The following is a 288,358-nucleotide window of genomic DNA, read 5'->3' as shown; positions in this document are numbered from 1 at the left end:
TATAACGAAAAAAAGTACATATGTAAGTTCTTACATGGTAAAAAAAGAGAAACGTATGTAAGTTTCTACATTTCATGTATTATTATTATAATATATAATTGTTCAATAATTTAAAAAATATATGTACTACATTTTATATAATATTATAATTTATAAGTTATCAATCTGATGATACCACCATCCATTTTAATATAACAATTCATAATTATAAAAAAAGATTACTGTGGTTTATTTCGGAATTTAAATGTTTAACATAATTCTATCGGTGAATTTTGCTTATTGAATATTAGAACTTACGTACCTAAACTGCAGTTGACGTGATATTTTTTCAGACTTGTACACTATACAGACGTGTATACATCATATATTATAATTCTATCATAAATGTAAAAAAAAAAATAAATAAATAATTATAATAATATAATGATAGTGATATCTTATCGCCGCCGCTACTGCACTCTCGTTTTATATACAAAACGTTTAATTTTCATTGCTCGTAAAAACGTATCGGCTATATAATCGAATATATATAATATATTATGCACATTAGGACAACCGTTGAAAAGTTTTACAACACCATATTACCTAATATATTATATTATACGAGCCGGCACTCATAATATTATCCCCTCAAAGTACATTTTTCCTATTTATTTAATATTTCTATTTTATATCCCAGAGTAATTTCATTTTCACTATTTACGTTTATTTATTTATTTTTATTTAAAGAGAAGTAAATGTTTTATTAGTTCAAATAGCCATAGTTTTGTCGTCTTATTGATTAGTTTATACCTACGCCATGCATGATTGGTGCAGACGTCCTATTTAACACAGATTGCAATATTGCCAATATTATTATATTGACATTGAACAACGTAAAATAAAAGGCACAAAAAAAACATATAAACATTAAAAAAATAAGAAAAATATTTTTTGATGAATATAAAATAAATAATAGCTATATTTTATACTAAGTTTCATATAGATATTATGAATAATTGGAAAATGTACGAGAAAAAAATTCCGAGAAAAACTGAAATATCACTTACACACTTTTATTTAAAAATAAATAACTTTGCGTCTAGTGAACATATAGGGAGAAAAATAATGGCACGCACAATAAAAACGTTAATACGAACGTAATAATAATTTTAATGTGGACTGTGAAGTGCAGTATACATTATAATATAACCATTAAAAAATATAATCATAAAACAACGTTAGAATAAAATTCCATATATTATAACATTGTACCTATACGGCTATACATTACATGTATATATATATATAAATATATATTTATGTGTATATTTACCTACGACTGCCTATAATATATCAAAGACGTTCTGCACAATTAACAAGCTTTTCTCTCGGCTCTTCAGCAGTGTAATTGTTTAATATGAACAAAAACTTTAATATTATTTTTTTTTTTAAATAAAAAATAAAATATGATGCATAATAATAATAATATGACGAGAATAGTACATGTTACTGCAATATGCACATGCATACACACACACATGCACGCGTCATATAGTACTCATATATGTATAGTCGTATTCGTATAGATATACGTAACCTAACCTAACAGTATTCAGGTAACGTGAATATGTATATAAATATATAGAGAGGGGTATATTATATGCACGTACGTTTAGTTCAACTTGTATGCATAAAAGATCATAAAAACAACAATATTTTTTAACGTGATAAAATATAAATATTATGTCATAAAAATTGACGAGAAAAACGAAATATTATATAGGTACATTATAGATACATAGGTATACAATAATAATAATATATACGGATAGCGGATACCTATATATTTTTGCAGCAAACGATAATACGCCATAATACGGCGAATTATTATTATTATTATACGATCAAAGAGACCCTCTTCCGAGGGCAAGCCACCGACACACGTCCGTTTATGTTTATTGAAATATACTACAGCAGGTATCTCCTTACGTACGTACTAACGTACTTACATATTATTATTATTATTATACAAATAGTGACTATAATAATAATAATAATAATAATAATAATAAACTCGAGAAAGTGCGCGATGGACGAGTGCACAACGCGAGATTATTATCGGATTGTGTATATATATAATACCTATATACATAAAACACAGTATGTATACTTATATAAAGTACATAATAATATTATTTCGAATGGTGGTTTGATGTTTACCCACATACGATGTACGCGTTATTATTATTATTATTATTATTACTGCTGCTTATTATACAGCCACGATTTCTCGGGCGTCTAGCGACAGTATACAGTTTATTTGTGTTTTTTGACTTTAATATATTATATATAATATAAGAACGTACAGCAGGATGTAGATATTATTGTAAACACGCGGTGTTTATAGTAACTTACATCAAGTAGTACGACGTCTTGTGTATTGTATAATATTATAAATGCGCAAAATGTATCGACGCGCAATGACACTCGAGCAAATATCATGACGGACTGCTGCAAGACCCCAACGGGACTCGAGGGAAGAAAACTTTATTTCTCTCTTCAGACTTACGCAAAGCGTTATTGCCACGAGATTTCATTTACTCCGCGGACTGTGTATAATATATGAATTATATGAGGTAGAAAGAGAAAAATTATCCCTCTTATTAAGATGCACACGATGCTATAAACGATCGTACACTTTATGACGTCACAGTTTTAAATTTTATATTTAAATGTAATTATTTTCGATGTTCCGCGTGTATCCGTGAGTACGGATTTTTAAACGATTAATTATATATACTGCTCATGGTAGCCGTCTGCTGCGGGTCGAATAAATTATTATTTAAAAGATGAAATGAGTGCACGCGTATATATACATATATACCAGCAGCGTACCAAAAAGCCCGCGAGGAAAACTGTACTGAAATCCTATCGCGACAAATTGCTTAATCAAAGTTTCGTCATGTACCCGCTCGCCCGCTTACCACTTCAAAAAAGATGTATTTTCTATTTATTTTTTATTTTTCGTAAACCTTCAAAAGAAACAGAATTCAAAAGTTGTATGCACCGCGTTCTTTGGACAAACTTTCGGAATTGTTTTAAGTAATATTTTGTTTTTAATTGTGTTTACGTATACCTACTCGTCGTCGACGTCGTTCTATATAAATTTCGATTATTTACCCGGTCCGTACGTCTTCCCTTTCGCTTGTGCAGTGTTACAAGTTGGTATATCGGCGGAGATGGGTTGAATCATATTATAATTATTGCTGTTCTCGCACAATACATTTTAGCAGGAATGAGATTAACCATGACGATTTTGTGAAAATAAAATTTTCTGAAAAAAACAAACAACATCTGTAGTTCTGTGACACAGACAATAAGTGGTATGCATATACTGCTGTAGATGAGAAACTTTTTCTTTTTATCAAGAGTTAAGCGTCGTTCAATGATATATTAGGCATTTTCCAAGAGTTACAAGTTATACCCAATTTGAGTACTAAACTATTCCCCATAAGAATTGTAATTACGGATCGTTGTCAGTATAATTGCAAGAAAAAAATAATAATTTTCCCTCAAAATTTGCAAAATTTAAAAAAATACTCGTATAATATTTTGGTCTGTGTCATACTATCACATGCAGATTTTCAGGTATGATTATAGTTAAAATATTTGTATATAATATCGGACTATTCTTCATACGAAGAAAGATGAAACCCATTTTGGTAGCGACCGCAAAATATGTACCGCAAACAATATGAATTGTATGGATGCGTAAACATCGTCGTTCAAATCATGGCGGAAAGAAGAACATACTTATATCTCGCCGTTACCCGCGTATATCCTTCGAAATTCCTCATCGCCGCAGACTGTTTGTGCAAGAGATTTTAAACACTCCGCACAGTGCACACAATGTTTATATTTTTAGGTGGTATTATATAAACGTGTGACGTGCGTGTAAAACATCGATCGCGGTTTTAATGTCTTGATTTGAAAATAAATAAATAAATAAAGATATACCCGTATAGAATTTGTTCCCGTTCTACCGTATTCGGTCGTTCGTATTATAATATAAACCAGTTTTGACTTTGAGAGTTTGAGTAGTAGTCGCCCGGTGCGGGTACACGCCAGTAGTGAGCATAATAATATGCGTTTTAGTCGTACGGCGGTAAGTGAAAAGTATAGAAAAAAAAACCAAAATCTCCGAGAACCGCGGGCGCGCGCAAACTGCGTTTCCCACGGATTTCCGATATGATACTGACGTGCTAGTTTGACGTACGAAACTTAAGCCGAGCAGCCAACAGATTCAGTGTCGATGAGGTCGACTTCTTTTTCGCGCGGACGAACGTGCAATCATAATAAATAATACACAAGAGTACAATAATATTAAATTATTGTTACAAAATACTTTTGTAACGAAAAACGTATAGATTACGTGCTGTGCGTGCGCGCGCACAAGTGTTTTTTAATGGAAATATTGAATCCAATGTTTTTTTTACGACCTTCGCATAGGTATCTATATATATATACATACCTATAGGTACATAGTTATATATGTATATAGCACGCCGCGTATATAGTCAATGATCGCAGTTTTTATTCGTTTTAAACGTTGCCGCGTTCGTTTGATACCGTATAATTTTTATTATTTTGACGGCGGCGGCGGCAGCTACGAAGAATATAATATTATATTATATACAGCGTGTATATTATATTATATTCTCCGCCACGCGGAAACCGGTCCCATTACTATACATATATATATAATAATAATTGTAAACTGTTATTTTTTTTCCCGCAGCTCCTGCACCTCGATGTTTCTTTCTTATTTTTTCCATTTCCTTCTCTCTGCGCATATATCCATCTCTGTTTCACTCGTCTTACACGTGTCTCCTCCGGCAGCGTATATCGCAACTCTCGTCGGGACGCGCGACTATTATATTGCGCCTTGTATACGCTATACCGCGGCTGCATCCGTCACACCGTAGCACCACCGGCACGCCACCCGTGTGACGGCCGGTGAACACATGTATTACGCCGAGTGTATGTATACAACTCTTCATCGTCCGAAATTGCGAGATTCGACTCGGATCTCAGGCGAACACACACACACGATACTCCCATCGTCGGTCGTGAAATTTAAAACCCTCCCGCTGGGCCTGTCTCTTGATCCGAGAGCGCGAATTTGTCACGACCGTCGAGATAAATCCCCGAGATTGTTTTTTAATCCTCGTCGCGTTATCCGTGTAACCCTTCCATCACCGCCAACCATCGTGTCGACATTGTTCGTTGAGAGATTTAAAAATCCGCGATACCCGTGGGCGGTCGTTCATCCGTTTTCCAAATACGCCGAAATAGACGTTATATTATGACGTATATATTATTGTATAGAATATAAAAAGGTTAAATATTATACTTATGGATTATTACAAAACACACAGCAATAATTTTCGTGTTGTAGAAACCTGCTCACGCGTTATTGGACTTTAGTGAAGACACTTTCAAAAGCTTGATATAGTTAGATGTCTGCTGAAGTAGTGTGGTGGTTCCTGGACAACTATTGCAAAAGAATTTAGTCAACAGAACAAAAATATACATTAAACAGGGACCGATAGTAGTATATAACTATTAGTTATTTACTTAGATTATATGATACAATAGGTACAATAGGTACTATTAAAACAATTTGATCTTTATATCTAAAGCAAAAATAGGATTTCCAGTTGAAATTGGATTGACATTATCAAATATAGACCTTATCGATAAAATTCAATAATATGTTTAATTACAAAAATAAAAAATGTACCTTTTCCCCGACCGTGGTTTTTATTGAACAATCAATTGCCTATTAATGCGTTAGTTTAATCAAAATGTTAGTACTACTTTTTTAATTTGGCTGCATATATATATGCATATAGATTATTGCCAAACTGTTCGTCTATTTTCATAATTTATAAATCGTGACGTACAAATTACGCTGACATTGAATAGTTTTAAATTTAGTGTTCATCTGCAGGTTATGCACTTTACTGTACCTATAGTACCTATTTGTCTCGGTACATTACGGCGTTGATTTCGTTAATGCAGATGGTGCAGCAGACATAGTCGACACGGGCGGTGGGTCACACAGACATGATGGGTGTATTCCCGGTGGTGTAATAAGAGTGATGTCTTCTCTCGCGTCATCGATGGTATGCACCGTTCGTTTAATGTGTCGTGATCAAATTTCCAGTTCGGGGAAGCCACGACGATCAGCCCCTTACTGTTTAGAACAGTCGACGACATTTCGAAAATGTCGCGTACAACTCTTATACATAACTGCAGTTACGTGAAGATGTAAAATATGTTTATAATGCTGTGTAATGTGTCGTGTGTATCTATTGTAATACGTATTACGGTATATCATGAAAGTACTAAAAGAAGTTCTCATGTATTTTGAGGTCTATATAACGTTGACGGTTCAAAGACGGCTATTTGGTTTTCAAGAAGTTCCACCGAAGACAATATTATATTATTATTTACGTGATAACTACTAAGTATCGTACACGGTCGTTCAGATTTTCGTCTGCAGGACATATTTGGTATTATTACATGTAAGTAATATAATAATAATAATAATAATAGTATATATTACACGAAGTGGTTTTTTTTTTCATTAACGCCAAGTTCGACCCGCGCCTCCCCGCGTCGATATCGATTACTCGCAATAATAGATAAATAATACCAGTATATATAGTTATTAAATGTTATTATAGTCATAACTCATAATAATGGTAATAATAAGTGTACGCGGATTGTTTGTACGGGTCCGTCGGATGGTCCGCGCAATCAATAACAATATTCTCAAAACGTGTCTATTAATAGCGATTCGAGACCGTTGTACAGGTACAGCCTCCCAAATGATACATTCTTGGGTGGGGTACACTAGTTGTAGCACGTAGATGCGATATTAGAAACATAATTATTAAAATTGATATACTTTAGCTCACTAAACCCAACGTACCTATTTTAATATATATACATGGCTGACTATATATAGACTGTATATTACCTTCGTCATACCAAGAAATTGTATCCGAAAACTTTAGACCATTGGTAATTATAGCAATAAATACATTGAGTTGAATGGCGAGGGAGGGGTGAAAAAGTGATCTAAAATGCGTATGGTGTGTTGACTTAAAATACAATGAGCGGGAAAAACCAAAATTTCCTCTTAACTAATTATCCGTTTGAATCGAATCGTTTTTTATCCACACAATTAAATATAATAAATTATTATTATTAATAATATAATTTATGCGTATACATGGATTTTTTGCTGCGATTATATGAAAACCGTCATCCTATAAAAACGATTGGTAGTCGTCAAGTTATAATAATAATAATAGTAAATCATTTTACTAAAATTTTTAAAACACAATATTGTATCTATTATTTAAAACAGAAATATTATTTAATATTAAAATTGAATGAGGTGAATTTAAACGTATTTCTATTATTGATAGGCACTTATTTGTGTTTGCAAAAATCGTTCGATTAAGGTATTTACAGAAAATGTATGTGCTCACAACGTGTGTACGAATGTACAGCAACAAAAAACCGCACGTACCTACGTTTATTGAGACATTCTCGTTTGTAACGAAGTTGTAAGTCTGAAAGCAGTCAAATAAAATTAGCAAATGCAATTACTTCGTATATATTTATACGTAAAATAATGTTATGCACATCAGACAACATTTTAGTTACCATGCATCATCAAAACGTTACAAATTAATAATATCGCAGAACAGATTGACGGGCGTATATAAGTGATGTAGTACTATCATCATAATATTATGATATATGTAACCGGTCGGGTAGTCATTAACGTGTAAAAATAAGTTTTTTTTTATGTATACCTAATCGGTTTATAATCCATATAATATATTATACAATAATTTGTAAAAAGTAAAAATCGATATTATATACGATAATTAATCTATTTTCACCTCGAAATTACTGTATGACCACCTCGATATTACTGTCCGATTCACTTTCGCGTCACGGTAAACAGTATATAGTTTATTCATTTATTGTACAGTTATTTACTAATGTAATGACTACACTATATATATAACAGACGTATTTTTAGTTGAGATTAACATAATTTATCATAATACAGTTATTGTGTTATATTGTGTTACATAAAAAATGTTAATACAACTACAATTTAGTAGGGTCAACTTAAGACTTGTAATATTTGATTGAAATCATTATACATACCTATTAATGTTGAAAAATAACAAAACACTAACAACTTTATAGACAAATGTAAGAATATTTAAGTATCTATTTCGATATTTATAGTGGGCATTTAGTATTATTCTTTAATTTCCTTTATACGTAATGTGTATATACCTAAATAAAATAAGAAACAGCAGTTTAGTGATTTTTAACTATAAGTAAAGTGTATTTTTAATATTTTTATATATAACAATATTATATTACATTTTAGTGTTAAATTATTTATATTAAAAATTAATATTATTTTAAACTGTGTGCATATTTTATTTTATTGTATAAAAGTTTGACCAGTTGTCCAGTTATTTATAATAATATGGTGCTACCGAACATACACACACACAAACATCATTGAATAACATTACACAATATTGGTTATTGACGCGGAAATAGAGGGTGTTAAAAATTAGAATGTAAAACATCATATTATCATAAGCACCTTTGATCGCGTACAGTTTTAATCTATAGAAGTACAATATGAAACTCTTATGGCGCGCATCTTTCAGTGTTTCGCGTCAACAACAAAAATTAGAAAACAAAACGTAGCATATGCGTTCCAACAACTGCAACGTTTTGAGCGAAATTCAATGGATCAATAGCCGTTTATATAATATACGTAATCGTTTCTATTACAAGAGTAAACGTCCGCGGTGCTATCAAAATTAATTCGACTAGGTAGATAGGTATATCCTGTTATTCCGGAACTAGTCACTGCCCATAGATTAATAACGATAATAATAACAACAGTCGATATACATATATTATAGATTTACATAATATTGTAAATAATAAAGCGTATGAATCGTATGATATTTGATATGAAATAAAAAAAACACGAATCCGTTTATTATCCCGAGATATTTATAATATGCACCACGGTCCACAACTCGTGTATGTTATGTTTCCGTTCCGCGAGCAATCATAATATCATAATATTCGACCGCATGCTCGTTTCCAACACATTTATGTGCTTATTTAACAAAAATCTTAGTAACTTTATATATATATATCACACACAACAGACTATAATAATAATACGAATGTCGAAAAATCTCAAATAACAATAAAAAAAAAGTATAATTTTATTTCACTTGCAGATATTATATTGTTATAATAATAAATCGAAATAATGAAATATTAATATATTATACGATAATACGCCGACGTACATCGGTCGCCTGGCACTTTAAGACACTTTTTGACGGTTTTCATCACTATTCGGATAAATATTCTACTGTTTTTTTTTATATTGCATTATCTGTCGTCGAGCCAAGCACATGCGTTTGAAAATATGAAAGCGTCGTCGGCTTGCGAGAGATGCGATAGGTTTTCGGTGTCTAGGTAGTAGCTGTACTATACTAATATGTATAGGGATTTAACGCAGGTTTGGATTATCGATGTACAGTAACGATGCATGGATGTCATGACTCACTAGCTAGACTGCAGCAGCAGCAGACGGCGGAGAGGTTTTCGCTGACCGGGTTTGCAAAAATAAAAACCAGCCGATAAAATAATAAGATTTACTCGCGTTGGGTCGTCATTGTCGCCGACGAAACGATCATTTTTTTTTTTACTGGACACACGCGAACACGGTATAGCCAATATATATATATGGGTAGTAGGTACCTATATATATTATTATTATGTATACATATTATGTACACAGCGTGAATATTCGCCGCTTCGTTCATACGAATCTATATACGTATAGACGCTTATAAGTATTATAGATAAATAATAATATAATATATAGCCGTATGATGTACACAAGACGCGTGTTATACGGCGTCTTAGGGTCATAATAATAATAATATATAGGTATATAGGTACGCATGTAAATATATGCGGACCGTATTAAAAACCGATATCGTCCGGATAGGTTCCCGCGCAGTCGTAATCGTTAAAATTACGATCGCGAGACGACGACGACTACAATGTGTAGGTACAATATAAATGTTCATGTATGTGTGTTCGTGCGTTGTGTAATATAATCATATTATAATGCACGCGCCGCCCGTTGTATATTACAGGTGGACGGTGAAATTTGTTTTATTGCTATCCTCGATCGCGGCGAGTCGGTTGAGCAATAATTATTGCAGCGATGGCGCAGGCGGGATGAGTACACTGTATTCTATACATATTCCTCCCCCCCGCGGAGACTTCTACATATTATCTTCGCTTCTACTTCGTCTTTTTTTATTTTTCCGGCGTGTAATTCACGACCGTAATATCTTACGACGACTGATCGATAAATCGATTAGCTTAAAGAGAGAAAGAAAAATTCTAGGCCCAATATTATAATATATCATAATAATAGTATACGTTATGATGTGTGTGTGTGTATATATATATATATATATACGTGAAATTAGATCCTTAGCACATTGAAACTGAATGATTTGTTGCCTAAAAATTATATTTTATATACATATTATAATGTCTATGCGTATTATAAATTATAATAAAATATGTACCCACATTAAATAGATAATGTCCTTAGCTATAATAACTTATGAATTGAAAAAAATAATTTGTCATGGTTGAAATATTTCTTCGAAACATCGATACACAAAAATATAAAGGAAAGAAATTATGTGACACCAACAATTAACGGACTGTGTATTGGAAATATACAAATGAGTTATATCGATTTCGTATATTTCACGCAGTTATTTAACAGGTTTATTTTAAAAAAAATAGCGGCTAACCAAAGGATTCGAAAATCATAATTATTCTTTAGACGACGTGGACGTGACACAACTAATATTAATATTATTATAGTACCTATATTTTTAGATGGGTACCAATTGTGTGTATTATAAGTGTGAATCTAGGATACCTATGGGTGGGAATGAAGGGGTATTGTTAATTTTTATAACTCAACAAATTATAAAATTCTCCGAAAAATTTTGATTTTATTGATTTAATATATTATTATTATACAATATATACAATATCAGTAATCCATTAAAAATAAACATGTTGTATTTACAATATATGTATTATAAGAATTTAGTTAACAATATTAAGTATCAAGAATTTTTTTTCACTTAAAAAAAATTAAAAAGTGGTATATTTACGATAACATTGATATATTGTGCTAGGGAAGTAGAACGTCATATATAAATTAATTGTACTAAACATACAGTAAATAGTTTACGGGAAGACAAGATTCAGATGAAGAGTCCTACCACCTGCACGATACCATATAATACGTATAGGTGTATTTAGAATGTGTGCAATGATAACATCGTGTATAATTTAAATATTATTGAAATAGAATCAGTTTCTTTTTACCCGCGAAACGTGTGAGCGGTAGATAATCATCATTACCATTATCGTCGCAATCACACGCGTCTTACACGTGTTGCTTTATAGGTAGGTATACACGTCTGGTCGAATTGCACACCCAAAACTGTTTCTGGTGTGGTAAATATATATACCTGTTCTTACAGATCACACGTGTCCGGCTTTTTATGAATGATTTATTGAAAACCCGAATACGTTCGCTTTCGTGTGTGCATAATATATATATACACCTAGTTAAAATAGTAAATATAAATTATGCTACCCGTAGGCGTGCGCAGGATACCCGGCTATAATGTATAGTATATTTCCGACACTATATATATATATATATAACGCAATCGGAATGCGTGATGTGTGCTCGAGTTATTCTAAACGACGTCTGCGAAGAACTGATAGCTCGAAAGGGGGTGGACAGACAGCTGCCGCCATCCGGACGATTTCGTAATTTTTTTTAATGGTTTTTTTTTTTTTATATTATAGTCACTACTCGAAATCATGTCGTGACCATCATCATATGTAAACTGCAACGTCCTCCGGAATAAAATCATTTACTGCATATTATTATTATTACAGTCAATAATGTAATATTATGGTATTATTATACTGCACAGTCGATCGGAGCAGGAGACTGGTTTGTTGAAATCTCTGAAGCCAGTGTTGTCAATAATATATATTGTTAGTTATGAGTTTATGAGTTTATGACTATTATGATAAGTTTTAGAGTGCTACTATACAGCTCGTACTTATTGCGGAAAATGCACATACCTACACCAAATGATATATTCATGTATATTTTTTTTTTTAATAACTCTAGAGTATCTATGCTGAACACGGACAAAACCTATGAACGATAATATTATGTTTTATGATCAAGTCCATGATTATAACGTACTAAAATACTGTTAACTACATTTTCATTTATTGCGCACTAAAAATAGAAAAAATATGCTTTAGAATTAAATGCGATGTGAAAACATACATAATTTTCAAAAAACTCAAAATTATACAAAATATAATTTCTTTAATGTTAATGGTTTATTTTTTCTTTGAGATGTTTTTGAGAAGAAAAAACAAAACAAAACTGCAGATCTTATTACAAATCTTATACGCGTGAGCTTGGGTAGGTACAAACTATATAGGGTGATGACAAGAAGACGTAGAACCGGGTACATGATAAAAGTAGATGGCGTTTTATTGGGTATAAAATTGGTATTGTGACAATGCAATTTTTAGATTTCGTTTTTTCTTACTGTATATTATCTATATATACGTATCGCGTTATCAATATTATCGTAACCGGTAATTCAATGCGATATCGTTTTTCTACATTTCGAGTGGTTTTGATATTGAATTTCATTAAGTTTGGTGAACCACGGAATAAACATAATATAATATACCCATAATATACACGCACGCACAATGACGGCGATGATGATAATAAGTATAATATTTATAATTTTGAGTGATAGAATTATTATCTATACTACATAACGTATTATTACATTTTATTAATAATTAACTTCTGTTTTATGAGTAATCAAAGTAACTATTTTTGTTCTTCGTTAATTGTTTTGCATAATTTGTTTTTCACGAACATGAAACCAATTCGTGGATCACTCGAAATTGTCATTTGCTTACTAAGAGTTTAAGACGACAATTAGCTCTCGACGTACAACGACTAGCGGTACATTATATCATACATATAAATAGGCAAGTAAAAATACTACCACAGATAATAATAATTGCTTTTTTTTCTTCGTACATATTTACCTATACATACATAAGTACGGTCAGCGCGTGTATCTCTACGGCCGCACATAAACGACACATATACGAACGGTTCGAACGAACACGATAATATAATATATATTATAAAATAGGCTTTATTATTATCATATAACTGCGCGTACAAATCCATTGACCGTCTACGCGGCTTCCGCGTGCTGTAGTTACCTCTATGCAGACCGCACACGAGTACCGGTAAAAACGTAAGAAAAACCTATCGATGATCGAATTCCTCCACCGTCGTCGTCATCGTCTTCTTCGTTTCGTCTACGCTCGTTTTTTATGTATAAACGTATATGTCGTGTAAGCGCACTGGCGCATATAAAATAATAGGAGGTACGCCTATGTTTAATAATGGTTCTTTGCTCGGTCTCAATAACGCCACCGCCGACTTCCGATAGTATATAATGGTAGCGCCCGTCAATCGGAGTGTACGTACAGACCGAGTACACGTGTAGGTACAAAATATATAATGTGTATCGTGTATAGACGATAGCGTTGTTCCGTTAGTCGATGTGTATGTGTGTAAGCACAACGCGTTTAGTAATCATTTAATTTGTCGGTCACGACTAACTGTTTTGGTAATATCGCGGACGTCCATCTGCGTGTATAGCTAAGTAACCGACGCCCGCTATCGCAGCAGCAGGAGACGAGCGTTCGTGTGAGTGGATGGCGGCTTCCTTTATATTTATGCGCGTAATCGCTCTGCGCGCCACTGGTATACATACTGACGATCGAATACACAAAATACCTACTCGGCGTACCTTTGAACCGCGACATGTATGATCGACACCGCACTCACCATCCCTCACGACAATAACAATGTTCCACGGTTAGAGAAAAACTCGACTCAAAATAATGATTTTATTTATAGTACTAACATTCCAATAAACGATTTGGCTAATATTCTATAATATCATTGTCTAATATAAACACAATTACGGTAAAACACCAGAAAAAAAAACGAGGACGGATCTATTTGACGAAGTAAGTTGAAATATATTACCAGCATCCACAGACTTATAAAGCTCTCGCACTCCACTATACGGTCACGATATATTTTTTAATACAAACTAGGGAATATCATTTAAACAAATCGTCTCTGATTTTAATGCCAGTATTAAAAAAAAAAACTATAGTCCGTACGATCAGCTAAATGTTAATAGGTTATATAATATAAACTATAAGTAAATATTTTAAAAGCTTGATTCGATGAACGTACTGTTATCGAAATTTCAGCTGTATTTAATATTGAACAACTTTCAAAAAGTGATGAGATCACAAAAAATAAAAACTCGTGAACGACATCGAAAATTGCTTAATTACCAGGAGCAGTTCTCAACCAGTGTCGAAAATATTTTGCATGCGCATATATGCACATAATATACACACATTTTTTAATAATAAATGAGAAGTAATTATTTGTATATTTTTTTTATAGTTAATGTTTAATGTTTTGATGATTATTAAAGTCATTATAAATATACACACTTACAGAATCCAAGAGGGCCAACAAATCCTTATTTCCCCGTAACAGCAGCACTGCGATGTACATATTATTATAATATACTCTCGCGTACGTATTATAATTATTCTCGTTGTAACATTAAAGCTGTGTTACGATAAGCTACCGTTATAAGATACTGCATTAGTATTATACATATACAGCCTTAGGATACCAGTCGCACACGATAATATCTTGTTGTCGGATCAATGTTGAATGTTTGCGTGTAAACTATGTATAGGAACGTCGACGACGCGTGTGACGATTAAACACCACGTCCGCGAAATAACCAGTCAGCAATCAATGATAATTTCGTTTCAAAAATGAAAAATAATAATATATATATTTTATTGGAAATTAATCTTTCCCAATCATTACACGTATCGTATTCGGTTATTTATATGACAATAATATTAAAATAACGGAAAACCATGTCGTTTGACTCGAAGTTTGCAAGACCATTTGATCACGTTAAGTCGGACGTTTGAATAATAATTACTAACACTTTTATAATGATTACATTATATTTTATGGAGAGGGCACAACTGGATAGATTAGTTAAGGTTTATTTTACTGCTATTTGTTTTGATTCATCGGCAGATTTTTACTGTTTCCGAGATTTCGCCGAAGACTTCGTCATAGTGTAGTGTCATCTTGACGTATTGTCAGTAATTAAATTATTTCAAAAACTCTATTAGAATATCTCGTGGGATTTATACTACATCAAACGTTGTAGTACTTTAATACGTGTACAACAATAACTGTACTATTCTGCATACGTGCGACTTTTTGTCTTTGATACACAAATTTTGTCTTGTGAGTGCTATCCGTTTGTTTTCAATATAATACTCACCACTGCGTAATTATTCGCGCCGTTGATTTTTGTGAAAGTCAAAATCTATCGGTAAAACTATTGCCTGGAATTCAGTTGCGTGCATATATTATATTATTATATATACCAGATACCTTCTTTGAATCGATACGCGCATGACGTCATATTTCGTATGTCCTTTCCCTTTACAGAATGATTGCGATTTTAATGAAAATAATAAATACGCACACACACACACACATATATACTATAATGTATATCGTATAATAAATTCCCATAGTACATTTTAATACACATATATGTATTATAAATATATATACCAATATTAATATAATATAATAAGAGGTTAACGTCTCTTCTTCAACCGCGTCCTTCGGCTTTTGCACTCGTTTCATTACATAATAATATTATATTATGCTGTTTACATTGCATTTATATTGTATATAGTGTGTGTGTGTGTGTGCAGTGTTCTCAATGTGCTCTCTGTTTGGATCGAACTCGTTTATTACGATTTCCGCGTAAAACGCTCGATAAAAAATTAATCCACTATTTCAATTTTTTTTTTTTAGTATTTCTTAAATAAACACTCCAAGTGAATAGATGGTATTTTACAACGATCGTACGCCGGTCAACTGATCTTTCTACTTATTCTAAAGTGTCATATTATTTTTAAATGTCAAGCCTGATTTAAACCGTCACATAATTAACACGAAGCAAAAATAAAATTAGTTTTCGTGTCTTTTTAAAGCTAAGTAAATATTTTATGGGGACAATTGATGAAAGATACATTTTAAAATTAGTAATATAATTATTAATGTCTATTCAGTTTTGACTGCAAAATATTGTACAAAAAAAAATTAAGCGAGTTGGAATACTAAAATCAATGAGATTTAAAAATCTAATTTGTTAATTTATGTTCTCGGCGAAACATTTTGTTAGCGATAATTCATTCTACTGGGAAATGCACTGGAAAAAAAATGAGACGGTTTACTCAGACTATGTCATTCTGAAGATTCCCATTTGACATGGCTTTACTATGTTATAAATTAAAAATGTTTACTTAAAAAAAAAAAATTACATAAGTACACAATATTATATAGCAGTGCATTTGTATATAGTGATATAAAATCCAATTGTATACGATAAAGTATATTATATAATTTTGTTTTGGAGAGTATTTCTATTTATTAATTTATCGAAGTAATATTTTTTACTTTTTTTATTAATGAACATGATCTATCTAAGCCGAAACTTATAAAATATAATATTATACAATATTAAACGATTCAATTCACGTCTCGCGAATGTCTCGATGTACAATTCAACGCACATATGTGTAACAGTGTAAGAGTAAAAAAAACAAGGCGTCTCTCTATAATAATACAATACCTATATACAAAACGCAATCGCAGAAAACCGTCCGATTTTCGTAAACCCCGTCGTCGCGTCGTCTTTCATAATATTATATTAATATATACGCGTGTATAGTATAGGTATCGTCACCGCGGTCCACGCCACAATAATAATATTATGTTACGATCGAGCCATACCATTACTCGTACAACCAATGTCGCGTCATCAGCGGTCGAGTCGAATCGAATACGAAAGGGGAGATGGTGGGGCGAACGAGTGCGAAAAAAATTTCAACACAATATAATATAATATAATATATATTTATCAAACCGAACATGAAATATTATGCTTTATTGTTTCTGCGATACAACGAACGCTAAAACCGTCGGAATTTCGAAAGTAAATCGACCGGGGCGAGGAACTACAACAACCATCTCAGCTATATATCATTATTTGTTACGTGTATACAATATACACATACGCATATATGTAATTATTATATCGCGGTCGGTCGCGTAGGTATAATATTATTATAAGCTATATACGTAGCTGCTGTGTTATTGTCGCGGCCGCGTGCCGATGACCACGCGCTCGCTCTCTCCGTCGCCATCGCGGATACTGCGCTGCTGGAGTAGCGACGAAATAATATAATATAAGTTGGTATATTATAATATATTCACGATATATTTATACGATCATCGTTCGTTTTGACGTAATACCGATTGACTTCGCGCTCGTCTATATATAAATAATTATAATATAGGTACCTCCTGCAGTTGGCATAATGCGTTTCCCGTGCAAAAATGTCAACGATATTATTAATATTTTTATTTATATTTTGAAGATTATAATCGGCGCGTCTGTGCAGATACATACAAATTAATTGTTCCGAATAAAATATTTAATATACATCGTAAGTATTTGAATTTTAGAATACAAAATTACCCCATTAAGAAAACATTTTTATTTTTAATATTTAAAAAAAGTATAAAAAAATTATAGGTAATGTAAGTTTACATATCTTATTAAGAATATTAACATTTTAGATTTGTAACGTAGCAATAAATGTATTGATCTTGCAATGATGTGTGTTATTTTATCTGTTTGTCATTACCTTTTGGGACGATAAAAATGTTTGGATTTTCAAACTTAAGTGTGATTTCTAATAAAAAATTGGATCAAATTGTTACTTAAAATGAAGGAGGAGGGTTAACAATAAAAATGTCCAAGTACTTACTATTTTTAATATCCAAAAAAAACACAAAAATTAAATTAAGAAAAAACGGAAATTTTTTACTAAACCAATTTTTGAAAAAAATTAATTTTTTTATTTTTATTATAATTCAAAAATCGATAACCGTACAAATTTAAAACTTTCACTAAATGTTTTTTTGATCATTTCCTATACATATATATATATATATATATAATTTTAAAATTATATTGACTCTTTTTAAACTATTTATAGACAAAAGACATTTTTGATTTATTTTTATTTTTTCTATAATTAATATCAATAAATAATTGTTTACTAAATTCTTGATGAGAATTTAATATAAGATCCTATGTAAGTTATTCTTATATTTGTTTATCTTATAATTTTTTAATGTAATATATTTTGTAGCTTGTAAATTTTTGTGATTTTGATAACTTTATGAAAGTTTGCACTTAAAATATACCTAAAAAATATTATACTTATTTATGAAAAATGTATGTAGGTTCTTGTATTCAATTTTCAATAAATTTTATTCAGCAAATAATTTTTTATCGATATTTATAGAAAAAAAACTAAAAAATTTTGAAAATGTATCATGCCTTTTATGTTAAAAATACAGTCACAGTATATTTTTTAGATTTATTTGAAATTTTAATTTTTATAATATTTATTAAAATTACAAACATTTAAAAGTTATAAGTATTTTGTAGTAAAAATTTCGTAAAATCTTCAATTCTTTTAACTAAGGTTTAAAAATATATTACTATTTTTCTCATGAGTAATGCATATAGAGAATAAAAACTATGCAAACACATTTTTATACATAATTGTTATATGAAATAATATTTTCAAAATATGTAGATTAATAATATAACTATGATATTAAATAAATACACTAAGAACCTATTCATATTCTTTATATTATTTACAGTAAAGCGTTATTAACTTGAAAATTAAAAATAATATTAATAATATAAATAATATAATAAATGCAATATTTTTGTAAAAAATTAAATTTGCCTACGGTAATACTAAAAGTAAAACAAAAAACTTTAATAAGTATCTATATCAAAAAACGCATTATGATGAAATATACTTACAGTGGTTTAGGCTGACAGTCTCCGCTCAGATTCGTTTTTCGTATGCAATGATATAGGTATCATTGAATTTTAATTTGATATACCCATTACAATGAAAACACTTAATGACAACAGAGTGGTAGTTACATGATTTTTTTTTCGTATATTAATTTACTTTGATGGATTTATGGATTTGAGAAATGTACTTCAGTACTTGTGCACTTTCACGTATTTATTTGACTTTATATCATCACTCTGATAAATCTAAAATATTTAATTTACTGTTACCTAGAACATAAAATAAAAACAATATATCAACATGTGAAACACTCTGTATATGAAATAATTACATAATAATAAAAGTGCATACTTATATAAACATATATATATATTATATGGATCAGCCCTAATTGTCGTCATTAGAAATAAAATAGTCGAACGCGGCTATAGATAAATCAATACGGTCGTACGCGCCGCCGTATAACATCGACAATACTCTCTGAATTCCGTTGGTATCGATATTAAATATTATTGCGGGCTGTAGCAATAGTAGGTCTCGAGTGGAAAAAAAATGTTGGGAGGGACGCGATTGATTTATAACAAAGGATCGGCCGGACTGCAGTTATTATATTACTATTATTATACTGGTAATACTGGTCAACACTTTGTCGTTTAAGGATAAATATTAATGTATATATATATATATATATAAATATGGACGAAAGAAAAAAATGTAAGTAAAAGATAATTAAAAAGGAAAATCGCGTCTCGCGGACGGAAACACGCCGCGAGAGATGTGCTGCAATTGTCGCCGGTCACAATTTATATTTTTTTTTCCGATTTTTTTAATTAATGGAAACTCATGGCGTGTGACCGCGGCAACGGCGTTCACTCGCGTGTAAATATACGATCGACCGATCGATTATAATTATTATTACCATTTACTAGGTACATACATATAAATAAAAATCGTCAATGGTTATAATTGATGTCATCGTCCGGAATACTGTGCATTGTACCTAATAAATGATAATCAAATATATCTTGCAAAAACTACCTACAACTCTTTTGTATAATATATGACATTGTTTATAATTTATGTTACGCAGAATAATTATTTTAACATTAGAAAAATGTTCATCATCTCGAAAAGTATTCTTTTTTTTAATAAACGTTTTATATAGGTTAAAAAAAAATTAAAAACCCTAAAATGTATAACAATATATAATTTACCTAGAATAAACTTTTTTTTTTAATTTTTAAAAAATTATTATTTATTTTTTAAAAGATTAAAAAAATCCTTCTAGTGTATTATGTTATAATATAGTACCTAATAATGTTATGTGTGCGGGTCGTAAAGCATATAATATGAGCATTGAGCTTATAACACTGACAAGGACTTGTTTGTTACTCGATGTGTTATCGTTCTCCGAAATTGATGTGTGAATTAGGTACATATTATAATTTATAATTTACATTATAATATAGTTATGGGTACCTATGCAAAGAAAATCCTATAACACACATGTGTAGCGGTCGCTGATGGATTCGATTAGTATTTAAATTATATTTAATATTATTACATACATGTATAATATGAACAGCGATAGATTATTATTAACGTGTATAATGTATAATATATAGTAAATATTATTGTAGCGTTGAGTCGTGACGAGAGGATATAATATAGACCTCAGTTATTTTCTTAACTGTGGTGCAGACTATAATCGGCTGTTGTCGCAACATAAGATTATTAAAATAATAAATTATTCGTATCTATCAATTTGTATATATTTTTTTTTTTTTTTTTTTGATATTATACTAAGGTTATAGGACAAGTTCCAGTATTAAACACTACTGAAAATTGCGTGCTACAAAGTCAATTTAAAATATAGAATCAATGAATTATTTTAAAAGAAAATAGTTTTTTTGTATACCTAATATAACTTCAATACTTATTACCTTATAAGATATACAATTAAATTTTAAATTCGTGTTTATTGCTATCGATGTATTGTTTCTATTGCAAAGGAACGAGTGTGTTAAAAATATTAAGTAATTAATTAATGGATTCATTCATTGTAATTATTGTGTTTAGGACTTAAAATGTTTTGACTTTAAAGTAAACAAATGTATGCAAATATGTACGAAAAATGTTCAAAGTATCATCTAAAACCAATTAATATAATACGACATATATGATATGTTAAAAATTGCATTATTCATTATTCATTTAAAATATTTTACACATTTTTAATAGGTTATTAATAGTAACTAGTAACTACACTTTTCATATTTGTATGTTCTGGTGTAATTATCTACGTGAAATATCGTAATTCAAATATGTAAGAGTATACATAACAGTTAACACGCTCGTATAAGCGTAAAAAGCACCTGTATGCGGTAAATCTAATAATAAAAACGTGTATTTTCAAAAATGTTCTTTGTAATATTTAATTCAAAAAAAGTACTTACAATCTATATAATTTAAAATAAATATACACATATTTATTTAATTACATAGTTATAATAAAAAAAAATTAAAACATCTAAAAATAACTAAAAATACAAAGTAAAATGTAATGAAACTGATGCTTATTAAAATACGATATAACAACCATATTTTAAATTTGATTGGCAATCGGAAAGACTATTCGTATCTATCGGAAAGTTCCAAAATATAATATCTCTATCTGTCAAGCATATTTTATTCTCCATATTATACTCTAATTTGTATAAACTGTATTTTTTTTAAATAAAAACCCAAAATCGGAGTTTAAAATACTAAAAAAACAGTTATTATTTACTTTTTAGTCTCGAAAGTTATTTTTTTAATTTAAACCCACATAGTACCTAAAGTTTTGGAAAATTTGGTTTTATTACATAAAAAAGGAAAACAATAGCTTGTTGTCCAGGTTCTAATTATAGAAAAGAAGAGGAATTAATGACTTATAAATACAATAATAATATAGACAAGTAACTGAATATGAATAATCAAAGGGAAAGTTGATATTCCTACTCTTACTAATCCCACATTGTATAAGTTATAATTTTAATTTTAATTAAAGAAAACATAAGTCACTCTCTATAACTATAATTTCATGTATCTGTCTGCATCGTCTTCTAGACATATTTAATATATTAATATGTGTGCAATGTGCATGCCACATTTTTATGATTGGTTAGCTGTTTAGTGAAAGCAACCAATCGTAGTAGTGTTCATTTGTACATTTGGGTAGTACATAAAATTGCGTAAACAGTATAAAAAATAAAAATAGAGCTATTATAGCATTATCAAATTAATTAATTAAAAATAATAATTATTAATTTTTCCATGGTAAATATACCTAAGATAGTAGTTATATATTATCACCTTACAGCTGGGTACCTATTTATTGTATCTTACATTAATTACATTCTTGCACCATGATAATAATATTATTTTACCTGATTTGTATGTTGTTGCAAGTTGTAGTTCCTGTACAGAGCACACGATAGTAATATGGCACAAGTGCTTGTTGGTACAATTGGAATTTTAACTGTCCATAATTTATTACTTTATTAGTATGCGATCCAAGGTTTTGAAAGAAAAAAGGGTATTTAAAAAAAATATCACTAGATACAATGGTTACGGAGACGAATAATAGATACGATGTTCAATAGATTTAGTTTTACGAAATATCCGACAAACATAAAATAAATTAAAACTTATCGTTGTGACATAACGATACCACGTAAAACATAGAAACATTAGAAACTATGTTGTAGGTATTTTGACTATAGTTGTACGATATTATTATAATATTAATTGTCGTATCGTGAATGAAATTCCTTTAATATGTAGGTATATAATATATGTTTATAAGAATATATATATAATAAGTTTAAAATTAAATCAGATGAGATATTTAATATGAGATGTCTCCTGTATCATTATCACGATGTCCATTGCTCAGTTTAAATACGATAATTATTTAACGATAAATTGTTCGAATAATAATAATAAAATATTAAAATATATATTATACCGCACGTGATTCGTTCGCTTGTGACTTGTTAAGTTTGTAAATGTGGTCATCCGCTGTCACGTCGCTGCCGTAAATCACGATGCATATATTATTATTGTTTGGTTACAGTGTATACAAACACCATGCCATAATAATTATGCAATATTCTTCACAATAGACGCTTTTCGCCTTCCAAAATAAAAATTAAAAACCATAGTTTTTGTCTGCAGCAGGTCATATATAAAACTATTTATTATTATGTATAATATAATATAAGTATACAACACATACCTATATATTTTTATAGTTTATATACATAATATATTATAGACTTACATAAGAGTAATATGATTAATTTATTTCTATTTCCAGTATATTATACAATATATACCTACCTACAATAAAGCACCAGACTGTCCATTGAAATACTGTACGACGTACTAAACGATATAGTTGTTTGTGTTGTGTAACCAAGTATAAACATAAAAATATTATAATAATTATATTTGATAATTTATTAAAGGGAAAACACTAAATGAATCACCTCATTTATTTATAGACACTTTTATCGCATATTTTTTTATCAACAATTTGTCGAGAATTCGTGATGATCTTCGTGAAACTAACCTTTATCTACTGAATTAATTAAACCAACTATATACTCAGTTATATTCTATTATTATTAATGGGTACATCAAATAGTTAAAATAATTGTTTCCCACGCAATGCGCTCGGAATATTTATATTCAATCAATCGATCAAATTGTGTGTATTACATCCCGGAGACGTTCCGACACAGCCGAAGAATGTCCATAAATCCAATGGATATGTACACACATACACGCGCGTATTTATCCATCTTAACTATGATCGTTGTCGAGACAAAAAAAAAAAATGATACATTTACTGGCCGTCGTCGCCAATATCGTATTGTTATTAATTATTGTTATTATTATTATACATAATTGTATACAGAGTGGTGCAGAGATTTTGAATTTTTTTTTTCGATGCTCTGGTATTATAAAATATATATATTAGTAATATATGTTTATAAAGATAAATGTAAATATTAAATTTAACTTAAAAAGTGTTCGATAAATCATAAACGGAAAACATATATGTAATATGATCAATAAGTTATCACAGATACATATGTATAGCCTTTATATATGTTTGAAGAGAAAGTTTTAAACATCTGCAGATATGATTGTATTGTAATTTTGCTAGACGAGTTGTTATAATACATTTAATACTTAGACCTCACTATAATATATTTTTGTGTTTTACATTGTTGTAACTTGTAATAAATGTGTATTAAATTGTATTCAGTTTGTCACTGTTGATTAGGAATTTATAAAACATTTTAATGTTTTAAATAGAAAAATGTGTGTTTTTTTTTAATTATTTATATTTTACGCAGTCGTAATATTTTGTTCACTTATAAGTAGGTACTTTTCAGTCAATAAGTATCAATATAGGTTAATAATTTATTATTTTCTTGTAAGTCTTATATAGTTAAAAAAAAACACTTAACATCCATCACGATTTTCAGGATTTCCACCCGTATAACTTCTCATAAAAATCTTCAAAATTAATTATAACTATACATATTACATACCAATATAGTATATATATGGTTATGTTTTCTTTGGAGATGCGTCTTTTAGACGATGTACATTTTATCACGAACTGTCGAGAGGGTTTGATACTTATTAAATATTGAGATTTAAAATATTATTGATAATGCTAACACATTAATATTAATGATATTTTGCTATAATTTTCATATAAGCGCTGTAATATGAATTTTTCTGGTCGGAATAAATATATATTTTTTTAAGTAGAGACATTTAAACAATTATTTGACTATAAACCTTTAATATGACTTAGAAATGTATGGTTTGTTGATTCGTATTTTAGCTGGAGAAATTATGATTATAATTACTGTTTTGCGTGTTCTAGTAACCGCCGACGACGATGTCTTGTACCTGAATGCATTCGGCTGCAAGAGAATGATTATAATGTAACTCTATAATATATTATATCGGGTGGACTCAGTTCAAAAGACCTGTAATTGAACGAGCGCGCGATGCCTTTGCAAATTTATGCGCCACCTCGACCACGTAGTGGATATGTGATGGCTGGCGGAGAAGGTTGCCGGACCTTTGACGTGCAAATCATCGTCATTGTGTATACGCGTCTGCCACCGGACATGCCGCGTTAGACTCGCTAGCGCCGTGCCGTTTCCCCATTCACCCCTCTAGGGATTTGTCCGCCGCATCTAACGATAATATACATTATTTTATAATAACTTTCGAGTGAGGCATAAATTATGTATGCAGTGTCTTTCAGATTTAGTGCGGCGTAATGTACAGACATCACATGCGATCACAGTTTTCGGCATTGGCAGTGTGTGCTTTTTATCTATAAATCAATTATTTAATTATTTAAAATAAGTACCCACGCACCAATTGTTCCCATGTTAATACAGAGTGCTAACTTACATACAAATCAAATGTATAAAGTATATTATGAATTATTTGTAAATAAGTCTGCGTCTCTGTGATCATTAAAATATCCACATCCATTTTTACATAAAGCGATCGCTTCAAAAATAGTGCTTATGCCACTACTGGTTTTTGACACACACTTACATGGAAATTATTAAGTATACAATATTTATATACATATATATAAAACACAAAGATGTATATTATATGTGTAGGCAAGTATTGTATTTCCTAGAGTGCCATTGTGCATACATACATATTGTACTTCATGAGAAAACCACAAGTTATAATAACGCAATGGCCTACTGTTTCTTGGGATTTTGGAATAAATATCACTATAATACGTATTTTAACATCGTTGATATTTATATACACGCATTGTGGTAATAAAATATGTTAACAATCTAAAAAATATTATCATATAATATACGTACAAAAATAAAAGTTCAAAATGGAAAATTTTAATAGAGTATAGTGGGTAATGGTGATAATTATATACAAGTTTAACTTACCATAAATTTACCGTCAATTTTTTTCTTGTTTGGGGTTAAATATTTACCATCTTGTTTTGGTTTACGTGCAATCTTATTCCCTCGAACTTCTTTAAAATGTCATAAAAACCAGTACACAATATCCATTCATAAATTTTACTGTTCGTATATTTGCGTTCAGTTGATATTCTTTGAAAATATATATTATTTATATATAATTGATGCAATAATGTGAATCATTAAAACCATCGAATATTCAAGCGTAGTTTTTATTTAGTTTAATATGATAATTAAGTTATGAAATAAATATATATTAAGTTTTTAATAAATGAAAAAGAATAAATAGGGTAATTCAACATTAGTGTTACAATCATTTAATCATATAAATATGAAATATTCATAATAGAGAAAAATGTTTAATACGAAAGTTATTTTATTTATAAATATCTAAAATGATTGGTAATTTTTATACTTTGTTACATTATTTTAGAGGGAGTTTTTGGGGCCAGCTTAAAAAAATTTAAATGAAAACCTATATATTTTTAATATGAAGAATTTTTCCCGAAGTATCTTAATAAGTCCATAAATATCGAAATTCGGACAATGAGTTTATGAGATATAACTTATAACTTATTATTATTTTAAATTTAAGTGAGCGGAGTGGAAAAGTACGGGAATACTCCACAAATTGTTCTTCTACTATACTCACTCGTCTACTCACCTTAACTTTAAATACTATAAATCATAAATTATTCGTTCGATTTTCGATTTTTAGTATCAAAATACTCCGAAAAAATTCTTCACATTATGATTGTAAAAAAAAATATAGGTTTCCATTTTAATTTTTTTAAGTTGAACTCTAGAACTCCTAAAATATTATACATTATATTATACCATATAAATTATATTATATTCTAATAAATAGTAAATAGTATACATATTTTGCACAATAAATTTATAACAAACGAAAAAAGCGTTTAAAAACTCGATTAAAAAAGTTATGTTTCCAGACGCCTCTTACTATATAAATACTTAAAACCAACATCAAACAATTAAAAATGTAATAATAAATAAAAATAAGTAATCAAAAGACAAAAATTAGATTATTAACTATTTCAGTAAATTTAACTTTCCCACAATGTTTTTGTACCAGGAAAAGATATGTACACGTTATATACATAATAGGTAGGTATATACTATTTTACATTTAAATAATTTCACCCTATCCTTATATAGTACCACCGTGATTTAAAAAAAAATGTCTTTCCTGAAACGATCATACAGTACAATTATCATAATATACAAGTATGCGGATTTTAATAACTCTAGTTTCCAGAAGAGTATTAATTTAACCGTCGTAAACATAATATTACAGTAATAATGCGCCTTGAGTAATAAAAAAAAATAATAATAGTAATAATAATAAGAATACAATAACAACGTGGTAAGTACATATTTTTATATTCATTTGTATTTTATGGGTATTGTAATTAACGGCTCTTCGCAACGAAAATTTCGAATTTTCCGTTTTTTTTCTTTTCACTCATTACCAATTTTGACGCGACAAACTTGGCGCCGGCGTTTTTGAATTTTAGCTGCAGTGTACCTAATTCAGGCCGCACACGTATAACATACAGCCCGACGATATGATTCTAACGCTCCGGTTAGCGCAGTTAAATTATTGTTATGTTCAAAAACAATGTGCCCGTGGCAACATGCCAAATGCGTTGTTTTTTGCTTAGTCATTCGTATATTATATTGTATATAATACCCAATACAGCAATACCCATCATTGCGATTCGTTCCACATAGTTTAAATTATGATTTTTATTGAATTGTTTATATACGGTGTTTTTATTTCATCAAAACTAGTAAAATGTTGTATTTACTTGATTCGATTAATTATAGTTACAACTATAGTATTGCATATTATACAAATATAATACAAGTATATATAATATGACGATGCTTATATCTCAGAATCCCAGGTATAGCTGATAGATATGTACTTAAAAATCATTAATATTAAATATTAGTGATTAAGTCTATTGAATCAATACAAAATATAAATGTACAGTGATTAATTAAGCTGCTCGTGCCAATTTTTCCCTTTAGTTAAGATTTTATTTGAAATCTAATTTTTTAAATTTTATAGTATTTACGTTTTTAGTATTTTACGTACTATTCAAGGACTATTCAGGCTACCAGAAAAGTTAAACAAACTCTTTTGTATGAGTGAAAATCGACTAGTTTTACTCTAAAATATTAATCCGATTACTTTTTTTAAAATGCTGACGTATTTAAATTAAAATTCAAACATGTAGTTTCGAAACGGTTTTAAATATATATATATATTAAATAAATATTAGTATATGTATAACATTAGATTTAGGATTTATGTTTTATTTTACTCAGATCATTTTTCAGGTCATAAAATGTTGTTAAATTATTATTAATTAATATAATTTTCAAAATATCTTCATTGCCCCTATAACTTTCAAGCTAACTGTCTTTAGTATGCAAAGTTAAATATAGTTCAAGAATTAATCGTTTTGAATTTTTATTGAGATAATGAGATTTATAAAAACTTTTAATTTAGTTATCTGCTTCACAATCTACAAAAAAAGGTGGTTCTCACTTGGGAAAAATAAGTAGGTATCACGCCATGAGATACTCTATAAATGGTTGAACTAATCTAAATATATGAAAATCTCATCCTTGAGTATACCTGTTTAAAAATTATATTAAATCATGATTTATTGAAATAAGTAAATTTATTATTTAATGAACAAATGGAAGTGGATATGCTTATTAATCGTCCTGTATATTATTATCTACTAAGAAAAATAACTGGGTGGATGTTGATTTATTTTTAATTTGATATAGTTATACAACTGTTTAGTTATAAAAACATATAAAATTTACTTAAATACTTTCCTGAAATTAAATTTTATACTTTATTAAAAAAATTAATAACACCTAGGATCAGACATCCATAAACAGGAATGTACATTAGTTACATGCAGACTTCATGAATTACGATTAATTTGTTTGGTCGGCTTGTAGTTACCTAATTAATAATATTTATAAAATATATATTACATAATAATACTATAGTCAACATGTATGTTGACTTGTTAATTTAATTTTACTTAAAAAATTACAATATTAATCACGGATAGTTATAGATATTGTCGTATACGTCACGCGATGGTTTAACGTATAGAATAGGTATATCGGTATCCGATTTCCAAATCGTCAAACAAGTAGTATCGATACCTGCGGTAAGCGCTTACTGAACAATCCATTGGTGACCACGATAACGAGTACTACGCAAAGAACAATTTAATAAGACCTCGCAGGGTTTATACGTTATAACTCTAAGGTTGCTTTACTCTCAAATAACTGACCACGATAACGAGAACTGGATGTTTAAGAGTGAGATCTCTTTAACCTGGACAAAATCGTACTTTTTATCAACTGACCACGATAACGAGTACTGGAAGAGTAATAAAATATTATAGTGTCTTGCTATTTTCTACTAAAGTGTTTCCTCGCCACAAAAGTTTTGGTGCGTACATCGATATGAGAATAAAAACAAAAGTTATATTAATCGAAATAAAATAAATATATAATAGCACAACGAAATAATTAAAGATATTAAAATAAGACAGATGTCGGCCGTAACACACCACGACTGCCCGATCGCTCCGTAATTATCGTCGCCGTCGACAATTTAATTATCAATTTTTGATGAATCGGCATTTGTTGACTCCCGCTCCGTATATGAAATTATATTTTGTTGCGCTGTGAAAAATTTTAAATCGAGAAACAAGTTAGGTAAATTATAATTAGGTATATTATGCTTTAAAATGTTTTGTTAAATTGTTTTCACTCCAAACCACATGTCTTTTTCGGTGTTCACCCGTTTATTTCGAAACAATCAATCACGATTTCCCATCGCGATATCATTGACGTATCTCGAAACGCAAGGCCTACCGATAAAAAATACCACTAAAAAACAACATTTATGATGGTATTTTCTCTTAATAATAATATCATGCACGTATAGTCGTACCCATTAAAGAAGTGATTGGACATTATTATTTAAAACAAGAAAAAAGCCTGACGATAACATCTATGCACGTATGTGTGTATTTGCTGAGAAAAACAGGTGACTTGATCTAGAAAAAAAATCCATGTCACATATCGTACATATATAATATAAAAAATATTTTATTTTTATTTTTTATCGGACGTGGGGTACCAATAATATGTATAATATTATACATAGGCATCGGTTGAAGCCGTGTGTGTAATACACTAGTGTGTGTGTGTGTGTTTAATATGTATACTACCGCGTAATAAATTACTATTGTAAATGCGTACCGCGGGTGGGTAAACCGCTGCAGCGGGCATCAAGCTACTGTAGTTCGATACTGCGTCCCACGGCTCCAGAGAGGCATCTGTAACGAGAATATTATTATATTATACTATATTGCTATAGGCATAATAATATCAGTTTCGATTTATAGGCACGCCGTTGGTAGCAGGGTGATGCAAAAACCATGTAGGCATAAGTACACACCTGGAAACTGGTGTCATATACGCAGTGCTCGTGCACGTAAAATAAACTTACCTTTCTTGAGTACGATTTTTGAAAATAATGATCCTTAGAACCAAGATAGTTTTTAATTGAAGTTTACCTGTATTCATCTCGTCATAACTGCACACTATTAACCTGCATTTATTCTAAAGAAAAAACGCAATCGTCGAAGGACGAAGGTACGGAAGCGATCCGAACGATATACTTATATAAAATATAAAAAAATATAATGTGTATAACGTCTGCAAAAAGGTTTTTCGCAGAAGTAGACGTGATGACGAAACAGATAAATTTTTTAGATGAATTCTTCGTGTTTTCTTGCACAATTGTTTACCTGACGATTTTTGTTAAGAACCTTCAAAACATTTTGGTATAATCCGCATAATTTAAATGATTACCTACCTCAAACGCGAGAAACATAATAATAATATTATGGTTATATTTTAGAAGTTTTGCGAGCAAGTTTATATTCGGACGAATACCATACACACTCGAATTTCCACGATATGGACTTTTACCGAAATCAATACGATATGGTAATTTGAAATCGTTTTGCAATTTATTCCAGGGGATGGAATCGACGCGTGGACCATTTTTCGCATAACAGTTATCTTTGCGCACGCTCGGTATACATTATTATACGTACGTATTTTACGAGAATTGGTAAACTCGCACAACGGTCGAATTTCAAATAAAATAAAACCATACTCGTATATATCTAGTATATAATAATATATTATTTATGATGGCATATAATATATTATATAAATATATAAAACCATGTACAGTACTCTAACCGCGACCGCGTGAAAGGTCCGTTTTCCTAGTAGCAAAATATAAAGATATTCTGCACGGCATGCAATATAGAATGGCGTTTCCCTTATTTTATTTATTTCGTCCCGCGGCGTATATTATTATAGTCAATGGGGGGTGAGAGGGCGTGTTAGGATAAAGGATTTTATAGCGCAATAAAACTTCACACGTATATAGGTACTTGTGTTCTTCCGTATTTGTACTGGCATTTTTATACCGGCATCCGGACCCTACACACACACGTTATCATCGGATTTTCATCCGAAGAACTTTGACATGTGCACGTGTTTATCGTCGTAAGTGCAGCGAGTTTTTTTTTTTAATATATCAGAAAGCCGATTTCCGTGCTGTGGTATGGCGAACGCTGTTCGGACGTTTGCAGACGGTGCAGCAGCGGACGTTATCGTTATCCCAGCATGTCGTTTCGTGTTGACCACGACCAATGCGATAATAATTAATTTTTCAATTTTTTAAACTGAGTCACAGCGTCACGCATACCCATACAATCTACAAAAATCGTGCATCGTTTAGCGTAAAAAAATTTGCTAATTGTAGCGTTATTACACCTATATAATATTATGGTATACTATATTAGGTATAGTGGTGATTTTGGTTATTTTGTCTTTACCGTGAGAATTCCTACTTAGTCACCGATTAGACAGAATATAATAAAATAAAAATAATAGTATACAGGTATAATACACACAGATATTAATATACCTCTCTCCACGGCTTGAAACCCATTAAGTTATTATTATTTATCTCGTTTAAAATGAAAAACGGTCGACTCCGCCTGCAGTACCTATACATAATATATCTGTACCCACACTGCTCATTGCCACCATAATAATAATATTATACACATATACATATACTGGTTTTGGTGAGTGTGTGTGTATGTGTGAGAGAGAGTGTCCGGTATATTTAAACGCACGCGGCAGTGTATTGACCTGCTCGCTACACACGAGGCGATTGACAGTTTTTTTTAATTAAATTACCTTTTTTTTTCCATAACGATTGAATTTATAAACAAAAAACACGGTATAGCATTGAAAATTTAGAAGCGCACTTACGCGAACGCGCATTATGAAGCGCTTCATAAGCAGTTGTGGGCGCATAGTTGACGTCAGATATTGAGATATGTGTTTTTTGGTATTTTTGCTGTGCAATTTTAATTGAATATGTATGTTGTTAAAACGCGATTTGTGAGAGCAAATACTATCCTATAGTAAGCAACAAAGTATGATCGTCATTTTTTGATGGTCAGATTTTTTAGTAGCGTACATAGTAATAATATAGTTCAATGACAGTACGATAATATTTTATATTAATAATATTGATAAACAAGTAACGTATTGCGCAGTCTTGAACCAAATCTAGACCTTTACAATAATATACCATATTTTTTATATCATGAAATAAACTAACCGCAGGGCAGTTGTATTGCTGAGGGGGTAACTATGGGTGTATGCCCTTCTTGGCATTTTTTATTGGTGATGTTTTAATCACGGTTATAGCCTACATTGATATAATAAAATAATTATTGAAAAAAGTCGAATTCTTCACAATAATATATGGTGTATTACAATTTTTAAATAGCCCCTCCCTCTGGATTGAGCTCCAGCTACGCTGATGATCTACATGATATATTATAGGTGAGCTCAATGTTTGCGAAAACCAATAATATTGTGTATTTACATATCTTACGTGATATTATATATTATTGTTGGTTATTATCTGCTACTTGGCAAGATTTGAGTGTTTAGTGGTTTATAGTTACATATACACAAATAGTGAAATTGTATCATCACTCGAAGTACAATAAGCTATACCTACTATATTTACTACTATACAGGAAAATCATAAAAACTTAACACCTACTGAAAACATAATTAAATATAAATTTATTCGGGTGTGATACTCACCGTTGTAGTTCCAGATCTTGTATATTATCCATCATATAGGTTATCACATTGTACATACAATTGCGAAGACATGTTTTTCATTGTATCTAATGGGCAATGGCTGGAATGAAAAGACAGGCACGATTTTTCTACTTGAATGATCTTATACATATTATTATTGGCTGTGAACAGGTTATTCATCGTATTAATTGCGTTGCATTATGTAACGTGCAAACAATTGTTGTGTGCAAACAACTAGGTATAAACATTTTTAATCTCTTTTAACTCCATGATTTTTGTATTATTTATCTACACGCATAATATTTTTCACAAGCTTTAATGTATTTAAAACTTTTGGTTAATATTTATTTATAATATATATTATATGGATATTTAATAATATTTAATTTACGAATAAAGTGTTTTTCGCATATCTTTTTGAACAACGCGAGATTTTAAGCAAGAAAACACGAGTTTCTAAATAATTTAAGATATTCTCGCTTGAAAAAAAATAGATAGGTATCATTGAAAATGTCAGTTAATTATACATAATATAATATAATATATTTTGTTGTCATCAACCGCTTGCATCAGGATAATGGCTGAAGTAGTGAAGTATACACATCGAAAACATATTATATTCCATAACGTCGATGATACTCATCTACTTCATATATTGTGCCAGCTAATGATGCGTAATCTATTTTTTACGGTTTTTTGAACGACGATCCGGAGTGACGTCGAGATCGGTATCTAAACGGTAAAATCCGTCGAATACACGTTATAATCATCGTCATATATTTATTATGTATATATATATATATGTGTGTGTACCTAGGTGGTTTATAAAATATGATATATCTACCGTGGTGCAAATGTGCCGTGCACGTACAAGTAGCGTATAAGTATATATAAAATTATCTATAGCGAATAAATGGGTGTTCACCGTGTGTGTCCGCGTTGATGAAAAACGATCAATTTTATTACACTGCATTTTTCGTGTAGACACGACGGTAAACTCGGAAAAAATTCACATACGGCGACGACGTACCTAACCTACCGGACGGTGTACATATTATATACGTAGCGATAATAATAAGGTTACTTCGGTTGGTATATTATATTATTATGCACTTGCTCAAAGTGCAGTTGTCATACTGTAGACTTTACGAACTGGGTAAGTTATACACTCGTTCCTTTAATGCTACTACTATTACTATTATTATTATTATTATAATTATTTCACGCGTATACTCACTCTATAAGTCACGGTGACTTCTGCGAATGGATTTCATGCATCGCTATCACTGTTTTCGGTTTACTACTAATCGCGTGCAATATTAGCTGTGTATATAATAATATATAGTATACAATTGGAATCACAAATTCACAAAATAATAATGTTAATAGTAAACGAGAACGTGCCGGTCGCTACTATACACGCAGACTGTATAGTAATTATGACGTGTTCCCTGATCGTGTCATATACTCCGGTGATAACCCCGAACCTGAGTACCGTACCATGGTAACCCGCGGTTACCTGTGGTGCCGACGACACTGGTGGGATGTCGGTTGACGTTTCCCGCCTTGCTAAGGCTAACGCGTAAATCATTCGGCCGTGCGCGGAAGATTCATTTTAACATGTTTTTTATTTATTTTTCTTTCCGACCCTCGAGCGCTGTGTTATAATATTATTACGTTAGTACCTAGGTCATAATAATTAATCACCGTTTAGTTGGACAATTTTTTTATGTATATTCCTGCAAACGATTACGGTATAATACTCGTGCGTAGGGCAAATTCCGTCATAATATTTTATATTGGCCGCGCATGTAATAGGATACGCGTTGTGAATTTCTCGCGGTTTTTCCTTCTTATTATTAAACGTACAAATGCACACGGCTGTGATTGGTGAACGGAAATACTTTCGCGATGGTTTTACCGGAACCGTGACGAAACTACAATATTTAATATAAACAATAATACAATATAACTAGTTAGAGAGAGGTCACCGCGCGTTACCTACGGCTTTTCCAATAGGAATTCAATATTGTTTGACCGTTGAAGGTTTCTCGTAATACACTATTTTTCAAATTTTAGTTTGCAATTCCAAACCCCCTCATAGTGATTATATTAAGGACTTTTACTTTTTTACGAACAGACCCGTATAACTGATTGATCTCGCATATTCCGTAAAGTAGTTAGATATCTGTTAAATGTCAATGCGGATAAATGTAAATTCATATAGTTGGTATATACGTATTTACGACCTGTGTATTTATTTTAATAAGTTTGAATTTAAAGCCTCTCTAAATTTGTTTTGAATTTATTTGTATTATATCTTATTTGATAGGTCAAATGTCTTGAGGCTGAAACCGACCATCCGATTATAATATTATAATTTCTATCATTGTGCATTTTCAGTGATGGTTATAGGTAATGTTGATATTTTATGAATCCGTGCCTAATCTGGAAAAGGTGTATACATATCATGATGGATTTGTCGATAGTATTATTGTGAGGTTGTTGTCCTCGATAAAGCCGTTGACAATTCCACCTTTGAAAAAGCAGCTATCTGATGCACAACTCCAACTTTTACAGTGCCCTTTTACGTCGATTGTACGGAGTTATACCTAACCACGTATAATATTGTAATCATATTATATTATGTGTGTGTGTGTGTGTGTGTGTGTGTGTGTGTGTGTGTGTGTGTGTGTGTGTTTATATAAATGGTTATTTGTATGCCTGTATGTGATTATGTGTTATTGATTGCGAATATATCGTTGTTGGATTCCGATGATACGATGAAGACTTTGACTGAGTATTGATACAATGTAATTAACCAAACGAAATTAGTAACTATTAGTAAAACGGTAACTATTTATTAATGTTTTAAATGTAATATTATAGTTTAATGCATCATAGTTTATAAACTGTATGCCCATGATATACATAAATCATTGCATATTAATTAATAATTATAATTTAAAAAGTTTTATTTTTTTTTATTGATATTTTCATCATTAAATTTAAATTTTGAACATTTACATATAATCCTAAACACTGTAAATAGATTTGTTTGTTTTTGTATGCTCATAGATTTTTTTCATCTAGTATGAGGTTTAACAATAACGTAAAAAAAAAAATTGTATATCTTCGCGTAGCTAAGCTATCACATTACATAATAATTTAAATATTAACGTAAATCCGTATATTAGTACAAACAACTTATTTTAATATCTCATAAATATATAAAATGTATAATTATGAACATCAGTTCATCTAGTATAAAATGGTTAAAGTCTTATATTATACTAATTGGTAAATGCACCCATAATATATAGTATGTATATTGTATATACCTCTCCACCTAAAATCTGTATACTTATTACTTAATGGTGACCATATTATACACGTATTTATAATTCAGAGAGGGTACTATTATGAACATAGGAACAATCAAGTTTTTTTTCAATATAATAAAAAATCACAGTTCACTGTGCATTATTATCTCCGTACCTACTATATTTGTATTTATTTTTTTTAAATTACATTTCATAATTTATATAATATAAAACAAGTAAAACAAAATACGCTCAGTGCGCATATAATGTATCCATATATAAATTATACATATATAGCCGAGCAGTGTATATAGTACGTTATAATATTATAGTGGTCATTATTTTCGATGTAATTTATGTGCGTTCAGTAGAATGGAAATGGTTTACAACTCGTAAATAATAATATTTTATCGTTTCGAATAGTCTTCGAGCTATTTGAATAAACACTGTTTTATTAACACCATATCCACTGCACAAATACACACACACATATATATATATGGCTTAGTGTGTGTGTACATACATACTAATTTATTCATCACATTATGGAACATAATATTATTATTATTATTATCATATGTGTACGTAATCAACCATACTCGCGCTATCATTGCCCAATAAAAATACATTTAATTGCAGCGAAGTTCGTTCACCGATATTATGTACAATAGTATATCATATTTGAGCTCGGACCGTTTTTATAATGTACTGGCTATATACGTATATACGGAAAAATATATTTAGTGTTATTACGGTTTACGCGAAGGATAATACTAAAAATAGACACTGAGTTTGTAATTCGAAGATTGGTGAACAATTGAAATAAATTAAAAAATCTTTATAACACACGAGTAAATTAGATATTTAATATATGCCACTGTTAAAAACACGATAACTCATCGCGATTGTAGCGATTATCAAGCATATATCATGTTTGCATATTGTGAAACCGATTAAATATTAAACGAAAATCATGTGACTGCTTATTTCAGCGATATTGAGTGATTTACACGATCAACGCACTACTCATATGCCACTATGCACATGCATTTCAAACTAAAATATAGTACATCGTTGCAATTTCAATAAATGCGCTGCCAAAGCAAGTACATACAATAATATTACGACGAAAACTGTTTGCATCTACCCGCGACGGAGGTTACTATGACGATTCGATCTTCCAAGACTGTAGATAATGGCTTTTCACGATGGCAAGTTAAACCGAAACACGCTCACTACGGAAGCGCACACAAATTTAATATGCATAATACAATAGGTACATGGGTATTCCGTGTACATTATATCTACATTATACAACTGCGGGCGAGGGGACGACTCTCAGAAGACCTTGCCACGCGATATATCCACCGACGTTCATTTATTATACGGTGAGGAGGTTTTGGGTTTTTTGTTTAGAAAAGGTCTCTTTCACGGCACCGTGTTCGCTCGCACAAAAGATAAATTCTGCTGGGGCGAAACGCGCGCACTGGTAAACACGAGCACACATAATGTAATACGCATATCTATATACGTATATATTATATGCGTTAGGTAAGGTAGAACCATAGAATAATATAGTTTTATAGTGTATAGTAGAAGGTATATTATGATGGTGATAGCGGTGCCACGTTGAAAGAGCCACAGGAACGGTTCAAAGGTTTCAAAAGCTTCGAACAAAACATTATCTCCCGTCCTACACCCGCTCCAACCAAGTAGTCGTCCCGTCTCGCATGCCATCCCTCATGCTATACACAGCCATTCGTCGGAAGAATGTAACGTATATAATATATGCGCGAACAAAGATGGACACAAAGTTCGTTATTATCTTTATTATTATTATTATTCCATATTGTATATTTATATACTGTAGTATTGCAGAGTATACATCACAACGAAACTATGACAACTATATCGAAACTTTGACGGCAGCACCGCGATCCCTGTCAGACGTAACTGCAGCGTAAAACTGAGAAATTGAGCGTAAAACACGACGATCCGAAATTTTTTTGGCCGATAATAATATACACACAGTATAGGTGATGTCTCTGTGTATGAAAATAACATGGTTATAAAGCTAATAATACACAGACCGTCGCGTAGAATAGAAAAAAAAACGCTATTATGTGTAACTCGTACATAAAAATAATTTAAATTGTTCATTATTGTTTTGGCTATACTCGGTGATAATAAATATTAAAAAATAGTTTGAAAATTACTACGAGTAGTAGCTTAAACCTAGGACACTATAAGTATCGTTCTGTAATATTAAATATATTTAGGCGATGATTTAAAAAATAACTCCTTATGTACGTTTGACGATTTAATTACGAAAAATTTAGAAAAAAAATCGGATTTTCGATCGGTCTTCGAGTAAATAATAGTAAATAATATTTTTACGAAAAACTTCATTATTTTCAATTACGATATTATGGTTATATTATATAGGTATTGAATTGAATGTCCAAAATATGGTTATCATTAAAGGACATAATGTAAATGCAACTTAGAAATTGACTTTCGCTTAACATGAAACGTTTAATTCGTCAACATTTGGATATTGTTTACATTTAAAACACAACAAAATAAGAATGTATAAGCATTCTCTTACAACAATTAATAAATAAATAAATTTAGGGTTATTACTATGTTTATATATTTTTTTTTATAAAATCGTCACAGATGTTTATTTCCACAATTACAACATCAGAATGACAACAAAATGAGGACATCTATATGCAAAAGACAAAATTCAAACGAAAATGTATTGTTGGTATACAAACATATATTATTCACATAATGATAATGAATTCAACTTTGAGTCATATAAAAAAATACATTTTTAATCATTACGTCATTTATTTAATTAATATTATTAAATATAATATATATTCTGATACATATTTTATTGCCTATTACATCTTATGAAATTTAAAAATCATCCATACAAATCACCTTTAAATAGATGTTCGATATTTAATGGAGACAAAATGTACCTATATACAGGACTACGTTTATTGGCTTATTGACATACAAACTAACCATCATAGAATCCACAAACTATACAGTCTCATAACATATTATATGCAATATATAGCGCACATTACCATGTAGTTACATTGTATCATTCGTATCAACTATCAATTTAGGGATTAGGTCGCAAGTTATACTTATATAAGGCTGTACGTCAAAAATACATCGATTAGATTTCTCTATATAGTGTGATTGCGCCGATAAGTAAGGTGACTGCAAACTGATAAAAATAATATCCTTTTCACCTTGCTGTTGTTGGACGCAGCACGCAGTTTCCAGTTAGCATTCATCACGAACACAATATATGAATAAATTAATGACGAAATACCAATGCGACTGCGGTGCAACTAGGCGACCTCTCCGAGATTTCTTCTGATTATTATTATTATTGTTATTATAATATCACATACGTACTTATTTACATTATTTTACATTCTATATTATAATACAAGTTATTATCATTGCACGCACATCAAATACATTGCATTATAGTGGAAATCTCAGTGTAAAAATCCAAAGTAGCCGTTTCGCGGGAAACCGGTTGTCGCGCGCTACGGCGTCGCCGTGGGATTTAAATGCATGTGAGCGCGATCTTTTGGCTCGGAACAATAATATTATTCATACATCGTCGAATCGAGAAAACAATACGATAAACATACTTCATATTGAACATTACATTACGATACAGTAATGTAGACCATATTCGTACCAATCGACAATCGTGAATATAAGATATCTCTCTCTAATCTTTAAGATACTATAATACTATAACTTTATATAGATCAAGGGCTAGAATTTTTAAGTATTTGCATATATTTTTTACTGATCATTCACACTGTATGCTCAGTAAGCATAAAATATGTTTTATGAGGTTGATTGAAAATGTTAATTATTTTAGGGTATATTATTTATGCATATTTCAACATCTGATAATTTTTAAAGTCTTAAAATCATATTTTATCTTAACATAGTATTTTAACGTGGCCAAGAGGTAACCAAGTATAAGATATTTAGGGGCTATGAAGAATCGTGGGATCCTGTAGGTTACGAGTAGATAGATATGAAGATTTTATATGTATATTGACATATTGTATTCACCCATTAAAATAACTAAAACTCAATCACAATTATTATTGGTCTTATGCCATACTTAATACTTACAAAATGTGTAACTGATCTTTTACAGTAGTAGGTGTTTGTAATGTAGTCATATGGAGTTCGGTAGTCTGTAATTTGTTGAGGTTTAATGTTGTAGCGAACTATCATTCTTAGTATTTTTACATGATGTGTATTGGTAAAAGTCCTTACATTTAATTGTGTATTAATATGTTATTGTATTGGTCAGTATAGTTACATGTATCACGCGTGTCTGTAATGTAAAACTTATAATAAGATATACATAGGTATCACGTAACATAATTGTTATAGTATACATGTTATTGCACTATTTTTTTTTTTTTAATTAATTAAACATTATACGTACAATTTTGAGAAAAAAAAATAATAAATAATTAAATAATGTCGATTCAGTAAGTATTAAAATCACGTAAAGATTAATTAAAAGTATGTCTATAACCTATCCGTTAATTATTTTATACAATATTGTTTTTTTCTATATCTTATAGTCATTTTTGGAAATTATAATTAGGTAAAAATAATAAATGAATAAATATACATTTCTGTTACTTCTTGTTATGTATTAATTTAAAACTATAATTAAAAAAAAAAAAAAAATAGTGTTCATGTCCATGTTTTATCGCAAATTTATAGCCATTTTTAGCACATAAACGTTTATTTTTAATAATATATTTTTGTAATTTTTTAGTAAATCCGAGCCCTTTTTTTCTTGTTTAAGTAAGAGTCAGGGAGAATCGCTTTGTCAGTAATTAGTAAAGAGTCCTCTTAGTCCATTTCTCAGACCATTCTATAAATCATCATTTTAGTTTGTGTAATGTAGTTACCTCATCGTCTGTCTTTGTCATCCCTTTTTTCCTATGCCTTCATCATTATCGATATCACGTTTTCCCATGAATTATCCGCCTTATCTTCTTACCGATCACCTTTGGCAGTACCTTTTCCTTAATTTATTATAACTATGTTTTATCATAATCGTATTATATAATATAATGACTATATTTTTGTAATAATAATTATTACATTTATTGTACATTTAAACCGTAACTTTTATACATTTTTATCGAAGGTAACGTTCAAGTTATAACTAATTTTGTTATTGTATATAATATAAAAATACGAAAAATAAATTTTATAATTCTAGCCATTTTTAGAGAACAGATTTAAGTATTACATTATCATGATATTCAATTTAATGATTAAAAATTCAATACAATTAGTGTTGTTTAAATTTTTATTTTAATCAACTTAATATGTTTGTCATACTTACACGCTGCAACAAATAGTTCTTCGATATCATTTTCACGGAGTTGTATCCAACGGGTTATTGAATATCGATTGTTCTTATGAAATATCATATGACACATAGACTATATTATATAGTAACTACATAATATATAAATATGTAAAGTGTCACAAGACATACGAGTATGTAACAAATAATCTAGATTTTTCAGCTTGTATCAGTTCTTTAAGACGATTTAATATGTATTCTACTACTAAATACTTTATAATACAATTACATAAAAAAAGATAAATAAAAAAAAATCGATTGAAATATTTGGTAAGTATATAGGACAGTTTAGTTTCCCATCAGAGGTGAACGAACGTTGAATTGTGATACCCATTATATTCTATATAAATGAACGTTATTTTATTTTATTACAAAAACGAGTAAAAAGATTCTTATGTACACCTACTATAACCCCGCCCAAACCCCTCACGCAAGCGTTTACAGTAGGAAAGGTAAGTAAACTTCACAGTCGCGATTAATTAACGCTCCACTCTTTCAATATCAAGTAATATATAAGATTATCTTAGATGAACGTGTATTTTATGAGTATCATATAACGACGGCGATCTATAGAGATCTATATTATATATTGGACGAGGGGAGAAAACCCATATACACGCCACGCACAACCTACGTTGCTGCAACTGAGTCCAAAAAACGATAAAAATTGATTGGGCACAAACAACGAACAACGAAAAAACTCGTTCGAGCAACATAATAATGTAATACCTACCTACCTATTGGTATTATATTGATAAACGTCGGCCCGAAGGAGAGCGTTGACATTTCGTCGCCTAATTATAATCTAACCGTTTCATCCGTGCGTGAGTGATGTTAAGACACTAACTACATATACGTAGTTATAACGTAATATTATTATTATATCAACTGTATTATGTTAAACTACATAATAATATATTATTTGTTTTTTATTTTTTTGCTATTATTTACGCGTGTGCAGTGTGCCAGTCGTGGTGTATACGGCTAGACTGCTAGAGAATATCGATGACTTACAAATATAATATATTATTTGTTTTTTCTGCTTATCTGCAGTAGCGTGTATATTATTGGGTTTTTTTTTATTCTTATTATTTGTAATACAATACCTGTTATATTTTATATTCGAATTAACGGTGGTTGTCTTTAATGATATAATTATCGTGCCTAATACGAATCACGTTTGTTTTCCTACATACGAATAATAGTAAGTATAGAGTATAGACGTGCAAATCGTTTCGTTAATTTATTTGAAACCCGGAATAGTAGAGTGTGAGTGAGTATAATAATAATAATAATAATACCTAATATATTTATAATATTGTTTATTTATGATGTATTACATTAGGTATTATACGCTATAAGTGTGTTTGGTTAGCGCGGGTTTTATTTAGAGAAAACAAACTGTAATTGTAATATAATAAAGTACGTAAGCCGAGCATATCATACGTATACCTAGGCATAATATATAGTAACCTTGTATACACGCAAAACGTTAAAATAGAAAAGTGCTTAAGGCTTAACACTATAATGATATAAAGGTCGGGTTTTAAATGTGCACACAACGACAAGGAAATAAGTCCGTTTATAATAAGTAGGTATATGCGATATGCTTGTAATAAGCGAACTGCCTGCAAGCTTCGTAGTTCCTAATAGTTAATAATTGATTGTAATAATTAATAAATAATGGATAATACATAATATTAAGATGTCGAATTCGCAATTTGAAAACATTTATAATGCTAACTTGCGTGCTTATAATACATTTAGTGAACAGAATTATTATAACATTTTAAAACTTTATTTTCATTATAGATGATGATAATGAAAAAAACTGAAGTCAACGAATCAATTTTTAAAATTATTCAGTTACTTCAGCACTCACTCACTAACACTAGCTACACTATGCAGGACCCATTATATGACTAAATATTATATAACTTATACCTTATACAAACATACGGCGACGTTCCCAAACCATGTATTTCAAGATTATATTAAATATTTTAATAGTTAATATATCATGAAACCTATCCTAAATTATTGTCACGCAGGGTAAAATATATAAATACGCGGAATTATAAAATTATCAATAATTATAAATTACGCCGACTATATATCTGAAAAATAGGTTAATCAACTCAATATAAAAGTTATAAAATTAATTATGGGGCTGCCTTTACTTAGGAGTATTCAATAGGCAATTATTTTAATGTAAATGGAAGTGCAATAAATAGATAAATATGGTTCTTTTGAGGTTATAGTATAAAGTCCAAAATAGAAACATTTCAGGACATAACAATAATTTTTCATTTTCGCTATCGTTTACGCGTTAATAACACTGTTGTTTTAAAATATCATTATAATTTAATAATGGTTAACCGTGTACATTTTACGACCATAAAATTAAATTGTCTACAATTTTGATGCGTATAATACTAAAATGACCAAAAAGTGCAGGACAGTTTTGATTCTTCTCACAATTACCTACCCGTTTATATGTATGTAATGAGTATTACAAGTTACATCATCATTAAAAAGTGCTTAAAAATAGTATTGCATTCAATAAAATAAAATAATTTGCTCCTACTTTCCAATTTAGACTTAAAAGCCTGATAATTGTACCAAAGTCGAGTGACTGGATTATAACTTTGTAGTAGTGTAATTAGTAAAAATATTTAAATTCATTCGTTTTTTTTCTAGTAGTTTTTTCTAAGTATTGTGGAAGTAAGTTATTAAACAAGCGTATTTTAGTTCGTTAGTAACATTTTCATAAAAAATAAAAACACCTAAATTGCTCAACATTTAATAAATCAAAATAGAATTTTAATATTATTCTTTTAATTAAAATAATATGAATATTTAATTCATTTCACATCCTATAGAAATGAGGCAGATGAACTCAAATAGTTTATGAAATTAAAATCATATTATTCTGTCCAGAAAAATTGAGGTCTAACTCACGAAATAATTTTGACATTTCCAACCACCATTATTTATCTGGTTCACGTTCACGAAGGAATACACCTATTTCCTTTGTTGAATAATGTAGATTTTGTATCACATCTAATTGTAACGAGTAAATAAAATGTTTTCTTTACAACAATTTGAATGATCCAAACTTATAAATGAATATATTATTTTTGAATACATTATTCCCTTGTCTAGCTTGAAACAATTTACACGTGTACACATATTATTGATATCTATAAGCCTTTTTTAAAATATAAAGTGTGTACAGTATATTTTACGAAACATTAGAAGTTCACATCGATGGGCGCTTTTCACGTTTTGTCCATCACAATTCACAGTGTAATATAGGTATTTTCAAAAATTCACCATTCACCAAGTTTTTTTAAGTTGATACCTATTTTTTTTATAGAAATAATACCTATGGATATATGACTATATGTCTGCATCATATTATAAAATATCTTGATGTATAATACAATCAAATGTGAAACCCCATGCGTGTTAGCGAAATAGCGATTCGGTTAATACTGTTATACACACACGAATAGCTATTGTATAGTAAGTTACTTCAAGTTATAATTTATAATTGTCGTAATGGTAGAGGTAGGTATAGTATTCAATTTAACATTATTATAAGTATATATATTTATCACCATTAATAATGAAAATAAGTAAAATATTATACAGGTGGTATGTGTATGTATTTTTAGTGTATATATAAATATATATATATATATATATATATATAATAGACAAAAAACAAGACAAGGTCATTACCTTAGCCCTTAAAGGCTAATTATCCTCGAGTTGTCCTGCCACGTGTATAATATGCTTTATGTGTATAGTTATGTACATATATATCTACATATATGCGTGTATATAAAAACTGTAGATACTGTTAAATGTATCATGATATATGTATAAATAGTAGTTAGTTTCGTACTTATTGTTTAATGAAAAAAAAAAACTAAGCTAAAATGGCGTACAACTTAATGTTGTATACTCCGCTGCTAAATGTATCGTTTATCTCTGTTATATCGTTATCATAATATAATATCGTACAGAATTCAATAAATTTAATTGTACTCTTTTAATATATTGATTTCTATCGTTTTTTCAGGTATATTTTCTTTGAACTGAACGAATTCTTACACTGGTATGTGTATTTTTTTATAGTTTGTTTTACACACGATCACTTAATACATTTGATACTAAATAAAATTGACAATAAGTACTTATTATATATTTATATGTCTAATAACACCTGAAAATGTTACTTTATCAAATACCTTCCTAATTATTCTTGCATGTTATTCTAAATATATGGTTTTACACAATTTGAAAATCTTTACTCGTTAATTGTTTCTATAAGCAACTTAAAATTGAAATATATATATATGTATATATGTATAATATATTATAAATCTACTACCAAGTACCGACATAGCTATATATATTATAATAGTAAAACGAGCTCCATTTCACTGTTTCAGAATCGTTACCGACCAAGTCTCGACTGGTATCATTAGAAGTAATAATATGTAAGAATAATTAGGTATACCTACCTACTCGTTTTGTAACTACTAGGTACATAATATATGTTGACAGGTTAACCCATTTGTGTGTGAATGATATATCTTTGCAAAACGATACACCATGATGTTGTACAATAATTAATAATATAGTAATAAGCTCTTACCTTAAGGTCGGATCTTTGTTGAAATTAATTGAAAACCACGGTTAGTTTATAAGTATGTGTATAATAATTCAATAAGACTGACATATAGTTGCTGAACAATTCTTGTGAGTTTCTTAAAAACTAAAACGCCAAACTGAACAACATATTATGTAAATATTAAAAAAAACATTTTTAATTTACGAACAATTTAATCGATTATAACAGTGATGTAATTTATGCAATAGCTAAGTATTTTAGGTATTTACACATAAAAAATTCTAAGTAGACACTTACAATTAGAATTTTAAGGTCTGAAACTAACATAATATATTATATATTATAAATTATAATAAATAAATTAACAAGTATACGATACAACTAAAATAATAACGATCGTCGATCATAATATACTTTTTTAATAACACAATATATTTAAAAGGTAATTCTATTTCATATTGATCCTATTTTTCTAAAGAGGACTTTGCGAAATGTCAGTATAATTGTCTTGATAGATTTAGCCGTACAAATACGAATATTTTATCTTGTAGAATTTATTTACTAATAATAATATATAATAACAATTACTCTACACACGGTTTCATCTTTTTGATGTGAAACATCTAATGGCGCGGTACGGTAGTGAGACCGACTGTGACGTGGCGACGCACCACTCGTGGCTCGTGGCTCAATTCGCCGAAGCTCAGCAAAAAATTAATAATAAATTATAAAAATAATTTTCAACACTATCACAAAAAGAAAATTGTTGGTGTTTCACATCTGCCAGGCGTCCCGCGGCGGCTCAGTTTTGATTTTATTATATAACTTTTATGTATGTACCTATAATTTATGTAAATATATTATTATTATTATACACTCATTGTTGTGTACAAGGCATAGTTTAAATGATTTCAGTTGTTTCGACAAAATAGAAACATTTTCAAATAACATAATACCATAAGTATTTTAGTATTTTAAAGAAAATGTTCAACAAGTTTTTGCAATAACTTCATTAGTTTTTAATAATCTTATACCTATCTTTACCTATCAGTAATATTATTTTTATATGGTTGAAATTGGCCGAAGTATTAATACCAACTAATATATGATTACAATTCACAGTAAAAACTAACTGTTAACTGAAACTATTAATGTTTAGTACTGTTGAAGTATTCATTATTTTTATGTTTTCAATATTATTTCAAACTAATTTTCATGTATTAGTCAGAAAGTGTGTTGATTTTTTGGTTAAGTATTCGATTTGGTCACTAATTTTATTATCGATGTAGATACGTAAGTTAACAGTCGTTCTCATAAATGATATAAAATTAGAACTATTTACGTATGGCGTGAGAAAAAAATGTACAAATAACTGTATATATATATATATATTTACATCGTTGTTATATGTTTTTAAAATTGACTCATAAAAACAAGATCAGGACCACAATATATAACGCGTCTTTTATTTGCAGATTTTTATCGTTAAATTAAAGAATTATGTAATTACTATGATTTATTTAGATTTAATACAAACATATAAAAATGAACATAACTTGACCAAAACTAATTAACCATAGAAACAAAGATGAACTCTTTTTACATACTATCTCTCCAGCCACATTTTTATTATTATTTTATTTTTTTTTATAAGATCTATCATTTTTAATGTTGATTTGTTTATCTATCTACATGTTGACACATTGAAACTAAAGCCCTTGGAAGCTGCACATGAATAAAAAATAAAATATTATTGTGTATAAGTATACATAGTATATCAATGGTATAGATTATAGACTATGTGTCGACCGTGCTATAAATGTAGTGATAAATACATTATTAGTAAAAAGATTTCATAAGATCAAATTTTAGACGTGTACGTTGATATTTCACGGGTATTAACTATAGAAACAAACTGATTATGAACTGTATAGTATATAAAAATGCATACATAATAATATTATTCATAGTATATTATTATATGATGTATAATATCATTATTACTTGCGTGTTAAATGTATCTTAGCTCCACGCATAGCCTGGCTACACAATAATCGGAGAAATTATTCGAAACGAATAATATTATAATAATATATGATCTGCATTATTTTAATCATATTATAACATTATATAGGTACGGCCGACAAAACTCCACGTTAGTAGTATACTCGTCACAATATTTATAAGTTATATAGTTATCGTCGTACGCACGTGAGTTCACTTCACGTATAGACGATAGATATATTTTTAGATGGAACAAGAATTATGAAGAATTATAAGAACATATTATTTAATGACTTATCCCTCACCCAAGTTAGAGAAAATATGCACAATTATTTTTAATTTTACGGCATTAAAATTTTTTCTATCATTTCTAATTTAAGTTTACACTATTTTTTGTCATAGTAAATTAGTGGTCTGCAGTTTCCACGATTAGTCTATACTAGCTGCAGACCAATAATGATTAGGTTATCCTAATTTTTAGTCAAAACAATAAGTCATTAATCGTGTTTTTTACAAAAACTAATTGATTTTGTTGCATGTTAACAATTCTGTATAAATTTATATAATAATTGATTAAGTACTGACTTTTGAGGATGAATATTTAGATAAAAATTAAAAAGAAAAAGGTTTTTGTATAATCTTCCAATGCGTCGATTTTTATGGAATTATACCTAAGCTTATTTATTTATTAATCGTTATATAATCATTAGTTCACCAACTCAATACTTGAATCTTGTATTAGTGCAGCTAAACAAAATTCGCATCGGAAATTTTCTTAAGCTTATTCCCAATTAATTTGTAGCAGAATCCTTGCAATTTCTCGCTATACAATTGGCGGGTTACAAGCTATACAAATTTTTTTCCCAACTGTTATTCAAAATTATTAACATTACCGAATATTGTTGGTAAATAGGTAATTATATAATATTGTCGTCAGGAGTACAGCTGGCTGTTGATTGTCGTGATCTTTTTTCCTATCGTTTACCTTGTGGCACAATTTTTGATTGTATTATTTCAACGATAAGGTTTACCGTTCTTCATGTATATGTTCAATATTTCCGAGTTCCATTGTTTGGTATTTTCGAACATTAATTTACTTAAAAATTTATATTTGCTATAAAATATAATATTTATTTTTTCTCATTAACAACATATAGATTAGTAACAATAAACTGCGTTCCAGCCACATCTTCCTTAATATTAGATAATATTCATCGTGTTAAATGTATTGGGATACATTAAACATACCGTACAAAGGCAAAATAACCCTATTAATATCATTCCTCTTGTGTCTGAATATTTAAATATTTAATAAAAAAAAATGATGTCTGTGTAATCAACTATAATTATACAGCACTAATGTTATAACTTATAATATTATTGTTGTTCCTAGTTCTTGCCAAGCTTCTATTAGATCTTAAACGATGATTATTGTATCGTATTTGCGGATATTATAATAAATATCGTCTAACACAAATTTGAAACTTTATTTTAAGAGATATATTTTGTACTTCTGAAAATAATAATTAATATTTTATTGCAAACAAACTGTTTACTTTGTTTGTAAATTTGTAAACAAAAGAAAACAAAATATGTAAGTTAAAAAATAAATCTTTAAAATTAATTTATATATTTATATGTAAATATATATATATATTATAACAATATTATTATAGATCTTTAAATATTAAATTTAACTACATACTCTCCGTCAGTTGTTGTATAATATATTATACGTGTAAATCATATTATTTATAATTGTATGTATAATATATATTTAAATATTTTATTATATACATATATATACACATGAAGTATGAAATAAAAATTTAAGGCGTTCCGGTTAAGAAAATTTTTCATTTCTAGTAATGGTCATGACAACACGAGGACAGCAACATTAAGCAGATAAGTACCTATGTTATATATATATATATACTATACATAGTATACACGTTTCCCTTTGTCGGCACAATACACTATCAATTACTAGTAAAATCCAACTTCATTAACGCGTCGAATCGTGGGTGATGATAAGAACTAAGAAGTAAATATTAATCGGAGATGATTTTTTTCAATTGTATACAATGCGTTTGGACGAATAGGGTTTAGAAGTCACACCTATCTCAGGTCTGTTTTTTTTTATACATTATACACGACTAAACTGTGCATTCATACGTGTGTTCCGTCCGGCAATTTGTCTACGGTCATTCACGGACTACGACGCCGGAGCAAAGATTTTGTGTTTCGACGGAAAAGGTAAAAAAAAAATGTAAATAAAAAACTTATTGTAGGTATACAAAGAACGAGAAAACGTTATAAGGTAGAGTGGAAGAGAAATAACGACGAGGACGACGACGACAACAGCATAGATTGTTCTGCGATATCATTGCCTCGATAATTTATCTTTAATTTCTCCTCTCACTCTTTCTCTCTCAATCTCTCTTAAAAACTACATACGTTTCTTTCTCCCAGACTAGTATGTATATATCCATCGCCGGTCTCTCGGTGCGATATTAATGGGCTTTCTGGAATCAAATTGATTAAAAACAATGGACAAGCGCTTAAAACATATTAGAATCTTGTATTTTTTTTTTTTTTGTTCTCCGCCGTCCACCATTCTAGGACCGGTGTGCACGTATACACATTGCAATACTTGTGTACCACACTGCACATGTGTTATGGTTGCCCCCAATATTAGACGTGGACATACAATTGTAGGTAAACACATTATACACCTATATAGTATACATTAAATGTATTATTTTACATGGTATATTATAATGCATGTATTTTACCCATGTGTATGTCGAGTGTGTATGTGTTACTTTTTCAAAATAGTTTTATAAATAAATATGGCCCAGAATAAGTTTTAATTTATTCAGATTAAGTATACCTCCTAGAATGTAAATTATTTTAGTGGTATACTAAACATTTTAGAGAGACCGCCAACAAGAAACATTAGGGGTACTTCTTTCCTAATCAAAATGTGTTAAAGATTTAATTTCATAAAAGTTGTTTAATTCGCCCAAAATATCATGAATTATGAATTTAGGTATCAATATTGTCGATAACATAGGTACGTAGGTACTTTATTGGTATTATACTGTTGTTTCATACTTGTTACTATTACTATTAATAATTTAAAGTTAAAATGCCATACACCCAATTGTTTTTGATTGTCGATAATACGCTTAATACCTTTATTATAATTTATGATTAATATATATACCTATAATTATATATATTATATTATTATTATATGATATATACGTTATATTATCTGCATATTTGTTGATTTTGAATAGAGAGGTGCACATGCATCAGTGACAGTAATTGCGGGCCCGTCATATTTTACACATCACAACAATCGATGATTCGTCAACTCGTTTACTCGTTTTTACCTTTTACTAGGCAACGCATAATAATATTATTATCGTCTTGAAAATAATGAAACACAACCATAAATAGATTTTATGCAAGTACACTATCTAGTGTCTACTAATAACTTTCGTAGTTTCGTGTGATAAACAATTAATTCATTGGTCGTCGAAGTATTGACAGAATACCTACGAAATACAATTATTGACACACTCACAGGATTTTAGAGCTAATTCGGAAAATAATATTTTTATTCCGAAAAAATTATGACACAACACACCTGTATATAAAACAAAAATTATGTTACAAAATTAAACGGTAAGCTGGTATCGTCGATTCGATGTGTACTAATATATATATATATAGTAAACAAACCTCAAGTATTTGCACTTTACTGGTATTCAATGAAAAGACAACGCAAATTACCCCACCTTTTGTGTCCTCAAAATATGTCAGTTTCCGGTTTTTTTTTGTCTAATTTTAAATTTCATTTAATCACCTACCCATAAGTAACACACGGAGGAAGTAATCGATCCGGTTTACGCGAGCACATATATATAAATATAATGTGTTTAGGTATAATGCATGTGCAGTGTACCTGTACATTGTTACTTGTTACATACATACAATTATTATTGTGTTGCTCCTCCCATCGGATTTTTGTTTTATGCGCCCTTTTCAAATATATTATGTGTTATGTATAATACCTGATGTATTTATGCGTATTTTTTTTTCTTACACGTATTGCACGCGTGCGCCCACACGTCTTAACCGAATTGGGTCGAAGGCCCTGACTGGCCACTGGGATAACTTATATCATACAGTTTTACAACGCCGATTTACAACCCCCTCTCTCACCCGATAGTCGTGCTCGGTTATCTTATCGGTTGCATGTCACTGCATAAGACGCAAACTCGCGTGCGCGCGCACACACGTTCAAATATACACATGTATAGGATAAATATACCATAATAAATAATATATTAGTATATTATCTATAACTAACTATAATACGCATCACTTTAACATAAATATACTATCGTTGTTATTTTATAGTAATATTATAGTAGTTATTTACAAGTTACAACTATGATTGGTGATCTGTTTACTCACCAGCCGCACTATAACTTCATTAGTCAATAGTTTTGTAATTTATAATAAAATAGAAGAAAATGTTTTTACATACAGTTTAAAATACTTGTTAGCGGTAACAAAACACTATTTCACTGTATAATGATATTTTTTATTTTAAATGTATCTACAGCCCATAGTTTTAATTTCTAAAAAAAAAAAATATATACTATATCTAATATTATTATTAAATTTAAGTTATTTTTATTATTATGACTTCGTATGGGTCTATTGCGTATCAGCACAGAATATAACATCAGGTATCAGTGTTATTAATGTACTATATATATATATACACTATGTATAATGTATATATGTACTATATATGTATATAATGCGTTATATGAATATATGATATTAGACCTTTTGTTCTATTATATATGATTTTATGCACCTATGCATATCACTTGTATTGTATTCACATTTCGCTGTCAGATATCAAGGGAGTATTAAAGAGCCTCCTTCCCAAAACCCAAAAATGGAATTTATAAATAAATCAATGAACTATGTAGTATTTACATAGTAACCGGGGTGTTGAGGGCACTAGACTAAATTTAACTTAAAATAATACTAGGCCCAATGAAAAAAATGCAACTACCTATTCCACTTATATGTATATTATTTTGTCATCAATATTACTTAACCTAAAATCTAGATATATGAAAATGTGTATATTTTTATTTTATGACAACAATACACATATTTATGTATTGTATTATTATCGTTTAAACTGCTAAATAGCTATATTCTGTTTGAGCAACAAAATTCATTGAATGGCATTTAGGAAATTGCACTGGGCCGCGTCTATTGTGTACAATAAGCTAAAAGTTAGTTTTATTTCATATGAAAACAAGCCAATGCGTACAACGCACGCTTGTCACAATGTGCAAGCACGCGTTCGTGCGTGCGTACGTGCATGCGTATCTGAGGAAAAATGTAAATTTTATGCAAGAAAATAAAATCTCTGTTTAGAAATTATTTTAATTGGAATTCGATTTAATGAACGGCGGGATGACTGTTCGTTATATACTTACGCGACAAACGCAGAAATCCGAAACAATGTGTGTATAATAGGTAAATAAATGTAAATTGGATAAAGAGACGGCGACGACGACGTGTTTGTGGCGGAAATGGAGATTACATTCTTATGAACGGAATATTGTTATAATTGCAAAATGTTTTCCACAAAGCATTCAACGTGTAGAGTGTACGGTGCATGGACCGATAGTCTCTCGTAGAAAACCGATTGATGGCACAATAATAGTAGTGGTACTTCGAGTGCACCTCTATAATATGAAATCACAGTACCTATACGCGATATTACGATGAGTCAGATTATATAGACAATAATATTATTGTCGTGTCATGAATTCATGATCTCTTGCGTGAACTACTTATAAATTATAATACACACGCCACATCCGTCGTTTTACATCATAACGCCATTGCAGCCGACACCGCACTCCATTATAGATGAAATGCTGTATCAAGTTTATATATTATATCAATGATTATGTATATAAACATTATACCAATACTATTAAAATACCTGCAATAGCGTTCATTCGTTGCCAAATAAACTATAAATTTACTGCAACACATGGGCCGTTCCTTTCCCTAATTGTAGATTAATATTATTCTTCCGAGTATCACAAACATTCTGAATAGTCATAAACGTGAGCGTACGTGATATGAATTTCCCCGTATGTGCGAGCTGCACTGATTATATAAAATGGAATTCCACTTTATGTCTATTTATAATTATAAATATTAACACTTTCAACCTAATAACATATTTCTATTTTTATATCTTCATCTTAAAATTGCTGAATTGAACCCATAAAAACATAACAAAAAAAACACTGAAATTACTTCACTTTCATGTATAAGTATAAAAATTATGTTTTAATGTTTTAAAAGCGGTAAATTCAAATTTGTGCACATTGGATACTAACATAAAATTTTTTACTAAGATCTTTCTTTCTATCCAGGGCTTATAGATATTATTTTTCTAATTAGAAGAAAAAATAGCGTGTTATATTATATTGTTTATTTTTAAAAAAATAACGATAATTTGACAAACATTTTACTATACCAACTCCCATCATTTGGTTGAAATGTTAAAAGCATTAAAATGGTATTCATTAAAGTTTGGTAATTAGGTTCGTTTTTCCAACACGCACAACTACCAACCATCGGTTAACTGATTATTCTTCAAGCTCCATATAAAGTTATATTCTTCATTTTAAATTATCTTTTAAATACCTACATAGTATGCACTTGGAAGTTAAACGCGCATAAAATATTAGATTAGTGTCTATCCGTTTTAATACAAAATGTTAACGCCACGCCAAGTGGCAAATTCAATCGATTTCGACGGAAATATACGACTATAACATACGAGATTTGTAATGAGAAAAATTCTCGCTGTCTCCCACCAACTCCTAGCGCGCGCGCTCGCGGCGACCTCTCCGAAACCGCACATATACAATCATATAGTATAATATTATACATACATACGTTTTAACGTATGACGATGCGGTCGCATCGCGGTCATCCGATCGCCGCCGATGCACGGACGGACATGGCTGCAGCACCAGCACCAGCAGCAGCAGCAGCAGCAGCATCGTCGGCCGTGGAAGCGGCGGCCAATTAATCAAAAAACGCTCGAAGAGCCCGTTCTCAACAGGAGTCCCGACGCTGGAGCTGCCGAGTCCTGGCGGGGCCCCCATGCCGAGTCCCACCACGCGCTGCCGCAGTATAAATAATGGTGTCTGCGCCATGAGAAACGAAATGGAAAGAAAAAAAACGAATCATATATACACGCGCACACGCACACGCGTCATACACGTACCTACGCGTGTGTATGATAATATTATAATACACTAGCACACACGAAATTAGCATAATTAAAAATCGTATTGGTCGACGCCGTATATATATATATACATATGTACCTATACGTTGCGCGGGGCGTTGATCGATTCTACATAACCGCACTCTATGATACAGCACCATACATATATATATATACCGTACACTGTGTATTATCCGTATAGGTATAATATGTATGTAGATGCATGTCCACTACCGGCCGTATATACCTGTAGCGTATCTGTATATATATACTGCACGCCGCCAGATCGTCCGCGATCATATATATATACAATATACATAGTATTGCGTATATATTTTTTACGACAATAATAATGGAATCATGTAAGCGCAACGATGGTAACGACTGCGACGATGCCCACGACATGAATACGAGTCAACGCAAAAATCGCTTTTTATTGGCGAAAAAAAAATTAAACATACGTCTGTCGTTGAGTGCGTCGAAATCGTTATTATTGTCGACTGTCCATTCTTCCACGTCCTGACCAAACCGATCGACGATCACGTGTACAACATTATAATATTGTACCTATATATATGTTATTATAACTACGTTACATCATTGATCGTGACCTCTCTCTTTTCACTGTCACCCGAAGTATGCTGTAGATATATTGTCTTCTTCTGCATGTACGCCAACATATATATTAACACATAGTATGTATATTTATATTCGTTTCGTATCACGTAGTCCCTTCACTACTCGTGAAAGACAATACATAATAATATTATTATACCGATTTTGTGCGTATATATAATACGATATAGTTAGGTATACTGATATGGCGTAAACATTTTATATTATTATCACTGCCGGACCAAACCCTTTTAAACTACATGGCTGACACGATATTGATTGTCAAAATTCCCCTACACTTTTTTATTGGATTATTACCGGACAAATTGCGAAAATACCAGTGTATTTGTAATTGGTTTGATGTATCTGTATATACTAGGTACCTACTATAATAGGTTAGGTTAGTGCTCTTAAAGTCTTAACCCGTCGTATTTTAAATCTAAATGTTACTCCCTATATCTCAGTATCTTTAGTACTTTGATAGATTTTAAAAATATCTACGCAATATCGACAAAATAGCAGTAGTTGCATTTTATGTGATAAAACACAAACTACCTGCAAGGTCTACTGCAAAAAGTGTTCAACATCATTTTTATATGTGACTACGTTTTTTTTATTCAATTTTTTTTTTTTTGTATAGACTGATTGAAATAACTATTACTCATCATGGTGCCACTCAGTATTTCTATATTACCGCTTTATTATACTATTCGTAACTTTTCGTTATTTTTATGCGAGTTCTGGTGTAACGTTCATTATAAATTTGTAATCATTTAAGATAAATAGCTTTCCCCAGGAAGAGATTTTTATAACGATATTTTAAATTTGAAAATTTAAAGTTACGAATCAATGAATAAACAATGGAATCGATTTGAAGAAAAATATTTACTTAGTAGCTCTTGGTATCGAAATATGTGCATTCTAAACAAAGTTCTAAAATGACACCATCGGGCATCGACCTATACAGTATTAAAAGCACATATATTATTTTCTATACAACTATACGTAATATGTTATACTATATATACTCGTATATTGGCACTGCTACTGCGAAGTATTAGTATTATTATAGATATGTTATTAATGTATATACTATATAGGTATAGTAATTTACTAATAATATATAATCAACGATATAATTTAACGGTGGATTATTGAATGGCTTTAATGGATTATAACACACAATGGATTCTATATATATATATATACGAGACGTTTTGATTTATATATTAATAAGCAAGTCCGGAACATATTAAGAATAAAAAAATTGGATAAGATTTATAGTTTTACAAGGTATTTAAAATAGGCCGACGGACAGTGTAGTGTATAAATTATGTTCGAAAGCGATATAGGTACGCGTAAATATTTCTAATATAGCGTCGCAACGTTATGAAGTATTATACACTATACAGGTATTAGGAAGTATACGTATAATATGCGCCGACGGTTTCGGTGTTGGCAGTGGCAGCGAAAAATTGTATACATTTGGTTATCTAGGCATCTAGGCATCTAGGCATGTAAATATTAATATATTATATATTTATATATAAATAACACTATAAATATAATATAAATATGTTATAAATCTTCTACATTCTACCTAGCCACCTAGTTATTATATTAATTATTAATACACACCGAAAAAATCCTGATGATAATAATAATAATTTCCGTCATCTATTTCCTATTGTATGGACTATACATATTTACTATATACACACATGTTAAATCCTCGAGCGTGTATGAGAGATCAATCGGCCATTGTGAAATAATACATTTTTTTTTCTATAATATAATAGATATTAGATATACTATTATTTTTTATAGAATACGATATTATATTATTTAATTTATCAAGATTTCAAAAAATTTACAATTTAAAAGATTTTACTTGAAAAAGTTACGTAAACATGATAAACTGATATCATAAATTTATATTACAATAAAGGATTTTTTTTAACAAATGCATTTTTTAACCAATCAATGATATAATAATATGAATATTTCAGAAATACTGTCTCCTTTAGACACTACGATGTTTTTACATTTTACATGTATTAACGATTTGTTTCATCTGATATGTTTCAATGAGCGACTACGTGCAATCCTTAGGTACCTCCTGGTGTTTCTACTGAACCATTTTTTTCTTAATTTACATGATGTTTTAATAACACTTATATTTATAAAATTGAATAAGCCACTGATAATATAATTTATGTCACTTTAATTCTATTTAAATATAATATATCATTGACGCTTTTAATGTGTTGACCAATGGAAAATCATATTTTCTTGTGTTATAATAAGTTTGATTATTAGTTTTTAATTAAATCACTATATTATAAGTAAAACTTATAGCTTATTTTTTTATCATTTATCAATATAGGTTATACTTGGAAGTCTAGATAGTACAAATATTCCTCAATAATTAAATTAATTAAACATGTTTTAAATATGTACATTATAATTTCAAAAAGCGCTAAGACGCTAAATATACGTACATGTATTGCTAATTTTGATCGTTTCTTGATAATGTATAATAACATGACATTCTCGATTTCGAAATAAAGTTTGGAAACTTGTATTGAAGATAATTTCACGAATTCTTCTGACATCATTGGCATTTCGACGATTTAAGTAACTATAAACTATAATTACAATCTTAACTTGAAAAATGTTACAATTTTAATATTTTATTCATTAAGAATTGTTTAGTGAAATTATTTTAGAAGCACTTGAGTATACGTATGATAAGTTATATTTTAGTGGGTAAAGTTACGAACGAGATAATAATAAACGTGCAAACGTACAATATAGGTTAGGTTAGATTAGTTTCACTAACCCAAAATAAACTGTTTTTGTCCGGGTGAAACGATATCATACAAATTCTAACTAAGGGTAAATAATTTCAAACTAATTATTTACAAAAATATTTACATAAATATTTTTTGAAAACTTGATTGTTGGGTTTGAGCCGCTAAAGAAACGTATACATATAGAATTTCAACTAAAATATTTTTCAAGTTTCCAATACAGAAATTTACAATACGCTATAGCTTTAAATTACAGACTACTGCTACAGATAACATCAAGTCGACCGCTGTAAAACATAAACCATAATCACTATCGACGAGGATTTTGGACGGCTGATGTACAAAATCACAACACTTTTTATCGTCAGCTGCACTGGTTATCATATGTATCTATTGGAGACTTGGCACGTGTGCATACCAATGTACCATTAATGTGGCCGTTAAAGGTACTGCTTGTCGTTATCGACCCATAGGTACCCATATGGTATATTTACAAATGGTACGGCGGTCGAGTATGCACGAAATCCTTTGGCACGCCGAACGCTAAATTTTGTAATTTCCGTGTATATTTAAAAATATATTCTTAAAAACATACATAGATATTTAAATACTCAATAACAACTTGAATTTTAAATATAATCAAAAATTTATTAATAAGTATTAAGTTATCCCTTAAAATTGATTATCTTAGATTTTTAAACAATGGATTAAAATAAACACAACATTCTTTAAATTTATATAAACTAAAAATTACTCAAAACTATGAATTACGTCTTCTTAATTATTACTTACTTATTGACTAAAATTTATCAATTAGAAAAAATAAGATTGAGGCGAACAATGTTTAATAATACGAATAATATGTCTTGTACATGCATATAAAAATGAATGTTTTAAATTTTAAGTATTCTAATACATAACGGAGTGTTGCCTTAATTTTCGTGAAATAGACTTGTAGAAGTAAAACAAAAAATCGTTTAGAAAAATTACACTGTTGACTGCTATAATAATATACTCCGTGTGCGATAATAATATTATAATACTCGATAAAAAGTAATTGGTTTATTAATCTTAAATTTGCAACGTACATTCAAACTAGTTATTTGACGTTTAAATACAAATATACAAATTGAAATTCATATTCATATCCAATTTGAATTTCGAATAACTCGTGTTTGTATTTTTATTTTTAATATTTTTTACTGGCTCGTGAATTAAAGCGATAGCCGTACAAAGCAATGATCTGAGTTGTTTGTCCGAGATGCGTGTACAGAGACTTTTTAAAATATCACTTCAGCTGGTACACCAAAACTAGTTTAAAACATAAAAATATACGACTATTAATATTATTATAATATTATTCAACCCGTAATGTTATCGACCTCGACACAATATCATCATTACACGAATAAATAGACGAGAAATAAAAACGTGTACTTTGTACATCTATAACATTGATTGTGTTGCAGTGTTAAAATGTTGTAACATTAATGTTATGAAGTATCAGAATATCGGAATTTGCACAAATTTAAATTAATAATATTGGCGAGTAATATGTTACGACCGGTCGATGACCAATACACAAGTTTTCAACATCAAACTGGTAACTGCTGTATTATTTCGTTTATATTTTAATCCACCAGTATTACAAGTAGTCACGTTGCATATATAGCATTGCACTTTTTTTACAATCGACATGGTTAACTTGAGGCAAAATTGTGTACGAAAACAATTAACCGTTTTTCTTAAATTGAACCTTTGCACCACCCAACCAATATGCTGTTTAACGTTTTTGATATTAAATGTAGGTAAAGTGATTTATCTTGTCCACTATGATATACCCGTATTTTATTAGTTATTGATAATCATTCAATTTATTCATAATAGTATCTGTTTATTGTACATCACTGGTCTTTTTCCCATTTAATAGCCGTGTAAATCATATAGAGTCTATTACATATACTAGCAGTGACGGAACCTCTGAAATAGTGCCTAAATTATGAATAATATTAAATATATATAGTAGTTTCAGAGGATATATTGTGGTTTCATTAGGAATACAATATTATAAAACCAAAATTTTTTTTAAATTTCTGTACTTGTTTTAATTATCCTTTTCGGCGCAATATACAAGTATACCTTAAGTAGAATTTATTGAATTACCATAACATATTTTAAGAGATAGAAAATTGTATTAAATTTAATAAAATGTTATGATTTTTTTTAAAAAAAATGTATGATGTTATATCATTGTTTAAATTTTAAAGCATTTTTATATTTAATTAAAGACACAATTATTGAGATAATTTTTATATGCATGTTTAATAGGTACTATAACGAAAAACGGAGAAGTCTTTGTCCTATAAATCTATATATATATATATATATATATACATTATATTTTATTATCATAGAAAAACAGTTTTTTTATGTATTATTAAATCTTGCATGCAAACACTATTTCATCACAAGCCCATGCTTAAAAAAGTAAATATATATATTATTATGTAATATTATTGTATATTATCTAACTTGCATAGTGTATAGACTATAGAGTACTTATGTGTATTGTTTTTATATATATCCAATGAGAAATGTTCCTTATCAAGAAGAGATAATGTTTAAGTTAGTTAAAATAAGGTTAGGTTAGGTTAGGTTAAGGTAAGGCTTGAAATGTTTTAAAGGAGGTAATGACCAACAGGAGTAAAAGCTTATAGGTTAAAAATCATCTTTAATAGATAAATTATTAAAGGAATATTGTAATAACAAAAATCATGCGTAGTTAGGTTACTTTGGAACTTTGGATACAATAACTTAGGTAATAATATGTTATATTATAATTTATAGTTATAAAATAAATTTCAAGCTATCTTTGTTTTGCATATTCTATAGGACTATAATAGATAGAATGACTTTTGTATTTATTGCCCGTTCACGTAGACTAATAACAATTAATAAATATTGGAAATTAAAATTACTTATACATATATATGTATAGTGTTCTTGCAAAATCCAGAAATTAAAAAGTAAAAACTTAAATACAATTTGTATGGAAATAGTTTCTGAGCGTTGAACTTTCAACTAATTGTACTGTGCGAAATAATTAATTTTTAGCATGTTATGTAATTTTAATTTTAATTTTCTTGTCCATCTCAGACAGTTAAACATTTTTTTACGACATTGTTATGACGTTAGATTTTGTTACATGTTTATTATTAGGAGTACAGACTTGAATACGTGCCAAAGTTAGATCAATAGCGAGTACAATATTTATTATTATCATAATATAATGTTTTAATCAAATCATTTATATTCAACTGTTAATGTATTAGCAATATTTTTACAAAATACTCATATTTATATAGTAAATTTATAAAGTAGCAAGCTAAATGTTTAGAATTAACTAAAAATAGATAGATAATACATCGTTAAATTTAAAGATAAAAATATTTTGATAGCGATTTTTGTTGTACATCGTACAAATACCAAGAAGGCGGCACGTCATCGTGTAGTGTACTCGCTGCAATCCACAGGTAGTTGACTAAGTCATTTTACTATAAATGATTCCGCTATTGAATCTATGCAAGGAATTATTTTTGCAAACAATTTTTTCCTTCCCAAAACTAAACCCATAAAGTATATAAAGCAATTTTATTTATCCATCTGTACTGGTAACAGTGTATTATAATACATACCTACCTAAATTAATTTTTCATCAAGAAACTATTATTATTTATTAGAAAAAATCAAGTTATGATAATCCAAAAAGGATGTGACAGATATAAACAAATGTGATTGTATTATTTTTTAAGCAATACTTTTTTCAATCTTGATTAATAATAATACTATTTATATAACCAGATTTCACCTTGGAAAAATTAAACAAATATAAAATACAGCACTATATCGACGTATCTCGGTTAGTGTAGGTTTACGGGCAAATTGTCATTGGTTAACCTCACTAGTAAACTAATTTGTGTTGGATTGGATAAGGCACTTGGTATTTTTGTATTGGGTCAAATTATTATATTATGACATACACATTTTTAAAAATAAATCTAAATAACTAATGTAACAAAAGTATATATTACTTAGATTAGATTGAAAAATGATTTAATTTAAAATATGTGCCATTCGGTCACATCACATTGTATTTAAAAAATCTGTCGATTTAATGTCCTTTACTTAAGTTAGTTAGTATAATAAGCTCAGAAAATTTACAAATAGCTAAAAATTGTTAAAACAAATAACCTCTCCGAGTCATTAGTTTAAAACATCGTAGCTTAAGACATCATTACAACATGACGTTAACGACTAAGCATTGGAAATAAAAAGTTTTAATTGTATATATTATGTGTATCGTACTTTTATGTATTTTTGGCAGTTATTTTAAACATTTCTCATTCAGTTTTTAAGTTTTTGAAGAAAAACGATCTAATTTAAGATTAAATTACATAATATTTCATCGTTGAAGAAAACTACACATCTTTATTGATTCTGTTTTGTACGACTCTACGGATCATTCGATTGTCAATTGAAAATTTAATTAAGTTTTATTTCAAAGTTTAAAGTAAAATATTATTTTTTTTTTTTTTTTTGAAAACTTTGATGAGAACATTACAATACATTCCATTGTTGAAACCATAAAACATTAAATAAACCACATCGATACATTTATTTTAATTACACTGGTTGGATCGGTGTAAAGCATCTCAAACAGTCTCCCGTTTTCATATTGTGTAAACATTTACCAGGTGTTTAGAGAAAACGTATTTTGGCAGTCTACGTTGGTTGATTAACTGATTTGATAATTTCATTCGTAGCAAATAACTTGATTATTAAGCAGTATTATATTATATTTTGTTGCGGGTTTATGTTTAATTAGTTTTATGAAAAAAATAAAAGTACGTGCGTAAAATCATAGGTCAAACTAGAAACCGAACTTAATTAGATTGGATCCCAGAGAATAAAGTAAAAAAAAAAAAATGGGTATAGAAAAAAAAACAAAATATTTGATTTTAATCTGTTATTTGTAATTTGATATTTAAATAAAATAATTAACCATCTTTTTAAATTTGATTAGAACTTAACTATTTTTTTTTAAAGTATTACGTGAAATTATTTTAGTGACTATGTGTAGAGGACGCCCCCCCGAAATTCACAACTTATCAACTTATTAATATACTACTATAGTATAAAGTATACAACCACGCTACAATGATAATTTTTATTCCATGACCCATACTATTAGGAAATTTTCCGCCAACTCTCTATAGTTTTACGCAAGTTCAAATGAACATAATTATTAATTTTTGTATTTACTAATGCTCTAAACATATACTACGACGACTATGCGTTTCTGCGATATTATGCGATTAGAATTGTTTGCCTTTGAATCACACATAATATTCTAGACGAGAGTATGCACTGTGCAAACAACGTTTTATTTTGATACTAATAATGAAAGTATGTACTGCAATACATGCACATTCAGCAATCAATCGCCGTCGGTGTGAAAAAACATTAAAATGGAAGCGTGCCGATTTGTCGAAAGGTTAGGTTGGATTAGGCGTAATGGCATATATTGTGCATAATGACTGTAGCGGACCGAAAGTTCAAAACGCACGCGGCGGCGGTCGCGCATTGCAAGTATCGCTGCAGCCTCTAAATCCCCCTCACCCAAATCGCTTACCCACGCACCATCACCGGAGGCGCCGATACCGACGATACTCGATCGAGCGTGCCTATAAAATACAATAATAAAAGAACTACCGTTGTTTACGTGAAACGTCGTCGAAGAAGTACTGTTGTCGTCCGCCGCGGCCGAACGATCGCACACGCACGCACGCGCACACCAACACACACGCACACACACACACACACACACACACACACACACACATACACGCACTAGCACCCCGTCTGTATATACGCGCACACACGGACACGAAAACTTGTTTGACTAGGCACGGCCGGTCACCCGCCGCCGTGGAGACTACACACACGCGCGCGCGCGCGCAACCGGCAAGAATGGGACGGAGGAAAATAAAGTTGATCTCGTCTCACACCTGCTCAAGATTCCCTCCGTGTCCGATGAGCATTCAGTGTCTTCGGAGCTCCGGTTCCGTGCGTTTCGTTTGATATCATATCACAGTCTGTACACCGTGTGCGCGGTTCCGCGGCGCCGCCGTCGCGCGTCAAATCCATCATCGCCGGTGCGGTTGCAGTAATAATAATAATAATAATAATAATAATTATAATTATAATTATATAGGTTGGTACCTTATAATATTGTGTTTTTCGCCCGCCGCCGATTTTGGTTCCGTTTGTTTTCTATTTCGTCGTCCGCCTTTGTACGCCGCATTCGTCCGCTGTTGCTTTTGAAAATAATATTAATATTTCAATAAAATAGTTCGTCTTTCGTGTTTTTCGACCGAGTGCGTCCGGTCAAAACATTGTGCGTTCGGTTTGCCGGCTTGACCGACGTCGTCGTGAGAACTGCGCTATAGTCACCGCAAAAGCCGAAAATCTGACGTCGACTTACGAAGGATATTGTACGCGCAGCAGGATTTGAACGCAAGGTCGGTGCACTTTTGTTTAATTAATTATAATCCGTTATAGCGATCGCACTATAGTTTATTACTTGGTCACTACATTTCGCCCGTCCGCGACTTAAACGCCGTTTCCCGCCCGTTTGTCAACGGCGAAACCCGTGCGTACGCGATTTTCGTACCAAACAATGGTATAAAGTGTGGGATTTCCCCAGACTGCCAAAAAATCTAAAACAGCCACCGCAACGTTGGTAACGATTCGTTTCGGTCAACGTGGTACCTGAACGGTTAGCGGTATCAACCGTTGTGGTAACCGCGGGAGTCCCGCCAATGGAATATGCGCGCATTCCACGGTCATTTTCTCGTTCTGAGATCAGAGAACTATTATTATTATCCTAAACTAAGTATATCATAATTTGCACACGGTATCATGTATTCGACTGCTCGATATTTTATCGGATAAATGTGCAATTTGTCGCGACGTGGGCGAAACCCACCGCGACGTTATACGTATTATCGTATATTAAAAGTCTCTGACGCACCTATTAAATTATATATAAATATACGTATAAATGTATATTATATGCATTTGTATGTATTTACACGGCAGCTGTAACCGTGATACAGTCGCCGTGTGTGTCGCATATCATGACAACTGGGTTATAATAATAATCGTCGTTCGCAGAAAAAAATAATAATAATAATTATTATTATTATAAATTATTATGATAGAAAAAAAGCACCGTTGCCGGCTCCCGGAGCACGAAAAAAAACCTGCCGCAGTTGTTGTAAACGCCGTCCGTTTATGTTATTGTAGGTATATCTGGTATATATTATATGGTACACCGAGTCTGTGGCGATGTGTGTCGTTGCAATACTTAATATTGTCCTTCGTAGGTTATACGTTATATAAAAGTGCGGTTTATTATTATTTTATTTATTTTTTTATCGTCTGAAAAATAAAACGCATATTATATACGATACGAGTAAATAATTTTCTTGGTCAGCACTAAGTACTACACGTCATGACAATAATAATAATAATAATAAAAATAACAACAATAATACGCGCAGCGGTACTGCCATCGAGTTCGCCCACATTCCCTGACGCGCTCGCCGCTTGATGTCCACCACATTGGGCTCATGTGTTGCCGAGTAGGAATATAATTCCAGTACAGTGTACTTGATATTATTATACTTTGCACATGGGCATGAATTACTACACTTTTCATAGTTCACTTTTGCTTGTATAGGAACCTATTAAAATTACACGTTTTTCGCATATTTTTTTTCGTTTCGCTATTTTCAAGTATGACATGGTAACATTTTTTCACACCATTTCGGTGTTTACGGTATCCGACCGATCCCACATCAAAATTATTTCCGGAGGAATTCCATCATTGAATTCATAGCAGTTATTTTTGATGTATCTACCATTAATTTTACCCATGTTGGAACGGTCGTACCTATAAGTAAATACAACAACCGTATCTCGATTTGTTCGATGTAAAAATATACACATGGCTTTAGTATATTGTCCATCTATGTATAATAAGTTTTGTTTATAATAATTTTTCACCATTTCGACTTCAACCCGTATTATTTGTGTTCCGATGTTGTTATCGACTCGTCGTGTATAATAAGTGTATGTCCTATATATACATATAATATAATATTATATTATTATACACACGCGTACTTATGTGGTATTATAGACGTATAGTCAGTGGCTATTGTTGTTGACCAGCAGCTGAGTGCTCCGTCGCATAGTGTTTACTCCGCGACCTTGGCATTAGGTAGAAATATATAAATCACTATACTTTGCTTTATTATCCAACTAATATATTGTAATATACTATTATTGTATATATAAAACACTTATTCGCTCACGTCACCCTATCACCTCTATCCGACAATTAACTGCGTAGTCTACATATAAACGACGACGTAGGTATACTATTATATATTTATACTTGAATCTTCGCTATGAATAAACACTGGTATAGGTATTACTGGAATATTTTATACAACTTACCCGAGTCAAGAATAATCTACGATTAAAAATTAAAACTACTTTTTTTTGTTGATAATATTGCATTATAAATTATTAATTACTATATCAATTAAAATAATTTTTCATCATACATTTATAATATACTTTCATTTCCCAGCATTATCATAATATCTACTTTTAATTGTTTTCGCTTTTGTTTTATTTCCTTGTATGAATCTGCTACAACAACAGACAACTTATGAGTTGTACATTTTATAGTATTTATTGTTTTAAATTAACTATTTTTATATTAAAACATTATAATAAAAATAATTTATCTAACTATTTTTTTTGATACATATTACATATAAAATCTTAACAAGAATATTAAGATAACACAGTACTATAAGATATGCGTTGACATTAATGTCTCAAAATTTATTTGTATTTTTTATTACCCTTGACATAAATAGTGGTTATACTATGTAGACCACCAATCACGGAATATCACAAAATAACCACTAATAATAGTAACTTATTAGTTATTAATTTATTATTTCATAATGTATGTACAATATTTATAAAACTTTAAAAGTTTAAAAAGATGTATACATTTGTATTCAAAATATGTATTATTACCTCTATAACACATTTATTAAATTTTTTTTCTAACTGTAAATAGTATTAATTTTATTGTTCAGATAATTAAAACATTAATAATTTATAAAATACATAGCATTCAATACTTACATGCATGTGTACACGCCAATATAGCAGGGCCGCAGGGACTGAATCAGCGGCGGCGGTGTTCTATAACCCGTCGTAATAATAATTGACTATGGCCATTGTTTCGCAGTCTTGCGTTGAGTAAAAAACGGTCGACGACAATCACATGACAATAATAATTGTCGTTTGACAAGGTCTTGTTGGAATAAAAATAAATAAATACACACACACAAATGCGTGCGTAATATGCATACGCGTACCTATATCTATATAATATTAAACGTATACATTACAATAATATATAAACCTTCGCGTGCACAATAGCTGATCATTTTTAGCTTTCGTGGGAAAATTACGGGCGCCGTCACCGTTAATTAATGAAAAATGAAAATGAGCGACGCTGCTGGCCGAGTTGTGAGTACGCGATTTATTAAAACACGACAATACAATATCATAAAATAATAAGTACCTAATTGTAGTAAATAAATATAATATTATATCTACGTGTATCATGATAGGAATTATCGATTATTATTATTTATAGTAATAATAATAATTCGTATGTCCCTACCTATGTATAATATTATGCACGTGTGTGCATATTATTATTATAATGTCGAAGCAATTCTCTCACAATGGCGTTTTGGTTTTCCGACGTATATACAAGTTGCTCAAGCATTCTGAATAACTATTTATTTATATAGGTATATATATTATTTTTTAAGCGACAGCCCGCGATAGGTGCCTATACTTAATGAGCGTCGATCGGAGCCGTTCATGCGTGTAATAATAACAATCACGCGACGATGGAAATGAGAGCTATTCTCTCATTGTGCGATATAATAATTACAATATAATAGCCGGTGGCGGGGCTACTGCTATGGAAACGGGGTGGTGGTGGTTGGTTAACCTATTATTAATTGTAAATTACCAGGTAACTTTTGTATTATGATCGAATATAATGCGTATTTGTTATTTAATATTTCCGAAGAGAAATCGTTTTCCGTATGTATAATAATGCTATTATAATAGTATAATACTATATTTATGGGTTTGTTGTTAAAACTACGGTTGATGTCGTTTAAAACCCCGTTCGTTTTCCGACGTTGATACATAATATTTACGTTTATAAAGTATAACAACGGCGACCAACCACGATTTACGTGATTGAAAGAGACAAGAGACTTAAACGACGTTATTTGATAAGCATACTACGACGTAGTATCGTTGGGGAAACTCCACGCGTATAATATATGCCGCGGAAAAGAAAAATATAGAATTATAACACAATGAACGTACACTAATAAATTATAAAGCCACTCACACTGTTTTGTTTCAACGTGACGCGATGGGGACATGAGGCTAATAAAACTAATTATTTTAATATTTTATAGTTTTTTTTTTCATATAAAATTGACATAATGAATTAACATAAAACAATTATATTATACTTTTTAGTATAAATTTCAACCATGTGAAACGAAACTTCGCATGTATACAAGAATACTGCGTTAAAGTCAATTTATCACTTATGAAGACATATACATACGCGGCATGTGCCTATATAGGGGACTTTCGCAATACAACCTAAAACATCTTAAATGCTATAAATAATAATTTTTATCGCATGACGAACTCCATAATGATTTACACTGTGTAAGAAAATTAAAAAAAAAAATCTTCGCGCATTACGTGTATACATACGTTTCTCCGGCAGAGCGCCCACGACGGTTGTGGCCCCGGGGCAGTGGCAGAAACCGGAGAACCCAACGACTTGTTTATTTAATTTAGTCGCTGCTACATTTCGAATTTGACTACTGCGCCTTCGTATGTTGAAGTATTGTGTGATGTGTTTTTGCGGTTTTCATTCTTAGGTCGCAGATTTCTCGTTGTGAAAACAACAATACGAGTATAGTATATCCGACTATAATACCGCATCTAATATTAATAAACCAATGTTTTATATATGTAGTTACATTGGTTTTTGAAAGGAATTATATTGATCGAATTATATAGAGTATATTTTTTATAGTATAACATCGGGAGGTAATGTATTGAATAGACACATCGATTCGTGGACTACGGTAATAGGTATACCTATCAAATATGTTATATATTTGCGTAACTTAAGTGGGCTGTAATGTTCGTATAACAGTCACTGATATTTGTAATAGTTTTGCACATAATATAAAAATGAATAATTGATGTATAGATAGACAGAGAGAGAAACGAAAAACTTATCGTCAACGACTGCGAAACAGTGTTTCGAATGTTTCGATGATCACGCTATACATAGTAATATGAAATAACAATATGTTATAAAATCTCATCAATTTGTGATTGTGGCTACGAAACAATTGCTATATTAATAATATATATATTTTTTTGTCGACAACACTTAACAGCGGTGAAAGTACACAATGCATTGTAAACTATAGATACCTACTCTATAATATGCAAATTTTTCAATCGTTTGCAGCGGGAAATCGTGCGTATATTTTTTTGGAACTCGACTTTTTTAGCCCATGTATCTATTTGTGTGATTTCTGTAATACTGAGCATTTTCTTAGATACAGCTATTGTATTATTATAAATAAGTGATATTGCATTTAGAACTTGGAAAAAAGAAAAACGATATTTTACGTATATGCAGACATTCTTCATGTACCTACCATAATATAATATTATATTTACTTTTTTTTTCTTGTGTTATTATTACTTATTATTAGTTTAACGTTTATTTTCCATAATCATATCAGATAATATCGCAATGAATATAAAAATAAATAATGAGTAAGACGAAGACCTCTTACAAAATGTAATCAGACTCGACGTGCGATCATCATACGTAAACTCGTTTTCAATGCACTCATTTTTCACAGTTGATGCAAAATGTAATTTATCACTACTTAGTACAATACATCATTTCGTTTGAATAATATAGCGTGACAATTTTAAGTAGAAAATATAATTTAAATATAAATTATTTTTTCTCAGCAGTGTTTGTGAGCATAATTTTTATACATACAGTCCATAATATTTATTATTTGACCGTCCTGTGCATGAGTGTTTTTTGTCATAATAATATAGTACAAACTTAGCGAAATCGTTAATTAGTTGTGTAAAATCAGTAGAATTTGTATGTTCACGGCATACTTCAATCGTATAAGTATTATAATAATATTAAGGTAGGTATATGCACACAATTTACTCATTTATATACATTTACTTCGAAATTAAAGTTTCTAAATCGCATATTATGTAGATACTTATACGTTATAATAATTTATAATATTGTGGATTTAATGATAAATTACTTGCCCGTTATATTTATATATAAATATATATATATACTATGTTAAACCAGAAAAATATCATGATTATACATTACACTAATTATAATTTATCATAATATGATTTTACTGTAATACTCTTCTTGTTTGCACGTTTTGTATTCGACTGTTGTATTTGCACAATATCATTAAATTAATATAAAGTTATCGTTTATTTAAAATTAAGCTTGTCCTAGGAGTAGAAGAACTATTTTGGATGTTTGAGGATCTGAACATTTTAGCAACAAATAACAATTATAATAATAATAATATTATGTATACGTGATAATATAATAATATAATAAATATAAGATCTAGTATAAGGTTAAACGTTCTCGTCGATTTGTATGGATTTAGACAACAAACGCAATCAGTACACAGTACACAGTACTACACATACACACACAATAATAGTAAAAAATAGATATAATATATATATATATATATATATATATATATACATGTAAAAAAACGCCATCAGTAGCACTATTAAAGATAGATGATAGACGGTGATTGAGAGAGAGACCGAGGGAGAGAGCTGCAGTTGTTACATTTATACCGCGTGTTCCGGTCGGTTCAATTAAATTTAATTGGATTTTAACGACGACGACAACGACGACTTGACCACCGCCGCCACTGCCCGTTCGCGAGCTCTACTCCATTTATGCGCGCAGGCTTGCAAGTGTATGTGTGTGTGTGCCGGACGGAGCTTTTATTGTTGTTGTCGTCGTCGTATACCGCCCGTACGGTTTTTACACGCAATTATCTCAGTAAACCGTCTCTGCATCGCCGAGACATATATACCTACAACAGGCATACAATCTTCGCGGCGGCGGTGACGTGACGGAATGCCATCGCCACCGCGCCTCCGCTAATGGTGCGGTAACAGACGGGGCACGATGCAGCACGCGACTTACGCTGCGCTTTCGGTCCGTTTCCGTCGTGTTTTAATAAAACGTTACAGTGGCAATATATTATATTATTATACTGCAGCCGAGGCAGAGTCCTCTCGAAATTTATTGATACTTAACTAGATCATACGATATAGCTACAGTGCTACACGTGTTTACTGTATACAGAGTACAATATAATATAAACAATTTCGATCTGAAAATACTAATATATTTTGAAATGCATATTTTATTTCAACTGTAAGAAGCAGTACCTTATATAACTTAAATATGCCAGTTCATAGAAAAACTATATATAATTTCAAAGCAGTATTATCTTATGGGTTGCAGGGGTTAAAATAATCAGGCCTACGGTACGTTATATAATTAATCATATAAAATATCAAAATAATTAAAATATATTTGTCATTTATTGAACTTAAAAAATGATTCTACTATTACCTTTCTCGCATATCAGAGAATTAGACATTTGTAGCAATACTATTCTAGTATTCTATACTCAGAGAATATGTCCAATTGCGTCCTTTATATAGATTGTTTAACGTAGTTTTATGATTTTTTGCTGAATGATGCAATATTTAATAAACCTTTTAACAATGTGCAGTTGTAAATTAAGTAAAAAATTCTAAAAAAAAAGATACTTTAGGTAGTACAAAAATAGTTATGATAGCAGTACACATATAGGCGTCAAATAACATTTATAATATTCTGTGATAAAATAGGTGTTGTAAATTATTGTTTTTTTTTTTCTTTAAAATTGCCCGTAGGCCAACTGGACAAAAATGGAATATTATGTTACGTACATTACTCCGCGATGCAAATGGAAACGATCTGAGTGACGGGAATAAGTGGCGGCTAATATTTAATTTTAGACCGGCGCTACATACTACTGCGAGTAGAATTATGCGTGGAACTATGATCGTGATGTGCCCTAATTTGGCAATGACGGCCATTTCAAAGTCGATAAAACAATAAATTATGGTATTACGTAAAGACTGCACGCCGAGCGCAGATTAAATACCTACCATCATGTACGTACGTTAAAGTCTCCGTTAATATCTTATATATTATTACAATTATAAAAAGCGTCGAATTCTCATCGTCTAAATCATCTCGATAAAATAAATATAACTTTTTGAAACTTTTCGCATACCACCAAATAGATTTGATTTCGTGTCAATGTGTACCTATATCATAAAAAGCTCGAAGAATTTTTTTAAATGATTATTTCACATCAAAACAAGTATATAGTTATATTTATATATCACGGGAGCTGTTGACGATGTGTAAGAGTGTTGGAATATTTAATAAATTATATTTTATACAACTATATATTATTCATCATTTGTACCTACATAATAATGATAATAACTGCAATCGTCACCCATACGGCGTTGTCGACACGACTCGCGATTGGTCGGCCGCGGGTAACGCCTCCCCCCCTCACCGTGGCAATATAAAAATATAAATTATTATTTTTATTATACGCGCGCAGGTATAATGTAACGATGAGGCACGCTTAGCGGTTACCTACCGCCGCCGCATACCCGGTCATGGTATTTTAAGCCACTGTGCGCGGCTATAAGAGAGGAGGAATAATAGACTAAATTATAGGCAGGTGCGCCGAGTGTTGCCATTTTTTTTGTCCCCACACCGTCGTCCACAACCGTTGGAAACAGTAGTGCACGAAGATCCATAAAACATCATACGAATGTAAAGTCGTTTTGCTTTATAGGTTTTGCTCTATCTATACGATTTGTTAATTATAGGTATATAATCAAATTTTAATAAGCCATAGTTAATTTAAATACTTCATACTACTATTTCAAATATTTAACATGCACTGTATAAAGTTAATATATTATTTTTTTTATAATAATACCTATTAGGTACATTTTCAAAAATATTCCGACATTATTCAAACCATTTTTATCTCATTTTATTTTGCCATTAAACTAGCACTTATTTCAATTAAAAATATCTGTTCATTTTTATTATATAAATGTGTTTGGGTCATAAAAATGATACTGATATGTTCTTGTATATTCATAATGAACGTCTAATTTCGATTTAGTAGAAAAAAAAATATACGATGTTAAATTTTCATTAGTGTACTTGGTGATAAATTTCTAAATCGTTATAGTGCTTCGTTGGTCTTTTGTTGTTGATTTAAAAATGTATTACTATAATAAAATACGCAAAGAACATGCGTGTCAAAGATTTAATCTCTGAAAGTATTTTACGAATTTTAATGAAACTCGTAGGTATATGCCCTTAGTTTAAGTCTTTATCGTAAAAAAATATTGCGATCATTTTTATCACTGTTTTTGCATATTTTCGAAACTCTTGGGATGCTTATATTTACGCGTGTGTGTTTACTTCAGTGGGTTTCGAACGGATTACAAAAAAATAATTCGCGCATGCCAAATGATTGTCGAAAACGGACTACATTTTGGGTCATTTGTGTGCAAACGAGATTCACCTTGATCCCACTCATGAAATACTCCAAAAACCTGTTTAATGCTAACAGTTCCCATTGTATGTTTACTTACACACCTTTATATCCGTGTGATGTGTTACCACTGTCGTTGTTGTCGTCTTGATCTCGCAGTGATTAATAGATCCTGTACAGTCTAAATCTGTTTTAAGTTTATTATATTAAAATATTAAATAGCTGTAGCACATGCGATTTTAACTGAAAACATGTAATAATATATATTTATTTGATTACCTTATAAATTATTATGTTTTTACGACTTCCCTAACCATATTTGTTATTGGTACACCATTTAAACGGCAACTAATTATTTTTAGATAGTACAGTTTCTCATTTTATATTTAGTTACATAGATAATTCAATAAATTATAATATTTATAACAATCATTAATATTATACTATATTAAATTAAAATTGTTATTTAGTTTTCATACGTGTATATTGATTATTAAGTTGCTTAATTTTTAGGGTCTAAAAATCATACAATGTATAATATATTTTCACGCGCAGTGTAGGTAAGGTACAATTTTATTTAATAGTAATCAATTGTAATTTAGTATAGTTAAACTTCAGTGTTTTTTTACTATCTAAATGTATGCCTTGAGCTATTGAATATTATTTCTACATTTATATTAAATTTAATAACTTGTTTATTACAATTAATAGAAAACTATAGATAATTTATGAAATTTTGTCAAAACTCGAAACGGGTTTTATATTGTTATATACATTATTGAAACCACGTTCTTTGCGTGAAATGGGATACATTTTTTTAACACTCTTATTAAGTTATGCAACGATCTAGTTATATCTCTGGATCGATTTCGGTAGCTGTTTTCTTACAGCGCCTATGCAATTTTTAATTGAACACAGTTAGTTTGGATGTGTTAAATACTAAAATATGTTTATACGTTACAAACTATTACACGACTGCTGGAAAATATGTTTGCAGGGGAGACGCGTCTATAATAGACTCAAATATTAGTACATAAATATTATAATGATTAAGTATATATACCTATAATTTTCTTTCATAACTACGTATATTTCGAAAGGTTTTTGTTTCTTTATTGTATAATTGTGCCATTATATTTTAAATGTAAAGTAAGAAGGAGAAGAGAGAGTAAAAACTAGTTTAGTACTTTTAAATAAATGCAAGATCTGTAGCAGTCTATTTAATATTATTATTACTATCTATCTCTAGTTAGTTGTGGTCCTCTCTAGGTCTAGACCATTGTAATTTGCGCGTATACTATATTCATTTATTTCGTGTGTTTTGTATTATTCGACCAATTCTCATTCACAGATAATACAGAATAATAGTAAATGTAATCTAAATCTGCGTAAGTTGTGTGTCTAACCAGCCGCAAAAGTCAAACCCGACAATAATCGTATGCGATGCATAATAATATATGGCGCAGTTGGTATATTATGAATGTATCTATTATTTTTTTTAAGTAAATTTTTTGCTTATTATTGTTTATATAGACAATTTCAATCCAGTTTATCAACTTTTACCGGAACTAAAAATGCACATGATACGCAGTGACAGTATTATATATATATATTTATACGGTGGCAGTGCTAAGACGTTTTATATACTTATGCAGTTCGTTTGCGCGTTTCACTCATGATATTTGTCGTATTTGGACAAAATTTAATCGATTCCAATTAATCAAATTCATCTTTAGTAGAAAATAATAAATACCCTGTAAATCTTCTCACCATTTAATAGGCTTTGTTATAACAATAATAAATTGACATTGCGTTTCTTGCTTCAACTTTTAAGTAGGTATGTACTTATAGGTATAGTAGTATAGTAAATTGATTTATTATTTTTATCGATCTAATGAATTATGAGTTTATGACATTTAATATTACACATCATAAATATAATTGAATTACATAGAAACAACAAATTATTGCCTTTTAAGTTGTAATATTTATAAATAACATTTTTTACAATATCATACTTTATAATATAAAACAAATTCTATCAATTTATGATTGGTTATAATAAAATAAAGAACGGTTAATTTTATAAGCACTGTTACAATATTAAATTAAATTCCTTATTTATTGTATATTATTTATTTAAATATTTGATTAATTTCAAAATTTGTGTGTAGATATTATATGGGTTATGATATTGAATAAGGTATTTTATTAATAGTTAGTATTTTGTATTGTGGTTGATATTATTCTGATTTGCATAAATCATTATTTTTCTATAACATGTATATCGACTTCGATTTTTCTTGTGCAGTTATTTCTTTATCTTTGTTCATCTCCTTTTCGACATTCAAATCATTAATGTCAATGCGTGATCATTCTTCTTCGTGGTATATTTTTGGTAGTTTTCATTAGATAACCTCAGTTGATTTGATAGACATTCAAATTCTTTATAATATATTTCTATATAATATAGTTATTTATTAAATTTGCTTGTGTTTATTATTATTTGTTTATTTAAATTTTGTTGTATTATATATATATATTTTTAGATAGTTATTAGTTTATTAATAATACATTTGAACATTGATTCGAATTTTTCATAAATAGTTTCATCGTCCCAAAAGTACTTGAATTGCCTATATACTTCGCCGTCCGTCCCTTAGAAAATATTCTTTTAAGCATCTATAATAAATAATAATATTATTTTGATATATTATCATACAATTAATAACCGATGTAAAACCATATCATATGATTTTAATGATACCATGGTACATGGATTTTGGCTGACAATGAAAGTTTAGTTAATCCCCAGTTACATACACAACAGTATATAAATATCGGGATTTTAGTATTTTGACACATAGATCACTGGTAGGTAATACATAATTTACTCAAGACGACTTAATATTATAGAGAATTATTGACTGAAATTATTCAATAAAAAGCTATAACCTATAAATGACATTTGTTTTCTTATTAATTGGTATACCACGTTGTTTTATTATAATTAGTCCATAGTACCTACATATGCGTAATCTGACACATTTCTAAGAAAAAGATCATCTGTTGCAAGTGTATAGATAATATTATAGTAAAATAAGTAACCGGTTTTTTTGGTTTGGAATTAAAATTATATATACAATATACATAGATAAATTCAAAAAATAATAGTAATATTAAAAATAATAATAGTAAAATAATTCTCCATGATAGTCATTATGCGATAGAGACACTTATGAAATTCGTACAAGATCGTATGCAGCGATGATGCTGTTATTTAACACTGAAGAATTGATATTATCTTTGTTGGTAGGTACGTGATAATATATTATTAAGATGAGTTGAGATCTTTGCCTATAGACTTATTTCTATTAATATAATGCCAACCCTATATAAATAGTTATAGTACATACTTCTTCATACACAAATATTTTATTTTGTATAATGTGTTGCACGAGAACGTGGATAGCAAATAAAAATAAAAATATGTAATACAAAAATAAGAAGAAAAACGAAATAATTGATATTTTTTCCTCTTTGAAAACCGGATTGACGACGTAGTTGGAGTTTATAACGGATCGACGTGCGAGTTTCTGCAGCACCACGTCGTAACTACCGGGTGCGAGTTTTTCTATCATCCGTCTCTTTCTCTCTCACACTGTCTTTCTCTTACCGCTTATATTATTATTATTCTATTTTAAAATAGTCGGACAATCAACAGCGGACTACTAAATTACATAGACACCGCCAATTTGGCAGCTTTCCAAACTTAAAGCGTAATATATATACACGCATTATACGCATATACACGTACGGGCTATAATATTATGTTTCTATGTATATTTTATATGCATTTTTATTGTTATATTGTATTTTAATTTTTTCCCTATTTGCAAAGCTGACGACGATTTCGATGATAACAATATATGAATAATAATAATAATGTCGATGAATATTTCAGCGCTATATTAAAGACGCGTAAGAAATTCGACAAATCGGTTCTATAATAATTAATAGCAGCCACCCATTATTATGCTATGCGTTTATGTATATTAAGTGTCATGTAAATTAAAGTAATTATTATTAAAATTTCAAATTTAATGATCTTTAACAAGCGCCTTTAATTTTACCCATAAATCGGGTGTTTGATAAATTAGATATCTCTTAATTACTAAATAAATTATTTAATACCTCCATGGAATAATAACAGATAATTCTACTTTACCCGTACATGTATAATGTAATAATTTAATAATCCCATTAATTAGTTCGTATTATCATTTATTAGTTTAATGACCGAGACTTATTGAATACCTTTATAGTTTATTGATATATTTTAAAATAACAATTTTACAAAATATAGGATGCAGATTTTATTTGTTATAATATTAATATACGATAAATATGAAATCCATCGAAATATAAATTCAAACATATGGATTAAGTTAAATTTTGATATGTCTTCAAATCGTTTATAATTGAAATTACACTTACCTATGATAATAGAGTTAGACCGTAACTCTATGTATATTTGTTTTTCATTACATTTATGAATAAAAAAAACTATATTTACCTAACTACATTTTTGTATTTAGAATAATATTATATGATATGTATATAAAAAGTTCTATATAAACTTATTTTAATATTATATATATATACGTATATATGTTGTGTTATTTTGTAGATTGATAATGAACATTTTTATAAATTTAAATTACGCAAATATTATTCACATTCAACAAGTATATTTTTTTATTGAGACTAAAAACAAGGAAATTATCATAATAACGTAATAAAGTTGGTTACTATTTTTAAAAACCAGTAAATGATTATTATGGTTTAGATTTAATCAATAAGATCTAATGATGTTGGAATGAAAACAAATAAATAATTATGCAAATAACAATTAATGAATATAATTTTAACAAACCTGTTTAGTTGATCGCAAATTTATTTATGAATATATTAAATTACTAATAGATAAAATAGATTGCATATTTTTTAAATTTTCCACCAATAATTATTTACAAAAACAAATGACATAAAGTTTCGTTGATTAATTTTTTTTTTATACACATTAAACTCAAAATGTGTAGCTTGTTTTGATACATATAATATTATAATTATATATAACTGACTACTTGTTTAGGCAATCGATTTTAAAATAGTTATAAAACATTTTTGCATAATTATACTGAACAATATTTAAAATTTAAGATTTTCTTTTATTTAAATAATAAAAAAAATTAAAAACCGAATAAATGTTTCCTTATAATTTAATGCTTTATTTCATCTGATTTTACTAATTTCATAGTTTATTTAAATAAAAATAATTTAAGTAATTAGTATTAGTTTTACAATAACTTAGTCAATTTTATCAAACGTATCACAAAACTACCTGAATATTTTTAAATACAAAACAATGTTGAATAAACCGGTTGTTAAGTATTATCAAATTGTTAACATAGCTAACGGCTCGTATGGTACTATAGTTTACGATAAAAATGGTATATTTTTTTAATAAATTATGAAACAAGATTTATATATCTCAAAAATAAGTATTTTAATGGGTTAGGGAATTATATGTAAGTGTTTAATTAAAAATATTCTCAGTTTTAATTTAAAATGAATACCTATGAGTACTAATAATCTGTATAATTAGGAACAGATATATAAAAATTAAATTCTTCAATATAATATATAGTTTGATTTTTTACTATTTACAAATTTAAATATATATCTTGTAATATGTTTGACGATAAATACCCATTTATTGAATATTATTGTTTATTATTAAAAATTGTATGTATAATTTTGATAGATTATCAGCCTGATAGATTTGTAAGTTTTCTCTATTATATTCACATAACTATAATACAAACATAATAATGAAAAATAATATCAGCGGTAACTGTTAAAATATGCACTCTATATAGTAGGTTACATTTAGGTCGATAAGGCAATAACCGATTGTATTATATTATTGTTTACTCTATTACGGTGTCTTGTCGTGGTCTTGTCCTCAATCTATCATTTTAAAATTATAGTAATAAAATATATTATTATATTATATCTCAGAATGGGCAACCGACTTACCGAGCAAGGGCCATTATCATATTATGTGAGTGTGAAGTGTATTATATGGATTTCAGTGGAGCACAAAAACCTAAGCATGTATAATATGCATTTAAATTCTACACTGACAACGATGGAACGGATGATGTTCTTCATAAATAGCCACATAGATATATTATGATAGTTTTGTATCGTTTTTCGATTTATGTCTAAATCATCATTTTATTTTCCTCTTTATATTATTCTAATATAATTTTTCCGTAATCAATCAAATAATTTTTTTTTATATTAATTTTTTTAAACACTATTGTCTTTTATTGTTCAAAAATTATTATTGTATATTTACATTGTGTACCTAACTATATTCATTAGTTCAAAAATAATATATAATTCTACATTTTTTACTGCTGAAAAATATATTTATAGGTTCTAATGTTTATTATTAGAATTACATGCATATTATTATAAAATATTTTATTTTTATAATAGTTGGATAAACTTAAAAACTATTATTGGTTTTTCCCAATGTTTAATATTGGTTTTTGTATTTGATACTAATTACTAATTACTAATGAACATAAAAAGTATTTTAAATGAAATACGTATAATTGAAAAATGTTTCTATAAATATAATAATTTATATTTTTAATTACTATTTAGTAGTATAGTAATAATTAAAAGTTTTTATTATAATTACTTAGCTTTTTATAATAAAAACAGTTTCGGATCAATTAGAAAAAAATCAATTAGGAATTATTAGCCTATATGTTTAAAAAATATGAATTTTAATTAACACTTCAACTTCATAATATGTAAAGTAAAAAAACTTTTTTAAGATAAAGAAACTATGATTATATAATGCATATCATTAGTTTATAGATATTGTATAAAACATTTTGCACACAATCCATTTTTAAATAAATATAACATATAATACTCCAAAGAGGTTAACCGTAATACTATATTGCACAAAATATACCTACGACCTACTAACCAATAACAATGTATATATTAATCAAGATAGTACTGCGAAATCCAGTGTAAACTGTAAATTAATACTATGTTAATTTTTAATCTATAATTAGCTATTTGAATAATAAATATATATAGAGTAGGTAATCAAAATACAATGAATCATTATTAAATAACTCCGTAAATTAAGTTATCAACCTCAATAAAACACAAATAATGACACACACACATATATGATATATATATAACCAATAAATAATAAGGAATATTTGACGAATTAACATTATATTATGATGTTATGTGTTTTTGTTTTTTTTTTAACATTATTTTTTGGACACTAGCTATATTATATATTTTATTGTTCTAATGATTGCCTATATTTATCATCTACAATACAGTTTTTTGAATCGTGCATGAATTTGGTTTAAGTTCTTATCTATATTATTTTTTCATACGTTATATTATTTTCTATAGAATCTATAGTACTAACATTGTGTATTATCGATAGCTATCCTATAGAAACACTCGAAACGTATTATTTCGGTTAAGGATTGATTTTTAGTTTTTTTTATATATTTTAGTATAAAGAGTCATAATAAACGGTCGAAACAAGTAAACAAATCGCACGTATTGTAAGTCATATACTTATTCAGCTATAGGTTTGTTATACAGATATTCCACTATATTACATATATAATTAAGACATATTTTATTCATATGTGGACGGCAATTCATTATTATTGTGTATATATAGGGCGTGGAGACGTTTTCTACGAGCGACCTTGGGTTCTTCGATCCTGCGTTGATGTGTCGTGTCGTATCACCTAAAATCACATGTATATGCATATATAACATATAAGACATATTATATTCGCTCGTATGCACCATATACATAATATGTATTAATATTATATAGGTATAAGAATGTAATGGGTAAGCGATGTAAATTTAGCTTATATACATGAATGATTGGCACTGAGCTGTTCTATGTTGTACGATAATATACTACAGACACCGCGAGGTCGATGATCCGATTGAGTTATTATTGAACCTTAGATGATGGCGTTACAATATAATGTGTACTATATAGGTTTTATAAATGTACATATACGTTTTCCCCCTTTGATCGATTCTGACGAGTTGTCTGCCGAACGCGCGCGGTGTCATAGACTATATTATACATATAGGTTACCTTCGTGGTACCTTCGTAAAATATGTATATGATGTGTATGTGTACGAGACGTGCGGATGAGAAGAAAGTCTATCGAAGAAAAATAATAAACAACGTTCTCGAATAGTTCGACTGGTCGTTGCAGGGTTGCACGTAGTAATCCGACTATATATACTAGTAACTATAGGTATGATATGTATTTAATTGTCAGGCATTTTTTAATTTAACCGCGGTGTGCAAAACAATATTATAACGAAACTCGATTGTTACAGCCTATTAAATTGTTCATAGTGGTGTTATTATATCCATATCTTATATTATCTATGTACCAATAATATATATATTATAAATCGTAAATTCCGCTTACACGCCACGGCAAATGTTTACTTATTAGTTATTAATGTTATTATAGACAAAACATTAAAAATTTGAAAACATCAATCACATTATTATTGTTATTCCGTCGTCGATCACACCGCGTTAATCCTGTATAAATCATAAGATAATTATTATTTCGAATTTATAATGGGGCGATAAATTAATATAATAGTTTGAAAACGTGTAACATTATCGTCGTAACATATTGTAAAATCTCGAGATCATTCTACATAATATTATATACGTACATATACTTACTATACATAATATTATGTAGGTACGTGTTTCTTATTTTGTATGCCATAATTCTTTTTATCCACTGCAACAGCGCGCGTGGTGTTTCGTGACACAACCGAGACGACGTCTTTGAATGTTATTATATTATTATTGTTTATTTTACGCCAGCGGGCGATCTTTACCCAAGTGAATAACTCACCATTATTCTCAGACGCTGTTGTATACCGATAATAATAATTTTTACACAATATGCGTGCGTGCATATACCTATATACGTCCTATATGTCGTATCTACTGCTGCAGCGGTGTATAATATTATAATATAAATTATATAAGTATAATATAATATGTGATTTCTACGTAAAAAGCCGCGTTTCGGAACAGATTGAAACGCACACTTTACTCGCGTGCGCGCGAGTATTATATCGTAATGTTTTGGAAACGATTTTGAAAAACGATATGAGTTTCGTGACGACCAGTTTTGTATTCTACTCTCGTATACGGCGCAGCGCGACGGCCTGCCAGATTAAGGTGCCGCCGCCAAACCTTCTTTTGTACGCTAAGCCATAATATAATATACCGCCGAGTAGGTAATAGTTTAGAATTAGAGTGTCGTATATGCTATATAATATATGCTCTTTTTCTTGTATTATATCATGTGTGTTATGCGCGCGTTTTATTTTTTCATGAAAAATCGCCGGTCGCGTCAATAAATTACGGCCGTAATAAGCTACACCGCATGAAAAATATTATTACTATTGTACACGGGAAAGGCTTAACCGTCACGTTTAGCAGGCATGTGTATACTTAATATATATATATATATATATATATATATATATATATGTGTGTGTGTGTGTGTGTGTGTCTGTATGTATGCAACTGATGTATTACTGGGTCATTAGCGCCCCCCCCCTAACGGAATACTTTATTCCGCGTTTGCCGTTTTTTTTCGACTTGGAGTGAGAACCCATTATTCAGTTTTTATTTCTTCTTATGATACTTATTAGTTATTATGGTTATTATTATAATATATTATTATATACCTACCTACATCGCTGGTTTAGGTATTATAATTGGTGGCCAAACGAGCCTGTCAGTGTCTTGGTTGGCTGTCGATGGGTACGTATCGTTACGTTCTGCAGCGTTTCAAAAACGTTTGCCCGATTTATGTTATTGTTGTTCATACGTCTACCTTGTACATACTACAGATAATAGATACTTTACGCGTTTGTGTTGGAAAATTCGTTTAATGAGTTTTTAATAAAGAATTAAATTATAAAAATAATTATTTTTATTTTTTCTGTGTTAAAAGAAAAATTCTTCACTCAACCTACAGCTGTAGAAGTACATGGAGTAAAATGTACCCTGCACACGTATAAATACGTTCACATTGCTAGGTTTAATTTGCTAATCGGATTATTTAATTTCTAGAACTTTTAACAATTTTCTGTTTTTATAGTAACACGCCTGTCTTACAACAATACTGAGCGTTAACATGACATTATGATGTGCTATAACAACATCAGATTATAAACTTGTCGTGTACCAATAAACGTGTTCTTTCTATCATAGATTTTTTTTCATCTCTCTTATTTGCTCTTAATGCTGAGGAAAACATTGTACAGTGACGGCAGTGACGCACATTTTCCCCATGTAATTATTATCGGCTGAACTATGTACGAACACACAGACTCATGTCTTCGCGTGTATCTATTTCCGCGTATATATTGTTAAAATCTCTACAATTTGTGTTGTTATTTAATATATATCCACAATTTAGTGTACTTTGTTATCTGTTGCACTTATTCAATGGTTTTGCAAAACCTTAACTTTTCTCGAGTTGGTGAAAACAATCCGACTTATATATGTATAATGTATATGACGATTAGTTATTATTATTACTGTTTTTATTGTGTTTCCCTTGTTGGTCCGAACACGTAGCATTAGTCTGTCCTGTTATTTCTATCTATACGCGCATATATATGTGTGTTTCTGCTGACCTGCCCAATATGTGTATAATGCGCATACAGCTTGCCGAGAAGTCTAAACGCGTCGTTGCGGTCAGCTCATCGTCGGTAGTATTACAATAACGTACGAGTATAATATATAATAATATAATATACAATTGCAGCTGCCATCTTTGGTGCGAACGGTACATTTAATCAGATAATAAATCGTGTTTTGTAAGCCAATAAAAATTAATGTCATATTCTTGTGTGGACACAATTGCGCGCACGGTGTGACGTGAAGATATTGTCGGTCCGTCGCATGCCGTGGACGGGTTTTCTTCCTTGCGCTGCGCATATCATATTATTATTTACCAGTAAGTGATCTCTCTCTCTTTCTCTCTCTCTCTCTCTCTATCTAGTTTATACAAGTGCCACGCGCGTTTATTATTATTATTATTGATCATTAAAAAAAAAAACCTCTTCGTCGCTGAAAGTTACTGTCGTACACTGGTCGCGATGCAGTGTGACATCAGTGTTCGGGAAAAACAATAGCACACAACTACTAAGGTATAAGTAGTATACGCGTACGTCGCCGTCGTCGCGGCTTATACGATGTGATTGCCATCGCGTATATATAAACAGACTAGTGTTGTTTATTGTGTTTGACAGCAATACTACCTTAGAGTCTGAACTCGTGATCCGCGTGTTAACTTCAGCGTACTTCCAATTAATACGAAAACAAAGACATGACTATATTGTGGCAGTTTTCTCCGTTAAAAAATAATACATCCAATCCGGCGGCAACGACGTGACGTGACGAGATGCAAAGAAATATTTATATACATGACAATGTCAAAATCTTTAAGTATGGCCTATACTAATATTGTATATACATAACCATAAAAACACGATCGCAACATATTATTATAATTATATTTTTTTTCAACTAAATAAAATTACAAGATATTGTAAAATACAAATAATAATAAATATAAATATTATTATTTATCGAGATTTGTCTGTGTTTAAAAATGTAATATCAATTAAAAATTACAATACCTACCTACATAACTATTAACTACTTAATATTTTTATCACAAATTTATTGATCGATAAGTATTTTATATAATAGATAGTACAAACCTAAAAATATTTTTTCTTCTAAAATAAAAGTAAACTTGTATTGTTAGTTATTAAATCAAAGTTAACAAAAAAAGAAAAGAAAATTATTGTTATTGACCAATTGACAAGGAACATTATGAGTTATAAATAAAATAAAAATTGAATACCTATATATTTTCAAAACCTTGTAACTAATTTATATAATTCATAGTCTATTCATTGTAAAAATAGTACTGCGCGGCAGATGAAAACTCAATGTTTCTTCCCACTACAGCATGAAACGACTAGGCCCACTACTTACCAGTTACTACCAGTTGCTCTCGAGTGGGGATAAGGTTTATAGTGTTACATTTTATTGTAGTGATTACGATCCATAATCTTGTGTTCGACTACATTTCGCGTCGCACTACCATTCACTATATAATATATCAAATATTTTAGTGTTTAGTCGTAGATAAGTAGTACTATTCATTTGGTAAATAGCAGAGTCATATAGAGTTATCAAGTGCCCCTGAATCATTTTTTATATTTAAGTAAAAATTAGGTAAAATATAGGATCTGATTGCTGTTGTGGGACCTCAAAAAGGCCCGAGTCCCAGGGCTACAGCCCCGGCTGCCTCCTCTTGTCGGATATAGGTTCCCCCTAGTAATCTTTTAATAATTAAATTCTTTCTTGTGGAGTGGTTATTATTATTGTTTGTTACAATGGCTCCTCGTAAACACGTAACTTTATCTTTAGATCAAAAAGTTGAAATGATTAAGTTAATAGAAAATGGCCAGAATTATGGTAATTTATTATGTTTAAGTTTTTTTATTATTTTTGTAAATTAAAGTGTAATAAATATAAAGGTGGTGGTAATAAAAATAAAAATCTTAGTTATTTGAGTAGGTAATCTTGAAAAACCACCGGTAATCCGGACGAATTCAGACCGAGTATCGTCCGGATTATCGAGGCTCTACTGTATAAGTCAACGGACAATAAGTACACAATGTATACAAACCTACAGGCAACTGGTGTCTAGCATATATTAAGATAACTATATTAATTTATTATTCTATATAATAATTAAATTATTTTATTTACGTGCGCTAACTGGAATATGTGAACGATTACGATTGATTAATATAATAATTATTATTGTCTAGGATCTTAACTCTAAATCACGTTAACCCGACGGCAGTGGTTTATGCTGTGGCAACCACGTTTGGATCTTTGATCGCTTTATTATGTTTAATGCTACGGTGGCTGCAGCCGATCGTAACAAGATTAATAGACTTGACCGCCGTAATCGTGGTATTCCGGACCAAGAAAAAACGAGTCGTATATAGACAAACGATTAAAAAATCATAATTATTATAAAATAATTAAATTAAAAAAAAATTAATAGATTTAAGTATGTTACAAATAGCTCCTGTAAGTCACGACCTGCAAAACGCAACCAAATCCCCAATGTCAGATCTAGGGGAGAGGGGCAAATGGGTATCCTTGCTCCGGGCGCTGTTGGTATAAGGGCGCTCTTAAGTATATGAAAAATACTGACCCCTGTAGCTAATACTATATAAGGGCGCTACAATTTTATTAGCCCGGGGCGTTAAATATCCTAGATCCGGCACTGAAAATCACCTACATCTTCGTGGTAGTCTATAATAGCTGCACTGATTCTATAATTATAAATATGACATATTACGCTTAATGTCCGTAAAAGTGTCTTTCGAAAGTATAAAGAATTTTGAATCATCATTGAGAATGGGGAAGATAACTTACTGCAACAAATCTTCTCGGAGGAAAATTATTTGCATATGTCGTTTTCGATTATGCATGTAGCATGTGTATCATATAACTATGTTACCACGTATGTAAGATCATCTGACGTTATTGTGCAGAATCTACGTATGTATAGGTACTTACTAGTATTTATTATACTATTAACTATGTCTTGTCGATAGGTATCACTTGAAGATACGTTTGCTACATGATAAATTATAATAGAACCCCCCCAACCCGTGTAGTAATAAGTTTGATTGTAATATATGATGGACGAGGAAGTGTGTATCTGTAGCCAGTATGAGCTTACTACTACAATGACTTGAAATTTATTCACCGGGTCATCATTAATACGGCTGTTATAGAGAAACTATATTATATTAATATAATAATATAGTATATTATAATATAAATGCGTGTTTTCGTTTCATTCTTATGGACTGGACCTGGGATACAATATACGTAGTTCGGTAAAAAACCGGTTTAATAACAATATTCTATTTAATAGTCAAAAGTGTATTATTATTATATTTAGATATACGATCTATTGTATTGTACACATTATATGTATTATATAAATATAATAATATAGTTGTGTTGTAAATAAATCCGAAACAACATTCGTTGTGGAGTATACATTTTTTCCCCTAAGTAACGCGATCTAATAATATTATTATGATCTTAACAAAATGAAATATTATATCTTACGTATCAGTTAAGGATGATAATGACGTATAAATGTATAATATTACATTTAGTCGGTTACTTACAATAGTTATTACATACATAATATCATATGAGTATAAAGTCATAAATAGTTGTTGCATTTTCTCTGATAGTTTTTCCAAGTATTTGCATGTGTGAACTCGCTACAGTGTTAATATATAGCTGTCGTGTGTCACCTAGTTATAGGTGGTCGTTTTCTGGCGAGAAAAATAATACATTTAAAATCCTTCTCTATTGCGACTGCCGTCGCCAGGCGAGCCAAGACGCTTTTCAATTATATTTTATTGTTATTGTTATTGTTATTGAGAGACAGTAGCATAATCCTATTTTATTGTTATTAGTTTATTTTTTCTCCGCAGAAAACCAACGGATAAGCTGAGTTTCCGAAAATTCTTAATGGTTTTATATTTATAATTTTATAAAACGAATTCTTCAAAAATTTACTTTAACAAAAATTGTTCGCATATATAGCAGGCACCAGTCATACTACAGTGTAATATCAGGCCACTAATGCGGGGCGTCGTCGTCACACATTACATCTGAAAGTGATTGTTATTAAATACAAAATATAAATAATTATTAATTTATTATATTATACAATAATGTACCAGTACCACTAGAGCGTATTTCATGTATGTTATTTTCTACACTAAGCTCGAAAACGCGTTAAAGTTTTTTTGAAATAATAAATATATTTAATCGTGTGTGAAAAACATCATCATCTATATCATTTTATGTAATCGACGACAACGCTTCCGCAGTCAAGATCTCTAACAAAAAACCCACGTTAGTTTCTAACCGGCGGCAGCGGCAGTGGAGGCCTATGCTAGCCACTGACGACGTATATTAGCGCCCTTGTATAACATCGATGCGCGCCTATCAATCACGCTCGAAAACCGGTAAATCATTATTTCAATAAACGAACACCGCCACTGCTCACGCTACAAAATATATACCACATGTTAGGTACATCCAATGTATTATATTATTATTATGTATACCGGCGGCGGCGCTTGTTCGGAGGACGACTTTTCATCAATCGTGGTGCGGTGGGTGGCAGGCGGTATATACGGGTTTCCGGATAATCGAAAAATCGTGTCCTGCTATATAATTCCCTGTTCAACAGACCCACTCCATTACTCTATCTCTCTCGCTCCGTAAGCATAATACCTATTAAAAAAATACTGTAGCGTGTCTTCGGGGTTACGTTTATTTTGCTATTTCGTTCTGCAACAGTTGATTTTTAGACTTTACCACTAACACTTTTCCATACAATAGATTGAGAAGAGATGGACGTGTATTTAATGAACATTTATTTGATCATTTAGCACAGAACATCTTTTCCGCCGCCGCTGTAAAACGAAAGTTCATTAAAAATAATTAATTTAAAATCATAATTTTTCGATTGAACTATATGAATGTGATACATTTTTAATACAATCTATAAATTATTTAATTAATAACAATAATATTTCTTTTAGTATTGAGTATAATGTTATGAAGTGTTTAAATTTCGGTGTCAGAAAATAAAATAAATAAGTGCTTAACTTAAGCCATTTGAAAGAGAGTAAGATGATACGTCGTTAAAAGGCAAAACGATAATATCATAGAATACTAATAATATCAATTATACGTACAATGTTACATTCTTTGTATTATAATATTAATATAATAATATAGGTATAGTAGATGATTTACAAAGCTACATCATAAGACGCCACTAGAAAACACGGATCAAAATTTCATCGGTTGTTGCTGGATTAAAATTATTGTGCTGTAGAATGAAACAATTTTCGTTTTCATTTTGTTAGATAATTTGCTTAGTGATTTACGCAGATCAAACTTTATTCAAAGTCGGGTTTAAAAATAATTATTCTATAATAAACTGTTATATTATGCAAAATAATTGATATTTAAATATTGCAAAAGTATTACAAATTTTGAATTTAACATAAATTGTTTTTATGCCAAAACAACGCACTTTTCATACTTACTTAAAATACCAACCATTTGACCTGCTGTGCTATTAAACTGTAGCAGATAAAATAGTATGGTAAACAGTAATCTCCAATATGTCGTATAGAACATATTCCTCCGTAACGAATAATATATATATATATATATATTTGCTCATTTTGACTATGTGAAATAAATAAAAAGTTTGTAACGTGCACTCAGAAATTCCTGTGGAATAACAATTAATCTTACTAAGTAGACATTATTAATTCTAAAATAACATACATATACGCGAGACCATCACTGCGGCAGTGGTACTCCGTTAACAAATGTAATTGGGTTATTATTATTATTTTTTTAAAGAGTGAGAGAGAATGAGAGATTTAATTTCAACTCAGAAAATGTTTAACTGATTTTATATTTTTTAATTAATAAACACCAGAACGTGTTTTTATTTCGTGCATCGAAATTATATGTATGAAAGATTTATCGTCGTTTTGTAAATAAATCCTACTCGTGTTGAAAGTTTTATGAAATCTGAGACATTGTTAACTTAGTATTCCCTAACTGTAGGTAAGGTGTCAATCCCAATGATATATTATTTTCATTATGTGTTTCACCATACAGAGTGATCTGATTTACTGTATAAAGTACCATTTCTAACATGCTTTCACGTATTAAATTTACATTATTCATTCTTAATCTTAATTTAAAATTACATAATATTATTATCTATAATTATTTTTATTTTATATTAAAACTAAATTACATTTTTGGTTTTAACGTTATTGAGTATTTTTTAATCTTTTTTATACTAATTACGCAATTAGCCTGGTTAGTAAATATTAATACTAAAAACTATTCAGTTTTTATTAATTTTTACTAAAACACATAGAATATAAAAATTGATTTAGTTATTTTAATACATTATTTATTATATAATAATACATTAAATCAACAATATTGTTTAATACCGAATGGCGAATGTATATCATAGTATTAATATATAACATTTTGGAAATCAATGAACAATCGTGTTAAATTCTGTATACTGTATAGGGTATCATAATATCGTGTCCAGTGACACTGAATCCTTTTCATCATGTATTTGTCGTTGACGTGTGATCTTTGATGAATAATACATGTGGATCGTCGAGTTCTCGATTTGGAATACAAACGTGTAAGTTCCGTTTCGGATAATAAATTCCACCCCTAAAATCTAAATCCGTACGCGTGTTATATGTGACTTCGCGGTGATACACAAAGTCGGGTAGTGTATATAGCAGGTATACGTACTCGTCGTGTATAATGTATAGGTATATAGCATACAAAAGGCTAAGTTCAGAAAAATCAAGACTGACACGCGTTAGATCAAAAAAGAAAAGACCGTTCCTATAAGGTTACTTTATTTGAAACGTTTTAAAACGTGTCTTGCCAATAGACTGCTTGGATATTATTTTTTCTTCCAAATGTAATTCAACGCGTTCGCAGTGTCTACCTCGGACGATTGTATAGTAACACGTGTTTAAAACTTATTCTCGTGTATGTATTTGTGAATATATAATATATAATGTGTTACAAGGCACGATCATTTTTACTAAAAAATTTTAATGGATCCAGTGTACGGCTTCATTTCTTACACGTCCTGACCTAATCGATTGACAATTCTTTAAAATGCAATATCTGTACCTAAATTATGATAATATATGTAATATGCAGCAAAGTTAAATTGCGTAAAATAACATATTATGATTTACTCATTATTGTTTATTTGTTAAAAAATAATGTTTTTTTTTATTTCTAAAAATAATTTTTAAATACATTTATTTTGTTTTGTTGCAGGTAAGCACTATATACGCGTATCATTATAGTTGAAAAATTAAGGAAATTAATGGGTTTCTGTCATTTTAACTTATGGTTGGATGATTAAGTGTGAACATAGTACGGCGGTAAGTTCTTTTAAATGTACCAATCTAATTGATTATCATTGCTCATAAAATCGTTTTGTCGTTTGTTGGTGGAATATGTTAAGGCATTTATTTACTTAAAAATCTATAAATTAAGTGAGTACAAATATAATAGGGCAATAAAATATTATAATTTGTCAATAAAAAAAAAAAAAACACAATTCTTAAATCGTTCTTATGACAATATCAAATTATTATTCGATTTAAAAACCAACTCGCGTAGTCGTGTGCGCACTTAATTTGTTACATGCAATGAACGGGCGGAACCTATACAGGATAATAACAATAATTACAGTTGCATTGTTTGGACAGACGTAAGCCTTGGGGACGATTATTATCACGTATTATTTAAGGGATACTGCTACAGCCACCACCAAGGGACGTATACATATATATGTATAGTGACCGGACCAAGACGCTCCGGGGCAATACGTGCGATACGCGACAAGAATATACTTATACGGCCGTTATTAATAATACCCTTCATGGCGATGAGTCATTAATAGTAATAATAGTTACGGGAAATAGCACATTTAAAAAATAATTAGATCTGTGAAAGAACATATATTATTACCTTGTAAATATCCAACGCATGATCCCCGAGAGTTTTGTAATATACGACTACGGTGCTATATCCAAAGAATAATTCTCCTATATCATACCTATAAGTAGTTGGATGTAAATGTCTGACTATTTTTCGTGAGCTATAAATGGAAGAGGGTTATAAATGGTGATTTTTAAGATTTACAAATATTAGAACGTTGAATTTGGAAAGAATAAAACTTATAATTTTGTATTTAAAATTTCCATTGTGTAAATGATTCAATATTATATTTTATGTATTTGTATTACTTTTTGTTAATTCAATTGCATGTGCGAGATTGCAGTCTCACGGATACGACTGCAAAGTGCATCGCCTATTATTTCAATTAACATAACACTTTGTACGGAACGGTAAATTATCAGTGGATTAATACGTTTAGCAAACAAATAGTGTCTTCGACTTATCTGGAAACTCGTATAAGTATACCATAGCTCAGGATGACGGACGTATATTTTCTCGCGTGAATCTATGTCTGCTGTTGCTATATAGCTAGGTGTATACATATACGCGCTTTATAATTTATGTATAATATATCTTTTCTATACATGAACGTGTACATTCAATATAACCACGTCTTGTACACATATATGTTATTCGATGGTTGTAATGTTCTCTATAGTCTATACCATATTATATTTATACAATATAATATATAATTGTGCCGTATACTCTTGTACGTTGGTTGTATATCAAACGGGAGAAGGTATAAGAAATAAGTAATAACCGTCGTGGGTTAATTTAATAAATATTTTTAACAGGCGTTCAAGTCTATGTGTATATACATGATGAATACATAGTCTGATCGTACTGCCGCGTGACGTCCTTTGAACTCTTTTCGTGTCGTTGTTGTTGATGTACTGTATTATACAATATACGAAAGTATACTATACGAAGGATTCTCGGAGTAGCTCTTTACACACAGGTTATAAGTACCTATATATGTGTTTTATACATTATATCTATAATATTGAGTTCCATAGCAGTGTATACAACTACAAGGTGTTTTGACTTCCGCGATGGAAGTCACTGGCGTTTGACATGTACCGGTCGCTGCGCTAAGTACTAAAAATAAAAGAGATTCCGCCGCGTGTCTTTGGCGATTGCGATCTCAGCGACGGCGCGCGAAGGATTTCGAGAGGTTAATTTGTCTCCGCCAGTAAAAATAAATACAACATTAGTTTTTGCACTCCCAGACGTCGTACTTGTATGAGTTATTGTATAGTACATACCTACAAAATCGACCACCATTGTGGGGGAGGGGACAATAAACTCACAACAAAAGAAGAACGAAAAAAAAGTAATAATAATAAAATATAAAAACGCATTTTGTGACAGTTAGCTCGAACTGAGTTGTGAGTTTTCGGCACGCGTCGACGCATTCTTCGGGTACACGTAGTACGCGCGTGCAGCATATTATACGATTTATCGGATCAAATAGTAAACTTATATAATATTATGGTGGTGTCCATCACACAATCTTCTATCGCTCTCGCTTTGCTTGACACTTCAACAGCGTTGCTAAAAATAAGATGTGATACGAAAAATAACGAAATATATAATATCCTTGCGACACGTTTTTGTTTGACCATTTCATCGTTATCTGATAGACGTACGCCGCACACGCGCCGAATCACATCCGAAATCAGACTGTCGGCACCCGTCACCATACGTCATAATAATAATTATATAGTATACGACTTCTTTTAATTTTCGTCAACACCGCCGTAGAAACGGGTTCGTAAAATAATATAGAGATTTTCTGTACAAAATTTCATATTATATTTTAGGATGCTGCACAGGTATAATAATTATACAGTCGGCACTTTCGGAGGAGAGATATGAAACCATATGCGATGTGGATCTGTATCTTGTACTAAATCGTACCTACGCGCACGAACACGTGCCTCCGAGACCGCGAAATATATGCGATGAGTAAAATGTAAAAAAAAAAAAAGAAAATATTTATATAATGTATAGGTACATATATATACCGGAACACATCGAAATAGCCTTTTAAAGTAAAACCAGCGACCGCCAGCGCCTCCCTCTCTCTCTTTTTCTCTTTCTCTCTTTTACACACACACACATTATACTCGTTCTCGTCAGCTATATTTATATACCAATAATATTTATAGCGCAATAACAAATTTGTACTTGTACACGTCTTGCGTCGCTACCTGCACATAATAAATATCGCAAAGACTATAGGTATATAGGATACACTGCGTATATTATTATCATCTGTATTGAGCCGTACACTTTGTTGAAGAAAATTCTATATGCGCAATACTATAAGTGAATATATTTTCTCACTCGCCACCAATCAGTGGTATGGCAGTAATCTTTTTATACCTACAGTAGGCGTATTCGTCAAACCAACCTTTGGTATTAGTATACAAATGTATGAATTCTTTTTCGACCAGTTATCAGAATTCTTACTTGCACTTATCGTAAAAGAGGTTATAATTTTTTTGTTATAAAAGTAATATGTTGTATGAAATATTTTGGGGAAGTGCGACGCAACCTCATATAAATTGCATATAAATAGCACAAAATACCTCCTTAAAAATTATATACCACAAACCTAGACTTTTTCCAACAAAAAATTTGTATTCTGAAGCCAAAATATTAATAGTAAAACAATTATATTATAAAAAAATTCTACATTATACATCAAGAAAAATTTTAATACAACCAACCGTTCATACATATAATAGGTAATATGTAAATATAATATACTATAAATATAGTATACCCTAAAATAAACACATCTAAATTCTATGAAAGCTATCTGATAACTGGTCTGAAGTTTATGAAAAGATTCCTATTACTATAAAAGATTGTCAATCATTTGATATTTTCAAACTATTAATAAGAGATGGTTATTGACAAATGAAGCAAATCCTTAATTTTATCATTTTATTATCTTTTTTTTTTCTTTTATCCATCATTTATATTATATCATATAATTATTATTATACTTAATTATTACCACGTTATTATTTTTGTTATCATAACACTTTATATTAAGATATATATTTATGTATTATTGTTATTATTATTGTATTTATTAATTTTTTTTTTTTTTGAGCCTCATGTTTATCAAAACAGAGAAACATCCTTAGTGGTAGACGTTGCAGTGTAACTTTAAAATATCAATATTATGTAAATAATTCCAAACTGATAAATAAATATTCATTATTATTATTATTAAATCAGCATATAAGTAACAAGACACGAGGCCCTTAAATGCCAGTATTTTCATAAATACTAGGCAATTATAATTGCAGTTCAATAAATAATTCATAATACTCATTAAAGTGTATAAAACGAATATGACATTTAATAATAATAATACAATATAGTATTTCTTTAACAGAAAACAATAAAAATGTGTACCTTTTTAAAATTTGTATTGAATAAAATAAATACTGCTAAAAATAAAAACTATTGACTCCAATTATAGATTAAAGTATATAGAATTAAATTTTTAAGCAATAGTAACTCGTAACATATTATATGCATGCTATAAAATGTCATCAAATGTTTTTCGAGACCTTTGGGAATTATGTGAGAGGACTAAACCACCGTAAGGTCTTCCCAATCTCTCACTAATTGTACCTATTTATAGGGACTTGCTTTCCCTATTATATTACACCTATTGAAATATTTCATTGAACATGCTATTTACATTTTTTTATTAGTTAATATTTTAAAATTAGAACTCAAAGTCTTAAATTAAGTTTTTGGGACCTAACTTTTTTAATAATTTAGAATTAATTTATATATCTATAATATATACATATTATATATATATATTGTAGTATTTTAATTTACTCATAGTACTCATAGTTATATGAAAGCGTAAATAGTGTTATAAATTATAATCTACATGGAATGCGAATGGGATCGAAAAAATACATCGCGATAATCCTTCGTGCCGTGTTTTCTAATTAAATTCATATCTATTCTGACACATCTCAAAGTATAATCGGAATTATTATAATTTTTATGTTCTTCGTGTTTTATAACAAACGTTTTTTTTTTCGTCAATTAAATATTCATATTATTTTCGACTAGCACTCAACATTTGTTTTATTTATTGAACCTATTGTATATAATACGCTCCGTTTGTAATTTTTCGATAAATGTCAACGATCCTTTGATAACAACATTATTAAATACTTAACGATGGGTTTGAACTTTTATGGTACTAGTTTTACTAAATATAAAAACTGGTTTCTCTTTGTAAATTTTGTTTCGCACATAAATGGAGAATGTCCATTTCAATAAATAAAAAAAAAAAAAAATTGTGATTTGTATTCACTTGATTTTTAAGGTAAAAATCATTAAAATAAACTCAATTTATAACTTTTTTTTTTCTATTATACTTAATGATTCTTAAGAATTTGTCACGATCTCATAACAATTGCATATATTATAACAATAAAAAATTATTGAATAGTAGATATTTAGTTTACCAAAGTAAATTAACTATAGATTTCTCAATAATATACAACGCACAGACCAGAGTTATAGTGTATCCTTATTCCTCAATGACCTGCCAAAAACATATAAACAATAAACGTACGATACAATTACTAGAAATTGGACTAAAGACCGTGATTCAATAGCTTATACCATGATATTACTAAGGAATAGTCGTTGAACGTTAAATACGATTTCAATAGGGTCAGTCCGATGTGTATAATAAATTATTATAATAATATATATAATATGTAATATATAATAATAATATATAACTTTGTCTCTCGTAATATTATATATTTATACTGTTCCCCAAATTCATGTCATTCAATAAACTCCTAGTGATATTTTTTTAGAAAAATGTATTTTAAATAGCGTGTTAGAACATAGAAATAGTATTCTTTTATAATATTAAGACTAAGTGTACACAATTTTGGATATTTAATAATAAAAAAAAACTATCCTAAAGTTACTATACCGTGTCTATATAGATTGATTTTACAGTCTGTTTAGTCTTCACTTTCATTTATTCTCGTGAAACTATAAAATAATAGCTGTTATCAATAAAATATTTAATTTCGTTTATGCCGTCGACACGATGATGACCTTTATACATTCTAATGTTAAATCGTTGATTATAATATATTCGTTGGTTTCAGCGTTATAATGCATAACCGATGTTTCAGCGTACCTATATAATTTTGTTTGATCCATCGAACTATTATACGGATCGTACGTTAGATCACTAGGTATAGATGTATATAATATGATGGTTTTATCATGTAAGACGAAATCCATTATTATAGCCAGCTATAATCGATTAATTATTGTCGATAACCGAAAAGTCGGGTTATTTTTTTTTTTTTTTTCTAGATAAATTATATTGCGGTTGTATAATAGGTATCATATATACGTATGTATATAATATATGGTGTGGGGGTAGCACATTAAGAATAGCTGCTGTGTCGCGCGCGATGTCATCCCTTTGGAGAAGCGTGCGGTTGGGGTCAACGGTATTACGGATTACACGTTTTTTCACTTAAAACGTTCTGGTATACGTTTATTTTTGTGTGCACATTATTATACACGTGTAAGCGTATAATATAATATATAATGAAAACAATAAAGACGCGAACACATACGATAGAGCATATAATAATAATAATAATAACATAGCGTTGACCGGAGGAGAGACAAACCAGTTTTTTTAACGGTTGTTCGTGATTATATTTTATCTCGTCTCTTCAGCTCTTCTCATTCTTCTTCTCGTCCAACCGGCATGTATACTATAATATTTCTATGTACACGGCGTTTATTTTTATTTTGAGAAAACGAATTGCAGCACTGTAGCAGGACGCCTAACGTGCCCGCGCGAAGCGAAAACATAATAATTAACGACAACGCAATGTTGCTAGTTGATTGGCAAAACGCGAAATATTAAACCGTATGCACGCGCATGATATTGTATTTTTATAAAACGTCCGTCTCATATAGGTGTGCATAATATAATAATATATAATACTCATAAACGTTTATATAAAGGTACATGTTATTATGTTGTATGTGTAGTCAGGGACTAGACGTGTACAGAGAGATGATGTTGTAGCGCGTGTACTGCGATTATGACGATGACGACGAAGACGATGGAGTATATATATATGATGATGATGATGATGATGATGATAATAATAATATAATATTTATAATACACTCGACCTGTTGTCCTGCCGGTGGTTTTATTATTATTTATATATCTCGTATATACATACGAGTGATAGTGTTTACGGACGCGCGCTTTTATCCATTACTAACGTTGAAAAGAAGAAGAACCAGTTTCGTAATAAATAATTAGACTGCAGCAGCAGCGTCGGCGGCGTCGCGCGAGAGATATCCGACTGAGACGTTCCGCACAATTGACGTTTATTGTAATTGAAAAAGCTCTTTCTCCGCGTGTTTAGGAGCAAAAAAATTGTGTTGGATACTCATATTATATTTTAATAGATTTTCGTTTCGACCTACCCGGATGAAAGAGTTTGTAAAGCGAGCCATGCTATCGCCTCCGCCGCTGGCGATATGCGTTCGGATGTTTGTCGAGGAATACTCGTCATCACCGAACTTTGCACTATTGGAATTATATTCCCGTGTTATTGAATTTTTAGTAGAAAGTCATAGTTCACGTTGTGTTAAGTACGCATACAATAAGTGTCTATAATAGGTATTATATATTTTTTTAGTTTCTAAATTAAATTCGTTTATAATTAACGTATCATACACTATTATATAAATCCATGAATCAATACATAAACATGCTCAGTATCACAACAACCATTATTTTAATGTAATATATTATTATATTATAGTTTTACATATTTGCAAAACGGGTGTATCCGATCAAGATAAGTTCTATACGCCGTAGTTTATAATTCACTCTTCATTAATCACAGTTTAAAATTATTGAGAAAGACGAAACAAATCATCTCATTTTGCATTATTTTGTCATCTAAAAACGAACAAATAGATTTAAAAACTTGGAGCAATATATGTATTTAACAATATTTTTTATTAATTAATATTTTTATATTGTATTAACATATCATATAACTAGAGCTGATGTTTTAACTTAAATACATCATTTTATTGAATGCAGTTTTCTTTATTCTAATTTGAAATTCGCGAGTATATTAAAATATAATGCCCTAAATAAAATACAAATATGATCATTTTTATTTAAGATTTTGTATAAATTAATTTTTTTTTAAATATTTTTATAAATAATAAATAATTACATATTATAATAACTCGTACTTTTAAAATTATCTATATGCTATACCGCCTATACCTACACTGACATTTTATAATAATCATTATTCTGTAGGAATTATGTTCATTAATCATCATAATAAAGAATATTGTAATAAGTAAAATTTAGGTAATGAATTTTGATATTATCATTTCGGTTATACAGTCTAGTATTTTCTAATAATGAGTTATGACTAATAATTGTTCTCGTTCATTGATTCGCTCGTACTTCGTTTGATTTAGTACTTTTCATTTTTAAATTGTTGATAAAATACACATTTTAATAATAAATAATACATTTTTCACATATTAAACATATGCATATGAATATATATGTACTTTAATTTTTTTATAAAAACCTATCCTTTAATTATAAAGTTTTTTGACTTATTTCATTAAATAAAAATCCATGATTAAATCATTTAAATCCAAAATATATTAAATAAACGTATTCATTAAATAATAATTTATTGTGTATATATTGATTCAATTTCTAGCAATAATAAAGAGATGCTGTATCCTATTGTATTCACTTTTTAAAATTGATTTGGTTCTGCAGATAGAAATGGTAAAAATTGAATTAAATACATAAAAATGTGTATGCAATTAGACAGAGCTTCGCAAAAAAATATTGTTTATGTTGCAATGGTTTTTTTATTTAGATTGCAGGTAAAGATTATTGAAAAAAAAATGAAATACCTGTCTTATCCTAATACAAAAAAAAATTAAATATATGTATTATTATATGGTCTTCATAAATAATTTAATTTATCAGTTATCTGCACTATGTTATAATAATATAAGAAATTATATCGAGTCGAATAAAAAAACTGCATATTCATGTCCGTCTGATTATTTACTCATGTATGTAAATGTAGCAGTCGACGAGAGGAACTATTTTATTAAAATATGCGTTTTTGTATATCCTTTATATTATATATTGTTGTGACGACGTTACGGTTTTAGGGCTGTAGTGTGGTTGATTTTTGCTGATGTGTAAAAAATAAATTCTAACCTACATAATAATAATTCGTTCGGAAGTGGATAGAATATAATGTATAATATGTGTCTGTATGTGTGTATACCAATAGTTGTTTTGCCGCAAACCATGTTATTATTATTTCGTATTCCGCTGCAACACGTATAGAGAGCGGAAACAACGGCGGCGTGGAGGTTGTAATACAAGCATAATAATAATAATAACATATTATTTTTATTGGACAATTTTTTTTTTATTTCTTCTTGAAGTCAAGTCCGTTTTTAGTATATATTTAGAACGGCGATGTTTTATTATATTTTACGATTACGTGGTAAAAAATCAACGTGCACTCACGTATAAAATGCAGTCTACGTAGAATAGCTGCTTGGAACGGAGGCAGTATTTAATAATGTTTCAAGATATTTAGCGGAATCGTTTTATAATAGGTCATCTGGCGGCAGTCGTATTATACATTTATCGAACACAATTAAAAATGGCAAATCGATCAATTTTCGATATAATAAGTACTCTTGTATTATATATTAATTATTACGCTCGTGTGTTATACCGATGTTATGTACAGGATAATCGTTGAATCGCTATTCGGTGCGAACAAGATTGTCGATTAATGATACTGGGACATTATGAAGTACAAGTGTAGATCTACTTACTATTCAGATAGAAGTCTTGAAAATGAACAAACTTGAAAAAAAAAATCTGTTCAAACATTTTATAAATATTATTATTCAAGGAGTTATATACTCAAACAAAAAACACAATATATATTATACATAATATAGGTATACAAAAGTTAACGCTCAATACGTATAATACTTTTGTTAAAAATATTAAATAAAATAATATTATTACGAATATATGATATATATATATATATACAATCGTGATGTTAATATATATAATGAATTATATTTGTTGAATTAATAATTCAATAGATTTTCGAAATTCATTTATTTTTTTCACTCTATAATTTATTATATGCATATATAGGACCAATTTTCAAAAACCGTTTATTGATTATTATTATTTGATTTCCACAACCAATTAAGATTAACTATTTCAAATAATATATTATATTGAAGCATCGCAAGAACAATAAACACGCTAACTGGCTATATTTATATATTTTTTTTAAATGATCTAATAGATATAATTGGTGACATTCTATTACTAACAATTATGTCTTATTTTTATCATATTATAAGGGAAGCAATGACAAATAAAAAACTTCTAATTAAATTTTTGAACGGGTTGATTAAAATTTATAAAAACAAGGAATAATGTCAGAATTCATTAATTTTTTATTTTCCAATTCCCGGGTGAAATCCTAAATTATTTTAATATGCTTAATAAGTCATGTCTTACTTACAATAGTAATCTATTTAAGTTAATATCTATTATAGAAAATGAGAAGACTTTTGTAAGCCTGCAGTATGAATCTCATAAACTATAATCATAAACATTCAATTATCATTATTAGTTTTATTACGTCTATAAGAGACTATTTTTTTTTTGTAATAGAAATGTCAAAATCGTTAAAACTACATCGTCGCATTAAAGACAAGCAACTTCACGATTATTTTTATAGACCATTTTCTTGTGCATAATATAAGTCGTATAATATATGGGTAGATAAGAATTCTCGCGATTTCGAAAAGTCGTGCTCGGAAACGTTTACGCAATCATATATTATACGTATAAAACAGTGTAAATACCGTGTAGCAGGGCCAATAATAAAAAAGTCAGTCGGCTCAGATTTTATTGGTACCATAATTGAGCCAGATATTAGGTAGAATTTTTTTACGATTAAATTTAGATTTATAATGATGTTTGAGACGCGAATACACTATATATATAAAAAAACAGTCCATATCTTATATAGAGGAATAAGGGTAATAACTATTAAAAGCCAGTGACCCTCAGCAGTAGCGTGCAGAAGTATACAATGTCTTTTTAGATGAAACGCGCGTATAGCAGCAGCTCATTAACATTATCATTGTATCAATGCAACTGTTGTGGTCATTATACTTTTTTTTTTTTATCTTATACTATAAATTCGGATTTTTAGTGTAAACCCGCCCGTCGCCGACGTACCTACACATAGTTTGGCGATTTCACGATTGTTACCCAGAATATAATGTATGCTTAATATATGCTCGTAAAAAACAGAATCTTATTTTCGATTCTATCGTACAACGAATAAACTGAAGTACTCGTAACAGACACTCACAAAATATTTAAATATATAATTTACGTAATTAAAATGACTCAAGAACGTGTAGTTTTTTTAGTATATTGTTTAATGTACATAAATGTATAGCTATTATTACACTTACTATACAAATACTATATTTGCTGTTGAGGTTATATTTTGGTTAAAATGAAAATATAATATGCTCGCATACCTGGATAATGGGACATATTATACCAAAAAGTAAATGTATTAAACGTTAAAAAATGTTTTCGTAAAGACTTTATATTATAATGCCATATAATACATTAAAATATATAATATTATGATAAGAAATGCATCAAACTTTAAAAGCGTGTCATCATTTAATATTATAAGTATTATATCAGTACAATAATGAATATTTTATATTAATTTCTAAAATGGTAACATATCAAAACATAAAAATGTATTCACACATAATTGAGTACATACCTACCTATTATTTTATGTACAGATTCCGAAGAAATCTTATAGTTATATATGATATACTTTATATTGTGTGTCAACTCTTAATATTTAATTTGTTAAATAAACTGACGATAATATAATGGTAATTAAGCGATTAATACGTTATCTAAATTGTTTAAAGTAAAAAAAAAAATACGTTTTGGATAGTTCTCAAAATTACTATTAAAGACCTCAGGAGAAGAACGTGACGAGTGGTAATTACCACGACTTAATATATTATAGCCACGTATGCACATTGCACATAATATCATTATCCTTTGTGCCTAATATTTCAAGACTAGACACGTTTTTCCCATGTCACAATTTCCTAAAACTTAGAGTTAAACTTTTTAACAAGTTTTTCCAGTAAAATATATGTGTTTAAACACACACAACAAGTACTGTATTTTTTTACAACAATAATAAATTACTATAAAATAATAAATCCTGTAATATGTTTTTGAAAAAATTTACTCATTATTTTTAACTATCGCTATCGGCTAATAATTTTTCAACGTTTGTATTGGTGAACGCACGCATGAGACACGATCGATCATTGGCCATATATTGATTATTTCGTAATTAAAACGAACCTTTCGCCGAAACTACACATACATATAATAGTTCCCCGGTTTCGTCCATTTATATGTTCGTACAAGCAATGTAAAATAATAATTATGTATGTACGCTGATTGGGGCCCGAAAACCAAATCGATAGAGTTATGTAAATTGTTGCCCCTTGGACTTGTTAGCAACTGGATTGCGTGATTAAGACATCTTCGTTGAACGTTTCGGTGAAGTTTGTCGAAAAACGAATTTATTACAATAATGGATTTGTAAAATTATACTGTTAAGTTTTTTTTTCATTATCTAGGATAAATATATTTTCCCTCAAATGGATTAGTAGCTCTGCTTGAAATGTTATAAGTTATCATCGAGCCACAGAATATAAAATATAATGCGATAGGTATACATTGATTGTAGAATACAAATTTCTGAATGTACTTATATATACTTCGATACAATGCAAAATTGTTTTTTTTTGACAGTTAATCTTTTTATTTACATTTTCATAATTTTTACACTTCTATATTATTATATATATTGTATCACGTACAATAAACTATAAACATAATACATTTGTATTTTACGTTCAGTAAACGGATAATGGATTTGTGTGTGTGTGTGTAAATCATTTTTATTGCTAAAAAGAGCAATTTTTTGAATGTTAATATCAAAAGAAAGTACGAGATTGTGTGAGGTTTGGTCGTAGGACTGCGTAATGAGGTAGATGTATGGACGGTGTTTTGATCATATTTTATTTCCATGCTAAACATTTTTTCATAAGCACACAGTCTTAAATTTTGTTTACAATAAGCATATTATTATACTCCGAAGCAATTTAAATGAAGTATGTGAATTACATGAAAAAAATATATAGATGAAATAGTAGCATGCTACTCGATATTTTTTCCACTGTATGGAAAAACAATGAATCATAGATATGTTTTTTCGGATCCTTTATGATAAAACAAAAAAATTATCAACGAAATTGTTACGGTAATATGATATTGTTATTATACATACATGTGTCCGTTGATATAGGGATTAACTAAGTACTGTAATATTGTAACGCAAAATATGTCAAAAAAAAACTCGTACTCAGTTCAAAAACCTATTTATTTTAAAAAGAAGCCATACACGGCTACATCACTACTATTTATCATTAGAACTAGTTTGTTTTATAATAATAAAATCGATAGGGGTAGAATATTATTTTAAAAATGTATTGATCTCAACAATACCGGCTTTTTTAATCTTCTGAAGGGATCATTACATTATTCAGGAGTTAAATCAGAATGCTATATCTGCAATCTAGGATTTGAACTGAGGTGACATGTAGCATGATATAATCAACTAGCTATAATAATATTTCAGACAAACGTTTACTAATCCAATGGTCGAATAACGTCTACAATTCCTAATGTACATAATAATTGAAATCCTATAAACAGGCAATATTTATTATTGGAATCAATACTATATCAATATTAATTTTGGTCTTTAGAGCTCTTATCTAACAATAAGACTTCCGTGTATAATACTTAAGAATTTTATTAGAATTTTATTTATATATTAAGACATACATAGTGTGGAAAATAATGGAATCATGCATAATTGGTCAAAAAATATTCTAAAACGTTTGCCACCGAGCGTGTTGCGTTATGCCGCGTGTATGGGTATAATAATATATTAAGAAGATATTTAAAGAACCGGATAGACCGCATCGTGAGTGGGATGGTCAATATCGCCTTCTCGAGTGGTGTATTATTTTATCTTATTTTTTTTTTTTTTTGCTCTCTTCTTTTCTTTTCGGTAACGTTTCCGCGCATACCGTATGTATACATCTATATGACGCTATAAACGCGCTTTTAATGCGAGTATTATTATTATTATTATTATACACACTAACATCCAAGAGTCATTGCAACTTACGAGTTCCGAGCGAAATCCTCATCTGTCCATCTTTCTCAATTGCTGTATTTTCTTCTCCGCCTCTTTTACACATTATTATTATCATTATGTATACTTATAATACCAGTACTAGAGTTGGCCGCAGGTGCTAACGAGATTTCGCAGGACACACGACTATAATAATAATAATATTATAATATGCAATTGTTGTGAACGAAAAAACACACACGCATGGTAATATTATATATTATTATAAATGCGATTTGTGTTTGTACGTGGGCTACTTATATACTTCGTTTATTCTGTTCTACAGGTATATGCATTGAAACGTGGGTCGTCGCTACGATATAATATAGGTGGTAGTGGTTACCAAAACCGAAAACACAGGTTTCCGTGTATTTCGTAATTGAAATAATTATTATTGTGTTAGACTTGTTAGAGCTACGTGTTGATGACGGTAGCAGCAACTATATAGTTGTAGCCATTGTAGGTATTCTTCTTATTACCATCGGTACAGACGATATATATATCTGGCTAACTTATTCACTACACAGCCCCTTCGTGATGCTGACTTTCTCGTGGATTTTATATTTTAATTTTTTTTAAGTTGCCAACGGCAATGGAGACAAAAATATCTCTACGACAATAATTTTTTTTTAATTTTAAGAAATATTATTGATTGTACTAAAAAAGAACTCAGTGATGTACCTTTATACAAATTTAAACCCAATTATAACGTTTTTAATTAAGGTATTTTTGGCCAAAATCATTAAATAACAAAAGCTTATAATTTGAATTTATCTCTATATATTAAACTGTAGAGTATAACACATACGTGAGTCTAGCTGTAGAGGTTCTAATGGTGATGGCGCTTTAAAACCCATTTGTCAGACTGTAATTATAATATGAACGTTTTTTTTTTTGTTCTTAATATAGTGATAATATAGTGAATTGGAGATTACAGTTTAAAAATAATTAATTATCTTCGGAAATTAAAATCAACGCTTAAAAACTTCGGAAGTTAATCATATAATATTGACATCAATAAATTGTCCAAAATACTTTTAAAAATAAGCAAATAATATGCTTAATATCTTAAATATGGAAAAAAATAGTTTTGGAAATGCACTAATGTTGTATAAGATTATAGGAAGTAATGTAGAAACAAAGAATTTGTACTATATTGCTTCACCTATATGACAGCACAAAAAACACCATACGAACTTATTCTTTTCTTTATATAGCGCAATATAATAGTGCATCATCTATTAGCGTCGTTATACGACTATATTATATTTGCGATTGTGATCGTATAAAAGTGTAAACTCTGAGTTGTTATTAATTTTAGATTACAATACTTGCTGACACTAATGTGCATAATATTATTATCTAAATAAACAAGATTCTATTTAATTTTATCAGTGCAGTGGTTTCAATAATCGTATCAATTGATGCTTCATAATTATGGAGCACCATTATTTCAGTAATTATGAGTATATTATTATTTTTTCGTATTGTTAATAAAATCGTATTTATAATCGTACTACTGAAATACCATTAAATTATACACACACACATATATGTATTATATATACGATATAATGTACCTTTGTAAGCCATAAATGATTATTACGTGCCATTAAGATGTGGCTTCTTACCGGTAGAATAGTAGTAGCACTGTCAGTATATATATTTTGTAAATGCTCCAGGCTCTTCGGCTTTCGTTATAATTTTTTTTCTCCCTTTCTATTGTTTTAACCTTCTACTACCTGCAGCATATTCGCTTATATATTACATAGTTATATATATATCGTGTACTTACTACGCACCGCGAGCATAGTACATCATAATAAAATTACGATACATGGCAGACCGGAACTCGACGCGTTTTCGTCATCTACAGTTATACGTATAATATATTATACGCTTTCGTTCGTTATCTTCATCTCAAAACTCTTATGGTGTACAACATATAATATAATAATATCATACGCATTATAAACAGTCTGTTCAATTAAAACAATACGATTAAATATTTTTACTACGAATAAACTCGACATTCCTAGACATTTGTTACCTATATGATTTACTGATTTTGTAGCTGGTAATAATAACAATACTAATAACTATAATATAATACGTGGTGGAATTTGTAATAAACGGCGCGGGATATCAAAAAACATACAAGTTTACATATAATATGGAGGTCTCACGAGACAGTTGCTATCGCGTGTTTAGATTTTATCGTTATTTTTTTGTTTTTACTTAACAATATAATATCTATACACACACGTCGTGCAACAATAGTGTCTAACCGCACGAAGACGAACAATGTGTACACCCCCATCTGTACACAACGCCGCGCAGGGGATAAAATGATGTAGAAAATATTATGATTATGAATCTCTTGGTTTTTGTGTGCATCATCTCAGTTGGTGCTTAAACGATTTATACAACTACCGAATTCGTGAATGTCAAATGTTATGATACCATATGATGTATATACACACATACCTGTGTGTTGTTATTATTATTATTATTACTACTACTACTACTACTAGTAATAGTAGTAGTAGTAGTACGTCGTAACTATACTATTTATTTTTTTTCATTTCTGTCTTACAGAGAATGATTAATTATTTTGTAATAACTACGTCGATTTTTTTTTCAAATCACAATACTATTATACTATAGGTATTATATATATATATATACATGTGTGTATGTATACATATTATCGTTGTACGTGTATATACGCCCGACAAATATTAATGAAGAGCTGCAGGTTATTTGTGCAGGGCGTATTGATTTTTATATTGTTTTACTCGTTTATGTATACATAATGAGCATGAGGTTATATATAATTTTAATTACATATAAATTTATAATAGAACACCACACAGTAATGAGGTCTTAAGCGCTTCTATATAGATACGATTTTAAAACGGTGACCGAAAAAAGATAACAATGAGATACTGTATACATTGTATACACACTTTAAAATAATTTAAAGAAACATATTATTTTATTGTAGATAGGTACATATTATTATACATATACGTACGTGATGCGCGTGCGTGTTAGGCAGTGTGTTTAGCGTATCTGGCTAATGATCTACAAATTGTGTATCGGTGATTTTCAGATCGTTATCGACAGTAAAAAAAAAAAACAACTAACAACTATCGCCTCCAGAGATTCTCCGTACAGTATACCGTTTGCTATACCGGTGAAGCTACGGTGGTGTATTGCTCCCCGCTACGTTTCGTGTATGAGTGTAAGGTATCGCATTGTCTTCGAGCGCACGATACATGTTTTTTGAACATAATATTTATATACAATGTATAATACGTATATTATTTTTATTTATATTATTATTATTTTTGTAGTTGTTTTCATTACGGACACGTGGTGTATATTATACAAAAACACGAGTACATGTGTAGTGTGTGCACGGAAAGTTCGATTTGAACTGTATTTAACTACTTCAAAGGTCGTGTTTCCTGAAGTGGCCGTATTCACATCTCGCACGTCTTGCAGTATTTTTTACAAATTATCACATGTATAATACATAGAAAAAAATCCTAAATAATCACTGCAATTCATCACAGCCCACTGCCTTCGTCAGCACTGCATTATACAATATTATTATTGTAAAAAAGCACTAAATATATATACATAATAAATAAATACATACATTAAATGTCGCTCGTCGATGGTTTAAATGATAAAAACAGGTGTTTGTAAATCGACTATTAATTCGCAGAGCTTTCTGCCAGTGGAAAGAGGACGGACAGTGACCAATTATTGTCCGAATTGTATCTACCTACCCGTGTGACCAGTTCGTATAATGAATATAATATATTATTCGACTTAATATTAATAGTGTTGATTTTTAAGATGATTACAGCATTTTCTTTGATCAGCATCAATTGCAAAAAGTTTACAAGGACACGTAATCGTGGTTGTTTTGCATTATTTCGATTACGCCACAGTGGTCGGCTGTAAAATTTCTTAAATGAACTCGCGGTGTCTTCTGTCTAATATTACAATTTCACTTTTCTTCGGAGAAATAAAAAATATTTTAAAACAAATAATTGCCACTATAATATTAATAAATATGACGGGGGGTGGGGGGTGTTCCGTTATAACCATCCGTTGTTCGAGTGTAATGCTGTTGTTATAGCGTTATAACGTACGTACCTATATGTAGGTACCTAATATACGCCGCGGTGGCAGAGTCGAATCTGACCTTGAAATTTTCATCTCGAAAAGAAACGAACAAGCGACTGAGCAAAGATATGAAAATAGTGTCTAACATCCACTCACCCCCTCTTAAGAAAATCTCAAAACTACAATATATAATAATATAATAGGTATATAAACGTGAATCGCGTGGAAGAAGAAGAGGACTACTACTTATATTTTACTGTAGCGGCTACGCGAGAACACGGCAACACAATCGAATAGAAATAAATACAACCACCGCACACGCTTATTTCGCCTTTACCAGTTCTATCTATATTACATAGTAATGTGCCTAACCTGAATAGACAATGTACCTACATACATAATATATATGCTGGGAACAAATAACCCGCGGAGGTGTCCGACCTGCGGATTTTCTATTGTTGCCGCCGCCACCGCTCTTGGGCAATTCGCGCGCCACCATTATATAGACTACATTAAGATCGTAATCCGAGAATATTATGTATAATAGGCGGCGTTTATGTACGCTAAATACGTCCTCGAGCTACACTACCACCGCACCAGTGCGCTCGGCAACAGCAGCAGCCACAGTATGATATCGACCGACCGCATCGGACGTGCGTGGGCTTCCGCGCCGGCTATCGTCTCTGCTCCCGCTGTATATTCCTGGTTAGCTGTTATACATATGTCTTAAATCGCTCACTGCCATCGCTACAAAGCACACTTATTGCGAGTTACACCTACCCAATATTTTTATTCTACGCACCGATGCTGCCGCTGTGGTGGTGGCGTCCTAAATCTGTGATGGTTTGTGAAGTGTATATTGGAATTGACGGTACTATATTGGCTTCTCGGGTGTCTAAATAATTCGTTATACTCGACGAGATCTTATGCGATGTGTTCAGCGCAGGACAGTGTTCTTACGGCACGTTTCTATACATTACGCCGTTTATTAGTTGGTAATATTATACTTACTCAAAATTGTGGTTTGATCTATAATTAATGAAATCAGAACTTTTCTCACGGTTTTTCTCTTTTCCAAACTTTTTTTTTTTTTATCAACGAAATCGACAAATAATTATTTATGTAAATATCTTGATGCATCAAACCAAATCCATCGATCGACAATACTGCTGTATACATAATTGATCTCGCCGAACAACAAAAACTTGATTCTTATACACATTTAATATTTATATACTCATGTATTTAGTTCCCGAACTGGAACGCGTTTCGTCCGGTGTGTTTACTGTGTCAAATTCTTAAAACGTGTTGCTGCCACAGTTGACCGAGACCAGTAATTTGATGGCACACGGGTATACCTCGGACGGTAATTATATTACCAAACTCGCGAGTTAATATGTATCGTACATACTCGTATATTATTGTTATTAATGCAACGATGGAATGTCCTAGATAAAGCTATATCGTGGTCAGATTTATGTCGTTATTTTATAATGAGTTGTATAAATCGTTTCCTATTTTTATTCAATGCTTATTTAATAGGTATATATTTAATTTTCAAATATGTTATTGTTAAAATGTCAAGCTATATATTTCCTGTATGTACAACGGTAAAATACATATAAAATGTGACATCTTCCATTCAATTAACGTTTCGGAAAAAATATCGTACCAAATCATACGTTCGGCTATAGTAGTATTCACTGTTACGTCATGTCTCGTGTCCAAATGTTCAGCTCAGTTTCGTTTTTGAAATTTCGTGGTAAATTATGGTTAATGAATGATATCATGACACAACAGCCAATAAAAATACAACAGAAGGAATACAATATGACAGACGATGTAAACCAGACTTTATAGAATAATATCAGTACGGTAACGACGGTAATATAAACCAATATAGTACGTAGGTTACGTTCGGTGGTGGTGCATATTCTACTGTAGGTAACAAACGCGTGTCCTCGACACGTATAATATAATACTAGCAGTAGTCGCGGTCGACGTGTGATGATCGGCTCGCGATACTGCAATTGTAGAAAAGAAATAATAAATAAATAATGTGAGTACAGAAAAAAAAAGCGCGTAATCTTCCCGGCTGCGGAATACAATATTGTCGCGTTTTTCTGATATACGTGCCCGTCGCGCGGCACGTGTTTTAGCCCCGTTTTCCTACGCGCCCGACCCATTGTCGGCGACCGCTTTAAACGTTAAACCGGTATGTCGGTATCTTTCTAGCTACGACCGCGAGTGTGTATGCAGTTGAATTTATACGTAATGTAGTATATAATATATATATATATATATATATACAACATACATGCGTATTATATTATAGGTGCACGTGTGTGTGTGTGTGTGTGTGTATGGGTAAACCAACGAGGTGAACGACCGAAGCGATCGATGGTGGTGGTACCAATCATTCAAAAACAAAAAAACCCAAATCAAAACGATTTAGAAAACGAAATTCCCGATGTTTTACGGTTTCTTCTCCCCCGAGGGAAATCCGTAAAGTGAGAGCGCGATGATCCTGGCGGTGCGCTAAAAATGACTATTACCATAACCGGCATACGTCACCCATAATATAAAAAACATCAGATATATTGTATTAGTATGACGCAAAGTTTTTAAAAATTGACATTGTAGAACAACAATGACCGATACTCATTAATATCTCTATACGGCTCTACCTGTTTCTTTTTCATTTTTAATATACTATACAGTGTAAATACGTAAACGGGTAGCTATATGTTTTTTTTTTTTTAATAGTTTGTAGTTGTCCTCATTTTCATTTGAAAAATGAATAAATTTCTCATCATTAAAACTAAAATAATTGTTTTTAAAATTTGGATTAATTGTACGATGCTTCAGTAATAAATATTATAGTTATAAATACGAGACCGTGTTTAATCGCTAGCCAACAGAAAATGTTACCAGACAAATATGACTTGAGTATATGTGCCGCATTTTTTTTTTTTTTTATTAAAAAAACTATTTTAAAACATAATGAATATTGCTTGACTCAACTATATTTAAGACGTTTGTGGCCACGACAAGATAATTAATTTCAATATATTGCAGTTTTTCCCTTTGTGTGTTGTCATTTGTTATACACTAGCTGTTTCATTTTCATCGCATAAACATTTTACACTTAAATATATTATATAATATGTTTTAAATACCGAATTTTTCGGCTGTCGTCATAACCGCACAATTTACACCGCGCGTTCAATATGTCACACATTTATTCTATTGTTAAAAAGGGAAATTTGAAAGGTCGATAGTTCAAAACCGCACACATTTGATTGACAGTTAAAAATTAAATATCAAAATCAGGAAAATCATAAAATTGTTATTCATATGGACAAGTAGCCATTATCTCAACAAAGGCCTCAGGAATCAAATGTGATGATAAAAAAGTCAAACCAAAAAAATGTTTAACCATAATCCAGATTGTGAATTTTTATCATCATAATTTTTTTTATTATTGGAATAGAACTGCTTAATTGTATTATCCTAAAAATTTTATTTTTATGATTTTGTTATATTAATTTAATATGATTTACTGGTGTGCGGTACTAAACCTAATATTATTTATATTATTTTAAATAAATGCATGAGTATACCTACGCTATTGATATAATATCAATGTGTGCGGTATTGAACGGTTTGATTTGTGGAAAATATGCGGGATTAAGGTATAAAAGTGTGCGGTTATGAATTTTGCCCGAATTTTTGAAATATTTTCACTGTTAAAATGGCAACCTTAATTTTTAAGAATTGACGAATTAATTAAATCATATAGCCGTTTATTATAGGAAGACTTAATTGTTTATTTACGATGATTATTATTTAGTTAACGGCGAAAGTGGCGTTTGTACGTTAGTCGTACAAGTTTTTTATTTTTAAATATTTTTCTTGATATTGACATCAATGATTAAAAATTGTGCCAGTCACAAGATGGAAAATTGAATTGCATTTTAAACTCAAGTCAGTTTTGAGCAGGGGTGGAGTATTTTTGTATGTGTCTGTGTACCGAATGAAAGTTAATCAGGACAAATATATAATATTATGTATGGAAAGAGAAGAAGTAAAATGAAAAAATTGTGTTTTAAAGAAAGAGAGAGAGCAGCATAAGAAAAATGAGAAAAAGTCTTAATTGCGCCATGCAGCGAAAGAGCAAAAACAATCCGCGACCGTTAGCAAAATCAATGCATTTTTTTTTTTCATAAATACTTACGATATTAATAATGTTCACTTTCGTCTTTGACTTTCAAAAGTCTGAACGTGACATGTAAATAAATAAGATTTCCATTATACGAGGGAGACGTAATTTTGCGCGTATTTTTGCATCAAGTAATAATAATAAAAAAAAAAATTAGTAATAATAACACAAAGCCGGAAATGTTTAAAGCAGCAGTGTTACAGTAGTACTATATAGTAGCAGTAGTAGTAGCAGCAACAGAAACAGCAGCAGCGTGCGTCAAACGTCGAGGGACGACGACAATCATCAACAATCAGGCCACCGCCGTACATGCATAATAATAATAATATAGAAGGGTATATACATATTTTTTTTATTATATCATTATGCTATATACTGCTGCCGAATATAATATGCACGACGGTGTGCTTCCACCACTATGGTAGTCGTCGTCGTCGCCATCAATCCCATACGCTCTTTGCAACGTATTATTAACCATACATTGACTTTTTTTTTGTTATCAAAGTAAAAAAAATATATATATATATATATATAATAATAGTACCGACACGCCCACGTTTCGAAATGTGTCTAAACCAAACTAGTTTTCATTTGGACGCACCGCATAATTTCAGACCACGTGTAATACGTTCGCGAGTGGGCAACCTTTACATCGTCGTGTTTATTTGTCATCGATTATAATATCCGGTCATTCTCTGATCTTTATAATATACTCCCTCGCTCTTTGTTCGTTTCGGATATTTTCGTCTCTTATTATTATTATTATTATTATTATATACGTACAACCATATAATCGGACGAAAAAGTTCGCTTTTGTGTAACTGGGCCTAAACATAAAGCGAGCGCAATCACTGTCCATGTGGGGTATTGCATGAACTGTGTACTATAGCTTTTCAGTAAAAAAAAAATCAATATCATAATAACATTAGAGCAAAATTAATTTATCTCTCTCAGCAATTAATAACGGGAAAAATAATTAAAAATCATAAAACTTTACGAGTATAGGTTTCGATGAAAAATTGACAACGATATTCGCAAAAATATTCTTAAGAAAGAAAATAAGACATTTTGTAGTTATAGAAAATGGTTATCGTATCATGCGTGTAAACTTTTAACCAAACTTTTTTTGAAGCATTTACCATTATTCATATTATAATATTATGAATATGATAATAATTGATAAGATATCGGGTCTTACCAGCAATTGGTATATATGCACGCAAGTGTCATAAAGTGTTGAGGTGTGGGGATTTGAATGCGGATATATGGGAAAAATGAACGGATTGCACTCGACACGTCAGCGGGTTGAATGTATTGTCAGCGGTTGTCGAGGTAAAAATAATTGAAAAAAAAGTACAAAATAATAACGCAGGGGAAAAAGCGATGCGCATGAGTGTGCGTTTTTCCTTTATTTATTATTCCATCCTTCTATAACATAGTATATACGATAATATGTATTTTTTTCTCTCTATCTTTATGTATATATGTATATATATTATACGTCCTACAACAAGACAGACGAGAGATGAAAATATATTGGCATAAGCGTGAGTGGTTGCAGTGCTGCTATAGATTTCTCGGTTTTCTCCGCTCTTTTCTTTTCTTTTCCACTCATCGTTTTCACGCACAACACCGGTTTTATCATCATTATTATGTACTGTGACGATGATTATTATAAATGCATGACGGTGGAGAAGATAGTGCAATACACATCACGTGCAAACACACACGTCACATTATGGTACTGGTGGTTACGCGTTGGCGGAGGGTTGGTGAAAAAGGGTTTCTTCATTATTATTGTGTGCTATATACTGTGTATGACGTATAATAAGGTGTATAATACGTAATATAATGTATACACGTGCATATAGAAGCACGCCTGTACACGGAATTTGCGAACAATGCAAGACGGGAACGGTTAAAAAATGCACGGTGAAAATCTATTGACGGAGAAAAGTAGAATAAGTAGAAAAAAATAAAAATTATTACATGTAATAATAATGAAAAACCACCGCATCGCTCGGTCGATGGGAAAGGTCTTCCTCCGGGCCATCGTCGCCATCGGACAAAAGCCACTTGAGTTTTGTTTTGTTAAAGCTCAGTTTATTTTTCGAGTTGCACCCCCCGCGGAAAATAATAATAAAAAAAATTGTTGTCGGCCACTTAAAAAAGTCACTGCTGCGGCTGCTATTGTTGGCTGCTGCGTCGTTGAGAGCAGGAAAAAAGTCGTTTAAAACAGACTGCACTATTATGCTAGTATATATGTATATATATATATATATATATATACTTCATAATGACATATTGTTCTGTGGTTTTGTATTTTAGTTTTTTAATTGTAACCACAGTGGCGGTGGAAATGAAGTCATTATTTTATAATGGACGACTTATACTAGCTGCATGCGCCTTCCCTGTTTACTTAATACGCGCTGCCTTATAATATGTAAAAATAATATATTTAACTCTTTTCAAAGTTTTAAATTTGTTTTCTCCCCTATAATCATTGTATGTTGTATGAAATAGTATAGTATAATATATTAAATTATTTTAATAATATTAATATTATACTCTCACCGGATAACGCTGTCATCTTCTACAGTGTTCTACCGATAAAGCAAATAATTATTATTAGTTATTACTTTTTATTAGAAACAGTGTAAATATGTAACGAGTGTATGCTTACCTTTAAATAGGATGGAAATAATTACTCTTCTCGTCATGATTACGAGAGACTCGCTTGTTGATTTGGAGTTCTCGTGCGTGGTCGTCATTATATGCCGCTAGCCGTCGATTGGTGACATTAGGTCCATACGTCAAAGTCTATTATTCTTTCTACACAAAACGCCACCGTTTTCGTCGTTTTTATACTTTATATCGCGTAATAGGTACCATACACGTCGTTGTCCTCGGGTCAGCGTAATCATATAGCAGCCAAATAGTATAATACATTACATACTATCGTTGCGTGCATGTAGTTAGGAAAATCAAGCAAAATATACGTCCGTACAACTTTGAAACTATATAATACGCTGTCGTGTGTATATTATACATAGGAATATTTATATATTGTGTGTGTGTGTATATAATAAATTATATTCTGCGGTTGTGATGCATTTTTAATAACACGGTACGGCGACGGTGATATAACATTTATATATAGTTAGTTACCCTGTATATATTATACCGATATAATATTAAAACCATTTTTTTTCTGTCTACTCAGCCGTAGACGACGGTCGTTGTTATTTGTATCGCGGGACAGAAACATCTGCTACATTGATATAATAATAGTGTAATAATAATAATAATAATAATAATGAACTGCAAAAATGAAGTGAATGCGCACAACGTATATTATTTGTATTAGGTATATATAATATGTACATATAATAGGTACACACACACAGTACCCGTACGGTGATATATATATCGTATATGTGGAATTCTTGATCAGAGGAATAATAATCGCGAGCAAAATATGTATAAAAACTACTCTTATAGAATATATAAACGTTGAACACGAGTTAATTGATTTACAATGCGCGTGGATTGAGCCATTAACCGCCGCCGTCTTGGGTTGCAGCATCCGTGGCTGTAACATTCGTCGCAGCAATCGGGAGGACGCGTGTGGGCATCGCAGTTATTTATTTATTTATACGAACGTATTATTGCTTATTATTATTAGTAATAGTATTAGTATTATAACGTAGTATACGCCTTTTATCATAATACTTTATAACATCTATATAATATCGTGATATAACTATGGTTTATAAATATATATAATATACGATACAATAAAATAAGGATAGTTTAGTATTCTATAAAATAATGTTCAACGTCATAATTGGTGTTAGGATTGCGGGTGTGTATATATTTTTTTTATCGAAAATAACATAATATTGTAGATATATCATATTTATACAACACGCGTGCGGTGCAACATATTAATAATAATAAATAATAATGTATAATATACACAGAAAGCCGATTATTATATATTGTTTTTTTTCTTACTTTTAATGAGCCCCGTCGACTAACGAGTAGATCATCTCGTACAACGACCACTATAATACAATAATCTTCTGCAATATTATATTATTATGCGTTTCTCGTTATAACAAGGAAATATCCATTACATGCGAAACGCAATAAATTTAACGAGTTGTTCTTTTCGTGGCAACATCCACTTTAATATTTTAATACACGCATATTATTGTACCTATATAAAATGGGTGTTACATATTATATTTATTATTTTTATTGTCATGTTATTATCATTATTATATTATGTGCACGTGGTCCTATTTTATTTTTCAACGATTAAATTCTTAACGCGTTTGATACAATGTTATATACATCATAATAATTATACAATATGACATCAGTATCAATCATTTGTCTACAAATTTGTACACGAATCGCAAGGATCCACTGTGTTGTGGTTGTTGGTTTTTTTTCAGTAGTCATTTTAGATTGGAAAAAATCGATTATTAATCGTTCGTCGATATTTATCGTCAAATCGTGATTTACACCTCCCCCGTCGTCGCGCATCATCACGGTTCAGGAGCAAATAATATTATAAGTAGGTACCTATACCTATAGACAAGCAACTCGTCCAGCGTAGGACACTTTCATATTATTATACTATCTGCGTTTGATATTATCACATATCCAGCTCCCTTTATAATAAAACTGGTATACAGGATCCGATATAATGTATGCGATTGTTCTAGATGGATGACACGTTTTTTTCTCACTTACGTTTTAATCAAACAGATTATAACGTCGAAATTGTTGAATTTTAATAAAACTTCCACATATGTTACAATAATATATTCATGTTATTATTATCTTAACCTACACGATGCGTCGTATTACGTCGTTCGGTAACCTTTATGCCGCTGCACCGTATAATATATGTACATTGGAATGGGTATTTTTTACTAAGCTGGGATTATAATATTATATTTATTCAGGATTAACGAGATCGAATTGGTACCGTATACCTATAAAATCGAAATCAGTTGAAATATTTTTAATAATAAGCCATTTTGTGTGTTTTGACGTAAAGTTTAATTTTTTAAAATGGACTTGTTAACTATAAAAATATTCACTTGTCCGGGCCGGTGTAGCAATGTATATATATAATATAAATCTTTAATTTAAATTTAAATTACATTTTTGATTTCGGAGAATTTTTATCACGTCAATACATAAACCAAATTCTATTCGCATTTTAAATTATATCTCAAGTAATTTTTCAATACATCTTCTCGATGGCAAATTATAATTTTTGAACGTTTTTTTATAAATGTTAATGAAATATTATTTTTTCTTATATTTTTAAATTATCCAAATACGTCTATATTATAATATTGTATTATAATTACTAAATTTATGTAGAAGTATTAAGTGTTTTTGTGTGGAACTTATTGCATTTTTGAATTAATGATTGATTAATTGAAGATAGTATATTAGTATATATTATGTTATAAAATAAATTATTATTGAATATATTTTAACTAAAAAAATATCACATAACATATGCGTGCGCGTCTTCGCTTCCCACGTACAGTGTAATTTGACTTCAGAAGTTATTTCAGTTATTATTTATTTCATTTTATTTTAATTACAAGACGTCCATAAAAATACATTATGATATAATTATTAGTTGTTCGGCGTTATAACCACCCACGCCACCCTATTTCTACACCATTTCACTAATGCGTAGGCAATTGTTCGTTTCGAATTCAGTGTCCGTTATTATAATAATAATAATAATATGTTATTGTACAGTGGTTTAATCGACTTATGTGCTTTTCTCTTAATAACTTATGTGATGTACTTGATTAAAAAACGTTTATGATTAATAAAATATAAATTATTATGTTATTTGATATTGATTTTTTTTAAGACTAAAATAATATTTAGTTTTATATCCACCATATATTAATTAAAATTTAATTTAACTAAATAATCGGAAAACCTATTTATTTGAATAAATTTGCAGTTTTGAACTAAAAATATTATATTAAAAATACCTATATGTATATGTACGTATTATACATATTACATTATTGCATGTAGGTGTTATATATATATATATATAATATATAAGTAGTTTGAATGATTTATTTAAAATAGTTTTTTAATTTGTGTTTGTATTTTTTTCCCTTATACATAGGTATGTATAAACATATAAAGTCAATAGTTATGTTAACATTGTTAAATTAATAAAAAATATAAAATTGTTTAAGCACTGTAATTTCATTAAATAGAACGTACAACTTTTTTAATTATGCATACTTTATGGGCACATATTAAAAATTATTATATAAGCACTTCAATTTTACCTAGGTATAATTTATTGTTTTTTGAAGAAGTAATAATTTTCAGTTTAAACTATTATCTCAATCCTACGATAATCGGAATTTAAAAGTTATGTAATATGGGTTGAGTTCTTGTTGTAATTTTAATCCAACGGAGAAGTGCTTCAACTACACGAGTACCTACTACGAGTAAAATATTTTAAGAGCGGGAATACAATTTATTATTAATATTCTGATAAAATAAAAATTACATATTAATTTTTTTTAATAAAAAAGGTAATAATAATAAAAAGTCTAAAATTCTTAATACTATATATATATAATTAAATAACAATTGATTATTCTATGTAGAAGACAATATTAATAAGTGCATTTAACGCATAATATATTATGTGATGATCATATACTGATGATTTTTCAATATTATTCTTTTGATATTTACAATAAAAAAATGTTTTCAGGTGTTACCCACTATCGAGAACAACGTTACAGACGCATAATATTATTATATGCGCGCGTCATTTATTGTGGCGTTCAATATGACTATGACTGTCGGAGTTGTTCAATACCGTCCGACATAACATGAACGAACAGGTAAGACGTTTATTTTTGGTTCGCCGTTTTTATAGCAGCAGTGGAGATATTCCTCTCCCTATATAGACTTCCCCGGGGGACTTGTATTAATCTTAAACCGGAGGACATCTATTAATTCTATCGCTCGTTTTTTTCTCTCTCCATTTTATACATGCGTTCTTCTCAACCCTTCTCCACGCGTCACCTGTAAATATAGATGACACCACACCAATCCTTTCACCACATGTCTCCTTAGTATGGGTGCGTATACGCTTGCACAGTAATATTCACCACTATATAAACCAGTTAAGCATACCGAGCGGAATTCGACCCCGAACACACAACAGTTGGCATGGATTTCGAATTTAAACGGCGGAAGTAGTGTTTTATTTTCGTATACGCGTGAGTACCTAATGGCCAGGGGAAAACAAATTAAGAAAAAAAAAATGGTTTTGGTTTTTTATACCCAAAACAACGCCCTATTTCCCTTGTTGTACACCTCTCAGTAGTTGGTTCCTAACTAAAGTTGTGAAAAAAGTAAATAAAAACTCGTTTCATAAACTAACTAATGTGGTATAACGTATATAATAAACATATATACTTATATATTGCTTATTATACACTGATGATGATGGTATTTACTGCTACTACACCCCTTTCGTTCATTCATAATCCCACGTTGACAGATTCCGTTACCCACGAAATTATTACGATACGACTTAACATGCGCATGTGCCTTTTGCCACAGTCGTTGGATAATATATTTTTAAGTTTTAACGCAATAACCGATTATAAAACTATTTAAGACTGTTAGTGTGTTAAATTAATTTTAAATTATTATGCAGATGATATTAATAATATAATATTTTGAAACATGAAACTATATAATACGATATGTGTATGGTACTATAGTCTATAATATATATATATATATATATATATATATATATATATATATATATATATATAAGTAAGTCCTATTAAATTTACATCCACATAAAATATAGAAGTGGAAAAAACATAAAACTTCTGTATTTGATATGTTTTAAGTCCAATGGTCATTATTCATTGTCGTTATGTTATATATAGTATCTAAGATAGAAGTACTCCAAGATTAAAACTCTTAAGTAATTTTTTATACATACGCTGTACATTGATGCGGGGTAATAAACAAGCGTGTAATATAAGTAGAAAAATATCAATGAAAGTACACTATGAAATTATTCATATTCTTTTTGTCCATGCCAAATATTCCCTAGTCGTCTTTATAGCTTACAGTTATTTCTGTCGCAGAGGTCAATCTACATTACTGCCAAGACAAAAAGACGCAATATGCGGTCCCTTTAACAATAAACTGTTATTAAAATTATTTTAAAGCGATTTATAGCTATGATAATAATATATATAAGTGTACATGATTGTTTCAAAATCAATAAAAAGTTTATTTTAGTTAACATTTACGTATTTTTATTGCGTAACACGTAATTCATAAATATTATAGTATAATATATTCATTATTAAGTACATTTTATTAGGTACTTGTGTTGTCCATGCACAACATCACTATAGATTTCCAATTAATTTTACAATTTTAGTGAGAAGAACGAATTGACATAATAGTATTGTCTTTTAAGCTCGAATCAATATATTTCTATTATATAGATATATTTTATTTAAACCATAAGTAATTGACATAATAATTCAGTTATTTTGCCAAGCCTATAGTTTTGTTTATTTTATACGTATTTTAAATAATAACATAAATTGTATTTTGATCGTTGTCATAAAGCACTTATTATATATAAAAATAATTTAAAATATATTTGCTTCATTTCGTCTATCTATAAATATAGTCAAGTTTAAATTAATATTGAATAACCTCGCTTTCGCTGCAGACTTTCATCATTACAATATAATGTATTAGGTATTTTTTGGATTGTTTCTCTCTCGATTCATGGATAGCGTTTTTAGTCTCAGATCTCAAGCTCGTGATTTGATAAATAGGTAGCTAGGTTTACCGTTGAGCTATGCATCTTGCATTGTCACTTATCAATATAACTTGGCTTCACACAAGCAATTGTAGATCACGCCGCCGAGTTTTAAACATCGCAACCATCCACGCCGAGAAAAGCGACGACGACGAAGTGATTAATGATTTATCAGCCGTTCGCTTTTCACGTCTAAACCCTTTTCTCTATGGGTCGTTATTTGTTATACGTATATTCCGCGCGTTCGAGTTGTTAACTGATCGTAATTGACAAGCGGATGTTCGTTAAAGGTCGGTGTAGGTGCCTCTTACAGTACAAAAACGATAAAGGTTTTCTTTTCTTTTTCGTTCTTCCTTGCTGCCAGGTGGTTAGCACCACTGGCAACCTACGTTGCACTAAACAAAAAAAAAAATGCGTAAATACATAAAATTTGTTTTTCGTGGGATTTTCTATCAACTGTAAATCATATAATAACTGCAGCTTCCGACGCGTCGCAGAATAAAAGTTTCAGGCGGAGTACAACTATAGCGTGCAGTAGACGTGTGTCGAATTCGACCCTTTTTTCAGACCCCTCGTTGCCAGACGATGAAACTTTTGCCCTTCGGGTGACAATTACGTTTGAATTATCATTCCCTCGGTGCGGCCGGTGCATCTTACGTTACAATACGGTCGCGTAACCGGGAATTCAGTTACCAATTATATCTATTACGATTGTCATTCGTTCGTCCCCGCGGCGTGTAAAAATACGAGTTCAATAGCTTGTTAAACAATTCGGCCGAGGGGATCGAATAATAATTTTTTTTTCTCGAAAAAACTCGATTCTCCGTTTCTCACGTTCACGTACCACTGAAACAATATAAAATTAGTTTTTATGTCCGTGTCGCAAAATATACATTGAGCGTAAAATTTCTTTTTGTGCTATTTCATCACCGGCGCGTAGACACAGTGATTATTGCGATATATTGCGCTTACTGCAGAGCTACTATTACAATATTTTTGTACACACTGCACACAGGTCGCAGGTGTGAGGTGCTGCAACGTAGTGAAGGCGGCTGGAGAGTTGTATACTGATATAAATATATATATTATTAATGTATACTGTGCTCCCAACGTTTTAGAGAGTGAACCACTTTGGCGAGAAAAAAATCCATGCCTCGGGTGTTTAAATCATATCATCATAATGCCACTACTATTATTTTATATTACATATTTATACTCTATTGATCGAGAAACTGGTCGGTGGCTCTGTTGTCAGTACACTAGCAGCATGTTCTCATTTCCTACACCTAAATCTGATACTGTCATGTACAAATATAACAAAAATTATTGACACGTTCAAATTTTGTAGTATAGATTTAGTATGGTAGTATCTAACATAGTTCGAAAATCTATTACTTTGCAATACATATTTACAAACTATAGGTACAAGCAATTTCACTCGTCAATTGTCATTTTTTGTTTTGCCTCGTCCGGTATAATATATATTAACTATTAATGTGGGTCGAAACGTAAATAACATGATTTGTATATGAATGTAGTTAATATATCAGGCTCAACAATAATAGTGGTCGTCAATTTTTAATGCGCATACTTAAGTTTACTGCTGACCATAATATAATATTATATAGTTTGTATTATTTGTTTATATAAGTATAGATTTAGGTATTCCAACACGTAATATAATATAATATACATATACATCCTCACCGTTTCAATCGTTATTAATAAAATTGCTTTCTCTTCTATATATAAGTGTGTGGTGGCGCACAATGCATAATGAATATTTTTTGCGTCGCTTCGAGATGGGTCCGACCATTCATCTTGATCAACTCGTTTTGTTCCCCGGATTTCTCGGAGGCACGTCGAATTCCAAACATTTAACGCTTCCGGTGTGTGTGTGAGTGTTGTATAGTATTATACAGAAGTCTCCTCGAAACTTTTCCTCTTCTTAACCTTATTATTATTATTGTTTACTGCTGTACACACAAAAACATACAATATTGTAAAACTATGAAGACGCCGTCATGATTGTATTCGTTTTTGTACAAAACTATGACTTCCTCCAAAAACAGCTTTCTCGTGTAATTAAAAGGGTTTGCGTATGTAAAAATATTTACTTAAGGAAAAACTACTGCACCGGGAACGACGTCTGACAAGACCCTACATTAATACTTAAGAACTTTTAGTTTGGAAAACTATGTATTACAATCTATAATGGTGCTGCGTAGAAATGTCGACATCGACATTTAAGGAAAGCTTTTATTAACATATATTTAAATATAAGCAAAAAATCCAAATAGTTACCGCATGAAGGTAGAATTCTTTAATATTTTAGTATCATACATTTGACTTACTTTACTTACCTAATAAATTGCATTAAAACATACAACTATAAAACACATAAAACAATTAATAATTAAACATATTCTAAAAAAATATTATATGTTTAAATTGTATTGAATATATTTAATAAAATTATTTTATGATTTTCTAATTGTACATATAATTTTTATTAGTAAACTTTAGAAATTAATTAAAATATAAATTATTTTAATATAGGTAACCAATATATTATTACATTTTGTAAAGTAGTAATACTCATCAACTTTTTTTCAGGGGACTTAGAAATAATTTTAAAGATGTAAGCCCCCGTAGTATGCTTCCTAATCGATTTCAACTTACAGAAAGACCGACTTTTGGTGGCGAAATTGATATTTATTTTGTAGTAAAGCAAGGTATACTAAGTACGCGGGCTAACCAGAAACGAAATAATAATATCTGTAGATTGTAATAGCGCTTTTTATATTATACAGTCCACGCAGTGCATAGGTATAATATTATTATATGTACCACTACCGTTGTACGATGGAAAATAGATATGTTCAACATCTGCAAAAATCGATATCTACCAGAAAACAGGCAGCCGACAATAGTGATTGGATGGAAACGGTCCGGAATTGCGGTCATGAAATTTGTATTAGTTTTATAACGCTCGCACGCGGACTTCGGGTGAGCGTAAAAAAACAAGAAGAGAAAAATAGAAAACACCACCGATACACACAGCTCATGGTGGCAATGATCATATTTATATGGTTATTTAAAGGTTTTCTTCTTTTCAAGGGCCGAATCCCTGTGGGACAATAAATTCAAGCCGGCCGAGCAAACAGGCTACCGTCGTATTTCTACTATTTTTCAATTTTTTTCTACTCTCTCTTTCGCTGGTTTTTTTACGTGCGTCTGTCTCTTCCTTGCCCATTACATTTTAAAGATATAGTTGTATAGTGGTATACTGTGTGTTCGGCTCTTGCCGTTGTTTATGGTCCATACAATCTATCGGCTCTAAATCGTGGTTACCCCGTGTGGGTTTTCTTTATTTATTATTTTTTCTTTCTTTCTCTCTTTATATAAGTGTCCATAAAATTTTACGCCGGCCAATATAGTTTTACGATGATTTTACATTATCAAAGTTACAAGCCAAGTTTATGTAAAGAACGCGACTTGTACGTAAATTGCCTTACAACCGAACCAATGAATCATGACGTAAAACCAGCAGTACTGCTGCTTGTTATACCACTATATGTTTATAACACACATAGGTATACATATAGATACGTATACACGTCCAAGTTTCTATAAATGTATATATATATATATATTATACATGCTTTCTATTCAGTATCGTATAATAAATAAACGGCTGCATTAAAATATAGCGAATAAAGTTCAATTATGTGAACCGTACAAACCTTTTTGAGTGAATAATAAAATAAAAGTAAAAATAGAGAGTTAAGATAGTTTGATATCTTAGTTATATAATATAAAAATATGTGATAATTATAAAATAATAATTGTATCTTGTATTCAACAAATAAAATCGCATAAAATATTTTATTAGTTTATATTGTTTATAATATGTAAAATATACATACATAAAAACTTTCTTAATGTCATCTGAACGTAATGTCAATATTTTAATAATCACACAGTTTTGCAAAAAACTGCAAATAATCCCATGTAGTGCATATTATACTTACATACAATTCCATATGTATACTACTACATGGACGATGTATCTAATAGTGTACTGAACGAAATGTAATCTGATATTTTGTTTTGTCGACTGTATAACTCAATTGTGAGACTACCGTTCCGACTGAGAAGAATTGTAAATTAAATCAAAAACTTGTCGAATTGAAAGTTCTCAATCAGAGTTTATTATAAATCAGTTATATGCCATGTATGTTTGCAGTAAAAACTTTTTTTTGAAACCAGTGAAAATTAAACCAAATTCAATTTTAAAATAAATATTAAGATTTTTTTACAAAGTTTTAACATATTTTAAGAAACAACAAAATATATTAAATATTTTATTTTTTCCATTATCTAATAATAGATTTTGTGTTATTTTTAAATTTCAAACCAATATAGTGGTGGAAAAATTTCTACTCGCGTGTTAAAGGGTATATCTCATAATGTTTACATATTTAATAATAATTATACAAATACGATTACTCTTTAAAATTGTTTCTTTTAATAACGTAATGTTATGCAACACTTGTTCATAGTTGGTTGAATTTGCGCGCGTGAATTTTCCTTTTATTTATTATTATTATTTTTATTTCTACCACAAAACCTTCGTCGAGCACTAGTGTACGCTCGAAAAATCGTGAGTATACATGCGTATACAATAAAATATTATAATATTGTATTCACGCGTATAAAATCGCGTAAAAGAGGATAGGACGATGTATATGTTGGGAGAGTGAGCGAGAACGAGTAAGATCCGCCGCCGCCGCCGCCATCGTCGTAACGAATCATTAACTTAATTTAAAACCTCTGTGGAAATTGTATGTTATTATTATTATTTTTTATTTAAAAACTTAATCCGATCGAGTGGCGGCGTGGGACATACCGCACGCACAAGAGGAGCTTGAGACAGCAGACGCGTTCCGTGGGTAGCGGTGTACGCATAGTAGTGGGATATAAGTATTCAATCAAAATTCTCGGCGGGAGAGTAAAACGCTCTCGCGCGTTTCAATAATGAAAAGGGTCAAAAGAAAATTGGTATTGCCAGTGGCGCGATGAAAAGGGGACAACTCTCCGCCGCCGCCCTAGTATTGTCGTCAGTGGCGGCGGCGGCATCGGTAGTAGCGGTGATCCATCTTGGTGCCCGATATATAATTATTGCCTCCGCTATTTCACCACAACGCCGTTCCTTTTGTGTTCGTTTACGCTGCGCGCGCGTATTTCTGTCGCCGCGCTCAAATATAATGTGCCACCGTCACAGCTTTTCGGTTATAGTGTCTTCCATCAAACAAGTGTCAACGCCTCTTGCCGCCTCGGTGACAGCTATATATATATATATATTTATTATATTATATTATATTATATTATATTATATTATATAGCTCGCAGTAGCTCTTGTTCGGCGCAGCTATATACACTCTGATCCGACTCGGCTCCTTTATTCCTAAAGAACGAAAAAAAAACTCGCACGAGTAGGTATATTATAATATTCAGTAGTTCTAATTGATTTTTGAAAAGGGTGATTTTCCCCTCTCTCCATCACTTAGTTTAGTCGATATAATATATTCTCCTAAGTATGGTTTTTTTTTGCATTGCACCACACGATCTACAGACTGCAATATGTATATAATATACACAATACTAATATTTTTAGGCATATTTACTGAGCATTCGAAACACTAACTGAAATTTTATACACAAGCCGTAAAGGCCCTGTCTTATATATCTATCGCCTGCACCACGTATCACAAAAGTTGGACGATGAACCACATAAAGATAAACAAAGTATACACGCGCAGTGCGTATTATTATGTATTATATCGCATACCTATTCATACTATATTATAGTATTATACGCATATTAGTTAGGCATAAAAGTACGCGGATGAAACATAATCTCGTAAAAAACACAATTCGCAATCGTATTTATGTAGGAAATGCACTTGGGTGGGTAAAGAGGGGGTTGGACATCGACGGATAGAGAGTTTAATTGTATACAGTTTATAATATATTACGCAACATACAAAGTTCCATGCAATATAGGTAATATATATTATGGTTCATGCTCGTTATATAGGCATTTCGGCGTAGCCACAGCGACCACGTCATAGACATAGTACTAGGCATCTCCGGTACATGGACAACACGTGACATTTTACAGTTTTAATATCATAAAGCTCGTTGAGAATGTAGGTAATATAAGTACTGTTGGTACGCGGCGGAGACCTGTCGGTGACCGTCGTGTCAGTGGAAATTAAAAATAGTCCGTAGTGAAGAAGTATACAATACGTATATATACATGCGTATACAAGTATAATATTATATATAAATAGGTATGTGTGTGCAGTGCACTATTTGTACATGCGTATGAATAATTCAATGCAGCCGAGTGTCGTTGCAGGCCAGACGAAAAGGAGGAACGTTGTTTGATAGTAATAATATGTCTAACAACTAACTGGTTTGATGTGAAAAAAACGATGACAAAAGGGGCTTTGGCGTGCACTGTGTGTGCCGCAATAAGGGACGCGCGTGGTGACGTAGACGTATCTGCCCGCCACCACCGCAACAATATCCCGATGACTGGTTCGGTGGTGTACCTGCTATTATACGTACATCATAATTTTTATGCATTCTGTAGGCACAATATGGTGGTGGCTAATATAATATTTTGACGTTAATAATGCTATTATCATTATTATTATTTTTATACGCTGTACGACTCGACGTGTACTTACGCAAATGCTTTTTCTTCTCCATTGTCGTTTAAATGATTGCGAATAATAATGCTTATGACAAAAGAATCGTTGTTGTCGATCCCCAACAACAGCATTTAAAGACGTGTTGCTCCATATCACCGTTATATTTCCTTAGCTACCGAATATGTGCGTTTCGAAATGTATTTTTTTTTTCATTACAACTGCCACCAAGAGAATTCCAAGTGTGCAATAATTAAACAATTATTCTGTATATGGTATACATTATACAATATTTTGGGGTTTAGTGAACGGGAAGGGTTGGCTTTTATTGGATATACAACATTATACGATGCGATACACTATGCATTATTACAATATTATTTCGTGTGCAATTATTATGGAGTGTCGTTAAAACAACAAGATACAATAATTATATCCTCTGACCGAACGAGATACTTTACGGGTTTGCGTATCTCTTATCAATTTAGAATGTATAAAAACTCTATTCTGACGATTTAAAATGACTCACTACATGCAGTAATTCGAGTCAGCTTAAAGCATATTAAACTGGTTTTCGATTTCAATATAATCATACGCGTTTCATCTGTGCAATCGAAGATACTTAAAACAGTAGAGAAAATTAATGAATTAATCAACGACGAGTCGAATATTATAATACAATAAAACGAAATCAGACAATTTTCGTTGTCTTGCACGTTCGTTTTATGAGCAATTGATTTATGTCGTATTTACTATTCCACCGTCAACTAAAGCAAACAGTTTGTGTGAGCATTATATTTTGTTTTCATGTACACACATAAACTTAACGTTGTGAAATTGATTTCCCCATCGTCTTTGTTTGCTATCGCGCGTGTTCATGTCACTGTGCGCACATACAATATCCATTCTATTGCAACTTACGAACGTCTGAGTCCAAGCGCAGGCATTTATACCAGTGTTTAACTTGAAAAAGAAATAGTTATAAAGGTACTCTATTTACATATAACAAATTTGCATTTCTAGTTAATTAACATACCTTAATATAAATGTCAGGAGTTTTGCACTCAGACCTCAACATTGCACCCTATACTATCATAAAGTAATATATGTTTTATAAATTATTATGATTACTTTAAAAGTTTCAACCAAAAACGTGTAAATAGGTACTAGATAGTAGACTTTTGCAGACAATTGGTAATACTGGTATTTTTCTTAAATAGATCAAAAACAAAATATACATTTACATATTTCCATTAAGTTACTTAAAAGTTATTTAAAATATATTATATACATATATATTATTTAAAAGTTTCAAAAATTAATCCTAAATTTTAATCATTACAAAAAACTTTTAAGAACTAAACTGATACTCTAAGGGAATATTATGTTGAACATTTCAACAAAATTGTATTATTTACATAAGTTTAAAATTGTTAACAAATATTATTTATTAATCTTCCTTTATTAATTCTATAAACGAAGGGATATACTTCAATATTTTTTGAAAATTTAGTCGAAGTACTTACTCATTCGACTGCGTCTTTCTTACTTCCCACGATAAACATTATTTATAGCATTATAATTGTAAATCATAAAATCTATCAAAATACCCAATGTAGATTTATCAGCCAGCTACCTTTTTGTGGAATCAAAAGGTTGTGTCATTTTCTGTGAATGGTGAACTATAGGTTGATTTTTATAAAACTAAAGTTAATCACGTTTCTATACTATCATAGGACATAGATAACTTATAAACTATAAAGTTAAAATACATTTTTCTTATTAATTATTTTAGCACTTCATACGTAACATAAGAAATGGCCGGGTAATGGAAATATTTAAGCTTTGAATAATATTTTAAACATATTACTGATATAGTAAAAATTCGTGGAATGAAAAATATAAATAAACCCGTAATAGGAACATACATACATTGAACAGCATCGAGAAAATACAATTTAATAATTTAGATGGAATAACTATGTATTGTTGTACTAAAATCATTTAAGAATTAAAACTTTTCAATAAAAATATGTGTATAAAAATTAATAATCCATGTTTACTATTTTTTTTTTTTAATAAATTTAAATAAAAGATTAATTTTACGCATTATAAATACAACAATAAAATATCTCTTGTATGTATATCTACCTTCTTTAAGCATAGCTTGTGATGAAGATAGGGAGTTAATATTACTTATCAATAATATACAGATTGCTTATGATAACAGGATAAACACGTTTAGTAATTATATACAAATTATACAAGTTAATTGAAATAAAATTTAGATTAGAACAAAATATAGTAATTAACATAAAGCAATAATATTATATAATATTTAAAAATATAAATGATATACATTTTATTCAATATTTACTATAGACCAATTTTAATAATATTTTTGCATATTTAGGTTTTTCGATTATTTTTTTATTTAAATCAAAATTGTTTGAGTTATAAAATTTTGAACCAAGATAATCCACAAATTTTTGACCAAAAGAAGTAATCGTATAATTAATGTTAGCATCATATGCCTTATTTTCCCTAGTTTGCTTAGATTTATCTATATTATAACAATTTTCTATATTTTTTACTGCCCACATAATTATAATATCATAATATGAAAAATACGGTTGGTAGGTACTTATTTTATCTGATTATTATGCGATATTGTCGTGTTTCGTAGTTTATAAATCGGCCGCGTATTTATCAATATTATTAAACACGCGTACAAGAAAGTTACATAATATTGAATGTCATAATATAAGCTTTTATGTAGTACTTAAACACGAACAACTGTAGGAATGTGGGTAGATGAATATTTAAATTGCAAAACGTTGCCGTTAAGCCAATAAAAGAAAACTAGTTATACTATACGAGCACGCCGCACCATCAGCGGTCAATGTTGTGTTCTTTTCCCACAATATATACCCACTTTACATCTCACGTGCACGTGCATTCGCGTATTATTGTAAATTCAACCACATATTTTATAACCACCGAAATCGCACACACGAGACCGCTAAAATGTACATTGTCGACAATTCCCTTCTGTATAAATGTATTATAAATTATAATGTATTATATTATAAGCGTCGATCGATATGGGTTAAAAAATTATGTCAAACACACGACGGACGTCACGTGTACCGCATAGTATATCAGTCGTATTATGTTGTGGTATTGGTGAAATGAATTGGAGCAGAAACCGAAATGTCAATCAAAATCCCCAAAGCAACCCGCGAGACTGTGCGAATCAACCAAAAACCTAAATTTTGATAAGTATTCTATGAAATTTTATAAAAAATATGTCACTATATCGTATTATATATATTATAATAACTAAAAAATAAAAATAATAATAAGCATTAACCATATGAAATATTTTCTAATATTAGTATTGTGGAAATTCGTGTAATTATATATGTTTAGATTCAATTATTCGGTGATGAATAGCTTTTGACTAAAATTGTGTTAGATCACCAGCTAAATCGACTTTTTTTTATATAATTATTGCGTTTTTATACGCACTGTTTGCAAGTATCTTTGTCATAAACATGATTATAAATTTAGAAATATAATCTCTGTTTCTCGCTATTGTGACTCGGCGATGCGTACGCTAACGTGAAACTAAAACTTAAGGCATAAACTTAATAATATTATAATACAATGTTATGTTATAATCTGTTACTAGAATTTAATTTGCTTAATTTACCGTGTATGTGGCGTAATATTTAATATATAGGTACGTACTATACTGCCAACCAGTGAATTGCGAACAATATAATATAATGTATAATATATATAAACGATGAGGCGTTTTTTTTCTGATTCGATAATTTTTCTGTTTTTTCTCTGCTCTACATGTACGCGGACAACAAAGATCCAACGAACCGGAAAAAAGATGACTGCCTAGAAGAATAATAACTGGGGTGTGGGGTAAGGAGGTTAAGGTCTATACAAACAAAGCATACACACACACACATATACATATATTATATGATATAAACAGCCTCAGCCTCGGCACTCGCGTATATGAACGTATTAAAAGCGCATTTAACGTTCATTAATCAGAGCCGTTCTTGTTATCTCTGTGGCAACGGTGAGCGCGTGCTGCAAGTCATCGTATGTACAAAGTAGCGCACCCGCGAGAAAAAAGAGAAACGACGTTATGCGCACACCACTACCCCGCTATATATTATTATACCCCGTATTAGACGTATATTATAGTATATATATTGGTCCATTGCTTTGGCACGCCACTACGATACGCACTGCTTATCAGTACCGATGGTTAATTACTGAAGAAGGGGCCCGAAGGAAACCCGAGTCACAATAACATACCCGTCGTGACATGCCGCTGCTGGACACTCATCAATCACCACTATATGTTTACGATATTATTATATCCTCGTCGACACGCACAAAGCTCCTTCTTCTTGGACATAAGACCCCCGCCTCTCACCATATCTTAGGTATAGTGATAATTGTAAATGCTCTGCACCCATGATATAGCGAGAATCAATACCAATTGTGCATACATGATGCATATATAATATGCAATTATATAGTCGGTGTAGTGTATTATACTCATAATAAAATAGTTTTGATATTATTACGTACCAAATAAATTGTATATACGTGTAAAGGGTATACTATATCATATAATAAATATTTTTAAATGTATTAAACTTTTAAGTGTAAAACAGATCACAGTAGCTCAAAATATTCCCTACAAAATCACTATTATTTTAAGCAGGGGCACTATTGTATGAAAATCGAAAAAAGACACTGTCAGTGTTTTCCCAATGAACAATCGTAAACTACGCTAACATACAAACGATTCTAACATAAAATAGCCCGTCCATTAATTGTCATATTATGCTTCGAATCAATAATAGTTAAACCAATTTTTAATACACCTATATTGAGTGAAATCAAGATAAATGTGATTTTTCATCGACACCAAAACAAGGCTAAATAAAACTCACTCCTCGGAGGTTGTATGTATGCATATAGTAACGGCGGTGAACAACTTAGAAATTCCAAAATGAAATGAACTCGCGGATAATTTGCCATCGACGTAGTCGTCGAGCACAAACGCGAAACTGTAATGTAATTTAAAAGGAAATAGGAGGTCGTTCAAGCGGGACTAATGCGACGAACAACGTATATATATTATATATGTATGATGTATAAAGAAAGAAAAAAACACAACTCAATGTGTTTCCATCGCCCGAACCACCCACGTCTCTGGAAAATAAATAAAAGCGCTCGTCGTGTATTGGGTAAAGGTTTTTTTTTATTAATTCTACGAGAGAAAAAAAATAACATTGCATTTTCGGCACAATGTAATTTTATTTTTTGCAGATGACGAATATATTAATTTGCACCACACACATGTCTCTGCACGTGGTGACACGATAATATTGTTATTAAAGTGCATATATTCTCATTTTGCGTTACGATTATAATGGTACAACACGGTGTTAAATAATATTCGTATAATATAGTTAGACCCGCCCAGCACTGAAGTTTGGCGAACGTGAGTGAAAAAAGAGAGAAAACCGGCTCGTCACAAAAAACATCACCGAAACACAATAAATATGTCAAGCGATGAGATCGGATATAACGTTATCTTGGCGAGCGAGTAAAAATGACTTCATCCATCATTGCTGCAGGTCCCTGCTCGAGATAATTAAACCTCGTGTAACAACGGAAACGTTGTTTCTAAAAAGTCACACGCGCCGTTTTAAACGTTATGATTGATGACAACAAATATTATTATCACCTACGCGAGCACCGTACGACAGCATCTCAGCTGCTACAGCTACTATAGCTGTGTTTATAATGTATACATATATATGTATATATATATTCAGGAGGACCAAGGACCAGAATGCCAGATCTTTATGTATTATTTTATGGTATAGTAGTTGTATATAAGCTTGTTACAGTGCATTGCAATTGCAGAAGTATATTTATAATTATATACTTAACGGGTATAATAAATAGTATGGTATAATTAGTGTAAAATTACATTTTTTTTTATTATTTTTAAAAATGTTAGTAATCAAACCATCCGATCGAGCTATTATATGCAACATATGTACAGCACAAGGTATGATATTAATATACTATAGTACTATACATGCATAAATGTATTTACTATAGGGTGCTTATTTTATTTGTTATAATGTTTTGCTGCGATGTAGGATTTTAAAAACATGTCTGAACGAGCTATTAAGGGTGACGTTGTTGGGGAAAAACGAAAATCGAAATGAGAAAGAAAGAAAAAAAAGCCGTTCAAAAATTTTACAATCCATCATTCTGTTTATTCTTCTGGCTGCCGATTTTTCAGCGTTTCTCTTACTGAATATATATGTATATATAACATATATACCACTACCGTCTCTCATTATTGCCCCGACCCTTACGCTTGCAGATCGGTACCTATATATATATATACACGAATGGTATAAGTTTGGCGTGAAAAGTTTGAAGTATACACGTCGTATAGTCGTCGTATACCCACTGTGAAAGTTTTGCGTCGAACGATAGGGATTTGACATAACCGGCGTTAAGTGTCTGGGTATGGATTTCACATTAATCACCCCCCTTTGGGCGCGTCTCACTGCCCCGTCCGCGTAATGACAGTGCGTCGAACGCGTATATTATATAGATATATAGTTTATATATATTGCTGCAAAAGTGGTAATAGTGAGGAGGTAGTGGCGACGTTGGTAAATACATATATACATATCACGCTTTATCTTGTCCCCGTTCTGCCACCTTTACTATAGTCACTATATATATATATCTCGGCATACCGCCTATTTCTCGACGATGACTATGGTAAAAAATATATATTACATTGTATGCACGGGGATCATCATCAACTTATCCCCTATCCTTCCTACATTCTCAACCTATACATAACGCATATTCTCCGTCGTCTATATATAATAATAATAATAATATAAAAGGCGTAAATACCTTTATATATATATACACTCTAGATCACTCGATCGACAAAGTATAGATATATAGCTTGCATGTACGCAAATAATAACGATAATAATAATAGTGGGCCTTAGGAAAAAAAAACACGTAAATAATAATTATATATATATATATATATCTATGTAGATCACGAGCAGCCATAGAATATAGAATATATAATAACAAAAAGAAGAAGATATAGCGACGTGTGTGTTTTTCAGTGGCAAAGCGCAATGTGTGCTCATAAATAATTATAAATGACAAATCGTTCACGGGCCGTTTAGACAAAGCTGGTTACACGGTAGACAAATCAAAGCGGTTGACGCTACAGAGCTGTACGCATATTTCATATCGAGGAGGAAGGGTCCCAAGGGAGGTCCTAAGTAGCTTACATAAATCAAAATGCCGCTGCTACGATAAAGAAAAGGGTTTGGGCGACCACCAAATGTATATAGGCTCAATAGTATATAATATTATAAGAAAGCAGCGGCAAAATGTCATATACATCGCGCGCGCAATGTGCCACAGTTACAAGTAGGTATCTATTTAAATATCACTGCGCGTATATATTATGTAATAATTCTTTTTATTTTTTTATTCTTTCATCCATCCATATGATCCATATGTGCCTCGCAGCGAGACAAACGTTTCATAAAATAATTTTTCAGACAACCGCAGCGACGCCGTCACCGTGTCACATATACACATCCTACGGATGTTAAAAATTGTGTATACATAAGGTTAAGAAAGATTGTTTTTCTTCTTCCGCGATGTAAGACACCTACGTGAGAATGTCCCAGATACTAAAATACCCCTTTTGGTTTCTGTGTAGATGTTTTTCAAATATCAGATATTATGTCATTTATACCTACTATACATATTATTATTATAATCACAGTATTGGAACGCTATTTAGTTGCGGGAAGGTGGAAGGGCCACGTTCTTGGTGAAAATTCTGAGGACGTTACTCTCTCATAATGTATGTAATTTTTTTTGTCCATCTATACAAACAATATATATATATATATATATTATGTATAATAATTAATATATTACGTTAAATTTCTACGAAAGTGGTCCGGGTCAAATTAATAAAGAATTTGAATATAGTACTACGATCCTTTATTGTGTCAATTCATAACAGCGTTTGGATATGGATATTAAAAACATTATAATACTTATATAATATATATTTATATTAATACTTATATAGTTATATATATAATATAACAGCATTGGATATTAAAATACGCTAGTCTCAAAAATACGTAGGTATCTACCGACTACCGACATAAGCATTCGGGTGAAAATAAAACCCCTTGTTCATCCCATATATCCTATATTGCATTTGATACTTTTCGTGGGCGTATTATCGACGCACATTGCGCGACCAGCCGTCGCCCGCTGAGCACGTATACGTATACATGTGCATATAATAATAATTGGCGATTATATATTATACTATAGCATTGTTGGATAATATTATATATTATGTTATATATTGTATATATTATATATTATACTCGTATACGATAGTACAACGGCAACGACGAGTGCTACGCCGTCGTAATACACGTTATAATCTGCTCACTATATGTATAGAGAGTGATAGAGAGAGAGAGAGAGAGAGAAGAGTCAATTTCACAGACTTCTCGAGGATTAGACTATACACACACATACATACAAAGAGATGTTGCGCGTGTTTTATATATATAATATGTATGTAATACGTGTACACTGTATATAACTCATGTCGTTGCCGTAAAGCCGTCCGCAGAGAGTGTCAATACGATAACGGTGCAATGCTACGTATCAGCTTGTGCGAGTGTGCGTCTCTGTCTGTGTGTGTGTGTGTGTGTGTGTAGTGGTAATGATGACGGCGGGCCCATATTGAAAGATTACGTTGCTGTTCGGTGAAAGCGCGCCACCGAGTCGTCACATATTTAATACGTATAGTCCCTTCGTGAGCGCCCCTTGTACCATCAGTAGCTGCAGCGCGGTACGGTTGCGCGGGGTGAGCTTAGACTTTTATACAAAAGCCTCCGAGGCATTACGCGCGGGGTCTCCTTCATCTGGCCCGTGGCCTGGTGTGTTATTAACACTTCCTCAATGCCGCGCCAACGATTACTTTACAAAAAAAAAGCTTCCCCGTATTATACTTTTTTTTTCTTATTTTCAACACCCTCGAGCCGGCTGAGGTTTATAATATCATCGCTTGTAGTTCATATTTCCGTACCACTAATAATAATATAATGCTGCAGTATTGCGGTCAATTGTACAATATAATATAATATAACAGTATTATTACATTTCATGTCCGACGTAACGTATTTTACGCCGAGACCGAATATTTGTGTCCATCCGTCTAGATCGATTCGATCGTATTTGGTTGGTACGCATTGTACCTGTTGTACGTGTTATGTATATCTAATTTTATGTCATACCCATAATTTATGTAGTATATACCTATGATCTTCGTTGCGTGCACATTTCATTCTGACTGCGCATTTCCGCCGGACAAAACAATCCACGTAAAAACCGTAAATTAAAATATTATTATTATTCGATGAAACAGATTAGTTTCGAGAACTAGACACAACACATACACGTCATATTATAACCACTCCTTCGTGTAGGTTATGTACCGCAAAACAGATATAATATTTTAAAAACATGATGTATTCATATTATGTAATAGTGTGATACTATATCATGTATAGCATATTGTAATATCATCATTATTGGCTGCGGATCTATTTTGTACGACAACGCCATGACGCTCATAATTATTATTCGTTTCAAGACATATTCGTAACAATTTTCAGTGTGATGTCAATCACATCCATACAATATTATAATACCTATATATAGTCACGCATATAATATTATAATGCTTTAATACACGACATACATACATCATTACGTGTATCCTTCCAGGAATTTACGGCACATTGTTATAATAGCAATAATTAGTCGGTTACTATTTGTGCGCCGTGTGGCTATACACATAACAGTGGTTTAATTATAAATTATCATAATAGCGGATATATTATCTGTGCCGAACATTTGATACCTATCTGACTTTCGGTAGACTACATATTGTAATTTATAATTTATAGTTCTTCTCTATAATATTAGTGTCTAAACTCAGACGACGCCAAATGATATTTTTTTCACCCAAATACATTCTTAATGTATACTTGTACATCGTGTGAACAATAACACGAATACTATAGTACCTACTTATTTGATATTGTATAAATTTCAGTATTTGTATTTTTTGCGTGGTTGCGCATTAATATTGATAACTTTAATAATTTAATGTTCTTATCTTTCTGACCGTTGTTATCTGTAACTTTCACGCGTTTTCATGTATAATTTTTATATTTTTATTAACCTACTACTGTAGTGCTGTGGACCACAGTTTCGAATAATATTAAAATCACTGCTATGACGTATTTAGCTGTACATTTACTATCATATTACACGACCATTAGACAATTCACATCGACCGTTTTCGATTCGGTTTATTTTTCTGGCGTCCAGGACGAAAAGTTTCACATGTGTTTTGCTTGCGGCCGAAACAACAGATAGCAGTCACGTAGGCGTGGTGATTTTCAGCTCTGGCAAAACACTTTCAGTAAAAATATGTTTGATTCTTCTCTGCGATCCCAATACCTTTATACGATATTTTTCAGTGTCGTTAGGATCTTAGAAATCCTACAAATCTGGCACCCATAACTTTCTGGTCTCATGATATATTTTTATTATTATTATACTATATACATAATAAATGGTGAAAAATTTGAAGGAAGATTGTCAACTTTTCTCAAACTCTCTAACTATATATATATTATTAAAATACTAAAATTAGAAAAACATATTTATTATATTTATCCTTAAATAGCCCCCTCTCCTTAAATAAAAAAAAGCTATGTGGAAACTTTATAGATAAGATAATATCTTTTTATAGACACCACATTTTAACATTTTAGTTGAAATGAGACGAGATCGAGGCATATATTATCATCACGATCAAAGATATATATTTTACTACTCTTATAAGAACTATTTTAGATAGCGATAATGATAATAATATTACCATCTATAATTATATTATTATAATAGATGTGGGTGAAGCACAATTATATTAATTTGACTTTTTTTTACGAGTGCACCATAACCATATAACCACTCATAACTGTGCCGTTATTATAATAATTAATTTGTGTTCACATTACAATCAAGTTATTACACGTTATTTATTATAATATTATAATAATAACCAAATTGTTTTTTTTTTTTAATACAATTATAATTTTCGTAATGCATTATTAGAATACAGAATCAGTATTATGTCACATTATTTAAATTAATAAATTTCAACTATTCGGACCACTGGAGTATACCCAGTGTAGGTTTTGTAAAAATATAAAAAAATTCCTTGACTTAAACATCGTATAAACTACATTTTATGATATTATGTAATGTTTTTGAGCACTTCTATATTTATCTAGGGATAGACACGCCTAATTTTTAAACACGCTGATAATTGTATTATAATGATAAGATGTGGGCATAAAGGATAATTAATTTCAGCGATTAAAATATCACTTATATTTTTATCGTGCATGAGTAAATAATGTTTATGTTGTTAACGAAATGTAGTAATCCTTATTGCTATAATAAATAGTTGTGTGATATATTGTTAGATACTACAATGTGCAAAAATTATTAACTCTTTTAAACATTATTAAACACATGTCATAGATGATAGAACAATGACATATTTAATGGAAAAAATCTCTTTGTATAATACACAAGCAAGTTTAAAATAATGTCAATTTTTTAATAATTGTTCTATACTACAAAAGACTTGTAATTAAATATTTTGTCAAAATATTAATTATAAGGTTTCTAAATTATTACTTCCATCACAACTATCGTTTCGTTGAGAAATTTCGTCAATTTGTGCAGAAAATCTGCAGGAGGAGTGACAAGTATAATGTGGCAAGCCAAGAGATGAGAAGTATGTATACTATATATGTACTATGAGAGGGGAAGAGAGTCTGCATGACAATCGACCGTTGTTACAAACTAAAAAAAGAAATAATCTGTAAGCCATTAACATCGTGCGGGGCTAACGATCGATGTACACAAACACTTGGAATTATATGAGTATAAGTATTATTATTAATAGATATATATTATAGTATGTGTATACGTATATATAGAAGTGCACGCGTGTTGAATGGGTCCGTACAGTTTCGGCGTACAGCGGCGAAGGACGAGCAAGTTAGGGCGTGACGGCTTGGTGGTAAGTATCTACTGGAAGGGGGGCTAAAAAATACACTAATGGATAAAATGTTTGTCCGAAAACAAACGGGTCCGATTGTTGGCAACAGATTGATGGGCGCCTGTCACTAGTCCATTACCCGAGTCGTCCAGGTACCTATATAATATTATATACATGCGTAGTAGGTATACCTGTATACATCCTATTATTATGTATATATATAGTATTATAGTTGTGAGTAGTAGTAAACAATATTAGTAGGTACTGTTATATATAGTAGCCCCGTCGTTATATGTATTATACATATACATAAATGGATACGCATGTACGAGTATTATTATAATCGGTGCAACTGAAAAAAAAAATTCACTTGGTAGGTATATTAATATAACAACAAATACACTCGCGTTATTTGTTATACCGTCGAGCTTATTACCTGCACACATATAATAATGACTAAACAAAAAACAAAAACATTTTTTTTTTTCAATGTACGAATATAATGTATATAATATATATTGTATATAATATATTATGTAGGCAGGCAAATGGTTAGGTGGATACATCTCTTTGCTTGCTGTTCGTTGCATGTCCATAACCCCTTTGGGTATCGTTGGTAAATACCGGACGATAATAACGCGTGTGGTAAGTAAAACACGCTTCCGAGAGAATTCCGTAATATAATTAGGTACTCTTTCTGAGAAATGCATGTTTGGACTATAATTAAAAAAAATTATATAGAAAAATTAAAATCTGTTTGGATCCATTTATATATTATCATTTTTATAAAATATAGATTCATGTATTAATTCATATTAATATTAAGTTTGTTTTAATAGATATTCTTTGATATCAGTTATCACTTTGTATTGGTACGCAGCACAAACCACAATGTTTATGTATATAATTAATAATTATTTCATAGTTCATAATATAGTGGTATCATAAATATACTTATTATGGTTGATACCTAACATGTTATACCTTTATTTTATGACCTACGTATTAAATTAATGGAACATGACATGATGTAGCGGAACCCAGTTTTACTCAATAAATAGAAAAGATACATAATCATTCTAGCTGTAATATACCTATCTCTTATCCAAGATATTTTATGTCTATCAATATCAGAAAAAAAAATACGTCGATGTGGCTATTTCCTTAATGTTTGCCTCCACTGCCCCAAATGAATAAGTTTGATTTTATTTTATATTTATTTTTCTATAAACTACAGTCAAAGAAAATAAACATTTACTATTTTAATTAGTTCGACTCAATTATATAAGAAAAATACATTTTTCTTCATTATTATTTAAATAAATTATTTATAACAGCTAGGCTGTTAAATATATAATTATAATACCTACCAGCTGCCTAATTATAATATTCCATACTCCTTATTATTATAGTTATTACATTATTAAGTTATTATTAATAAATAATAATCATTATAAGCTATCATTTCAAAATATGGTGTATGGTTCTATTTTAAAGCTCATAATGTCTAATAAAAGATTTTCTAAAAAATTTACCATATACCCACCCTCCTTCAACTACCAAGCCATCAGATGTTATTAAAATTGATAATTCAAAGTTTTTTTAATACTATAGTACCTATTTACTTGTGTATTTCATAGTAATTAGTTTAAATATATATTTATATCACGGTAAATCTTACATTTTTTTATCTGGTTTTGACGGTTCCACAAAATTTATCCAAATAAATTTTTGTTTTTCTTTAAATTAGTCCAAGTTTCTAATACCTATCCATCCTGTACACTTTACATAAAATAATAATATTACAACTACCGAGTATATTATTATTACTGCGAAGATGGCAGCACGTGATCCGTTTGTTGTCATCATTAGCCATGGAAGGTTAAAAAAACCATACAGGTATAAATATAATATACAATATTATGTATTATATTATAAATTGTGCACATATACGGTCAGTAGTAATCTGTCACGTCCTTTTTTCCTTCTTATCCTGGTGGAGATTTTTTTCATTTATAAATAAATATATATACTTGGTCTTTTTATTTAATATTTTTTTCTCTTTTCTCAATTGATGAAACGCGTATATTTTTCCCAACGATCAGGGTCAACCGGGTTCACGGACTGCCGCAATATTATTATCAATTATTATAAATTTTGGCCGTGGTAATTATATGTACAGTGTATGTGTATATTCAACACATTACGAGTATATAGGTACGCGATTGCAACGGGATCGACGAAAACACAGACTATATTATAGTCTGTGACGAAAATCACACCGAGGTTATTTCAAAAAGCGTTGTTATTATTATTATTATACCTGTGAGTGTTTAGAGCCCACGCGCATATGAACGTATAACATCGATAATTCCAATATATGTATATTTAGTATGAGGAACCTATAAAGCAACATTGTTTATTGTGTGAAAATTTAAAATATATAATATTAAATTTGATAATTTCTTAACATTTTTATAATTGCATTATGAAGTTAAATCATATAGGTAATTGATGAATTTAAATTTAAACTGCTGAACGTAAATTTTTTGTGTTATGGACTTATACAATGAAGATAACAAACGCGAGCGGGTATCGCATTGACCTTATAAAGGTTAGGTATATAAATTGCAAAATAAGTTTTGAGGATTGTAAAATATTTAGTCTTGTAGTTCTTTTAAACATGGCGTTACGTTATGATAACTAATAATGCAATTTTAGACGCATTTTATAATATAATATTACTTACTTATTATAGGTCACCACCTAGTATCTATCATCTATATAATTTAATATGTATTTAATATAAGGATGATAACGCGGTGTGTGAAACGGTATACAGTGTATTTAACCTTTGCCCTTGACAAAAGTTACTTATGCGAAAAATATACGAATCAACACTGACTGTGATTTTAATAACGACTGGGATATTTTAAAATAGAAAACCATTTAGTCAGCATACTTGCGCGACCGTGTTGGTCACATCTCTCCGACATTCCGTCAGACAATTATTTTTTCAATATCGATTTTAATACTTCCCAAGTTTTTCTTTTCTTGGGTCACCTAAGTATGTGGATTTCACGTAAATTGTATATTTAAAAATTGAACAAAAGCAGTTAGCCATATAATATATATTATTATTATTATAGCATATTAACGGGATTTTTTTTAGTGGGTACTTAAACATATTCATTTTACAATATATCAACACTTCTATTATAGTAATTATTATTTTATCAAACCAATTACTTTTATCATCATTATTACTTTTTACCATCTACACGATTCTAATTTTGAGAAATAAAAAAATATATATTGAAATTGTTTGGCTGTACTGCATAATATTATAATGATCAATTAGATGTTCATCGTAAGTGAACCTAGAATCTAAATACTAGTCAAATAGTTGGATTTTTATATGTTTTTATAAAGGTGAAAAGTTAATGCAGACGCAATGTAGTAAAACTTTTGTAGTGTTTTTATGATTACGTATACGCTTATATAATAATAGATAGTTAAATATATATATATGTATAATAATAGTTAATAACTTTTCGAATATATTGTATGGTTTAATTCTTATTATATAGTAGTTAATGAACTAACACTACATCTATGAACTAACAAATAAGTTACATAATAATAATTACTACTCAAAATCACTGTGATAGTGTATAATCGTGTTTAAAATCAATATATTTCATTGTTTTTATTATTATAAAAGGTTATACATTTAGGTTAAATAGATGAAAAATATTGTTTTGTAACGGAAATCAGATGCTTTGATGTCAAAAAAAAACAATTAATAAAATATTATTAATATTATAAATAAAATGAATATTTTTTAAAATATTTATGAAAAAATAATTTATTTTAAATGTAGTAACAAAATGTAGTAAGTATAGTAACAATAATAAAAACCATACTGACCGCAAAAGTGCAAATAACGAACTTATGACAAATTTCCAACTAGATTTTTGTAAGTGATTCATTTTGATACACAAATACTTTATTTTTCAAACTCTTTGAGTTTAAAATGTTTTTAAAACATATTTAAATTTTTTAAGTACACTAAAAAAAATTATTATAAGATGGATGTTTAGTATTTAAATTATATTAGTACATATAAAGTACAAGGTGTACATTTGAAGTACAGTAGTGTATTGTAATACATAGGCTTAATTATAATTTATAAATTAACCATTTTGAATTAAAAAACCGCTAAGCTTGTATAATGATTTAATTATAAGTAATGAATAAATGTAAATTATTATAAATTAGTCAACTTTAGATTTAATTATCTTATTTATAAGTTAGTTTTATTTTATCATTAATGCTTAACAGTTAAAAATATATAATTAATTTATACAATAAAAAGAATAACTATGTTAGTGTGTATAATTTTAACGTTTAGCTATAATTAGCACTTTTAGTATGGTATTAACTAAATGGTGATAATTAATTAATTTAATGGCTATAATAATTTAAACACATATATGTAATAGATTTACGAAAATCTTTTATTTACCATTGAATTAATTAATTATATTGTGTGTTGCTTATATTTTAATTTGTACAATATTGATTTTCATTTTTTGTCATTTATAATGACTATAATAGGTACTCAAAAAAATATATATATTATAATAATTATACACTTCTGTTTACTATAATGAACTTATACTTAAGTAGTGTAGGTTCTTAGTCTATTTAAAATCAGGTAATAGATACAAATTTAATACATAACATCAGTTTTATTTATTTATTTATTTATTTACTCAAAAAATTATATAAATTTACAATAGAATTTATTATTTCATATGTAATAAATCTAAATATTATGTAAAGTTGTCTAGAAGTATTTTTACGATACCTATTCATATACTATGGGTGCAATGCTGTAAAATATGTATAATAAATTATGAATATATAGTATATAGTGTATTGAGTAAATTTGATTACAATTTACAGTAGTTATCTAATTATCTTATAACTTGTATTCAAAATCAAATCTGAATTTTTTGAAATGACAGCATGTAGCTATTATGAATGTATTATACCGCAATTGTGACGAGGGAAAGTTTTGATATGTACAATACCAGTGTAAATCTGCTAGTGCAATCATCGAGAAAAGGGGCGGTGGTGGAAACCCTGTGGTGTCGGCCTGTTGCGTTGGCAGTGTACTGGTGAGCATATAGTATTGCGGTAACCCTATTTTGTTGTCTGTTATATACAATATATATGTATAAACACGTGAGGTATGAGGATTCTGTTTTTATAGTGGGGTGGTTAAAACAAAAGGGAGACAACAAGTGGGTCAAATCGTTTAACCACCACCCTTCCTAATCTAACATCGCATAACCAATATGTATATTATTTAAGCGACCCTCGTTTTGTTGTTCAACCCAGTCTTGTTATTTATCATCTCGATGAAGTGATTTTAACGCGATTTTCCTTCGTACAGTAATATGCTATACACAAAATAATAACATAATTTGTTTTTTAACACTGCGTATATAATACTATTATATTAGGACGTATAATTGTATTCACCGATTAGTGATAACATTTCATTTATTGGTAGTTCTAGTTCTTGATATGATAACAATGATCCCAATTTCCAAAATTATGTTATTTTCTTATTTTATCAGTACTGATAAACTATAACTAACGATGACTAACAATTAATACATAATATTTAATATTATATGGAAATATCTATTTTTTTCTTTTTTAACCTAACCTAACCTTATACGTTTAATCTATTTTATATTTTACTAATTATAAAAAAAATCTATGACTATATTAGATTTGTTTCTTATTTACGAGTAACAACATATTGACTATAAAATAAAATTGGCCCGGTACAAACCACTGATTTTTAAAGGTATCCCGTTATCCCGTGTATGTGTCACAAGACGTAATATAATGTTTTATTTTCTAAAGATCACAATAATAATATGTTTATACAAGATTAGTAATTATTATTATCCTTAATAAATCGAATATTTTTTAATGAACTACTAGAAAATAGGTGGTATTAGCCAATGTAGCTAGCAAGTATAGACAAGTATATTAAATTATTTAAAAAAATTTACTTATTATTCTCCATTTATCCATTTTATTGATTAAACGACGTCACTTTTTTATTTTAGTCGAATCCAGTTTAATAAGAATATATACATTATATATAAACTATTTATCTTAAATTTAAAACGTATTTTGCATTCGTCATCCATTATGTGTCACGATGTGTTTAATTTTTTTTTCACAACTCTATTTTTAACAATTTGCATCTACAATGTGCATAAATATTTTAAACATCGACAAAGAAATAAAACAAATTTAACACACCATATACATACTCGTACCTGAAAGATAACTTATTGAGGTATAAATTGCTATATTCAAATAGACTGAAACATCGCATTATGCATCTTTTTATTTATTCGTTCCAGTCGACAATATTTTAATTAATCTTATTATTCATTGAGAAATTCTTGAACCCTGCCAATTCTCCCTGTATATGCTTACATAAATATTTCCGACTTGTTCGCGATAAAATAATTATCTGTCACCTAGTGACATTTGTGAATAATTGTGACATTGGTAAAGCCTTAGGTACGTTTCCAATAAAATTATTCCAAACAGTAATACAATTTTTTTTCCTACTTTCTATTCTATTAACCACTGCTGGGAATGATAATAACATTCTATATAAATACATTCACCGTGGAATTTATTTTAATGTTTGACTTTTGGTGTTTTGCAGATCATTACCCAAGGACAATGGTGCCGTCACTGAACAACAGAATAACGGGACAAAAACATCATGTGAGTGTTTAAATAAATATTTACTGTATTCTGCTTATTATTGCATATCAAACGTAATGATCTAATAATTATCGTGTTTTTGCCGAATTAATTTGGTAAATTATTATTGTGCTCGATGCGTAAAACAATACAACCGGTTTATTGTGAACCAAGACGATTGCCGTCCGACGGCGAATTGTATAGACTCTACTTAACACACAGCTGTTACACAACTGTATGTCGACACAGCATTCAAGGCGTTTCATTTTAATTTAATTCGGCCCACTACACAAATAATAAAACATTTAAATATTATAAACCTATACCTTCTATCAATGTACTTCATATATAAACAATTTTCAAAAAACCATAGCCAATTTATTTTCAAAATTATTTTTGAACAATATTTTTTTTTTTTATGAAATATTGAATATTGAACTACACATTTTGTGTTTAGATTATAAAATTTATACTTTACAAATTATATGATTAAAATATGTATATTAATTATGCATTTGTATTTTATACAAACAATTTTCGCTTATTGTATAAGTAAAAGAATTAAAGTACTATTGTAGTTTTTAAGCAAATTTACGGTTATATATTATGTATAGTAAATTATAATAGTATATAGATGAGTAAACTTTTAAAAACTGTTCTCATTATTTTTAACCCTAATTGAAAACTAAGAAAAAAACTTGGTTTTTTTTCTGTATGACTTCGTTTATTTTTATATACCACCCCAATTGGTACCATGTATTTTTCAGTTTTGTAGAATTTGTCACTGGCAGACAAATTAACCCTCCACTAATCCTTATACGTCATATACGTGCATATATCTGAGGAATAATAACGACTGTCCATATAGACTATAGAACATTACTATATATACATATGATTTTTCCCAACCGTTGAAACAAACGGGGCAGGTTCACAAAACTATCATCGTCGTTGTTTCTCATTAATGAACCACGCAACTATACGCTGGAGCGACAGTGTAGGCGGCGAAAGAACGTCCTCGCAAGAAGGGTAGGTAGAGGTGGGATGGACTTCCGGCCAGTTTTTGTACATCACCTAAAAATAAACCGTCGTGTACCTTTTTTTATTTTTATTAACATCTCTGCCACTTTTGTCCATATTATAATTTGTTTTTTAATTTGTCACATTTCGTTATTATCATTATCGTTATTTTTTTGTATCGTCGCACATATAATTTTTTTGTTTTTTCATAAAACCTAAAATATACAGTTCCTGGACCAAAGCCACAAAGCGGTGGCAAGACGGTTATTTTTCACCCACGGCTTAACGACGACGTCCGCTGGTGGTAGAGAAAAAAAAACAATCGCGGTCGCGAAATAAAGAGAGGAAGTAGTCCGCCATAGAGCTGTATAGTGAGCCGAACTATAGGAGAAAATAATAATGTAAAAATTAGAAATGAAAAAAACGCGTATTATTTTTGGCTGCTACAAAGGAAACGACTCATGATGCGTATGATACCATTGCCACACAATCCCTTCGCCACCTCCCGCGCGGTCATCAACACTGTCCCGTCGCTGCACGTCGTGTTCTTCTCTCTCATTCAATCGAAGCGCGCTCACACTGTATACATACAAACTTACACATATGCACATTCACCCACACACACTTACTGCACGTCTTCTGTCGTCCATTCATAAAAGCATATTATATATTATATAAATATTATATTATTATACGCGTGTAACGTATATTATATATATACGTATACACACGCACACGCGTCGTATCATCGCTGTCGCATTTCCGTTGACAAAACAAAAAAAAAAATGGAAAAAAAATTCTTCACGCATTATTATAATAATACGTTCATCCCCTCTCTTCGATTCTGCACAGCATTCGAGCAGTATCACTACACTCGTTTGCTATGTATCATTAATGGTCCGTGAATACAAAGCGTTCCGCGCTCGCCCTCTTATTAATTAAGAACGCGCGCACAGTGTATTATAAAGTACGGCGGTGTATTCGTTGTGTATAATATGTATATATTATATACCGACATTCTATTCGTTCTTCTTGTATAGGTGATGGCCCAGAAGAGGGAAACGGAAAGAAAACACCGCGCCAACAGCTCTCTGTGTTATAGGTAGATTTTATAATTTACACATGAGTGTGTGTCTAGTGTCTATACATATACACATATACTATAAAACCGTTTGATTTATTTCACCTATTTGTTTATTTATTTATATCTATATGTGTATTGTATATTTTATTCGCAAAACCGGATATTACGGTTGTCTCTGCATAAGGTATTCCGCGTGTACTTCTTTGCTATATACAGAGACGCAGCCCTAATAATATAAGTTAAAACATACTCATAATATATAATTATATTATTAATTATTATTATATTCATTTATATTTTATATTATGATATAGGTATCTATTAAATCTATGAAAGTTCGATTTCGTTTATTTATTCTTAAATAATTGATTACCTACATTAAAAATAAATATATAGATAGTTCTATTTATATTTAAGTTTTTAGTTTCTGGCCAATAATAATTAAAAAATTGGGGTACCAACTTAAATGTGTAACAGAGAAAATATTTATTGCTAAACAAGCATCTATGCTATAAGAACATATAAAATCTTAGAATTTGAATGGAGCGATGAATATATTAGTTTTAAAATTACGCTTTTTATTATTTATTTTTTGTGTATGTGTTAGTAGATATTAAAAAAAATGATCCAATCTTAAACTTTAAGAGTAATATAGAAAATCAGATATAGTTGGTATTTTGGTGATTCAAAACTAAAAATTGTCTAATACTTATAATAATCGGAAAAAAACAAGAATTTTGAAATTGTATTCTTTTTTTGAATTAAGTATGATACAATTTTTATTTATGAGTAAAAATTCTTGAAAATTTAGTATAAGATTTCTTGCAAATGGTTCATACAGTAATTATAAAATATTAGTCACACATTTGGTTATATTTTTTTATTTTTATATTTAATAAACGTTCAAATTTTAAAAAAAATTTTCGAAATCTCTAAAGTTTTCAATTTATTTTGTAGTTAAAAATGCAATAAATTAAAATAAGGTTGATTTAAAAATGTAATATTAGTATTTTTACAGTATTACTTAATTTTATATAATTTAGAGTTAAGCAAGATAATTTTTTGAGAGATTTTGTAATACATATTATATAGCTTATGGTTAAGAATAAAAATATAATTATAAGTTAGTAGTGCTGGGCCTCTGTTCTCTGTATACTCTTCGTGATAGACAGATAATTGATCACCTTTAAATGTTATTATATTATATATAATATAATTTTAATATCAATCATATTCTTTAAAACCTCTGCAGATTAATTAAATTAAAAACACAAAAAATAGTATATATATAATATGTCTTATACTATAGCTTATACTCTACATTCAAACAAGTAAACGACTATAGCCTATAAATAAATAAATATAATATTATAATTTCTGTAAAAATTATATAAATTAAGAATAGTTAATCATTTTTTAAAGTTTTAGTTGAATATGATATGACGTATAAGTATTTATGTATTACTATACAGTAATTAATATACATTCATAATATGAAATTAAATTAAACATTTACTTAACTTTAAGAATACTTATTATAAAAAACAATCTACAGATATCAGTTCTAAGTTTTATATAATAAATTCTTTGTTTTTTTTTTTTTTTTTTTAATATAAACCTACACTTTTCTGTTAGGTTATCACTTATAAGTAATCACTAATCATATACAATTTCTTCTATATTCACATCGTTAGATTTTTCCACTTCCCCACATAAAGGTACCTCACAATAATAAATTAAAAGTCAAGTTCAGCCACACAACTTTCTATATTATGTTTAATATTAATTCTTATATCTTATAAGTAATTCTTAACTTGTAAATATTATAGGCACCTACATCTATTATAGGTGAGTACTGGGTAGGTAATATGTTATTATTAATAACTAAATACGACATGCACATAATACACAAATACAATTCGTTGATAGTATATAATATATAAACATTTTTTATGTTCAATTAGATTAAGCGCGAGTAATAAGTTTGAATTTGTTAAGGACTCTGTAGATGGCGTATGGTAGATCAAAAATAGCTCTAGTGACAAAAGCCGATAAATGGTGATGAATGTATATTTATATACGTGTATTTTATATATATATTATTTATACAAACATTATTATGTTGAAATCACAGCACAGAATGAATAGTTAGAAAAACAACGCAATTTGTTTACTGTACCCAAGCAAAAGTTTTTAATTACGTTATACTGAAAAAGACGGTATAGCGGCAGCGGCGAGTGAAATTGGGTCCTTTTTGCTTTTATCTTTATAACCCTCTGTACACTTCACCGCTTCACGACTTGCTTCTCACTCTTTCTGCGTTTCTTACTCTCATCACATTGTTTATGATCGGTTCGTTGAACAAGAAAGGAGGTTTTGAAAATCTACTTAAGCCTTAAACTATCTTGAAAAATAGCGTTACGGATTTAATCGATAAAATTTATAAATATATTTTAAATTAAACATGACAAAATTATAATATGTCGTGATATAATCAACACTATGAACCTATTTCATTATCTGATTCTTTAGTTTCCATTATAACTTGCGATATTCTTAGTAGTTAATCTTTTAAATTAACATTCGAAACTCAATTAATATGTAAAACAAAAAGGAAGTAACTTATTAAAGCAACCCTGAGAAATTAAGTTAATCATGAATTCATTTATTTCTTATTATCTGCAAATATCACGAACGATTAATTAAGTAATGTAAAGCAAGATAAATATTATGATGATTCTAATTAAATTAAAAATCAGGAAATATAGCAAAATATTAATCTGTGGTGTTAAATCCAGTATTCAATAATTATTTTCATATCAAAACGTACGTAAATATTATGTAGATGTCTATAAATAATTATAAAAGAAATATTATTTTCTCAAACTAATAGGATTTACAAAACAAATATTTATAATTTCTATCTTTTATGTTACAACTTCAGGTAATCAATATAACGGATATTTTAATATACCTACATGTACTATGTATAATATAATACATGTGCATAGGTCCATCATAATATATTGATTGTTTAATAATATCGTCGTCAATAATGCATATAGGTTTGACGTTATAACATCATTATACTGAGGGTTCGGTAAATAAGTGAATAAAGTATACATAATATTATATACTTTTTATACATGTTTTATATTACATTCGTTAACATTATAATATCTCTGGAAATCGAATAGACGGAAGAGCAAACAACAAGGGGATAACACAATAATTAAAAAATAAAAAGTTACAAAAAACAAAATAAATATAAAACACACAACGGGGACAACCATACATGAAATTCACTTTGTGCTCATTCGCTGTTTTGGATTAATTATTACATTTTTAATGAGTCTTCCCTCTCACTAAGTGCTCATCCACGCAACAACGCAATGGTAGACGATTTATTATGAATTATTTGCATTTGTATTACACATATTATATTATTCAGAATAGTATTGTATACATCTAAAAAAGAAAACATTATGTTTTTGTACATAATATATTTTTAATATTATATAATATTTTATAACTCGTAATTCAAAATCACTATGTTTTATAATATAACATATTATATTCACGACGACAGTAATAATAATAATATAATGAATGTCCTTCAATCAAAAACGACGTATTTCCATGTACTCCTTCAAGATCTTAATAATAATAATAGTAATGGAAAATAAAAAAATATAAGTCCCTGCAAAAGGGCGGTGGACATATATACACGTGGGTGCACACGTGGCGTGGTGCTACTTCCGTGGTTACTACGACTGCTACTCCAACGTGGGGTTCACGTGCCGTTCTTTTATTTTTTTTTTCACCACCACTCTAGCCACTTAAAAAAACATAGTCAATAACATGGTATTGTGTGTTCGATTGTCGGTTGAAAAGAGGACGAGGAGTGTATACATACATTTATTGGAATAGGAAAGGGACAATTAAATAAAATGCGAATAAAACAACCGAGTGGTGTGGGAACATAAAAATCACCTATCCGAATGATTTCTAATGAAAGCTTATTATGTATAAATACACATATATAGGTACATATATATAATATATTCCAACACTACTAATTGGGAACTGAAGATTGCGTGCTGTGATGTATTAAAATTAGTAATTTCGTGCTCGTTATTAAGGAAAGAATAAGGCGTAGGTACCTACTCGAAGAAAAATAGATTATTATTATGTGAAAACGGGGAAGCGTACACGCGTATAGCGTCGTCGTTATTGTTTTCGACCGCCTTACCACCGTCGAAAGACGAGCGCGACACTAATTGCCGTAATGAACTTCTGTTTAAAAGTCTTATAATGTTACGGTTTTCGACGCCCACGCGACCATTCACTGCCGTCCAAGAATTCCTGTTCGTTATTACTTATATTTGTTCGTTTCTGAAAAATCACAATCGGTTTTCACCCCGCATTTCATGTTAAATCCATCGCCTTCATCGACCGTGTTCAAATCTGGCAACATTTCCGAAAATCCAATACATACTGTCTATTACAAAATATATGCATTCCTTTTCGGATTGGATTATACTTCTAGAAATACCCACTCGACCTTCTTTCGTATTATAGTAAAAGCATGTATGAAATCATTGTTTTAAATGTATAATTTATTTTAGTTTTTATTATATTTTAGCCGTAAAGTGTATTTTATATTATAATATTATAGTAACATAAAAACACGGAAATATTATTAATATTTTCCACTGCTGTAAGCTCCGTTGTCATCTTAAAAACCTTGGATTTGTTGTTTTTTCAACTATTCGATTATCCTGTACTGGCCAAACATACGAATTGTTATTATTTTAATGAGTTTACCTAAACTAGCTAATAGCTATGACGAAAAAATAGTCGTTTGTATTATAACCGTGTAAGCAGTGTTTAGTTGTTTCGAAATAATTTATAATATCTTGAATGGGATATTGTTTTAAAATTTTATTGTATGGTGTTGTCAAGGACACTGCTAATTAAACTGATCATAATAAAAAATTAGTATACTTATATATACTATATTATACCTACTTATATCGTTTATATTTCATGTTCTTCATTTTTTTTTTATTTAGGTTTAACAGAAATGTTTTCAAACACCAATGATCATAAACAAAATTTGACACAAGATTATCTTATTAACTATTTGCGTTCAAGACTTTTACTTTCAAGGTAATTATTTTCAAATATTTTGCATGTTCCAATAATTATACAATAATAATACAATAACTTATTGTATTACTTTATAATAACAATCGATATTAATATTATCATATAACTAGTCTATTTTATAGCGATGAACATATGTGTATATCAAAGTGCATGTATGTATAAGTGTAGTATTATGTGAATTTTATAATTTTCTGTTAAAACTACAGTTTATTATGGATAGTAATTCATATTAGAAAAATGCGGGAATGTATTATACAGAAATCAAAATGTAATAACGATAGTCTATATAGTAATAGTTACAATCATCTCATCGTAGTCTATTACCTCCTATACTATAGTGAATTAATTAAAATATACTGTTAAACAACAAATTAGAAAACAACTATAAAAAATTTGACAAATCCCGAATTGTATTACTATTTATAATTTATATTTTTCAAATTAAAGTTACTTTTAAAAATAATTAGAGAATTAATACATTTTCAAAATGTATTTACTATATTCTGAAATATAATAACATAAGTATGATAGGTATACCTAAGTTGATATTAAAATTCAAAAAAACTAATTTTATCAACAAACCAATATGATAATAAATTATGTTGTATTCTTGAAAATGTTATGTAATTTTAAGACTTTAAAAGTATACTTTTAATAGTCGTAATTTATATAAAAGCAATGTTTTAAATTTATAAATCAAAAATAGGAATACATTTCCTTAAAATAAAAATATTTTCTATTGTTTTAATAAAGTGAGCGTGAACACCATATAATTACACGTAATTTGTATATTGTTTCATACTTAATTATTTATATAAAGAAATGAATATAGATATATAATTTGTGCGTGTGTCTTTCTACAAATAGAAGGAGAAAGACACACAAAAGGGTGTATATATGTTCCAGGGATAATCGACAATATTTCCTGTTTCCCAGCTACCTGTCCAATATTTTGGTTGGGATGTAGGCTTTAGTTGGGGGGGACGCAAAGGAAAGGTTATCGGGTATTATATACCGTTGTCGTGCGGTTTATCGCGCGTTCGCGCTTCGTTCGCTCGTTCGTGTATTGTATGTGTATATAATCTATATAGTACTTACACGACGACGCCCTGGGCGTTTTGTGTGTAGCACACCTCTCTTCATCACCCGTTACCCCTTAACATCTCTCTACCACCCCGGTATTCGATATCCCGTTTGCACACTGGCAAGGAGAGGATAAGAAAGGACATGGATGGGCGTGTTTCCTATTGCGCGGGTCCACAATTGTAACCCACCGACTCACCACCACCCCTCGCATCACTCTACTTACTTCAACTTTGGCCGTATACTCGAACTTACAAAGGGGGGCACGTGATTTCAAAAGACCCCCTCGTCCGCTTTTAGAATACGATCGATAAAGCAAGTCGTCGTTGTCGTTGTCGTCCTTTTATTTTCGACACCGTTTCATTCTCTCTGGCAGTCCTTCGTCCGTAACGAACAGGACGATCGGTTAGTTTGGGTATTGCTTTTTAGATTTGTTTTAGTCTCCATCACTGTTGTTACTGTTTGTGTCTTATTCCTTATATTCTCTTTGGCATATATATATATAGATACTTCACACACGCACGCGCGTGCGTGCACACACACACATATATATTTATATTTATATATGTGCACGTGGAAAAAAGCTTTGGTGAGGAAGGAAGTTAAGGAAAATATAAGGAGTGTATACTGTATTATATGCGGGTGGGTGGTGACGAGGGATATAGAGAGAGGCACAGGTCGAATGGTTGTCTGTTTCAGAGGGGGCTGGTGGAGGAGGTTATCAATAACGCCCCGTCCCGAGGGTACGGCCAGCAAAGCGATCGTTATTTCCCCAAAGGCCACATCTTATATACGTTCATATATATAGTCTAAAACCCTTTCTTGACCTACCAGCCCAGGTCGATATGCACGACCAGGCGCTCAATGTTCGAATACATTTTACCTAAATTATACATTATACTAGGATTTTCGCATAAAAATAACTGTCACTAAAACTCTATATAGTACAAATTGCAGTTTATAATGTTTGTATATTTTATATATTAATATACTTCCGAAATTTTATGATATCTATAATTTATTTCGTATTTAATAATAATAATATTATTATAAATTAATTATACGGAAATGACAAATCCAGTTTTTCTCGCGTTAATTTTTTTTCATTTATCGCTTTTGATATTTCGGGATGTGGATATTTTAGGTTTCGCATATATAGTCTGTAAAGCACGCAAAACAAACAAACGTCACGGGCCAACCAATTCAGTATGGCAGCTGTACAAAGTAATAACAAGGACCGCCGTTTATATATTGTGAAAGCGACTCATTTAATCATATTTCATAAATAATAATAATAATAGTAATAATAATAACCACATAGCAGTGGAGAGTTATGAAGAAGAACACTGCGCGGGGGAGAGAAAAAATTATAATAATAAATTTGAGCCGCAGTGGACTAGTTTTCTGCCAAACCATTGCCGTCGTCGGTTTCGCCGCCAAAACCTGGGAAAAATGTATTTATTTTTCCCCAGTTCAATTCTTTTAACTTGTTTATTTTTAATTGGTGCTTGAATCTTACAACTACTTTTACTGTCTTCTTAATAATTCTATTTGAGATAGATAAATCAAACAAATAAATTACTGATTAAATCGAATACTCCTATAGTTGTATATAATATAGCTTGAAATTTGTTAAAGTTACAAAAACCAGAACTTAGAGTTGACCCACGATGAATTATTTGCTTACATTAAGATAATGTTTATGTATTTTTTACATATGAATCTCTAATCATTGAGAAGATTTAAAGATAAAATTAAATATTGGTCAATTTATTATACTTATTAATTAATATATAATACTGTACATAATAATATTTAATAAAGAAACGATTAAACAAAATATAATTTATAAAACAAAGGTAAATATAAAAATAATGTCCGTTAATTAGAAACTCTGTTACATGTTCTTCACTGGAATACATAATTATGAATAGTCTTAAGAAAATATACTAACATCACAATTCAAGATTTTTTTCATATAGTAATTATGATTGCTTATCCGTTTATAATTTAAATTTAAGTATCCATAATTTAGCTTAAATTTTTTTAATCCAAGTTTAAGTAGAAAATATTTATTTAAATTTGGTACTAAGTCAGTTGTCCTATGATGAGGCAATAATAAGGTACAGGCTACCTATTATAATATAAAGGAAGAAAAAAACAATTTTATTTTGGTATTTCTTTACATTCAACCACTTATTTAGGTTTATTATAGTTTTGAATTGTCAATTTAAATGAATTATTTAATCTGAATAAAAACTATAAATGTGATAACACAAATACTGTAACTGTTTTTGAAGTCGTTAGCGATGCGCTCACATACCGCGTAACAGAAAAAATATTTCGCTTCAGTTGATCATTTATGAATACAAATTATGTGGAGCCGAAAAATATATTAGAAAATGTGTCAGAAAAATATATTGTCATAAGTATAAGCGTCAATTTGTCAATCAATTAGTAATATACTTAAATGATAAAAATTTACCAAAGCAAAATCAGTACGATGTCCAAATTTGAACAAATATTGTTCTAATCACATAAAAATGTATAATATTGTCATACTGACCATTTTAGATATTATGATTATATGTGTTGTAGACTGTATTGTTAATATGCTCGAGAACATCTTTGATCACATATGATGAAAATGATTACGATAAGTGTATTAATTTATAATGAAAATGATAAAAGTAAAAAGTGAACACATTATTATCGTTATGAATCTACAAACACCTTAAAAGCATATTATATAGGCTATAGTGAAGGTTTAGTATAAGTACGTTTTTATTTTCCTAACTGGACCTTTTTTCTGAATTAGACACAAGGCTTTGACTTATGAGTTTATATACCTTCTTCTGATCTTTTAATACTATATCACAATAATATATATATATATCATCTTAATCTATATTATATCAAGTTTATACAATATATTATATTATTATTATTATTATTGAATTACCATATAAATTACATACTATTATATAGATTGGTTTTATGTGCACTTAAATGTAGACGACTATTGTTAAATATAACTCGTTATATAAAAAAAATTAAATTAAATTAACAATTTGTTAACATGTCTTATAATTGTTATGCTAGTAGGTATCTATATAATATACATAAACAATACTTCCAAAATAAAAAAAAAAATTACAATTTAAGTTTAGAAAGCAACCAAATATTCATTTTATTCAATATTTTAAACATTTGAGAGGTACAACCATCTTATTTTTCCATAATATGTATTAATTCGAGTTCTTATTTTCTTCTTTAAATAAAGAACAAACATATAGATCCATATATTAATTATTATAAAACAATAAATAAATAAATAATTAAGTATAAACATTTATGTAAAATATAGTACCTACGTGCTACGTGAATGGTATATATATATATATATATCTGTATTCGTACAATTTTATTTATATATCTAATTAATTATATTGTATATACATAATATTATTCGGCCTGTTAAAGCCGGGGAATCCACCAGTGATACTTCATCCCAATAAATAATTCATACGATTTCTTCGTTCAAATGTATATATAGGTATGTGCGAGATACACGTGCGAGATAAACATCACATGATGTTAATATATAGTATAATAATATATAACGATATGTCATGTGTGCGGAATGCGTCGACAAATTTGCTAGCCAACAAATGTATTACCTATATAATATATTATATATTATTAAATCTTTTGCCTAACATATTTTTCTTATCTGTGGGCGCTTTTTTTTCTGGAATATTTTTTTTATCGTGATGACAATTATGTAATGTATTCTATAATGAACATCTTGTCTTTTGTTTATGAACTCAATGACGCTAATCTTAAACAGAGATATTTTGAGGAACAAACACATTTTTTTCTAACCAATTACATGATGATGATGTCAATAACAAATTTTTTTTTATAAAACAACTTACTTCATATTTAGTGATTAATCATTATGTTAATGTTACAGCGTAGGTATACCCGATACCGCATCCACCGTATATAGATGTACTCAAATATTATTCGATTAATTGTAACGTAATGGAATTATCAATTATATCATCTTTTAATATTAATTCTAATAATTTTAATAATAATTATATTATATATTCCATTTTATTTATTACACATTAGTTTAAAAAATAAGAACTACCTTTGGGTTTTGGTATTATTAATTGATTGAAAAATGATGTAGTGATACAAATTAATATGTATATAGTTTTAAAAAGTTATGAAACTATATTATATATTATGTTCACGCGCTGTAAGAATTATCTTAAGGCCGTTAACGGATGTGAATGACAGTGTTCGTTAAATGAACGACAGGCAACAAGGATTTGATTAAACACATGTATATATAGATGTTTGGTAGAAAGTACATTAATGAGTATTATATAAAAGGTACAAAAACAGTTGATGATTGCAGATCGTAGAACAACAACAACAGTAATATGTTTGTAAATAGGTGCGCGTTAAATGCAAATTGTAAACGTCTAAGACGATTGCCAGTATACATGTATATATTATAGTGACATGCGTAGATGTAAGCGATAAAAATTGAGTTTGCGGTAGAAAGTATATATGTGCGTAGGTATAGGAGTGGTCTCACACGCACATGCACACTCTTAAATACACGTATCAGTGTCTAATATTTAGTGTATAAAAACAAAATGTAATAATAGCAGACGTTTAAGAAAAAGTTTGTGTATATCGAGCTTGTATCATATACAAGTGTTCAAAAAGTAAAGAATAAACGAAAAGTAATCCGGTAACGTAACAATAATTCTGCCTATAATGTCCAAAGACTTTCAGAGTAAATATAGGTACTCCTAACTATTTAAGAAAAATAAAGTGTTGAAACAACAAATTTACACCCTCGTACTTGTAAGTTTTTAAGGTAAGTGTAATACCTTAATAACTACATAATTTTTGTTTTGGTCAATTATGGTATCATTTAATCATGTAAAATAATATAATAATTTGAAATTTGAAAATCTTATTCATTTTAATAGCGTAAAAATGTATGTATTATACAGATGCAAAGTCTTGTGACACATTCCAATAATCAGATTTAATTCATTTACAATATACATTTGTAACTTTTATATCGATGCAAGTATAATTTTTTAATCCTGTTTTTTTATTAAAAAGTCGACAGTTTAATCAATAACTTATCAACGTCATAAGTAACAAATAGCATCAATAAACAAAAAAAAAAAAAAAAATCATACAATTAAGTTGTTCAAAATAATATGTTGATTTTTAGTCGGGACGAGTGTGCTTAAGTAACTGACCCTTAAAATAATATGTTAGAAAAAATATTGGAACGACTTGTTTGACACTATTCGGAGCTATTAAGAGGACGTTATACTGGCATGTGTAGTGTGTAGTCTCTGTCTTTTACTAACATACATCATAGCAAATTTACGTTCAGCAAAATATATTTTATATTTTGTTAGCCTCAATTTAACTATTATCAAACTTAAAGGTTAGAATATTATCTAGGACATGTCTCATATGCGTATATCGATATTATCATTTTAAAGTGAGTTGAGTTATAGCCATGTAAAATATTACAACTTTAAAATGTTCACAACTCATTTTAAAATCATATAATATCAATAAAAGCATGTGGGTATAACGTCCTCTGAAGACTTGTATGTGCAAAATAATATTACGTGTACGGTGGACGTGACGGTACAATAATATATTATATAGTAGGAGCTAGCTGTGGCGATGGCAGCAGTAACTAACAGCAGCAGTAATAGTAGTAGTATTAGGAATAATAGTAATAATAATAATAGTAGTAGAAGTAGTGTTAGTGGTAGTGATAGTAGTAGTAGTAGTAGTAGTAGTAGTAGTAGTAGTAGTAGTAGTAGTAGTAGTAGTAGTAGTAGTAGTAGTAGTAGTAATAGTAGTAGTAGTAGTAGTAGGAGGCCGGGCCGGACCGTCGTTGCCGTCGCCGCCGACGACGACGGCGACGTCGGCAGCCCGTAACAATGGCCGGGGCGCATGCCTGCGAACCGTCTCGGCGGCGGTTCTTTGTTTTCCAACCTTTTGATTCGCCCGAGACAAAAGGTGTGGGCCACCCCACCGCGCCGCGCGCGACACACCGCGCCTTCCGCGCGGCGGGGGCGTACGGCGTACGTACGGAAAATCGCCACCACCGGCCACGGCGGCGCCCGAAACGTCCGACACACACACACACATACACACACATACACAAGCGCGCGCGCGCGCGCCCGGCACCACTAAACCCCATCGTTGTCGTCGGCGGCGGCGGCGGCAACAGCAGCACCCGCAACCGACCGAACGTCCACCCGCCCGCCACCAACCGCCCTCCGACGGCCGCGGCGACTACAACAACGATGACGACGACGACGCCGCCGCCGCGAGAAGGCGAACTGTTCAGTCAGTCAGTCAGTCGGTGTACGTCGCGTGTTTACGGTGTGCTCAAACGTATTACGCGTGCCAGTACGTCCCGCGCGATCGCTAGCTCGCCGGCTCATCCGAAATTTTACATACCTCTCTCTCATTCCTCTGTAATTCCCACTCTCGTAATTCGACGACCGGTCCACGTTCAATCATTCTCTCTCTTTCCCTCCCTCACGCTCTCTATAATCTATCCGTCGAGCTCCACGCGCGTCCGTAGACCGCGAGCCGCCCACGCGCTAGCGACACATTTCACGTCCTCCCCAAACCCGTGGATTTTCGCTGAACAATTTTTTTCCCGTTTCACACGATTTTTGTCGTCATCCGTTATAATGACCGCTCGCTGTCGATGAACTGTTACTAATTTTATTTTTGAGAATTTATTTTCATCTTCCAATGGCTCTGCCGGTCGGTGTTGTCTATTCCATTCACAATAGTTATTCCGGTAAGTGGTCAGCTCATTCAAATACGCTTCGTATATCTGGTATAATTTCAACAATATATCATAATATTGTATAGACCCTGATATGGTGGTAACCAGGGTGAGCATTTTTTACATCAACCAAGATTTTGGATGACATCTAAATGATATAGTATGGTCGATCATTAAACACCGTGATTATGACTCGTTGTCACAAATTAATTACTTTAAAGTTTAAATTTTTGGTCTTCGAAGTCACATTACTTTCTTTATATCAACATTAGTTTTGTGTATTACATCGTTATTTTATCATGTGTTAACTACTTTTTTTTCATTTGTTTATTTTGTGTTTAGATTCTCGTTAAATACTTGGTTGAATTTGAACAAATATTTTTGTCATTAAAACCATAATTGCAACATAATTTTATAAGTTTCACGTTAGACTTATGTCATTAATCGAACCTAATACTGTAAACTTGTGGAATTACATGCAATATAAAAATTTGTTATTTCAACGAATAATTGGAAATAATATTCTTGGAAATGCATGCTTCTTTAAATTACTAAAATAATTTTAATTGGCAAAATAGTTATCCATATATTTAAACATCCGTGAAAAAATATAACAATTAGATTATATGTATTATGTATTGTTTAATTTTATTATACTATATTACTTTTCAGTATATTATTGAAAAATAAATCCAACCGTTATTCAATTTGTCAATAATAAATATTTTATTCAGGTTCACATGACCATTAACAATAATAATCGCTTACTAAGGTCGCTTCTTATTCGGAAAATTTTTATCACAACTATTATAATATTTTATATTCGTTAATTTTTATCGTTTCCGTTAACACACTTTGGTAGTCCAATCAGCTGTATTAATAATTATTTGTATTTTAACAATATATAATATATACATATTACATATACCTAATAATAAAAACATAAACAAGTAACAACGACATCATATGACAATATAATATAATCTCATATTATTTAATTTATTGTTTGTTACAATATTTTGTTCCTATATATATTATAATCCGTTTTAACTGGCCATTCATTAACTTACTCTTGTCGCTTTGATGTTGTTTAGTTATATAAATATATGTTTTAATTTTTTATTAGAAATATTAATAATTATCATAATATTCCGTTCATTGCACACCGTGGTGGCAATGGACCCTCACGGTGTCTAAATGACGTTTACAAAGGTGTTGCGATTTTTACACTACATCGGTTCTTTGATGTTTTCCTGTCGCTAGTGACTTGGCGTTGCGGTCACCAAAAATCGAGAGGCGTGTTTTACTCATTTTCACGTGCCTTATTCGAAAAAAAAATGTTAAACAATTTTAATATAATAAATAACTTGTGTTGCTTCTAGCAGTGGGAATTGTAAGAAAAAAAAATCGCATTGTTTGACAAAAAACTATGAATTAAACATAGTTTTTTTTTGCTTTATGATAACATTTTATGAACTGAGTTTATTATAGTCTGAAACTAACCGAAACCGTTTAGCAGGTCCGCACATGAAAAGATTGACGACGTTAACGAATTTCCGGTGTTCTCGTCTTTTGGTAAATGTGCCGACAAGTAATAAAAAAAAAAAAAAAAAAATGGGGAAAATGTACAAATTCGCGTGCCCAGTTTCAAACGATTTTTTCGACGCGTCGTTTAATCTCATTAACATGATACGTCCATATCACCGGTACCTTGGTAAAAAAATTAAAATTGTGTTTATAATATAAAATAAATAAAATTCAAGTGCCATTTATAAAACAATGTTATACAAAAATTATGAATAAAAAAGTATGTATCTAAACATATTACACAGTTCTTCCGAGACTGTTCAAATGGTTTATTTTTATGATTATGTTGTTAATATTGCATGTGTATTCTCTATTAATTTTCTTAATAGCATAGTAAAAATTGTGGCAAATCTTTTATTTAAATCCATTCATCAGCTCGATGCAATTTGTTACTTGTATATGCCATGTCGTCATTTAAATATAACGATGTTCAGTGATACTCAAGCTAATTATATTGTTTTGGTAGAGTCTGACAATATTCTATTTTTTTTTATTTATTTAAGTTATTTTAATTTTGAATCGATCGCTGTCTTGAAATATAATATCGTATCTTATAATTTTTGTAGTAAATATACCTAAAGTTCAAATTATAGTTTCATTTTGAAATTTCATAGTGAAAAATATTATATTTTTATCTTATTGGCTAAGTGATAGGTATACTTCTAAAATTTGTATATAATAATACATTTTCAATTATTTCCAAACATTTTTAGTGTATCACTAATAATATTCGAAATTAGGTAGGCACTATTTACTAATCTATTTAATAATAATCAAAGCGTATTTTTTTATTTTGACGTATTGGAATGAGTTCTAATTTTAACTGGGTAGTATAAATTATAAATAAGATATTTTTATAGATTTTTATTGGAAAATTCTTGATGATAGTTTTCTTATAATTTTTTTCACAGCGTAAAGAAGTCAAAAATAAACGGCTGCTATTCATAATTTATTCATAATTATAATACATGAATAATGATAATACATTTACCGAGGTATTGTTAAAAAAAAAGTGTAGCAACATTCTCACATTTAGTAGTTTTAACTACTATTTAATCTTCGTGTGTACGTTTATTAGCTAGTTATTTTTATTGTAATTTAAACAGATTTTTAGTAAATTTTTCTTCGTCATACAATTATTTGATCAAACACTGATAATATTTAATTTTGTCTCTTGCTATTATTTATATAGTATATCTAAAGACTAATGTTAATATTTGAAACATTAATTAATTATGATTCATATTTAAGTACAAAAAAATGTATATAATAATTAGAACGATTACACCCCTCGAGTAGTTATGAATTTATATTTACGTTAATTTTTTTTATTGCGTAGTATAGTTAAACCTAAAGAATTTATGTAGTTATTATATTTGTTTCTCGATAATGTATATATTTTGAATTTATAATAATTACACTCCATTTCTTTAAAAAAAAAAATTTTATTCGGACATAATATAATGAATTAACTATATTTAGATATAACTATTTTTAATTGTCTCTAATACAACACAGTTGTTTTTGGGCGTCCTCTGTTGTTATGTTGCATTTGCTGAATGATTTTTAGTGAACAAAAAAAAAAATAAATAAAAATGAAATCCGTATTTTTAGCGAATAAATCCGCACTCGTTTTCTTTGCCTTTAACACACACACACACACACACACACACACACACACACACACACACACACACACACACACACACACACATAAATTGCGTTGACAATGTCATATTATTACATTAACCGTAATAATGTGGCAGAGTAACAGATTTTTTTTATAACTAACAATTAAAATAAATAAAACCATAAAATATTTTCCAAGAATATGATTTAATTATATCGCGGGTGTATAGAAATTGTCTTTTTTATAATAAGCTAAAATATTACATTTTCGCTACGGATTTTAACCTAAAGCAAAAAAATTAATACCGTGTGTATATTATAGAATTATAATACTACGTACTATACAATAAGAGTATAATAATTATAATAAAACGTAAAAATACATAATATGAGACTTATATTTCCATTGCTTAACGTACGTTGTTGGATACGTCTTGAATCGAAAATAAGACAAACTATATTGCAAGCCGATCGGTTTAATTGTATATTTGTATACTCTCGGGTCTGCAGTAATAATAGATAGGTTGAGCATCGCTAAAATCATTAATGGTATACAAATAATAATACTCATAAAATTTTTGTAAAGCAAGAGTGTATAGTTGTTGTTTTAATATAGTTATAATGTGGTGTGTAAGTGATGTGACGAAAAAAACTGATTATTATTTTTGTTAATATATTTTTATTTTGCGGGGAAAGGAGGGCTGAAAATTTAACACTAGGTAATCTTATACATCATAATTTGGTATATTATCGTGATAAAAATAACTCAAAATAAATATTAGGGTAGAAATGTAAAATTTCAACAAACCATTTAATAATCTTTTATTTTTTAAATCTTGTAATAGGTAAATAATTCTATAAAATAATATTACACTCAACATTTTACATTGTTTCCAATGTCTACAACACATAAAAACATAAATGCATCCGTAAGTTCTTTCCATCACTAAATTTAGTATTTAAACTATTAAAATAAACGTTAAGTTTATTGATAACTCATTATTTTTATTATTAAAAAACGGCACAATACGTATAGGTATTTATAATATAATAAATGTACTAAAAACCATATAATATGTAGTAGAAAAGGTTCAAATTCTGCAATGAAGGTAAAACCAAAAATCATTTAAAATGTATAGCAGAAGTTGTTGTGATTATTAGATATTATTATTAGACTATTTATTTTTATGTACGTTCAGCCTAGGGACTGACATTTGGATACTCTGTAGGTTTATCGCTGGCCCAATAAACGATTATATTATTAAAATATGAATACATCCTGGAAGCGGGACGCAATTTCGTTTAAAATATTCATCATAGAACGTCGCTTGAGGTTTTTTGTATCTAGTCCGATAATTTAAACTTTAAAGATGCGTATAGTTGAAATTGTTATTCTATTGCAAATTGCAATTCGTGAGTTTACCTGAATTTTAAACCATCTGATATTGTGAATATACTGCTGTGTGTCGAATAAAAACAAAGCGCATTCATTGACCATAATACATATATTATTATTATCATTAATATTATATATTTTAATATTAAATACCGGTGCGCCAGTGTGCAATATTTTTATAACGAAGGTTCGGTTTCTGACTCGACGAACGTCATTAATACACCATATTATAATAATGTGTGTGTGTGTACGTGTACGTATTTGGGTGTTCTTTATTTATTTAATTCTATTTTTTTTAATAAATGGAGCGCATTGTAAAAGGATTGGTGTACATGTACAATAATATTATATATATATAATAATAAAGCGACCGTTGTTGTTATATTTGATGGGGTCACATGCATTCCATACGCCATGTAACACACACGGGAGCGTAATATAATATAATATATATTTATTTATATATATAAACGTATACCATAAAGCCGACAATAATTAATAATCGTCAGTAATTATACGTACATGCAGTGTGTATCTAATGTAGTATAATATAGGTACACAGACGCGGGCGTGTGCGCGTAGACTTGTGCAGTCGCATCAAAAACAACGACGCCACTGCGGAAGGATATTATTCGTCGTGTATACCTATCAGGCTGATATACAGAAATCTATATATGTATAATAGAAGGCGTTATAGAGTACCTACATAGATAGTGTATGTGTATGCGCGTCAGTTAAATCTCATTTATCTCGGGGGGCGCACCACTAATTCCTAAGTCGTGTTAACAATAAAAACAACAACGATACCATTTCCGTACGTTTCCGGCAGCGGTCGAGAGTTTCTATATTTAATGAGCCCTGAGGGGTGCAGGGTCTTTTTTTTGTTGTTGTTTTTTTTTGTTTTCTAACGAAGACATGTATTATAATTACCTATGTACATATATAGTATATACATTGTAGTCCAGAAACTCGTATCTAATCTATTCGTCGTGACGAACATTCGAGAGATGATTTTTTTTTCTAAACCAAAAATATCGGATGTTGGGCCTGTGTGCATATTGTATAATATATGCGGTCATTTGTTGTTGTCATCACACATCTTGAAGATATTAAACCTCGGAAGTCAGATTATTATTATATGCATTTTTACGATGGTTTCACTATTTCTGTAGACTGTATATAGATAAGGACTACTGTGCGGCTGTTCTTTATAGGTATTTTACCCGAAATACTTAAATTTCGATAATCTCTCGAGATTTATTTCCATACTAGAATAACAATATACTATATGTACATACAAACTCATGCGTGATATTGTATATAAAATATGTATAAATAATAAACGTTCTGCGCATCTTATAGCTCGAAAACATTTATATAACTATATATATTATATTATTAAAAATATTTTTTTTTTTATAGAATAATTAAAAGTTAAAAAAAGCAAACCAATCATTTTTTTCGTAAGGCTTTGCGTATTACCGCAAAAAACCCTTAAGAAATATTAATTATCTGATTAATGTGGTCGATAACCCATCGTCGAACACTTCAGAACTTATATATATATAATTTGGTGCACTATATTTACAAATACACGTGTGGCTATACATCAATAATAGAAATTATTATTATAATAATGCCGTAGAAAACTATTCCAAATTAATTTAATTAGTGAACGCCGCTGCTGTCAGGCTGCCAGAAAAAAAACCGGCGCAAGCTCATATAACGAGATAAGCGTAATTCACCTTATCACAAATATAATATTAAACGTGAAAAAATAATGACTTAGATATAGTTGTAGATATATTATTATATGTACAAACCGTTGCAGCAATGTTCATAATTTTGTGTATTAAATCATAAGTGCGCGTATTATATAATTTTCGATACACGCATTTAGTAGAAAAATAATATTATGTGTATAGTTCGAATATAAAAAAAAAATTTAAATGCGAGTCCTTTGTCAGTGTCTTCCTGTACCGTCGTCACGTGCACCGCCACTGTTGCCATTATCCCAAATATGTCCTACAAAAACCCCGCATGCTCACCACCTCCTGCCTTACATTGACTGTATTGCAGAACCATTCGCGTTGTTAACATTCAACATGTGTTTGTGGGAAACAAAAAAATCAAATAAAGAGTAAAACGAAAAATTCTACCACCGACAACTAAAGGTTCAGCCCCAATTCCTCTACGAAATTCTTCTTTTCTTCCTTAATAAATTGTATAAATCAACCGACTTTATAGCCACCACATGCTATACACATACACATGCACATACACACACACATACACGCTCACTCTGAATAATATCTGTTTCTCGGCTGTAAAATCCACCTACAGTATAACGTCCTATTCAATTTACATGTATGCGGTTTATCACTTTAATACACCATCATGTGTTTACTGGACGTCCGCTGTGTATACAACATCTAATTATTATAAATACAAACATTCTATATACCGTGATATATAAAATACCACAACGTGAACAATAATATTACACTTTTTTTGGTTTATCCCGTTGTCGAATTTCATTATTATTATGTTTTGTTCCAGTTCGTCAAAATCCTGTGATCATATATTTTAAACGTGGCCAATAAAGACTAGTTACAATTTCTAACAAATATACGCGTATAAGGACGTAACTAAGCGATTTGTGAATTAAATTATATCGAGATATTATATAATATCCGTGATACACACATAGTACCTATATTTTATAATATTATAATAAAATGTATTTTAATTACTAATATAACAATTTATTTCCTACTTAAAATCCAAAATACAATGTTTTAGAAATGTTTGTATTATTATTGCTTGACTAGAAAACATAAATAGAGTATTGAAATTGCCTATATGATTCGCCTGACTTGTTTTAAAATAATGTCTTTATATCAATCTAACTAATCGGGCCGACGATTTCACAAGGGTTGTTTGTTAAAAAGGTATCTATTTTTGTAAACGGTTCGACGGCGGTTGTAAAGAGGTTGGTTTATTTTCTTTGGACCGAGTTCAATGTACACTACTATGATGACGACCGCGGCGTAAAAGGCGTATCAATCCGGCACGAGCGCGCGTTAAAAGGATTAAAATAGTATCCTTTAAATTTAAAACGCTAAAACAAACACCGGTAAATCCGTCTTATTATCGTTCGTTTTATTGGTCGTAAAAGCCTTCGTATATATAATAACATAGAACTGGGTTGACGTATCATAGCTTCCACATTTATCCAACAGCAGCGACGGCCCCGTCAATCGCATACGCATAAAATAATATCATTATCTCAGCGCGTGGCTGGTCGGTCGGAGGCGGAGATTCGGACAATTTAAAAATTTAACAATTTGTTTCACTTTCTATGTATATATATGACGTATGAGTGTATGTTGTAGTAACGGCCGTTTAATTTTATTCTTAATTCTTGTGTTATACATATTTTATTTATACATTGTACAGTGTGATGTGCTATGCATGCCACGCGCACATCGAGAGTGAAATAAAATACGAGTGAAGACTCGACAACAGCAACCTCGTCAACGGTAGCGGGCGAGTACATGCGGTATATGTTGTCCATAACAATAACATAAAAACGATAATAATAACTATTATTGTACGGGCGTTCACTCTTTTTGAAATGTTCACCAGATGTGTCATCTCGGCCATGTTGCAGTTTCTTAGAAACAAAAAAGCCTTTGTTCTATATAAAGTTTCCGTCCGTGTTTGCGCGCGTGTGTATGTGTATGTGTGCAAATGCACATTAGCAGCATCAGTGTGTGAATGTCAGTATGTGTATAGATCCGTCATAAACCACACACAGTAATAATATAAACGTATATGATCCGGTGCGTGGGACGGTACGGGTGGGGCGGACTGCCGCAACTCGTACAAACCGTGACTAAACCGCTTTTTTCCAAACACATTTTTTTTTTTATTTTAACACTATTTTTATCCAAACGGCTAAGAAACGGCGTCCGCGGCAGAACCATTTCTCGTTTCGTATGACAAATTAGTTTTAAATCCACTTCCGGTTGTATCATAATATTCTACGCTCCAGACCAGAAAAGATGAAAACATAATAATTATCATTCAAACCGCCCGGCACAAACATATAATAGTGCATATCTTGTCTGGTCGCCCGCAATCGCATTATGTACAAAATATGAGTTTTCGATGCGTTTCAGTTTTTTCTTCTTATCAATGTCGACAGAAAATTGATCGTTCAACAAAACTATGTTATACAATAGTATTAAATATAGCATTATATAGTGTATAATAATATAATCTTATATAATATCTTCTTCACACGTTCGAGTGTGTCGTAGCACTCGATCGCGATGCAATTATGTTTCAATCGAAACGCTTAGGTACTTGCCTCTGACGGTAATTATACGTTCAACAAATAAAAGTATAAAAAAATACACATTCTTGCAAGTCGCGATAAAAATCACGCACTACATAAGTCTTATAAATACATATACCGATACACTTTAACTGTATTACCAGCGGCGAAACAATGTACCGCCTATACTTACACATTTAATAGTAACAATTTTCTACCCACCCACTTACCGCGGTTATAGATAACCGTAAGAGAACCAGTAGATAACCGTGCTACCTACCAGCTATATCGCAACAAAACCACGGTCGCCTTTAAAGACCGCATCTATGGTGGCAGTATGATCGCTATCGGCACGACCGGTTTTAACACAACTTTATTTAATAAAATAAATATTAAAGTATTCTCGTGTTTGAAATATTATAATATTAATTAACATTCATAATATTTTCGTTTACGCGAACGTGTGACACAGTGTTTTACCATAATGTTATATATATATTATTTAGAATGGAATGAAAACGTCGCTTGCTGCATCAAATCCGATCGGTTATACTAATTATCTACAATACTGTATAGACTATAGACCGTATAGAGGATGTGTGAAATATGTTGACATTGTATTTAATCTGTTTGACAAAACACATTATATGTATAATAATGCACTGTACTTCCCACATTGTATTTTATTGTATTTCATTGACATTAGGGCTACGATAAAGCAAACAATGCTTCCTTCAAATCCTTGTTATTTATCGTTATCGTATTTAAAATGTGTCGGATATACAAATACCCAAATACCCTCTTTTTATACGACCGCAAATAATTATAATATTATTATAGTTTAAGTCGATTGTGTTATTTATTAACGCGGTGTTGCTTTGAGATAATAGACGTGTTTAGTTCAAATGTATTTTTAAGCGAAAATTAAAAAAAAAAAAAACAATGAAACCCATAAAACACCGTCTATTGTTGCTCTCAAAACTCCTCGTTATTGTCTCGAACTAATTGTGTCGCTCTACACTCGTTATTCATTTGTTTGTGACCCTCTCTAGAATGGGTTTATTATTATTATTTTAACAAAAACTCATTTCTTAATTACACCTATTTAAGCCAGCCGTATAGCAGTTTTCGTGTCGGTTACAGTCAAAGTTTGGTCCGTCTTTGCAAGGTCATCAACGTCACTAAATTCTTTCAATTTTTTTTTTAACCTAAAATCTTATCTGTTTTTTCTTCAGTTTTGGTTCACATAAAAATAACCCCCTTCAAACCTGTATACTATGTATCTTTTAGGGGTCTTGACGGACAATTAGCTCGAGACTGACAAAAAGGTTAAGTCGTCACGCGGTCGGTACGGATCATTTGGCTGTATACAGTTTCTCCGTGGGGGAAAGCTGCACGTCACCTTATCATCAGTTTTTATCTCACTATACCCGAACGACGGCGACGGTGACGCAGGGTTATCTGCTTCGTATCATCTACAAACGATGTTTCTTCTTTCATTCTCTTCGGACCGTTTTTTTTTTCTTGTCAATCGCTATTTATATCGCCTTCTTGCAGCGCAAACGCTTGTTTATATAAGTGATTCAAATATAGAGCCTGTTTATATCCCAAACTCGTGTGGTTTTCTTTCGGTCCATTATTAATATTTACTCTTTTCAGCACATTTTTTTTTTTTTTTTGTTATTATCATTAACTACCTATTAAATATATATATATATATGCACTTGTATGTAATATTTATATGGTCATATTTTTTTGGAGCGCAGTTCAATCGTATCGCGCGTTATGTATGTTGTCTTCCAACTCATACAATGTTATGTACAATATGTTTTATAAAATAATAGACTTCAAAGCAAATGGTCTATTGTTATGCCACGACAATAGCTACCAGCTGAGTGCACTTTTGCAACGCAACCAATTGCCCTGATTATATAGATATCGATTATTTCCGGTGGCGTACGATCTTTATTTTGTGTGTTGACTATTCGGAGCTTACACAGTTATCATACTAGTAAACCGGATACGATGTATAAACATAGTTTTGAAGTCCTAGTACTTCCAGTTTTTATTTATTTTTAAATTGCATTTTTTCTCCATTTCAAAATCATTACACGTGTTTATGTTGTTTGTTCCAAAGTGTGCCATCGCTGTATATATTTTGACGCTAAAATCAATTGTTGCACTGAGAACATTTTTCAAGGCAGTTACATTAATTGAATAATGGTATCTGAGTGCACCGCATTGTGAAATGTGGCAAATATAATTTACGAGATTACTATATTAATTGGCTATTTAATAGAGCTTAAATCAATCACGAAAGGTGTTTATTGTATATTATTGGTTGATTGGTACTGAAAATCACATTAACAATCCCACAAAGTGGTTACCTACCTATACCTATATAATATATTAATATTAATATAATGATTTAAAATAATATTGGTTATTATGATTTGTTTTTAAGACCTCAATTTTTATTATACTTACATATTTTGTACAATTGTACCCAATCAATGAATACGTTACTTTGATAGTTATGAAAAAAATGAAATATTATTTATACAAATATTTTAGCTTCACGCGCGAAAATAATGTTATCACATTTATAAGTATAAATGTGATAATATTGTCATTGTTGACGGCGCAACATGTTTCTATTAAAGTAAAATAAAACTGTGGCCTTTTTCAATTTATACTTACAAATCGACTTGACGTCTTTTTTATGTCTTCCGAACAAAATATTTAAAAGTTTATGGCGACACTTTTCTGTTAATGTCTTATACATCGCTTCCCTGTAGCGTTTCTGTGTATGTGTTTGCTATGGCGATGGTGTGTATAACGATGATGTGTACTGGTCGGCCGTTGATCGTATATGATGGTTCACGTGTAAGCACAGATGATGTTCATCGGAGCATTATCGTAGCCGGTTTATCATTCAGCAGACGGTCCGCATTTGCTTTTTGATAGAAACAAAACACACACGCGTGCGGGTTGAAATATACACGCGTGTACTCTTTGAAAAAGAAACGTCGCCACCGCCACGTTATATAATATATATATATTTATACATACTGCATCTGATGATGAATAATGGATGATGTTCACCATCGGCGTTTTTGTTTCCTTTGCAGCCGAAAAATAATAAAAAATGAAAAGAAAAGATAAAGAAAGAAGAAAAGAAAAATAACTTTGCGATTTTCCCGGACCACACTGTCAAGACATATATTATATAATATCTGTATACACGTACAGTACACACGTTATATGCGTGTTATTGGGAAATATATATCAAAAAATATATATGTGTACCAAAGTAAAAAATCGGCTTCTGTTTGCGCAGTGTCTATATTGGCGTTGTGTTGCGTATATGATATTGTGTGAATACAGCTGTGATACTTTGGGTGATTTGTATGAGCAGGAGAAAGAGGATATGGTATATATATGAGCGCTCTTGTAAACGTACATAATGTAAAAGTATATAGAATCTTCGGCCGTTTATCGGATCATTTGTCATTGAAGAAAATGCTCTTGTATACAAGAGACCTTGGACATGTAAAAAAAATAAGGGAGAAAATAATCTTAAAAAAGGGGGAATCGACAAGTAGTGCAGTTGATTTATTATATATTTCTTTCGCTTTAATTGTCTTGACGCCTATATTGTGCTAAGTGAAAACCCATTACACCGTAAATACAATAAATTGTAGGTATATATATATATATATATTGTATTTGCTTCGACGTTTTTCGTATTATTCGCATCAATGGTACTCGCAGGAACCTATTATACGATATGGCTATAATTTATTTTAATTTTTAATTTATGAATGTTTGATTGTTTTGCAACTTTTATTAGTCACAATGATTTAAAAATTTATATTTATTCGATAACTTTTTTTGTAAAATACAGTATTTAAATATATAATATATATGAACTTAATTTACTTGTTTTAAAATCCATACCTATGGACACACATTTATTTAAGTTTTAGCGAGTTTTAATTTATTCGTATTATTTTATTCTTAAAAATGTCAAGATCAAATTAAATTACGATGACTTTGAAACTTTCTAGTTTTTATCGAATTTATTATTTCATATAGAATGTGTGGTAAGGCAAACGTCTGTACTAACCAAATCTGTATCGCACGCGTGTGACGTGATACCTTAAGACTGATGTCTTTTTCATCATTATTATTATAATCATGCATTTTTTTCTTTAGTAAGTTTAGAAAAAAGCATAATTTCTGTCACCACGTAGAAGAGGTGGACGATATATTAATTTGCATTCTGCTTTATTGCCGGCCGAAAACAACCACCAGATAATATAATATAAGCACGTCAACGTTGTCAGAGAAATTTACGAGCCCATAAAATTGTGTACCGCATTTATCATCGATGCATATATATATTATTATTATTATTACTATTATTATCCACTATAGCATGATTGCAGCAGCGTTGTTACCGCGTTACTTATTGTTGCAACTCGGAAGACAAATAAATAATTACACAATAAAAGAACATTTGTAAAAGATATCACTTGTTGAAATTCGCAAAGCAGCGCAGTTTTCTAACACGTAGTAAACGTCCGTCGCGACTATTCCAACCGTTTATTTGTCCGTTTTAACTGCTTTGATTTGTGATCTAAGCCCCCAACGGCAACCAGCTCCTATATGTATATTTTATGCACGCGTATAGTGGAATTTAGTGGGATTTTCTCCTTGTCTCTCTCTCTCTCTCTCATCGTATACATAATAAACATATATTATATTATACCATAACTACTAAAACAGCACACTATTATCTCCTACTATAAAAAAATACAGCAGGTAATTACGTGTAAAATAAACATTTTAATTATTAAAGTGAATTTTCGATAGCAGTATAATCATTTCAACTTTATATCTCTAAAGCACTCTGTACATCCTATACACAATCCGTCGAGTGTCGTTTTATGTCTATTGATATAGGAATTAGAATATTTGTCAATCATTACTATTTTATTATTATTATACAATATACACACGCCGTAATGAATACCTACGTCGTTTCGACAGAAAAAAAAAAGCTTTTGATATAGTTAACCTTTCGATATGTTTTCATAAAATAATACATGATGACAGTATAATAAGTATTTATAATCGGCCAACTCCAATACTTGGTGAAATGTTTATTATTTTTTCTCTCGAAACGCTTTGAGGTTATTTTAACTGTTATTGTTTCTGTATCCCTTTTCGTGAAATAAATAGTTGCGAATATATTTATGATATGCGTATTCAATATACAAACGACCGACGACTATATATTATATTATACAGTATATTCGGTTACATTTCATCTATATTGATTCCTCTTGAAAATGCATGGTTATGAGTATAATCGACCAACGAGCTTTTAAAATGATTAGAAATATCATATCGAATATTATTTATAAAAAAAAAATAAAAATATTGCTATAATAATTATTGTAGTAATAAGAGCGAAACCGTTTGAACCTTTATACAATACGCCCTCAATCAGTAGATTACACGTATTTATTTTTGTCAATGCTGCGCATTTGTGCAAGACTCGTTTGAGATGACGTTTCTCTATTCATCGTCGGAAATTCATAAATAATAATAATAATATAACACGCGTGTATGAGAGTGCATTTATTTATTTTTCATCTCAACATTATTGCGCTCAGCTCTCCTCTTTTATCCGTTGTTCATCTTGTAGGTACATAATATATACAATGTACAACACGTATATTTACGTTTACAACATTTTATTCATTTCGTTCGGATTTTCACGCTTAACTGATCCACGTGTTGGTAGGTACATCCGATTAAATTGTATTGTTTTTCTAAAATTTCATTCGGAATAATAACTTACCCGCACGCGTTCAACTGGGACTTTTTTATACTCTGTGCGCCGGAAAAAATAAATAATAAAACAAGCAAAATGTCATCAAAGCGGTCGGTAGTCGATGGACTATCACTGACGGGGAGGATTTTTGTTGTTTTTATATCTCGCGTTCTCTTTAAAATCCATTCGGTAAACGGTTCGTTGAACCGCACGTGGACGACACACGCCGCCTCGAGGATATGTATATTGTTTACGTCGGTTTTTTTTTTATATATACACACACAGTTTAAATAACTCGGGAAATTTTTAATGGAACAACCGCGGCGGCGGCGACGTAACGTGTAAACATTTTCCCGTTTGGGTTTGTTGATGCGCGCGCGCATATATGCGTGTTTGTACGTATGCATTATTATTATTATTATTATTATTGTTGTTATTACGCGAACAACAATGGCGACGAACGATTTATACCAGTGTTCGAAAATCGTAAAATCAAAATAGGTACAGACTATAGACTACCAAAATAGGTCTATCGTATATTATATTATTAGTTTATGTTTAGTTATGTAGTGTACGCGGTCGAGAGGTACAATTATATTATTTTATCCACCCGACCTTCGCGTCCGCATTTTACAGCACGTTGAGATTGGATTTTGCGCAGGACGCCCCTGGGGCCCTGAAGTACACACTCGCATTCATAATATTGATAAAAGCAGGAATTTGCTGTAGACGTAGTATAATGTCATTTTATTTAAAATAGCAAACAATGGTAATTAGACATACTATATATCTGCTCCTCACCTTGTATAAAAATATTAAGTATACAAGTTTGTAGATTTTTTCGTTTGGTGTCTATCAATAAATAATTGTAATACAGTTCAAATGGCATTCATATATATGTGTGTTATTATTTACTAAAATATATCAATACTATCTTTATTAATTATTTAACAAACGACATCCAACAACAATCTAGAAAAATACTCTTATTTTACTATTAATTTTCTATAGCCTAAAACGAACGGCAGTGAATATCGCATGATTGACGTAATAAACAATTTTTTTAATCATGACCGTTACAGCTTATCAATTCTCATAAAAAAAATTATAAAACTTCATCCTAACGTTTTTTTCATACACCATTATTGTATCTAGGTTTGGATCCACTTTGTAAGACCACCTGTACATTTAACACTAACTATTCTCAATAAATTATGTTAGCTGTATAAATAGCTGACTTGACCCTTCATTTGATGAGGTCACAGGTAAGCATCGCATTTATACACGAGATAATACGTTTTCTAAGCAACATAATATATATATGCACCTATAAATATATACAGTGATGACATTTATTTATTTATATATATATATATGTGTGTGTATATATATATATAATATGTTACTATATAGGTATATAGCTAAAGCCGACGAAGAAAGTAGTAATCGCAGCCACATCTGCACGCTCTTATTTAAATTATCCATCGAGCACGTGTAATGGGATGTATGCGTATATTATATCGGAAATTTCTAATTTGATTATTATGCATATATCTGTATGCGTTTGTCTGTATGCGCATACAAGCATATAAGCTCAGACGTCGGCTCGACTCGACGTGTACACCTAATATTTACGACGACGACGATGTCACAAGACGACGTGTGCACGGAAATTACGTCCATTTCCTGTGTCTTGGCCCCTCGTGAAAAATCGAGTATACACCTGCACCCGAGCAGCGTATCCAATTTGCGATCCATCTGTATAATATATATATTATAACGCGTATGAATAATCTATATTTGCCTACGTGTGTATGCGTGAATATAAATCGGGCCGGCGGCGGCGAGCGTCTTGTTATTGGATTACGAAAATTGATTACGAATTTTCGTAAATTATTATTATTATTATTATTATTATTATTGCAATAAAATGTTCTTCGTGTATTTGGCGGCTCCAATTAAGGAATATTATTACGTTCACAAATGGTTTAATATTTTATAAATATTATAATCTGAGAGTGGGTATATAATGAAAAATAAGTCTGTCGATCGCTGATTATAATGCGGGAGTAATAGAGTATTATAATATTATTATTATACATTATACATTATACATTGATCGCGGTTATTGCTGATTCCGTTTGCCAGGCTTATGCAAGTAGACTGCTATTAATTGATGTACCTATAACACCTAATATATATATCATACATAATATATAATATATAATTATAGTTTTTTAAACCTGTAATGTTTTTTTGAAACTTTTAATGATCGATTAAAACTATAATGCCTGTATAATATAAAACATTATTTGTCATTAGTGAAAATACGATACGTAACTATGATATATACCTATAACAATTATCTATAAAACGTATTGAGGAAAGTTTGAATTAAAAAAATCTGTGTAACTTGTAAACTTGTCATACGTTTAATCTCGATTATATGTAACATTTAACAAAGAAAAATCATATATCTAAATTACTGTACATGATACGCGCATATGTGTGTTTATTACAATAATAAAAAATTATAATTATTAAAACAATGTGGGCCATTGGAGACAAAAGAAAAAAGTGTGTGATAATAGTTAAGGGGGAGGCAGCGCATATAGATTGCAAGTGAAAAGTGATCATTGTCAGCAAAGAACAATATGGATTAATTGCCGATTTCGAAAAAGTATTTTTTCAAAGAAATTCAATATTATTTGTGTCTCTTACATTTTACACATTATTAATTATTTTTTATGTTCATCGTTTCATAATAATATGCGCATAATAGTTTTAATATAATATATATTTATTGTGTTATAAGAGCAACGAGGTCTCTTTGGAACTTTTATTCATATGTATAACATTACTGTATATATAATGCGGCTGCACATGAGAGAGCGAGTATGTGTGTGTGATAGAGATTGAGAGAGAGACAGAGAGAGAGAGAAAGAGAGACAGAGAGAGTCAGAGTGAGAAGGATTAAAAAAAAATTTAAGTTACAAGGTGTGAGGGTCATCGTTTATTATTATTATAATTTTTTTTATGTACAAAAATAATCGTCAATAAATTCAATAAAAAAATAACAATGATTGATACTCTCTTATATATATTATATATATACATATATATTCGCGTTTTATCTCTTTCAATTGGTGTTTTGTTAGATTCAAGTCCGGCGTATAGTATATGTTATCGGGCCGTTGGTCGAAGTGATAACCTCTGAAAAAAATGTACTGCATGTATATACAGTATATACACACATATTATATGCGTGTGTGTGAATACTGTTTTATTTTATAGGTCGCGTGTATATTATTACCTAAGTATGTAATTTTTTCAGCAGTTTTTGTTAATATACGGCAGGACGCCGTCTCGTTGTTTAATTTGTCATGGTGTGGCTGTTATATAGTCGCGGTTATTATGTATTTATTATTATTATACATGCGTTGACGTGAATTTGTAAGAACGTCACGGAACAGACGATATTTTCAGTGTGTCTTGCCAATTAAAAATTTGTTAAGATTTCGTAAATTTACTGATGAATTATTATAATTTATTTTTACTGATTTTGCGTTAAAACATTTAGGTATCAAATAAAAATCTTTCTAAGCTAGTCTATGTATATGTTTAGCATATTTAAGTAATTAAATGTATATATTATCGGATCATATATCTTGTTTTTATTCGACTAGACTCGACGCCGTAGCGTCAATCATGATAAAAGATCGTAGTCTACATAAATTAAATTTAAATTATGTATATAGGTACACTGGATCTTTTCTTTTTTTAAATTTTCTTTATACAATCATATTTTTAGTGTAGGTACACATAATTATACATACCTACATAGACTTTTTGACCTCTAACGCGGTCGTTACGCGTAACCTTCTCCTTTGACTCTGAAAAACGTTTTCATTTCATTTGCGTGCGGCACATACAAATATAATATAGACACTTTAACACGTAATTCAAATTGAAATGTCGTCTAAAAAATAAATAATATTGATATTATTAATAATAAAATAACATAATGATAAAATACACATCTCGACCAAAGTTTTCAAGTGTATAAATTGACAGAGACAGAGAGGGAATAAAGAGAGAAAACAGATTCAATTTATCCGCGTCATCGAACCGTTTCAAGAACGCCACATTAAAATGCAAAAAATCGATTGTCCTATAGTATATTAATCAAAAAGTGTTTGTTCGTGTTAAATTGAAGAGATGTGCTCAAAAAACAGATTTTATTGTTCTAGTGATTTTTTTTCGTATTATTTCGAGTTCTTCAGAAAATCATTTTAATAAATACGTGTATTATTGTCTGTGTAATGAAAATGCAAGTGTAATGTTTTTTTATGAACTATTCGACTCGGGATCAGTCTGAACTGCACGCGACAAATATGATATTATTATGACGTGTGTATAATATTATATTATATAGTTATGGATATGTGGATAACACCTCCCACGAATATTTTATGTTTTTTTCGCTTACATCCACCACGCGCTTCATAGTAATAGATTATGCTCGTCACGGTAAATTTATGCCAAGTGACACACAATATATTTTATAATAATAAAATATAACAATGCAAAGATATTATAAATGGTCGCTCACGCGTGCGTTTGACCGGATCCAGGAGATTTCTGTTAATACTGACCTCTTACAACAATGCATTAGGTATAACGTCAACACGCTGGGAAGGCTTAAGGAGAATAGAATGTGACATAAATCTATACCAATCGGTATTTGGTCAAAACCTTTGAACCCACGAGCACTCTATCCTTTTATGTCCGGACATAAAAACAAACTGAGATGTTTTGTCCCTGTATAATAAACCCGCATGAACCAGGATTATATAACTTTAAACCTAATGGTTATCGGTATAAATACGATATATTATAAATAATGTTATGTTCAATATCTCCAATACCGCATTAGTCTTTATAAAATTGTTGTTTTTTAATAAACTGATAAAAAAAAACACTCGAAAAAGCTACTCGTTTATTATATATTATTATATTTAAAAACGTTTGGGCTTTCGCTTGAAAATACTCACTATATACTATATACATTGCTATTAATTATTGTGAATAATTTTTTTTTCCGTTAACCCGTGTACTGCGATCTAAGCGACGTTTAATATGACGTATTACTCACGTGCATCCGTTTTTGTTGTCGTTACAGTGTAATGTCATCGAAACGTAAATCACCGCCGTCCAAGTTGCTGGAGAACGCCACGAGCGCACCGGACACGACAACGACGGCTGAGACGACGGTTGCAGCGACCGCGGTCGAAGAGAACGGTGGTGGCAGCAGTAGCAGTCACTCGGACGACGGTTACACTTGCAGTAACGGTACCGAAGTCGTCGACAACTGCGAAACGATCATGGAAACGGCCACTGCGTCGGCCGTGCAGACGACGGACAGGAGCTGCGGCAGCCCGGCCGTGGCCAATAGCCCACCGCCGTCGTCAGCGGCTGCCCGGCCAGCCAGCAGTAGCGGCGGCACGTCACCGTCACCGTCATCGGACAGCGAGAACAGCAGTAGCGGCGGTGGACGGTTCGCTTCCGGTTCGTCTCCCGTAGGCGGCAGCGGCCGACAGTCATCCAACAACAACAAACGACAACGCACCGAAAGCCCCTCGTCCGCGGCGGGGTCTGCTGCGGCCGCGGCTGCCGTGGCCGCTCTCAGAGTGTCGCCGTTTGCCACTTACGCCAGACAAAACACTACGGGATCGCCGCCCCAACATCAGCCGTCGGCACATCCGCCACCTCACATCGCATCGTTTTTGACGCTTAACCATGGTGCCGCTTTCTACGAGACAGCCGTTGCCGCGGCAGCGTACGAACGAGCGTTCATGAACGCCGGCGGCCATCACGTTCAACAGCAGCAGCAGCAGCAGCAGCAGCAGCAGCAACAGCAACAGCAACTCCCCGCCTCGTATCATCACATGATGGACAACGTTCAGGCGGCGGCGGTGGCTGCCGCTGCGGCTGCCGGTTCATCTTACTTCGACATCGAACAGCGTTTACTTCGCAAAGGCGGCGTCGACGATGCCGAAAAACTCGCTCATCTCATGCACCTGAACAACAACACTTTCATGCACAACCACAACAATAACAACAACAACAACAACAACAACAACAACAACATGATGTCTCCGGTCGGCGGGCCGGCCGTCAAGCGAACCATGGACGACGTGCTCAAGAAACTCTCGTCGAAAAAACACATCAGAGACGAACACGGCGTCCAGGTGTCCGGCCGTCCCGATTCGCCTTCGCCCAAAACCAGGTCAGTGCACGTTCATAAAATACTACTATTTGGGTTTCCGATGTTTTCGGTGCATTGAAATGAACGGATTACCGCGGTGTTACACTGTGCTATTCTGTATTTTGCATACCCGTGCCAATTCGGTAATAACTGTTTGCGGTGTTATGGTTTTGTACAACATAATAATGTTTAAACCACAAGAACGAAAATACAATTTTTAGCACTCGTAATATTAATCGCGCATTTCAATCCGTGCGTTATCTTTTAATTGTCTTGGTAAAAAGTAGGTGTTAATAAAAAAATTAATCCTTTAACGTCCTATCATTTTTGGTTGGTAAGTATATACATAATATATTTATCACGGATTTCGCAATTACATCCACTGATACGTATTTGATGTGGGACAACCCTGATAGATATCTTATTCGTTTAATGTTTTTTTCAAGGGTAATGATAATGATGATATTTTATAACCGTATTCGTGTTGTGATGTTGAAATTAAACAAATACTCTGAGCCCAGACGGTATTTATATACTCGAGTTTTCGGTGGCAATCGAAACCAGTATTATAATATATATATATATATAATTATTATGTATATATATACGTTACAGCAGATATGCTATATACATGCAGATAAAAAAAAAGTTATGTGTATCGTATAGCGAACAATTATTGCCATTTGTCGTTTTAAGTATATTTTTTATAGACCACTCGAGACCGTATTATAACAACGTAGGTATATTGTAGTCCTATTAGGCGCGGATATACACTCTATAGTGTGCGCGTGTATTATTGTTCTGACGGCCACGGCCTACCCATATACCGCTCTTGTCATCGTCGATTGTTGTGCATTATATTATAATAATTATAAAAACTTTTTTTTTCAACGCGATATAACAATATATTTAGTAAGTAACATTTGAAAGCTCTTAAAAATAACAATCCTCGGGCTATATCTAGTAGCATCACATCACATAATGTATAATTTTTTTTATATTACCAATATTACTTATATTATGACCTATCGATGTGCGATTTTTGGGGTGGGGTCTAGCGTAGTCACGCGTTTATAGTGTTTATACATAGCAATATTTCTGTACACTCGCCTCGTGCACACGCACACTGCACACGACGTTTCAATAACGTTTTTAATCCTCGTGACGTCGTCAGATGTTTAATACAATATCGTAAAACTCTCATTATCTGCCGACAATTATTATTGATTTCGTGCATCTCTCGTCGTTGTCGTCGCCGCCGCCGCCGCTGCCGTAATCGCATGTTCGGCTCCGGTGCAGTTACGAGTAATAATCGCTGCCTCTACCGTCCGTCCGCGGTCAGAGCTTATATTTAGTGCGAGTTTAGCCGCCGTCGTATGTTATAACATATCGTAAGGCATATAGAGAGAGGTGTACCTCCTACGCATTCGTGTGGCGCCCCGTCCGTAAAATTTAATTATACTGCTGCAGCGAGGAACGCCAACTATTGAGACATGTGTTCGAAATGCGTTCTTTTCATCGGAAGCGGCGGCGGCATCGGCGGCACCGTACTCGGGTAAGTCGAAAAACGCGACTTAATATGTCATACCTACGTATTATAATATAATAATGTATATTATTAAGTGTTATTCGATCGATCATATTATTATACACGTGCTGTTTTCGTAATTCGATTTATAATAACATAAATAATTAATAATAATGGTTATAATTTCGCACACGTAGCAATCGACCGCCGCCGTTCTATTGTTTTACGTGTGAATATTATTACTATTATTTATATATTATTATATACTCGTACGATACGTATCGTTATAATTTACACTTTTTATAGGTTCACGGGTGATCTGTGGTGAACTCTAAACCCGGGTGTACGAGTGTAATAAATAATAATGTTATATACTACAATCATTCTATTGTCGCAGTCACCGACGTTGAATTGATGTTTTTTATTATTATTATTTTATTAAGGTTTAAGGTGGGTTTTGTGTATACCAACCTTAGAAAGAAAAAATTGCACGTAGATAATTCATAATAGATACATCATTGTTATCTTAAATTAAATACATGTACATGCGTTCCGTCGAGTGCCCCCTTATGTATATTTATTAATAAGAAGTATATTATCTATGTTATCAACAACGAAGAAGAAAGCTCATCGTCTCTCGGCGCGACGCGGGAATTCGTCGTCGCCGCCGTTTTACGCTCAGCCAACAAATTGATACAAATTTTAGACTAAACAACTATACATTGCTAGTCTCTCTCCGCTCGAGGCCTCTAATAAATTTCGACGCGTTCGGGAGTCCGTCGTAAATTAATGATCTAATTACGAGTTGCCGGCGCGAACCGCTCGGTCATCTAGGCGACGATCGGTGTCCGAAAGGGAGGGGAAATAATAAGGAACTTCGAGTGGCGGCGGCTGCGGTAAACAGAGATAGAGACGCGCGGGCAGGGCTAATGGATGGCTTTTTCGTTCTCCGCTTTCGTGCACCCGTGATCTGTTCATAGTGCAAATAACGATGATGATGATAATAATAATAATAATTATATACGTTCTCATTCTTCCTATCCGTCTCACCGGGTTCGGTTATATAAAACCGCGACGGCGGAGGTGTATGGCCACTGGCCAACAAAACCTATCTGTCCCGCGTATTATATACGAGTCCGCGACTCGCGACGCTGTTTTATAGCCGCCGGACCGCAGCTATCCGTTTCGCGCGCGCAAACGCTCTTTCGTTTTAATTATTATTATAATATATATTATACTACTGCGACAGTGTAATATATTATACTATATGCCGCAACACTCCTCCGCTCGGGCGTTTGCACGCATTTATTGTTTTGTATTTTTAGACGACGAGTGTACTATATGCCTAATAATAATAATAATAATAATAATAATAGAAGCGAAATCAAAATTATGTGACCGGTATAGTGTGTGGCATGTGTAATACTCGGTAGACGTGTTTTACAGAGAGCACAGCGTTATAACTGCGGCGATATATCGCATACAGATACGTTATTATATAGTCTCGCGTGTAGTGTAGTTAAGATGTATAATATGTACCTATTTGTAATTATTGTATACGTTTCGAACATAAGTCCTCTTTCGCGCGTCGTGCGATTACCACCGCGGCTACGTTATTATTTCGTTCAGGAGATAATAAAACGTTTTATTTTTTCATTATTATTCTCTAACCGAATACAATAATCACCGAACGTTATCTTGTGATGCTTATTATTATTATGATTATAACGTTCGTTGAAATAAACAGGGAAAAAAATCGAGAGTCATAATATATTATAAACCGACAACACACTCATAACACCATGACATCCACCGAGTTTGATACAAACACGTTTTACACGAAACAAACACGAGTGAGGTCCCTACTCCATATAGATAAATATTATTGTTGTTATATCCGCGTAGTATATGAGCGTTGCGCTCAAATCCTCTTCGGGGCCGACTGGTAATCGAGTGCATAAACATTTCTACAAATATTTCGTTATTCCTTATAATATTATATAACGTTTATATTATTATAAGTATAACCCATCTATAAGTCGGCAAAATACTTACTTACCAACAGAAGTCCATTGTAATAGGTTATGGGTACCAATATAGATTTCGAGAGGGGAGACTTAGAGCACTTGCACTACCTTTAGAAATTCATTTCGAAATCCTAATCATTGGATCATTCTATTTATATTGCATATACTTCGCTGACAGTGGTCCTTATGCGTTCTCCGACTTTCATTTAAATATCATTTTTTACGTTTAAATTTTTTAACCAATACAACACCAACGGAGTACAATTATAAGATTGACTACGCATATACTTACATACATATATAGTATATACATACACATAATACTCATATACCAACGTATTGATTATTTGTCGTTCTTATTATTTTTTTTTTTTTTTTGGTAGTAACATTATCCTATTATAGCGTAAGTATTAAGTACGTTACTCCCTTCCCCAACCGCATTTATTATTTACCGTTGTCGGATTGTCGACCACTAAACGATATAATATTGGCATATACATAGACCTAACCTATGTATATATTATATTTATATTGTAATCGTTTAAGTATTATACCCCAAGTATACAGAGAATCATTAAACGATCATCATCGTCGTAGCTCGTAGATGATGATGATAATGATGATGACGATGATGATAATAATAATTGTACAATAACGTGTGCGGTATTATAAAGTTCAGGTGCTGTTATCTAAATTTCAATTAGACGATTTATTAACTGCCTATAAACAGTTTAAACACGTCGAGTGGAAGTAACGTAACTAACATTGTACCTATACTATATTAAATATTATTATACCTATTCACTATTTTTATATATAATAAATATAATGGTATATATATATGCTTTTGTTTAGAGCAAATCTGTTTTAGAGAGAACTTTTAATTTTTTTTTTTTCTATAATGATGCTTGGACTATACTATTCTTATTATTTATTACAAAATTAAATAGATAGAATATTTCTTCTATATTATAGACCTGATTTAATATACATAAATAATAGTTAGGTATATTATGATATGACCACAAATACCTCAGACAAGAGCGAATATCATAATGAGTAGGTAAATTTAATGACTACAATAATACAGTTAGCACTTATTATATTTTATTTTTTTTTAGACTGTAATATAATAATATAATAATAATATATATGAATATTTTTTTACACAACTTATCTTTAATATCGAAAGAAAACAATATTTTTTTTTTATCTCCGGATAAGCCAATATAGGCAAGGATGGATTTGGTTATTAGTCAACAATAATTACTTTACATACTATATTATATATTATGTTATTATAATTTCTTTACATGTGTGATGTTTTCGTTCAACAATGAACGTTAATGATTCGAATAGATTTTAGCAGGTCCGTTTTCTATGTATGTATAGATTATAGATATACGCCGTGGTTACCGCCGTGCAAATATATAATACCGTTCTACGGTGGTCAATTAATAACATTATATTCTATTCGTTTTCGATGATCCCGCGCATATACACATTATAATGTTCCCGCGGTCCAAATTCTTACTTTATTTTATATGAGTCTGTTTTATGCATCTGTTTTATTTTATTTTTACTCGTATCAAGGTCATTGAAAGGTGGCCGCCGCCGACAGTTTATTTTTTTTTCTGTAACAATGCACAATACACATATATCTATATGATATTATATCATACAAGTGCCATAATTATATTTGCCATTATAATAACAGTAATGTCCGTCTGACGTATGGTTGCGCCACGTGAGAAACCACTTTTGTGAGTTATAAATTAACGGCCGCAACGACCACGCACTTGACCATACCAGACGCATCCGCAGGGTTAAATCATAATAACTACGACGTCGAGGTATTTTATTCCGTACATTAAAATATTTTGCTCTTCGCAAAGAGGTATAGGTCAGGTTTTTTTTTTTTACATTTGATTCATCCGTCATGTATTTTTCACTGTGGAAAACAAATACCTCACATTGGTTATTTTTTTGCAATTTCTATTCACTTTTATCGGAATCGGAATGTCCGGGACAGAAAGTCGACGATTACACGAGGTGATAAAATTGTATTTATACCAAAAATTGCTTAAAAACATACTGCACGTTATTGCAATAAAATATAGCGTCACTGTGGTTTAATCATAATGATAGTTAGGTACATAGCTGATATTATTATTGTTATTAATTTTTATTTTTCGTTATGCGGTGACGCTTACAAATTAATAATATAGGCACTAATTAGTAATTAATACATGTATATTTGTATACATTATTATGTATTTGAATAAAGAAGTTTTCAACCCAATTATAATTCTCAGTATAATATTCAAGTAACAACGTATACATACTTGAAAACACATACCTATATAAACAGTCGTATAATCTGAACGAATAAGATAGTGTACCTTTATTAAATTGAATAAATAATTGTTGTGGTATACGCGCACACAATAAACATGTATTGTACGTCTAAGAATAAGAGCTGTCTGCCAATAATAGTTAAAATTAGTATAATAGAAATTTGAATAAAATATAAAAATTAATATTTGATATTTTGTATTTTGAAGAATCGTTTTATGGTCGTACAGCGTTGCAGGTGATTTATAAGCCATATTATTTCTCGGCTCACGAGCGCCTGTAGCACATTCCACTGTCATCGTCGTCAGCTCGTCGCCGCCGCGCAGTTGTACAGATGATAATAATAATACCATAAGTACATTATGCAAAACCAGATCACGCATATAACATGTTGAATATATAAATTATTATGGGTACTCCGCGAGAAAATGGAAATTCTTCTTTATTGTATTTTCGTACATGTTTAGTTATTCACGGCGTACACAGTACAAATAATATATACACATAATATAACACGCATCGTATTTGACAAAGTAACAGCATTATTATTGTATTTATATACAAACAGACGAGCAACATAAAAGTATAATGATGGGACGATGCACGTAAAGGGTCGGGGGATCTATCTCTCTCGGACCGAGGGCATTCGGCGGCGGCTGTGGCGTCGACGTAATAAATATATTATAATATGTACGACGGTCGACGGTGGTCAAACGTCTGTGTGTAATACGCTAAAAGAACAAGAGACGAATTTCTCAGGAACGGAGAAGAGAAAAAAAACGATCCTGCCACCGCCACAGAAGAGGGGATGCATGACCGCCACGGGCAGGATCAAAAGGGTATAATCGCGTATATGCATTATAGTGTGTGTGTGGGTGTGTATTTTTATGTGCGTGTGCGTAAGGGACACGCTGCTGCAACCCCAAGGGCCCTGTGAATAAATAATAAAACACACTATACTCCGTGTATATGTATATATATGGCATATGTAGAGAGGGATAGTATACCTACTATATACAATACTGTCAACTTAGGCCTAGGCGAAGTGCATGGGAGGGGTGTACGTTTGTTTAGGGTTAAACTTGTATAAATCACCATCGATTATTATTATTATTATTATTATACTTCTCCCGCGCGTATAATAATGTAACATGACGTGTATGTGTGTGTATCTTTCTTATCGATGTATATATACAATGCAAGTCTCTCACGACCTCGTCCTCAAGATGTTTAAAAAAAAAAATATTTTGTTTTCACCGAATTTATATATCGACAATTCCAACCTCCACCCTATTATTATACATGTTTAAATAGACAGATATCATATAATGCCAATTTGATTTTATCTTGTAAAAACAAAGTCGAAACTCGAATCGTTCTCGTCAGTTTATGATGGAATTTGTGAATTTTTTTTTATAGTTTTACTTGTTTACACACTTTTCAAGTTAGTTGAATATATTTTCCATATTTTTCTCTGAGGATGAAATTTTTGACGAAGAGTTAATGTAATATAAATATATGTAATTTTTTTCTTAAATAACACATTATCTTTCCAATGCAATATAATATGTATGATCCGAGATAATCATCTAATCGATTTTTGGCACGTTTAAATTAAATTTATCTAAGATAATTTCAATCGTTTATTCTAAATGGTCGCAAAATGGTTATTATCCATAATATAATAATGATTAAATGAAATAGATTTCTACATTGTTTACTTATTTAGTACATACATTTTATTTGTCTATACAATTCATAAAACTAGGTTTATCTAGGTATTTTATATTTCTTAACAATTTTACGTTAAATTAAGTATGAAAAAATATGGCTTACTGATTTTATATTTAAGGTAATTTAAAATGTAAAAGTATTATTAATACTATATTATTTATTATATGTATATAATAAATAATTATGTACAATACAACTTTTAATATTAATGACGTTTTGTATGTTATAAATTAAAATTATTATTTGTTCAATAGTAAACCGGATATTGGCACTCTGACAGAACACAGCGAAGATCCTTCAGGGGCTCCCCCAGGCATGGAACTACTGCAACACTTGCAAGGTGATACCACTACGATAGTCGAAAAAGAACGCAAACTGTCTGAGATGATATTGCAGTTACAATTGTTTCGGGAACAACTCCTTACTCAACAAGACCATCCGAACAAGGTAAGGTTCTAAAACGTATAATACACTAACATTATTTCTTACATTATTATTTTAAGTAAAAAAATATTGAAACGGACAATGGTTATAAAATTAAAAAATGCATACACAATAATATGTATCATGTTCGTAAGTACAGTGTCCAATCTTTAGTGTTATTATTTTTTTTTTTTATCTAAAGAATTTAAAGACCTTCTTTGAACGAACGTATTTTGTACATAGACGATGTTATTGTTTGTTTTATGCGGTGGTAACCGGTAACAGTTCCGACTTTAGTGTACACACAATTAATATATTGTTAATAATCCATACAGAAATATCGTATTCTTAACCGAAATGAATAACTTAAATATTTTGCGATACCCATTAAAATTCTTTTGTGGCCCACGCAAATTTTGGAAACCGCTGATTATCTGTTAAAATACAAGGAGCGCTTAGAAAATTTTTAGACACACGTCCTACATAACCCAGAGATACTTCTCGGTGGAGTGATATGTGTGTATTATCTGTATATATGCGTACAGAGAGAGAAAAAAAATATTTAACTGCCTTCTTCTCTAGCCGACATTTATGTTATGTAATAACATTTGATTTACTACCGTTTTTGCTATGCCATAATATATAATAATACCCTAGCACACATGAACTATTTTTGTAATCATAATGCGCATCGCACTGTTATATCCGATCAGCGCTACAATAGAGGGTGGTTTTATAATTATAAATATTATTTTCAAATATTTTTAACATTCGCATATTATATTAATTAAATTATTTTTAAACAAATGAAAACTATATTTCGAACAACACTTTAACGATACACATATTGCATATAGTATATGATCTCACACCGCTGCACGCTGGTTTCGTGCTGTATTGTATTTAGTTTTGTGAAAACCTGCCAACTCAAGTGCATTAACAAAAAAAAAACAATGTTGATATATTCAACAACCAATAATAATAATAGTAATAATTATTATTATCATCACATTGAAATTAATGTATATTTATCGACGACGATTTTTATTTCCATATCGAGTTCACCGTTTAATTAGTGTATATTATATTGACGGAGCTTTCCGCTTATTCTTTTGTATCATTGCCACAGTCGTTGTCACGTTGCATTTTTATGATTGGAAACATGAAAAGTCTGGCGCGCATTAATGCCAGACAATCGGAAAAGCGGTTTTTTTCCGAAGGGGCAGTGGAATGGTTGTATGGCACGGAACGGGTGGCGGCGGAGTTCAATGAGAAATTAAAATAAAAATACTCTGAAAAACTGCTTGGAACGAGTCTATATTATATTTTACAGGAGGAGGAAAAGAAGGGTCCATTGCGGAAAGACGAGCGTTTTACCTAAATCATATTGTAGTACTTTTTTTCTCTCTTTTTATTTTCATTAATAACACAACGCCGGTTACGCGCGTATACCACTGCGTATGTATATACACGCCTTCATTCTTTTTCATTACTCGGCCGTTTTTCTTTTGTTCCGCGTTCGGACTTTAATCTGCTTCTGTGCTTTTGAAAAGAAATGCTTTCCTTTTGCGTCTTCTCCTCCCTCGATCTCTGTAGCAGAAGCAGTAACGGACGCATAATAATTCTGTATCCCGGTATATATCTCATTATTTCCGGCCATTATGTAAACTTTTCAACGAACGGACGTGCTCTGGTGTTCAAATGTCCGTAAAAACGCCGTATATTAGTGTAAAGTGCCGGAGTTGGTAGTAATATATAATATTGTTATATACATAATCTTATATAGAATCAGCTGCAGCTCTCACAGATGGCAGATACTGCAGTGTCGCGTAACAACTCATCGTTCGTGTGTACCACAGTGCACTTGAAAAAAGCAAGCAAAATATTTAAAATTTAAAAATAAAACTATGCTTACGTGGTTTTCACAAGTTTACTTTGATTAAAATGTGATTACGAGAAAAAAAACAACTGTCGCGAGTACGAAATAATAATAATATGTAATATGACGTGCAGCGCGCGTATTGCATATAGTAATGCGTACATTTATTTTATACACATATGTATAATGAGAAGTTAATCCGACGTATGTCGCCATCGCTTTCGCGTAAAATTTGTTTTTGATTAATTTCCGGCGGCTGGCGAAGTGGAGCGGGGGTCGGAAAAAAACCGGACAATCGGAAAGAGGTCCGAGACGAAGAGAAAAGGGTTGTGCAGGGGTCGCGTGCTGCATAATGTGATTTATTGTATACCGAGGAGAGTGCTGCTATAGTAATAGCAGTTCTTGCAGTTCACCGCACTGTCGGGGTGCTTCCAGGCGTTTTAGCTATATACATACCATGTACACCGCTAATTCCGACTAGGGTTTTGCAAAGTGGCCGACCCATTAAATATTCATAAACATATGTTTGATATAATATATTTCGCGTTGTCACGCCCGCGATCGACATAAACTGTGCACTGTTGCAGCAGGAGATGCAACGGTCCTCCGGGAATACAACGCGTAATATTCGCGATGCCAAAGCACTATGTATATGCATATTATACGATCAGAGCGTTTGTATGCACATGTGATAGTGGCATACAACGAGATAATAATATCGTAATGCAATCGGAAATATGTAGACGTAAATATACAATATTAATGGTGATGTATATGATGCGTACTTATAGACATTTAATTGTTCACGGTTCACGAACTTAAACGTATTGAGAGGGAGTTCGTTTACTTTAAGTTATAATCGTCAATCGGACATATTATTTTCATTATTATACAAACAATGTTGAAATAAAAAATATATATAATATTATAAAACTGCAATTGCCGCTGTACGATACAAAAAAATACTATTTCATTTGCAAAACGTTCGTTATAATATCATACATGTCATTATTATATATTGTTACACTTTTCGCGCGACGAATCCTTATTACGATTGCTGTGTACGTATATGCCACTGCTCACAGAGTTTAAATTAGAACTCGTCACGCGCCTGTCCGACAATATGCCAACGAAGAGCATTCATTCATTTCCTTGATCGCGGACAACGCCTAAAACACTTATAAGATTATACATAATGTATGTTTGCGTTATAGTATATTATATACTCGTATGAGTAAATAATAAAATTGTACGGGTCTTTCGCCTACTCCTCCGCTACGATTGTGTCCATTATTATATTTGTCTGTATTTTATAAACTACGCGGGAAACTCAGTTTGGTACTGCTGCAACCACCATTGTTCGGTCGTACCTATTTAATAGTACTGAAATATTATATTCCTTTCGGCTGTTACGCAGTCATATCATGATAATATCATTATATGATATATCTATCTATATATTGTGGTTTTTGACCGATTGATTTATTATGAAAAGTGCGGAACGGTGCGGCTTATTAAACGTAATTTCGTTCCACCTCAGCCTACATGGTACGTCGTACAACTGCAGCAGACTTACGCGTTGCGACTATGATAATAATTTTCAATTATTTTTATTACAACCATTATTATTGTCGACGTAGACTGAACCGAGGAAAATGGCGGCTATTGTACGTGTTGGTTATGGTTGTTGTGTGAGACTCAAACAACGACGTGCGCGCCGCGGTAGGCAACGACGAGGAGAATAAAAGAATAAGAGAATAGTAACTATATAATACCTATATAAGAACAGAAAAAGAAATCATTTATCAAAGTACTGTTTGTTTTGTATATTATTTATTATTATTCCTTTGGTTTATTATTATATATATTTTTTGTTCGTAATATTTTTTTTTTTCAAAACAAAATACACACTGACTTTTGTTGACCACGACCTACTTGTATTATAATAACGACGCCATTGTGGGCGCGTACAATACTCGTATTGTCTATTCGTCTAGGCTTCATTATTACAATACTAATAATAATAAATAAAAAATTTAACTCTACACTGCAGTGGTTGACGGTGGCAGCGGCAGTGATACTGCTAGGCAGGTACATACTGCGCCTTTTGTCAGCGTGTCTCACCGGGTTACATCATTTTTTCTAACGCGTTTCTTCCAAGTCCCGTCCATTCACCTTGACAGTCGAGGTTCTCTCGCTTGAAGTTTGTGTTAGTGTGTGTACATAATAGGTTACTTTGTGTACATTTACACTGTATATGATATACATATCTACCTATACAACAATAAAAACGTATATTTGCATACAAAAACGAAATATAATACAGATACATAACATTATCATCATCAACATCATCAGACTCCAATGAATAATAATTGTACTATTATTATATATCATAGGTACATTCGATAATATATGACATATACTATACTTAGTGTATGTTATCAAAATAGTTAACCATATAAGTACTATCGTTTATTTTATAATTATTATTTCAAACCTATATATGGCTAAATTTATACATAGGTATATCCTATTTGCACGTATATTACGAGAAGCGACGCGTGAATCCTGAAACGTACATATTCGCTGCAGAATATATCGGCTTTGCTTTTTCATCCGTGTTATTAAACGCCGAGTTTTCTCGAATAAATTTCATCAATATTATTTACTAAAGAAATACGATAAAATATACTATATATGATTCTAGACTTCTAGAAGAAAAACTAAAGAAGAAATAAGATGGTGGGTAGTTTATATACTTCATATAAATATATATTTATTTTTTGTTCGTTTTATTTCTTTGTCTCTCTTTATTTTTGGTAGAAAAATTGATAGTCGTGCTTGTATATGCATTGTATAGATACGTTTGTTGCACGCTCCTATATATTATATTATACTACTATACAGTATTATACATTGTATACATTAAAATATGCTGCTGTCTGCCATACTACTTCGAAATGTGTTATTATTGTGTTTCGGGGTTTTTGAAAAACATCGTCAACTGCCGCACATATGTAGGTCAGAAAAGTGACTTGTCGTGTATATATAATAGATCCGTGCATCGCCGTCGTCATTTATTGGAGCGTTTGTTCTGAATACCATCTGTATACTATGTATATATAAACATCTGGAAACAGTCTCGGGTCCCTCATATTACATTATCGACGACGACCATATTAAATAGTGTCTCGCAAATATACTAACACAACAATAAAATATGCGTGTGTCTGCAGCACCGTGTGTGTCGCGCCCATTCGAAAAATCGTGTTCGCCGAAAAATGCCTTGCATAGTGATTAATAATGCGTATATCTGGATGTATATTGTATTACACCATTCGCAACAGTATATATTAAATAAATATATATAATATATAGGTTTGTTGGCGTGGGGTAGATTTTTGTTTCTTTCCCACATTGCATCGTCCATTCGTTTTAGTGTACTACCCTCCACAGCGTGCGTATGTACCTATATATAATGTTAGCCCCGAACTGCCACATGTGCTACCGTGTGCCCCAAAGTTTTCGTACCATTTTAATTAAAAAAAAAATTGTTATCCTCTATTCTCAGATGAGGTTTATAATTAAATACTTTATATGCATCGTATAATATATAAAAGTACAATATGAGTTAACACTATTTCACCTAGGTATAATATATTATAGTCTGAAGCTGTTCAAAGTGATGCGCGATGTGAATATAAAATAATATATATGTATCTGTTTACACATAGCTACGACAATATAAATTATACATAATATCATGCAGAATCATTTGTAATATATATTGCATGTATAGTAAAGGCCATGGGCGCCACGAGAGGAGTGCTAAGGGGTACACTTACACCCCCTGGCTTTACAAAAAATTAAATTAAATTAAAAAAATTGAATGTAATTGAAACTATTTTATTTTGCATAATTATCTACATTATATTATATCATATTACGTATTTAACTATTATTATTATGATTACGTATATAAGCATTATTTAGAAATTAGCGTATACCTACTTGCACGATGAACCCCCCTGATAAAATTCCTGGCGGTGCCTATGGTAGAGGCTCTCTCTTTTCGAATAATATAATGTCTATTTCCGCCGTGTTATGTTAATAAAATTTAGGTACTGCTACATATATATACGCATATCTGTTTTCTTACACTAAAAAATAGCATATATTAATATTATTATTTATTTTATTAATTTATTATACTATGTACGCAACGACGATGGTTTATATCAGGAATTGGCAACTCAATGCTACTAGAGGGTCAATTTTTTTAAAGTAAAAATCTAGCGGGCCAGAGAACATAGAAAGCAAAAAAAGAAAGAAAGGTCGATAAAATTTACAATTGACATTTATAGTTCAATACTAATACTATATAAGAATTCATATCTACGTTATATAATAAAAACTATGTTGATTTTATAAATATAATAAATACAAAAAAAATCGTTATATTTTGTATTTTTAAATAGTAATTTGAAATTTAGCACGGGCCCATTCCTGCAGGTTTATATAATATAATAATACCTTTTTATTTCGTCCATCTTGCATAAAAATAATATTTATATATATTAAATAACCACCACTAAAAAAGAGAAAGATCCAACAACATACGACTGTGAGATTGTTATATGTATTATTGCTACTTTTTTTATTACTTCATATTATATTGTTGGTAGGTAGGTAGGTAGGTAGGTAGGTAGGTAGATCGTCGTTATTGTACACCTATATACATATAATAGGAACGTCATCGCCATTGTTTGTGCGGTGTTTCTCGTCCACCTGTGCGCGCGTGCACGCTGTAGGAGCGACGTGAAAATATGTATTGTTGTTGGCGGCGGCCAATAGCAGCCCTTCGTCGGCCGTGCCAATCGCGTGCCGGCAGACCCTCCGAAAATATATTTTTTCCTCTTATTGTTTTTCCTCCGTCACGCCTGTTCGCGAGACCAACTGCGGAAAACCGCCCCCCGTCGTATGTTTGCCATGTACATTATATATATATATATATATATATATATATTATAAAGATAATATATACCATATTAAATAGTTTAAGTTTTTCATTAGATATTATTTTATAACATTATTTTATAGAAGAATCGAAAATATATCGCAATCGCTAAATACATTGTTTTTATTTTTATTTTTTTTAATGTGATTGATGATTTTTTTGTGTTTTACATCACGCGAATTATTTCAGAAATTACATTGAAGTTCTTAAATTAATAAATAGAAATAACGTATTATATTATGAGCATTTTTATTTGTCGTATATCAATATTATATACCTACTCGAAACTCGAACTAAAAGCGGACATTAATGCCTTTGAGTTTCTGTCACGATAATAATTAAAAAATTAATTATTCAATACCTATTTGGTAGAAGTTCTTTTTGTTACTTTGTTTCTAAAGGACACTATTATATATTGTAAATTTAAATAGAAAGCGTTGTACCGTGTCATGGGTGGTAGTAGCAAGAAAAATTCTCCGAAGGAACAGTTAAAAGTACTTAATTAACAGAAAATTCTGCGTTTTATTTGTCAGACGTTAGTCCTTTTTCCGGGAAATAAATGGTAGCAAAAGATATTATTTATATGATGCTTCTCTCGTTATTTTTCAATGTTTATTTATCCACTCAACTCCGATAACTATATACATAATTGTATTAACTGTTACTTGAACATTCACATAAAATATGTGGTTTATGCGATCGCTACTTACAATACGATTTTATAGTCTGAAGGCATATTGTGAAATTCATCAGTCCTAGGTCCAGTATGGAAAAGTAAAAATTAATTTAAAATAATTAATTGTTGTATAAAATTTAGTTAAATATTATTATATTATATAATCAATTTAACTACGCTTTTCAAAATTATAATACAATTTATATGCATATAAATGTAATTATTACATATAATATATCTTAGTCATTTAGTAGTATAATACAATAGTATAATATATTCGATAGTACCTATAACTACATACTTATATAATACAAGCTTAAATCTACTTTAATGTTATTACTACAGCTAGCTATTTCTCGAGAATAAATGCTAGTGTGCAGCTTCCTCCTTTCCTTCCGATTTAATAAACAAAGCGTAATTATGCTTAGCAAAACGAGCATGAGCGTTTAATAAGATTGCCATGAGTACAGTTGCATATAACTAGATATAAAAACATAAAAATAAATAAATAATAATCACGTGGTTCATATTCTTTTGCTACAGCAGCAATAATAATTGTACGGTTCGTTATTTTTTCATAAACAGCGGAGGTCTCTTATTATATTTGTATTTAGGTATATAGGTATAAAGCCTGCAAGCGTCCGTCATCGTTGTCGCGTGCATTATATTCACCGGAAGTTGCGAGTTATTTTTTTCCAGTCCGTTTACGGTGACGAACTAGTCTTTTACGGACCACCCCCGACCTATCACCAATAACATTTTGCCCTCTTATTACAACTCTGACTTGTACGTCTAAATGATCACCGACTCTTCTTATCCTGTTGCAGTACGCGCGACTACTTTTGCTCTAAATATGTATATATTCTCGTATAATATGCTCGTGAGTACGTGCGCGTGCTATAGTGCTATTTTTTACTTGTATAACAGTCACGGACTTTGATGCTTCACTTAATTCAAATAGATATTTAAATTTGACATATTCTATAAGTGCCTACCTAAAAAAATAATTATAGGTATATGTTTTATTTCTGCAAACACGGTTTATATTATAATATTATATCATATAACATAATTTATTTACTTTATACATGCATTTTACTCAAATACTAATTTTTTTCAATTTTAAATGTACGGATATATATATATTCAAGAAATTTAATAGCTTTAATTTCATACACATGATGTATATTACAATATAATACTTACTGGCTTAAATAATTTTAAAAAAATTGGACCCGTTTTGTTTTTTCTTAGTCGTGGATTTAAATACCACGATTCGTCGTGCACCTGTTCATGTATTTTATGTATGTATGTATAATATTATATTTAATTATATAATAATTTTTTTCGTAAGAAATATGCGAGAATAATTAATTGATAACACATCATGCTACTTGCCCTTGATAATTGATACGAAAAAATATATATGTGTTTCCTCACTCATCTGATTTTTATAAATATTGTCTAATAATTGGTCACGTAATTGTAGTTTACCATGTGGGGCATGTTTAATACAAATTAGTAATTATTATAGGCATATACTATGTTTATAGATTTAAGTATTATTAATTCAACGTGATGCGATAATATTGAATTATATATACGACAATATAATAGCATTATTGTACGACTGTCCATAAATATTATCATCTGTTCATTTCTCTGCTAAAATATAATATAATATATACATATATATTATATACCCACTAACCTATACGAAATAAATATCTCGTCGAGTTTCAGTTCTGCGCGTGTCGTCGAGAGAATATTCTCAAGAAGAAAATAATAATCATTACGATAATAATAATAATGTACGTGGCAAGTGTTGCAGTTGTATTTTCGAAATGTGCGTCTCATCCTCCACGTGGCCAATTAATTTCATAGACTATATACGACAACAGATATACACACACGCACACACATACACAACGGGTGTAAGACGTCAATCGATGGCGCGCGCGTTTTATATTATTATGTGTCGACGGCGGCGGCTGTATTTTTTTCCTATATCCGATGCGCCGCGTACGTAATAACGCCACACAAAACGCAGTTCGGTTTCAGTTGTAGCGGCAGCGGCGACAAACCGCGTTGACAACCATCGTCGCTGTCAACACGTCACTGTCGTCGCCACCGCCTCACGATGTGTACATTTTATAATGTAAAAACTTATTACGAATCGCACCTGTTTGTGCGTCGAGAAAGATTTGATTTCCCCTCCCCCCTGTATACCCGGTGTATCAGATTTCATGAGTAAGAAAATAAAAATCCTATCGTCTCCAGAATAATATTATTACGCGTGTATACGTGAAATTATTAAGTCATCATCTGAAAATGACCAAAACGCGTGTCTTTTTCAAATAGGATGACGTGTGCAAGTTGAGATGTTTATAACTCGACGTATATTATTATTCAAAGTTTGGACTTGCATCTTTTCTAGTATCCGTTAAAAAGTCGAAATAAAAACATGGATTTATATGATATATAAATTACGGGGGGTTACATTGATCAACAACGACGTTTTTAGAATTCTCACATCTGCGAGTAGGCAGATAATCGTATATTATACTATTATGTCGTATTATCAATTATTCTCGATAAAAACACAACGTCTGTTATTAAAACCGATAAAATATACATATAGGTTATCGCTGAACGAGTCGTTTAGTTTGTCTGTTCAGTTTTAACGATCCTTTTCGCTTTGTTTTCAGCCGTAATCCGAACCCGAGAGGGTTCTTTTTCTCTGCATGCCCTTGTAAAATAATTTGACCGGCTAGACACCCCCCAGTGACCGCTATAAATCATGAGCCTGTTTTATTTATTTTTTGACAGAATTTTTCATCTTCGAAACACAATCTGTTCGCAATATGTGTTTTTCGAAGAAATTCTCACTCTCGACAGTGCACCGATGCTGTCGATCCTGTGTAGATCCATATTCCATTTACGTTTACATTTATGTATTGTATTTATTCAATTCCATATGTATTCTTTTGTGTGGTCCCGAATAAGAATAAGAAAGGCCAGCGGGAGAGTATATAGAAGCATAATATAGGGTCATTCGAACCGGCGATTACTGAAGTCGGTAAATCTTTGAGATAAATTTTCCGTCGCATGTTTTTTCTCCCTTCCCCCTCCCTCTCAACCAATACGTGGAAACGATTTTTTCGCAATAAAGCCCACAGTATATAATTACCCATACACTGCAGCAATGGTCTATACAAGTGTAGACTTATATATAGATTGTAGATATAATAATATAGTTGAACAATTCGGTGAAAAACTCGTGTCGGATGATATTGTCGTCTGATAATATTTTTGCTGTCATTGTGCATTTGTTTCGGTTCGGTGGCGAAAATACTAGGGTGGCGGCGACAGAGTATGGCGTGATGGCAGCAGTAGCATTGCAGCGTTAATCTCTTTTCGTCCGGGGCCGTCCAATTCCCAGTGGACCTGCGCAACCACTACCAAAGAAAATAATGAGAATCTCTCCACTAACCTCACCCTGTCTCAGAAAAACGAGTGGCTTACGTTTTGGCAACCAATGTCACACCACAAAAGCCGTTTCCCTCGTGACAATAACTACTGCTACACGAAGTTGCGTCACGCGTAGTTATCGCTATATAATGTACGTTTCAGTGGTTTTTCAGGTGATCGAAACGCTACACATATATTATTTGTAGGTAATCATATATCGCTACGAATCACAGTCTTATTCGCTTGGTATATGTGTTTTAATAATAGTTGCTGTACTTACAATTAAATATTGTATACACGGGACCTCAAACATGGGTGGGAGGGAGTTTTTTTAACGAGATCATTAATTTATTTAATGCACGGTTTAGGATGAAGTTGCAGCCACCGCCGATGTTATACGTGCGTACTGTTAATCCGTATTTACGACGACGATCGCGAGAACGACGACGATGCGAGGTGGAAAGAAACGATAGTTGTAGCCAAAGTTGTCATAATTCATATTTTTCAGACGTCTTGTCCCTTGCCGCCACCACCGTCGTCGCGCGCGTGGTATAATATTTTCTAGTTTAATTTTGCCACCCTATCCCACCGCCACCGTGCGTGTTTTTAATAATTCATAACGGAGGAAATCTTTATTTTCAGTTCCATACACACAATAATAATATATAATATACGTCGTGCTTCTTCGTCATTATTAAATTAAGTGTTTTTTCTTGGCCAAGTCGTTCCCTGAATGACTGTCTTTGTCTTTTGTAAACTGCTGCTGTACGTACGTATATGTACACACAAATAAAGATTGTAATAAATTAACCTGTAGAGACCGATTTAAAAATTATTATCTGTCGCGCGCGTTCCTGGTTCGTCGTTACATGTATAAGCTATAGCTGCTGCTGCTGTTGTAGTGGCTGGCCGAGTTTATTTTTGATATTCGTTAAAACGTCCTTACGCCCGCGATTTATATATACATGGCAGGAAAATAATAAAATAATAATATTATACTAGACGACTAAGAGTCAAACGGTCCTCTAACAGAAGAATGCGGCGGCGTATTTGGCTATTCGCACGTTAATATTATTAAGTTTTTTTTTTCGTCGTTCAACAATGATGATGATGCGTGGCCAATAAACTATTAGAAAAATATCTTAAAAAAATAGCGTCTCGTGTGTAGTTCTAAAAAAAATTTCTGTTGTTGTTCGGTCGAAAGCGCGGGCGGTTGAAATGGCAAGTATTTATATATTTATATATATACAATATACGTATCCGTGCATTATTAGTATGTACATATACATCGTGCGCGTAATAATAGCTTCGTTTTTATACACGCGCGCATGCGTATATATATATATATATATATATAATACCGCACGTAATGTCATGTAAAGTCCAAAGAATCGTGACGATTTAATATATCACCGCCGCCGTCACTGTGCACTAATCGCTCGAAGAATATCATTGCATGTCATATGTGTCGAAAAAAAATATATAACGCATTTCCTGTCGAAAACAAAAGGTCAACACTGTACGCGCTATTGTACATAATATATATATATATATATATATATATATATATATATATATATATTTATTTATGTATAGTGTACAGGATGTTCGCTGGCGCATTACACTCTACCGTTTCGTGAACACGACTTGTGTGAGGTTGGGGGTAGACGACGGCGTGGTGGTAATGGGTTGGTGGTGGGGTGAAGGAGCCATATGGTAAATGTCAAATGGCTTACGAGGTCGTTAGAAAAATAAGAAGAAGACATATTACGCGCGGGACGAACAAGGAGATTACAAGATTATACGTTAGTACGAATATTATATGGACGAATGAAGGTTGGACATGGTCGGAATTACGTGGTTCTTAACGCCACCGCAAAGTCTCTGTCTTAGCTAGGTCCGTTAAAAGGTTTCCACCGATTTACGCCTTTGTCGAGCTGCGGAATGACTACTACAAACCCGCACAGATCGTATGTCCGGTAGTGGCAATGATGGCGAATACAGGAGATTTCATTGCCCGAATGCCGAATTATTAATCCCCGACTTACACGTCTAATGCATTGTCCATTGAATTTTTCATGTGCGTTTTTTCTTCGTGTTCTGTTTACTTAGTAACCAGTAGTAACTGGAATAAGTTTATAATAGCGGTATAAGTTGACACACATCAAATACAAATTATAACCTCTAATGTTTTTTTGGCCACAACGCAATACAACCCTTGCATCAACCGTTTAATTAGTAAATGATCACACGTATAACTAAAATTGTGTAATTTAAATCAATGTATGTCCAATATAATTTATCAAATTATTAAATAAAATCTATTATATTGTATAACAAACTGAAAATTACCAACATAAAGACAATAGAAATTATTTATAACTAAATTTTTTAATAATTATGGAAACTAAATAACTATAAGTACCCCGATTTTTTTCCAATAATGGAAATTAATAAATTATTAAATAAAACCGATTTGGGGATAATTGACACAGATACTTTATGTTCTGGGCAAGTTGCCATGTTAATTTGTCACCATCGTGATTCGGACGATAATGAAGATTAGTCTCCCAGATATATTTTTGTGTTTTCAATAAATTGTGTTATTATTATACATAGCTTATATTATAAAATAAATGTAACATTAGTAACGAATATTACCCAAAGCAAGTTATTTATAAAAATTATTAACAAAAAGGATTCTGTATTATTTTATATTATTTTGATTTGTTAAAAAAAAGTCAGTGTTTATCTATAGTTACAAATTAAATGATTATAATTAAAATACTATTCACCTAAATTTTTGTTAGTAAAATTATTTAAAAACCGTTTTAAGTATTAAAAAACATATATACATATTACATATATCATAGTGAGCGCGTCAATATAACCCAAACCCTAGCCTGTACAATTGGGGTTAGTTGACACAACATATTATTTTGTTTGATACATATTGGCGTGTAGAGTTTATAGTTGAAATGGCGAAATAATATATCTCAATAATTAGTATCTGCAATCATCATCACTGATCAGTGACGACTGACGACAAACGTAGGTATATCCAATAATACTAAAAACAAAAATAATAAGAGCTTTTCGCTAGGACATAATAAGGTACTACAATTATTTTCTATTATCGAATCTTTATACCATGATTAGCATTTAGCAATCCAAACCATCAACTAAGAAGAGAGCACATATCACACATCTCGTACTGAACTTTTGGCAACCATATTAATCAATTAACCGAAAAGAACTCGAAACACGTGAGCGCACACACACAACTTTATTTAGAAAAGTGAAATCGCGCAGTAACTATTTTGGCGTATCCTGTCCGACCTAATGAACCGATATTGCTCTATCTTGGCATTCAGCGTTGGTACTCGCGCGTGTACGTTACACACCATACCACCTACTGACCCACGAATTACGATATTACGAATAAGTATGTGCCTAGGTGCAATACAATATTATTGAAATAAAATATATTATTACTGCACCATTTTATTGTCATGAATGATAATTTTGATTATTAATGAGAAGGTATTACTTTTTAATTTTATAACATCCAATAAAGTTGTTATGTAAAATGTATATTATGTATGCATATAGGAGGTGATGTATATGTCGCAGTGTATTGAAAAACCACACGACTGTTGTTCATGCCGCGAGTTGTGGGTTAGGCCTCATTAAAAATAATAATTCTTTGAAAAACCACGTTGTTAAAAAATAAAAAAAATAAAAATCCGCGACACACTTGTAAAACACCCCCGCCAACAACACTCTCGCGTGCCGATCGGACGACCGATGCGGTGCGTCTATACATTATGTATACACTGCAGTAGCACTTCACCACCATCGTCGCCCACCGCTACCGAAGTAACACAAAACTCTATTATTATTATTCATTTGAAATTATTATTATTATTTCTAAAGTGAAAACTCTTTGTGTGAGTGTTCTTGCGACGATGGCGGTGTTTGCCATTGTGACTTATCCACTTGTTCTCGCGCTTTCTGTGGGTTTTTCTACCATAAAGTATAATAGTGCACGAGATTATTATTATAATTACGATTATGATTATTATTATTACCGCGTATCCCTCCTGACTCGAAGAGTTTTTCACCGCCTACCCATAGTCCGTCACCGCCAATAGTGAAGTCTGGTGTAATGAGTGTGTGTGCGTGTGTACCACCTCTGTCGAAAATAGTTTTTTTCCAGAACAATACGTCTCGACAAAAAATGCGTGATTGGCAGAATTTATTTAATATATCATGCAATGCATATATTATATATATTATTATACAGTAGCTGAAGTAAATATTATTATTATTAAACGTAATAGTTAATGTTATTTTTAAATTATGTGTAAAATACATTGGTAAATGTTACTCATATAGTTACATAATATTTTTGTAATAGTCAGGTACAAAATATATTCCGTTAAAAAACTCTAAACCGTTATCTAAAAACTAAACCATTGAAATTTATGAATGTTAATATCGTAATTGGCCTTTCTCCTACGTATATATCGTTACCGATCCATTTTTTTAACGTTCTACAATATGTATACACTAGCTGTGATTTGTATAAAATGCAACGAGATAACACATACAGACAAGAACCTCCCCATTGCAAACCGTGACATTCATACCTATTTATATGTACACGTGGACGGGGAAAAAACCGACACGAATCCATTTAGCTTATTGCGGAGACAAGTGGAAGCTAATGACCGCGCGGGTGTACATTGACATAATACGTATCTATGGAGTTTAATAAAAAAAAGCCCGAAAAATAACGACAAACAAAACCGTTTGTAAATTGAAGAGGGACAAAAAGAAGAAAAAAAAATCGTCGGACAACAACGTAATGTACCCAATGATTTCTGGGGGGTCGGACGACCCTAAGTTTTTCGGTGATGTACGATGGGTATGGGTGGTGGTAGTTGTCGACGACAAAGCTGTGTGATTACGCGCACTACCTATATACTCGTACAATATATATTGTACATGCATATGTGTATACGACCGGACCGCGGGGACGTTATTATTACTCTGATGTTTATTATAAAGAGAATACACTCACCGCTATCGTCATCACACGCATACATATATATCTGTAATAATAATGTATACCGTGTACCGTGAATGTGCGTGTGTGTGTGTGTGTTACCACCACTGTCGCGACGAGCGTGTGTACAATGCCACATTGTTTGCCCGCGCGCGTTATTCTGTTATCCGCAATGTTATCTCTTTGATACCGCCGTCGTCGCGGCTACGACCCCCTCAAGGGCCTATAAGCACACATGGAGTTCGACATGTTTTATATTGTCGGTCTTTGCTGTGCGATTATTAAAATTATAATAAACTGTAGAGTCGCACAAATCGTACGTTACAACGTACAAAAGTGACAAATAGGAGGTACCTACAAGGGTATCGCGTTAGCATAATATAATATTGTACCTACATACGTCCTGTGACCATTTTTTTAACACAGAACCTTTGAACAACCTTGTTCACATTTGCAGATAACTCATTTAATATGATCACTCGGTTACGCGTAAATACGTATAATATTAAATGTGTATCGCGTTGACGTGGTATGTGCTTTTTTCTTGAGCTACAGACCGTCGGATTCTGTGGACCTCGTGTCGTTCTCAATTATTATTATTTACGACTAAGCACTTTGCCCGCTATTAAATTATTATTAATTAAGATCTCTTAAAGAATTCGCCAACATGTTTTTCACATTATTATAACCGTATATAAATATATAATTACATCAGTGTACTACAATACTGCAATGGATAGATATAACAATATAATAATGTAGATATACTAGGTCCTTGTAGGCATATGGATATGTCTCTCATAGTATGTGATATGCATGTATAAAAATGGTTTCTTTCAAATTAACAATAATATTTTGTGGTGAGTCGGTTTTTTTTATATAATGTCATCACGTTTTGCAACCGCCTATTTAATATTGCGCAATGATTGTGTTTTGATATTGTGAAACAATACTATACATTAATATAATATTATAGTTCTTCTTCGATTTTTTTTTTTCATACAACTTCCACTACTGCAATAATGCATTTACGAGTTTAAAACACGAAACTGCAAACGCCGACTATATATCTGGTATTTGTTTTTCACAACGAAATATGCAATTGCAGGCAATTTGGATTCTGCAAGTACCAGCGATTTAATGACACGCGTAAATGGTATATATTTTCTATACTACTAGTAAATCTAATATATAATAATAATTGGAATTGCGCGTTCAAGTACATTAGCTGTACGGTATCCCTAATTATATAAAAACAACAGTAAAACCATAGGTCGCGTGCAATTGCAATCTCAGAAATCGGCGACACGTGCTCTTCACGTATACATAGTGCACGGATTTTTTTCCCGTCGATCGGACAATGGCATTTGAATTGGTCGAGGGAAAAAACTGTATGTGCTACAGTGATGATTATTCGCCTAATCCCCGGCAGCTATGTATTATAATTATATTGTATCGTCTTTCCCAGTTTCCGGTCGGGCCCTTTATACATTTTTGATATTGTGTCACTCCTCCGTGCACGAACGCGACACACGCGCAATAATCTAAAACAAATACATATATATTATTATGTATTGCGTCATATACCGTTGGCCGAGATTAGCTAGGGATGACAGCGACATGTGGGTGGTGCGGGGGAGCAAAACAAGAAGAGCAGAAAATTCAAACATGTATAGTGGTGAATAATTAGAACGTATTTTCATTGTTTGCATTCGGTACACCACTCGTCAAAAAAAAATAATAATAACAGACACACGACAAGGGCTGCAATTCTAAACAGACACACACTCATATACTTGCGAATACACAGTTCACTTTGAAGTATATATTGTCAACAATGATACACGCACGTCCCCGCGATGCCGCAAGAATCGACGGCAGTCTTCATAATACATTATATAATATGCGTAAAACATGTGCGCTGTTAATATCTCCTATAGTCTACGGTTCTTAGTGCAACGCATCCTCCCTCGTGCGCGTTATTACGATTGCCCCCGAGACGTCGTTTTAAACGATATCTATTGTTTACAGAGTGGCAGTAGTAGTAATGGTGGCGGTGGTATTTGAGGTGGAAGTGATAGAATAAAATATGAAGAAAAAAATTTGAAAAATGTCGACTAGAGGATCTTGTTCTCAGTGGAAAACGGTTATTATTATTTTTTTTAATGTGCATATATTATATACTTTTAAGCTTTTTTTCCATTTTCCCAGCCACTGATATTTTTTTCTGCGATAAAACAACGCCACCCAATAATGACAATATGAAAAGTCGTCCGCAATCGATACCTATCACGAATTAAATATTGAAAAGGGCTTTGCTACAGCGGCGGTGATGGTAAACACGAAGCATGCGGTTCAAAGACCGCGGCAGTGGCGACCGGGTTCGTTCAATATTCATAAATGAACTTCGCGCCCCCACAAAATACATAATAATAATAACAAAAATCTTTTACACCACAAATTTCGGGTCACGTCTAAAAAAAAAAATACGACAAAAAGAATAATTTAAAAGCATTTTCTTTTTTATCCTCGAAGCGAGCATTGTATAATATGAATAAGTCAACAGAAGAGAGGTGACGTAGCCGTAAGTGCTTTTGCCGATGGCTTCTGTAAACCCACTTTGCACAAGAACACAGCAAAAGATGAAAAAAATATTATTTACGTGTGTACAACTACAACCGAAAAAACTTCCGCACGCTCTTCGTGAATACTTTTCCTAATTTGTTTTTTAAACCAAACAAACCCTTATTTTTCGTATAAAAATTAGCGACATTTTTGCATCGCAAAATGTAACTATTTTTGTTACGTTTTATCAATGCGCGCGCATGTACACACGCATACACACACACAAACACATTATTATACTGCACACTATTATCCGGTCGAATTGCTGCCGTCAAGTATATATGTCAGTGTATGTACGAGCGAGAATTGTCGTATAGGCGTTAAATAATCTAATAAATAATAATAAATCTAGAGAATTGGATGGTTGCCTCCGATGTCACCGCTATATAGGCTCCACTGCCACAAACTTTCGTATAATACGACAACGACGGTATATTATTATATTTTAAGTACTGGATCGTTGCCACGATTTCGCACTTTGTCTTTCGGCCATAATCTTTTTAAAATGCCCTGCGCTCGCTGGTATATATAAGTGTGTGTGCACAACCAGCTGAGAGCTTGATAGAATATGAACAAACAATATATATATATATATATATATGTGCGCACCTCCACTTGACTTATAATATGACTACATGAGCCATGTCTACGAATGACTAGTGACGGTGATCTATTTATTTTGGAAATGGTATCTACGATCTATAATAGAAAATGAATAAACTTTATCTTTGTGACATGAGATCTTATATTGTTTTCAGTTTTCACTTCCGGTTAATTCACGCGTGTCTTCGAAATTACCGATTCAAAAACACGATGTCACATTATGCACATGTATCGTGTGTGCAGATTCATTGATTTTTTTTTTCTAGATCGTTCCCATCGTCAGCTAAACCAGCGATTAGATCTGATGAGTGTGACAACATTTCTTTTAATTTTTTTTTTTTTACTCATTATGCGTTGTTCAAACGTAAAAACACGTATAGTATTATATAGTGGTATTAAAATGATTCACTGCGGTCGTGACGAAACCATATGTTTTAATCGCACCGGAAACCGGAACACGCGCGACGATATTAATAAATAAATTAGCACATGCGGCATGTGTATTATGGAATCATACATCTCACCGAGACGGTTTTTGCCAAAAATTAGAATAGACGCGCTAGGTTGGATTGCAGGATGTATATGTGAATAATATAATATACTATGCAGCGCGGGGGAAGCGGTGACGGAAGAGTGAAAAGAGATGAGCAAAAGATTTTTAACTATTCAGATGATTAAACTGGAAAAAAACGTCTACCGTCTTATAGGACAATAAAACTGTGACGCGGGGTAAGTGTGTAAGTGAGACACGATAAAAAAAACCCGCTGTCCTACGACAGCCGTGTGCAGAATTAATACTATTGGTGAATGCAAATAATATTGTATATATTATATATGAATATCAGAACATGTTTTACTTAGTATCGTCGGTAATATCGTCTACAAACGTTCATTAATCAAACGCAGTAGTAGAATACTGTAGTGTATAACGTAAATAGTATTTGGTCTGTAAACGTTGTATTCGTCATTAAATATTTCATCGTAAATTAACTTCACCGTACATCCAGTGCGGGTACCTATATCCTGCAACTATATTATATCGTAATATCATTATTGACAACGTATATTTTAATTATTATAACTTGTGATGTATTCACACACTGTATAATATAACATCAACTCGGAGAAACCTAAAGTAAAAATCTGTTCCATACTTTCGTCAAATCGATAATAATTTTTTTCCTCATTATGACACGTACAAATATTTTCTAATAGCCTTAATTTTTTCTATCAATTAAAAGTCCAACATATTACATAATATTATGTAAAAATTCATATTTTATTTTGGAGTTTTAATTTCTTTCCTAGAAAAAAAAATGATTTGTAAATGCGACATTTAATGTCTGATTTTTTTTGTTTTTTATGATAAACTTTATCAACAATTTTTCGTGCTTTTTTTAGTTCAACCACCTGAAAGGAATACCAAGCCTTCCGAACCCTCAGTCTCTGTTCTTCCTGCCGTTATTGGACCAACTGCGCGGCCTGTCGCATTGTTCCAACGCGGCGGCGCTGGCCAGTCAACAGCAACAGACTTCCACTACGACGGCATCCACCAATTGCAACGTGAGTACCTTAGCTATACAAATTTTCCCCTAGATGTATTTTCTCGGCCAAAACTCATATTTAGGATTATTCATTTTCGTTATTTCGATAATTATAATATGTTACATCATAATTTATAATCTACGTAATAATTTATATTAACACAGAATTGACATGCTATTTACTCGTTCACTTTTCACAACAGGTCATGCCAACAGCCGTATGGTCCAACAACGGCCGACCGCCGTCCACGTCGTCAGCCAGCCAATGTTCCATGCAACTGCAACAGGAACAGCAGCAGACATCGCCGCCGGGCCAGACGCAGCAACAACAACAGCTGCAGCATCAAACGACGACTGCTGACCCAGATGCGCCGCTGAATCTAACCAAACGCAAGTCGCCCACGCCGCAACCGCATCCGCCATCATCAACGACACCACAACACCACCTACAACATCTCCAACAGCAGCACCACCACCACCAGCAACAGCAGCAGCAACAGCAACAACAGCAACACCATCATCTCCAGCAGCAGCAGCAGCAGCAGCAACAACAGCAACTGCAACACCAACTGCAACAACAAGCCAACAACATGTTTGCGCCAAGGAGTTCGGGTGGCGCCAGCTGGAACTCATCGTCGTCTTCGCCACCAGCCACCACGCCAGGAACGGCCAACAGGAGGTCTGGTTCCGGTCAAGGATTGGTCAGTCCACCGGCCGCGGCCACGCCAAAACTCCTTCCACCACCTATACCGGTGACCAGAGGATTCATGCCGTACGCTGGCATACCACAACCTCCTCCGCAGCATCACTCGTCCGCCGGTAAGAGCAGTTTTTCTGTTGAATCGGTCGCCACTGAATTTTAGTTTTTCAGTAAACAAGTGGTCCAAACTCATACTATATACCTACGTACCCAACTATTTAACCTATATTTACGTATAACAATCGGACACACAGTCCCGTCAATCGGTCATTGTCAAGTGACCAGTGTACATTTTAAAAAATTCCAACCAATAAAATGTCATTATATAATGTATTTATGATATCCTTAAACCTGTTAAACCGTCGGAAAACATACTAGAATATAAAAAAATAAATAAATAACCACGTCTGGTTATAATTTTTATATTATAATAATACTACCTTTGGTGAATATATAATTTCGATTCGTTAGAACAGACATATTTTTTTTTCAAAACCGACACGTGCTATAAATCGTACGAGCTAACGAAAATTGCGGTCGCGAAAATTCAAACCGTATAAATTATTTTCGCGCAAGCCTTGGAAATCGGTATATTCGAAGTCCGGGGAACCGTTAATGACTTATTATTCGCTTTATCGACATACCTTTTCGCTCACGGTTCAATGCAATAATTATTATTCTCTCGAGTTATCTGCGCGCACCTCCTGCTGTTGTTTGATAATTTGAAAACGAGAATATAATAATTTATAATTGTATTCGTTTTGTTAGATTAGACACAATATATATTATATATATATGTATATTAATATATACGTATGTTATAGCTCACGAAGGTTGTTTCCCGTCGGTATTTCATAAACATCACTAAACAATAATTGTGTAAAAAAACGATTAACGCGTTCGCCACCTAAATTCCGGTACAATACTATATATATATAAGAACCTATACGTATTTTAATTTTTCGCGTTGCTATTTATTTTGACGAATTGTTAAGCGTAATGGAACAAAAGGCGCCGCCTTTGGGTCACTTTTGGTCACTTAAGCAGATGTTATCGGCAGACGGCAGTACACGTCCGAGGTCAATCGATAAATAGCGAACCGTTAAAATATTACACTGTTTTGTAATTAAATTATTATACGCGAATTTGATTGCGCCAAAGACACGTAAAAATAGAGTAAACACAAATAAATAAGGTATATTTTACATATATATATATATATATTTCCAGCTGATAATATATGCTATTGTATATCGGACCAAATAATGAAATTATTAATGTGCACGTATTTGTAATGTTTGCATATTACGGCGGTAGTTCAATCCTGGTACCAAACCGTTGGTAATGAAATATACGTGTTCGTAAAAACATAATAATATAATCGCATTAGCAGAATTAAAATAATGTGTTATTTAAAGCGTACTTTGAACCGGTTCGCTTTATCTGAGCCGTTCATCGATCGCGATCTAATTGAATATATAAGAGGCAGATAGGTGTATAAAAAAAACCTCGTGTAAAAATAATGTAGACGAATATAAATAGAGACTAAAGTTCACACTCAATTAAAAGTTAAAACAAATATAATAAAATACAAAACAACGCTATTATTATACCCAATAATTACACACGTAGCCAAATTGATAAAATTATATTATTGTTGTGGTCATATAATGTTTTTTTTTTATTGAATCTCAGGAGGCAAAATAAGCCTATCGCCCAGTAAGGACAAGATGTCACCATACTCAGGATTCCAGCTATGCCCACCTCAGCTCCACAGGGACGATCATTCCGAAAACATGGAACTATGTAAGAAATATATAAATTACTGAATATATTATATGGTCACGATTAATAATAGTACGGGACTTAACATGTATTTTATATTTTTTTTTCACAGCTTGGGGACCCAATGATCCAAATTTCAAACTTGCTGACGATACTAGTGACAGAGGTAAGTGTAAAATCACAAACAACTAGATTATGACAGTTATGTATGATAAACTAGATTGTTCACCAAGTATCCTCACTCCATTTTTATTCGTAAATAATGCACTTATTCAAAATCTGATTACATGAAAATCAATATCAATAAAAATCCTTGAAGTTTTTTTTAACTACTTAAGGAGTGAAAATAAAAACTTCTATTTTTTAAATGAGATTAAGTGAATTCTACTGTAAATTATTTAATGGATAATTTTTCTGAACATTTTGACTTGTCATTATCAAAATTCGAAAGAATAAAAAAAACTTTTGAATTATTTAGCTTTGTACAAGTACAAAGGACAATATAGGTTCATGGTAATAGGCATGGAACATAAAGTAATTGGTATTTATCTAATAACGTTTATAATATGTAAGTACATAGGCGCTCGGAGGGGGTGGCAAGTTGGGGCAACACCCCCCCCCAGATTTTTTAAATTGAATGTTTTAAGATAAATTACTATTTAATATATAACAAATTGAAAGTGGTTATATAAATAATAGGTTACCATTATAAAAACATTAGATTAGATTATTTGCAGTCGATCGATAATTGTATACCTAGTAAAATTGTAATATTTCTCCTCAATTCCTAGCATTTCCATCCCCCCATAGAAAAATTTCTGCGGGTGCCTATGTGAGTATTATATAAGACACGACTACTAAGACTATTTTAATAATATATTAATATGACATCTTATAATACGTTCTTCAACATAATATTATGATAATATTGCGTATTTGTGTTAAATAAAAAAGTTATCATTAACATAAACATTTTGATAACTTAAAAACTATTCGTTGACATTTTGACGTCAATACATAAAAATTTTTCAAAAAAATATCCTCTTAATAATTTACAGTAAAAAAGGGGTTCCCAGTTGAAAAATAAAAGCTCGTATCGCTACAGAAACCTTCTTAAGTAATATAAAAAAATATCAAGAATTTAAATAAATGTATTACTAAAGGAATTTTTCATTTTTTTGTGAATCACCTGATGTACAATCAATTGAATCGTATAATAATCTGTGCAATGACATCGTGCGAGTTATAATATATAGCTGCAATATCATTGAATAATTGATCATTTACATAGTATAATATTTTTTTTTCTTGGTAATCGCAGGTCGCATGATACGGCAGCAAAAGAAAGATGGCGAGCACATCAAGAGACCGATGAACGCATTCATGGTTTGGGCCAAGGACGAGAGGCGAAAGATCTTGAAAGCCTGTCCCGACATGCACAATTCGAACATTTCTAAAATATTAGGTGGGTAAACAACACTCCTCTCGTGTGATTAAACAATTTTTTTCCTTGTAGTCGTATATCTGTTAATAATCGCGTGGTTTGTGACGCTCGTTATAGGTGGCAGGTGGAAGGCAATGTCGAACTCAGACAAGCAGCCGTACTATGAGGAACAGTCTAGGCTGTCCAAGTTGCACATGGAAAAGCACCCAGACTATCGGTATCGACCCAGACCGAAACGGACGTGCATCGTGGACGGAAAAAAGATGCGGATATCCGAGTACAAGACGCTGATGCGGCAGCGGCGAAACGAGATGCGGCAGCTGTGGTACAGGGGCGAGGGAGCTGGTCCTTCCGGTTCCGGGCCGGACGTCGCCGGCACTAGTTTTGGGTATCCGCCCGATGGATCCATATCACCGGACTTGATGTACTCGCCGGCTAACTCGCCTTCGTTCGGCGGGGACAGCCACGACGAGGACTAGGCGACGCGACGGACTCGCTATACATCGCTATCGCTTGTCCAGCGTAGTGTTTTTGTACCAACGAAAGCCGTGTGCGACGCCATAATCGCGTGTTAAATCCATCGCTATCGGTCCACTGCAGCGCAGCTACCACTCGGTCATCGGTGCAGAACGCCACTGTATTCAATACCGATCGACACCCACAGTAATTCCTCCACGCCACGTCCACGACGATCGGTGAAACAGGCCAGTACTCCACGACTACCGACAGTACCTGTATATTGTATATTACACTATATAAAGTGCGTTAGTAGACATGGAAATAGTCAAAAACAAACCTCTCCTCCTCATCTTTATGAATTTTTTTTTTTTTTTTTTAATATATCGTGTACAAAAATGTGTATACATTTTTATTATTATTATTATTATGATTTTTTTTTAATTAAATGATATTATTATAGTTAAACAAAAAAGCCGAGGAAAAAATGTATAAAAAAAAAATTACCTACATCGCGTTTATGATATTATTTATGTTATGTGTATTTTAGCGGTTGTGATTACTTCACCGCTGCCGAGAGCGTATACAATATAAACTATTATTTATATGTATTATTTTATACATAGCTTAAAAATATCGAATGTAGGATTTCTTTCGCACCTGTATTATATTATTATATTGGTACGTTAATTATTTTGTACAGACATAACTTAGTATAATATCGATTGTATAATTTATCGAAAAAATATGTGAAATTCCGAAAAAAAAAATAAAGAAAAAACAACAAAAAAAAAACGTCGTCTTATAGCGGTATTACTGGTGTGATGTGTATGTGTGTGTGTGTGTGTGTGTGTAAATATGATATTTTTTGTGATAACGTTTCATTACTTATACACATACGCGCGCGCGAACGCTCTTGTCGCGCGTAGTATGTAATGTACTATAATAATGTCGCGTGTGTAGGCGTATCGCGCCTATATATACCTAAAATTACCTACCTATGTGCATATAGTGATTTCGTGAGTAGGTTATATCTTTATAATATTATTATATATTATGTGTCGTACGATGACGGATCGAGTGCGACGGCAGAATAGTAAATTAATTTATCGAAATTATATATAATATTGTATATTTGTATATATATATATAAGTAGCGAGTAGTGGCAGCATAAACGTGTAATATTATAATACTTTGTTTTTGTTTTCTCGAACTGGGACAAGAGACGTGCTTGGTATAATACAACATACACAGTTTTTGGTACGCACGGATGGTCGGCGTCGTCGGCTTTATGATCTCTGTTTTTATTATTATATGTTTTATTTTTATCGTGTTTTAATTTTTTTTTTGTGTGTGTGTGTGTGTGTGTGTGTGTAAATGTAACGATTTTTTTCTATTCATAGTTTGTAAATAGTTTTGATTCGCTCGAAATCGGACACTTTTACATACGTAATTTGGAAGACCCTGTATATATACAAATATATATATATATATATATTCGTGTATCAAAATATGTTCTTAAAACACAATAATAAAATACTTATATTATGTGTAATATACTGTATGCATAATAATAGTAGATAGATAATATATTACATATACATGTATGGCCGTATGGGTAAGTGTATTGAAATGAATTTCGCTATTTATCTTCTCTGCGGACATCGTCTTACGATCCCATTACCCCCGGAGCCTTCGAGATCGTCAAATACAGTTGTTGTAGCTTATTTTTCGTTTTTTCAACTACCTACTCCCGCGACAAACGTTTGTTTTTATTTTATTTTTTTTATGTACATATATGGATATAGTTTTTATTTGATTTATATATATTATATAATATTTAACTACAGTATTATGATTATTATCAAATCATAATATTTGAATACGAAATAATATGTTTTGATGTATTACAAAAGTCTGGTTTACTTTTATTATTATTATTACTATTATTATTATTATTATTATTATTATTATTATTATTATTATTATTATTATGATTATTATTTTATGTAGATACCTACGATATATTTTTTTGTATTGTAAAATTTTAACGAGCGATTTCTCAGACAGATTGTTATAATATTGTGTACAAAAAAAATAATAATAATAATAATTAAACTGGAAAATAATTGTTTGAGCGGAATTCATCGGAAAGTTAAAATCACCGTTGTACAATTTTATTCCTTTTTATTAGCTAAATGGTGTCATCGATTAATGTACAGTAATTATGTACATTTATAATAATTATATTATAAATAAACGTTCGTACAGACATATTATATGATATATTATTATTATATACGAAGTATTTTGTAATCCTGTGTGTTGTACCATGTAATAGTGTGTGTATACAATTTAGGTAGATAGTTATTTATTTTGTTTCTTTTATTGTCTGAATTTATTACTATAATAAAACATATTATTATATGATATTATTCTTTGTAAACGTATTGAAAAAGAAAAGAAAAATCAATGAACAAAAAAGGGTGAGCAAGTGGGTATTACTCTGCTGTATAGTAGTGGTGGAGAGTAAGTCACTATAATTATTATAATGGATGTGTTAAATTTGAATGCAACGACAGGTATCATCGTTGTACACGAAAAACGATTCTGAACGGTGATGATTTGTCAGTCTAAAATATATTATATTATTACCTATGTTTAAATTATAATATATTATACCATTTGAATGCATTCCAAAAAAAAAAAAACTTAATCAAAAATTTCAATTGTGTATAAGCAGCTAAAATGTCAAAATATTTTGAAAATTTAATCAGAAATAGATAATACTAATATAAATATTTGGTGAAAAATTCAAGTATTTACAATGATTCGTTTTTGAGTTACAGCAAAATAAAAAAAACGATTTTGTCAAAAACTGGTTATGCGTAAAAATGTCTGTTTTCCGTTATTTTTTTAAAGTTTTTCCTGAGTTCCTGACGCTTTTGAAAACTACTGGAAATTTTATACTTTTGACCCCTCTCAAAGTACCAATAAAATTTATTTTCCTTTTCAAAACGGGGGTGAAGTCAAAAACCAGAACATTATTACTACTCCAAAATGTGGTGAGTGATGACAAACACACACAGAAAAAAAAATAAATAAAAAACACACATCAATACATCATTGTAAAATCAATACATTCATCAGTCCGTTCGGAATCTAAAAGGTGGACAAGTGAGTTACACTCTCCCGTACATAAGGTATTGAGTGAATCACTGTAATGGATGTGTTAAATTTGAATATAGTGATATGAAATCATTATGAAAGAATTAACAGTTCTGAACAGAGACAGTCACAGTCTGTCAGTCTTTACCACTAAGTATATTTGTATAATATGTTTTTGATATTGATTTCTAAATAATTTATAAGTACTATTAAAGTATAATGGTAGGTTGATTTAAATCCTGTCAAAAACATTATATTTTAAATACTATATTATTATTTAATAATATTAAATTTAAATACATAAATATATTATATACACAATATTAAATTATTTATTTGTATTAACTTTTAAATCAACAATGCCTGCCGTAAGACAGCGTCAATGGTATAAAATAAGAAATATCTTAAAATCATACCGCATATTATTTTGAAAATATCATTTTGTAATGTGTAATGTGTATACTGTTCTATTTTTGTTCGATGCGACGGATTACTGATTTGCCTGTAATCATGGCCAATTAATCTGTCATTTATTAATTACTGAAATGATTAAAAATTCATAAAATGTATGAAAATAAATAAGTTATGACATTTTTCAAAGAATCTTACCAAACACATTTTAATTTAAGTTTAAAATAAATGCATACAGGAGTATAGACACGTTATGCATTAAAGCCACGTAGAAGTAGAAGTTTTGAAAATAAGGATTTAACCATATTGGACTTGAGCTCTATATGACTCAAACTATACTCATTTCCTCGGTTTTTTTTTTTTCAGGAAATAAAATTCTATTAAGAAGACCCCTCCTCTACATGTTTGGTCTCCGTCTTACAAACGTAGAACTTGACAAATTTTCTTTCAGTAGAATCAGTTGTGTGTGTTTAGCTTAAATATTAGAGTGAAACGATCTATTATCAAACTTAAAGATAAGAATATTATCTGTGTTTTCTTTTCAGTTTTTTACGGTATTTTATTTTTTAGGCTAGTTATGAGTATTTTTAAATATTAATGTTTTATATACTCATTACTCATTTAAAAAATCTGTGTATATGTATGTATATAAATGTGAAAATGGAAATCATCAAATTATCTTGATTTTTTTTTTTTAAATGAAAAAATTACATCCCGGAGCAAGTCTATGAAAAATCGAGTTATTAATTTGTTAATTAATTGAAAATACGAACATAAAGTTATTTTTTTTCATCCGTTTTACCAATTATTAGTTATTATTAAGAATTATTATTTTAGTGAATATTCGATGTAGTATAACAGTACAAAACTTTTTCGTTGTTTTTAGTTCACGCTATTAAAACTTTATGAGTTGTTGGTTTTTGGTCCAGAATAAAAAGGAAATCAAATTTAATTTAAAAAAAACTGAAAGTCGGCTGTGAAATGGTCAACAAAATACAAAGCTAGCCGGTACAGCTATATAAAGTTAACATGTTGAAAACGTCATCTATACATTAAATCGGAAAATCAAATATATTATTTATCCTCTAGCGTTACGCTAAATGTTAACATTAGGCAATCAAGTTTACATGAGTGCATTTTTTATGCGTAACAAAGTGCATAGGGATAGCTAATACCTATGCCGTAATATTGATTATATTATATTATAATAATTATTATAATACATGAATACTTACATGATTTTATTTGAACTTTTTTTCGTGGTCATTATCAAACATCTCATTAAACCGGCACATATGGTAAATGCGTCTATGCGTCATTTACACTCTTCCCTCCTAAATGACGCAAATGTTTATGTATAGGCGTATAGTATAGGTGTATATAAATATTAATAATATTATACTTTATATTGCAATTTCCACTTAAACTACAAGTAATTTCAATTTATGAAAGAAGAACAAGCATTATTTCAGAACAATAAGCGGAGGGATGATATCTATGATAAACGGGTAATTGGTATTTTATTGCAAGATCTCATTGATTCCGATAAAACAGTTTGAGAAGTTAGCAAATCACTTTTATGAAAGTTATAAACTTATTTACACATAGACGGATTCATCCGTTTTGAACGATTAAATACAAGCATACGCCATAAGTTACTGTATTATTTATTTAAATTCTTCAAAACACACCTATCATAAATTATTGTTTTTAATTGTGTTTTATTATAAGTAGGGAAAGGTGTCCAAAATGGCCACCCTAAGATTCAATATAGTGTCACACTCTAGGATTTTATTTTTATGAAAACTTAAAAATTGTCAACTTAAATTAATTTAATTTGTAATCGAAAAGATAAAACAATGCTTTTATTTATTTTAAAGTTACAAAATTGTCCATATTGCCCACAGCAAAAACCGTAGTGACAACTTTGTCTTTACATAATGTTTAATTTACAATTTAAAAAAATATTAATGCTAGAAAAATGTTGGTATATTAATAAGTAATAACTATGGTCCATAATTCCATAGTCTATGGTTAATGAAGGAACGACAACAATTTATTTGTTATAGCTGTGGAGAAAGATACAGTTTTTCAATTAACTTAAACAAGCTATTGACATGTTTGGTCACATGACAACTAGAAGATATCCAATTCTCGCCTAAACTCATAAGACAACACTTATTATTTTTATTTGCAAATATAAGTGCTAATTGTAATTTAATTTTACTAATTAATTTAATATTTTGTTTTATTCTGTGCAAGTACGATTTAGTCGAGGGGCTTCTTTTTCTAGTAGGTTTATAATAGCCTATAGGTAGCTACTGGTTAAAAAAAAAATGAGCTTATATGTTGTATAATATAAAATAATATATTATGAAAATTTGACTAAGTTAAAGGTAAATAAGATTGTGCGATATAAACAAAGTTTTTTATTCACTAGTCTCATTTGAGAAGGTAAAGCTGTTTTCTCTTCTTTTCAAAACCAAAAATCACACTATTTTTTTAAAGTTTTTTTTTTTTTTCAATTTATTGTGTTTTATTAAATATAATAAAATACTTCTATTGGGCCAATAATGAATTTTAGCTGTCAAAAATGTGTTATTTTATTTCATACCAATAGGTACTTACTTATTAAACCATTTATAAGTTTGGCGATTTGCGCATTATTGCAACCTGATTGCTACTTTTAACATGTGCTATACCAAACAGATAATACATTGAACATAAACAATAACTAAAAATTCTTAATTTGCCCATACCCTCAGTGCAATTTATCATCTATCAAAGTAAATATGTGTTCATGACTTAACATTTTAATTTTTACCCAACTAACTATATTCAACTAAACATGCTATGCCCAGCAGTGTAATAAATTCCAACATTGTTTGGAATATTCATAAAAATAGTGCTGTTGCAATGCCACATGGCCATAGCCACAGATGTTGTACTCTGCGGTATTGAGATCCATACATTTTATGTATAATTTTTATACCTCATTAATTACAAAATTAAAAGTCTAGAGTTAAATAATTACTCTAAATACAGTCTGAAACAACCATAAAAGATTTATACAACTTAATTACAAATAAATACATACACTTGATCAAAAATAAAAAATAAAATACTGTATTATACATGAAGACAACTTACAACAAATAAAATATCAGAAATAATAATAGATTAGTCTATACAAGTAAGATAAGAAGTCTTTTTTTATCTCTTGAATTAACAATAAAAATAAAATTATAAGTATGTATAAAGATTATAGAAAAAAAACAGTGTATATAGCTAGAAAGTTATTTTAGCTTTTTAAGTTCAAAAACGGTTTTCAAAAATGGAAAATATTAATATATAGTTGTAAGTTTGTAGCACAATATAATATCTTTACTGAATATTTTCTAACCAGTCTTTAATTGGTTCTAGAACTACGTCTGAGGATGAAGTAATTACTTCCGCAAACTCTACTGCCATCTGACAGTGAGAAAATTCAAAATTCTTCTTCTTTTTACCCAACAGGGTCTTATTCTTTTTACCGTCAATGCTCTCCAACTGATTTGATTTTGTTAACCTCAATGTATCCCTAAAACACAATACATAATAAGCATGCAACTATGAATATAACAGTATTGAATACATACAATTCTTTTTCGAGCAAGGTCTTGATCACTTCTGATCCCTTGGCCATCATTTTGTCTTGTTTATTACATAGTATTATAATTTTACTTTTGTTGGACTGAATTGTTTCATCAGTTAAAACTCTGTATAATAACCTGAAAAAATAATATTATTAGCGATTTCATATATATATTTCATATTACTTTTCATACTTACTCGGCCACATCACATATGTCGGTTTGAACAGTTTCTGAATCCAACACAAACATAACACCTTTACAGTTCATTTTGTAAGCATCCCAATACTTTGTGAATACTCTTTCATGTCCCGGAATGTCAACTATGCGTAACAAGTTCTAAACAGAAATGCATAAATAGTTTTGTTATTGGAGATATGATATACATCAACATTCCACATACTTTTTTGCTTTTAAACTCGCCCATGTTTTCCACTTGGGACGTGAAAGATTGTATTGGCTTATTGTACAACAAGTATGAAAACAGAGCAGTCTTACCCGAATCACACAACCCCACAATCAGTACATCTCGGTTGGTCTTGCGACCTTTCTTCCATAAAACAAACAATACTGAAAAGAAAAAAAAACGATTATTATTAATTATTGAACACTGAGAGTTTGGACTTAAGCCCCTGTAAGATTTGTGTTGCAAATCAGCACTCACGGACAGTAAAGAGCACGACGATCAAAGCCAGCAGTAGCTCTTTAAAGAGATAATAATCTTTCCATGGCGCTTTGATCACGGTCAAAGACATGGTCGACGGACGTGGGGTAATGGGATAATTATTAATAAACGAACACCAAACTTTAAATCGGTCGAGTAAAATGAATACAACTACGATACAACTGTAGAACGAATCATTTCACAACGAATTGTTTTCAACACATGAACGTAATCATTTTTCTTTTATATCAGTACACTATCGCCTTATCAATATACACTGCGTATACACGTCACCGATACGTCTACTGTCTATGGAATTGCGGGTCTCAGTGTTTACCTCGAACATTGAAAGTTACGACGTTCAACTACAACGAATTTCTATTTGTATTATCATGCAGTTATAATTTATTGCAGTTTACTTTTTTATCAATATAATTTTTATAATATCTTTAACTGTTTCAAATAACTTTATACATTTTTGGTAAAATGTATGTTTTTATGGTATTTTACTCATAAAAACCGTTGTCATGAACTGCATTGCTGGTTTTAAGGTTTCCTTTTCTTTATTTAAATTAATCCAACCATATATCACCTCATTTTTTTTTTCATAGCTGCTGTTTAATTATCTGTAAATAGTGTAAGAATTATTAAAGGTGACAACGATTAAATTATACAGCACTAACATTTTTTTTAAAAGTATTATATTTATAAAATACTTACAACTATTAACTATAAAACCGTGTACTTATTTTTTTTTTAATTTTTTATGGATATGAATTTTTTTTCATTGTGTTTGAACCGACTAAATGTTCTTATTCATCAGCTACTCGCTGATGAACTTAGGTCGTCGACAGCGAAAAAGAGCTCAACTATCTACTGTCTGTCATTGTGGAAAGTTATTTGGATGGTATAAATTACGATATGATACTGAGAAAGTATTTTAATTAGTCTACATAAACTATTTATTTTAATATTCGTCAAATTGTCTAACTATGTATTATATTTATTTGTGCGTTTTATTCACACTTTTTATTTTGATGTCGGGTGGTATACAGTACTACAACTTTTAGTTTTCTTCTCTTTTTTAATTTATAGTGATATAAATTGGTTGGAAAAATATCCAATACTGTGCTGAGTATAAATTAAAACTGTTATAGGATTCTAATTATGATTTATGCTCATTATGGCATGATGCATGTTCCGCATTACAATCCTTATACCTACTTTATATATCTATCTTTGCTGTATCCGTGGGTGTCGTATTTACAATGCATAGCGTTTAATGTATACGATGTTTCAACTATGTTTTGAAACATTATTTAATACGTATTTAGTATTCATTACATCGACCATAAACGGCATGAACTAATATTGTTCATGTAACTCTATACACAAACGAATCTTCTGTTAAGTATAGATAACTTTTATATATTAACGATTTTATTATTCGTTATTTCATTAATTGAGTAATATAAATTAAGTATTGTATCCTTGACAATATAAAAATAAAATAAACAACAACTTTAGTATAACCTGAGAAATTGTATTAACATTTTTTACATATAATTGACTCACGCAGAAAAATACATTTTAAATTTCAAAATAATTAATTGTATATGAAAAAAATCAGGTGGCTCAATGTGACACAAAATTTAATACAAAAAAAGAATAAAATGTTTTAAGAAAAAACTTTTCCAGTGGCTTTTAGAATGACAAACAAAAAACAATGAATATGTTTGTTATCCAAAAAATAGTGAGTAGAAAAAAAGTTGCCAAAAGTGGCTTATTATAAAAAAAAACAAAATATAGGTATGTAAATCAAAAAAAAGTTGCTAAAGAATAGATTTAAGGAAAAATAACAAAAAACCAATTAAAAAAAAACATTGGACAGGACAACACAATAAACGAGGAATGGGGGGGGGAAGAATACGAGATGACGTTTTCGGTGCGAGATATTGTGAGTTAATGGCCACTGGTCACCTCTGCAACATTCTCGCGACCGGTCCTGCGAGCAAGACGAGTGTCACGCGCTCGTTTGCTAGGCCGCGTGATGCGTCGACCATTACGGAAGCCGAGACTCGGCCGCGCGGAAGCGACGGTTGACGGCGATTTTGGAGCTAGTGCGCGGCGAAATTGGAGATGACGATTCTGGCGACCGGAACACGGCAAGAGCTTATAAGTCGTAATTACGGAACCGGCGACCGTGACCGGTGATGAGACAGGTCGGCTAACTAAATACTAAATAACAGAATATATCAAAATAATAATTAATAACTAAAAATGACCAAATAGCCGGAATAACTGTATCCAATACCTATCTAATATCTATAAAAACCGCCACTTGAAACGACGACACGGTGGTTGTCCGGCTGCAGCATCGTCGTAACAGTTTGTACAGAATTTCGAAATTGCGGTTTTTGTAACGTGCAATAATATAACACAATATTTATTCCGAATAGAGTGTACCGTACATAGTACTATGATATAACATTATCATTGTGATTTAATTTGTAATTATATTAATATTAATTGATTATGATTATTGTTGTACTGTCGTAATCAATGTCGCGATAGACCACACTTGCAAGTTGCAATGACGACAACAAAAACAATAATAACATTATAGCGACCGTCGACCACGCAGTAATAATATATATAATATAATAATCAGTCGCGTATACACGTGTATTATGAACGGCACGCCCGAAGTGTGCCATACTATATTGTTGTGGTTTTCGCTCTCGCCGTGTTCCGTCGGCGCGCAATAATAACAATAAATAATAATACATTATTTATCGCGTTTCGTTCCAACCGGCGGCTGTGTTGTTTGCGTCCGAGGCCAGTTCCACAAGACGTGCGAGTATAGTCTATCGGCGGTAAGTTTTTCCCGACAATATAACTTATTGACTTGAGCTTGAGAATGTCAGCATGTGCATTCTGCATATTGTACTTACTATAATATAATATGTTATATCATACGTTATTTACTATTCAGCCAATGACACAAATGTACAATTATTACTGTATATTGCGCGCTTATAACTTTACCGCAGCTATATATATGCTGTAGGTACCTAATGATTATTGAGTATTTGAATTTTACGGAAACATATATATTTTTCTTGAATAGTTATTATATATACCTCTGGCGTTGTATCAGTTCATAATATACTACTATTAGGCTAACCTTTTGAGTTTTGTTATATAAATAATATGTGACGTATTGCAGTCAACAGCTGAACTCGATTCAAGACTACTCAACTTGGGTTAGGTATAAATTACTAATACCCTTTGTGTTTTTGTTGAATTTTATTGTAACGATTGACGGCTAGATTTTAATAATCGACGTATGGTGTATATACATTTTACTTAACACCATTACACCAACTATACAAGTATATATAATTATGTATAGGTAGATAAATGTCTAATAAAAGCGATATCAGTATAATACAGTCGATAAAACTTTTCGAAGTATCCACCTACTATATGAGTATATTAACCTTTGTCGAGTGTTAATGTACGTTATGTAATAAAATAGTGAAAAATAATAGATGCACGCTTGTTTAAACGCAATAGATAATGCAGCCAATGTAGGTACTTCATACAGTCATGTAAAAAAAAATCGTATATATTTGGGTATAATGTATAGTAGGTATAAGGTATACACCTACTATTAATGATTTTATTAGTGGTACCTAATACACTAATACACATAACATATTTGAGATGACCGATTAGTGGACAATATATTATACCCATTACCCTGGCTAAATATAACATAATAAATAATAATATAGGTATTATCTATTAGTATTATAAATATTATAATAATATCGATGTTTAAAAACTGTAAACGTTTCACTAGACACTAGTTACTACATTCATTACGATACGATATTCGAAAGCAAAACAACCAATAATATTATATGCATTTTATAGGTACTGCATTAAAAATTAAAATATATCATAACAAGTACCATCTATTTTATTCATGTTAGGTTATTATAAAAACAAAATAACTCCTGAAAATATCGCGTGTATAAAGGTCATTTGTATTATTATTGTATATTTATTATTACTAATATTATAGCTGTGAAATTAAAAAAAACATAATTAATTAATTAGTATAGATTCTAAACAAAACGATTAAAACTTTTTATGATTTTATAATATGTTTTTTTTGTGTATCTGACGTAATATTTAGGAGTGGAAAAAATGCTTCAATCTTTGACTTTATACACACGCGGTTTCTAGTAGGGAATTAGATCTAGTTAGTACTTATGGAAAGGGGGATACAAAAAATCCCAGTATTTTTTAAATAATTGGAAAGCATATAAAAATATTAATGTTTAGATCTAATTTAAAAAAAGCTAAAAAATTGAATTGTTAAGTACCGACAAGGTTCCACATAAACATAATACACCGTTAATACAACATTCTTATAAAAATTTTAAAATCCAAAATACCATGGAGACATTTTTTTTTTAAAACATTATTTTAGTTCAACATTTTGATAAAATAGATAATTGATATGAAAAATTACTATCTTTCCTCTGTAACGTTTTTAGCTTAATAAAATTCAATGAATCTTAATCTTAGGAACTTGAACCATTTCACCGTTGTGCGTTTATTATTATTTTACATCTCTATAAGGTTATAAACCTCTATTTGATGACATTTAAAAATATGTTTAGACTAATTTTAAGTTAAATGATACAATCATTTAGGTTAATTATTTTTACCGTTTATATACTGTTCTACTATATAGTTGCGAGTCAAGTGCCTATAGGTTATAAAATATAAGAAATTTATCATATTACACTATTATAAGACTTTCATTTCTAGAGACTATGAGGTTGATTATAATGGATAATGCAAACAAAGTTTCGGAATGGGCTGCCAAATATGTGGCAAAGAGGATAAGACACTTCAACCCAGGACCCGACAGATATTTTGTCTTAGGTTTACCAACGGGTATGTCCTACCTTTATAGTGTTTCTATACTATAATATATATATATATAATTAGTTATTACGATATAATTTCGGTTCTTTATAACGGTAATAGTATAGGTAACCAAAAATAAATACATATGTCTAAATGTAGGTGGAACGCCATTGGGTATGTACGAGTACTTAATCAAATATTATAAGGCCGGAGATATTTCGTTCAAGTACGTCAAGACTTTTAATATGGATGAATACGTGGGTAAGAAACTAGAAGCTACGATTTATAAATATTACAATACATACAAAATTAAAAACCATTTGTTTAAACATAAAAAGTGGGATTGGATTTGGATTGGCCATCTTAACTTCCCTACTCCAATATTTTACTACCTAATTCCTATATTATAATGTTTATAAAGGACGTAATGTATATGTACAGGAATACCAAGAGATCACGTGGAGAGCTATCATTATTATATGATGACAAATTTTTTCACACACGTCGATATAGATCCAAATAACGCACATATCCTGGATGGCAACGCCGTAGACTTGCAGGCAGAGTGCATGAATTACGAACGGCTGATAGAAGAGGCTGGCGGTATTCACTTATTTATTGGAGGTATATTAGTATAGAATATAGATCAGTGGTTTTCAACCATTTTGGACACGCGACCCACGTTTGCTTTGTAGTATTGTAGATAAACAAAAAAAAAAAGAAGCTAAAATTGTTTAATGTTTTGTAGTAGTACTAATTTATATTGTAATTTCACTGATTTTATATCCATTATATTATAGAATATAAATGATATAAGTTTTATTTTCATTTATTTCATTTATTAAACTTAATTTTTATTTAAAAAAAAAGACTTATTGCGACCCACTAGTTGAAAACTACTGGTATAGATAATATAATATCATTATGGAATTATGTATATTATGATGTAATTGTATAAACATATAAATATCTGCCACAAAGAATATAATTTTTGTATAAAATATTATTAGGCAAGTTTTATAAAAAACTATTTATCCATCTCTAATTTCCACTAAAAGCATCATCTATAAACTGTATAGTCGTGTAAAACATTGGCATGAGGTCTAAAAAAAAAATAATGCCTTCATCACACCATATAATAATGCATGTATAACATATAAGATTAATTTATTTTTCTAGTTCTTGATAATATTATCAATGATAAAATTGTTATTGTTTTATTCGGTTTGGATTTCGTACTTTTTGAAAAGGCATCGGCCCGGATGGTCATATAGCGTTCAACGAGCCCGGTTCGTCATTGGTATCTAAGACTCGAGTGAAAACATTGGCCCGAGAGACATTGGAGGCAAATGCCAGATTTTTCGACAACGATATTGATAAAGTCCCAAAACAGGCACTGACGGTTGGCGTAGGAACGGTTATGAAAGCCGAAACGGTGGGTTTAATTTATCTTTAATTGCTACCCGTAGATAAATATTTTTTTAATATATAATTATTCTAATTATAGTTAATTCGCGTATGTTTTCACTATCATACAAACGTACAAATTGGAAAATTTTACACACAAAATTAATAATCCACTTAACTGTTATTTTCCAAATTAAAGAGAATTGAATTATTATACAATTTAAGATTATTATTTAAATTCTAGCAGAACATCCAGAGGATTGTACCCATTAATATTTTAATTTTTAATCAAGTTGTGATCATTTTAAAATGTACTGTTAAAATACCTACTAATAACTTCGTACTTAGTCTTAAAATATCAATAAAAACCCCTAAAATGCCTTAGATAAATAATAATTTTACCTTTAAATTCTATAATCGGTAAATTCATTCTAATTTTAAAAATAACAAAGAAAAATGAAAATGTGAACGTTTGTAAGGCTTTAACAACACAATATGTGGGTGTGGCGTCTTCTTTCGTCTTTTCTTTTCCACAAATAAATGAAGACGATTATTCCTTTAATTATGATGTTAAAAACTTTCGTATTAAATATTTTTCTTTATTTAAATATTTGCACGATAAAATGTCTGTAACATAAATTTTATTGCACCATGTTATTTAGTCGTATAAGCCAAATATTAACTATCCTATACAAATAAACTTTTTCATCTGGAATTAAAAATTGGTTTAATCTCCTAAATTAACCTTTTACTCGACAATACAATTTGGAATGATTTATTAGTTCATTACTAATATTTATGGATTTTATGTGTATTTAGCCAAAATAGAAAAAACTTTTAACTTTCAATTAAAAAAGGTATTACACTACAAAGGCTGATAAACAAACAGCGTATTTATAACACCGATTTGGTTTTTGAATATATACTTTTAATAATGTATCATAACATAATTCTAAAGCTGATATTGTTCGAACTTTCTTTTTAATAAAAGTTTGTATATGAGCTAACTATTAACAGACTCAATTTGTAAGAGATTACCTATTTTTGTAAGAGTTAACCATTCTTTAATATATTCAACACATACATTACACATCTAGTCTAATTAATCAATATATTTTACTTACTACAGGTCATGATATTGATCACAGGATCACACAAGGCGTTCGCTTTACATAAAGCCATCGAGGAAGGAGTCAATCACATGTGGACCGTTTCGGCGTTTCAACAACATTCAAAAACAATTATATTATGTGATGAGGACGCTACATTAGAATTGAAAGTTAAGACTGTAAAATATTTTAAGGTAAGTTGATAAATGATTCAAAATGAAAAACGCTTCTGAGCGGAGGTTTGTCAGCCAGAAATAAATAGTTCTATAGGCCCTATATCGGGCTGTATGGACATAAGAATTTTCCCTATACCATAACTGTAGGTGGCAAAAATATTGTCTAGGATTACACAACATTTTTATGAAATTTATCAAAAATGTGTAAGTAGGCTAGTAGGCAGTCTAAAAATCTGTTTATTACTTTATTTGATAAATAAAAATGTTCTTTTTAAACTTTTTGAATTTTGTTTTCCATCTGTGTAAAATAATTTAACTTAGCTTTCAACCAGTTGAGCAAGTCTATATTGAATAAGTGACCATTCCTGGATATTTATTCATGAGTCATGCCTATCATAGACGTGCGCACACGGTGCATTAGGTATGAATAACTTTAGGTAACCATGGCCGGATTTACGCCTAAGCCCGTAAGGCCTGGTTCTAGGGCGGCAAATTTTGTAAGAAATGGAAAAAAAATCATATAAATATTTTGTGCATTTATGTAACTGCGTAAATTAATATTATATAATATTTAATAAATTACATATATTTAAAAAACATAGAAGTAAATCCATGAATTTGACACATTTGTTTATTCATTTATTGTTTATTAGAATTTATAATTACTTGTTTTGTTTATAATGACTATACTGACATAATTGTTTTAAAATGAAATAAATACTACATTTTTTTTCTTGGGGTAGGGACGGCATATTTAAAAGGGCCTAGGGCGGCACCTGTTCTTAATTCTTAATTCGGTAACCAGTAAAATAAATCAACTAGTAACCACTAATTGTGAAATTACTTATCACTAGCTGCCGTTCCAAAGCGTAAATTCTACCACAGCTTTATAACATTGATAATTAAAAAATTGGTAGGTACTAAGTATATACTTTATTATAAAAAGATATATATATTATATTAAGTTTTTTAATAATTATTTATTTGTTGAAAAATATAAAAACGTTTAATTTATAACCAATATGAGTTTCTATGAATTGATATTTTGCATTATTGAATGTATCCTTTTTTTGAGAGGGAATGGTTAGGTTAGGTAAGGCTCATTTGAAGGGAAAGTGGCTCAATTTTTTTCATGGCACACCCATACCAAATTCTTGCGCACTCTTATGATGCTCATCATAGTTTCACAAACATTTGAATTTAGTTTTTGAGTAATTGAAACACGCAATGTATACATCATATTATATTCAAAATATTACTCTAATAAGAATATTATTTTTAAATTACAGGCTTTAGGTGCTGTTCATGAAAAGCTCATTGAAGACAACTCAGATTCATAATTATTTACAGAATATTTTTTTTAATTCATAAAAAATACATGAATGAATAGTTATCAACATAATTGTATAATATTAATTACTAAGAGAACTTGGTTAAAATATTCATAATATTTATTATATCTAAATATCTAATACAATTTATACATATTTATTATAATAATAATCATAATTTAATAAATTTTTTTTTAATTATATATAATATAATAATATATTATTATAAGCAGATATGCGTTGATTTTATAATATAAAATTGTTAATTTCATGAAAAAATGTTATCTATGATAACCCAAAATAATAAAAGCATATATCTTAAGATGCTATAAACATTTACTGTCCTCGTATTTTTTAATAGGTTAGGTTAGGTACTAGAGTACTTTATTTTTAAACTAAGCTTAATCACAAATTTAAAATAAATTTCTATCTTTGATTGAACAAGAATTAATTTTGACAATATTATACTTTATTATTTTATTTTTATTCATACTTAAAAACTGTCAAACAATTATTAATTAAGGCCAAATTATTCGATTTTATCATAATTCATAAGTGCTTTTACTTTAATATTAGCCTAAGCCACTAACAGTATTACAAATTTAATATATATAATTTTTTTTATTGGGTATGTAGAATTGTTATTGTAATGTCATAGTCTTCTCAAAACAGATAGTTAATATTTGTAATAATAATTAAGATATTTAATGAGATACAATAAGGATATGAAAATATGTAGTTATATTTTTAAACAGATATAAAAGGAAATTTTAGTTTTAGAGGATAATAAGGACAAACACAATTATGTATTATTGTACATAAGGTAATTTAAATATAATATAAAATTTTAGTGCATATTATATATATGTATATATTTTTTTTTTTGTTCCAATAGGTTAATACCACAAAACCAAATTACGCAGATGACAATATTTGATTGAAATACAATAATATCAATGATAATAAATAAACAATAATATATAAAAGCAACATTGAGTATTAAGTATAATAATTCTATAATATGACTAAATATAATATACAAACAAACATGTAAGTTAAGAGTTAATTCAGTACAAAATATGGTCAACCCAGGAGTGACAATATATTAATACTACATTTCAAGTTCATTAACTTTTATACCTTTCAATAATAATAATAATTATAAAAAATAATAAGCATAATGTAAAATGAATAAAATCAGTACTGTGAGAATAAGGTAAAAATAAAAATTAATATGATTATATGTTTAAAAGAATAAGGTGTTGACAGTCTTATACACTTAGCGCGGCCACACTTTAAACAATCAGAGGTAAAAATTTTACTTATCGACAAATATCACAGTAATTGTACATCAGTATTGTTATATGCATTTTTTATAATTATAAATTAATATGTATTTTTTTTTAAATTTTGATGATTGTATTTGAATCAATAAAAAAGTAGAAAAAAGAAAAACAATTCTGGTCCAAATAAAATATATTATAATTAATAATATCATGAAACTAAATTCTTATAAATGTCTTTAAATCTGTTATTCACAGTAAATTTCACAAGAGTGTCATTTTGCTTTTTATTTAACGAAAAGAAAAAAATTTAATTACTCTTTTACACTTGATAGGTAATACATGCATACATGAATATGATTAACATGTACATTTATAGAAATAAGGTTGCAAAAAAGTAAGTAATAACAATACGACTATTGACTACATAAATATATAATATATAATCGTATTAGAAAAGTGGAAAATGTATCCTGAAAGCAAAAGAAAGAAATAATATTATGATGGAAAATTGATAGATTGTCATGTCAATAAATATGGTAAATTAATAGGTAAAATGAAGTGAAGTGTGATCTCGCATGGTTTATTATATTTGATTCAATGTAATACATTCAACATAAACATCAATGATGCCAATTAAATAATAATAAAACCAAATAAACATAATAGTAGTGTTAAGATAGTACATCATCACATTATTAACATACATTGTGTGTATATATACATATATATGTATGTATTGCAAAAATTACAAAGGTATGCCTAACCATCAAATATAATATGTATGTATACACACACACACACACACACACACACACACAATAGGTCTTATGTACAAATACTATGCATAATAATCTAACAAAACACAAAAAATTAATTCAAAGAATGTTAAACAAATAAAAATGATAATAATAAACCCATTGAGCTAACCATTCATTAAAAAAAATAAATGCAATCTACATTCTATAAATCTATAATCTTAATAGTTGAATAACAAGAAAAAAAATAGTATATTATTTATGTACATTGTACAGCTAACTATATTTTATACTTTAATTGCAAACATTTAAAACACGTATGAAATCAGAAATATTAAGTTAAAAGTAAACTCTATAAAACTATTAAAATTAATATTTTTGTCTTAATACAAATTAGTGATTTTTAATTTAATTAATATTTCTAATTAAAGCTTAATTTTATATTTATTAACTATCATACATAGCATAAATAGGATTTGATAAATAAAAAATAAAATAATAATAATAATAATAATAATAATAATAGACACCGTCATTTTGGTTATTATACTTGTGTATTATTTATATTTGTACCAACACCCTAAGAAAGGAACTTTTATAATTTTTTTATTGATTTGTTTAGTTAATGATTGACCCAAATAATTAACTTATTGTAAAAATACATAAACGATATATAATGTATACTTTTATGGTGCTTAAATTTTTTTAATTTAAATTATATCACATTAACACTTATAAAAAATGTAGTTAGCCAAGTGCTTTTAAGTTTTAACATTTATAATTATTATAAAAATGTGATTTATTATTTTATGGTCCAAGGATAATCATAATATTATGTAGTATATTTTACAACTCGTTATTTAATTAATTTCAATTAACAAACTAAACAATGAGCATTATAATAAATATAATGAAACTATGTCATATAAATTAAGCTAATCTCTTCTAAAAATGGTTTGAATATAAATATATATAATTTTGCATAAGAGTGCATGACTATAATTTTTAATACAAACATTATATAATATATATATTAATTCAATATGATTATGTTATACTGTCAATATTAGTAAAACCCAAAATAAAAAAATAGTTTGAAAAGTCCCTGTAAAGTATAAGATTAAACTCTAAAAATAGCTTATATATTAATACATTACTATTTATGGCTATTAACGTCTATTAATCACAAAGGCGCATCTAAAATCTATATTAACAATTAACGTAATGTAATTCAATATTAAAACTATATAATATATAAATATATAATATATTGATTATTAAATTATTATTGTTATGATTGAAATAAATTCAGGCTAAAATAATGTTTAATTTTGTACTTTTTAATAAAAATATTAAATAAAAATTCAAACCACTAAATTATATTTATTTTGTATAATGAAAGGTTGTATAATTTTATTTTAAGGAATTATTACAATTTTAAAAAGTGCATATTAATAATAATAATAATAATAATAAAATCAGAATGAAAATGTATTAGAATATATTTATTATTTTATGATCAATTCATTTCAATCATTGAATAATATTTTTAAAAAAATCTAACTCATAACCATAAGGCAAATTGTTACAAATACTATCACCAAATATTTTCCCTAAATTAAATATTATTAAATAATTTTTCACTAGGAAAATTCGGAATATTTAAAAATTAATAGATGGTTAAATAATATTGAGACTAAATAATAATTGGCCACCTTTATAAAATATAATATTATTTAATTTATAAAATAAATAAATTGAATTAGAACGCAGCCAATTTGCATAACAAAAATAGCTTTTGAATTTAAATCTATGTTTAAAAAATATACTTTTCTATATACAAATATACCTAACAACAAAATACATATAGAAATTTAAAATTTGTATAGCTAGCTTAAAAATGTTTAAGTGAAAAATTCTGTAATACCTTATACCAACTATAATTATGCATGCTGTTTAAATTATAAATTTTTAACCATATTTTATGATAAATACATAAAAATGTAATTTTTATAATTTATAATTGGCAATATGGTATTGTAATTCAAAATTACATCAAATTGACAATGATCATAGTTTGTACTAAACGCTAAATTGTATAGTATACAAATTAATTATTATTATTTCATGGGGGGGATTACTATGAATTTATTTTTGTTTTTATAAAAATACTAATATTTTAATAAATATTCCAATAAATTTAATCAAATTAACTGAATTAATTAAATTACTCTAAATGTATTATTGATATTGAATTATAAGTACTTAAAAATACAAAAAAAAAATGATTTTGTATACTTTAATTTCAATAAATCAAAATATAATTTAAACAAGTCAATTAGTGAATTTGGGCAATATTTTAATAACTTAAGATTTATGTTTGTTAGATAATTTTAAAACTATTAAATGTAAATATTAAATTTAAAATAAAAAAAAATAAACTAGTGAATATAATTTAAAACTGTTATTTTGTTTAATTGTTTTGATTAGTAAGTTATTAATGTGATATTATTAATTTAACTCCACAACCATAAAAATAATAACTAAAAATAAAAATGTGGCTTATTGAAGTGAATATTTATATTATATGCATATAATATTATATTAGCAATCATTGAGCTTAAAACTAATAGTGACATATTTTGATATTAATTCAGACTAAAATAACTTCAAAAATGTATTAAAAATGTCTAAGCCTATAATATCACCCATATTACAAAACGATTATATTTTAATTAAAAAATACAAACAATAATTATTGTCACTTTAAACAAAAATAAAAATATATATGAAAATTATGATTTAATCATACATACAGCCAATAATAATGCTGTGTAATTAAAAACAATAAAAATACTAATAACAAATACACAATAAAAATATTATGTATAGGACAATGTAATATAATATTTAGCAACTATATAATAAAAATATAATTGATGAATATGTTTTCTCTAATATTATACCCAAAAATAATAATAAATACAAAACAAAAATTGTCAAATAAGTAATTATTAATATTTTGCTAAAATACTATAAAGAATACGAAGATTAAGTAATGGTATATTATTTTTATTTAGGGGATTATTATTAGTTATTATTTTAATTAAGATAAGAGCTTAATAATTTTTAGATAACATCAAAAATTATTGTACATTATATTTGACAAAGAATTAAACATGAATAATCAAGAAATTTTTTTTAAAAAATAATTAATACCATATAGCATAAAAAAAAATGTTGATCAAATTGTAGAAAATGTTTACATATAATATATATATGATATTAAATTAGATATCTAAGTGCATTAAATTTAATTTAATAATTAGTAATATTTTAGTCTGAAATGTCACGTTTTGGATTTCGTTAAACAGGACAACGAATGCTATTTTAAAATTACAATTTGAAAAAAAAAAGTTCAATACATATCTTAATATAATATATTTACATAATAATGAGAGTACATTACTTTATTTGTGTACAGGATCAGTTGTTAACATATACAGAGGTCTGACTTTAATGACTAGTTGATCTGTGTTGGTAAGTAGTGGTGCCATTAATTCACTATCAGACCTATAAATATAATTAATGTACAATATGCACACGACTCTTATTAAGTGTTAATTATTTACCTCTGTGATAATTCCTACTCAGTGAACCAAAGGGGTTGATATTGATGATGAGTTTTTGCTGGACTTAAATATCCATATACAGCAGTTGGTTGCATGTGAGCTGGTAATGGATGTGTAGCATGAGTGGTGAGTAAAGGTCTTGCGCTTGCATGATGTGCAGGAGGTGGAATAGGTCTGAAAAATAAAAAAACACCGTATTAATATAATTTATAAGTTTTTCTTTATTCAATTATAAATTACCCTGTAGTAAAAGCAGTAGGAGGAACTTGTGGAGATGGTAAATATGCAGCAGCAGTTGGCGGTTGACCAGTAGTTACATAAACTGCTTGTCGGCGGTAAATATCACTTTGGTGATACAAAGGCTGACCAGCCAAAGGAGATAGACCTCGGTTAGCTCCTAGGGCTTGCGGAGAAAGATGAGCAGCTGTATAATCAGCTACATGACTTCTATGTATAAAATTGAATGAAAATAAATTAGAAAATTATTGTCAAAATATATTATAAATATAGCAATTCTATAACAGTGAAATAAAATTAAAATTTAGAATTGTTATATCTGATAGTTAATAATTTTAGCAGATACAATTTATGAACAAACTTTGAATTTTGTGGTAATATAAAACTAAAAAAGTACCTGATATCAATAAAAACACATTTAACACATATTAATTTAATTATTTTTTTTTCAATAATTATAACTCTCAACCTACAACTGATATTACTACCTAAATAGAACTTAGATGCAATTAAAGTGTAATATATACATAATACATAATATAATCTAACTATATCACATAATAACATATTAAACCCATACACAAATATGAGAAAAATATATTTAAAAATTTGATTTACAATTATTAATATTGACCATTGAAACATAAATTCTTAGATTAAAGAATACAATATAAAATATTAATATTAATATTCTATGAAATTAGTATACCATCAGATAAAAACAACAAATAGCTCCAAAATTTAAATCCTACTTAAAACTATTTATTTTTTTTTTAGGAATAGATACTTAAATAATAATTATTAGGTTATGAAGCAAAAATAATTAATTTTGTAAGAATTATACCAAAACTTTCTGTATAATATAAAATGTGATAAAACTTATAAAAACAAAGTATTCAAATTATCACTTTACCTGTAAGCTTGATGTACTGGTATAGTTTGTTGGGTCCATGCTGTTTTTGAAGCACTAATAATATGTGAATCTCTACTAGAATGGGCTACTGGAGGCTGTAATTGATAGTCCATGGGATTGGAAATGTTGCGTTTATGTGTAGAGGGTATGGCATATGATAAACGTTTGTCACTAAAATAGATATGGTAAATTATTAATAGTTTAATAGATTCCTTTAGTATTGTATTGGTATTACCTAGCATAAACTATATGCTGATCATGAGGAGTTACATAATGGTAAGGATCTTTGCAGTTTGTCCCACTACAGTAGTATTCAATAGCTTGTGGTGGGTCAGGTTTGCTTGTTCCCAAAGCGTTAAAAATATTACAATCTTGACTTTGATGTGTATGTTGTCCTTTTGATACAATCCTTTTTAGTTGAGACTGAGACATAGTATTGCCACTATGAGAAGAACTATAAATAAAAATAATATAAACAAAAAGCCTCACTATGAATTTTAAACACGTTAACAAATGTTATCATTTTTTTAATAATCATTTGATAATTCAAACTCATTAAATCTGCTATATGTAACCACAATTTATAATTTAAAAAGAAAATGTAAGATTAGAATCAACAACTAAAAACTCAATTGATTTCCAACAGTAAAAAAGGATAAAATAGATATATTACACAATATTAAAATATATAATGTTAAATGCAATTTTAAGAAATATAATAACTTGATTAACAAACAAAACATTTATAAACATATAAGTATTTTTTTTAAGGAACGTTTAATTTAAAAGCAAAAAAAAAAACAAAATTTTTAATAACATTTCGATTTTGTTATTCTGATAATTAAGTAGGTGTCTAATGGTACGTCAGAAGACGATAAAATCTAGATAAAGGTATTAACTCTATTGTTGGTTTTAATAAGTAATAAACTATTAATTATAAGTGAGATGTACATATAACATTATTTAGTACTATTGAAAACTATATATATTAAAAATGTATAATAGGTAAGATCAAGAAAACATAGTAATCTGTTCAAACTTTGATGTGATCATAGTAAGTAGTTTCAAATATTATATAATTTAATATATGTTTAAAATAACCTTACATATAAAATAAATAAGTAGAATAACATGTACCTATAATGGGGTTCGTGTTTTATTTCACTAGGCAATTGTGATTGAGGCATATAAATAGGTTGCTGTGAGTTATTGGTAATTGAAGAATGTTGAGAATATTGACCACCATTTAACTCTATACCTGGAGGACTATTGCGACAAGCAATATATTCACCATTCTGAAAAATCAAGTTTATTTAATTAAATATTAGTTAACAAGGCTATTTTTCTAATAATTGTTAATTAGTAATAATAATATAATATAGAAAACAAGGCTTTAATAAATTAAGCAAAAAAAAAATAAAAAATCAATTTACATACAAAATACATTTGAAAAGCATTCATTTTTTCTTCAAATTTACCAAATTGTTTAGTTTAAACAGTATTTTATTTAAAATGCAACAATTAATTAATATTCTTACTTGTATATTAGAACTTTTGGATGGAGATTGATAAATTACTGGAGTTGATCGTAAACTTTGAAGTTGTTTTTGATGGTAAGTCAAAGGTTTAGATGGTAATAGTTCTTCATTGTCACTCTCACCAACTGTTACACATGAAATTACATTTTTGCGGTTGTTACGATTAGTTTTGATATTCAATTGAACTCTAATAAAAAAAATACAAAAATGTTTAATCAAATAATTTTATAAAAAGTAATTGACAATATATTATATACCCTTTAGTTGAAGCTTCATCTTCACTATCTGATATTGTAATGACCGAAACAGCAGGAGATGGTGTGTCATGAATAGTTATAGTATGTTGTCTATTGTTAATCTACAAAATAAATATTCATAGTGTTATTATAATACATAATTATATTAACATTTTAAAGTTAATTTAAATAATAAATTAATAACCAGTTGTTTATAAGAAGGAGAAGGTTGATGCCAATTTGGAACATTGTCTGAAGTAGATAATAAGCTTCCTCTATTAATTCTTCCATCATATTCTGTAAATAAATGTAAAATATACATATCAGATTGAAAAACATATAAATAAAAAGTGAATCAAACCTTGAGGAGGAGTTCCTTCTTTAACCCGTTTTTTTACTGGGCTGAGTTGATTTGTAGTGTTTATAACAGTATCTTTTTTGTCTTGCCTATGATGATGGTGGTGGTGATGTGCAGGCGGTGCTTGCTGATAATTTGAATGGTGATGATGAGATTGAGGTGGAGCCATGTGTTTTGTAGAACGTGATTTTCCATTATTATTAGAACTTCCCCAAATAGTACCAACCATTGTGGGGCTTTCCAAAAGACCATCATAAACATCAGCTGTTGTAAATGCTACTTGTCGTTGATCCTATAATAAATTGTGTATTAATAAAATAATTGCTTATTATGACATATAAATATTAAATAAAGAATAGTACTTGTAATATTGCAGTAGCTGAGTCAACAATCAGAGGCCTAGGAACAGCCCAATCAGCTGCAGCTGCGGCAGCAGATGCAGAATGCCATGCTGCTGAAGCTGCTCCTGCTCCAGGTGGTGGAACAATAGTCATTTGACGATGATGAGGTCCAGGAGGAGCTGGCCAAGTAGCAATCATTTGACGACTTCCATCAACCATAGATACAGGCACATATTGCTGTTGACCACCGCCAGGCTATAGTATAATAGTACCAGTAGTAAATAGTATAAGTATTTAAAAATAAATATTTTCATTTTTATATTTTACATATATCATAAATGATATTGATATGAATTACTGAATAATCAGTTAATAATCATCTTCATAAAAATTATCAAAGTATGGTAAATTTGAAATACTAAATATCAAAGAAACATTTGTACAGTAAAACTCCGATCATCTGGACTAATTAATGTCAAGGGTGGTCCGGATAAGCAAATATCCGGATAATTGATGTATGATATATTAGAAGTTATATACTTGTATGAATGTATTTATTATTAATATATATGTAATATAATTTAAAATTCGTAACCATAAACAAATAATTTTATTAAATATTTAACTGAAACAAAATAAGCCTTAATTCTAATATGTGACATATTTTAAAACCAAAAAAAAGCTTTTTTTTTCGTCCGGTTAATTGGATATATGGATAATTGGCGTTCGAATAATCAGAGTTCTACTGTATAATGAAAATAATACCTGATTAGGCATTAGGTAGCAACAGTTGTCTTACATATAATAAATTAAACAAGTAAATAACAATTTTGTATAAAAATCAACTATTTCCAGTAATAAAAGAAGAAAATATTAATAAAATAATAAATTGATAACAGTTAACTTAGGATACTGAACATTAGTTGTATAAATCTTATTTTTTTTTTAATGGAATGTATATTATTACTAATGAGTAATAACCAGCTTAGTCTACAACTTATACTTTTAGATTGTTGGATTCATATATTGTATTATATTGTTATAGGCAACAGATATTTTTAAATAATGTTAAAACTAAAAACAAATATTAGTATGGATGACTTTAGACTTGACAAGAATTCTTATTATTTTTAAAAATAAAATAAGAAACATATTTTTTTCTTATTTTTTATTAAGTACTAATTATGAATTGTTTTTTTTTTTACTTATAGTAAATTATAATATGACAGTTCAAAAATAATAATTACCTGTTGTGTAATCAAACTAGTTGAATGTTGTATTTGTAATTGTGATGGATGGGGCGGAGGTGGCATAACAGCTACATGTTTTGGTGGTGAAGTTCCAGTTTGATAAGCTCCAGGACCAGCAGAACAAAGTATTGATAGATGCGCTTGATGCTGATTTGAGCTACCACTATATTGGCGGGCCATTGATCGACTGTTATATAACTGATACTACAAAACATAAATTAAATCAATGTGAATAATTTCTTTTATGGTTATAAATAAAATTAATTAAAAAATGTATGTTAATATATAATACTTGATTATTAAAAGCAAGGGTGACATTGGCATTAGTTGCTGGCACAAGTACAGCTTGTCCAGAACTTGAATGATGATCAGGTAAGGCTCGTCGACAAACTTCCATCATTTGTACACTTGCTTTCACATTATCACATCGAGCAAAATCAACTAAATGTGCTAACGTAACAAACGGATGTAGAAGTGCAGTATTAGGATGTATTCTATTAGCCTGTAAAAAATAACAAATTTAATAAAATATTTAAAAATTGCATAGTTAAATGCATAATTACAATAATTATATTATACTTTTCATAATTACCGGGTCCATAGATAACATTCTTTTAAGAAGATCAATAAATTCTCGCCTATCTGCTTTTTCAGCTAAAAGCTCACCACCTTCTAAATCAGTTGGCACATTAACTTGTCCAATATCATCTAAACAATTAAATATGTATTTTCTTGCTTCTTTAGATTTAATTCCAGTTTCGGCTTCATGTTCTTCCATTATCTATTAAAAAAGTTTTATAATTACTTAAATATAATTTAAATAAATTCAAAAATTAATGTAATAAGTTAATTTACCTTTAGTCTCCAATTATTTTGATACGTAACATCCCTATAAAAAAACTTGGAGGTTTTTGAAGCATTTGTTAACATGTCTAAATTTGGTAAATTTTGTGTTTGACATATGTAACGTATTTGATCATATTCTGACGACCCTGGATACAATGGCCAACCCAAAAATAGTTCTGCTACTACACAACCTAAACTCCACATGTCGATTGCCTCACAAAATGGTAAACCTATTTTTTATTTATAAACACCATTAACATATATCGTAATTAACATCACAAAAAGTATATTCTACATTTTATTAAATACAAAATAATTATCAATATATTTACCAAGTATGATCTCAGGAGCTCTATAGTATCGGCTTTGCAAATAAGTATTACATACAGCTTTACTTTTATGAGATGCACTACCAAAGTCAATAACTTTAACTCTGTAAGGTTGACGGATAGGATCAACTAACATTATATTTTCTGGTTTCAAATCTGCATGAATAAGACCTAAATCCTGTGGGATGTATAAAATATTTAAATCTAAACTAGAAATAATATTGAATGATGGATAAATTATAAATTAATGTAAAATCCAAAATTAACAGGGTAAAACATTTTTTCACCAAAATAATCATTTCCCATTACAGTTTTTTTTGTCAAAGTTTATATTCTGATTATTGCCAAAAAATTAAAAATTACTGAAGCTATTTAATTAGAATCCCTTATATCAGTTATATTTGTATTCCAAATTATTATTATTATTATTGTTTTATCGCGGATGGAACCAGTTAACATTATAAAATAATATAAAAACTTACTATTAATTTTCACATGAGTTCAGAATCTGGTAAAAGAACATACTGTACATAAATATTGTAAAATGTCAAGTTTGAAAGAACCAAAAATTCCACAAAATTAATTAGTTTAAGACAAATAAAAAATGAATACATTCAAAAATACATTTGTGGGTACTAACTAGCTGAGTTTGACAAAAAATTTCTTTTTCTTATTGTAATTGTTAAATGTCTTAAGATATGTTTGAATATTTGTGTTTTGTATAATTTTAATACTGAACTCGGAGATTTCCAACCAAGGTACTGCAAAATTATTTGAAATATATTTTTAATCTATAGGCCATAGAGCATAGGGTGCCTCCGGATTTTTAGAAAATGACTAAGGGTGCTATGAGTCAAAAAAGGTTGGGAACCTCTGATGAGATGTTTGTTATCATTAACATTTATATTATATACTGTTATACCTACTTTTTATTTTATAATTTAATGTATTTTCCAATACAAAACCAATGATACTTACTATTTGTCCATTCATAATAAATGTAAACAATTATTTTTAAATTCCAATTCTATTAACTGTTATACAACCATAATACATACATATCTTAAACTAATACTTTAATATGCTGTGTATCAAATATAAATAAATCTAGCTATTTGTATAATAGAATATACATTGGGAAATACACTAGGTATGCAAGTAATAATAGTAAGGTAAGATGTAAATAATAGTTTATGATCAATGTAAGTTCAAGGATCATCAATAAATATTAAAAATAAGTAGTTAATTCTTTTTAGTCATAATTTTAGCTTTGACAACAAAAAAAAAGTAATTATAATAATAGGCAAAGGTTACTTTGGCAAAAAACAGAAAATTAACAAGTAATAAAAATTAGCCAAAGATAAAAAATTACCTTTAATTTTAACAAAGCAGTCAATACTTGTTGCAATATTGGTCGAATAAATTTTAAAGGTAATGGACTAAATTTGTTTTGTTTCAGGAAATCATATAAATTTTGCTCCAACATTTCAAACACCAAACAAGTATGATTTTTGTGTTGAAAACATTCATAAGCACGAACAAAGTTGTATTCGTCTGCATTTTCTTGGCTTAATCTTGACAGAATGCTTACCTAAAAAATAAATATTAATAGAATTTCAATTTCAATTTACCTAAATATAACAGAGTAGTAGACCAACATTTTGTAGCGTATCTTCATACCTCACCAATCCACTCAACTTAACTTTAAATACTTATAACTCACAAACAAGTCATCCAAATTTAAATTTTTATGAAATAAAATACTCTAAAAAATATTTTGCTGCAGAATAGGAAATTAAAAATGTATGCTATTGTTCGAAAAAGTAAAAAACTTAAAAAAATATGATAAAAAATAATACAAATTATAATATTTTTTTTTTAAATGTTGTTTTATTTTGATTGGAAAATATGTAAAATTTTTTTTTCAAAATATCAATATTTTGAGTACTCATATATTGTTTAATAAAAAAAATTGCACTGTATATTTTAATTACACAATAAAACAAATATACCTTGAAAAAATTAATTTTAAACTGTTGTTATATTTACGTACATCTATAGAAATGTAAATTACTCACTTCAATCTGACCTTGCCTAGCATACGATGGATGATTCTTTAATATTTTAATTGCAACAATTTCATTTGTTCCTTTTTTCCAGCATTTTACAACCTAAAATATAATATACTTAATGTTTTGAAACAACACATCTATTTAATTAATTTTGGGTTTACCTGACCAAAAGTTCCTCGACCTAAAAACTCTAGAACTTCATACTGATTCGTCATTGAGTACAATACTTCGTGCTGGACCAACTGATAATCACCATCAGCGCCCTGTTTCCCTTGTTGCCCCGTTGTGGTAGTGGTAGTGGTAGTAGCAGTTGATGCAGTATTTGCTCCTCCAACTCCAAAATTTGACTCAACACCATTTGTAACACCGCCTTCACACGACTTTCGCTAAACAATTTATTCATCTTTTATTTTTAAAATAACACTAATTAATATCATTAATGTATAACAATTTTAGAATCAATTGGATAGGTATTACACAATAAAAATCTAGATGGAAGTCTTAAGAATGAATATTAGTAAAATAACGCAATTATTATTAGTTTAAGATTAAATAAAAAAACGTTAATAATAAGTAACCAATAGATCATATTTAATTTTACTTAGTTAAAATAAAATGTCTACATTATTAGGAATATCTAGCTAATAATAAAAAGAAAAACAATAAATGAACTATGAAGGTGGAAGAAATGAAAAATATTTTTGAATTTTAATGCTTTAAAATCAATAAGAATTGGAGTTCTTTAAGATTATTTTTACCTTTTGTCCACAGCGTTGGTATGTGTCTAATAATTTGATGGTTGATGCTCGTATGAAATTCTGATTATGTGCAGATGATGGACTGGTCTTAATGTTAGATGGTGCAATAGATGTACCATGATGTTTGCGATACTTAATAGGTTCATATGGCACCAACTCAACAATTGGTTCGTAATGATGGTGAAGTGAACTCAATTTGTATTTATTATGATGGTAGTTTTCAGGGCCGCAAGCGGCGTTATGTAGTTGGTCCAGCTTGCGTTTTTTGTGATGCGTGACAAGTGCGACACTTTCATCAGCCACCAACCGTTCTGAACACAAACTTTGCGATTGACTGCTGTACATGTCACTCTGTAAAAAAAAATGTAATATGTAATCATGTTTCATTTATTAATATATGTATATATACATATAAGTAATCTTTATAACCAATATTCACTATTTTATGTTGTAATAATATATGTATTTATATCAGGATCCAAAATTGTAGAGAACAACATTTACAAAGCTAGTGTAAACCCCTCTTTTGTAAGTATCAAATAATACCAATACCATTGAAAGTTAGATTTGAACTAAAAAGTAAAACTTTATATCAAATATATGCATAAGTTATTCTTTTAATTTGTTCTATTACAAATAGCAAAATTTATTAAATGAAAATCAGAAAATTAAAACTATTATTTATCTATAGATGTAGATAGGCTAAGATAGGAGCATTTTATTGTCAAATATAATAGTAATATAAAAAAATTATGTATCTTATTTTATGGGAAATGAAAAAACATTTAACTGAGGTTTAGACAAATATTTTTTTATATAACATGGTAGGTTCCATAAATTTTATCTTATATCTTATTATTGTTTATTAATTTAATTTTAACCATAAACATTTAATTTGAACAGTATAATTATTAGGTACACATCATTTTTATCGCAACAAAAGTAAACATCATAATTTATTACATAATACATTAACTATTACCTAACATGGGTTACTATAAATATAAGTAGAACCTATCTACGCATACTATATTAAGTGAATACTTATGTATAGAAAAATAAGTAACTTGATACCTATCTACTTCTACAAAAACCGAAAACTTCCTTACTAGTAAAGACTTAATACCTATTTAATCGTAATTTAATTTATAACTTTTACGCGCATATAGATGCATAATTATGTAGAAAAAAATAATAAATAAATTGTTTGATATATACAGTTTATAGAGATATAGAAATTGCAAATTATTTACAAGGTATCTTTTATAAAAAACTACAACAATTGAAGCTAGATTATTATTCAGATACTACTTATGACAAATTAATAGTCAATAATTTATACTTCAAATTCTGATTTATTTAAAACAATAGTGTAGATGTTAGTATGAAAATCAGTTAAATATTTTATTTTTATAAAGCATTATTTATTCAAATAAAAAAAATAAATAGTAGTTAAATACTTTAAAAATCAGATACTATTTATGTCATTTTCTGAAAATCATATTTAATATTTCAAATTGAATAAAAAGATAATGTATAATAATAATAAAATGTTATTAGAAACAAATTATCTATTATAAAAACTTAAAAAAATAAATGTCAACATCATTTTTCTCGATTTTTTACTTTATTCTCTATAACACAAAAAGTATTTTTGGTAGAAATCAGAAAGTTTAAGGTTTCAACTAATGAGGTTAATACATTTTTAAATACTTATTTCAGTACTTAGTTATGAAGGTATGCGTACAAAAACATGGCACACTCACTGCTCAATGCGGAAACAGCACCATAGTGGTAATGAGGACACCATGGCCCCCACCCAATATATTATTACCCCTCACAATTGTATTATATTTGTGTTCCTCGCTGTCACCTATTACAGTAGATATCATGGGAGGATGTTAAAAATTAAAAATTTTCATAAATAAGTGCACTTCTGTATAACATGCACATTATATATTCATATATACCTATTAAAGAACATTTCATCAGTCTTCCAAATACAATGAAAAATATAGTAACACGGATATTGATTAATTGGTAACTAAATTTATCAGTAGTGAAATCAAAATTTTGATTTGGGGAAGCTGATAATTTGTTGTACACGAAAAGCTCAGAATCCCTGGTATGCTACTTTTTGCAAGGTATATAATTTAAATATGTAATAGAGTTATTAGATACATCATACATAATATATCTGCAGAAAACTAAAAACATTTTTAAATTTTCATGAATTATGAAGAAAGCTACATCCTGCTAAGACCCCTTGGCTAAGCCACTGAGACATACAAATAAAAATACAAGTTATAGGTTCTCGGTATTAGCTTTTTTTTTAACTACAATTTAGAACTATATGTTTATTTTTACATCACATTATTAAATTTCATTACTTTTAAATCTTGTAGCTACTTAACTACTTATCTTACCTAGATATATCTAAAATTGAAAAAATAAGAATAAATAAATTTAATGCCTGATCAGTAATCTCTTTATAGTTTATGCCATACCAAAATATTGATATAATAAGTCTATTGAAATTCAGTGGTATACAAGTCGGTTTACTAAAGTAACAAATGTATTAAAATAATTGAAAGTACTGTATGTTAAAGCTAATTAATGTAGGTACTAACTGAAAATAAAATGTAACTAGAAAGTAAGTTGGTATTTATAGTATGTATTTATTTTATTCATTAAAATATAAAAAAGATGATAAGTATTATAAAATTGTATTTCAATGTACATACTGAAATCTAGTTAACTATTTTCAAATTAATCTAGAACATTTTATATTTATACTGATATCAGCATATTATAAGTTTCTTAAAGTGGAAATATTCACATTTTTTTAATTAAATTAACTTATAAAAAATACCTATGAAAATATTTAAATATAGTGTTTCATACTTATCAAATAAAACCATATAAGATAGTTCAAATTATTGATTATCAAACAATAGGTATCCAGATCAACAGTAAAGTTACTAAGTGATTATAAACAGCACTTAAAGCAAGACTTATAGTTAGTAGGCAATAATAAAGACAATCTAATTGTTCAGATTATAAGTCAGAAATATGAAATGTACAATATTGTATCTGTTTAACCACTTAATGTCACTACATTAACAATGTTTTATATTGGTAGTTTTTAAACTAATGTTCAGCAAAATCCTATGGCTTTACAAAAACATTAAAATTACAACATTATTAATGAAAAGCACTAGCTGGCTAAACATAAAAATGAAATATCTTAATAAGTTTACAAAGACAAGAAATAGGTAATAGAAGACAAAATGTCTTTATAGATACTTATATTATTACTGATAAACAAAACCATTCACTCTCAATAAAAAAAAGTGGATTTTAAATAATATTAAAGCCATTAAAGCATTGATTAAAGATACTACATAATTGTTTCAAATAATATAATATTAGCATAGGCATGCGCACGGGGGCAGCAAAGGTAGCATATGCTGCCCCTGGACTTTCTTTGGGGTTACTAGGGACGGCAAATATTAAATAATGGGCCTTGGTAAAATTATATTTCCACAAATGATTTTTTTTTTGGATTTTATATCGTTATTAATGTTTGTTTATTTTATCATATTATTATAATAGGTAAATATTAACTATAGGCTTGTGGAAAAGTACATTTTCAGTGGCTTAGTACCTTACTGTACAACTTTTTATCCAAAAAAATAAATAACCAATAAAATTTTAATTTTGATACCCAAAAGTAAAAAAATTAAAATTATGGACCAGTTTTAATGATGAATTTGAAAAATGGGCCAAAATAATCTCTTGCTGCCCCTGAAACCAGACGCTGCACATGCCTGTTAATATTAGAACAAACTTTTGAATATAAATTCCTTGTACCAAAAAAAAAATGAATACCTAACAATATACCAATTGTCAGAAAATGGTATACAATTAAAATTAGTATCTAAATAAAATAGGAAAATGTAGGTGTACATCAAACAGTATGTTTTAGTATAATATTCAGTCCCATAAGTATGAGGGGTGATATAGGTATTGTTCATCCCCACCTTATGACTACATTTTTTTAAAAACTGGTAAGTTCTATAAACTTATTTAACATTATAATAATATATTTTTTAAAAAAATAATACAAAAATATTCAGATCCTCAATCTAGCTATTAGGGATGTGCATGAAATCTGAATATCCAATACCGGATTTGAATCAAATTCTTATCCAGATTTATGGATTTGGTTTTTATACGACTTACAATTATTTATAATGTATGGTAAAATAAATAAATATGGTACACCTATGTTCGAAAATATGTTATAGAATTAAATTTATTAGAATATAAAAAAAGAGTCATTGATCAGCAAAATTGAGTTGAATAATCTGAATTATTCATATAATCCGTGAAATCTGAATAATTCGAATTTTTGAAATCTGGATATGCCCACCACTACTAGCCATACAAATGTAAGATTATATTTCTTTGGAATAAAAAATATTGCACAAATATATTATATTTTATTCAGGAACCAAAATAAAATGCTGAACAGAAAACAACAATACTCATCAGAAATGTAGTACAATATATAATTATTTAAATATTATATAATTATTAGTTTCCATGTGTGCATACATTAATATATATTACGTATCTATTTATATTATACAAATCATAATAAATTGTTGTATTGAAAGGTTCACTATACATACAAAATAAATTTATGAGGGATAACATGTAAAATTTACAAGAATGTCATCACCTAACCCCACTACAACAAATGACCAAATTACGCCATAGATTATAATCATCTGATCAAAAATAAATTAAAGATAAATATTATTATTGACGTCAAAAGAGTACATCGAAAATAATAATCAATACGGTTTTTAATCGAATATTGTTGCCGAGTGGAAGGAGGACCGTAGCAGGTGCCAAGTGGTTCAACACTTGCTCGGATTATGACGCGCGTCATCAGCTCGCCTCACGTCTGTTCACGTCACAACGTGGACAAACAAAAGGATAGTTGGTAGCAAGGAAAAACGGAAAATATTAGATCAAACATACCAGACAGCAATAATGAGATAAAACTGAAATAAAACACAACGGCTAGGTAACACGTCGACGATGGCCTTTCCATATTGACCTCGTTCTGTTATTTTTTCACTCTTCGGTAAACACATTTATTTCATTCTGACGATCAACAACGTTCACACTAGCACACCGAAATTATTCGCTATAGTTGTAATACTAGTTACTAGTTACTACTACAACCGCTGCTACTACTACTATTACTCCTACTATTACTGTTTAGTACCATTATATCGTCGCCTACCACCAACGACGAGGAAACAGCGGCGGTGGGCAGTGCACCATAACACGCCACCGTCACCGCGTGTCATAGTCGGTAGCGGGAGGTAAATAGGCTGACGGCGGGGGAAGGGTGAAAACAATAATAATGATCCTTATAATGTAGGTAAGTATATCAACACAATATTTCGCACATCTAGATCGAGCAAACGGCGAATGACTTACCTGGAACGGTGTTTGATATATGCCGGGCCAGAACAAATTTTCATTATTTTCTTCCCCCACGTCACTAAACGACCGAATCCGCTGTCTGTGGTCGTCGTTCAAACCACTTTTCACACAGCCATATTGCACGACACTTCGTCGTTTCCAGACACCATCCGTACAAAGCACCCCGCGCAAACCGTCACACGGTTTCGTCCTCGCAGATGACTTACGACCAGCTCCTCCTGTAGACTACCCCGGGAGATTTCGTTATTCTCTTCAGTGCGACGGACGAGTTCAACACCTCTAAAATATCACTAGCTTACTGAGAAAACGTCTCGGAAACACACTGCGTCGATCAACCACCGGATGACTAGCCGCGCGGGACTGCGAATCAAGAAAGGGTTGCTGCTGCGGTCATCAATCGAGTTCCACGTACAAATCGTGGTGGTGGTGGTGGTGGTGGTTGCGTCCACTAATCAACACCATAGCACGTCTACACAAGTCCGGGTCACAAACGAAACTGTGTCTGGCGTCTGCTATGCTACTCTGCTACGTAAAACATAAATCTCAGAAGCGGATTGCGGTGACAAAAGAACGTAATACGGGGCACTGCAGTGCCTGTTCCGTACAATAATTTTAAATTTCCCGAAAGGGCTGAAGTTATCATTTATTATTATATTTATATTACATTCATACTACTATAGTACTATATTATAGCATAGAATTTCCAAACCTTTGTTCATGTACTATCAAAATCAAATACTATATACGACGTTTATAGTATTTGGTACTATGTAGTATATTTATATGATTTTAGGTTACACAATGTGTAATAATATGTCATATTATACAAAAATTAATTAAATTTGTCTATCATCTAGGTATGACCATGGTCCACGACAGACCTTCAAGTCTGCAAGTTGTCTTTGGCGCTAAACCGGAATCAAATACTTAGCGCCAGAATTATTATGACACAATAAATTGTTAAGACAATAGACTTAATATAGAGTATGCTTATTGTCTACTGCTCATTTTGGCATAATTATGTCGAACAACGCAGTCGTTCGAATTTTGTTATGATATCGGAACTTGATATTTCGTACCTGTCGGTTAAGTTGGCAAACCCTTTCCAACACTTACACTGTACGCTCCGTTCATCTCTTTTGCGCTCATTCCACTGTAGTATCGTCTCTTCTCTCTTTCAATTGAGCCTCATGACTCGTTGTGGTTTTATTTTATTTTTTTTTTGTCTTGTTCTCGTTTAATCACAATATACCGCATTGCCGCCGCCGCCGCCGGTGTAAATGTGTGATACTGTGATAGCAGCAAGCGGCTATTGAGTTAACTACCGAGTTTATAATAGTGTGAATGTCGGTCTTTGATATTTGTATCAGTGTTGTTACTTGTTTTAAATTGCATCATTATTTGCCCAGATGAATATTCAAATTTGTAATTTTTGTTAGTTATTTTAATATCCTCTATAATAACGCTTTTCAAATGTTGGTTATAACATACACGTCTGTGAATTTGTGACCTGTTAGTTTGTTCAAATAATATAATAAATATAGGTAAACGGTTAAACGTTTTCTTACGTTTATCCTCATTTCGGACGAACATGTGGATTTCAATATTTAAACGCATGATTTTCTTCTGATTTGTCCTTGTCGGTGTTATACTACTGTTGTAACTGCAATAACCTCGTGAAACTAACTAAACTGTGAAATTAAACTTAAACCATGAGCCCAAGTAATAGTAAGTGTACCTATTTGTTTTGTATTAAAAACCAACATTGTAAAATTTATTTTACGATTAAATTTCACTTTAAAATAATAATAATTTAAATGTTGTTTATATATTTTACTATATTTTTATTTTACTATTTATAAAGGTAAAATGTCACTAAGCTGTGAGTCAACATCTTGCATTCAAAATGAAAATGGAAAAAGGACATTTTTAACATCAATTAATGATGTATTTGACGATGAAATTTACTGTAAGTTATAAATGATAATAAACTAGGCAGACATTTATTTATTATTTTATGAATTATATAATTTAGTATATTCATAACAGTTCAAAAAAACACTGTTTAGTGTAAAAATTATTGTAAATATTAATATATTATTTTAATTGTTTAATGTGAATAATATGTTTAAATACCTATAAATTACCTACATGAATAATTTATATTAGGAAATTTATCCAAAAATAATGAATTAGATATTTCTTCACTTATGATGCACATTTTTAAATATTAATATTAGATTTATTTATAAATTATTAAATAATATTACTTAAACTAGTATAAATGCAACAGTTTTAATTTTCTATGTTTTTGTATATCTTTTTCTTATACATAGTAATTTTTCTAATGATTAATTAAGAATTTGCTTATTTTTTAGATAAAAGGAAAAAATCCATTAAACATTCTCAAGTAGATATAAATAATGCAGTCTTATCATCCAATGGTTATATGACAAGAAATAAATTAAAAAAACAACTGACCAGTAAGTTGATTAATCATAATAAAAAATATGTATTGACCTAATATAATTCTTATTACAATTCTAATTGGAATTCTAAATTTTCACTAATTATTGTTTAATTTCATAGATAACAGTGAATCAATAGAATCAACTGTCAAAGAGCATAAAAGTTCAAGAATTGACAATATTAGAAGTAAACGAGGAAACGGTATTAAAATGTTGATATATAATATATGTATATATATTATTATTTTTATTAATCAATTATATTAAAAATAACTAAAATATTTACTACTTAATTAACTAAGAAAGAATTAATTATGTTATATTTATTTATTATTTTTAGCTTGTAGGAATCGAAAACCTTCAAAACAAATCCGTAAAAAGAAATTGCAACCTGGCTATAGTATGTATAAATATCTTAAATTTTTCATATACACTATCATTAAAAAATTTATTAAATTTGGGTGCATAAACTAAAAAATAAGTATTTGAAATCATTCAGCATTTAAATTATATTTTATATAAAAGTGATACTTGGCTGCAAATTATGAGTATGTAATATATTAATATTTAAAAACTAAAGTAAGTAAAAATTGATGAGAGAATACAGATAATGTTCTTACTTTCATTTTTAATAGTAGGTTATTATACCTCAATAGCATAATTGGGCATAGATGTGTGCAACCTCTGGTTTCAGGGGCAGCAAGAGATTAATTTGACCCATTCTTCAAATTCGCCATTAAAACCGGCCCGTAGTTTTCCTTTTTTTACTATCAAATATCAAAATTAAAATTGTATTGGTTATTTGTTTTTTGGATAAAAATTTGTATAGTAACCATTAAAGGTATAACTGTTCCACAAGCCTATAGTTAATATTTATTATTTATAATATAAAATAAACAAAAATTAATATATAACAATATAAAATAAATATTTTAAAAATAATAAAAAAAAAAGTAATAACAATTTGTAATAATATGGTACATAATTAAAGTTGTAAATAAAACAATAAAACCTCTTATTAAAATTCATAAAACTTTTTTTTACAAACTTATAATACTAATCTACGCTTTACAGGTATTACATTTTTAAATTCATCAATTACACTATCATCATCTAATGTCATGGTAGATAAATGATTAAAAATCATTGCTATTTCTTTTTATAGTAGACAGGTCTATTAATTTTATACTGGTAAATTCTATAATCATAAAATATTTATACTTTACCAAAAAAAAATCATTTGTGGAAATATAATTTTACCGAGGCCCCTTATTTAATATTTGCCGACAAAGTGCAGGGGAAACATATCCTTCCTTTGCTGCCCCTGTGTGCACGCCTATAAACTAGGGCCATTTTGTTTGGGTAATATGTATAATTCATAATTGTTGCAAGTTATAAGAAGTGAAATTAAACAAACATTTATTTCAAATTGTAATTTAAGTATTTTTATTATTACTATCAATTTTGTTTATTGTTATTAATATACATAATTTAAGATATATTACATTGTCATATAATACATTTTTTTTTTTTTTAATCGTTGATGACCCTATACCTTCATTATAATTTATAAGTGAAGACCAGTAATTTTTATAAATTAAAACATTAAAAATATTCTTATTTATCAGCGTTTATATAAATAGTTGTATTTAATTAATATATTTTATGATTTTTATGTGTTATAGTTTTTACTAATGATATTTCTTATGTATACCCCGGAAAACAACTAGATACCGAATACAAAAAAAGTATTCCTTCATTATTTGAATCAGATTCTGATTCAGAAATCGATAATTTTCAATTGAATTATATAAAAAGTAAATAATTAATTATTTTTTTTGTGTGTGTGTGTTAATTTAAATTTATTTATTTTTATTAAATTTCAGATGACGTTAAAGAAATATCCACTTGTACTTCTGATCCAGATAATATTTATTCTATTTTTAACAAAAGTAATATAACATAACATTAGTTTTGGATATTTTCATTTTTATTCTATATGTTTTATGTTTTAGATGTTGAAATGAAAACTTATTTTAACAAAAAATCATATTTTTCTAACAATAAATCTAATATCAATTGTAAGTTTGCACAATTTTTTTTTTTTTGTGTTCTTAGAAATGTATTTTTAATAGTAACATTTTAATATTTTATTTCATACCAAATATTACATATACTTTATTCAGGTTAAAAAAAAAATAAAAATTGGGGACTTAGTTATGTGCTATACTACTTTACATAGCAACTATTTTGGTGGAATGATGAAACTGATCACTGCTAAATATTTCCTGAATAAAGAATAGTTTTGAAAATATATTTTTTTAATTTCATACTTTTTATATTTTAGCTTTAAACACATTTGATGAAAGTAATCAAGAACCATCAAGATTATCTAACACTGTTAAAATGGTTAATAGCTCTAATTTATGTAAAAGCATTGCACAAAATGATAGTACAACTAACAAATTATTGAAAGACACAGGTATATATTTTATATTTTTAATATTGTATTAATAGTTGATTGTAAATATATTTTTTGAAATATGAATTATTAATTTTTGTAATGATTATCCCTAGTTACTAAAGTAACTTACATTAATATTATATAAAAACATATATTTATTTATATAAGGCTAAAAACTTAATCATTTCCTTAAGCAGTCATGGCACAACAATTATTAAAAAATTAATATTTTTGTAAAACCAATATGTTATTTTGCTCAAAATTGAAAATAATTAATAACTAAACATTATATTTATCTATATAGGTCCCTCAAAAAAAGAATATGTGCAAACAAATACTGAGGATGATGAAATTATTATTGTTACTGAATCATTTATAAGACAGTTAAATAATGAAGATCAAATAATAAAAACAGAATCTCAAGGTAGTAAATAAGTTTTGTTTATTTTATGTCATTATATTTTGGTTTTTAATTAATTAATTAAACTATATTTTACAATCAGAATATATTAAGTTTTATTGTCCAGTAAAATTGATAATTTATTAAAATATTCAAAATTGAAACTTCAAATGCGATTATTATTGTAGGCTGTAAGGCATACAGTATATACTTTATAGCAGAGATTCCCAACCAGGGTACCTCGAAATTTACTTAAGGTGTATCAAAATTATTTGAAATATATTTTTAGCCCTAAAACCTATGCCCACAGGGTGCCTCCAGATTTTTAGAAAATGACTAAGGGTACTTTAAGTAAAAAAAGGTTGGGAACCTCTGCTTTAAGGGGATGCTACACCCGCATGCCTTGTCTCCGTCTTAAAAATGTAACACGTTAGGTTAGGTTTTGCATGGGAAAAAACCAAAAGAGCTACAGTCATAACTTAGAAACAAATTTTTCACCATATAAAAAGGAAAACTTTATGAAATGCTGTTATTTTTTTTTTAATATATATATAGGAACTATGAAAAAATTTATTCAAGTTCAAAAATAATGGATTTTGAAACAATAAGATCTTTTTTCGTATAAGTGATATAAAAAAAACAACCAATTTTGACAGATAATGTTCTTAATAATGTTATCTTATAATCAATTTGAAGTCTTAGCTATCACTACAGCCTGAGTAGTTCAATTCCACCACAAAACAGTTTTTGCTATTTTTACATGTGTGAGATGGAGACAACATAATATGCGAGTGTAGTGTATTCTTAATATTGCAGTATATTGTATAACTAAAATAAATTTAATATTTCATATACAGTTTGTCTTCAGAAGTGTACCACATACATAGACTTAAACCAATATTATAACCCTGAATTTAAATAAGGAATTCTGTCTCGCTATCTCTGTAATTGGACATTTGCAGTTCAACAAAACAGTTCATTTTCATTCCCAATCTCTACAGGTGTAATAGCAAGTGACTTGTCATCCGACTTATTTAATATAAATACATTATTTTTAAAACAGCAAACATGATTTAACCAACTTATGTGAACTATGCAGCTATACTGACTTTCAACTCAGACTCTTACCCTTAACCAATCTCCTAGTATAGTAATAAACACCTAGGCAATTAAATGGAAAATCTAATAATCTCTGAAAAATTCTTCCACATACCTTTTACTTACTCAAGGAAAACTTCCCTACACTTGAAATTAAAGAAGTTGAGATATCTACCACATCTTAGATCAACTAGTTACTAGGTTAGGAATTATACTGGACTAACAATTGGTTTGCCCCTATGTTTAGATCTAAACTATCAATTCTCAAAATACAAACCCTTACTGAGTCACATTTTTAATCTTGCTCCATTCAAGCCTATCAGTCCATCACTCTTTGTCTTAGACTCGACCTGTTAGTATACCTAACCTAATTAACTAGTCAAAATCTATCACAATAGATTTTATTTAAAACCCTCTAAGTTTTATCATCAAGAAGCACTCTTCCTGATAATCCTCTAGTGTTGCCTTGAATGTCTATGGTACCATTATCTTTTAAATTAATTAGTATATAAAATTAACAAATTCTAATTCTAATATCTAATGTTTTTAATACAGAGCAACATAAAGAAAATGAAGTGGTATCAAAAGTACTCTCTACAGATTATGATGTAAGTATATTACTTTTGAATAACATTATCTAATTTGTTTCATAACCCTAAATTATAAATGTGTTTTACAACATTTTATTTTTCAGGGAACAAAAATAATATGTGCACTGTTGATACTAATAATATTGATAATATATGTAATATAAACTATGATTCATCGATTTGTTCTGATTTAATACTAAAACAAAATGTGGATGATATTAATGAATCAAACAAATGTACACCATCACCATTTAAAACTAGTAAGTTTTGGTTTTTTAAAAAAAAAAATTATTTTTCATCAAAACTTTAACTATTCTATGTTACTACTATATCTTAAAAGAATGTTGTACCTGCTTATGTTGACTCTTTCTTACATATATAACAAAACAAATCTTTGTATTGTATTCTTATTACAGTTTATTTATTGTTAATATTAGATCAATTTTAAATTTGTAGAAGAAAAAAAACTGCTTGTGCAAAGATGTATTTTCCATATTTAATTTAAAATAAGTTATAATATATGAATTTAAAAATAAATATATTATTCATCCAAGTGCTTATAACTTGTTATAAAATAAAAATATGAAAAAAAAACTTCTCTTAGGCTTATTTTAATAGTTTATATTTCACATTACAAATTTAATAATTACTGTAAAAAGAATCTATAGTCTGTTCAAAATGAGATCAGTACGGGCAGTCAAATACTGCACATGGGCGTGGCTTTGTTCGACAAGAGTGTCGCCTTATTTCAGTAACGACTACCGATAAGTTCAAATAATTTAAAATGTACAGTGAGCATGACGCACGCACGCACATCTACCTAGCAGACCAAAAACAGGCGACCAAAGCGTCCCTAGAGAACACCACAAGTTGAATCCACAAGTTGCTTGTGCGCGCGCCAATGAAAATTGGTCTCTGCCGTTTAGTGATCTCATTTTGAATAGACTATAGTTTTGTTTTGTTATTCTAGGTTAAAACAGACAACATAATCAGGAACAGTGTTTTCTTAAGTTGGAAGTATATTGTATGTCATAATTATTATTTCTTCTTTAGATATTGTTGAAAATAGCTTAATGAGTATTTTTGATGAACCCGAAGAGAACATATTAGTTAAAAGTTATAGTAATATAAATGAAAATTTAATTAATTATTCAGATTCTAACAATTCAACTAGTATTTCAGAAAAAATGATTGAACTGAGTAGTTTACAGACTTTTGAATTTGATAATAGTAACCCAGGTTAGTAATTATTTTATGCATTTAAAGAAATAAAAAAATTGTTTTAAATAAAATGCAATATATTTTTAGATCGATCTATAGAAAATCATCAGACATCTGAAATGTTCAAAGAAAATGTCACTTGCCATCTTCCTTTAGATCAGATTGGATCTAATCCAATTACTAATCAGTATTTTCATACAGTAATTATGGATGAAATAAAAATAAAATCAGACTCTTTTAGTAATAAAATAAATAACATTTGTCTACTGAATAATGACAATTTAAGTTCTACTAAAGATAATTATTCAAAAACGAATAAAAGTAAGACTTTTAATAATGTTTATAGCATATTTCTATTTTTAAATTGATAATGAACAGATACTACACACATTTGTATAGCTATTACAATGGTCTCAATACATTTCTTTTTAGGTTGTTTAATTTTTTTGTTCCAGATCTTGGTTCAAAATGCTATTGTAAAAATTTTTCTAGTTTTAACAACAATGTTAATAAGATATTTAATTCTAAAATTAAACATTTTGCATTTAATAATAATGCTAAAAAAGTACGTCAAAAAATACTGCATCAAAAACATATAGAAGCCAATATTTTAAAGATACTTATTACACAAGAGCACAAAAATAACATTCAATCAAAAGAACATATACCAATTTTTGATTCGATTTCAATTAATAAAAAATATGAAAAATGTATTAATTTAAAAGAGAATGATCACATCAAACCAAATATTTTAAGTATGCTTAAAGATGTCTATGTGGATGTAGAATACCTTACTGAATACTGTGATTATAATACTAGTGGTAATACTCTACTCTTAAAAGTAATATTTTAATATAATTAAACATTTATTATAATATTATTGTCTTTAGATAATAAATTGCCAGAACCACAAAAAAATAACAAAGATATCAAATTTAATATTCAACCTTCTAAAGTTAAATCAATAGACAATATGATTATGTTTAAAAGTATGGCAAACAGTTATTAAAAATAGTAAATATATTTATTGTTTTTATGTCCATTACTTTTTTTATATTTCAGACAATAGTGCTTCGATATCAAAAAATAAAGAAATTAATCTTAAACCTTTTCATGAAAAAGATGACAATTCTAATAAAAAAGATATAGGTAAGTAATTATTTTCAAATTAGCTAAAGTTTGCTTATTCAGGAATTGAGATAAAAAAAATGTTAGGCAACCGAATTGTACATTAAAGTGATATACTACATAGCCATTTAGATTTTTGGCTAATTGTGAATTACAGACTAGCTTTGCCTGACAGTCTTCAACCAAAACTGGTTATTTTACAAAACTTCTTTTCCTGAATAGAGTAAATATTTACACATAAAAAAAAATTGTATTTAACTATATTTAATTTTTAGTTGATAATGTTTCTACTTCAAATAGTTCATCAAAAAAATATCCAATTCATCTTAACCCTTGTGATGAAAATGATATCAACTCTAATAATAAAAACGAAATAAGTAAGTAATTATTTTTAGAAAATCAGTATATTATTTTTACCAAAAAAATATATGTCTGTAACCTGGTATTATTATAATTATTTAATCAATTTATTTTATTTTATTATAATGGTTTTATTGGTTTAAAATTAGTGAGATTCAAATTTGATTCAAGTCAAAACTATTAAAAATACAATATTTTATTTTTCATATCATCACCTTATTGCATGATAAATGCATACAGTTTTTTTTTCAAAAAATATTTTTACTGCAAATTTGAGACAAAATAAACTATAGATTTAGCTTAACTTTATGCTCAGTTGTGTATCTTAAATTAAAAATGTATTTGATATAAATTATAAATAAATATAAAAGTTAAACGAATATTTTATAAAAAAAGCTTATGTATTTATTTAATTTTCTTAATATAGATTTGTTTATAAGCTATTTCAATCATTTTTCTTTTATTTGCATTTTTTATGTTATTTACTGTTAAGTATTAAATTCAAATTCATAACTCTGAAACTAACTATTCTTATTTTTATAGTTATTAATACTTTTATAATATCAAATAATATAAAAATGAATAATCCGGATAATATTAAACCGTGTGATGAAAGTTATGTTTATTTTAATAAAAACAAAATTAGTAAATTATTCATTTGAAAACAAACTATGTAATTAAAATTACAAATAAATTATTATGTATAATTGTATTAACTTTTAATTAATAATACTAATATATCATATTATACAACAAAAAATTAATTAATTAATTTTTAAATGGATGTTAACTTAAACTAAAAATAATTATTAAGTTATTCCTTTCAAAATAACCATATTTATATTTTACAATAATAAAAAAAAACTATTGTACATAACTGTATTTATCTTTTAGCTGATAATGTTTCAATGTCAAAAAGTAAACCAGTTAATGATAAACTTTGTGAACAAAATTATATCCCTTGTAATAAAAATGAAATAGGTGAGTTATTGTTATCCAAATAGCATTGTTTATATATTTACATCATTGTATAAAACTGTTTATATTTTTAGTTGATAATGCTATTACATCAAATAAATCAATCAATATTAAACCTTATAATGAAAATGATGTTAACTTTAATAAAAATAAAATAAGTAAGTTATTTCTTTTAAATTAGCTATGTACATATTTTTATTAAAAAAAAAAAATATATTGCATTTAACTGTTTTTATTTTTCAGTTGATAATGTTTCTTCATTAAATACTACAATGCAAAATAATCTAATCAACTGTAAACCTTGTGATGAAAGTTACATTTATTTTAATAAAAACAAAATAAGTAAGTTATTCTTTTTAAAAATAGTCGCCATGTAATTTATTCTTATAACAAAAAAATCATTGTATCTAATTGTAATTATATTTTAGTTGATGATTCTAATATATCAAATAGTACAACAAAAAATAAACCAATACATTTTGAAAACAGTGTTAACTTAAATAAAAATAAAATTTGTAAGTTATTCCTTTCAAAATAGACATTTTTATATTTAACATAAAAAATAATGATTACATATATTCTTTTTTTAGTTGATAATATTTCTATTTCAAAAAGTAAACCAGTTAATGATAAACTTAAACAAAATTATATCCATCATAGTAAAAACAAAATAGGTGAGTTATTCTTTTTTAAATTTTTACATTAGAATTGTAATTGTAATAACAGTGTTTACTTTTAGTTGATAATACTTCTATATCAAATAATACAATGAAAAATAATTCAACGGATATTAAACCTTATGATAAAAATGATATCAACTTTAATAAAAACAAAATAAGTAAGTTATTTCTTTTTAAATAGCTATATAAAATTTACGTGTGCATAAAATCATTACATATGACTATCTTTTAGCTGATAATGCTTCTATCTAAAATAGTCTAACAAAAAATAAATCATTTAATCTTGAATCTTATTATGAAAATGGTGTCAATTTTAAATGACACCATTTTATTTTAAATTTTAAAAGAATATAATGTATTTGTCAATAATGACGTAATAAGTGTTAACTTCATAACTGCATTTATTTTTAAGTTAATAAGATATCATAATATAAGACTTATTGTATGTATATTATTATATATTATGTATACAATGCTACCATGAATTATAAACTATTATATATTTTATATTATGCAATTCTCTATTTATACCATAGATTTATTCATATCACTCTATGATAAGTCGGTATTGATTTAAAAGTTAATAAAAATAATAATATAAATACATCATTTTCGGTAAAAATCAATTCAACTTATAATTTTGCTAATAGTAAAATAAATTTCATAACACTTTATGAATATATTGTTTAATAATCTAGGTTGACTAATTGTTTTTGTATAAAATAAAATATTGAATTCAAACGTAACATATCCATATTCACTTGACAGTAGCCTACTCAAAAACAAATTATACTTGATTTTTAAGTACAACAAAATAGAGTTATCTACTTTCCTCTTTTTCTATTTATTACTTTTATACAATAATTTAGTTCAAAAATGATTATATTGTAATGTGTTTATTAGATATAACCTTTTATATATTCAATGTTTTTAATACATATAAATAATTGTTTGAAACTATTTTTTTTGTATGGGGATCAACCCAACTTAATAAATAAAATAAAAATATATGCAAGTATACTATATATTCTAAACTATTATTCATTTTTCAGATTATGCAACAACTATAAAAAACAATTATTTTGATTTTAATAGTCATAGTAATTCTCATGTAGTAAATGCCAAAATTGATTCTAAAAGTAAAATCAAAGTTGAAGATAATTTTAACTATGAACCTGCTGGTATGTTAACCTAATGAAATAATAATTTGTTTTTATATATATATTATAAAATTAATAAAAAAATTTGATTAGATATAAAATATGATTTAAAAACTGAAAAATGCTCTGGCCCTCAAATGAAACCATTTGACATCTGTAATTTAAGCGATAAGACTGTATTAATAAATGAAAACAATGATTCTAAAGAAGGTAATTTATAATTCTGAATACTTTATAAGTTTTATTCATTTTGTCTCATTTTTCAGAGTTTATAATGGATGAAGTAAAAAATAATATTCAATCAGAAAATATTTTGTCATCAGCCAATATAAATATCAACCACGGGTTAACTCAAACAAAAATAATTCATGTTTTAAAAGATGAAAATAAACCAGGTTTTATTTTTAATTATATAAATATATATTATTTCTCTGTTTGATTTAAAATATTTTGAAAATAATTTAATGTTGGAAATGTGTTAATTTAAATATTTGGTGAAAATTTCAAGTCCACAGTTTTATTTTTAAATGTTTCTTTTTTTGTTCATTATTAGTTTCTCAATTAATTAAAATATACTGGAAATTGTTTACTTCATCCCCTTTACTCTCTAGTACTAACTAGATTCAATTTGCTTCCAAAAATCTCCTTAGAACATCCATACAAGTACTTCCCCATTATTTATAGATGCATAATTTAATTTTTAATTTTTAATTTACTAATTTATTAATTTTAGGTCCTACATTAATTGAAAATGAAAAAGAAACAAATATTCTAAAGATATTTGAACCACCTCAATACAAAAACCATTTTGATACAACTGATACAAGTGAAACTATTAGTTCTAAAGTAGATCAAATTTGTAAGTTATTCTTTATTATTTTATTAATTAAAATATGCTGGAAATTGTTCACTTCATCCCTTTCACTCTCTAGTGCCAACTAGTTTCAATTTGCTTCCAAAAATCTCTTAAGAATATCCATACAAGTACTTCCCCATTATTTATAGATGCATAATTTAATTTTTAATTTATTAATGTTAGTTCCTGCATTAATTGAAAATGAAAAAGAAACAAATATTCTAAAGATATTTGAACCACCTCAATACAAAAACCATTTTGATACAACTGATACAAGTGAAACTATTAGTTCTAAAGCAGATCAAATTTGTAAGTTATTTTTAATTATTTTATTAACTAAATTGTTTATTTCAAATATATGTATTATATTTCTGAAAACCTAGTAAAAATTTAACTATTTTTATAATAAAAAGCAATCAACTTTGAACTGCTGGTCTGCTTATCAATTCCCTTTAATTATTTGTATTTAATTACATTTAACTGTTTAAGTTTAATACTTAATTTTACATACACTTATTCCATAATAGTTTAATAATTATTTTATTATATATTTATTATTTTATTTTAGGTCCAATGTTACCACATATATCTAAAAATAATGAGCCTATTAATCATTTATTTGACCTACCTACTGATGATATTGCTTTCTCATTAAATATCATTAACTCTAATGATGATTTTGATGATGATGATGATGATGATAGATTATTGATTGGTAAGTAGTTAAATATACAACTTATTTCCCACTATTATGTTTGTTTTTCATTTAAATTAGTACATTTAAATAGTTACATATTTTAAAAATTGCATTTTTTTTTATCAATTAATCTAATATAAGGTTTATTTATTTTAGAAATATAATGTATTTTTCAGGTACTAATATAAATTTCTTATTAATATCAGTTATTATCTCAAAACTTAATTTTTAATGAAAAAAATTTAATCAACCATATTAATAGTAAAACTAACTAAAATATAAAAATTACCTTACCTAAAATCTTTTAAAATAATAAAACATTTAATATATTTAAGTTAATTATTGCAATAATTTACCAAAAATAATAGTATAAGTAAATGCAAATAAATCCACTTCATATGTTAATTTAGTCTATACCTTAAGGTTAATTTTTTATTTTTATTTATATAACAACAAAAATGTATTTACAATCTGTAATATGTACAATAAGTAAACTTAATAATTAATATTAAGATAAACACGTGAAGTTGCGTGTGAAGAGAAAGACTACATTTAGGACAGTTTAAATATTAAAATTGAATAGAATATAATATAAAATTTAATTATTTTTAATAGATTACTATTGGTATTTTTATCTAAAATTGTCAACTAAAAAAAAATATTCTAAAATGATTGTCATATTTTATTTATAATTATAATTCTTTTTTTCAAGCTGTCACTTGCTAACCTATTCTATGTATATTTTACATTGTACTTGAATGATTATATATTTATATGTTTATGTATGTAGTTTTATTTTTGTTTAATTTTAATCTGATTGTATAATTTTAGAAGATTTTGAACAAAATGTTGATGGCAATGTTAATGAAAATTCAACTTCTATCCTTAAATTAGTTAATACAGCAAACAATGAAAGAACAATAAATTGTTTACCTTCAGCTGCGAGTATGAGTAAATTATTTGTTATTTATTATATTTAGTATCTTTAATCTTTTAACATTGTTACAACTATTAATTTGTAAATGATGTTTAACCTTCATAGATTCTAAAACAGAAATCAAGCTTTGTGAAAATAAGTTAATAAATCCGAAAAAGAAAAAATTCTCTGAAATAAATAGTATCAAAAATGAAAAAGGTATAGTTTTCCATTTGAGTGTAATTATGTCAGTAAATATAAGATAAATTTAAATTTAATTAATTTTAAGTAAAAAATCTGAACTATTATTAAAATAATACATTTTTATATATTTTATAAAATGCATTATTCGCTTTAAGTTTATAATCACTTAATCAATTTCTTTTCGTGATGAAATAAGCCAGCGTTTCTTAAACTTTTTATCCTTCGAACCCTTTTTAATGTTCACTTTTATCTACTTTTTTCCCCCTCACTAGCTGCTACTAATCTTATACAACTTCAATGATAAATATCAATATAAAACTAATACCAACTTTTATATACATAAAATATAATGTCTAATTTTATTTTTATGTTTCAGTGTTAAACACTATTATACCAGAAAAAAAATGTGATCAATCTAATAATAATTATGAAAACGCATGTTTATTAAAAAAAGATAATAATTCTTTAGATGATTGTATGTCTATTGAAAAGTGCAATGAATTTTATAAAATAAAGTCATTAAATAAAAACACTATTAATAAAAATGAATCTTTACCAAAGAATATCAAAGATATATTGAAAGAAATGTATGTTGATGAATTGTTTATATCTACATGTCAACATATGAATGACTTTTATAGTAAGTAATTTTTTTTACAACAACCGCAAACTTTTGTTTTTAGTTTTTGAAGCATTCTCTATCCAAACATTTAAGACAATTTGCTTTACACGACAATTAGCTCTCTCCACAAATTCCTTTTCTTTATAAAGAAACTATATCTTAACACGAAAAAAAAAAAATACAGTGAAACTTCCAATTTACAGTCACTGAAAAGACCATAAATAATTACCACTATTTAGAGGTTGACGTCCTATAGAGGTGACAATACATGGCATAACACTTGATGGGAGAAAAAAACCTAACCGTTACATAAAGGTGATCGTTAACGGAAGTTTTACTGTATTTTATTTTATTTATATTATTAATTGTCATAATAACTATACTAAATTCTTAATATAGTTTATGAATATTATTTTTTGAATTACTAGTAAAAAATTCAATAGCTATCTAACTTTTCTTAAAATGTATTATTGATTAACACAACAGTGTGCATATATTATAATCTTTTTCTTTCTGTAATTTAATTAAACAAAAATTTAAATTTCTAGGTGATGATCAATTAAAAAATGATGTATTTTTTCATAATGATGAATATCAAAACACAAAAACTGAGAAATTAGTCAGTGATATTATAAATGAAAATGGTAAATAATAGTTTTATACATAATGTTTAATTTTACAAATTGCTTATCTATGTATGTTCCACGGAACCTTAAGGTCCCACGAAAAAATTTCAAGGGTTCTGCCAGATGTATGTGATTATTGACAAAATTATTTTATATTATTTAGAAATAAGGGATTCCACAAAACACAAACTATTTCTCAAGGGTGCCATGGTCCTAAAAGTTTGGGAACCGCTGATCTAGATAATAGCCATTTTTTAAGATTTATTGCAATTTACTAATAGTTTATAAAAATAGTGTAAAAATGAAATTTATTTCTATACATATACCAAAAAGTAAAAAGTATTGTCTAAATCAGGTATGGCCAACCCAAATGATCTTGCACACTTTGGAAATACATTACAATCCTACAGGCCACATATAAAATTATTTTAGTATTTTGCCCCTATACAAAAAATGTTTAAACAGAATTAATTATTATTATAAAAGAAGTTAGTTTATATTGGTAATAATACAAATCCATGTTGTGCGCATTCCAGAATATTCTATCGGCACAAAATAATTTTTTTTTGTACATATATCATATATGTTTGATAAATCTTGCGGGCCGTGGGTTGGCCATCCCTGGTCTAGTTATTACTTGATCAATTGTACATACATATTATAAGTAATCCTTTATGCTTATTAGGTGAACACTTATAAATTAATATATAAGTTATATCCTAAATAATTAATATGATTTTCATAAATAATTTATTTTCCGATTTCAACCAATATAGAAACATTATGGAAACCAAGAAACTAATTAACTTATGGTAATAGTAATCCAACTATTATTAAGAACTGTTTTTTTTTTTCTTATTGGGGTTAAGGCTTTGACAACTCAGGTCATTAGTCTGTAGGGGAGAGTACTGTACGTTTTTAGGTCGCTAAAATCCCAGGTGGTCACCTATACGTATACTCAGTACGTTTCTGTAGTTGAGTGTACACACTGCGTCATACCAAGCCATGTATGTAGTCATTATTATACAGTTAATACAATATAATACAGGGGTCCCCATTAATATTTTTGAAGGGCCACATTAGGAATCTGAAAATTTTTAACGGCCTATCAAAATTCTAAGTACATATTTACATTATTTAAAAACTAATAATATTTAACGAAAATAATAATTTACAATAATAACACATATAATGTTATCGTAATAATGTATTATTTATTATTTGTCTGCGGGCCGGATAAAATGTGTTTGGAGGACGTATGCGGCCCACGGGCCGCCATTTGGTGACCCATGATATAATATATTATCTTCAGTTCACAAGATAAATGAAAAATCAGTGTTATTTGAAACTGTATTCGTGGCAATATTAGCTTGTTAGATATATATTACGTGTATAGTAAAAATATTATTCCAATATAATATTATCGGCCTAGTGCATTACAATATCTAATGTCAATAAAATTTGATTGAGAAAAATATTATACATTGTTTATAACATAAAAAATAAAATAATCATTGTTTTGATTTTTTTCTACATTTTAAATCTATTTTTACATTTTTATTAATATTCCTCACTTTTCAACTTGAATATATTTAAATAAATTATTTGCTATGCATTACTTTGTCTTGTCCAATGACTGAATCATAATGATATAATGAATCATCACTACTATATACTTTTGTTATAATATATTTCATGTTTTTATTACACTTAGAATGATACATGAACTTTATGATGTACAATTTTTGTTGCATTGAAATAACAATTATTAATTTTTTCTTTAGATTTAAAAAACATACATCCAGAATTACAGCAATCTAATTCAATCAAAAAAAAAACAATATTAAAATCGGAAATCATTGACTGTAACCAACAAAAAGCACACATTAAACCTACCATTAAAACACAAAAATCTAATTCTTTACAGAATCCAAAAAGTAAATAATTTTAGATTAAATGCATGTTATTTGTATAAATATATATTTAATTTGAATTAATTAAAATGGAAAGTCGTTGCATTGGTTATAATGTAATGCTGTTGTACGCGATCTACCAAACTCATTTTTAACTGTCCCTTGTAACTGTAACCTACAAATAATATAGAACTAACTACAGTATTACTTATAAATTAATTATACAAATATGTTCATATATTTTATGATATATTGTTACTTTTATTTTTATAATTGCTTGTATAATTTGTAAAAAATGATAACCTCTATATATCGATTGAAAAGTCTGACCGTTTTTAGTGCATATTAATGTAATTGTTCTTTTAAATGTTCCATCTGAATTTTTTATTTTTTTTTTTATTCTGTTAGTTTTTTTAAAATTTTCACTATAACAGACCTCCTGTTTAACTTAATTGCAAGTCAAATTGTTATTTTTGTTTTGATGTAACAACTGTTTCTTTTTGAATAATTTATATATGTTTCTTCGGTAAGTCAAAATAGTAACTAAATAAAATTTTCCATGTATTTTCAGTTTTCTATATAGTTAATTCATTTGTCATTTTATCTTATCAATTTAGTTCAAAAATGGCTTATAGATTAGTCTTAAATGTATCATACATATTTATTGATTGGATAAATGTATATTGATATAATTATACGGTTTTTTCAATTTCGGGATTACTAATAGATTGTATACAACATCACTAATGGTTTTAATTTTTTCTTTTTTAATATTTGTAACATATTAACAATTAATCACATAATCATAGATATTATTAAAAACATATCTATTTTAGATCTTTGAAACATCTATTATTATAAAATATGAAGAAAAATATTCACATAATAATTAATTTTACATTTTTAAGTAAAGTTCTATTTTAATATTTGTGTAATACCTTTATTACTAGAAAATAGTAAATAATTGATAATGATTTATATACATTTTATAGATGTTAAAAGTAATATGAAAATCAGGATTCACTTAAGAGAATTCATACTATCGAATAAACCACTTAATGTAATTTTAGAATCCAAAGAATTTAGAAATTTAAGATTTTTTAGTGAGGAAGAAATTGCAGGGTAATTTTAAACAATATTTTTTATCAAATATTATATAGTATGTATTATTTCAATGTATATTTTTTATACTTTAGTTCAATTGGTGTTTTTATTTTTGAACAATCAATTAGTCCACCAATAATAACTGGATTGTCAGTCTACAAAGAAAATTATGAACAATTAAAAAATGAAGAGAAAAATAAAATATTGGCGTCCACAAATTTAAATATTTCTTGTCCAGAAATAATGAAACTAACCTCAATCACTTTAGCATTAGTAAAAATGTTGAGAAGTGATACACTAATTGAAGCTATCTTAAATGTTATTAGAAAAAATGTGTTGACAAAGCAAATGAATACTAATCATACAATTGTATGTAAACAACTTTATTTTCTCTTTAATTATTAGTTATTTGTATTACTATTTGGTAATTTTCCATTATTTTGACTACCACTTGATGCAACAATAACCGGGGCTATCCTGATGATTTGCAGAATTTAAGGCTAAGTAAAATTATGAGACTTAAAATTGCATAACCATCAGTAATATATATATATATATATAGGTATAAAGGGTTCTGGTGCAGAATATTTTCTAACATCTCTAATTCAAAACTTAATAAGTAAACCGTTGATTGTTCACACATCAACTATCCAGCCCGTCAATTATCTACACTACAAAATTATTTTTAGTTCAACTTAATTCAGTTTATCATTCATTTAGATTGTTTTATTATTGTATACATATTATAAAATGTAAAATTATTTTAATATCTATTACGACTCACTCTAATGTATCATATTATAGATAGGTTGTTCATATAGTCAATTAGTTATCAGCTTTATTTTTAATGGTTATTTGATTATCCGCACTCCTTAGATCCTAATTATTGACACTATCAATAATAAATCATTACATACAAAAATTGATTCTGAGTGAAGATAGTTCATCAGCTTATTTTCATATTATCATATAAATATATTGCTATTGATTATTATAGTACTTTATTTTTATTATTAGGTAATATGGAATAATATGATATGTAAAATCTTCAAATTTCCACCAGAAATATTTTAAAATTATAACAAAATAACTAAAATTGTTATTCATCATTTAAACTTAAAATATTTATTAAATAAAAAAATATCCAACTATAACTTAACAGCATTAATATATTTTATAAAAGTTATAATGTTTAGAAAATTATAATATAAACATCAAGTGAAAATTGTTTTTTATGACTAAACAATTAACAAATTGAATTCACAATGTCACTGTAATGGTGATAATATAATATAAATGTAATATACATTTTATTAATCATTATGCAGGATCAGAAAAAAAATAAATGATAATAAAATCTTATAAATTAGTAATAACCTTTTTTATTATTTTTGTTTATTGTGGTAGTTGAAATTATGGAAACATACCAATTTTTGTTAGACAGTATTTCTTAGTGACAATAAGATAAGTTTATAATCTTAATTTTATAAGTTATTTGTTATATAATTATTTATATATTATACTCATTTTCAGGATGATCAATTAATAAAACAAACAGTATACTTTGTTGACATTTGTGTTAGAACAAGAATGCTGAAAACTCTTCAAATATTTATTTTTGATTCAATGGTTTTTTTACCTAACAAATATTGTTGTACTATATTTATATCTTTGCTGTTATGGAAAAATTGTTTGCCACGAAGTATAAATAATGAAGAAGGTAAATATGTAATTCAAAATTTTAGTCAAAGAAACAAAAAAATTAAAATTTTATATATTAATAATTAATTTTCAAAAATATATAAATCATATAGTATAAATTATCAACTTAAAATCGTAAATTTTAAAATGCTCATAACTTGTTTTGAAATAAAATTATCAAAAAAAATTTCCAAATACCCTTAGATAATATTCACACCTTTAAATCTTATAATTGTTCTAATGTTAAAAATAACTGTGAAATGCATTTTTAACATGAAATTACTAAATTATAAGTTAGAAAAACTGATTCAACTTATGTGAGTAAAACATTTTCTTAATCCTAATTAATTTCTGTATTAATCATATATTATTCCATTTTTTTTTTTTTTTTAAATATTTAATAAACAATATCATTTATAAGGATGGATTTTCACGATTTCTTAAGTTAATAAACAATTATTAATCACCATTTTTTCATTACTATATTAATACCAAAAATATAATTACAATATGTTGTCTAGCATAAAAAATCAATATGTTAAATTTTAACAAATTCGATAAACATTGTATCTTTGATTTATAGTCCTTTTTAAAACAAAAAATTAAACAATTGCAGTTGCATATGTTTTTTGTCTTTTTTTTTCTTTTTTGTACATGCGGTTATTTTATTATAGATTGATAAAATTTTAAATTGTATAATTATAATGTATTCTGTATTTAGACCCAGTTATTATAACTGTCATATCATACTTAATTGCAAAAACAAAGTTTTATTCTGAGGAAACTATTGGTTGTGATATTTTCCAAAGAGAATTAATCAATTTACTTTCTTGTCATTTCAATTATACATTTACTATAGATATGCCAACTAATTTTATTCAACATAAACACAAACCTGGTAAGTTTATAAACAAAATGATACTTAAATATCTGTATTATGAATAATAAATTGACAATTTCATTATTTATAGATTTCTTTGTTTCTGTAGTCATGTTTTTAAAATGTTGTAATCCTAAAGACTTAGTAGAATTCGTGATCAGCTGTCTTTTTCCCATGATTGATAATTATCTGAATACTCAACAAAACGAAATGTATGCCATAAAAACAATGGAATCAATAAGTAAGTATTAATACATTACTAATTATATTAGATAATTCATACAATATTTAAATTTTAGACATGACAATGAAACCATTTAAGATGACTTGTAATACTACTGTAGCCACTTATCTAAAGAAATGTAAGGATCCAATAAATGGTGTTAAAAAAAACGGAAAAGAACATATTTATAACACCACCTATAATAGTTACAAAATATTGCAAAACAAATTTATTGAATATCTGAATGATAGCCGACCTCGTAAGTACAATACTAAATAGTATTTGTTATTATATTATTGAAAATTGTCAAAATTTAAATTGATAATAAATATTTTAAAACCTTTAAATTATAGGTTCTCAATGCTTTGAAGAGTCTCTGATGTCAATCATTCTAATGTTTGGATCTGTAGATTATCTCACTAGCTGTTTGAGCTTAATGCAATGGAAACCAAAATTTGAATTGTCTGCAATTTTATCGGAAAAAATTGTTATATTCAAATCAATTTTAGGTCATATATGGGATAATTTATGTGCCATAGACGATATTAAGACATTGAAGTGTATGGTCAATAGCTGCTTGTTGAATAAAGATGTATATCATACAATTGTGCAACTGCACAATCTTCGTTAGCAATTGAAATAACTTGATGACTTTTAATTATTTTGAAAAAACTACATGACTGACAATATCTGTGATATTTTATTTAATTATCTTTGAATTTTTATGGTATATAATACCATGTATGTAATTAATCTAATTTTTAATTGATTTAGTAAAAATGTATTGTTCTATTAAATCACAAAAACATTTGTGACATTACAAATGTTTGACAATGGTTAGTGTGCTTTAACTATTATTATTATATTAAAGTTATGTTACTATTGTAAAATTGTAATTTATAAGTATGTTTTTAAGCCTTAATGTTATATAAATTTTCTTTTCTGGTACTATTATTTATGTTTATTTCTTTAAGTGTGTCTATAACAAATAAAAAATATAACTAATTTTAATGAAAAATAAATAAGTTTACATTAATTTCATTAAATATATTCTTGAGTATTTACTTAAGTGTTATAATTTATAAAATATAGCAATTGTATTGTTATTATTATTATTATTATTATTATGTATGCCCAACAACTTTGTTATTTTGAAAATTGAAAATAAAGAAAATAATTTGCTACTAGGTACGGACAAAACTAAATTTTTAGTCAATTTAAAATATTTTGAAAATTATACTTTGAAGTATGTATACTAATAAAAATGAATAACATTTAGTGAAAATTAAATTATCTTTAGTTATTAATTTTTTAATTACCACCAAAAAAGTAAATGGAATTTGTAGAAAACTATTATTGCATAAAATAATTATTTTTCCTTATTATTATTAGTTTTTCTTGGTTATATTTTAGTGTTGGAATTTTTAATTTTTACCTCCCAAATGAACTGAATTGACTTTCCCAAAAAGATTTTGAACTTGAAAATCAATATATGCATGCTCTAAATGTGCTGTTTTTACTAACAAAACTAGTGAATTAATTGTTAAATTGGCTGTTGACTCTAACAATTCAGTTATTATTACTTATTCTGCACAAAATCAGATTGTTTATTTGGACACATTCAAACATATATTAGAGGTAGGATTTATATGATTTTACAAATTGGTTTCTGGTGTATACAATTCATAGAAACAATTATATTTTGCATGAAAAAACTTATTTTAGGGGTTAGAGAGTATTTAAGAATTAAAAACATTATTTTTATGTTGTAAACAATATATCTGATATCTAAGTGTTTTTCTTATTTAAATAAATTCGGATTATTTTTAATTACATATAAACATAATATTTATAGTATTTCAAGAGAATATAAATCCGACATCTAGTTATTAATAAATATAGATATAATTTTAATTGTAAGTGGATAATTTAACTTTTGTCAAACCATGACATGTATTTTTGCTCTAGTATATTCTTATATTCTAGAAAAAACAGTATTTTAATATTATGCTATTAAAGTATAATTATAAGTCACTCCCTACTTCCCTAGTCCTTACATGTACTACCCACCCTTGGTCACCAAACCCGAAGACCTAACATATCATTGGATTTGTAGAAATTGTCCATTTAGAGTGTTCTTTACATACTGTATGAGAATAAGAAATATACAAACAGTTCGCTCTCATGTGAAGAGAAAAAAAAGGGTAGCCCATTATGATTAGGTAATGGTCAGACTATATCAGACTCCATAATTTGATTTCATCCAACATAATTAACCACAAATATCAATTAAAATATTCAAGTTATTAATGTTTTATAACAATTTCGTCCAAAATTGAATATATGTTACCTTGGTTGAGTATATTGTATATACCTATTACCCACCTTTCTTGTAGATGGGCCAATAAGTTATAATCTAACACTGACCCGAGCCTCAATAGTTGTAGTAGAAAATTTCAAGAAGTACTAAATTATTTCATAGGGATGGCCATAAGATAAAAGTTCAAGTATTGGTATATTATTCTTATAGAACTTTCAGTTAATTTCTGGTATATAATAACTCATAAGCACTGTTTTATTTATCCATTTTAAAATAATTTGGTTAATTTTTTTTTTAGGCTTTACAAATCATTTACTTTTAGATATCAAAACATCCTTCCAATGTTCACTATCATCTGCCTGTTCCCAGTTCACTACAATATTTTTTTGTAAGACTGACCCATTTATCCCATCTTTTCCATAGTATTCCACTTCTTCACCAGTGATTACTCCTTTCAACATACTTTTATCGTCAGCTATACACCTACCCCCTTTCTGCCTTTGATGAATTGGACCACATATTTTCTTTAATATGAATGGTAAAGTTGAATGTTTTTCTTATTTCCCATATCTTTTCTGCGTTATTGAATATTGAGCTAGTAACTATAATAGCTCATCTAGTATTTATTCTTCGCCATGAGATTTATGTTACTAATTAAAATATGTATTGTGAACTTATAATAATTATAAGTTCACAATATATATTTTAATTAGTATGAATTTTAGTGTTTGGTTTATATGCGTACTTGACAATTCATCAATGAACAGTAATCAAAACATTTGTTCAGTTATTATTATGTAGGAGTTATATCATAAAGGTGTTCATATCATATACCAATTTACTGATGATATTAGAAAAAAAAAAACAATTTTTTTTCAGTTTACATATATTGTTATAGTCAATATACATATATAAAAAAAAAGATTAACGGTATGATTTTTGGTATCTGGCACGAGCTCCTGGACCTCCAAACTTCTTTGGTTCACAACGTCTTGGATCGGCAACCAATAAAGTTCTATCATACTGAATTAAAATATCTTTAATCTCTTTCTTGCTGGCTTCGTCAACATCTATAATAATCAGAATATTTGTTAAAAATACTAAATATTTAATATTTATAATTGTAATATACATTTTTGATAGTATGAAACTAAAGCCTTGGAAATAGCTTGTCTGATAGCATAAATTTGAGCGACATGTCCACCACCATTGACACGAACCCTCATATCAACTTCATTAAAACGATCCTAAAAAAGACAATTTTAAGTTTACTCAATTGATTCTCAATGGATAAATACATATCAGCACTGAATTTGAATTAGTATACTTACTTTACCCAATAACAAAATGGGTTCTTGAATTTTGTATTGAAGAACTCTGGGTTCAACCATATCTAATGGACGACCATTTACTCTAATGTTACCACTGCCACTTTTACAGTAAGCTACAGCTGTAGCGGTTTTCTGTAAATAAAAATAAAAGATTTATTTGTTTAATACATTTCAAAACTGAATACTTAATAAAAAAAATAATAAATAAAAATAAACAATTAGGTATATCAGAAATACTTTTTACAATTAAGTCAACAAACCATATTATAGTAATAGATTGGCATTTTCACAACTATACTTATGAAAATTAAAAAAAAACAATAAAGTCACGAATGTCAATTTTAAATTATGATTAGAAGTATGAAAAGATTTTACATTAAAGAAAAGAAAATGTCATTAACTTAATGTTGATTTTTAACTCAAAATAGATACTGAGAACAAATTTATTATTCAAAGATAAGAAACTAATACTATGACATTTTCTATATCTAAACAGTTATTTCTATAAATATTTTAATAAATTGTACTCGTATAAACAGGGTTGCATTTATTCAAAACTAATATCTGAGATATTTCGAATGACTCTCCCAATAACCTCAGGCAAAAATAGTCACAAGACTGACAATGGTAATTTTTTTAGTTATATAGTACACTCTAGTGGTTAGCACTAAATGGATTTTGTAATGTATAAAAATTAATTTTCTATTATTCCAATTAATTTAAAACATTTTATTTCAAACAAATGTAGTTTTTAGCTACAGTATACAATACTAAATTACCTATATAAAACTAATTTTTAAAAATTGAAAAGTTTAAACACCCTATCCAGACCTATAAAATCCAGGACAATGCTATCAATGAAAAATTGAGAATAATGGAACCCTACACATAAATCTATCATTTATTGAAATATATGATAAGCAACATGTCTAATTCATAGGCACAAGAAATTTAAAAAAATTCTTATCAATAATTAGTTTATTCAGAAATGTATCAAGCGTTAAAATGAATCAGCCTGCCCTCATTTGAATATAACAAAAAGTAATAACAATAACAGTCATAAAAGCGTATTAAATAATTCAAATTAAATATAAAAACGAAAACACAAATATGAACAATACATACCTTACGGCCGAACACTTGTACGCTTTGTACTGGTGTTTTCTTCACCTACAAAATAAATTAGATTAAAATCAATTAGATATAAATTTTAAATTATTATATTAATTGGACAATAGTAAGTCTAATAGCACCATTAAAAAGCTTTACTAATACACGTGTGTATATTTTATGATTTAACTTTGAGACTTACGGTAACTATCAAAATCTACAAATTATATTACCTTGGGTTTCTTTACTTTGACTTTCTTGTCAGCAGTCATTTTTAGTGGTGTTTGGGTACCTGATGGAAAGCTTAAAGTAATTTATATAAATAAATTATATAAAGGATGTACAAATTCTTCCAAAACACTGAAGTGGAGAAAATGAAACACGAAAGAGAAGGCCGTCAACAGAACTAAAATTGAGGTTATGAAGTTTGTGGATAAGTTTACAGTGTTACCAACTCATATACTAGACCTATTATGGAACAGATTATTTATTATATTGATATTAACAGCATTGTAATAATTTAGGAATTTCAAAAGACTTTTCTCAACATTGACATATAATATTATACGTCTATGATTCTTATAAGCGGCTTTTATACCTAGAAGATTAAAAAAATTAAAATGATAGGACCTGCTAAAAGCATAATCAATAATAATATTAAGTATTAACTTAAACTTGTTGGATGCACCACCAAGAGCCTTCCTATTCTTATTAAATGTCATAGCCAAATTTGTCATCAGACTTACCTACTTAAATTAGTTATTTTACCTCATATAGATTGTACAAATAATTAATAAATGTTAATAATCCAACCCAGTGGCGTGGTGAACATTTATTTACTATGATGCACAACATGTATATTTCAGTACCTAGCCACCTTGCCAATTGCCATCTAGACTTAGTCATACATCCCTTTTTCAAGGACACAGACACACAGTGACACAACCATGAAATGTATTCGAAAAAAAATTGAAGAAAACTAAAAACTAATAAAGATTTAAGTAGCTATCAAACTACAGCTACCTACTTATATTTTACTAACTCCTACCTGGAAATACTAAATTCTAAGAGGCTTTTTGCTATTGTAAGTTATAATTGACTTGGTTTTCTAAAGATAAAAATTTATCACTTTTTTCTTATTTTCCACCATGACGTATAGGCGACATTAATCCCTTTCACTACGCCACTATATACGTATACATACAACATACATTATAGTTACTAAAAAATATAATATTATTAAATCTTTATGTAAGCAGCTAGGAAAAAGGTTCTCATCAAACTTTAAAATTCTATAATTTATAAGTGATGGAAAACGGAAAGCTGGACCGTAGCAAGGGTGAGGCGACACGTCTTATGCAATTTTATTCCCTGCTGTTTATTTATTTTTTTTTGTTTGGGTAACCCAGAGTTGTATTCAGGCACAGAACACTTAAGACTTTAAGAGCAGTCTTATAAAGTATTCACATACAGGTATTTGGAAACTAGTATTTAAATACATTTTGAAGTATTTTTATGGTATCAAAATACAATTTTTTTAAATATTTTTAAGTATTCTGAATAAATTTTAGAAATATTTTCATACTTAATACTTGTATTTAAATATTATAAATAAATCAGTTTTATCAATTTCTTATAAAAATAAATAGTAAAATGTTAAATATTAAAAAAAAAATTCAGATAAAAATTTCGAAAAAAATTGGCTTTATAAAAGAACATATTTTAATTGTTTTGGGCCAACATGCTATTATCTTTAAAAATCTTCAGAAAATTGATTGTAAAATGTTTAAAATGTACAGTATTAGGTAGGTACTTAATAGATACCTATGTAGATTTGTAAAAATTAAAAAAAATACTTTGTGAGTATTCATAAAATACATTATTTTATAAGTATTTTAAAAGTATTTTTAATACTTTTTTATGCGAATACACTAGTATTAAAAAGTATTTAATACTTTTTTACAAGACTGCTGAAGAGACATACTAGATAAGTAAAAAAGTAAATTTCAAATAACGTTTGCACAAAAAGAGTATAAATTATTATGAGATTTATTTTTTATGTATCAATTAAAATGAATTTTAAAATAAATACTAGTTGACTACTTCTCTAATTAACAAATATATAATAGTTTAACATTTTCAAAATGAGATTTTTTTATTTTTTTTGATGGAAGGGGCGCATGTACTCAAACTTACCTCAGGCGTTAAATGAGTTTGTTACGGCTCTGTCGGAATGTTCGTTTTTGGCGGTAACTGGAAACACTAATTTATATTAGGTATAGGTAGGTATGTTGAATATATTTTTTAAATAATAAGTAAACTTTTTTTTATCATTATTATATTTTTTAACACACTTCTCACCAAATCTTGGCTTGGCAAAAAAGAATTCTCGGTCTGAAATGTTGACCCAGTCAACACATGGTCGTTATGATTATAAATAAAAATAAAATTGATCGTTAATCATCAAAAAAATTAAAAAATGTTTTTATGAAGTCAGAATTATAACAAACTTTGTCAAAATTGAAAAAATTAGCAAAACAATATTTGTAGTGAATGTTACACTAAGTTTTTTGTAAGTTTTGCCAACCTTAAATTAGTTATATTGTAAAAGTATACATTTTTTTGACACTAAGAGGATGTCAGCGTAGTATTTGTTATCTCTCTCTAACCAAGTAACCAACGCGAAACATAGCAAATTGTATGTTCACAATATAATGACTAGTGACTACCTATATAGACTATAGTCTATAACCATATTAATTTCTCAAATTAAAGTGAAATAACCTCTTATAAAATTTAAAGTTAAAAATATTATTTATGGCATTTCATAAGCGTGTTTTATTATATTTTAATTTTAAAGCGGGTTATGAGTATTTTGAGATTGTAAATTATTTATAAATCTTAAAAAACTCAAACTTAATAACTCGCTTTAAAATTAAAATATAATAAAACGCTTATGAAATGTTCTAGATAATGTTATTAACTTTAAATAGGTCAAAGAAAGAAAACAAATAGTGCGCTAACATCCTCTTAAATGTTTATCCGTAAAAACATTTTTTTATTATAAGTCAAAAATGAATAATAGAAAATACTTGAAATTTTCACAAAATGTTTTTATTAGTTAACTATCATTTTCTTTGCATGTATTAGTGTATTACTGTATAACTAATAACATTTACCCCCTCCCCCCTTGTCATTAGCGGGCCCCTGACGGGCCGGTTATGTGCTAGTTTTTGACTAGGTATATGTTTATATCACGAAATATACTTAGTGAATAGTGACATTATAGGTTGACAGACAATTTCTACTAAGAATCGTTTTTCGTATACAATGATTAGTGCCTACCCGTTACCTAACAATAATTTAATTTAAATTTAA

General features: G+C 29.7%; 6 protein-coding genes and 1 long non-coding RNA gene across 9 annotated transcripts; 3 read left to right on the top strand and 4 right to left on the bottom strand.

Moving 5' to 3' along the window:
- Nucleotides 1–29,996: 29,996 nt before the first annotated feature.
- Nucleotides 29,997–35,053, bottom strand: LOC113558535. Its single transcript, XR_003405653.1, has 4 exons — nt 34,927–35,053; nt 33,690–33,850; nt 30,735–30,811; nt 29,997–30,529 (listed from the first exon to the last, which is right to left on the bottom strand). It is a non-coding gene; the product is annotated as an uncharacterized LOC113558535 (long non-coding RNA).
- A 30,982-nt stretch (nt 35,054–66,035) lies between these two features.
- LOC113556557 (myb-like protein I) lies at nt 66,036–222,849 on the top strand. Of its 2 annotated transcripts, XM_026961585.1 has the most exons (12): nt 66,036–66,494; nt 123,434–123,566; nt 151,326–151,387; nt 158,546–158,642; nt 186,578–187,684; nt 195,562–195,754; nt 216,477–216,638; nt 216,823–217,438; nt 219,015–219,125; nt 219,217–219,270; nt 220,426–220,569; nt 220,666–222,849. In XM_026961585.1, the coding sequence occupies exons 4-12, from the start codon at nt 158,557–158,559 to the stop codon at nt 221,025–221,027; spliced, it is 2,835 nt and encodes a 944-aa protein (XP_026817386.1). In that variant the 5' UTR covers nt 66,036–66,494; nt 123,434–123,566; nt 151,326–151,387; nt 158,546–158,556; the 3' UTR covers nt 221,028–222,849. The 2 variants fall into 2 exon arrangements, with proteins under 2 accessions (XP_026817386.1, XP_026817387.1); XM_026961586.1 differs by lacking the exons at nt 66,036–66,494; nt 123,434–123,566; nt 151,326–151,387; nt 158,546–158,642 and adding an exon at nt 166,161–166,608.
- Nucleotides 222,850–227,694: 4,845 nt separating this feature from the next.
- On the bottom strand, nt 227,695–229,108 carry LOC113557440 (signal recognition particle receptor subunit beta). The gene is made up of 5 exons (XM_026962964.1): nt 228,881–229,108; nt 228,620–228,786; nt 228,416–228,555; nt 228,223–228,354; nt 227,695–228,164 (listed from the first exon to the last, which is right to left on the bottom strand). The coding sequence occupies exons 1-5, from the start codon at nt 228,969–228,971 to the stop codon at nt 227,969–227,971; spliced, it is 726 nt and encodes a 241-aa protein (XP_026818765.1). The 5' UTR covers nt 228,972–229,108; the 3' UTR covers nt 227,695–227,968.
- A 2,393-nt stretch (nt 229,109–231,501) lies between these two features.
- On the top strand, nt 231,502–238,084 carry LOC113556134 (glucosamine-6-phosphate isomerase). Its single transcript, XM_026960903.1, has 7 exons — nt 231,502–231,756; nt 233,729–233,857; nt 233,990–234,091; nt 234,272–234,454; nt 235,081–235,265; nt 236,367–236,540; nt 237,812–238,084. Exons 2-7 carry the CDS (start codon nt 233,734–233,736, stop codon nt 237,860–237,862), a joined length of 819 nt encoding a protein of 272 aa, XP_026816704.1. The 5' UTR covers nt 231,502–231,756; nt 233,729–233,733; the 3' UTR covers nt 237,863–238,084.
- Nucleotides 238,085–243,112: 5,028 nt separating this feature from the next.
- On the bottom strand, nt 243,113–258,443 carry LOC113557414 (homeodomain-interacting protein kinase 2). Of its 2 annotated transcripts, none has more exons than XM_026962917.1 (21): nt 257,925–258,443; nt 252,405–252,755; nt 251,808–252,032; nt 251,653–251,745; nt 250,947–251,165; nt 249,578–249,752; nt 249,255–249,475; nt 248,992–249,180; nt 248,692–248,901; nt 248,397–248,603; nt 247,171–247,404; nt 246,812–247,100; nt 246,656–246,747; nt 246,472–246,572; nt 246,215–246,401; nt 245,814–245,971; nt 244,912–245,130; nt 244,677–244,847; nt 243,767–243,973; nt 243,527–243,700; nt 243,113–243,467 (listed from the first exon to the last, which is right to left on the bottom strand). In XM_026962917.1, exons 2-20 carry the CDS (start codon nt 252,747–252,749, stop codon nt 243,541–243,543), a joined length of 3,702 nt encoding a protein of 1,233 aa, XP_026818718.1. In that variant the 5' UTR covers nt 252,750–252,755; nt 257,925–258,443; the 3' UTR covers nt 243,113–243,467; nt 243,527–243,540. The 2 variants fall into 2 exon arrangements, with proteins under 2 accessions (XP_026818718.1, XP_026818719.1); XM_026962918.1 differs by lacking the exon at nt 257,925–258,443 and adding an exon at nt 257,457–257,627.
- Nucleotides 258,444–258,960: 517 nt separating this feature from the next.
- LOC113558208 (MATH and LRR domain-containing protein PFE0570w-like) lies at nt 258,961–281,161 on the top strand. Its single transcript, XM_026963704.1, has 42 exons — nt 258,961–259,658; nt 259,795–259,899; nt 260,309–260,413; nt 260,520–260,600; nt 260,739–260,798; nt 262,084–262,215; nt 262,285–262,350; nt 262,414–262,479; nt 262,746–262,880; nt 263,167–263,286; nt 264,916–264,968; nt 265,072–265,210; nt 266,004–266,189; nt 266,259–266,492; nt 266,627–266,992; nt 267,062–267,160; nt 267,234–267,320; nt 267,575–267,676; nt 268,554–268,640; nt 268,712–268,795; nt 268,881–268,979; nt 269,066–269,152; nt 269,228–269,311; nt 269,377–269,475; nt 270,370–270,498; nt 270,571–270,687; nt 270,744–270,872; nt 271,211–271,336; nt 271,517–271,642; nt 271,902–272,048; nt 272,862–272,981; nt 273,073–273,165; nt 273,527–273,790; nt 274,321–274,416; nt 276,183–276,335; nt 277,304–277,433; nt 277,508–277,784; nt 278,949–279,135; nt 279,838–280,014; nt 280,088–280,237; nt 280,296–280,478; nt 280,573–281,161. Exons 1-42 carry the CDS (start codon nt 259,643–259,645, stop codon nt 280,848–280,850), a joined length of 5,574 nt encoding a protein of 1,857 aa, XP_026819505.1. The 5' UTR covers nt 258,961–259,642; the 3' UTR covers nt 280,851–281,161.
- A 2,246-nt stretch (nt 281,162–283,407) lies between these two features.
- LOC113555528 (40S ribosomal protein S16) lies at nt 283,408–285,387 on the bottom strand. Its single transcript, XM_026959913.1, has 5 exons — nt 285,214–285,387; nt 284,996–285,040; nt 283,871–284,002; nt 283,672–283,786; nt 283,408–283,609 (listed from the first exon to the last, which is right to left on the bottom strand). The coding sequence occupies exons 1-5, from the start codon at nt 285,250–285,252 to the stop codon at nt 283,464–283,466; spliced, it is 477 nt and encodes a 158-aa protein (XP_026815714.1). The 5' UTR covers nt 285,253–285,387; the 3' UTR covers nt 283,408–283,463.
- Nucleotides 285,388–288,358: the final 2,971 nt, after the last annotated feature.

The sequence above is a fragment of the Rhopalosiphum maidis genome, chromosome 4, assembly GCF_003676215.2.
Source record: "Rhopalosiphum maidis isolate BTI-1 chromosome 4, ASM367621v3, whole genome shotgun sequence".
Classification (NCBI taxonomy): Eukaryota; Metazoa; Arthropoda; class Insecta; order Hemiptera; family Aphididae; genus Rhopalosiphum; species Rhopalosiphum maidis.
Note: the sequence above shows the minus strand (reverse complement) of the source record. Positions and strands in the feature narration are given on the sequence as shown.

What these genes read in the sequence shown, in the direction of transcription:
- LOC113558208 (XM_026963704.1), top strand. An exon ending in ATTAAAAAAACAACTGACCA is followed by an intron (nt 260,414 to 260,519) that starts GTAAGTTGATTA and finishes TTAATTTCATAG; the next exon opens with ATAACAGTGAATCAATAGAA. An exon ending in AATAAAAACAGAATCTCAAG is followed by an intron (nt 263,287 to 264,915) that starts GTAGTAAATAAG and finishes TTTTTAATACAG; the next exon opens with AGCAACATAAAGAAAATGAA.
- LOC113557440 (XM_026962964.1), bottom strand. Translation starts at nt 228,971, where the DNA reads ATGTCTTTGACCGTGATCAAAGCGCCATGGAAAGATTATTATCTCTTT. An exon ending in CGTCGTGCTCTTTACTGTCC is followed by an intron (nt 228,787 to 228,880) that starts GTGAGTGCTGAT and finishes TTTTCTTTTCAG; the next exon opens with TATTGTTTGTTTTATGGAAG. An exon ending in GACATATGTGATGTGGCCGA is followed by an intron (nt 228,355 to 228,415) that starts GTAAGTATGAAA and finishes TTATTTTTTCAG; the next exon opens with GTTATTATACAGAGTTTTAA.
- LOC113556134 (XM_026960903.1), top strand. Translation starts at nt 233,734, where the DNA reads ATGAGGTTGATTATAATGGATAATGCAAACAAAGTTTCGGAATGGGCT. An exon ending in TAATATGGATGAATACGTGG is followed by an intron (nt 234,092 to 234,271) that starts GTAAGAAACTAG and finishes GTATATGTACAG; the next exon opens with GAATACCAAGAGATCACGTG. An exon ending in CGGTTATGAAAGCCGAAACG is followed by an intron (nt 235,266 to 236,366) that starts GTGGGTTTAATT and finishes TACTTACTACAG; the next exon opens with GTCATGATATTGATCACAGG.
- LOC113557414 (XM_026962917.1), bottom strand. Translation starts at nt 252,749, where the DNA reads ATGTACAGCAGTCAATCGCAAAGTTTGTGTTCAGAACGGTTGGTGGCT. An exon ending in CTAGTTTGATTACACAACAG is followed by an intron (nt 247,405 to 248,396) that starts GTAATTATTATT and finishes ATTATACTATAG; the next exon opens with CCTGGCGGTGGTCAACAGCA. An exon ending in CCTACTGCTTTTACTACAGG is followed by an intron (nt 243,701 to 243,766) that starts GTAATTTATAAT and finishes TTTATTTTTCAG; the next exon opens with ACCTATTCCACCTCCTGCAC.
- LOC113556557 (XM_026961585.1), top strand. Translation starts at nt 158,557, where the DNA reads ATGTTTTCAAACACCAATGATCATAAACAAAATTTGACACAAGATTAT. An exon ending in TCAAGACTTTTACTTTCAAG is followed by an intron (nt 158,643 to 186,577) that starts GTAATTATTTTC and finishes TTGTCGTTACAG; the next exon opens with TGTAATGTCATCGAAACGTA. An exon ending in AACAAGACCATCCGAACAAG is followed by an intron (nt 195,755 to 216,476) that starts GTAAGGTTCTAA and finishes TGCTTTTTTTAG; the next exon opens with TTCAACCACCTGAAAGGAAT.
- LOC113555528 (XM_026959913.1), bottom strand. Translation starts at nt 285,252, where the DNA reads ATGACTGCTGACAAGAAAGTCAAAGTAAAGAAACCCAAG. An exon ending in TCAAAGTAAAGAAACCCAAG is followed by an intron (nt 285,041 to 285,213) that starts GTAATATAATTT and finishes TTTATTTTGTAG; the next exon opens with GTGAAGAAAACACCAGTACA. An exon ending in TACAAGTGTTCGGCCGTAAG is followed by an intron (nt 284,003 to 284,995) that starts GTATGTATTGTT and finishes TTTTATTTACAG; the next exon opens with AAAACCGCTACAGCTGTAGC.